Consider the following 217,177-nt stretch of genomic DNA (forward strand, 5'->3'; position numbering starts at 1 on the left):
AAAAAAAAAACCTACTTCACTGCCCTGCACAGTAAAAAAAAAGAAAAAGAAAAAAGAGATAGAAAGACAAAAGAAAAGAAAAAGAGCCAGTCTCACTTAACAATATCATTGATGAAGAAATAAAAATTGTGGGTATTATTAAATCTCAACCTTTGAGCACGTCTTTTTTTTTAACATCTTTTTTTGAGATAGAATTAGAATATGTTAAACTGTGAATATTTAAGGTATACAATCTGATGAGTTTTAACATATGTTTACACCCATTAAACCATCATCACAATCAAGAGAATGAGCATATCTATCTTTACTCATATCCATCTTTACCCATGGGTTATTTAGACTATGTTATTTTAGTTTCCAAATAGTTGAGGATTTCCCTTATATCTTCTTGCTATTGATTTCAAATTTAATTCCATAATGGTCAGAGAGTGGACCTGGTATGGATGAATCCTTTAAAATTTTTTTGAGAATTGTTTTATAGCCCAGAATATGATCCGTCTTGGTAAATGTTCCTTCTGACATGAAAAGAATGTGTATTCTGCTGTTATTGGGTAGAGTGTTGTATAAATATCAGTTAGGTCAAGGTAGCTGATCATGTTCCCCAAATCTTCCATACAATATCTGATTTTCTGTCTACTTGTTCTATATATTACTAAGAGAGTGGTGTCGAAATCTCTAACTATAATTGTGGATTTACCTACTTCTTTCAGTTCCATTAATTTTTATATCATGTACTTCTAAACTTTCTTATTAAGTGCATAAATATTTAGGATTGCAACGTCCTTTTGACAAATTGACCCCTTCGTCATTGTGAAATGACCCATTTTTATTTGGTAACAATTCTTTGCTCTGAAATCTACTTTTTTCCTAATATTAATATAGCCACTCCAACTTTCTTTTGATCAGCATTAGCATGGTATCTCTTTTTCAATCCTTTTTACTTTTAAACTATTTTGTTTTTTACAAATAAAGTAGGCTTCTTATGAGTAGCATACGGTTAGGTCTTGTATTTTTTATCTAATTGGAAAATCTCTGGCTTTTATATGGGGTATTTAGACTATTTATACTTACTGTGGTTATTGATATGGCCAAGTTTAAATGTACCACTCTGCTGTTTGTTTTCTATTTGTCCCATCTGTTCTTTGTTTTTACCACTTTTTCTCATTTATCTTGGATTAATTGATTGTTGTTTATTATTCTACTTTATCTCCTTTGTTAGCTTGTAAGCTATACCTCTGTTTTGCTGTTAGTAGTTGTTTTAGGATTTATAGTATACATCTTTAATGTGTCACTATACACCATCAAGAATTATTGTATCATTTAGTGTATAGTACAAGAATGTTAAAATAGTTTAGTTCTATTTCCCCTCTTAGTCTTTGTGCTATTGTTGTCAGATATTTTACTTCTAAATATGGTATTTATATATTTACTTATAAATATGTTATTAACTCCACCATACGATATTATTATCTTTGCATAAAAAATTATCTTTCAAAGAGATTGCTAAAATAAAGGGTTTTTTAAGTCTTCTTTTTTCCTTCCTTTGTGTAGATGCATATGTTCATCTGGTATCATTTTCCTTCTGCATAAAGAATGTCCTTTAACATTTCTTGTAGTGCAGGTATGGTGGTGATTTCTGTATGCTGAAAATAAATTTTTTATTTTGCCTTTGTTTTTTGTTTTTGGGTTTTTTTTTTGCGGTACGCGGGCCTCTCACTGTTGTGGCCTCTCCTGTTGCGGAGCACAGGCTCCGGACGCATAGGCTCAGCAGCCATGGCTCACAGGCCCAGCCGCTCCGTGGCATGTGGTATCCTCCTGGACCGGGGCACAAACCCGTGTCCCCTGCATTGGCAGGTGGACTCTCAACCACTGCGCCACCAGGGAAGCCCTGCCTTTGTTTTTGAAAGATATTTTTTCTCAGCATGGAATTCTATGTTGACAGATTTTTTTCTTTCAGTACTTTAAAGATGTTGCTCCAGTGTCTTCTTGCTTGCTTTGTTTCTGATGAGAAATCAGCTGTCATCCTAATCTTTGTTCCTCTGCATGTAACATGCCTCTGTCTTAAGATTTTCTCTTTATCCCAGTTTTTAAACAATTTGATTATGACGTGCCTTGGTGGAATTTTCTTTATGTTCTTGTGCTTGGGGTTCATAGAATTTCTTGGATCAGTGGGTTTTAAGTTTTCATCAAATTTGGAAAATTTTTAGCCATTATTTCTTCAAGTATTTTTATGCCCCCTCCTGCTTTGGGGACTCCAATTACACACATATTAAGTTGTGTGAAGCTTTTCAACAGTTCACCAGTGCTCTGTTTATTTTTCCTATTTTTTCTTTGTCTATTTCATTTGTATTGTTTCTATTCTTGTGTCTTCCAATTTACTAATATTTTCTTTTGCAGTGCCTAATCTTTGTTGTCACCGTTGTTAATTCCATTCAATGTAGTCTTCATCCCAGACGTGCTTTTTTCTTTCTCTGGATGTTTGATTTAGATTTTCTTTATACCGTCCATATCTTTCCCTAACATGCTCAACCTTTCCTCTTCCTTCTCGAACATATGGGATATAGTTATGACAACTGTTTTAATATCCTTGTCTGCCAGTTTATCATCTGTGTCATCTCCGTGTCTATTTCTATTGATTGGTTTTTCTCCTCATTATGGTTTCCTATTTCTTTGCATGCCTGGTAATTTTTTTATTAGATACCAGATGTGAATTTTACTTTTTTGGGAGGTGCTGGGCATATGTGTATCCTTTAAATATTCTTGATCTTTGTTCTGAGACACAGTTGAGTTGGAAATAGTTTGGTCCTCTGGAGGCTTGCTTTCCAGTTTTCTTAGACAGGAGCAGAGCAGCCTGTAATCCTGGTATAATTTGACACTTTACAGAAGCGATACTCTCTGGATATTCTACTTTTGCCCTGGTATTTTGAGGCTTTTCCACTCTAACTGGTGGAAACACAAAATACTCCTAACCTTATCTGTGCTCTCAGGCTTGTTATGCCTGCTCCTTTTCAGTAGATCTTTCCCCCACCTTGAGTAGTTTCCTCACATGCATGTGCTGATCTGTACTCAGCTGAAGACTTATGGAGAAACCTTTACTGATCCCTGAAGCACTCTCTCCTGGAAGCTCCCTCTCTCTCCTCCCATACTCTGCAAATTCTAGCCACTTGACCTTCCCAAGTTCTCAACTCTGTCTTTTCATCTAATAGAGACCACCCAGCTCTGTTTGGATTTCTCCAACCTGGGAAATCTCTCAAGACAGCAAGATGGGGAAAGCATCCAGCTCATCTCATTTGTTTTCCTTCTTTTATGACTCTCCTGTGATGTCTGCTTTCAAAAATTTGAGCATCACTGTTTTATATAGATATTTGAAGATAAGATGATAAATCCAGTCGGTTACTCCATCTTGACCAGAAGCAGAAGTTGAGATTATGAATCTTTTAATATTCCGCATGACAAAATGGGAGATACAAATAAAGTACTTCTACCAGATGCTACATACTGAAGGACAAATATCGTCTCAAGGAAAAGCACGTATACAATTGTTTGAGATGTGAGTGAGCTACCTGCTTTTTTCATAAAATTCTACTTTTACTTGAAAGAATAATTGACTGATACCCTGATTATTCAGACTTGGCTATTTGGAAGACATTTGTTTGAAAATGAATAAAGTGTGCCTAGGCCTTCAAGGACAATAACAGACAGTATTTGTTGTCAGTGATAAAACTGCATCTTTCAAGTGAAAACTGGAATTTTGGAAAACTTTTATCTGCTTCCATAAGCTTGACAGTTTCCTGACATGTAACAACTTTTCTGACAAAGTCAGTTATTTTAAAAATGTGATTTTTAAAATAATTTATAATAAAGTGTTCAACATTTGGAATATCTGTATAACTCAGTGAACAGATGTTTTCCAAATGCTCCATGCCCAATCACAGAGAAAAGGTCCATTCGAAGTATAAGAGAGACCAATGGATTTTAATGTAATGGAGCAAAAATGTTTATTTATACAGTTTCAGATTCTGCATTACAACTAACTTTCATGACATTATTATTTGTCATGTTTTGTTTTAATAACAAAAAAGATTATCCATAATTATCTGAAGAGGCGATTAAAATACTCCTTCCTTTTCCTACTACATGTCCATGTGAAGCTGCATTTTCTTCATATACTTCAATCAAAATAACATGTCATAGCAGATTGAATGCATAAACAAATCCAGTTGTTTTCTAATAAGTCAGTAACATTTTTTAAATGTTAAAAAATGCCAGTCTTCTCATGAAATCCTTTTTGTTTTAGAAAGCGTAACAATTTTTTTCATAAAAATGTGTTATTAACTTGTAATACTTTTGTTGTTTTAAAATAAATCCATAATTAAATATTTATTAAATGCCTGTTTTAATTTTCAATACAATAAATATTAATAGACATAACCCATGTAAACAAAAGCTATTAGAGGCCCTCAATAACTGTTACTGACGTAAAGGAGTAAAACATTTGATAACTCCTGTGTTAAGGCTATTTTACCCAGGAGAACTAAAACATTAAGCCAATGTTTTTAACTTTAACTACATATTGGAATCATCTAAAAAGCTTTTTTTTTTTTTTAAATGAAGATGCCTGGTGCTCGCTTCGGCAACACATATATTAAAATTGGAACAATACAGAGAAGATTAACATGGCCCCTGCGCAAGGATGACACGCAAATTCGTGAAGCGTTCCGTATTTTTAGCTGCGAGGTCATCGGAATCCCAACCCCTGTCCTCATCTGGAACAAGGTTAAAAGGGGTCACTATGGAGTTCAAGAGGAGAACTCTTGCCTGGTGACTGAGGCAACCTGGCTATTCAGACCTGGGGTGGCCCAGAAAAGCATGAAGTAACTGGCTGGGTGCTGGTATCTCCTTCTTAGTAAGGAAGATGCCAGAGAATATGAGTGTCATGCATCCAATTCCCAAGGACAAGCTTCGGCACCAGCAAAAATTACAGTAGTTGAAGCCTTACATGAAATACCAGTGAAAAAAGGTGAAGGTGCTGAGCTGTAAACCTGCAGAATATATTAATCTGCAGAGCTAAAAGTAGTCATGGGTAACTACAACCCCTGTTCTTGCCTAATAACCAGTTTCTTTTCATCCAGTCCACTAACACTTTAGTTATATTCACTGGTTTTACACCATGAAATACAAAATAAAGATAACACATCAAGACTGTCTACAAAAAAAAAAAAAAAAAAAAAAAAGATGCCTGGGTGTCACCCCTAGAGATTCTGATATGATTAGCCTGATCTGTGGTGCAGACATCACATTTCTTTAAAAGTCCCCAGGTGATTCTAGCAGGGCTGAGAACCACTGCATTAACCACACACTCTGAGAAATACATTAGCAAAACCCACAGAGAATATAAAGAGGTCCACATTATATCCCTGCCCACATCTGTCCACCACTGCTTTCAAAAATGGAGTAAAAAATTAAAATGTTTGCTTCCGCAGTACAGAGTCAGACTTTTGCTGTTCCCTAGAAATCTCAGGAATCCAGATTTCCTGCAAATCTTCCCAACTCCTTTCACCAGATCAGAGGTCAAGTCAAGGTGGCAACAAAAGTTAAGAAAAAAATCTTTCCTCTGTTTTTCTCCCTTCCCAGCCCTTTAGAATAACAATTTATGCGCCCTCAAAGAAGGGAAGGAGAACATTCCCCATAAACCCTGATTCCTTTCACCAACACTAATCTTGGCCCCAAACAAAATTCTTTTCACTCCTTTACTAATTTTGTGCTGCTTTTTTTTTTTTAAACCAGTTTTTCTCTGTGGGCTCTGAAAACCAAAAGTCTTCAAGATCCATAGAAATGAATCTCTAGTAAGGAATTTTAATCCATTCAAGGAGATGAGGGCAAAGAGAATCAAAAGATGAAGAACCAAAGAGAAACATCATCTCTTTACAGCTCACAGAATAGACAGCTCTGATCTACACACTACCAAAATTGACTGTAATGTGAAGGTTCAAGCAACTGATTGTTATGGAGACTATATATACATAGTGTATACATTTTCACTTTTTATTCAAAAAATTCTGTGGTTTTTTTTGTACCTTATAGGATCAAATATGTGAAAAGGCACCAATTTCTGGAATCTATTAATGATAATACGTGGAAGACAAAAAGCTGTTAGCTTGAGAACTTGTTTCCATTCAAAGTTACTAGCTAAATTTTTATGGTGTAAGTTGAAAATATGATTAAAGAGGTTAGGTGTGTTAATAATATGTTCTTCAAGATCCTCTAATTCTTATAAATTCGTACGATGAGAGATATTATTATCCTCAGTGTTACTGTTAAGAAAATTAAAGCACAGGGAGGTTACAGAACCTGCCCAGGGGCATGCAAAGTCAACTCAATACAGGCAGCACACTTTAATCTACAGGCTTTTCCAGGTTCAAAGGAGAAAATTTAAGCAGGTGGTAAAATCTAATTTTGAATATGTTGAGGTTAGCGTTTACTGAGTGTAAAACCAGAAACCTTTTGAAATTATTTTATTTCCAAGTTTTAAGCAGAGTACTCATTTTGTTTTGCTTTCTCTCCTTTAAACAGCTATCTAATACCGTAGGTATTAGAAGGGGAAAAGGTGGATTTTTCTCAAAAAAATTAAATACTAAAATGTAAGTTAATATAATCTAAAGTCAAGACCAAAGCACTTAGTTGTCATTTGCTTTGGGGTCATTTACGGGTTTTCTGAGGTATTACACCCTATTTATCTATGATAGGAAATTGTGAGGTTTTTCTACTGATCAGGCTACACAGACCACAATCAGATTTAACTGTAAAAGCACTCTTTCTCTCAATTTTGTAATCTTGAAGCAGTATTAATTGTGATTGTTAATTAGGCCTTTTCTGACTTTTTATGAAAGAACAATCGTTTGAAGAGTAATTTTCAAGTCATACCCCCCCAAAAAATGCTTGTTTTTAAGATTCAGTTAAGCCCAGCAGTCTCAAATGAAAGAGGAAGAAAGTCTCTAAAATCTCTTTCCACGGGATTCAAAAATAGAACGTTAAGAAAGCAAATAAAAATGACACAGATTCACAGAAAACAGCGGCAGTCATTAAAAAAAACCAAGCTGACAATGTCACAAGTAGTTATTAATAATAATAATAATAGAAAGTGGCAACATAATACCATAACCCAAATTCTGCCTTAAACCACATATGTTCCGATATATATCTTTATTTTTGCCTAAATTTAGGATAGGATGAATGTATGCTGTTTGCTTTATTTATGTATCTGAAAACATTAGCAAAGTATTTTGAGTATTTTAGTAATTCTAAGGCAGTGCAGATTGTGGTCATAAAAAACCTTTCAACCCTACTGTTTGTATATACTCCATTGTTCAGACTGTAATAAATTAGATGAACTAATTCACCTTCAATTTTAATGTTTTAAAAAGCATTTCAACAGAGCTCATCATCAGCACCAGGCCAATAGTGTACCTAAATTTCCCTTTAAAAGGAGCTTAAATTATTCAGCATATAATTTTAGTAAAACTAATCCCCTTCTGTCGCTAGCCAAACCTTGATCTTCTGTGGTTTTCACTCAGAAAGTCACATATATCTATTATGGTGAACACTAAAGTTTGAATCTAGAGATCTGTAAAAAAAGCAAAAGAGATTGAATAATTGCCTTTCATGATATATTTTTTTAGTCCTCACAGAAAATCCTTCTAATAGTCCAGGGTAAAATATAAATTACAAACTAGGAAGAAGCAAAGTTGTAATCTGAGAAAGATGCTGGGAGGAAATTTCATAAGCAAAGGAAGTGGCTGTAAGAGAACTGTGCATCTGCATTCTCCTCTGAGTCAAAATGGTCCCCTTCTTTCTTCTTTTTATAATTTATTAAAGTTAAGCTGATTTACAATGTCATGTTAATTTCTACTGTACAGCAAAGTGATTCAGTTATGCATATATAGAGAGATTATTTTTTGTATTCTTTTCCACTGTGGTTTATTACAGGATATTTAGTATAGTTCCCTGTGTTATGCAGTAGGACCTTGTTGTTTATCCATCCTGTATATGATAGTTTGCATCTGCTGATCCCAAACTCCCAGGCCCTCCCTCCCACACCCCCAAAATTGTCCCCTCCTTTCAATTCTACTCTTAGAATAGAGAAATTGAACACCAATCAGAAAACAAGCTAATGGCTCAGACAGGAAATACATGGCATTCAGGACCATGCCATATATATATACAGGATACAGTAAAAATTATTATTCAGGATTTTTAGAGACTGAAAATATGAAGGAAGCATGATATAGTAGCTAGATAATAGCTTGATTACATACATCTCTGTGTGCTGGTATTTCATATTCATCTTTATTAAGTTATGCAGCATTACTTAACACTACTATTTTATAGTACACACACATACACACACACACACACACACCTTTAGCATATGCTTTTATGTGTAAAAGATTTTGATAATATAATCCTTACAAGTTCAAGTACCTGGCAGCATACTACGTTCTCAATAAAATATTGAATGTCTGAAAACAAATACCTTATGATTATTCAAAGTAGAGCCTGCCAGAAATATGACGAAATATGTGACTCATCATAGTACCTAATAGTACAGCTTAACCAATAACGGCCAGCGATGATCTTCCCTTGACCCTGCTACCTTCTTTCATTATTGCCCTCTTTCTCTTCACTGCCATTTTTAATCTAATTAACAGCATTAGTTCTCAAATGTCAGTTCCATATTAATGCCTGTGCATGACTATGCTTATTCAGTCTGTTACAAAATGAGAAAATTAAGGGAAAAAATGTTTTATTAATAAAGTAATTGCATTTAATCAAAAGCTTTATTTATTTATTCTTATACTCTTTCTTCATATTTGATGCTACATATTCTTAATTAACATAATACTTGGTGTAGCTTCCTGAGTTTGTTTTTTACTGTCATGCTCTGTTGTTGTTTAGTTGTGGCAAAATATGCATAACATAAAATTGACCATCTTAACCATTTTAAGATTACAGTTCAGTGGCTTTACGTATATTCACAATGTTGTGCAACTACCAGCTCATCTATCTCCAGAGCCCTTCTCATCTAGGAAAACTGAAACTCTGGACCCATTAAACAATAATCCCCATTCCCTCCTCCCTCCAGCTCTTGGCAACCACCAATCTACCTCTGTCTCTATGAATCTGACTACTTGACTACTCTAAGTATCGCATGTAAATGGAATCATACAGTATTTGTCTTTTTTGGGGGGGGAGTAATCTATTTATTTGGTGTTCATAAGGGAGAATTATGGGTAGAGTTTACAATGCCTACTATTTAAACTCTTGGTGATGTTGTTTACATTAAATAAGATATTGAGTATAAAATGCTTAGCACATATGTAAATACTCAACAAATTATCATATATTGCCTTGGATGTATTTATCTTTTTGTGACTGGCTTATTTCACTTAGCATGATGTCTTCAAGGTTCATGTTGCAGCATGTATCAGAATTTCCTTCATTTTAAAGATTGAATAATATTCAGTTGTACGTATATACCACATTTTACTTATTCATTCATTCACGGGTGGCTTTTGCTGCTATGAACATGGGTCTCTTTGAGACCTTGCCTTTTTTTAAAAAATTGAAGTATAGTTGATTTACAATATTAGATTAGTTTCAGATGTACAACATAGTGATTCAATATTTTAATAGATTATGCTCCTTTTAAAGTTATTAGAAAGTATTGGCTATGTTCCCCATGCTGTACAATATATCCTTGTAGCTTGCTTATTTTATACATAGTAGTTTCTGGTTTGTTATATTCATTCATTTGTTTTATATTTTGGTTCCACATACAAGTGATAACACACAGTGTTTGTCTTTCTCTGTCTGACTTATTTCACTAAGCATAATACCCTCCAGATCCATCCATGTTGCTGCAAATAGCAAAATTTCATTCTTTTTATGGCTAAGTAACATTCCATTGTATATATATATATATATACCACACCTTCTTTATCCATTCCTCTCTTGATGGATGCTTAGGTTGCTTCCATATATTGGCAACTGTAAATAATGCTGCTATGAACATTGGGGTGCATGTATCTTTTCAGATTCGTATTTTTGTTTTATCCGGGAGTGTAATTGCTGGATCATATGGTAGTTCTATTTTTAGGGTTTTTTTTGAGAAACCTCCATACCGTTCTCCATAGTGGCTGCACCAATTTACATTCCCACCAACAGTGTATGAGGGTTCCCTTTTCTCCACATCATCACCAACATTTGTTATTTATAGACCTTTTGATGATAGCCATTCTGACAGGTGTGAGGTGATATCTCATTGTGGTTTTGATTTGCATTTCTCTGATGATTAGCAATGTTGAGCATCTTTTCATGTGCTTTTTGGCCATCTGTATGTGTTCTTTGGAAAAATGTCTATTCAAGTCTTCTGCCCATTTTTTAATCATTTTAAAAAAAATTTTGAGTTGTATGAGCTGTTTATATAGTTTGGATATTAACCCCTTAGTTATCACATCAGTTGCAAATATTTTCTCTCATTCAGTAGGTTGTCCTTTCATTTTGTCAGCAGTTTCCTTGAGACCCTGCTTTCAGTTCTTTTGGATATATACCCAGAAGTGGAATTGCTGGATCACATGGTAATTCCATTTTTAATTTTTTGAGGAACTGCTATACTGTTTTTCATAGCAGCTGCACCATTTTGCATTCCCAGCAACAGTGCATAAGCATTCCAATATCTCCACATCCTTGCCAACACTTGTTATTTTCTGTTTTTTGACAGTAGTCATCCTGATGGGTATGAGGCAGTAGCTTATTGTAGTTTTGATTTGCATTTCCCTAAGGATTAGTGATTTTGAGGTCTTGCTTTCTTTTAATGTTCTCTGTTGGTAAAACAAGAAGTTGGCAACTCAGTCTGTTTTTTTTTGTAAATTTATTGGTCCTTGAAATCTGAGAACTGCCAGTGTACTCTCCATGTCCTCTTTTTATCTTCTGTTTGTCTCCTAAATTCATTACAGTTTGGCTTTGGCCCTCAGTTTTCTCCCAGCACTTCTCTCACCAGAGTCAACAAATTATAAACTTATTATTGCCAAATAGGATGGAGCTTCTTCAGTCCTCATATGATTAGTGAAAAGGACAGAATTAAGCCTAGAATCATGCCTCCTTCAGCATCATAGGACCTCAGTAAATGTAATTCCTGTCTCTGGTCTTCCTGCAGGGTAATTTCATCCCTTCTCATATTTGCATTCTGCGCCCATGCAGTGACTCCCGGATGTCTAGTATTCAACCATGTCTGTGGAACACTAAGACTGTGCAAGGCACTCTGCAAGGGACACAGGAAATTAGGTATGGCCCCTGCTCTCAAGGAGCTTACAGTTTAGTAAGACAGTTGTGCCATAAAGTATCACAGGAGCTATGAAAGGAATGTGTTTGGAATCATGGACATAGAGAACAGACCAGTGGTTGCCAAGAGGGAGGGTGTTGGGGAGGGATGGAGTGGGAGGTTGGGGTGAGCAGGTGTAAGCTTTTATATATAGAATGGATAAACAGCAAGGCTACTGTATAGCACAGGGAACTATATTCAATATCCTATGATAAACCATAATGGAAAAGAACACAGAAAAAATGTCTCTCTCTCTATATGTGTGTGTGTGTGTGTATGTGTGTATAACTGAATCACTTTGCTGTACAGCAGTAATTAACACAACATTGTAAATCAACTATATTTCCATAAAAAATAAATAAATACGAAAGGGACAAGTTTAGAGCACAAAGAAAGGAATGGCTATTCCCATCTGACTGAAGTAGACAGGAAAGGTGACATAGAGGAGAGACTGAACTGAATGAGTCTTGGAATTGCTTATGAGGTAGAAAAGGGGGAGACGGGTATCACTTGAGCAAAAACACATTGGGGAACGGCCAGCAGTCCACCACTGCTTAAGTTGCTAGGTATGTGAGGAATGAGGAGTAGCATTAAGAGAAAGCAGGAGGAGGGGCATTACATGCCATGTTAAAAAGTCTGCACAATAAAGACATTGGTTAGCTACTGAAGCATTTTAGGCTCAGGAAATCATATGATCAGTTCTGCAGTTTAGAACTACCACTCTGATGGCAGAGTGGATAGTGGATTAAAGAAGAGAAGATTCAAGGAGGGAAATCTCTTAGACAGTCATTTCAGTAGATCAGGTGAGAGCTAATGAAGGCCTGAACTGAGACAGCAGTCATGGAAAAGAAGAAAGGGCATAAAACACAGAGATGTGATGGTGTGAAATTGATGGGACTTGGTCACCAACTGGACTTGGAGAACAGGGAAAAGGAGTTAGGAAGTTTCTGTCTTGGATAAGCAAACAGATGTTAGTACAAAGCACTAAGAGTGGAAATAGGAAGAGGGTTCAAGGAAAGGTGAGTTCATTTAGGGACACTTTGAATTTGTGGTCTCTCTGTGGAACATTCCAGGGATTGCAGAAAGAGATCGAGGCTAGAGATACAGATTTGTAAGACAGAGACTAAAGCCACGTGCAGCAGATGCAGCAGGTGCCCTGCCGGTATCCCACCCCCACCCCACTCACCATCCTGTGCTTGCCCACCCAGGGGCTTCCAACAGCAAGCAACGTGACTCCACTGGGAGCTGGGTGGGTGGACCCACCACGTCTGAACTGGAGAGGGACTGCTAACAAGTATGAGGTTTCTTTTTGGGGTGAAGAAAATATTCTGAAATTAAGTACTGTGATGTTGTGTAACTTTGTGAATACACTAAAACCAGTAGACCGTACACATTTTAAAAGTGAACTTATAGTTTGTGAATCATATCTCATTTTTTAAAAAAACGTGTGAGAAAAAGAAAATCCTATGGCTCAGCTTAACTGAACTATTTGATCCACAAATGTGGCCCATGTTTTCGCACCTATGTGCCTTTTCAACTGTGGCTTCTACCTAGAATTTTCTTTTTTCTCCCATTTCTCTCCCCCATATTTCCAAATCCTATTCTTTCTTCAAAGCCCAGCTAAAATCCTCTTTTTGTATGCATTTAGGCTTCGCCAGGTCAGGGGTTATGCCTTGTATTTCTCTGACATTTCCTGCTTATTTCGCCTCCTACTTATTTATTTTACTCTCTTCTCTGTTTAATAGATTTTCACATATCTCACTTAATAAACTTTAGATTCTTGAGAACAGGAGTTGTTTCATCTATAGATCCTATCAGTTGTCTTGCACATAGTAGCCTTTCAAAAATGTTTATTAAATCAATACATCAAGGACTGTAATGTTTCAAGGAGAATCTAGGAAAAAAAGACAAACTAAATTAACAACAATCAGCTTTCAGCTAAACACTCCATCATCATCATTTAAGTGACTATGATACAATGTAAAGTCTAGGGTTATATAGTCATAATTTTTTTCTGGAAAGACTTGAGATTTTGAAATTTGAGATGTCATGATCAGAGTACAATTTATAGTAAAACGTTCAGGTCATTATAGTCTAACTATATTAAAAGTAAAACCACCAAACATAAAACTGTTCAGTGATTTTATCCTGCACTGGAACACATGAAACTACTAGTGTAGAAAATGTTGCAGTGATGGTTTCTGGTCAGTTGAGGATCTTCCTTTGATGAAGTGAAAAGGAATTCAATGTATAGCCATAGGGATTCCTGTTCCTTTTAAACTCTTTGTTATTATTTTAAATTTCCCTCCATACACTTAAGCTCAGCAACTTTTCTTTCTCTGTTCTTCCACAACAGGAGGAGATGTGGCGATGTAAGAACTCTAACTTTTCAACATGAATAATAATAGCTAACATTTACTGAGCTTTCACCATGTGAGGTTGTTTTTTGTTTTGTTTTTTTTGGCTTCTCCCGTCGCGGAGCACAGGCTCCGGACACGCAGGCTCAGCGGCCATGGCTCACGGGCCCAGCCACTCCGCGGCATGTGGGATCTTCCCGGACTGGGGCACGAACCCGTGTCCCCTGCATCGGCAGGCAGACTCTCAACCACTGCGCCACCAGGGAAGCCCCCACCATGTGAGTTTGTAAAAATGTTTTCCACGTGTTAGCTCATTTAGTCTTTATACAACTCATGGGGGAAGGACTACTATAAACCAAGTTAACAGTCGATGAGACTGAAGCACATAGAGGTTAACTTGCCCATGGTCACACAGCTTGATAAAAGGTAACCTCACAATGCATCCTCATGCAGACTACCTTTAATGCCCATTACAGGTGTAGTGCATTCGATGCATTTTTTTTTTCATTTAATTCTCACAACAACCCTATAGGGTGAGTAATTATCTCCCCTTATTTCTTATGTAGAGAAACCGATTCTTAGTGAGATTAAGTAACATGCAGTTGCTAATTGGCAGAGCCTAAGTTGGATTCCGTCTTCAAAGTTCTACTCCAACCCATTCCTTCCAGCTGGTTCCTCAGGGCTGGTGCAGCTTCCAGACTGTGCGTGAGGGGGGCCCACTTCCCTAACTCTGCTGCTCTGCTCAGTGATGGTACAAAAATTAATTTTAATACCGGCTCCCTACCCAGGTCTGTAGCACCTTTATTCTCTTTCTCAATTGGCTTTTTAAATATATTATAACCAGTTTACAGTATTTCAAGCAGAGGTTTTTAATTAATACTCAATTAGAATGAAATCCAGAAGCATATTTGTACATTACCTCCTCTTTCTTGGGAAACCTCTTTCTCTGCAACCACAAAGATAAACAGGAATTATTGTGGATGAGCAAGGTAATTGTTTTTTTATTGCAAATTAACTGATATTAAACTTTAAGGACACCATATGAAATCCTACGTAGAACATAGGCGGTAACCACTCCTTTTAGTTACCAGAGTTTTCTAATTCTCCTTTTAGTCCAACCATCCTCACCACACCTCTCTTTGATTATACACTATGTTATAAATATATCTGTATATATAAATATCCCAATATATTTGCATATATTGATAAAATAATATATAATCAAATAGTAAAGTATATAAAGCTACATATAAGTGCAAATAAAGAAAAGGGAGGGGGGGTTTCCCTGGTGGCGCAGTGGTTGAGAGTCCGCCTGCAGATGCAGGGGACACGGGTTCGTGCCCCGGTCCGGGAAGATCCCACATGCCGTGGAGCGGCTGGGCCCATGAGCCATGGCCGCTGAGCCTGCGCGTCTGGAGCTCCGCAATGGGAGAGCTCACAACAGTGAGGCCCACGTACCGCAAAAAGAAAAAAAAAAAAAAAAAGAAAAGGGAGGTGTTATATGGAATAAACAGAGAAAGCTATAAAAAAATGGATGAATGTGCCTGGCCCAGAGCTGGTGTTCATATAATATAATGAATATTAGATATAGATATTATCTGTAGGGGTTATATCCAAGCAGAAGACTACGGGCTTCTACAAGCTCAGTAAGGGGAAGGGCAGATAAGGGGAGCACAGGGGGATCTGCTATATACTCAATCCACAATCAAATGTGATAAGTGACACGAGAATTATCCATCAAGGGCTACCAGAGCACAGAACAATTATCGACAGCCTGCAAATCAGAGAAGAGAGTTCCAAGGGTGTAATAGTTCATCCTAGTCTAGAAGACCAACGAAAATCTCTTGCAGCAATCCAGATATGGAGGGTCTGGACCAGGGTAGTGGCAGTGGAAACTGAGGAAGGACATTTTGAAGAATATATCAAGTATATCTCTGCTGAAAAAGAAATAGATCCTGAAGCATTTTTTCCAATAACTATTTTACTAACACTATATTGACACCCAAATGCTTTCTGAATTTTTCACCTATCTTTCAAGGTCATGAAGAAAGACACAAAACCAAAATAATTTTCCAGTAATCATGTTCTATAAATTAAAACCACCTTGAAATAATGACTATTTCTTCCAGTGGGGCCTTAACAAATCATGTTTTTCTGCATTTAGGATTCTGACTTAAGTAACTCTGCTACCTTAGGTCACAACAGTGTTGACTTTCTTTGCTTCTATTAAATAACACGTGTGAATGGTTGTGTTGTTAACCATTAAGTACAGGGGTGGGGCAGTAACTCTAGGGCAAGATTTGCAACTACAGTCACAGAAGAGGAACACTGAGCTCCTAGTTTTCAAAAAGCACCAAGAAGAAAAATCTTTTCCATCTTGGTCATTCTGATTTTATTTTCTCTCAAGGATAAAAATCTCACATGCACGTATTAAACCTAATCTTTACCCTTCAGTGCTCTTGGCATAGGAATGGAATGTCCTGGGGAAACTGTAGTTCATGTCAAGCAAAAAAATTACAGGGACAAAGACAGTCTTACACTTAAATGTATTATTGAAAGATTCACCTTTCAGTGATTTGAAAGGAGATGATTTCATTTTTAAAAAGAGAAGTGGAAAAGTGGAAATGAAATGGCCATATGTATGTGTATATATAATGTAAATGTATATATGTTTATATGTATATATAATATATATGTATATGTATATACACATATATATATTCTCATATACACAAATCCTTGCACCTCTGTAAAACAGCAGCTTGCTTCATTTAGAAAAGTTACTTCTAGAAAGAGTAACTTCTGTCTCTTTAAGGACCATGAGTGAAAATGGGAGTCACTAGTGAGATGGGACTGGCTGTAAACTGCTCCAATGAGATCCTGGGAATCTTGCTGAGAGAGGATATTTGGGTTTGGACTAAAATGTCAGTTGTGAAGTGGAAGGAAGAAAAAAGCAAAGTTAGGTAAGAGCATTTTTCGTTTTTGCTTTTTTTTTTAAAGAAACTTGAGTGAATTTACTTTCAATTTTAAAGTAAAAGAATAGCAGAATAAGACTACAAAATATAATTAGACTGAATTAGATATTACTGAATGTGAGACAATTGGTATCTTCTAATTTAAAAAAAATGTTTCAGAAACATCTTTTAAAAATATAGCTTCGGAGTAGATCAGAGTTATACAGAATTTTACTTGCCCTGTCTTTAATATAAATTATTCTAAAATTCCCACTTAAGTTTAAATCCAGGGACATCCAGTAAGATTTATGACTTGGTATAAAAAGTAGGGACCCACTTAGCTTTCTTTTCCCTCTGTTCTCAAAAACTGCCCTCGACCTCTGCATAGGGGTGGATGGATTATTGCCTGCAACCCATCCGCTTGTTTCAATATAATTTACTTGAGATATACTGGGGATGAAATTTGGATATACGGAGACCTGGGTCTTTTCTGGGACAATGGGTGTCAGCTGCTCACGCTTTTCTCTCACATAAAATATGTATAATTTAACACCTAGTGTATTTTCCCTCTAGATCTCATCTCACCCGCGTCCCCCTTCACCCGGCATTGTCACCCTTGTCAACGTCACTTGGAAACCTAGGTTCGGTGATTCTTGGCTGCACTTCACTCTTATGGTAGGGGACACAGTCGAATTTAAAGATGGACAAGTAGGATACACACAACACATTGAAAGCAGAGACTTCCATTTACTCCGCTTTAGGTGAAGGGCTCCGGACGTATCCGCCTGGGTGTGGAACGCCCGGGGCCCCTGTGCCAAACGGCCAGCTGGAGGGCAAACACTCGGGAGTGAAACAGGTGGAGAAGTGAGACGATACCTCAGGGTGAAAACTGCTTTCTATTATAGACCCCTTACAAGTCCCGTGTCCAACTTGTCACCTCTTGCCCCCTTGCCATCATCGCCTACATCAGAGCGGGCGACAGAAGAGAAAAAGGCAGTTCAGTAGCAATAATGGGTATCAAGTACAGTGCGTAACTGGAATAAGTGCACGGTCGCGCCCCGCTCCCCAGTGCTCATGGGGACGCCAGGACCTCGGAGGGTGCAGAGCTGGCCTGAGAGCACCAGGAGCTCCTGTCGCCCGCGCGCGGTGTCAAGACAGCGAGCAACTTCCCCGCGCTGCCACCACCGCTTCGAGCTCGCGAGGAGACTACAGCTCCCGGCAGGCCCCGCGCCGACCGCGCGCCCCCGCCCCTCGCGCGCCCCTGCCCCCCCGCCCTCGGGCCTCAAGACGGGACGGGGCGGAGGGAGGGACAGAGGAAGGGGCGCCTGTGGCGGCCGGGATCCTGCGAGGCGCGTGAAGCCTCGCTGGCACCTGGTCCGGGACCCAGACGCTGGCGAGCGCGGAGTTTCTCACGACCGGCGGAGCCCGCCTCTGTAAGTAGTCGCCTCGGGAAGAGCGGAACAGACATCGAAAAAGTTAGCGCCGCAGCGGCTGCCGCTTTGTTCTCCCGGCACGTCGGGTGAGGCGGCGGCGGCGGCTGCAGCCTCCCCTCCCCCACCCACCCGCACGCGGCGGCGGCGGTGGCGGTGGCGGAGGGACTCGGATCCCGCGCGGGCTGGGCGGCGGCCGCCGGGGTTGGGCGGGAAATTGGTAGAGCGCGCGGCGGGAGGAGCGGGCGGTGGGCGCCGCTGTGAGCGGGGGCGCCGGCGCTGCAGCCAGATGGGGCCAAGTTCCGGCGTGGGCGCCGACGCCAACTTGGAGTCGCGCTCCGCCGGCGACCACCGCGCCCGGCCTCTCGTACCCAGTCTCTGACCGGGTCCTCCCAACTAGCTCCCAACGCCAGATCGGCGGCACTCACGCTGACGAATTTTGGATGAGCCTTTCCCTTTTCTTTTCACCACTTTACCTTGTACGCGTCGCAAAGAGTGAGTCGACGGCGCTTAGAGAACGTAAGCCCCCACCCCAATTTCCTGACTCTTTAGTTTTGCAAGTTGCGGCGTAGCTCCGAGTCGGTCTCATCCCCGGGAGGGTTTTCTTAAGACGAAACACTGAGGAGCGCGACTGCGTCTTTGAGCAGTAAAAATAACTCCATACTATTCGATTGCCTGTTGGATATTTTATTTGAAGTCATCGCAGTCAGAAGCATAGGCCTTGCCGTGTGCAGGCACGAGTATAAATCGAGCGACAGCGTGTGTGAGAGCTGCAGACTTTTCCATACACAGATTGATGGCTTGGACGTAACTGTCTCTTCAACCACACCCATCCCCACAGGAAATAAGACTATCGGTGTCATCTTTGATTAGGAAGGATAAGTTACACCCTGAACTGCTACTTTGTTCGACACAGCCTTAATGAGCTGTAGAGGCAAATGAAAACGAAAACTTTTTAAATACCGTAATTTGTACCCTAGAAAACGTTAGCGTGTTACTCTTATATTGTTTCCCCTTTGTACTTAACGCTGCAGTTACTAAAGTTTTAGCGGCTATGATTTTCTTTAGATCAAGCTTACTTAGTAAAGTTAAGGCTGTGAGGACACCTCTGGATTTGTGGCTGAAAGCATCCGTAAAGATCCCCGACCGAGATCTAGGCCAGTTTTACCTAATAAAGGAACCCTTTCCTCCTTCCGTGTTAGGATCTGGATTCAGAGCAGGCATGGACATTCAGCCAAAAAAGAAGTTACAAGTTTTATTGAAAGTATTTAAAACGTGTCACAGAAGCCTTCATGTTAGGTTTTGCTTCGGTAGGTAATGTACATGTGGTCGGCCTGATCAGAGGAACTTGAACATTTGACAAGCCAGTTTTCCATCCTCAGTTCTATAATTTGGTATATAGCTTTTAACTTTTTAGGATGACTCAGATTCAAGAATGTTGACTGGTTTATTATCTTGAAATGAATGTTTTAAGCATCTCAGATCATAGTGAGTCTTTTAAATATATAAATTTTTTAAGCTTTCAGTTTCATGAGGTGACGTCTTTAAAATAGAAATTTCTCTCTTAGTGGATTGCTTTTAATCTAAAAACTGCCATGCCCCCCCCCAAAAGAGCTTAATAAATCAAGTTTTGGGATATTAAATTTTTTAAATTATATAAGAATTGGAAAAATCTTATACAGAAAAAAAAAGAATGGTCATTTAAATGCATGTTTCTTAAGGGACATTTTGTTCTCACTTTTAAAAGACATTCTAAAGTTGATGAAAATATTACCATATTAGAGTTAATTGCTCACTTTAAAAAGAAACTGATTTTACAGAACTTGATATTGGGAAATTATTAGCTAGTACAGTTTTTAATTTGATTTATTAATAATCATGCTTATGATTCATAATCTGTGCAGATAGTACTTTGAGTCTCTGATTATGTAATTCAAATTGAACGTGTATGTGAGCCTTTTTGGAGCAGTTGTCTCATTAATGAAAAAACTTGAGATAATGTACTTAGGAGATGTTTTAATTTTAATTTCAGTATAGAAGAAGTTTTTCTCCACTTGTGTGATTAGTTTATAGTGGCTGTATGTAAGAAATTGCTCATTGGCTATGAGTCAGATTTCTCAGATACCACTGGTGCAGAGAGAGGTCATGAAGATGCATCAAGCCAAACGTAAATTTGTACAGCATCACCAGACTGGCAGTCCGTAATCTTGTTACTGGATAAACTTTTCAGTGCCTGAGCAGAGAGCAGACTTGGTGTGCTCTCTCTCTATTCTCTCTGACATTGGAAAAGACTGAGATTCAAATACCTCTGGTCTAGATGAGCTGAATTTTACCAGCAACAATTTTGTTGAATACTGAGCTTTTAGGAGGAAAATTATTTATATTAATCTAAGGTAATAGTTACATTTTTGAAAATATATAAGTAGATGTAGGGATTGCTAGAAACTATGATTTTAAAAACCATCAACAAAGTTACTTGGATTTTTTCATACAATATAAAAGCAACACCAGGATTATTAAGCAAAGTCAGGCCTGTATCAAGGTAGAACATGGATACTGACTTCAGGACTCTGGTCAGTATTGCATTGAAAAAGGCCATATGCTTTTTGTACATACTAAAAGAATACAGTACATATCAACAGGAGAAAAAAAGACCCTGCATTCATTAGCATTCCTAGCACACAACTTAATCGAACCAGGAAAACCTGTTACTGGTAGGGAGTCATGGTAAACATTATGCTGTTCTGAATAAGAAAAGCGTTTTACCTCTTTACTTTTGCCTTTACTGAGTACAAAAAGGACACTGGCTACACTAAATGATGAGCTTCATTTTGAAGTATTTACTAGCTGGATTTGTTTTGTCTTCCGGAATCCTCTTTGCTTCTCTCTCTGCTTCCCTGACTCCTACTTATCCTTTGGTTTTAGCTTCCTTAAAGGTGCCTTGCCTGTGAGCCTCAGTTGAAATTAGTTCCTCTCAGTATACTCTTGTCATATCACTTTTCATGATTTGTAATTGCCTTCCTATTAGTGTGAATATTTGTTTAATGTGTGTGTCCCATATCACACTATAAGCTCTGGAGAGAGCAATAGCCATGTCTGTTTTGGTCACTGCTGCACAACCCGAGTCTCTCATAACAGTCTAGCAGATAATAGGCACTCAATAAATATTTGTTGAATGAAAATGCTGCTGTTAGAGCTTCTTATAATTAGAGGCTTTGCTAAGAAATGAGGTAATGTATACATAGGGGGAGTTGAGGGAGAGGGAGAGAAAGGGTAGATCAACTTGTGATGTTACTGTGCAGTAACCCTCCGTTAAGTCACCTAACCTCCAGAGCCTTTATTTTTACCTTGTCTGTAATAATAGGGCAGGTTGGGCTCAAGATTGCTTTAATATGCCATCTTTTGATTCCATTCAACAATAATGACAATTTCATTTGAATGAAATATGTGACAGATAATTCCCCCAAAGAATATTTGAGATGTTGCAAATAAACATATTAGAAATGCTTGCCAGCTCATAGCTATTAGCAACAAACATATCTAATTGATTTATGAATTAGTATGATGTACTGTTGTCTCAGATTTCTGATTGAAGCATAAAGACAAAATTAGAGTTGTTAGATTTTTTTTTTGATATTTAGTCTTAATATTTTGCACCCTACATCTTGTTGCATCTTACAGATCAAATCAAGGTTCCATAAAGCAAAACAAGGAGAGGGAAAACAGATGGGATGAGTGGGCAGAAGCTAATATGACAGCTCACTTAGTTTCTTCTATTTGTGTTCATGCTGAAACTGTAAAAAATATTTTTATGCAAAAGTATAACATATAGTTTATTAATAGTTATTGATCGTTCTGATGTTGATTGTAATCATAAGACAGTTACTGTTATTTGGCTAATATTAGCAGGTATTATCAAATGGAAATTTAGTGGGAAGATATCCGTCACAAATAAATTATTATTCTTGAACACAGCAGTGTCTTGTATTTTGAAGTATTTAACCTGCATACAGTATTATTCATAGATATTTGACTCACCTTTTTATGACAGTTGTTCAGCTTTTTGAAACTGCTCAAGTCAGATATTTTAAGGACCTCATTACCTCATGAGAAAACCTGTTGTAGATTGTTAGGTTGTTGGTGGTGAAGTGAAGTAGTATAAAGAACATGGGCTTTGGAGTCAGGGAAACTTTGGTGTGAATCCCAGTTCCATCACTTATTAGCTGTGTAGTCGTGGGTAAGCAACAATTCTGAAACTCTGGTTCCTTTTCTGTAAAGCAGTTAAACAAATTTCCTAGTGTCATAGCAAGGATTTAATGAAGTATGATATCTCAATTGCAGTGTTTAGTATGAAGTAGGAGCTTAATTGTTAATTCTTTCACCTAATTACTGTGAAAATTGCTAAAACTTAGCACTTAGGATAAGCCAGGTACCACTGTAGATATTGTACATGCAGTAGCGCAGTCCTCATAGCTGTTATCTTCATTTTACCTCTACCCTATACCCTCTACAATGATACTGAATAAAGCCAATTATTCTCTGTTAATTTCCTAATCTTATGTTTGCACTGTGTCCACCCAGTAACACAACTCCCTGGGTGTGTGGTGTGAGTAGGGATAACACTTCATAAATGAATACATTGTTATCAATAGCAAAAAATAAATAAATCATCCATATAAAAATGAGGAGAAGAACCAATTATTCTCTTAACACCTTTTCAAATATTTGAAGACCATTATTCTGCTTGGTTGTGTTAAGCATAATTTGTCACATGACATTGTTTTCAGCTTTATCTAGATATATACTGTTTATTATTTTTTTACATCAATATAGCTCTTAAAAGTGTGGACTGTAAAAATGAATACAGTGGTAACGTAAGCTGACTGGCAACCGGTATACTGATTGATGCTGATGTGTTCTCAGTGTCCTGGGGGTTTATGTTTACGTTAGTTCTTTTAGTCACCCATTATATTAGCAGCCATTATTAAACTCTTGGGTTGATAACTCCTCTAATGAACAGGTTCTAAGTCAGCATTTCTCCATTTCTATATTGCACATTTAACTTTTTGAACTAAATGTAAAGCTTTACTCTCATCATTGTTATAGTTCACTTGAATTTTAGTTTATTTCTCCCAGATTGTACAATCTGAGGATTTTATAAGCATGTCTTCCATGTCTTTATTATCTTATAAATAATCAAAAACAATATAGGGCCAAGGGCAGCGTTCCAATGCACTCCCCTAAAGGCTTCTCTAAGTTGATACAGAGCAGCCAACTTAACCAACTACACTATCTCATACTCAAACAACATATTTACAAAAATAGCATGGAATATCATGTTGAAAGTTGTTTTGGCCAGAATACACTAATTTTTTTTCTGGCTTTGCTAATTGTGTGATCTCGGGCAAGAACGTTAAGCCAGTTTTCTCAACTATAAAATGGGTTGTTGTGAGGATTAAGTGAGGAAACACATATGGAGTGCTTAGAACGGTGTCTGGCAGATAGAGCTCAATTACTGTGAGTTATTATTTCCTCCATCTAAAAAGGCCAATAACCCCTTTTTAAAAAGGTGTAAATGTAGCTGATTTGGCATTCTGTTTGAATTCATGCTGAGTTCTAGTGATCATTATATTCTAAGTATTGGAAAACCATTTGCTTTCATAATCTAGTCTCAGATTTGACTAAGGGTTAATATTAATTTATATGTCTGCAGTTTCTGAAATCACTTCCCCACTCCTCCAGCCCACAAAACTTGAAGCAGTTCTGACCCATCTCCAGGCCATGACTGTTTCTCTCTTTCTGAGCTCTTTCTCCAAGATGATAGGAGTCAGCTTTGTGATTGCACTGACTAATTGCTTTAGCAACATGGAGTGCATTGCATCTGAACCCGAAGACTTGCACTCCCATAAAGATGTGTTAGTCCCTCGTATTCACGAGGCTCAGGTTTCAGTTCTCAATGCTCTTCTACAACTTTAGTTTAAAAACTCAGAGAAGGTAAGCAAAAGACAAGTTGAGCAATTGTGCCTTCTCAGCGTACTCTCAACCTTAACAACATCCTCTCTGAGCAGTGATTCTCTCAGTTCCTTGTTCTTTCAGAAATGGTATGTGATGGTGGAGACAGCACTTGGTAGGAAAGTACGGAACTTGGGTCCTGATTCCCACTCCACCTCTTAATGACCATGTGATGCTGGGCAAGTTACTTTATCTGCTTTTGCTTCCGTAAACTCATCTGCAAAAATAATAAATAATATTTGCCTTGTCAAATTCCAAAGAGATATCATGAGATAAAGCATATAAAACATTTACAAGATGTTAAGTGCTGTACAATATAAAATGGGTTAAAATTACTTATCTGAATGTAGTTCTAAAAGCTTTGTTATCTTTAAGCAGTTTTTTTCTAAGCCATACTTTTTCTTGAACTTGCTCATTCCTAATACTATATCTGTATGTTTTTGCTCTTCTGTTAGGTTCATCCTCATTTGTTTAGCCCCATTAACTACTTTCCAGAGTCATTCTGCAACCACATTGGATGCTTCACTCTTTTTTATCATTAGACTTGTTTACAAGTATATGGATGAAATTTAAATTGAAAGATCCATCTCTTGTGAGCCATTTCACTTAGCCATGGGGTCGTACTTTTAGTTTTTGAACTGTCCTTACATAAAACTGTGATACATATGTAACTCTGCTTAGTGTTCTCTTTTTCACTTTTAGAATTTTTTATGACAAGATTGCTTTTTCCTATGTTCCTGTCTTAAGTATGTCTTTTACACTTCTTGGTGTGTCATATAACTGTGTTTAGTATATGCTTCCTTAGTTTTCTGAAAGAAATCTGCTTAGATTTAAACTTTTAATATAAAAAAGAATACTCTTGTCTATGTTAGGGCAGTATTATACATCTTTTGTATGGCCAAGTGGTACTTTATTTCTATGACAATGTCAGTTTTACTTTTCTTTTTTGTCCCTTCTGTTTTTCTGTTTTTGTCATAACTCAGTTGTGTATTTGTGGAATAAAAGTGTTTGACCTTCAAGTTTTAGGTATTAGTGAGGAATAGCAGGGTTTTATTTTTTGCTTTTTTGTTTTTAGCAGGAGGCTCTCCCTGAAATTATGGGCTCTGAGAACTAGACCAAAAAAAAAAGGCTACCCATTAGGATTTATTGGTGAATTATAAACATAAAACCAAAACTTATTTAAAAAAAGCACAAGGATTCTTTTTTTTAAATTAATTAATTAATTATATTTATTTTGGCTGTGTTGGGTCTTCATTGCTGCACCCAAGCTTTCTCTAGTTGCGGTGAGCAGGGGCTGCTCTTCATTGCAGTGTGCGGGCTTCTCATTGCAGTGGCTTCTCTTTTTGTGGAGCGCGGGCTCTAGGTGCACGGACTTCAGTAGTTGAGGCGCACGGGCTTCAGTAGTTGTGACACGTGGGCTCGGTAGTTGTGGCTCACAGGCTCTAGAGCGCAGGCTCAGTAGTTGTGGCGCACGGGCTTAGTTGCTCCGCGGCATGTGGGATCTTCCTCGACCAGGGCTCAAACCCATGTCCCCTGCATTGGCAGGCAGATTCTTAACCACTGGGCCACCAGGGAAGTCCCAAGGATTCTTGCATTTTTAAAATAATGTTAAGTGAGTATAAAATATTAAAAGTTTCTAAAAAATGTCTTCCAGGCTACCTACATTTCAGAAAGCATCAACTTTTCAACATGGGCCCATTCACCAAGTGGAATATGCCTGTACTATTTTAAAAAGGCTTTGTGCTTAATCCTGGAAAAATTTGCTTCTCCAAAATGAAAATGAGGACATTTGAGAAGGTGATTTAAGGTGCGGACATTTGAGAAAGTGTCCCATTAGATCAAGGAACCAAAGGATAAGTACTGAATAGACTAATCCTAAACACTTTTTATTTTTTAAACTAGGAGGATTTTATTTTGACAGAAAAGCAACTTTTATTCATTATGTATTTTCTGAAATTAAAAGAGAGAGACAAGAATAGACTTAAAAGAAAATAGATGAAGATGTTTAGTAAATAAACAATGTCAACTCTCTTCTGATGAGGATAATTCAGTGATGTTAAATCCTTTCCAAAACCCCGGTTGTGGTCCTAAAGACAAGACTCTTCTTTGATGGGACTGATATTAAGGGAAGTGGGACCTTTTGTATATTCAACTCACAGTTGTAGAACTTGCCATCATCAGCATGAGTGGCTTAAAAGAGGAAATAAAGAAGCTTTCAACTAAATCTGAAAGTACAGTCATTTTTTGATCACTGTGATTTTAAGGCCTCTTCATAACCATTGAAAAGAATTGACAACTGTTTTAAAAGATTAAAGAAAGGCAGATGTCTGCAAACAATTCTCCTCCATCATCCCAGAAGTCTGTAATACCTGCAACCCTTCCTGCTGTGCTTCCAGCTCCTTCTCCGTGTTCAAGTCCTAAAACAGGACTCTCTGCGCGACTCTCTAATGGAAGCTTCAGTGCACCATCACTCACCAACTCCAGAGGCTCAGTGCATACAATCTCATTTCTACTGCAAATTGGCCTTACACGGGAGAGTATTACCATCGAAGCCCAGGAACTATCTTTATCTGCTGTCAAGGATCTTGTGTGCTCCATTGTTTATCAAAAGGTACTGTGCATGCTATTTATGTCAGTAGTTTTTCTAAGTAATGTTGTTTCTACTGCTTTTCTATAAATTATACATGCAACAGTGAGTTAACACATATGGATCAATCAGTTGTTTATATCCTAATTCTGAGCATTGGGAGAGAGTCCTAATAGACTAAAAGCCTAAAGTCTGAAATTTCAGAGTCTAACAGCTGGAGCCTATATCCAGGCTTTAAAAATACTGCTTATTCAATTCATCTCTTTAAGAGCAGGAAAATCAGTGTAAAGTCAAGAGGACTTAAGCAGTCTCACTTGTTTTCAGAGAAAACAGTCAGGAGGTAGAAGGCACAAGGCATCAAGGAGGCTTACCAAAAGGATGAGACACAGCTGCTGCTGAGTCCAGGTCCATACCTTGTTCTTCCTAGGTCCCCTGTATGCTGCCCTTTGTATACCCTCTTTGTCCCCTTTAGATCCTGATTTCACCTAAACTGCCAGAGGACCACACTCTCTCTGTCTCTTAAAAATTAGGTAAATGAGCTGTAATATATATCAGAATAGAAGAAAAATTTTAAATTGAGGGTGATTTTATTTTGCTTCCAATCTACTCACCCCCTGCCCTGTACCATACCATTTTTTAGGAATCTTAGCTAAATTTCTTTAATAATCTTGATCTGATGCATGAGCTGGTATGTACTGTGTTTTATCATAAAACTGTATATAAGTAGTATGAATTGGTTACGTTTTCTTTTTAACGGACCAAGCCTATGTTTCAAACAACTTAGTATACTTTATGTGTTAAAAATCCTATCAGTAAGATTAATGTGTTTGGATAATGCTCCTCATCTTACTGTTTTTGTTTCGGTTCCTTACGCTTTACATGGTTTGTCATTATCTTCTGATGTAGAAGTAATTAACAGTCAAAAAAATGTTATGTGGTTTGTGAAAATGACCCTTGTCTCCTGTGTGTTAACAGTGACTTATCTATTTAAATGTGGCCTAAAGTAATTTTAGGTATTCTTTTGTAGATCTGTAGAACCATCTTTGTGTCTTTAAGTATCTTTGCTTTTAATTTCCCTTTCATCAGATGGTAACAGATGTTTTAATAAATATTTTTGTAACTAGGTTTTTAATTTAATGGTAAGATTTTAACTTAAATACAATTTGTAACTTTATTGTCTCTCTTTTTTTGAGCCCATAGAAAATCATAACTAATGTTTTGGTAGAGTCTATATTCAGTTTTCAACCTTTGGAAATTTAACTTAGTTCTTATATTATACAGAGGCATACTGATTTTCTACAGGATCATTTTAGAATTAATGTTACTTCCTCATTAATATAGATGTGAGAGGTGGGTCAGATGGGTCAAGTTCTTGGGAAGCTAGATTAAAAATCATAATCTATGAAAAATTCTAGTGAAGCCAAGGAAATAAACAAGATATGGCTCAATAAAAGATAATTCAGGGTGAACTTTATGCAAATATAAAATAGAATTATTGGTTATGGAGATAGCCAGCATAAAATGAATATCATGGTGAACTGAATTTGAATCAATATTGTAGTGATATGGGGATGTGTTTGGCAAAAATATAAAACATGTATGTGACATAATCTTATTACACACTCCTTTTGACATGTGTTAGAATTCTAACTGTTGTTTAAGTGTAGTGAAAAAGAGTATTGAGCTTGTAACTAGGTCAGCTGTATTGGTTTTTGTTTGTTTTTGGCCGTCCCATACGGCTTGCGGGATCTTAGTTCGCCAACCAGGGATTGAACCCAGGCCCTCAGCAGTGAGAGCACAGAGTTGAGAGCACAGAGTCCTAACCACTGGACCGCCAGGGAGTTCCCAGCTTTGTTGTTTATTAACTGCATAACTTTGTGTGATTTGACTTCTCTGGATTACATTTCCACATCTATCAAATGATTGAGTTGGGATGATTTCTTTTTTGTTAAATTATTTATTTTATTTTATTTTTATTTTTGGCTGTGTTGGGTCTTCGTCACTGCACGTGGGCTTTCTCTAGTTGCGGCGAGTGGGGGTTACTCTTCGTTGCAGAGCACAGGCTTCAGTAGTTGCAGCACGCAGGCTCAGTAGTTGTGGCTCACAGGCTCTAGAGCACAGGCTCAGTAGTTGTGGCGCATGGGCTTAGTTGCTCCACGGCATGTGGGATCTTCCTGGACCAGGGCTCGAACCCGTGTCCCCTGCATTGGCAGGCGGATTCTTAACCACTGCGCCACCAGGGAAGCCCGAGTTGGGATGATTTCTAGTGTGTAATTCCAGCTGTGAAATTCTGAATCATTTAACCTAAATTTAAGTCTTCACTCTAGAGACAGTTAAAGGAGAAATGAATTTCAAGGAATGATCTACTCAGGTCCTAACTGGAAAGAAATCTTAAGGGAACCACCTCAGATTCTGGGGTTTGATAGAGAGGTTTCATGGATCCCTAACTCACCTGGGAGATGGAAAAACCATGTCAGAAGTTCTTTTCTTTTTACATTCTCTCTTAGATTCTTGCTTGCTAATCACTTACTTCCATTACCTACACATGCATAGCTCCAGGTTAACTCCCAGGACTCTGATGGGCACACCTGCTTTTCTTATTTCTGTTCTTAGTAAATACATTTATTGAACCTTTTAAGGATAGAGCACTGGTTAAATTTTAAGAAGTAGATTAACCAAATGTTGTCCCTTCCCTCAAAAAACTTATAGTCTGGTAAGGGAAACATTTACCAGAATAAAATATGAGAAGTAGAAAGTAAAGTTAAAATAAAAAGTGCTCTTCTCAGGTTGATAAAAGATATGAAAGACTTCATATGAAATGTAACATTTCATCTGATACTTAAAGAATGAGTAAGATTTCAGTGATATGGGAGGTAAGGAGTACATACCAAGGCAAAAAAATCAGGATGAGCAAAGATATGGGAGGGGAAAGGAGGAAGATTATAATTGACAACATTTATTGAGTACCTACTGTATGTCAGGAGCTTCGCACACCCTTTCTGCTTAATACTTGCAACAAGTTTTGGTGCATCTCACATAGTTAATGTAAGGTTTTTTTTCTTTTGATGAGAACTTGTAAGATCTGTTCTCTTAACAACTTTCAGATATAAAATATTGTTAACTGTAGTCACCATGCTGTACATTACATTGCCTGAACTTACTTATTTTATAACTAGAAGTTAGTACCCTTTGACCACTTTCACCCATTTCCCCACCTTCTACCCTTTGTCTCTAGTAATCACCAGCTCTGGTTTTTCCAGATTCCACATATAAGTGAAATCATACAATACTTATTTTTCTCTGCTTGACTTATCTTACTTAGCATAATGCCCTCAAGGTCCATCCATGTTGTTGCAAATGATAGGATTTCCTTCCTTTTAAGATTGAATAATGTGTGTGTGTGTGTGTGTGTGTGTGTGTGTGTGTATCACATTTTCTTTATCCATCTGTCGATGGACACATAGGTTGTTTCCACATCTTGGCTGTTGTAAATAATGATGCAATAACATGAGGGTGCAGATTTCATTCAAGATAGTGATTTCATATCCTTTGACTGTATACCCAGAAGTGGAATTGCTGGATCACATGGTGGTTCCATTTTTAATTTTTTGAGGAACCGCCATGCTGTTCCATAGTGCCTGCACCAATTTACATTCCCATTAACAGTGCACCAGGGTTCCCATTTCTCCACATCCTTGTCAACATATGTTATTATCCTTTTGACAGTAGCCATTCTAATGGGTGTGATGTGATACCTCATTGTGGTTTTGATTTGCATTTCCCTGATGATTATTTTTTTTTTTTTTTTTTTTTTTTTTTTTTTTTTTGCGTGCAGCGCCCCGGCCAGGGGACAGTCTAGGAACTCGGCACCGTCACCCCCGCAGGGCCTGGGACGAGGGCCTAACTTCCCCAAGCCGCAGTTTCCGTTTTCGGAAATGGGCTTAGTTACAGTGTCTTGAGTGGTCGTAGGGAGGGTCTAAGGAGAAAAGGCCAGGGCGTGGCTCTGGGCCTAGTACGTGGGAAGCCCAGTCGATGCGAGGTGGCTTCTTAGGGCTGATGTGGACGTTTCCACCCCAGAATGCCCCAGGATGACCTTCACCCTCTCCACCCTTCTGCATTCAGGCTGTGGGGATGGAGTCTAGTGATAACATGCGACCAGAGCGAAAGACCAGACTTTAGACGATAGGTCGAGGAGGTGTTTGTACCTAAGACGCCTCTGACTTGGAGCCCAGGGACTTTTATTAGGCCTAGACAATGCTTTTAGAAGTTGCCAACATTTAAAATTTGACAGATCTCATGTTTTTAAAAAATGTTTAAAATTCCTCCTGAAAAATGGGAAGACCTGGCCGCGTGGAGTATTTTTCCATCATAGCATTTTGCACAAGCTACAAGTACCTTATTTATCTGTGTTTTTTTTTTTTTTCCTCTCTCTCTGATAACGGAAAAATACTTCTCCCTGGGCAGGTGCCAGAGTGTGTGCCCACCCTCATTTTTTTAATGGGATGAAAGCTTTGAGAAGACTGTGAGCTGTGTGAAAATTAAAAAAGGGAAACCTCACTAAAATGGAGTCAGGAAATGAGGAAGAGGAACACTTGACAATCAGTACAATCCCAACATCAAGAGGCATACGTAGCATACCTGGCAGGAAGTGAGACTATTACTCCCTGATGATTATTGATGGTAAACTTTTTCATATACCTGTTGGCCATTTGTATGTCTTTTTTGGAAAAATGTTCATTAAGTTCCTCTGCCCACTTTTTAAAAAATAAATTTATTTGATTTTTGGCTGCATTGGGTTTTCGTTGCTGCGCGTGGGCTTTTCTCTGGTTGCGGCGAGTGGGGGCTACTCTGTTGCAGTGTGCGGGCTTCTCATTGTGGTGGCTTCTCTTGTTGCAGACCATGGGCTCTAGGTGTGCAGGCTTCAGTAGTTGTAGCACGTGGGCTCAGTAGTTGTGGCACACGGACTTAGTTGCTCTGCGGCATGTGGGATTTTCCCAGACCAGGGCTCAAACCCATGTCCCCTGCATTGGCAAGCAGATTCTTAACCACTGCACTACCAGGGAAGCCCTCCTCTGCCCATTTTTTAATCTAATTGATAGGTGGGGTTTTTTTGTTGTTGTTTTGTGTTGTTTTCTTTTGATATTGAGTTATATGAGTTCTTTATATATTTTGGATATTAACACTTTATCAGATATAAGATTTGAAGATATTTTCTCCAATTCCATAGGTTTCCTTTTTTAATGGTTTCCTTTACTATAGAGAAGCTTTTAGTTTGCTTTAGTCATACTTGTTTATTTTTGCTTTTGTTGCCTTTGCTGTTCATGTCAAATCCAAAAAATCATTGCTGGGTTCGATGTCAAGGAGCTTACCCTCTTATGTTTTGTTCTAGGAGTTTTATGGTTTCAGATCTTATGTTCAAGTCTGTAGTCCATTTTCAGTTGATTTTTGTGTACATTGTAAGACTGGGCTTCAGTTTCAATCTTCTGCATGTGGCTTTTCAGTTTTCCCAGCACCATTTATTGTAGAGACTGTCCTTTCCTGTTGTATATTCTTGGCTCCTTTGTTGTAAATAAATATGTATGCATGGGTTTATTTCTGGGCTCTGTTCTGTTTCATTGATTTAATGTGTCCATTTTTATGCCAATACCATATTGGTTTGATTACTGTGACTTTGAAGTGTAGTTTGAAATCAGAGGCATGATGCCTCCAGCTTTGTTCTTCTTAAGACTGTTCTGGCTATTTGGGGTCTTCTGTGGTTCCATACAAATTTTAAGATTGTTTTTTCTATTTTTGTGAAAAATACCATTGGAATTTTGATAGGAATTGCATTGAATCAGTAGATCATTTTGGGTAGTATGGACATCTTAATATTCTTTCAGTTTGTGAACATAGAATATCTTTCTGTTTAGTTGTGTCTTCTACAATTTCTTTCATCATTGTCTTACAGTTCTCAGTGTATAGGTCTTTCACCTCCTTGGTTAAATTTATTTGTAGGTATTTTATTCTTTTTGATACACCTGCACATGAGTTTGTTTCTTTTTTTTTTCTGACTGTGTCAGGTCTTAGTTGAGACACGTGGGATCTTTGTTGAGGCATGCGGGATCTTTTGTTGCTGTGTGGGGGCTTCTCTCTAGTTGTGGCATGCAAGCTTCTCTCTACTTGTGGCATGCGGGTTTTTCTCTCTCTAGTGGTGGTGCGCAGACTTCTCTCTAGTTGTGGCATGCGGGCTTCTCTCTAGTTGTGGCGTGTGGGTTTTTCTCTCTCTAGTTGTGGTGCACAGACTTTTCTCTAGTTGTGGTGTGCGGGCTTCTCTATAGTTGTGGGGTGTGGCTTTTTCTCTCTCTAGTTGTGGTGCACTGGCTCCAGGGCACATGGGCTCAGTAGTTTGCGGCATGCAGGCTCTCTCGTTGAGGCGCATGAGCTCAGTAGTTGTGGTGCACAGGCTTAGTTGCGTGTGGGCTCTTAGTTCCCCGACCAGGGATGGAACCTGCATCCCCTGCATTGGAAGGCGGATTCTTTGCCACTGGACCACCAGGGAAGTCCTGAGATTGCTTCTAATTTCTCTTTCCAGTAGTATGTTATTAGTATATAGAAATGCAATTGATTTTTGTATATTGACTTTGTATCCTGTAACTACTGAATTTTTAAATTAATTTTAACAGTTTTTTTGGTGGAGTCTTTAAGCTTTTCTATATATAGTGTTACGTCTTCTGCAAATATACAGTTTTGCTTCTTCCTTTCTGATTTGTATGTCTTTTATGTCTTTCTCTTGTCTAACTGCTCTGACTAGGACTTCCAGTACTATGTTGAATAAAGATGGTGAGAGTGGACATCCTGTCTTGTTCCTGATCTTAAAGGAAAAGTTTTCAGCTTTTCACCATTGAGTATGATGTTAGCTGTGGGCTTGTTAATGTATGGTCTTTATTATTTTGAAGTACGTCCCTTCTCCACTCACTTTGTTGAGAGTTTTTGTCATGAATGGATGTTGAATTTGGTTAAATGCTCTTTCTGCAACTATTGAGATCATTACGATTTTTATCCTTCATATTGTTGATGTAGTGTATCACATTTATTGATTTGTGTGCGTTGAAACAGCCTTTCATCCCTGGAATAAATGCCACTTGATGTGTACGATCCTTTTAATGAATTCAGTTGGCTAACATTTTGTTGAGGATATTTATGTATATGTTCATCAGGGATATTAGGCTGTAATTTTCTTTTCTTGTAGTGTCCCCGTCTGGCTTTATTATCAGGGTAATGTGGGTCTTGTAAAATGAGTTTGGAAGTGTTCCTTCCACTTCTATTTTTTGGAAGAATTTAAGAAGGATTGGTATTCTTATTTAAATATTTGGTAGAATTTACCAGTAAAGCCCTCTGGTTCTGAGCTTTTGTTTGTTGAGAGGTTTCTGCTTACTGATTCAGCCTCCTTACTATTAATTGATCTATTCAGGTTTTCTATTCCTTCATGATTCAGGATTGGTAGGTTGCATGTTTCTAGGAATTTATCTACTTCCTCTAAGTGTCCAGTTTGTTGGTGTGTGATTGTTCATAGTAGCCTCTTATGATCCTTTGTATTTATGTGTATCAGTTGTAATGTCTTCTCTTTCATTTGTAATTTTGTTCATATGAGTCTTCTCTCTTTTTCTTGTTAAGTCTGTATAAAGGCTTGTCGATTTTGTTTATCATTTTTAAAAACCAGCTCTTAGTTTCATTGATCTTTTCTGTTGTCTTTTTCGTCTCTGTTTCATTTATTTCCACTGTGATCTTTGTTATTTCCTTCCTTCTACTACTACTTCTTTTTTTAAAATTTTATTTATTTATTTATTTATTTGTTTGTTTTTGGCTACATCAGGTCTTCGTTGATGCGCGTGGGCTTTCTCTAGTTGCGGTGAGCAGGGGCTACTCTCCGTTGCAGTGCGCGGGCTTCTCATTGCGGTGGCTTCCCTTGTTGTGGAGCATGGGCTCTAGGTGCGTGGGCTTCAGTAGTTTTGGCACGTGGGCTCAGTAATTGTGGCTTGTGGGCTCAGTAGTTGTGGCTCGTGGGCTCTAGAGCGCAGGCTCAGTAGTTGTGGTGCACTGGCTTAGTCGCTCCGCGGCATGTGGGATCTTCCCAGACCAGGGCTCAAACCCGTGTCCCCTGCATTGGCAGGCGGATTTTTAACCACTGCGCCACCAGGGAAGTCTTGAACATCTTTTTGAGGGGCACAATTCAACAGTCCATTTCAAAATAATTTTGTATATGGTAAGATAAGAATCGAACTTCATTTCTTTTTATGGGACATCAGATTTCTCCAGGACCATTTGTTGAAAAGACTATTCTTCCCTTACTCAACTACTTTAGTACCTTGGTTGTAAATCAGTTGACCACATATATCTTGGGCCATTTCTGAACACTGTTTTGTTTTATCGACTTATGTGTCTGTATCCTTAGTTTAAACTAATTCCACATTGTCTTGAATTCTTTAGTTTTATAAAGACATGATGTCAGGGCATAAATCCTCCAACTTTGTTCTTTTTTTCGAAACTATTTATCCCAGTCTGCGTCCTTTGCATTTCCATATAAATGTTAAAATCAGCTTGGTGATTTATACATAAAAGCCAACCAGAATTGTGTATATCATTTTTATCTGTTTCATGTTTTTGATGCAGTTTTAAATGGGGTTTTTTAATTTTCTAACTTTTTTTAACATCTTTATTGGAGTATAATTGCTTTACAGTGTTGTGTTAGTTTCTGCTGTATAACAGGGTGAATCAGCTATATGCATACATATATCCCCATATCCCCTCCCTCTTGGTCTCCCTCCCACCCTCCTTATCCCACCCTCTAGGTAGTCGCAGAGCACCCAGCTGATTTCCCTGTGCCATGCAGCTGCTTCCCACTATCTATCTGTTTTACATTTGGTAGTGTATGTATATCAGTGCTACTGTCTTACTTCATCCCAGCTTACCCTTCCCCCTCCCCATTTCCTCAAGTCCATTCTCTACATCTGTGTCTTTATTCCTTTCCTGCCCCTAGGTTCATCAGAACCATTTTTTTTTAGATTGCATATATATGTGTTAGCATACGGTATTTGTTTTTCTCTTTCTGACTTACTTCACTCTATGACAGACTCTAGGTCCATCCACCTCACTACAAATAACTCAATTTCATTTCTTTTTATGGCTGAGTAATATTCCATTGTATATATGTGCCACATCTTTTTTTTTTTTTTTTTTTCTTGCGGTACGCGGGCCTCTCACCGCTGTGGCCTCTCCCGTTGCGGAGCACAGGCTCCGGACGCGCAGGCTCAGTGGCCATGGCTCACGGGCCCAGCCGCTCCGCGGCACGTGGGATCCTCCCGGACCGGGGCACAAACCCGCGCCCCCTGCATCGGCAGGCGGACTCTCAACCACTGAGACACCAGGGAAGCCCCTATGTGCCACATCTTTATCCATTCATCTGTCGATGGACACTTAGGTTGCTTCCATGTCCTGGCTATTGTAAATAGTGCTGCAGTGAACATTGTTAAATTTTCTAATTTCTGGTTTTTCATTTTAGTGTATAGAAATACAGTTGATTTTTGTACATCGACACTGTGTCCTACAACCTTGCTAAATTCACGTACTAGTTCTAGTAACTTTTAAAGTTTCTTTAGGATTCTCTACATAGATGATCTTGTCTTTTGTAAATATAGCTTTATATCTCGCCTTCCAATACTTCATTTCTTTTCCTTGTTTTGTACTGAGGCTACAACCTCTAGTACAATATTGAATAGAAGTGAAAAGAGTGGGCATCTGTGCCTTGTTCCCAATCTTAAAAGGAAAAGCATTCAGTCTGCCACCATTAAGTATCATGTAAAGTTTTTTAGATGTTTTTCAACAGGTTGAGGAAGTTCCTGTCTGTTCCGAGTTGGCTGAAACTTTTTATCTTGAACGATTGTGTATTTTATTAAATACTTATTCTGCATATATGTATTTTTCTCTTTTAGTCTGTTAATATGATGAGTTATGTTGACTTAACTTTGAAATGTTGAACCAACCTTGCATTCCTGGAACAGACTCTCTTTGTCATCATATATTATTATTTTTATACTCTGCTTGATTCAATTTACCTATATTTTCTTAAGAATTTTTTCATGTAAGATCATGAGGAATATTGGCCTGCAGTTTTTTCTTCTATTATCTTTGTGTGGCTTGGTATCCAGGTAATATTGGCCTCACAAAATGAATTTGGAATTATTTCCCTCCCTCTTCTGTTTTTTGAAGAAATTTGTGTAAAATTGATATTACTTCCTGAAATGTTTGCTAGGATTCACCAATGAAGCCATTTGTGCCTGGAATTTTCTTCATGAGGAGGTTTTAAACCCAGTTCCTATTCTTTAATGGACATAGAGCTATTCAAGTTGTCTACTTCTTTGTGAGTGAACCTTGGTAATTTGTGTTTTTAAAGGAAAATTTTCACTTGAAGTTATCAAATCAATTGGCAAAAATTGTGCATTATTTTCTCTTATCATCCTTTAAAGTCTGTAGGATCCCTAGTGATGGTGTCATTTTCATTCCTAATATTGATAATTTCTGCATTTCTTCCCCTCCTCACTCCCTTGTTCTTTCTGGCTAGAGGTTTTTATCAACTTTATTTTCAGTGAAGTAGTTCTTGGTTTTATTGATTTTTCTCTTTTGTTGTCTTTTTTCTCCCCTTTTTTCTACCTCTTTTGGGTTTAACTTGCTTTATCTTTTAATTTTTTTAAGGTAGAAGCTTAGGTCATTTATTTGAGTCTTTTTTTCCATTAATATAAACGCTATAAGTCTAGTGCTGTAAGTTTCCCTCTAACCAATACTTTAGCTGCATACCACAGAGTGATATGTTGTATTTTTATTTTCATTCAGTTCACTTCATTTCCTGGTTTCTCTTGTGATTTCTTCCTTGATCCATCGATTGTTTAATTTGGAAGAAATTTGAAATTTTTCAGATATTTTCCTGTTATAGTGATTTCTAACTTTATTTCAGTTTTGGCTCAGGAATATACTTTGTATAATTTCAACCTGTATATTTACTGAGATTTGTTTTATAATATAGGACTTTGTCCTTCAATACATTCTGTGTGTTATATTTGTAATTTTTAAAAATGTGTATTCTGCTTTTGTATAGTGGAGTTTTCTATAAATATCCATTAGGTCAATTGGTTGATAGTGTTTTCTGTATCTCTTTTTATTTGTTCTGTCATTTACTAATAAAGGAGTATAGGAATCTCTCCACTATAATTTTAGATTTGTCTGTTTCTCCTTTCAGTTTTAATCAATTTTTGCTTCATGTTGTTTCAAGCTCTGTTATTTGCAAGCACATTTGAGATTTTTACAGCCTTTGATATATTGATCCCTTTTTAAATATAAGTTTTCTTCTTTATCTCTGGTTATATATCTTATTCTGAAGTCAACTTTGGTATTGATATAACCATTTCTGCTTTTCGTTTTTCTAATTAGTTTTTTCATTGTGGTTTCTTTTTACATGTTTTTGCTTATAACCTCTCTTGTATCTTCATATGTAATGAGGGTTTTTTGTAGAGTGCATGTCATTGGGTCATGCTTTTTAAATTTAATCTGTCAACTTCTGCTTTTTAAGTGTTTAGACCGTTTATATTTAACACAAGTTTTAATATAGATGCGTTTAAAAATATTGTTTTCTGTTTTCTCCCTTCAGGTCTTGAGTCATTTTCTCCCTTTTTTTCTGCCTTCTTTTGAATTGTGTTACATGATTCCATTTTGTCTCCACTATTGGTTTATTATGCTCTTAAAAATTTCTTTCAGCAATTGCTCTAGTGCAGGGGCAGCAAACTACATCTATGGGCCAAATCCACCGCATCATCTTTTTCTGTGAATAGAGTTTTATTGGAACACAGCATGCTTATTCATTTATATCATGCCTATGGCTGCTTTCATGCAACAACAGCAGAGTTAAGTAGCTGTGACAGAGACTGTATGGGTCACCAAACCTAAAATACTACTCTCTGGCCTTTTACAGAAAATATTTGCCAACCCTTGCTCTAGTTTATGTAGTATGTATCTTTATCTTATCATAGACCATCTTTAAACGATATCATACCACTCTGTATGTAATGTAGTATATCCCTTGGAATAGTATATTTCTGTTTTCTTTCTGTTGTCATTTGTACTACTGTTGTCATACACTTTATTTCTGCATGTAGTCGATTCTTATTATTTGTGATATTTATGTTCTGTAAACTGACCTCTGACATCGAATTAGTGAATACTGAACCCTTGCTCTTAGGGGAAATACAGGGTTAGGTTCCTGAGAGCATCAGGGCACATTTTTGTCAATCAGTAAATACATAATCTTGTTTTATGTGTGTTTCTGCTTAAAAATACCTTATTTAATATATATTGTTGATTCATTAACATTGATCTCATGGCCAGAAGCACTGTAACTCATGCCTGAATGAAGCTTATCTAACACATCTTGTCTCCATAAGGCACATCATAGCCTTCTTGCACTTAGGAACACTAGACAGCACATCAGCACTATGCTTGGGGGCCATTTTAAGCAGAGAAATCACCACAAAAAAAGCCCCCAGATTGAGAACACGTGGCACTAAATAGACTGTGAAAAAGACATGCATTTTATACTATGAGAGGCAGAGCATCACCTTGTTCAGTTTCAGCTGGGAACATGCACAGAGTGACGGATTTTTCACCTTCTCTGCATGTCTGCAAATGACTGAAAAAGCACAGAGAATATGGATTTTTGTGTTACAAATAAATTTTAGCAAGTAGGCACATTCACAGATACAGAATCTGCAAATAATGAGGATTGACCTTGGTTACAGATCCCTTAACACATTGTTATTCTTCTTGCTTTTAACAGTAAATTATGTTTTTAGAAAGTTAAAGCTGAAGAAAATGATCTTTTATATTTATCCACTTATTTAACATTTTCAGTACTCTTCATTACTTTGTGTTAGATCTGAATTGTATGCAATATGTCCTTTCTCTGTCTTCATTTAGATTTTTCTTTTCTTGGTTTTCAGCAATTTGAAAATCACATGCCTTATTATAGTTTTCTTTCTGTTTTGTTGCTGGGGGTTAAGCTTGGTCTTGAGATTATAGTTTCTTCAACTTTTGAGACTTTTTGTATTCCTTGAAGCTTCTTTTAGTCTTTATCTGTGTCATTTCTACCACCATTTAAAAATTTTCCTAAACATGCTCTTGTTTACTTTCTTCCTCATCTTCTTTCTATCTAATCCAGACTTTCATTTGAAATATGCAGTGCAATAGGAAAGCTATATTTGAATTGCCTCCAAGTTGTGCTGTGACCACACCTGAGCTAATATGCATTTTTAAAACCATTTTCAATCCCAGCCTACTGTTTTTTGTTTAAGTTAGTTTATTTTTTAAATGTTATTTATTTATTTATTTTTGGCTGTGCTGGGTCTTTGTTGCAGCGCACGGGCTTCTCTAGTTGTGGCACAGGCTCTAGAGCACATGGGCTCAGTAGTTGAAGCGCAGGCTTAATTGCGGTGTGTGGGATGTTAGTTCCTCGACCAGGGATCAAACCCGGGCCCTCCTGCATTGAGAGCATGGAGTGTTAACCACTGGACCACCAGGGAAGTCCCCCCAGCCTACTGTTCAAAATAGGTTGGAGTGTGAACCAAACTCCTTGTCAAAGTTTTGCATGATTCAATAATTTTTGATAAGTTGGTCAGTTGGTTACAATCAAATGAACAAGCTAATACACATACTTTGACAAATGCAGACTTTACCTCAGTGTTTGCATCTTTTTTCCTACAAAATCTTATCCAGTCTACTTATATCTACTTTTAAACAGTACACAGGAAAATTTCCTGATTACCCTTCAGTGAGCATTTCCTAATGACCAGCTTTTATTTTTTTTAAAATTAGGATCAACATTTTCAAAGTTTGTCATATTTATGCAAAAATGGCTAAATTTTCAAAAATCTTTTACCACAAGGTCACATGTTGTAAAGGATCAAGATTCTTAAATGTTTACAAGGTCCATGTATGTGGTTGCAAGCTTAAGTGCAACTTAAATGTGACTTACTTTGTAACAGTGGTTTTCAACTCTGGCTGCACGTGAGAATAACCAGGGAGCCTAACAGACCCTTTCCCAGGCCAGTGAAGTCATGCTCTCTGGGGGTGGAGAGTTTGTATAAGCACTATGGTTCTAATGAGCAGCCAAAGTCAAGAACCTCTACTTTAATGGAAATCAACAAGCATAAATGACCAGATAAGTGATAATCTGAAGATATTTTTTCCACATATTTAAATTGCATATTTTGTTGTATGAGCTTGCTATCATTGTTTCCCACATGCAATAATGTATTTTTAAGACATCTTATAATTCAAAAATTCAACAAGGTCTATATCCGATTATAGGTTAATATGACAGTTCAAAATTTTATATTAAAAAAATGCTAGTGATATCATTTCTTCTATTTGGCAGATTGCAGAGAGCTAAATGGCACCTTTCCTAGGTGCCATTATGTGTTATGACTTCATGCAACTAAACAAATGTTTGTGGTATAGTTATTCTGTTCAATCACAGTGCTGGATATTATGGAGCCTATCAAGATAAAAGATAAGTTCCCTGCCTCTGATGATTTATGCTCTAGAAAAAAGAGACGATGAGCGAATGTCAAATTACTGTAATGTAAGGTAGATCATGATAAGTCCTGAAATAAAGCAACAAAAATGGTAAATGACTCAAAGGAAGAACTGTCATCTTGTTGGGGAGTTACGACAGCCTGGTTTAAACCCTACTTTTTGCTTTCATTATCACCAACTGTAGTCCTTCACCTAGGGAGCTAAACTCCAGTTGCTAAAATGCCCCACCACTACTTCGATAGCTTGTAGCATGAATACAAGATACATTAGCATCCTCAGTAGTCAATGAGAGAGCAGAAACCATCTATTTATTCATTTCATAGTCAAATGAATAAAGCTTTATGCTTCTGATTCCTAGTAGTGTTCTAAATTTTATAAGATCTAGACCTAGTTATTCAAGAATTCATGGTGATTTCTGTTCTCCTCACTCCCCTGCAATTAACTAGACAAACATTTGGGGTTGCTGGCAGTGAACAAGTGACAGAAATATGTGATTATTTTTGTAAGGTATTATTGCAAGAATACTTAGAAAAAAATGCTTATGATTCCCAAAGGCATATCTCTAGTCCAGATTCCTTCCTAAGCTCCAACCGTGCCATATTCTGTCTTATTACTAGGCCTTTGTGCCTGCTGTTCTTTTCCTTGGAACACCCTTCCCCTGCCACATCCTCTGCTTAAACCTCCAGGAAGTCTTTTCCTGACCTCCTCAGTCTGGGTTAGGTGCTGGTAATCCTGTACAATCTGTATTTTAACTTTCATCATATTGATTGTAATTGTCCTTTTACTCGAAAGTATCCACCGTAAAACTGTAAGCTCTACAGGGTCAGGCATCATATCCATAGCAGGTGCTCAACAGATGTTTCTTTTTTTTTTAATCTTTATTGGAGTATAATTGCTTCACAATACTGTGTTAGTTTCTGTTGCACAACAAAGCGAATCAGCCATATGCATATACGTGTCCCCATATCCCCCCCCTCTTGAGCCTCCCTCGCACCCTCCCTATCCCACCCCTCTACTAGGTCATCGCAAAGCACCGAGCCGATCTCCCTGTGCTCTGCGGCTGCTTCCCACCAGCCACCTGTTCTACATTCGGTCGTGCATGTATGTCGATGCTACTCTCTCTTCGCCCCTGCATTGCCCTCCCACCCCACGTCCTCAAGTCCATTTTCGATGTCCACCTCTTTATTCCTGCCCTGCAACTAGGTTCATCAGTACCATTTTTTTTTTTAGATTCCATATATATGCATTAGCATGCAGTATTTGTTTTTCTCTTTCTGACTTACTTCACTCTGTATGACAGACTCTAGGTCGATCCACCTCACTACAAATAACTCAATTTCGTTTCTTTTTATGGCTGAGTAATATTCCATTGTGTATATGTGCCGCATCTTCTTTATCCATTCACCTGTTGATGGACATTTAGGTTGGTTCCATGTCCTGGCTATTGTAAATAGAGCTGCAGTGAACATTGTGGTACATGACTCTTTTTGAATTATGGTTTTCTCAGGGCATATGCCCAGTAGTGGGATTAATGGGTCCTATGGTAGTTCTATTTTTAGTTTTTTAAGAAACCTCCATACTGTTCTCCATAGTGGCTGTATCAATTTACATTCCCACCAACAGTGCAGGAGGGTTCCCTTTTCACCACACCCTTTCCAGCATTTATTGTTTCTAGATTTTTTGATAATGGCCATTCTGACCGGCATGAGGTGATACTTCATTGTAGTTTTGATTTGCATTTCTCTAATAATTAGTGATGTTGAACATCTTTTCATGTGCCTCTTGGCCATCTGTATGTCTTCTTTGGTGAAATGTCTATTTAGGTCTTCCGCCCATTTTTTAACTGGATTGTTTGTTTTTTGATATTGAACTCCATGAGCTGTTTGTATATTTTGGAAATTAATAAATGTCTGTTGTTTCATTTGCAAATATTTTCTCCCATTTTGAGGGTTGTCTTTTTGTTTTGTTTATGGTTTCCTTTGCTGTGCAAAAGCTTTTAAGATGTTTCATAATTGAATAAGTAAAGAAAATAATCCATATGGAGCAGTATAGTATGGTAGTTAAAAACATGAGTTTGCGGGTCAGTAAAATTTGGGTTTGTCTTTACCACTTACTAGTTGTGTAACCTTGGTTTCTTATCTGGAAAATGAGGTTAAAAGTAGTACTAATTTCATGGTTTTGTGTGTGTGTGTATGTGTACATTAAATGATATATTTATAAAACGCTTAGTCCAGCACCTAGCACATAGTAATCACACAGTAAGCGTTAGCTTAACAATAATATTATTTATTAGTCTGATCTTCATGGCTTCTAAACTAAACAAACAAGCAAACAAACAAAACTTTAACCACACTGTACTTTGGGATCCTTTCCCTTTTGAGAGCTTATAAGAAACTAGTGGTGATCCAGAAATAGCTGAAAGCTACTACCAGTTAAGTTTATGTTAACTTTTGGTTTTCTGCTTTATGGAATATACATTTGTGTCATAATCTATTTTCTACTGTGTATAAGACAATTGATTCCTTTCTTGATCTGTATGGGTAAATTCTTTACAATTTCATATTAGCTCTACTAATGCTTCTTTTTATCGATGCAGAAAATTGGAGGTTAATGATATATCACTTCTGTGGTTTATTTAATCTTCTGTTCTTGGTCTGTATGTGTGAGTTGCATGTGCAGTCTTAGCTCCTGAAAACCTGTGACTTTTGTCTTCAATATTGTAATATATTCCTCAGGGGATTAGTTTCTTTAGATTAATGTGATTACAGATGTGATTTCAGAGTCATATAATTTTGAGTTCAACTGATTTAACTAGTTCATTACTATTGTTGAGCAGTAAGTGAGCAAACATGCTTTTTCTGTATTTCTATATCCTTAGGCTATTACATCTAATATCATGGAATTGGGATATTCCTTACTGTATGAATATTCCCAAGGACTGAACTGCCAGAAAGAGCCTATAGAGCAACTATAAAGGTATAGGGAGAGGATCGTTCATTGAAACTATGTAAGATCTTTTGATATCACAAGAGGGACATGAACACTAACCAAGAGTACATAAATATTTCCATTAGGGAAAAAGTGATTAAAAGTATTTATTGATAATTATCTTAAGAAATAAATGAATACAACTACAAATAAAATTTAAAAATTTTCTGAAATATTTAAGAAAAAGGCTTTGTGAAATAAATGTAGTATCATGTTCCCGAAAAGGAAGACTGATAGTATATAATTTTTACTCCCCAATTTAAATTATTTTTTCCATTCAGACTGTTATTGGGATTCTTTTTACTCTGACAGTGTTTTTCTAAAGTTTATCTGGGAGAAAAAGTAGTCAAAAGCATTAAGTTAAAAATCTGAAAAATAAGAGAGAAAGGGAAGAGAAAAACTACAATAACTGAAACCAAATACTGCTAAAAACAGTAATAGATCCATGGTACATTTTAGGTACATGCCAAGGGAGGCATGAGAAAAAAAGAGGAATCATTTTTCAGAAATTTGTGTTTAGAAAACTCATTAAGCAGTTGAAGGGCCATAAACATAGACCTCCACTTAATACCTGACACCAAGATAAATTTCAGAGGATTTAAAGGTTACATATGAGCATTCAAATCAAAGGAAAATTAGAATAAAGTAGAATTGAATATTTACCAAACTTATAATAGAGAGTGGGTATTTTACTTTCAAAACAATAAAAGGAAACGAAAGGGAAAAGAACAGTTTCCAGATTTGAATATTCCAAGTATAATATTTACATATGTAAGATAATAAAAACGGAAATAAGATGGGGGAAATACTACAACAAGTATTATATAAGGTTAATATCTATTCTGTAAAGAGCTCATATATTTGTAAGAAAAACACTGGTCTCTAAATATTTGGTCAATTGATAAAAAATATATTTATTTTTTTTTTTTTCTTTTTGCGGTATGTGGGCCTCTCACTGCTGTGGCCTCTCCCGTTGCGGAGCACAGGCTCTGGACGCGCAGGCCCAGCGGCCATGGCTCACGGGCCCAGCCGCTCCGCGGCATGTGGGATCCTCCCAGACCGGGGCACGAACCCGTATCCCCTGCATCGGCAGGCGGACTCTCAACCACTGCGCCACCAGGGAGGCCCAAAAAATATATTTCACAAAGATATTAAATTAGTAAACAAGCTTGTGGGAAAATGTTCAAAGTAGTAGTAATAAATAAACATTAGGTATTATGTGCTCAATTAGGGGAAAAGTGTGATTGGTATTTCCATTATAGGTCAGGGTATGGTAAAACCTCATAGAAATAGAGAACAATCAATGATTCCAGGCTTATAAAAGTTAAAAACTGTATCAATTTCTAACTAACACAGATAATATAAAACATATACACTGAGATTTCCCCCCCGCCCAAAGAATATATCTCTGTAACCAGCAAATCATTGATTGTTGAACTTTGCTTAAAACTTGGATGTGGGACTTCCCTGGTGGCGCAGTGGTTGAGAGTCCGCCTGCTGATGCAGGGGACGCGGGTTCGTGCCCCGGTCTGGGAAGATCCCACATGCCGCGGAGTGGCTGGGCCCGTGAACCATGGCCGCTGAGCCTGCGCGTCCGGAGCTTGTGCTCCGCAATGGGAGAGGCCACAACAGTGAGAGGCCCGCGTACCGCAAAAAAACAAAACAAAACAAAACTTGGATGTGACCAAAAGTGGTCACTCTTTGAATTCAGTCCAGTTTCATGACACATCCTGAGGGTGGAGTGGGTGGAGTTTCTTTTGTTGTTGTTGTTGTCTTTAGCTTAAGCCAAAAAGTTAGCTTCCTTTTTTTGAAAATTTGAAATGCTTCCAACATTTATGTTACATTGAGGTTGGTTCTGTTTTACTCCTCTTTCTATCCCTCCAACTGCCTTATACTCAGTAGACATTTGTTAAAAGACACATTCTACCTGCTTTTACTGCTAGAAACATGATACTGCAATTAATCTGTGGTGCTAATTACTTCCTTTGATGAAATAACGTATAGTTAGAGCCACAAAGAAAAAGGAATGAGCGGATAAGCACCAGTATTCTTTTCCATCCTGTGTCATGTATCAGCGCCTTAGTTTTGCCCAGCCTGCTCCAACTAGTTTAGATGGTCAGATATTTAGTTTCTAGAGCTCTTTCTGGAATTGTGCAAAAGGCCAGGTTCTTCTAGAAGACTCTGAAATTCTCTAACTTATTCACTCTGAGAATACCAGTGACCTTCATCCTTATTCCTTGTAAGAATGTAGATTAGGACAATTTTATTGGCAAATACTACAGCCCCAGTATCTAATTTTAACATATAAGATTAAATTAAAACAGTAGGTCTCAACTGGGTTGACACCACCGCCCCACCCCACCCCTTGCCTGGGAACACTGGGCAGTGGCTGGAGACGTTTTGTTTTTGTTGTCTCAGCTAGCGGGAGAGGAAGTGCTACTGGCATCTAGTGGATAGAGGGCAGGGAGGCTGCTACAGTGCATGGGTGAGCCCACCTGCCCGGCCCACTCCCCATCCCAGCAAAGAATTATCTGGTCCAAAATGCCAGTAGTGCTGAAGTTGAAAAACCCTGAGTTAGACTATATAGAAATAGAATTTATGAGTTTGGAGAAATCGAAAACTTCTGTTAGTAATATTGTAGGGTCTTAGTAAATTAGTGATAATCATTGTCTTCTAGATGTGAATTGTAGCTTGAGAGCTTTAAAATAGGATTTCCAGTTTGGCTTGGGTGTGTTTGTTTTAAGAATATTACACAGTTTCCATTATGAGTATGGATATAGTTAAACAATGGAAGGAAGTTTTTAACCTGTGTATATTAGATTTCTGTATCTTCATATTGGTTTATAAAGCAAACTTAACAACACACGGGATCTCTGCCTTCTAGGAGTTTATAAGCTGAAGGGAGTGTTTTTTATACTGATGAAATCCAAAGAACTGGTAGAACTGGCATTCAGGAGAACAAGAAGGCAGACACTCGGAGCAGTAGGTAGAAGTGGGATTGAGCCAAGCAGAAATTGGCTGATCAGATCTCTGCTAGGAGGCCACTACCAGAGAGTCAGATTACAACGAGCAAATCAAAACTGAGGGAGCATGCCTTGCCCATCTAAGAAGAGAGTGTTCATGCATGGATTCCCAGTGTCAAAATTACATTAGCATTTAATTTAAATCTGTTCTGTTATTTTTTGTTATTGGTATGTATTTTAAAAAGATAATAGTAATCCAAGAGAGAGGTAACAGTGTTTTCAAATCAGACAGATGCAGGTTAAGATTTTGATTCTGTAACTTTCTTATTTTTTGTGATTATAGATCCTTTTTTTTTTTTTAATATATTCTTTCTTCTGTCATTTGACTTCTAATCCTGATTAGTAACTCAAGGGTCATAATACCTACCTCAATGTTAAAATATAAAGCCCTTAATACATCGTCTGGCACATAATTAATACCTTCAAAATAGTTATATTCATGGTTTTAAAATCTCTTGAAATCTGGAAAGATCATTGATCCTGTAGTGTTCTTAAATTTTTAGTAAATACCAAAGCATGTATAGCATTCATGCTATACACGTGACAGTAACTTTGCTTTACTCTTGCCCTTTGATTTTAGTATTTAGCATATAACAAACTTAAAAATAGAGTTGAAATATTCACTTAATAGAGGAGTGGGGTTACTTGTTTTAGGAATTTTGAGGAAATTAAATGAGATAGCCTCTGTCAAGTGCTTTGCATAATGCTTGATGCATGGCAACTTTTACACTCAATGAATGTTAGCTTCTTACCTTGCTTTCACATTGCCAAGAGGCTTAGAAATACCACTATAATGCTACTGCTATTGTCTTTGCTGAATGAAGTTAGTAGATGTAATTGGAGTAGGAGAGGAAATTGGCAGACAGCAATTCATTTTAAGCTATAATGATGTTTACTGAAATTGAAATGATTCTAACTAAAGCTGACTGTTTGCTTTTAACTGATATAAAACATTTGTTTTAGTTTTGACCATTTACATGACACTAGACCTGAAGGCTCTTTATGTATCCTAATTTAGGAGGATTTTGGTCTATTCTTTGACTGAATACATTGTCTCTGCAGACATGGTGTAATTTTCAGGTCCTGCCATAATAGAGTGAAAGCCCCAGCTGTATTTTTTGTGTTCTAGAAACCAGTTGTCATTCTCTTTTTTTCCCCCCCGTTCTTTCCACTACAGCTGTGTTGCAGTCACTAGGTGACATACTACTCTTTACCCTATCCCTACATTTTTTTGTCTTGGCAAAACAGCATCAGGCAACCATTAACTAATCTGGAGCCTCAAACTGGAAGAAGGATTTTTTTTTTTTTTTTGATTCTACTGGGTATTCAGGTTAAGACCTTGACTAGAATAGAAAGTTCCAAGAAGTTTGAATTAAAGATAATCAGAACTAACTGAAAAACAAAGAAAAAATAAAATGAATGTTTTGGATTGTGTCAAAGAAAATGGTATTAAATGAAGCAATTCCTCTGGAATGCCGTATTCAGAAAATCCTGTTGGAGATTAGTGATGAGATTCAGAGTCCACATTGAATAATTTTCTCATTGGCTCATCTAGACTTTAGTGCCTTCTATCTGTGTATAGAAACAGAGTCCTTGAAATTCTTCTCTTCAATTAAATACTTTACTAAAAAGTGATGTTAAAGTAATACTTATATTTGTTTCTGAGAAATACTTTAGTGTTAAATTAGTTTACCTTTGCTCAGTAGGCAACAACTTTTTTCAGTAAGTTCCTGTTAGATACTAAGTTCTAGGTGCTGGGCATTCAGTAGGGAACATTGAAAAGAGATTGCCCTTGCCTTCTTGGAGGTTATTTACTATGATCTGGTTTATTATTAGAAAGACTTACTGTGAAGATTTACTTGGCATCAAATGACTTTAGTATTCAACCTTTCAAATTAAGTGAACATAAAAAAAAAAACCTGTGCTGCTGGAAAGGTTCTATATCTTGATCTGCGTGGTCCTTACATGGGGTAGGGGATGTAGAGTTATCTGTCTTCTAATTAACATTAGTGTACTTTACTCATTATACTTCAGTTAAAAATGCTTTTTAAAGTAAATTAAATGTACAGTAAAACTCCAGTGGTGGGACTTCCCTGGTGGCACAGTGGTTAAGAATCCGCCTGCCAATGCAGGGGACAAGGGTTCGATTCCTGGTCCAGGAAGATCCCACATGCCTTGGAGCAACTAAGCCCATGAGCCACAACTACTGAGCCTGCGTGCCACAACTACTGAATCCCATGCACCTAGAACCTGTGCTCCGCAACAAGAGAAGCCACCGCAATGAGAAGCCCGCACACTGCAACAAAGAGTAGCCCCCGCTCGCCACAACTAGAGAAAGGCTGAGCGCAGCAACGAAGATCCAAAGCAGCCAAAAATAAATTAAAAAAAAAAAGTCCAATGGTTTTCCATTGCATTTAGAATAAAACTCATATTCCTTTTTTAAAAGTGTATAATGATAAATGATATGTCAGATAATGTTAAATTCTGAAGCTGTTTTGTTAATATGTAAAAATTGTATTTGACCAAGTAGAATTAAAAAGTTGGAAACTTCCTACCTCATCTAACATATTTTATTGACAGAATTTTAATGGCTTGAACTTTAAACTGTTCACATTAAATAACTCAAAATATAGTGTTGCTTGAAGGAATTTTATTTGCAAGTATTAGAACTTTTTACTTAGGATAAGTATAAGTTAATACCATAAAAAGTAACTTCCGCAAAATGGTCATAGAAAGATAAGATGATCTGTTTTTTATACTTGAAACCATCTTTAATGCAAAAGCAAAGACAGACGAGTCTAAAGTGGGCAAAGTGAGCGCATAAGGAAGGGGTGAGCATTTGATAACTTATGAAGTTCTGTTACTTTCCCACATGGACTGGGAACAGACTTCATTTTGCACAGTCAAGAGAAGTCATTGGCACAGTGATGGGGGGGGGATTTGGAAAGAGGCCAAACTAAAGGCCTCTTTTGCTTCTGCCCTGCTAGCTCTTTTACTGTTTCTTTCATTTCCTCTTCTTTTAATCAAGGCTGAAATAGGCTAGGGAAAGAAATATAGGCATGTCTAGTTTTCAGAAGGTTATCACCTTACTTCCACATTTTCCAGTCCCTCTATATTCTTGACCCCTTTTTTCCCCAGAGCAGTGTTTCTCAACTTCAGCACTGTCGACATTTTGGGCCAGAGAATTCTTTGTTCTGTGTAGTGTTCATTGTAGTATGTTTAGTAGCATCCCTGGCCTGTACCTACCAGATATCAGTACCACAAGTTGTAACAACCGGAAGTGTCTCAAGACGTAGCCACGTATCTTCTGGAGGGCAAAATCACCCCAATTGAGAACTACTGCCCTAGAGGAATAAGCTAAATAAATAGCCAGTGACAATTGCTGAGAGTTACTAAGCTTGTTACCACCTCTGCTGCTTTTCTAATCTTGGTCCCTATTACAAGCAGCTTTTTTTCCCTTCTCATGAGAAAAGGGTACTTAGAAAGCATTATACCATTTTATTAGGTAAGACTTGTATTCTGGAATGATTAATAGAAAGGAGCCCATTGAAAATAGAAATTCACAATGTAATCAAGAATTGATTTTCATTCGTTTGGTAGCATATTTCTTCCTCTTAAAAAATTATACAACTGAAAGGGGAAAAAAGTTCTCCTTTGTTCTTTATTGTGCTGGAGGCTGGCTTAGGAAAACAAGCCATTATCTTGAAAAAGCTCTCTTTTTCTGTATAGGGTATTTTACTGGCATCAGATCATTTTGAGAAATTCAACATATATACTGCTAAATATACAGGGATTTTGTTTGTGTTTTTTGATATGTTGTTCAGGCCTTATTAAGGATCTCCCACACAAAGAGAAACATTCTGAGGAATGGTTGGATTTGGTGTTTTAAAGATCATCAGTCCATGAAACAGGCAAATACGAATAGCCAATTTACAGAAAATATAGCTGTCTCTTAAGCATGTGAAAAATGCTCAACTTCACTTCTTATTAAAACTATACTGAAATACATTTTTTACCTAAAGTCAACAAGTTCGATAATATACTTGCTGTGGACTGAACTGTGCTCCTCTTCCTTCTCAATTCATATTTTGAAACCCTAACCCTCAGTGTGACTATATTTGGAAATAGGACTTTTAGGAGGTAGTTAAGGTTAAATGAGATCATAAGGGTGAGGTCCTAATCCAGTAGGATTGGTGGCTTTATAAGAAGAGAGGAAGAGAGAAAGAGATCTCTCTCCCCCTCCATGAGCATACTCCGAGGAAAGGTCATCTGAGCACACAGTGAGAAGACTGCTGTCTGCAAGCCAGGAAGAGGGCTCTCAACTAGAATTTGACCATACTGGTACCCTGATGTTCAACTCCAGCCTCCAGCAATATGAGAAAATAAATTTCTGTTTTAAGCTGCTCAGCTATGGTATTTTGTTATGCAGCCTGAGCTGACTAGTACAATACTGTAAAACAGTATGTAGAAGAAACAGACTTTTTTTTTTTTTTTTGAGGGGGGTACTCGGGCCTCTCACTGTTGTGGCCTCTGCCGTTGCGGAGCACAGGCTCTGGACGCACAGGCTCAGTGGCCATGGCTCACGGGCCTAGCCGCTCCACGGCATGCGGGATCTTCCCAGACTGGGGCACAAATCCATGTCCCCTGCATTGGCAGGCGGACTCTCAACCACTGTGCCACCAGGGAAGCCCCCCTTTTTTTTTTAGTATAGTTGATTTATAATGTTGTGTTGGTTTCAAGTATACAGCATAGTGATTTGGTTATACATATATATGTATGTATCTATATTTCTTTTTTTAAATTCTTTTCATTGTAGTTTATTATAAGATATTGAATATAGTTCCCTGTGCTATACAGTAAATCCCTATTGTTCATCTATTTTATATATGGTAGTGTGCATCTGTTAATCCCATACTCCCAATTTATCCTTCCCCCCCCTTCCCCTTTGATAACGGTAAGTTTGTTTTCTGTGTCTGTGAGTCTTTCTGTTTTGTAAATAAGTTCATTTGTATTATTTTTTAGATTCCACGTATAAGTGATTATATATTGTCTTTCTCTGTCTGACTTACTTTGGTTAGTCCATCCATGTTGCTGCAAATGGTATTATTTCATTCCTTTTTATGGCTGACTAATATTCCATTCTGTCTGTCTATCTATCTACCAACCACATCTTCTTTATCCATTCAACTGTTGATAGACACTTAGGTAGCTTCCATGTCTTGGCTTTTTTTTTTTTTAATTTTATTGGAGTATAGTTGATTTACAGTGTTGTGTTTCAGGTGTACAGCAAAGTGATTCAGTTATACATATATATATATATATATATATATATATTCATTCTTTTCCAGATTCTTTCTCATATAAGTTATTACAGAATATTGAGTAGAGTTCCCTGTGCTATACAGTAGGTTTGGCTGTTGTAAATAGTGCTGCTGTGAACATTGGGCTGCATGTATCTTTTTGAATTAGAGCTTTGTTTTTTCCACATACATGCCCAGGAGTGGGGTTGCTGGATCATATAGTAACTCTGTTTTTAGTTTTTTAGGAACCTCCATAGTGGCTGCACCAATTTACATTCCCACCAGCAATGTAGGAGGGTTCCTTTTCTCCACACCCTCTCCAGCATTATTATTTGTAGACTTTTTGATGATGGCCATTCTGACCAGTGTGAGGTGATACCGCACTGTAGCTTTGATTTGCATTGCTCTAATAATTAGCAATGTTGAGCATCTTTTCATGTACCTATTGGGCATCTATATGTCTGCTTTGAAGAAATGTCTATTTAGGTCTTCTCATTTCTTATTTATTTATTTATTTATTTATTTATTTATTTTTGGCTGTTTTGGGTCTTCACTTCTGGGCAAGGGCTTTCTCTAGTTGCGGCGAGCGGGGGCCACTCTTCATTGCGGTGCGCGGGCCTCTCACTATCACGGCCTCTCTTGTTGCAGCGCATAGGCTCCAGACACGCAGGTTCAGTAGTTGTGGCCCACGGGCCCAGTTGCTCCGCAGCATGTGGGATCCTCCCAGACAAGGGCTTGAACCCGTGTCCCCTGCTTTGGCAGGCAGACTCTCAACCACTGCGCCACCAGGGAAGCCCTTCTCCCCATTTCTTGATTGGGTTGTTTGTTTTTTTGATATTGAGTTGTTTGAGCTGTTTGTGTATTTTGTACATTAAGCCCTTGTCAGTCCCTTCGTTTGCAAATACTTTCTCCCATTTCATAGGTGGTCTGTTGTTTTGTTGATGGTTTCCTTTGCTATGCAAAAGCTTTTAAATTTGATTAGGTCCTATTTGTTTATTTTTGTTTTTATTTCTATTGCTTTGGTAGATAACTTAAGAAAACGTTACAATTTATGTCAGAGAATGTTCTGCCTGTCTTCTAGGATTTTTATGGTGTAATGTCTTATATTTAAGTCTTTAAGCCGTTTTGAGTTTATTTTTGTGTGTGGTGTGAGGGAGTGCTCTAACTGTATTGATTTACATGCCGCTGTCCAGTTTTCCCAGCACCACTTGCTGAAGACGCTGTCATTTTCTCCGTTGTATATTCTTGCCTCCTTTGTCAAAGATTAATTGATCATAGGTTTATTTCTGGGCTCTCTATTCTGTTCCACTGATTCATATGTTTGTTTTTGTGCCAATACCATCCTGTTTTGATTACTGTAGCTTTGTCCTATTGCCTGAAATCTGGAAGGATTATGTCTCCAACTTTGTTCTTTCTCCTCAGGATTACTTTGGCAATTCTGGGTCTTTTGCGGTTCCATATAAATTTTAAGATTATTTGTTCTAGTTCTGTGAAAAATGTCATGGGTTATTTGATAGGGGTTGCATTAAGTCTGTAGATTGCTTTGGGTATTGTGGACATTTTAACTATATTAATTCTTCCAATCTAAGAGCATGGGATATTTTTCCATTTCCCTGAATCAACTTCAGTTTCATATATCAATGTTTTAAGTTCTCAGCAGATAAGTCTTTCACCTCCTTGGTTAGGGTTATTCCTAGGTGGTTTTTTGTTTTTTGTTTGTTTGTTTGTTTTGATGCAGTTTTTTTTTTTTTGCTTTGATGGCTGGCCTTTTTTTTTTTTGATGCAATTTGAAACGGGGTTTTGTTTTCATGTTCTGATACCTCATTGTTAGTGTAAAGAAATATAACAGATTTCTGTATATTAATCTTGTATCCTGCTACCTTGCTGCATTTACATATCAGTTCTACTAGTTTTTGTGTGGAGTCTTTAGGGTGTTCTATATAAAGTATCATGTCATCTCCATATAATGACAGTTTTACCTCTTCCCTTCTGATTTGGGTACCTTTTATTTTTCTTGTCTGATTGCTGTGGCTAGGACTTCCAGTGCTGTGTTGAATAGAAGTGGTGAGAGTGGGTATCCTTGTCTTGTTCCAGGTTTTAGTGAGAAGGCTGTCAGCTTTTCATCATTTAGTATTACGTTGGCTGTGAGTTTGTCAAAAATGGCTTGTATTTTGTTGAAATATGTTCCCTCTATACCCACTTTGGCAAGAGTTTTTGTCATAAATGTATGTGGAAATTTATCAGATGCTTTTTCTGCATTTATTGAGATGATCATGTGGTTTTTGTCTCTTTTTTGGTGATGTGCTGTATCACATTGATAGATTTGAAGCATCCTTGTGACCCTGGAATGAATCCAGCTTGATCATGGTGTATGATCCTTTTTCTGTGTTGGATTCGGTTTGCTAATATTTTGTTGAGGATTTTTGCATCTATGTTCATCAAAGATATTGGCCTGTAATTTTCTTTTTTGGTAGTGTCTTTGTCTGGTTTTGGTATCAGGGTGATGATGGCTTCATAGAATGACTTTGGGAGTGTTCCCTCGTCTTCAGTCTTTTGGAAGAGTTTGAGAAGGATCGGTATAAGTTCTTTGTATGTTTAGTAGAATTCCCTGGTGAAGCCATCTGGTTCTGGACTTTTGTTTGCAGGGAGTTTTTAAAATTATAGATTCCATTTCACTTCTAGTGATCAGTTTGTTCAAGTTATGTTTCTTCTTGATTCAGTTTTGTCAGGCTGTATGCTTCTAGAAACTTGTCCATTACTTATAGGTTGTCCATTTTTCTGGCATATAAGTGTCCATAATATTTTCTTATGGTATTTTGTATTTCTGTGGTATTGGTTGTTATTTCTCCTCTTTCATTTCTTATTTTGCTTATTTGGGTCCTCTCTTCTTGGTGAGCTTGGCCAGAGGTTTGTCAGTTTTGTTATCCTTTCAAAAAACTAGCTCTTTGTTTTATTGATTTCTGTATTGTTTTGTTTTAATCTCTATTTTATTTATTGCCTCTCTGATCTTTATTACTTCCTTCTGCTGACCTTAGGTTTTCTTTGTTCTTCTTTTTCTAGTTCTTTTAGGTGGAAGACTAGGTTGTTTAATTGGGATTTTTCTTGTTCTTTGAGGAAGGCCTGTATCGGTATGAACTTCCCTCTGCTTTTGCTGCATCCCATAGATATTATATGGTTGTGTTTTCATTGTTGTTTTTCTTTTTTTTTTTTTTTTTTTTTGCGGTACGTGGGCCTCTCACTGTTGTGGCCTCTCCCGTTGCAGAGCACAGGCTCAGTGGCCATGGCTCACGGGCCCAGCCACTCTGCGGCATGTGGGATCTTCCCAGACTGGGGCACGAACCCGTGTCCCCTGCATCGGCAGGTAGACTCTCAACCACTGCACCACCAGGGAAGCCCATTGTTGTTTTTCTTGAAGTATTTTTTTTATTTCCTCTTTGATTTCATCGTTGATCCATTGTTTTTTTTTTTTTAAATGCACTAGATTTTATTTATTTATTTTTATTATTATTATTATTATTTTTGCAGTACGTGGGCCTCTCACTGTTGTGGCCTCTCCCGTTGCGGAGCGCAGGCTCCGGACGCGCAGGCTCAGCGGCCATGGCTCACGGGCCCAGCCGCTCCACGGCATGTGGGATCCTCCCGGACCGGGGCATGAACCCGTGTCCCCTGCATCGGCAGGTGGACTCTCAATCACTGCGCCACCAGGGAAGCCCGATCCATTGGTTTTTTAGTAGCATGTTGTTTAGTCTCCATTTCAACGATTACATGTAGACTAAACAACATGCTACTAAAAAACCAATGGGTCAACAATGAAATCAAAGAGGAAATTAAAAAATGCCTTGAGACAAAGGACAGTGAACAACCACAAAGAGAAACAAAAAAAACCATGGATTCTTAATATATTACTTTTGGAGGTATAAATTGGTATATCCTCTGTAAAGAGCATTTGGGCAATGTCTAAAAATGTCAAATGTGCATGTTCTTTAACCTAGCAAATCTGCTTCTAGGAAATATCCTACTCATATACCCAAAAGATGGAAAAAAATGTGTATATAAGATTATACAGTGGGTATTGTTTGTAATAACAAGATTCGAAATAGTAGCTTCAATTCATGTGGCACTCAGAACATATCAGGAGTTCTAAGCTGTTTACATATATTCACTTATTTAATTTTCATGACAACCTTACAAAGTAGGTACTATTTTACAAATGGAGAAACTGAAGTTAAATAAGCCAAGGTTGTGTAGTTAGTAAGTGAAATGGATCAGGATTTGAACTCAAGATTGTTTGGCTTTAGTTTTACTCCTCAACCCATATCCCATCAGTAGGGAACTGGTAAAATAAAACCATGCAGCTGTTAAAAAAAAAAAAAAAGAATAAAAACATTCTCTGTATATTGTTATGGAATGATCTCTAAAATATATTGCTAAGTGGAAAAGAAAACAAGACACAACACTGTTTATAGTATGCCACCATTTATGTAAAATGAGGAAAAGATATGTCCATGTTTACTATCTAGGTATAAAATATGTTCAGAAGGATACTGAGAAAACTGGCAATATTGTTGACTATGGCAGAGATCACTGGGCAACTAGGGCATAGATTTTGAACTCTACTCTTGTACCTTTTTGAAAAAAATAAATTTATTTATTTATTTTTGGCTGTGTTGAGTCTTTGTTGCTGCGTGAGGGCTTTCTCTAGTTGGCGGTGAGCGGGGGCTACTCTTTGTTGCAGTACGTGGGCTTCTCATTGCTGTGGCTTCTCCTGTTAGAGAGCACGGTCTCTAGGTGCGTGGGCTTCAGTAGTTGTGGCTTGCAGGCTCTAGAGCGCAGGCTCAGTAGTTGTGGCGCGCGGGCTTAGTTGCTCTGTGGCATGTGGGATCTTCCCGGACCAGGGATTAAACCCTTGTCCCCTGCTTTAGCAGGCGGGTTCTTAATCATGTGGCACCAGGGAAGTCCCTCTACTCTTGTACTTTTAAAATTTTGAACCATGTGAATAAATTGCATACTAAAAAATAAATAAAATTATATTCTAGAAGAGTATATATTATATCCCAAAGTATAAAATAATTATCCATGAGTCCATACTGATATATATATATATATATATATATATATATATATATATATATATATAAACTACATTTGGATGAATAAATAAATGGTAAGAAATAGAAAAATCTCCTATACAGAAGAATTCCAAATAATTTATATAGATACTCTGCCTTGAAGGACAGGGAACATAAATTGTCATTTCTTAAGTGTGGGATGTGCATAGTGGCTTACTTCTAAAGAGTATGGTATTGATGGGAGGGGGACATAGCTTTCCAGTGGAGAAACCTGACAAACATGACCTCAGCCAGATCATCAAGGTCTACATCAATGGTTATAAATGATGTTGACGGTAGGTACGCTTGATATGATGATATGTTGAGAATGGCACCTTACCTCTGAGGTCTTCTTCCCCCAAACCCATAACTCCAGTCTAATAATGAGAAAAACATGAGAAAAATTCCGATAATGAGGCATCTGATGAAACACCTAAATAGTAGTACTCCTCAAAACAGTCAGGGTCCTCAAAACGCTGCAAAGTCAGAGAAACTGTCACGGCCAAAAGGGGCCTAAGAAGATACGACGATTAAAGGAAATGTGGTATCCTAAATGGGATCCTGGGACAAGAAAAAGACATTGGGTAAAAACTAAGGACTTCAGTTAATGATAATGTATCAATATTAGTTCATTAAGTATAACAAATGTACCATAGTGAGAATGTTAATAATAAGGGAAGTTGGGTGTGGAGTATATGGAAACTCACGGTACTATTGTCTCAATTTTTCTATAACTCAAACTATTAAAAGTCTATTTTTTAAAAGAGTATATATAATAAATACACTGAATAATATAAAAGTAAATTTAAAATTCAGATGTCCATGTCCTGTTCCCCAGAGCTTAACCATAAACCTGGGAAGAGAGCCTTAGCATCTTTTGTTTTAAGCATTCTAGATACTTTCCCTAAGCATCTTTGCTGTAGATATCTTTGCTGCAGTCATTTTTGTCACAAACATTCAAGTCTACAGTACTACATGATTGTGGTCAGTTGAATCTGGGTTCAGAACTGCAGAACAGAGGCCAACTGTCAAGTTATACATGGATTTTTGATTGCATAGGGGTCAGCACTCCTAGTGCACACATTGTTCTACCGTACACAGTTTTTTGCTTATTCATTCCTCTTCTCGTTCAGCATTGCACTTTTTCATTAAAATTTCTTCCTTCATTAAGAGAGGTATCAGTTTCCAAATACTAGGATGCATATTTGTAACTGAGCTTTGTATTGTGTTGTGAAAGCCTTCTACATTGTTGTTTGTATCACATGTCTGTTGGTAGACATTGCAAAATTGTATGAGAAATGTGGGATCAACTCTGCACCTTTAAGGCCCTCGGTCTCTTTCTCCTCCAATGTGTAGTGTATTTTAAAATAAGAAACCAACTCTTGGGGCAAATCATCCTCATTCGTCAGCTCAATAAGGCAATCAATAATGTTGCTAACTAGAAGAAATGCTAGTCTGTCATACAGAGTGAAGTAAGTCAGAAAGAGAAAAACAAATACCGTATGCTAACACATATATATGGAATCTAAGGAGGGAAAAAAAGGTCATGAAGAACCTAGGGGCAAGACGGGAAGAACGACACAGACCTACTAGAGAATGGACTTGAGGATATGGGGAGGGGGAAGGGTAAGCTGTGACAAAGTGAGCGAGTGGCATGGACATATATACACTACCAAACGTAAAATAGATAGCTAGTGGGAAGCAGCCGCATAGCACAGGGAGATCAGCTCAGTGCGTTGTGACCACCTAGAGGGGTGGGATAGGGAGGGTGGGAGGGAAGGAGATGCAAGAGGGAAGAGATATGGGAACATATGTACATGTATAACTGATTCACTTTGTTATAAAGCAGAAACTAACACACCATTGCAAAGCAATTATACTCCAGTAAAGGTGTTAAAAAAAAAAAAAGAAATGCTAATGAACTTTGAAACCAAACTGTCAACCAGTTATTTTATCTTTGATGGCAAAATTGCCTTATGGCCAAAAAATGCTTGCTGCAAAGATGTCTATGGTAAAGATGCTTAGGGTGGAAATACCAGATGTGATTTTAAGCTCCATAGATGATTCCCGTGTGTGACCAAAGGTGAGACATTGTCTTAGGAAATGGTTCTCTTGCTTGAAAACCAATTTGTGAATTTTTAAAAATCATGAACAGTCAATCCCTATATATTCAAATAATTATTAACAGGCTTTTATTTTTCGGTTTTTTGTGGGTTTTTTGCTCAGTACAATTGTTTAGGTTTTTTTAAAATGTGTGTTTATGTTTTATTTCCTTGTTTTCTTCTTTTTAAATGTTTAATATACTCATGCCTCAAGATTCATAATATTTTTAAAGGTTGGCCACAGTGTTTCCTGATGTTCAGTGACAATATTTAATATTCTCTCCAGCTTTTCTTCAGGCCACATTTTCTTTTACTTCATTTTGCGGGGACCCTTGTTTTCAGAGAATTCCTAAATATCCTGCTGAACACACCTGTAGATCATAATTATGAATAGCAGAAATCTCTTTTTCACAGGCTAGTTATTACATTTCCTCCCGCTTGGAATTCTGTAATTTCTCAATTATATAGATGAATATTGTGTGTAAACATTTGCTAGAAAGTTACTTTATTCCTTATCATCACTGAAGACTTTCCAGCTTGGTACACAAATGCTTATTTTAAATAAATATTCTTAATACTCCCTATAATTCTTTTTGTTTGCTCTTTAGTCTCTTAATAATGCTAATATGACTTCATTGGGTCATGTGTTTATCAAGATTATTTTATATGTATTTTTTCTAAGACATAAATTTTTTATTTTAATATTTTTCCTCTCTCATTGATGTGTTTATTTAGTTATTTAGTTATGGGGACTTTTAGTTTGGTCAAAACAGTATAAGCGATCCATATAATTTACCAGAGGTAGTTTCTAGAGGGAAGTGTTCCTTGTTGTCTTGCTTTCCATCTTCTTACGGTAAAATCCAGACCCTGATACCTCTTTCCTGACCGGTAGCTTCTGCCTTCTATTTAGGAGCTTGCTCTGTCTCTTCTTGTTCCAGTTCCTGCTACACAGTGCTGTCAGCATTATCCCTTTAAAATACAGATTTGATCATGTTACTGCCTTGCTCTGGAACCCCTTGTGTCTCCCCCTTTGGCTATAGAATAATATAAACCACTAGTGTTTATTGATCATAGTGCTGAGTTTTTTATAAACATCAAGTAATTTAATTTTGATAAGAACCATTTAAAGTTAATATTCCTGTTGATCGTTGAGAGGTTAAGCAGTTTATGTAAGGTGCTGTAGTTGGTAGGTTGCAAAGCTTGAACCCAGCTCTGTTGATTCCAAGCTTCTCTGTTTGTATGGTCCCTGTTGGGCTCCTGTGTACTTTTTTGCCTTCTTTCTACCCACCCCCTTCATTCTCCAATCGTAGGGGTCCACTGACTTACCTTCTCTCATTTACCTTGTACTTTCTCAGTGATGACCCTTTCACTTTCACTTTCTGCCCATGGAAACCTTGCTTCTCTTTTTATGATTCTGCTCAAATATCACTGTTGAAGTGATTGTCTACATTCCCAGTTAAAGTTTTTATTCCCTCTTCTAGAATTTTATTTTTTATTCTTGGCATTTCTCTTATCATGTTATATATTTGTTTTATTTCTCTTTCTACTAGATTGTAAGCCCCTGGAAGGCAAAGACTGACTGTCTTACCTTTACAAACCATAGGGCCTTACACTTAGAGGACGTGAATTTTTTTAAAAGTGAATTTTTTAATTGAGTTTTATTCATACAAATATTTTGTTAGAGATTTTATAAGGATGGAATGTGAAATCCTTTTTATTAATCCTTAAGAATTATTGCAGCTAAGTTATGAGGATGTTTTATTCCCCATTAGATGTTTTCTAATTTAATAATAACTAAATCAAATTTAATAACATTTCAATTTTAAATTAAAATTTAATGAAAATAATTTTTGATTCTATATTTTTACTCTTTTTAATGGAAAATTTTTAAGCTGTTAGAGATATGTTTAAAGCATATTATGAGGTTTTATAAATATTGGTAACTCAAATAATTGAAAAGAGAACGAGCATTATAAAAATTCTAAATATTTCTGCACTTCTTCATTATTTACTCAGTAGGTTTTTAAAAATGCAAATAAACTTTAAAATTTCTAATTAAGTCATTATTTTCAATTCTTAAAAATTTGACTTTTTCCCCCAAAATTGAGACTTTTTTAGAGATACATGTAAGAATTTTTAATGGGAAAATTAAGGTCACAAAATAAGATGAAGCTAGGTTGGTATCTGCACCTAAAACATATGCCATAAGATCCTAGACTGATGTTAGAATTAGGCTACAAATTAGGCTTGGCCTTTTGCAGTGGGCAAAGTAAACAAGAAACCATGATTATTTACATGATCGAATTGTTCATATTATAAAACCAACCAGAGAAATTTCTTTTATGGGTCCTCACAAAGAAGGGCTACTGTATGAAGTAGGTGAACCATACTCAGCAACATCCCTGCAAAAATGTGTTTACAGTTTAGTGTGACAGATATATATCAGGCCATTCAGTGCAGGACAGTGACATACTGTATAGTTCGTTAAAGGATATTCTGTGAAGAGTCAAAATAAATCAGTGAGAGTATACAGTTTTGAAATCAACTAAAGAAATTAGAACTGTCTGGAGCAGCATTTCGCAAGGTACTGATAGTTTAGAAAATGGTCTTTTTAAAAATTGTTTTAAAAATTAAAGTTATTTTGTAAGGCAAGTACTTAAAGTTGTCTCTTAAACAACTTTATTAACTATAAAACATTTTAGACTCACACCTTCATATTTTAGTCCTTGGTATACTACTCCCCAAAGTGTCTCAGTAATGTAGTCACAAAATGTAGAAGCCTTGAAATATTTACACAAAGGGCATATGTCAACAGATCTGTAAGTCCTCCTGCTCTGGGCAAAGATTTTTTGAAAAGAAAGCTACCATAAAGAATCATGTATTTGTAATTACAGTGAGTATATTAAAGAAAATATTAGATAAATGCTAGGAACTATAGGTCCATTTGGCAGAAATGTAGGCATTGGTACTCCTGTGACTGTAGTTTGGGAATTATTGATCTTCTACCGGCACTATTCAATAGAATTTACTGTGATGATGGAAGTGTTATATATCTCCACTGTCCAAAATGGTAGCCAGTAGCTAAGGTGGTGATTGAGCACATGGAATGTGGCTAGAGTGACTGAGGAACTAAACTTTTAATTTTATTTAACTTTAATTAAATTTAAATAACTGCATGTGGCTGGTAGCTAACCGTATGGGAAGCTCAGTTGTAGAAGACAGGAAAGACTGCTTACCTTTTAGGCTTTGTAAGAGAAGCACTAAGTTCAAGATTGTATTCTCCATCAGTAACTGAATAAAGAAATTCTGTACTTCTAAGAGACACATGTTTTAAGATAATCAACGATTATTTATACTGCTTACTTTTATATTTTTGAACTTGAGAATTAACCAGGATGCTTGAGCGCATGGTTGATCTTTTTGGATATTAATAGAATTGTTAGCAAATAGTGTTAGGCTAAAAACTACATTTAAAATTATTTTATAAGGTTGAGACATTTACTTATAAAAATAGAAAGCTGTAGGTATACTGATGTAGGACTATTTTCCTGCAGTTTCCAGAGTGTGGATTCTTTGGCATGTATGACAAAATTCTTCTCTTTCGCCATGACATGAACTCAGAGAATATTTTGCAGCTGATTACCTCAGCAGATGAAATACATGAAGGAGACCTAGTAGAAGTTGTTCTTTCAGGTAAGTAAATAGTTTATTTTGTTGCCTTTCTTTTCAACGAGCCTTATTTTTTGCATTTAACTAAATGCTGTGTTCAATTATACTTTGTACTACAGTTGCTTACTTCTTTCATCTATAATAATGGTTACTATGTGATTTTTACTTTCAGGAAGGTTATATCACAGATGAGAAAGTAGGAAAATAAGCCCTGAATTACTTAGTTGAGTGTTACTAAGCTAAGGGAATTATCAATTGAACCAGAAGAGGAATATGTTCATCTTTTGAGTCAAAGAAATAAAACAATTACACTGAAATTCTGGTCCCTTTCCCCATTTCTGTGAAGAGCATAGAAGAGAATTAGGGTTCAGAAAAGAAAATAAGAAAAAAAGGAGAAATAATGAAGATGTGGAAGAGGAAACTGCAATACTGTTTGATTCCATGACTTAAATAATGCTCCTTCTCCTTTTGTTCTCTGTGGACATTTTCTTATTTTTTCCTTTCCTCTCTCACCCATTCTTGCCATCCATTGTTCTTTAGCTCCTGCTATTATCTCATCCAACAAGTGGGCAGGATTGTTAGTGAGAAGTGTAAAGGAACAAAGAATGTATATAGTAGGCCTGCAAAACTTCTTGTTCGGCAGCAAAGGAAAGAGGGAGGAAGAGAGGAGAAGGGGAGGGAGGAGAGGAAAGAAATGGAAGAGAAAGAAAGGAAGACAAGCCAGTCAAGAGTCCAGAGTCCTGCCACCATTTTTTTTCCTCTTCCCAAATTCATATTTGCAGCCTGTTCTTGAGATCCTCTCTGACCATCACCTTTCCTTATTAGTCTCTTATCCTTCCCATTCATCTTCTCTACCACAACCCCAAATTCTATACACATTGCAATCCTTGTCTTTCTTTTCACTCCAGAGGGGCTTCACTCCCAGTCCTCCCTGGAGGTCATGCTCACATCTATTCCTCTCTTGCCCTGGACCCTACATCAGGCCACAGGGATAATCCACTAATGACTTGCAGGTGGTGTTGAGAGGATGTCTGATGGTGGTTGCGTCTGCTGCTGTTGACTTGCCCACAAAGGGGAGAAGAGTCTCTTTATCCTAACCACTAGGACTCTGGAGAACAGACAGAGTGTATCCTGGAATCCTAAATTAGAACTGAGTGTGTTTCCCACAGAAACATTGCTATAACTTAATGTTAAGTTCCGCAATTTTTTTTTAACTTTAGTGTTCTATTTCCCAGTACATTATAAGTTAAATAGTTTTTAACTAGCTAAAATAAATCTTGACAATTATTTGCAATGTTATCACTCCGAGAAAATGCTTTTGGAGGTCAAAATACCTACCTATAGACCTACTTTTGGAGCTCAAATTATTTGAAGTTGGTGAAGTTCCTAAAATAGAGTTTGAAAACCACAATATTAGCTGCTGAAAATAATTTATTTTTATGGTCAGATGAAACTTTCAGAAAAAAAAGATTCTGTGTACTTTGACAAATGAATATGGTCAATGTTCTTAATCTCATCACAATTACAAGTACAGGGTTTATTTGAATATTTTTCTTTTTTAAAAGCTTTGGCCACAGTAGAAGACTTTCAGATTCGTCCACATACTCTCTATGTACATTCTTACAAAGCTCCTACTTTTTGTGATTACTGTGGTGAGATGCTCTGGGGATTGGTACGTCAGGGACTGAAATGTGAAGGTATGTGTTCTAAATTTTTGTTTCATTTGAAATAGGATTTCACATTTGCGTTCAGTAATCATCAATGAAAAAACAAGATCATTGGTAGTGACTAGGTAGTACCCAAGGTTTAGAATTGGAGAGGTATGGTTATCCTGTATTAGAATTACCAGGGGATGGGATGCAGGTGCACATTTCTGATTAGTCAATAAACTTTTTCTGTAAAGGGCCAGAGAGTACATATTTTAAATTTTGCTGGCCATGTAGTCTCTTTACAATGACTTAACTTTGCTGTTGTATTGATAGCATGAAAATAGCCATAGACAGGTTGTAAACAAATGAGCATGCTGTGTTCCAATAAACTTATTTATGAACACTGGAATTTGAATTTAATATAATTTTCACATGTCATAGGAGGAATTTGGTACACAGTCCACAGTTTGCTGAAGTTCTTTAAGCCAGAGGTTCTCAAACTTTATCGTGTATCAGAATCACCTTGAGGACTTGTTGAAACATACTTTGCTAGGCCCCATCCCCAAAGTTTTTGATTCAGTGGGTCTGTGGTGGAGCCCAGTAATTTAGATTTCTAACAAATTCTCAGGTGCTGCCTTGGGGAGCACACTTGAAGAAACCACTGCTTTAGCCAACTTAACCTTTCTAAATAACCTTTCTACACGTTTCCTATTCTTCTTAGCTTGTCTTCTGGGTTCTTCATTGGGATAACTATTGCTGCCAGAGAAAATAAATAAAAGAAGCACCTATTTTTTATGTACACACTTATATAGTAAAGTTTAAAAAAAAATTTTTAACCTTTTAAAATATATTTAGGCTGTGGATTAAATTACCATAAACGATGTGCCTTCAAGATTCCAAATAACTGTAGTGGTGTAAGAAAGAGACGTCTGTCAAATGTATCCCTGCCAGGACCTGGCCTCTCAGTTCCAAGACCCCTGCAGACTGAATATGTAGCCCTTCCCACTGAAGAGGTATGTATTCTAAGGTAATAGAGGGCATTTTACTACTTACTCCTTATGTTTCTGCAAGATATATAACATCATCTTAAAACATAAGTTATATGCTAAAAAATAGTAACATTCCTACACTTAAGAAACTTAAAATGTATTACTGTAGACAAGGCTTACCAATAGTCATGAATTGCATTTTGTATACTTTGTGATAACCTTATCACTTGGACCACAAGATCAACCTCCTAACCAGTATCCCGACTCCTGGTCTCCACACTTCACTACAGCTTAATATACAACAACTCTGATTAGATCACTCCCCACTAGGACACCTTTATATATTCTATGTTTCCGACAGTCTGTACTATTCATCATTCCCTGAACACACCCTTTCCCCCCTACATTTGCTCTTCTTGGTATCTATCCTACATGCTTTTTTCCAGACCTAGCTCAGCAGCTACCTTACCTGATTCCCCTTTACCTAGAAGTTACTTTTCTGAATGACATAGCACTTTTTAAATCTCCCTAATGGTGTGTATAGCATTCTACCTTAATATCATAGTGTTTGGAGTTTATTATCTATTTAGAGAGGACAATACTCATGTCTTTGTTTGCCCCATCATGCCCAGCACCATACCTTGTACTTTAGTGGGTACTCACTCATAAATGAATGAGTGTTTGAGTGACACCACTGATCACTGATCCTTAATATTCCAGTGAGGTATATTAGTAGATCTCTATACCATGAGACCGCTGGGACTCAGAACAGTCAAGTGACTTGACTGAAGTCACAGAGCAAATTAGTAAGCAATATTAGAATTCAACCCAGATCTGATTATTTGTAAATCAATGACTTTTCCTCATATCTTGTACCCCTCAAGGGTAAATGTAGTAGATCAGGGAAGAAAGAAATAACCACCTATTCATTTGGTACTACTTAAAATGACTTCCATCTATAGATTACAGTCTTAACATTTAGTTATTTCTATAACCCCTTTGGTCTTCTGTATATTAATGGCAAAATCAAGTCTTTGGGCTATTGTCTTGACACCCTCGTCACAAGATTTTGCTAAACCGAGGCACTGGAGTAAAAGCTGAAATTCTTTCACAAAAATCCCATATTTCCATATTGCGTAGCCCTACTATGAGATTTTTAAAGTAGAAGAAGAATGTTGTAGCATTAGGAGCTGAGAGCAAAGAGTTATTACAAACATACAAAAGCCTGGGGGAAGATTGGTAATAGAAAAGTTAATACATTTTGTACACAAACTGCACAGGAAACTTAGCTAAGATTGGGAACTGTAGGATGAATGCACGTTGTTTTGAGAACCCCACAAATGATACTGGTGTGTCAGCCATACCCACTGAGTATCGCGAGATTAGGAAATGGCAGGACAGAGCAGATGAATAATGTATTATTCATTCATTTATATTTTATCCCAAAGATGAAACTTCTTTAGGGAAATATGAGAAGTAGAGTGACTTGTTTGAATTGGTTAGATAGTGCAGAGTATTTTAGAACAAGTAGAAATTGTAGAGAGGAATGTCTCAAGGTTACATTTGTCAGTCCAAGCATGCAGTCTCAAAATTATGAATAAGGTACAGTAAGGGAAGAGCTGAGAGCTCATGGAGGAAAATCAGAGGGAAGAAAGAGTGGTAAAAGAGTATACTCTAAAGGAATGAAGGAGATAGCAGTGCGGAGATGGGAGCAATCTGAACCTGAATCTGAACCAAGTTTAGAGAAGAACTAACTCTAAGTGGCTGCACAGTAAGAGCCTCATCACTTCTCAGGTGCCAGTCTTCATGCTGGCTGCTTCACTTAGATTTTCTGTGTAAACCTCACCCCTGTCCTGGAAGGTATAGCTGTTATCCTGATTTCGTACGTAAGGCACGAGGAAAAGTTTCTAAGGAGTCAAGATATTAAACTTCATTGACTACTAGATAAGAAAAGGCCAGTTGGAATAGAAGCCTTTGAATCCGACTCTGGGGTTGTCATTGTTTACACGTAAGAAGGCAGCTTCTGTTAGTTTCTGAAGTCAGTCTAAAGGGAATCAAGTAAAGAGATGGAGAGGCAGAAGAAGATAGACTGTTCATTGCATTTGGTTAAAATGGAACCCCTGAGATTAGAGAAACCAGAATTGAGTGATGGCTGTTTGGAGATGAGAGAGATTAATGTTCATTGCAGTGCATTTGGGAAGTTTTTTTTTTTTTTGGCCGTGCCGCACAGCTTGTGGTATCCTAGTTCTCCACCAGGGATCAAACCCACGCCCTCAGCAGTGAAAGCGCAGAGTCCTAACCACTGGACACCAGGGAGTTCCCCATTTGGGAAAATTCCTGAGGGGATAGGACAGAATCAAAGTAGAAAGAAACTCCTGGGCCTAAGTGTACACATAAAAGTAGAGATACTTCTTTCATTAAATAATTTTCCAAACTCAAATATATATAATTGGGGAATTGCCCCCTTTAAATGCTTTTATTGCCTTTATTGTTTTATATGATTGAGAGTTGGCAATATTGTTATGAAGTTTTTGTGAGCAATACTTCAGCCAAAATTAGTTTAAGCCCCCACTGTGGAAATAATTACTTTTAGAAGATTTCTGGCTATACATTAATAAGAAAGAAATAAGAATTTAAGCTAAGCAGTAATTTGTAAAGAGAGACATTAAAGCAAAGTAAGAAAAGAACTTTCACTCAATTCTAGTTACTCTCATCTGAGTGCTCACATTTTAACCAAGTGCTCTAGGTAATTCTACCAACATTCTCTGTCCTCCAAATTCTGGTTAAGTCTGCTGTACCTTTCCTGCCTTCCTCACTAAATAGACGGTAAACCACTGTTACTGGTTAAGATTGCAGTATGTGCCCAGGTATGCTGGGATTGGGAAAAGGTTAAGAATCACTGGACTGGGCTTCCCTGGTGGCGCAGTGGTTGAGAATCCACCTGCCAATGCAGGGGACATGGGTTCGATTCCTGGTCCAGGAAGATCCCACATGCTGTGGAGCAACTAAGCCCGTGCACCACAACTACTGAGCCTGTGCTCTAGAGCCTGTGACCCACAACTACTGAGTCTACGTGCCGCACTACTGAAGCCCATGTGCCTAGAGCCCGTGCTCCACAACGAGAGAAGACACCGCAATGAGAAGCCTGTGCACTGCAACGAAGAGTAGCCCCTGCTCACCGCAACTAGAGAAAGCCCACACACAGCAACGAAGACCCAACACAGCCAAAAATAAAAAAATAAATAAATTTATTAAAAAAAGAATCACTGGACTGCTATGTAGAAGACCCAGGTCTAAGTTTCGATTTTAATACTAATGCTTTAGTAGTAGTAATCCCTTTGAGCCTGTTTTTTCATATGTAAAATAGGGATAATAACATAAATAACTACTACTTGTACTAGACATGAAAAATTGGGTGGCTCCTACAACCACAGTCCCCTGAGTAGTTCCTTATAAACATGCTCTGTACCATGTCCCTGATACCCCAATCCCAGCAGGACCTGACAAAAGCCAAAACTGGCTAAATCAGCCTTTCCATGTTATATGTTTTAAACTTGAGACAAACTAAGTGGTAGAACCAGAAGCTAGAGAAGCACAGTGTTGAGTCACCACTAGACTAGGGGGCCAGGGATGAGCAAAAGCTTAAAGCATCTGTTTCTAGTTCCCACTGGCTGCTTTATCAGCTCTGCAGAATCACTGTGGTGCTCCTTTTGCTGAAGGTGGTGTGTAAATGGAGGAGGGGTGGGCCACACTAGAGCAGGACACCTTAGCTGAAGTATGTAAGTTTGGTTCGTGTTTTAACATTCTTTTTGTACTTTTCTTTTTCTTTCTTTCTTTCTTTCTTTTATTTATTTTTGGCTGTGTTGGGTCTTCATTGCTGTGTGCGGCCTTTCTCTAGTTGCAGCGAGCAGGGGCTACTCTTCATTGCAGGTCTCGGGCTTCTCATTGCGGTGGCTTCTCTTGTTGCAGAGCATGGGCTCTAGGCGCGCAGGCTTCAGTAGTTGTGGCTTGCGGGCTCTAGAGCGCAGGCTCAGTCGTTGTGGCGCATGGGCTTAGTTGCTCCGCGGCATGTGGGATCTTCCCGGACCAGGACTCGAACCCGTGTCCCCTGCATTGGCAGGCAGATTCTCAACCACTGTGCCACCAGAGAAGTCCCATCTTTCTGTACTTTTCTTAAACTGCTTCATAATTTTCTTTAGAACATGTCTGGCTACACTTTAGTGAAAAGCTATCCGTCAGAGGCTGTGTCTGTGTTAGTTTTATAGTGCTCTCCTCCAATGGTCAGTCCTTTTCTTTTTCCTTCTTCCTACTTTTTTCAAAAAAGCCTTTTATTTTCTCCTCCCCTCATTTCTCCTGTATACTTCTCTATCTCTTGTTTGTTTCTGGCTTCTTTTGCTTCTAGTGGTTGAACATATCAATGTACCATGACTCAGCTTCTCTGAGTTACAGACATGACCAGTTCTGGATGGAAGTTCTGGCAGTGAAGACGCAAGCAGCTACAACAAAATCTGTAATACATCTAGGTGGTAGTTAGGTATTTGGATTTTGTTCTTGAGAATATAGACTGTATTCATTTTCATATTTCTGATATAGAGCCTGGCCAGTTACAATCAGTGAATGTTGAATTAATATGATGAACCATATTCATCTGACCTATAATTTAAATTGATTATTTCCTTTGTATACATAGAAAGGTTCATAGTTAAATAATCCATTTATCCCTCAGATTACACACAAATTTTAACCAACACCACCTTTAACTTTCCTTTTTGCTCACCTAAGAGAAAAAACCCAAATAATTGGAAAATACTTAAAATATTAAGGAACTTCCTAAAGCATAATTACTAAGGGTAAAGTTGTTTTAGTTTTTATCTGCCATTGTTTGTATCATCATCATTAATTAAATTTAGATTTTCACATGCTTGTTTTAGTATTTGTTAAAATAAATTAGAAAAAACTAAGGCTTGTTTCAGAATGTTTTCAGACGTTGTATTCAGTTAACTCAGTGTGAGCAGCACTAACATTTTCTGAATTTACTTAATTTTCCTGTGATTAATTTCTTGGTAAGGTTTTTGAAGGTATTTGAACATGTTATAAATTCATTTTAGGTTCTGTTTTTTATTTGTAAAATGTCATATGTGCCTGGAAATAATAGTTAATCAGTGAATATATGTATGTGAGGATGAAAATATCCTTTTTTTTTCTAGCATAAATAATAGCAAAAAAATTCTTCACCTTTCTCATTCAAGGGTTGGTAAGCTAAGCTTCCAGAGGAAACTGCTGAGATGCGCATTTTTAGGTTTTTGGCTTTAGTGTTTGAAATAAATGACTTGTGGTCAAGCCCTGATCTTAATACTTTGTTTTTAATATCGACTTACACTTATAGAAATTACTTATGTTTTAGTCACATGTTCACCAGGAACCCAGTAAGAGAATTCCTTCTTGGAGTGGTCGCCCTATTTGGATGGAAAAGATGGTCATGTGCAGGGTAAAAGTTCCACACACATTTGCTGTTCACTCTTATACCCGTCCCACAATATGTCAGTACTGCAAGCGGTTACTGAAAGGCCTCTTTCGCCAAGGAATGCAGTGTAAAGGTAGGATTGGATGTTTTTCTTAAGTAAAATTTATACTTGTTTTTGTTAGCAAATACAGGTTTAAAATATTTTTCATTTCAGAAGCATTAAGCAAATACCTGTAAATTGGGCTCATAGTTAACTTAAGAAAGATAAAATTAATATGCATGCACCTGCGTGCAACGACTAGTATCTGCAATATGTGTATTCTGTACCAGGAGCTGTGCTAAAGAAAAATTAGAGTATAAACAGAAACTAGAATTTGGATCTGAGGTGTGGCTGCTTATCACTTGCCAATATGGAACAGTTAGTAAGCAGATAAGCTAATATTTGACCTTAAGTCTTTCTAATTTCAGAGCCATACACTACCCAAAATATAAAATAATGCCCTCCTCTTGCCATTAAATATTTATACACACACACGCACACCAACATATTACAGGTGTTTTGTTGTTTTGTTTTGTTTATTCTAATTACGTAGCTAAGGAGCTGTACAAAAATTGTCATTCCAGACAGTGATCACACTGAAATAGTCAGACTATAGTAGAAGCCAGTGGAATTGTAATGGGGACCACCTGTATTTGGATACTAACCCAGAACACTATCATAGTATTCCAAAAACATCTCTTAATGAACTAGGTTTTTAATAGAATAATGGAATAATTTTTTTCTCTAGTTACATAATGTTTTAATGCTTTTTAAAGATGCTTTTATCTTTTTGTCTCATATCTTCTTCTCAACAGTGCTACACAACTATGTGAAACCAAAATAGAGTTTAAATATGTTTTAAGGCATTGAGCCAGGATAAGATATAAGTAATCTGTCTATCATCTTATGTACTTATTTTTCATGTGATTATTTTAGTAGTTCTTGATACTATACTTTTTATATAGAACTATTTGTGGAATTGAACTACCTAGTTTTATCTAGGTAAAACATTAGAGTTGAGATCTTTGCAACAATAAATCCTGTTTACAATGTTGAATCAAATAATTATATGTAAATTTAACTTAAATATATAAGAAAACTTTTCTTGGCAATATATGGCTACATAGGATAATATCAAATAGAGAATAGGTTGTACATTTGTTGCCAATATTTAATAACCATCAGGCAGGCTTAATTAAATGTTGAAATTTTATTTCAACAGCTTACTTTTGAATATGAGTTAATATATAAATTAATACTTTAAAATATCAACACTAAAGTGGATTGGCAAGCAGCCACTAAGGAATGTTTTGGGAAAGAACATTAAGAACAGATGTACAAATTCTAGCCAGCAGATAATTTTAGTAAAGGTAGTAAATAACACCGTTCTGCTGAGCAGAACAGAAACATTCTAAAACCACATGCAAAAAAATACAGTATTTTATAAAGGAACTAAAATAAATATGTAGATTAATGAATTTTGAAATAAAATCAATGAACTCTACCACTGGGTTATTAGTTTAACTTCTTAGAGCTCTAAAAGAATAATGTTTTATGCTTATATTGGTTCAGAAAGTATCAGGTTATATTTCTCTTTAAGTATTTTAGTTATCTATGAAAAAAATCACAATTTAATTTATGGATCCTTGTATTTTTGTAATATGAATTAAGATACTTAAAAAGTAAAATAGTCATTTTCATTCACTTGTCAAGCTAAGAAAAAAAATAGTTAAGATAAAACAGTTATGCTGGAACGTTTAAGAAAACACAATTCTAAGAACAGCAGTTCATTTATTCATCTGTTTATTTTCTACTTTGTTATGTTAAAATTTCAAGGCAGCTTATATAAGCATATATAGAATAAAAGCATAAACTAATTAATAAAAACGTGGGTAGGAATATAGAGAAGTATAAATGCCTGTCATCAACCTACATACTTGGCTGCAGGTGGGCCACAGATTTGACTCTACATTTCAAAGGGAAAGGGAAACCTTGTTATTTTCAGAATTTGCAAACCTCATGAGATAAAAAACTAATTATTTAAGATGTATGCAGGATATTAATATTAATATCATATATGAATTTCTTAGGGTCTCTTATTTTTAAAGACATTACTATATAATGCAAGTTTTATCCTCCACCAAAATATTAATTTCATGGAGCTTTTTCTTGTGATGACCTTTACCCTGTGCTATTGGCATGATTCCCAGAATTTTCTTGAATCACAGGGGTTACAGAATTATTCTAAAGCAGAACTTGAAATTATTTTTACCCATTTATTGTTGGTAGAAGTATTTCGAAGGTTGTGTTAGTAGTTATAGCAGTGGGTCTCAATTTTAGTATTAACTAAAGAAGTCATTAAAGCACACATTTCTCAGTCCCACTCCCAGAGTTACAGATGTTAGGGGTAGGGCCCAAGAACATGTGTTTCTAACAAGTTCTCAAATGATGCTGCTACTGCTGGTCTGATGGCCACAGTCGGGGACCACTGAGTTACACAGTAGTATGGTACAGTTGGGATCTGATACTGATCTGCAATGCAATCAGCTCTGAGGTTCTTGCAGGCTGAACAGAGCCATTTTGTAATGCAGGTAAGAGACCTTGTGCATGAGAAGCTCAGGCCTTCCTTACAGGGTTGTATGGGAAAGCCCTCACTAATTCCTAATAAATGGCTGTAGAATAGCAATCCCTTTTCTGCATATGCACCAGGTCCTAATAATTAGGAATTGAAAGTAAGTGCCTGACATATTTGGAAAGGAATTTAATCAGCCTGAGAAACTCTTAAGGGGTATGTGGAAAGAAGAATGTGAGGTAAGGGAAGGAAACATGGAGCTGCAGCAACATTTTAGTGAAGTGTTATACAAGTAGTATATTTTACTATGAATAAATAAATAGTATTCTTAGTATTTACTATGAATAAATACAAGTAGTATTCATTTTACAGATATAGAAACTGAGCCCTGAGGGATTAAACAACTGTTTAAGAGGTGGTGTCAGAATTTGAAACCAGACCTTTAATCCAAAGCCTGAGTTCTTAGTAGAGGAAATCTTTATTTAATCATCATTATTAATAATATTCTGTGTGTGAGTAAAGAAAGTCTTTAACCATATTCTGATACTGCCTGACATTTTTATATAAATTAATAAGGTGAATATTTTATTTTAGATTGTAAATTCAACTGCCATAAACGATGTGCATCAAAAGTACCGAGAGACTGCCTTGGAGAGGTTACTTTCAATGGAGGTAAAAGTCCTTTTCTTAATTTCCAGAAAAGATCACAATTCTTTTGTGTATTATCTTTGTATAAGGTTATATTTGCATATTTTATTTTGCTTACTTTGTTTTGTAACTTTGACTTTTTTCTGATTTAATAATCAAGCAAAATACGGAGATCAGTAATGGTATACTTTTAATTATACCTTTCCGTCTTTCTTTTAACCACCTACCTTTAACCACTCTGTAGTCTAATGTGGCCAGTGGTGCTGCATATCCTCTTTTATCTTTAATACTTATTTTATAACCCTGCTGTTGTTCTTAGAACTATTTCATATTTCTAGTATTTATTGACTGCTTACTGTATGCCAGGCACTGTTCTAAACTCTTTACATATATTGACATTTAAACCTAAGAACAACCTTTTGAGATAAGGACTTACAGATGAGTAAACTTAGACACAAAAACATTAAATTAAATAACTTGCCCAAGAAATAGAACCAATAAGTGGTAGAATTGGGATTTGAACCCATATGGTCTGGTTTCTTAGTCCATAGTCTTTTAGAACTTAATGTACTGTCTCACTTTCTCTTTCTCCATCAAATAATCATTAGCAAAACATTTTTGCTTTTTACCGTTTTTTTTGTTTTTGTTTTGTTTGTTTGTTTTCTCTTTTCAAGATTATATCACTGAAAGTGATTACCTTTTTTGGAAGGAAGGAGTAATGACTCTAAACTTTCAGCATAATTTTTCCGTAACATTTACATGACTAGTAAAAATTGAATGTAAGTAGTTCTGTAGGAAGAAAAGCATAAGGAGTGGAAATCAAACTCCTTAAGAATTTAACATTTTCTCTTATGGCATGTTTTCTGTGGTTACTATTTAACACCATTGACAGAGCATGATTGGTTTTCTCATTTCAATTGCTTGGAATTGATGCAGTTTTTCAATGATTAAAGTCTTTTCTAGATTTATCTAGTTCATGTATTTTTGTACTTCTCTACCTTTTGACAAATGGATATGAAATACTATTTTATTTATTTTAATGTGCGTTTGTCTTTATATTAACGAGTTTGAGCATCTTTCAGATGTTTACTGGTTAATTATGGGTTTTTCCCCTATAAATTACGTGTTCATATGCTATATATTCTACTAATTCTTTGTCAGCTTTATTGAGATATGATTTGTATACCTTACAGTTCACACATTTAGTTTATTCACAGTTATGCAGCCATCACTACAGTCTAATTTTAGAACATTTTCATCATCCTGAAAAGAACTCCATACCTATTAGTAGTCACTTCCCATCCACTTTTCCCCATTAACCCTGGCAACCCTAAATCAGGTTTTATCTCTATAGGTTTGTCTATTCTAGACATTTCATATAAATAGAATCATACAATGTGTAGTCTTTTGTGACTGGTTTCTTTCATTTAGCATAATGTTTTCAAGGTTCATCCATGTAACATGTATCAATACTTCATTCTTTTTTTATTGATGAATAATATTCCTCTGCATGAATAGACTACACTTTATTTATCCATTCACCAGTCAGTCAGTCGATGGTCCTTTGAGTTGTATCTCCTTTGGAGCTATTATGAACAATGCTTCTATGAACATTTGAGTACTGATGAGTACGTATGTTTTCCTTTCACTTGGGTAGATAGCCAGTAGTGGAATTGTTGAGTCATGTGGTAACCCTGTGTATAACATTTTGAAGACTGCCAAACTGTTTTCCAAAGCAGCTGTACCATTTTACATTCCCACCAGCAGTGTATGAGGATTCTAATTTCTATGTATCCTTGCTACCACTTGTTATTGTCTGTCATTTTGATTATTGCCATCCTAGTGAGTATGGAGTGATGTCTTGTTGTTTTGATTTGCATTTCCCAGATATTGCATATCTTTTTATATACTTATTGGTCATTTTTACATCTGCTTTGGAGAAATATCTATTCTCGTCCTTTACTCATTTAACTAGGTTACTTATCTTTTTATTATTGAGTTGTAAGAGTTCTTTAAGTATTCTGGATACAAGTCCCTTATTTGATATATGATTTGAAAATGCTTTCTCCCACACTGTGTGCTATCTTTTCACTTTCTTGAGGTATCATTTTCAGCAGAGAAGTTTTTAATTTTGATGAAGTCCAATTTATTTATTTTTTTCTTTTGTCATTTAGGTTTTTGGTGGTATATCTAAGAAGGCTTTGCCTAACTCAAGGTCACAAAATTTACTCCTATGTTTTCTTCTAAGAGTTTTATAGATTAAGCTCTTACATTTAGGTCTGTGATCCACTTTAAGTTAATTTTTGTAATTGGTTTAAGGAAGAATTCCAATTTCATTTTTTTTGCATGTAGATGTCCAGTTGTCCTAGCACCATATATTGAACAGACTATTTATTCTTTCTTCATTGTATTGTCTTAGACCCTTGCAGAAAATCAATTGACTAGATGTGTAATAGTGTTAGCTAATCTTTTACTTTGCTTCTAGTATCTTTCAGCATGTCAAAATTTAAAATTGTAGTGCAATCAAATTAATTTTCTGCCTTATGGTTTGTACATTTTATATTGTCCTAAGAAATATTTCTTTATCCTGAATCATAAAAATATTTTTCTATATTTTCATTTAAGAATTTAAAAACTTTTTTTCACATTTAATACACTGTCTCTGTTTAGGTGTATTGATATTCCATTAATATAAAATTCTGAATTCATTTAAAACTTTGACAGAACCTTCTACTCTGGGAACAGATACAGATATACCAATGGATATTGACAGTAGTGACATGAACAGTGATGGTAGTCGGGGCTTGGATGACACAGAGGAACCATCTCCCCCAGAAGATAAAATGTTCTTCCTGGATCCGTCTGATCTTGATGTGGAAAGAGATGAAGAAGCTGTTAAAACAATCAGGTAACGTGTGTGTAAGGATTGCAAGCTACTTCCAAATGCAGGGTCAGTCTAGGAGCTCTGTTAAGAAAGAACAAGCCACATCTCTTTAAGTGGGACCTAAAATGTAATTTAAAATCAGTTAAATTTTGCCTAATACTTTTACATGTACCACAGTATTTTTCTGAAATAAATTATATTACTCTTGCTGTCCACTCAAGATGGGCAGGTATGAGAATCCTGTTTTCTTAAAGAGGAAAATGCTTTATTTAAATATAGTCTAGATATAATATCTAGCTGTAGAGCATCCACCACAAAGTGCCAAAATTGAACCATCAGTTGAAGCAACCTATTTCTTCACACAGGCAGATTACCTGATGTTGGAAACACCAGTAAGAATCTATATCTGAGAATGTTGCACAAAGATGATGGTGATGAATTTGGGGACAGTTTTCATATTACAATTAATCTGACTGTTAGCACTTTGTAAAAATGCTACCAGATTATAAGACTTAAATATCTTCCTATGTTTATAGAAATTCAGTTTTTTATAGATACAGCCTATAGGATATACTACTTTGTGATAAAATCTATCATGCTGCCTAGGGTAGGAAGATTTCTAACAGCAATCCCAAATGAGACCCTCTCCCAGGCTCCAGATTTTCCAAATGGGGAGGATTCTTTCTGCTCTATTCATTGTTTTCTTTTCTTTTCTTTTCTTTTTTTAATAAATTTATTTATTTTTGGCTGTGTTGGGTCTTCGTTGCTGTGTGCAGGCTTCCTCTAGTTGCGGCGAGCCGGGGCTACTCTTTTTTTTTTTTTTTTTTTGCGGTACACAGGCCTCTCACTGTTGTGGCCTCTCCCGTTGCGGAGCACAGGCTCCGGACGCGCAGGCTCAGCAGCCATGGCTCACGGGCCCAGCCGCTCCGCGGCATGTGGGATCTTCCCGGACCGGGGCACGAACCTGTGTCCCCTGCATCGGCAGGCGGACTCTCAACCACTGCGCCACCAGGGAAGCCCCGGGGCTACTCTTCATTGCAGTATGTAGGCTTCTCACTGCGGTGGCTTCTCTTGTTGCGGAGCATGGGCTCTAGGCTTGCGGGCTTCAGTAGTGGTGGTGCATGGGCTCAGTAGTTGTGGTTTGCAGGCTCTAGAGCGCAGGCTCAGTAGTTGTAGCGCATGGGCTTAGGTGCTCCGCGGCATGTGGGATCTTCCCGGACCAGGGATTGAACCCATGTCCCCTGCATTGGCAGGCGGATTCTTAACCACTGCGCCATCAGAGAAGTCCCTCATTGTTTTCTTATGTTTTGTGACCCTCCAAAAAAATGTGATGACAAATAATGATGACTTACAGTATTATCTTAGTCTTTTATAAATTAACTATGTATCATTGTAACAGGATTAATTGATTTTCTTCTTCTTAAGCCATTGTTTGTCTTCCTAAGATATTTTGAAGAATTTTAGCTTAATTATCTTTAAAAGGGCTTGATGAGCTTACAGTATTTATGATTTTTTAAGTTGAAGTTGTAAATATTTGTCATAAATTTAAAATATTTTTTAGTCCATCAACAAGCAATAATATTCCGCTAATGAGGGTCGTACAATCCATCAAGCACACAAAGAGGAAGAGCAGCACGATGGTGAAGGAAGGGTGGATGGTCCATTACACCAGCAGGGACACCCTGGTCAGTAATCACAGGCATTTTATTATGGTAGTGAAACTTTGTTATGTGCTTTATTTTGTGCATTTTTAAAATCAAAATGAGAGTGAGATATATATTAAGACATCATAGTACTGGAACTATCATTACATTTGTAAAGAATATTTCAAAGGTGGGATATTTAATGTACTATTTTTATGAACTGGTAGAGCAGTAGAGATTCAAAGCGGGTCTGGTGGTATAACACCAAATGCACAATCTATGAAAGAAATAATTGATAACACTGGATTCATTACAATTAAAAACTTCTGCTTGGCAAAAGACAATGTTAAAAGATTGAGAAGACAAGCCACAGACTTGAAGGAAATATTTGCAAAAGAGACATCTGATAAAAGACTGTTCTCCAAAATATACAAAAAACTCTTAAAATTCAACAGTAAGAAAACAAATAACCTGATTAAAAAGTGTGCCGAAGACCTTAACACGTACCTCACCATAGAAGATACTTAGATGGCAAATAAGAATATGAAAAGATGTTCCACATCATGTCATCAGGCCAATTAAATGCAAATTAAAACAGTGACATACTACACACCTGTTAGAATAGCCAAAAACCTAAACACTGAGAACACTAAATGCTGGCAAGATTAGAGCAACGGGAGGGAACTTTCTTTGACTGCTAGTAGGAACACAAAATGGTATTGCCAACTTTTGAAGACAGTTTGGCATTTTCTTACAAAACTAAAATGCTTTTACCATGTGATCCATATGTTGTACTCTTTGCTGTTTACCCAAAGGAGATAAAAACTTACGTTCATACAGAAACCCGCATATGAATATTTATAGTAGCTTTATTAATAATTGCCCAAAACCTGGAAGTAATAAATGTCCTTCAGTAGGTAAGTGGATAAATAAACTGTGGTACATCCAAACAATGGAATATTATTTAGCACTAAAAAGCAATGAGCTATCAAGCCATGAAAAGACATGGAGGAATCTTTAATGTATATTACTGAGTGAAAGAAGCCAATGTAAAAAGATTACATACTGTATGATTCCAACCATATGATATTCATTCTAGAAAAGGCAAAACTATGGAGGCAGTGAAAAGATCACAGTTAGGCGTGGAGACTTGTAAGTATGAATAGGCATAACACAGAATTTTTAGGGCAGTGAGAATACTCTATATGATACCATGATGATAGATACATGTCATTATGCATTTGTCCAAACCCATAGAATGTGCAGTACCAAGAGTGAACCATAATATAAACTGGACTTTTGTGATTATGATGTGTCAGTGTAGGTTTATCAGTTGTAACAAATGTGCCACTCTGATGAGGGGTGTTCATGATGGGGAGGGTTACACATGCGTGGGGACAAGGGAGTATATCGGAAATCTCTGTATCTTCCCCTTAATTTGCTGTGAACCTTAAACTGCTCCAAAAAAGTAAAGTATTAATTTTAAAAAATGATTTCAAGACACACTTAAAAAAAAATTCTGCATGGCAAAGAACAAAAGCAAAGACAAATGACAAACTGGAAAAAGTATTTTCAACTCATATTCTAAACAAGTGGAAAAAAAAGACCAGAATACAATAGAAAAATGGGCAATGAATATGAACATTCACAGACAAGGAAATACAAATGACTTTTAAATGTAAGATCTTGATCTCATTTTTAATAAAATATACAATTTAAAATTTTACCAAAATACCAATTTTTATTTATCAGTGTAGCAAAAGATCAAAAAGTCTAGTAACATGCTGCATTAGTGAAGGTTTGAGCAAGTTAGGCATGTTGCTGATGAGACTGTAAATTCGATCAAATCTTGTGCCAGATAATTTAACACTGTCAAGTAAAATGACATGTGCATGTATCTTTTGGCCCAGTAAGCCAACCTTTAGAAATTTAGCCTATAGGTAAATTACATATCTGTGTGTGTGCAATACATATGTGTTTGTGTATGCATGCATAAGATTCTTGCAAAGGAATCCCCAAAACCTAATAACATTGCTTGCCTGGAGTAAGGGTGGGAGTGAGATAGGAGTGATGATGGAACTATACTTTTCACTATATATTCTTTTAATTTTCCGAATTTTGAACCTCACTAATTTTAAACCTATTCAAAAGTACAAACTTATGGATAGAAATGAAAGGGAAAGGAAAGTTCAGGCGCTTTGGAGGAATCATTACTTTTGAACCTCACAGTTTTATGCTCTTTATAGAGAAAGAGGCATTATTGGAGACTGGACAGCAAATGTCTAACATTGTTTCAAAACGAATCGGGATCCAAGTATTATAAGGTAAAGATTTCACATCTTTAAAAAAATATGTACATTAAAATACTGTATGTTTTCCAGCTATATTTCCAAATATTTATTAATTGTTATATTGGCTTATACCTATTACAACTGTGCCTAATGTAGTTTATAGAAGTCACTGTTAAGTTCCTTGTTGAAGCAACTGTCCTCTACCCCTCCATTTCACCCCCCATAACAGCCCTGCTACCAAAGGTTGTTTTTGTTGCGTGTTTGTTTTTGTCCTGTCAGGATGCTGCTGCTTTTCTTCTGGGTACCAAATGGTCCTCCATATCTGTGGATGCCTAACCATTTTATACAATGGACTTGAGCATCTGTGGATTTTGGTATCCACGGGGAGTCCTGGCACCAATCCCCCTTGCATACTGAGGGATGACTATACTATGATTTAGATTAGACTGTTAAGAAGGTCCCATGATCATTGCCGGTCCAGAAGAGGCAAATGTGGTATTCGGCGTTTCTCCCATCTTCCATTTTACCTTAGACCCCAGTTCTTAGATGCTTCTTTTGGCTCTTCTTTTCTTTTGTATAGTCCTCTTTGCTTGACTTGCTTCACATTTTGCCGTGTCACAGACTGACACCAAACAAAATTGTCAGTGTAGCAGTTGTTATCAGTAAGAAAAAGTATAGAAACTAATGAATTGCTTTGAGCTGGTTAGGTTTTTTAAAATAAGGTTTTTGCTTTAGGAAGGGGACTAAACATAAATGATTGTTACAGTTATGGACAGAACCAGAATAGAGTGCTTGAATAACTTAGCACTGACTTTCTTCTTTTGCTGCTGTTATTTCTGTTTCGTACTCCTTTGGGGCTGTATCTTGCAGATAGCAGCCAGTCGAGTAGTAGCTGTTGAGTTGATTCAATGAAAACTGGGAAATGACAAGTGTTGGATATAGTGGCAATTGCCCTCCTAAATCCTTTCCTTCCTTTCATTCTAATGATCTGCTACAGGCCTGAATCACTAGCTTGATTATTACACCCCATGCTCTGCCTCTGGCATTGATGGACATGCAGATCATTCAAAGCAGATACCATCATTAAGACTTGACTGTATGTTCCACGTGTCACGTACTTGTGTTTGTCTTAATGGTATTCATTAGAAACACATATCTTTGATTGTTTAGTGTATTTGAAAATTTAAAAAAGATGTATTCATATTTTATAATGCTTAATTTTTGCTTCAGGAAATTCCACTTTCAGAGATTCTTCGCATATCTTCCCCACAAGATTTCACGAACATTTCACAAGGCAGCAACCCACACTGTTTTGAAATCATCACTGATACTGTGGTATACTTTGTTGGCGAGAACAGTGGGGACAGCTCTCACAATCCTGTTCTTGCTGCCACTGGAGTGGGACTTGACGTAGCACAGAGCTGGGAAAAAGCAATTCGCCAAGCTCTCATGCCTGTTACCCCTCAAGCAAGTGTTTGTACTTCTCCAGGGCAAGGGAAAGATCACAGTAAGCAATAAGCTTGTTGATGGCTTTTTTCCCCCTTTGGTTCTTAAGCATTTTGTGGGTGTAGTTGTGTTTCTGTATTTATTTTTAATGCTCATTTTAAGCTTCATTTTTAGTAACCAATACCATTAGTTAATTCCTTTATAAAATTATGTTGGTTATGGTACAATCCCCAGAGCTAGGTTCCAGAGTCAGTGTCACTACATTTAAATTCTGGTTTTGCCAACCTGTTATGTGATCTTAGCAAGTACTTTCCTTCTCTGTAATAGTACCTACTTTATAGGGTTGTCAGCATTGAAAGAGAACCATAAGGTGTTGAGTAAACTACTAGTATTAGTATTTTGCTTCATGATGGGATTTTCAGGCTATAAAGTGTTACAGTTCACATACTCAGGAAATCTGTGAAGTCAGAAATGGCTGTATTTCTTTTAACTGAATTAAAACATTCAGAAACATTAAAAAAATATTGAAACACATGTCCTTTGCACCAACAAAATTTATAAAGTAAAACCTAAATTTGATAAAGGTTCAAGTGAACACTTAATCAGAAAGCCATAGTAAAATGTCACTTTCCCCTCCATTGGCATTATTTCGTTTATGAGGAAACATCATTTATTCATTAGACAAATAATATTTAAATTGAAAGAGGTATCAACCATTTTCTTTTTTTCTTCTTTTTTGGCCACGCTGCACAGCTTGTGGGATCTTAGTTCCCCAACCAGGGATTGAACCCAGGCCCCGGCAGTGAAAGCGCTGAGTCTTAACCACTGGACCTCCAGGGAGTTCCCTCAACCAGTTTCTTTTTTTTTTTTTTTTTTTTGCGGTACACGGGCCTCTCACTGTTGTGGCCTCTTCCGTTGCGGAGCACAGGCTCCGGACACGCAGGCTCAGCGGCCATGGCTCACGGACCCAGCCACTCCACGGCATGTGGGATCCTCCCGGACCGGGGCACGACCCCGTGTCCCCTGCATCGGCACGTGGACTCTCAACCACTGCGCCACCAGGGAAGCCCTCAACCAGTTTCTAAATGTTCTTTATTTCATTTCAGCTATGCTACTTGGTACACCTGTTCTCGGCATTATGCTAGGCCCTGAGCTAGAATACAAAAGAAACACAGAAAATTTTAAAGCTACTAAGGGAAATAGGACATAACGTATATAAGTGTTAGATGGTAGCATAAAGCAGTAGAGTGCAAAAATGAGTAGTGCATTTCTCGAGGAACTCAGATATGGATAGGAAGAGTAAGCAGAGACTTCATGATAGCGGAGCCTGATTTGAACCTTGACCTTGGATCTCAAGTAAGTTAGGACAGGCAGAGCTAACCTGGGAGGGGTGGAGGGGAAGTGTCACTGGTGTTGAGGAGATAAGTGTGATCAAAGGGATGAGGGTAATGACCATGAAAATGTTTGGTGTTGAATATTGATTCCTAAAGGGTGAATAAATGGATATTCACAGTGCTTCTTAAATTTGAGGGGATCTTAGACAGAACTGTCTGATATTCTAATTAAAACCATGGACCTTTTCCCCCAGAAAATAATGTGGGCACATAACACACAAATTTTATATATAATTGGATTTAGAGACCTTCTCAAGCCCATCCATGGACCTCTTCCCTTGGGTTAAGAGTCCCTAAAAACAGGTTGCGGAAGGACTAAGAGTGAGAACTCTGGAGAATGAAAGCCCAGTTCTGCTGCTTTACCAGCTTCATGATCGTGGCCTCTTCTGTTCTCTAATCTGAAAGGGAAATGATAATAAATGCATATGATGCACTTCGCACCATTCCTGACCCATTAGTGAAACTATTACTGTGTTGCTGCTGCCGGTGTCCTTGTAACAATGTGTCTGGAGTAGAGTTCTCCTGGGAAGCAACAGAAATTAAAACTGGGTGAAGGTAGACAGTGGAGGCCTTTGAAAGAAAATAAAATATTGACTTAAACTAGGAAACTGGAACTACTGAAAAGCAGACTTCTGGGCTCATTAATTTAGTTGATGATGTGCCTTTTATGTCTGTTTCATTAATATTTAATTTTTGGATTTTTAAAAAATATTTTAAAATTGGCCTAATATTTTAAAATGGAGTTTTTCCACAGTCATCTTACTTATTTTTGATGTATAGTTGCTTATATTTCCTTCTTAATGAAGTTTTACATTTTTATATTTGGGATTATGAAGGAAATTTCATCTTTGAGTTGTCACTGAGATTCTAGATTTTTGACAACTAGTCTCTTGCTTACTTTCCAAATTTCCCTTTTTCCTTTTTCTTGTCAGTTTCTTCCTTTGTTTACCAAAGTAATACATTTAAACTTCATAGAAATATGTAATATGAGAAATTCCTCCCTATACACATGTGACACATCCCCCTATTCCCAATCATGTATCTCCCCCCTCAGAAAACCATTATTAATAATTTGGTTTATATGTCTTGATTTGGGGATAGCTTGTGGGGAGGGGAGTCTATACTACATTGTTATAATTTTATTTTCACACAAAAATGTATTATACATTTTTGTCGTAAAAGATGTGTGATCTTTTTACAACTTGGTTTCATCAACTATTTAATATATATCAGATATATTTCAACGTCAGTATATAGAGTTATATAATTTTTTATTTTTTATTATGACAGTAATACATACTTTTTATGCATTTTTTAAAATGCAAGCAGTCTAAAAGTGTATAAAGATTAAATCTTTGTTCCTCAACCCCCCCTCTCTCACTCACCAGAAGTAATCATATTTTGTTTTCGATTCAAATGTCACTACACTGCAACTCACCTTTTTAACTTAATAATGTCATAAATAGCTTTCTGACTCAGTTCTTATAGCCCTACATCCTTAAATGTTTAGATAGTATTCTTTTGTATGGACGTATCATATTTTATTTAACCAGTTTCCTGTTGATGGATTAGTATTGTATATGGATAAATTTTGTTTTAATGAATGTAATTATATTAAGTGTATGTTAGCTAGTTTTTAAAATTTAATATATTGTGAGCATTCACATATCAGTAACTATTAATATTACTAAGTTATGGACTAACAGGTTTTTTTTCATACATCATTCTTATATTTTACAGAAGATTTGTCTACCAGTATCTCTGTATCTAATTGTCAGATCCAGGAGAATGTGGTAAGTGAAATTACAGCTAAAATATGCAAATTGGGTGATTAAGGAAAATAAAATGTGAAAATCTTATTAGGAAAATAAGTTTATAGCCCAAAGTGTTGCGCAGTTTGCCTAAAGACACTAGGCTAGACTCTGTGGGTGATAACTTCCCTGAGGAGTTCTGCTTTATGAAGGAAACTGAGGCAGTTTCCTTTTAAATTATGAAAATAAAGTTAACTTTTTATAAGTGACATTAGAATATCACAAAGTGATAGACTAGTTCAAAGAGAAGGGAGAGGCTACTTCTTTCTGGGTCAGAGCCGGGAAAGCTTCCCAAAGGAAGGACAACTTGAAATATGCCTAAAAGGATGGAAAAGAGTTTTGACACAAGTGCTGAGAGGATATGGATGGGGGAACATCTCATGCAAGTACAGAGAAGCAGGAAATGCAGGATTTTAAGGAAGAGTCAAGACTCACTTCAGGTGGTGTATGTAGGTCCATGTGGGGGATTACAGTAGCGATCAGCATACTTTCTATAAAGGGATAGAAGTAAATATTTTAGGCTTTGCAGACCACATACAGTTATGAACTCAACTTGGCCACTGTCGTGAGAAAGCCGTAGGCAATACTTAAAGGAATAAGTGTGGCTGTTTTCCAGTAAAACTTTATTTGTGGTCACATATATTTGAATTTCATATAATTTCATGTTTCACAAGACATTATTATTTTGATGTTTTTTAACCATTTAAAAATTAAAACTCTGTCCTTAGTTCAGGGGCTGTACAAAGAGGCAGCAGGCTGGATTTGGCCCACAAGCCATAGTATATGCCAACCCCTGCATTAGAAAGGAAAAAGGCTAGAAAAAGAAGTCAGAAAATTGTTCGTTAGCTCTATGTAAATTTCTCTGACAAAATCTCTTATTCTTTAACTGGGGCATCCAGCTGTTATTGTTCTGTAACGTGTAAATGTTGTTGGATTTTCTAGGATCGCAGTGAAGACTGATATCCAGTAGTGCTGTGGGAGATAGAGGGTTTCAGTGAGATTTAATCTGTGTGTCTCTTGTCCTAGTGGTAGGTAGAATAGGTAGGAGATTATTGGGGAGAGAAAGATGTTTTCTCATTTCATTTTTACAGATAAGAAGACCAGTCCCAGAGAATTCAGCTTACTTACGATTACCTAATTTAAACAGAAATTCGGATTTGTGGAACTACTGATTTTTATTTATTTATTTATTTTTGTGGTACGCGGGCCTCTCACCACTGTGCCCTCTCTCGTTGCGGAGCACAGGCTCCGGACGCGCAGGCTTAGCGGCCATGGCTCACGGGCCCAGCCGCTCCGCGGCATGTGGGATCTTCCCAGACTGGGGCATGTACCCGTGTCCCCTGCATCGGCAGGCGGACTCTCAACTGCGCCACCAGGGAAGCCCAGAATTACTGATTTTTATATGCCAGGCACTGGATTTGACACTTTGTATATATTCTCATTTAATTCACTTAAAAATCCAGTGAGATAGATGTTATTATATCCACTTTACCAATGAGGGAATGAGGCCTAGGAGACTTGGTTTATCCAGTCACGTGACTGCAGTGAGACCCGCACTGTCTGGGAATTAACACCGAACAAGACAGGTGTAGTCCCTGGCTTCATGGAGACTGTAGCACATACCCAAACAAAAGACAGACCTTGACTGAAGATCTGTCAGGAGGGTTGCCGAGCGCCTTCCAGGAGCTCTCTGACAGCGACAACCACTAGCGAAGAAAAAGGAAGACGAAAGGGAGGGGCGGAGGGGAGGAGATGGAGGAGTGGATTTGAGCTACACATACTCTTTTCATCAGTCTTTAAAAATTAGTCTGATCTCAATCATATGAACCTTTGAGTTTTTCTTTCAAATCAAAGATAGCAAATCTCTTTAATGGTAAAGTAGGTAAAACTTTGTTCTTAATTTTTTATGTTAATTTACTTTTTATAGATCACTACTTAATAAATATATATATATATTTTTTTTGGTGGGGGGGCTGCTTTGGTTCTTCATTGCTGTGTGCCGCTTTCTCTAGTTGTGGCGAGCAGGGACTACTCTTTGTTGCAGTGTGCAGGCTTCTCGTTGCGGTGGCTTCTCTTGTTGCAGAGCACAGGCTCTAGGCACACGGGCTTCAGTAGTTGTGGCTCGTGGGCTCAGTAGTTGTGGCTTGCAGGCTCTAGAGCACAGGCTCAGTAGTTGTGGCATACGGGCTTAGCTGCTCCACGGTATGTGAGATCTTCCCAGTCCAAGGCTTGAACCCGTGTCCCCTGCATTGGTAGGTGGATTCTCAACCACTGCGCCACCAGGGAAGCCCAATAAATATATTTTTTAATTCAAAGCATTTTTCTCCCAATGGTCTTACAGAATACATTATAGTTGTGCAATAAGAATCATAGTATTAAAGTTGGGCTTTTTTAGGACATAGAAAGCCTATATTTCATAAAATATTTTGTGAAAATTAGTTCCATCAATCATAAAAACTAAAATGTATTTAAGTATTTGAATGAAAAGAGTCAGAGATGTTGACATTATTTCATAGAGGTAATAACACTGCTTACTTTTTCCTAAATAGGACATCAGTACCGTTTACCAGATCTTTGCAGATGAGGTGCTTGGTTCAGGCCAATTTGGTATCGTCTATGGAGGTAAGCAACTACAGCCTTTTGCATATTGTAGATAACAGAGAAAAATTATGAAATTTAAAAACATCTGCCAGCTGTTAACATCTTGTCACAGTTTCCTCAAGTGGTGTTTTTCTCAAAGGTTAACCTACATACATTTAGCTAAGCCCTTTTCACTATAACTGAGTATTAATTCCTTAATTTAAACTAAGAACTTTAAAAAGTAACAGAAAGAATAAGAAAATTCACAATAGTCTTTATCTTTTCTTGTAGCTTACACATAAAGATGTTTGGGAAAAATAAATGGTTTGAAGTTTATGTTGGACTATGAAAGTTTGTTTATTGAAGTATATGCCCCACTGGTTTTCCCACACAAATGGCACCATTTATCTACTATTGGCATGAATGGTATCAGGTCTGAAGACATGGAATCTTATCCAGCTCTGTGACTTCCACTGGCAAAGTCATTTAACCTCACTGTGCCTCAGTATCTTCATCAGTTTAATGGAGCTAATAAAACCTGACCTGCATAGTTCATAGGATTTTTAATATTCATTAAACCTAATATATGTAAAAGTACTTTATAAGCTATGATACAAGGTATAAAAGGAAAGTAATGTTAAACCCTTTCGTTCTTTACTGAGACTAGTTGGCCCTTCTGCCTGAAGGCTGTATAGTTAAGTCACTCTGTGCTGATCCAGTGAACCTAGAATAAAATTAATTAACTGGTATGATGTTTCTATCTTGACAGAATTTCTAAAGACTAAGTCACATAGTTAACTATCATTTCTTTAATAAAGTGGATTATTTTTCAGCAAACAGGTTCATTCAAATTTCCTGCTGTTTCAAATAATAAAACAGCCTTTATTAGGGGCAATTACTCTAAGGGGAAAATATAATTTATTTCTTAAAATTAAAGGTTAGTGATGGAGAAAGAACAAAATGAGCTGAAAAAAAGAAATACAAAAATACATACATATCAATTTCAGTTTGTGGATAACTTCCTGATAAAGCTTTTGTATTGAATGTGGGATGTCAATTTGTGTCTTCTTTCTTTTCTGTACTTTTTTTAAAAATAGGAAAACACAGAAAGACTGGAAGGGATGTGGCTATTAAAGTAATTGATAAGATGAGATTCCCCACAAAACAGGAGAGTCAGCTCCGTAATGAAGTGGCTATTTTACAGGTAAAAAAAACCCCAAAAAGTTGCTTTGTATTGGTTTTAATTTTTGATTTATGAGTTTTTAAATCCAAGTCCATTTAGTGTGCTGGTAAGATTTTGGTTTTTGTTTTCTTCTCATTTTTCTTTGTTCTCATTTTATGACCTTTTGGCTCAGTGAGAGGCTGGTGAGCATCTGAATTAACTCCCTAAGTTTTTTTTTTTTTAAGGCAAAATTAGGTTACAATAATCTAGGAGTTACAAGGACTGCCATTATGGTAGTAGTTTGTTTAGAACACATTTTCCTAAGGAAAATCTTAAACTAAAAAAACTCAAATTTCATTCTTAATTCATCACTCCATGAGCTCAAAATACTTTGATACTTCTACCACCACATTTCATTATAATAGTTTAGTCCATTAAGGTATATTTTTAAAGATATATTGGCAATGACTTAAATCCCATAAAATAAATTACTGTGTGTTTTAATTTTTATTTAGCATTTTTATCTCTTTTGGACATCATCTAGAAGAGTAAAATTTAGCTTTATTTTTCTGAATATCATATAATATGCAAATATTTATTAATTCATTGTGTAGCTTTTGCATAGTATTTAAGAAATCATGGTGATATAATAGTTAATGCTGTCAGAGCCCCATTTGCTTGTGGGTGAAGTTCAAGAAGACACAGCCTATTGAACTTGTGCTTCTTTGGAGAAGAAGGTAAGAAACTTATAACCATGTAATTAATTTTACATTTATTACATTATTGGTCACTGTTAGTAACATTTGCCTCACTTTTTTTCAGAGGAGTGATAAAAGATTGTGGTCTACAAGCTACCTGTGGTCTCTTCAAGGCTGCCTCCTCCTATAAAACTACCTTTAAAATACTATATTAACAGCATTCAGACTCTGCATTAGGGTTTGAATACACTGTTAGAGATCTTTTTTCATATCTAATTTTGGACTCTTTCTCAATATCCAATCAATATGCAAAAAAATAAATATTAAGGATTTATTCATAAGGATTGATTTTTTCCTTGTCATTTAAAAAAATTTTTATTGAAGTATAGTTGATTTACAGTGTTGTGTTAATTTCTGCTCTACAGCAAAGTGACTCACTTATACATATATATATTCTTCATATTCTTTTCCATTAGGGTTTATCACAAGATATTGAATATAGTTCCCTATGCTATACAGTAGGACCTTGTTTTTTATCCATCATATATATATTAGTTTGCATCTGCTAATCCCAAGCTCCCAATCCATCCTTCCCCCACCCGCCCTCCACCTTGGCAACCACAAGTCTGTTCTCTATGTCTGTGAGTCTGTTTCTATTTCATAGATACGTTCGTGTCGTATTTTAGATTCCACGTAAAGGTTCTCCTTGTTACTTTGATCACAAACACAGCTCTGTACTAAATACTGAAGCTTTTTTCCCACATGTTATCAACTGCAAATCTTAATAACTAAATTTAGGAATTTCCAGATAATACACAATGTAAACACTTTATTATTATAGCCCTCTGGTTATTTTCAGAAGGAAAATATTTCAGAATTAAACAGTTGTTGCCTGTGGGATTTTTCACTTTCATTTCACAGGGCTATAGTAATGTCAAATGTCCTTTTGCTATTGCCTGAAGAGGGTAGTAGAGTAGTGGGAGAAAAGGTGAGGCGCTCTCATGGCTCCCTATGTAAAGGGGAAAACATTCTCAGAAACTTAAGAGCAAAATTTCTAGTTTGACCGTTGTAGTATAAATTCAGTATTTTCCCCTTCTCTTCTTGGAAATCACCCAAAAGCTACAAGAAAAATGACAAACAGAAAAGCATACTCTATCTTTAACAAAAATAGAAAAGAGTTCAGCCCTACAAAATAGGTGGAAGTTTTTCCAAAAACAATGGAAATGGACCAGGCAAATGTAGGAAGAGGCACCACAATAAAAACTGGTTTTGCTGGCTCTTTCTGAGCTCTACAATCGTGACAGCCTCTCTTTAGTTCCTCTCAAATAGAAGAAAGCCAAGGGAGTCATGATCTAATAAGATTTAATTCAAGAGAAAACACACGAAGTGAATTGAAGTAGGGCACTCTAACAGTGGAAGAGTGCAAATCACACTAAACCAAATGGCATCAACAACATCTATAAAGGAAAACTAGAGACCATACAGGGAGGAACAGACAAGCACATTAGTAGTCCATGACAGATGAAATAGACAAAGCTAAGTAAGAACATAGGAGGCCTAAACAGTATAAGGTAGATCTAAGCAGTTTATGTTGAACACTGTACCCTAAAAACAAATAAGTACCCTATTAATTCAAAAAAACAGTAGAATAAACAGTACTTTTTGGTCTTAATGCACTAAAGCTAGAAATAAATTATGAAATCAGAAAACAAAAACTCCCACCACCTGAAAAAAAATTTTTTTGAGTCTTAATTCTTGAATCAGAGAGCAAAATCAAGATTGGAGTATTTAGAAAATAATTGTGGAAATACTGTATATCGGAGCTTTTGGACTATTGCTCACAGAAATCTTGGTAACCTCAAATATTTAACCAAGAAAGAATGAACATAAATGAATTAAGAGTCTAACTCAAGAAGTTGAAGGATGAACAGTCAACCTGAGGAAAACAGAAGGAATTAACAAAGATAAAAAAGGAAATTAATAAATTTAGTATAATCCAAAAACTGATTATCGGGCGGGGGGGGGGTGGATAACAATAAAATAGGTGTCCAACCGAATCAAAGTATAAGAAGATATAACAACATTTTGGAGAGACGATCACAAATACTGAAAAAATTTTAGGGAATCTTAAGATACTATCTTGTGCAACTCTGTTAGATAAACTTGAAAACCTGGAGAAAATGATTCTCTATGAAAGTATAATTTACCAAAACAGACTCTAGAGGAAATAGGACATTTAAACAAGTAGAAGAAGTGGTTAAAAGAATTTATGTCACAGCATACTTCTATTTTTGTGTGTGCATGCGTTTCCAAGGATGGTGGGGGGAAAAAAGAAACTTAAGAGGTAGTCAACTGCAATATAGGGGACAGCCAACCACACTTCCAACTCTAAATCGGTCAAAGTTATGATGTTCTGAATCTTCTGCTTACTGCCATTATCATGCCCCACCACTGTGGGGTATTTCACTTTCATGTATCTACTATAAGATTATGTCACTTTTCATTTTGCTACCTGGAACACCATGTCATTAACTTGTTTTAAGCTGATTAGTAAACAGTATTTATCTTGCATTTGCTATTCACTTTCTAAACATTTTTAAAACACCAACCATGATTCAGAAGTTGAGCTAAAAGTGACTAAGACACAGTCTCTGCTCTCAGAGAACTTACTAGGCTACAGAGTAAGATACATATACACGTGATACAGTACCATGGGATAAGCAGTGCTGCATAGAGTGCAGTGGCAACTACTGCAGTAGTCTGGAAGAGAGGTAATGTGAGCTAAACTGGAGGCATTACAGTGCGAACTGAGACATGATGGTGTATTCAAAACACATTTTAGAGATGGAGCCCAACTTCACACAGGCTGAAAAAAAGTTTGCCCTCTTGGCATACTTAGATACCCATAGTAAGGAAAAAAAGCATAAGAAAAATATATTTCTGTTAATAAGTATGAAAAAGTTTAATCACTTGGGCCAATATTTAAGAGCATATTTAAGACTGAATAAGAAGAATGAAACCAGACTACTGAAGATACTAAAATCCACACAGAGGAATTTAGATTTATATCCAGAAATAAAGAACCATTGAATGTTTTTTGTGTATGGCTGACTTCTCAAATTGCTTTTGAAGAAGTTTTGTTTCTTTTTTTAATATCAGTTAAGATAGATTGCTTTTTTATTCGCAGATACAGTATCACATTCAGCTTTGTATTTCTCCAACCCTGTTAACCTAGTAGTGCTTAAGAAAAAGGGGTGATGGTAGTAAAGAAATGCTGAGCCTAAAAGAGGGAAGACCAGATCAAGGTATAATGCAACGAGATCAAGACTTAGATAAATAACTACCTTAAAGACAAAACCACCTGTTTGAGCTAAGACCCTCACAAACAGCCCCAAAGAACCAAAGCTCTGTGTAATTGGCCAAACTTTGATTGGCAGTTGGTGCCTATTCATGGACAGCATAAAATTAGAGTACTATCAGAAGATTAAAAAGATGAGAAGGAAGGAAAAGAAGTAGTAATGGACAAGGGCATTTATACTGGAAAAACTGGGAAGACATTCTTTCCCTTCAGTGCATCCACTCTCCAGTACAGAACTTGGAAAATCAAAATCTATGATCCTTTTTATTTTGTTTGCTATTATTTATTTTTCTAAGCTATTTTTTTTGCTTTCTGTGCCGTTATTCCAAACAATTAATTGCAGCACATTGTTAGATATTAATATTTGCACAGTAAAACTTTTACTCAAGTTGGTCACATAAATATCCTGCAACTCTTCAGAATTTGCACCATCCTGGGATTGTAAACCTGGAATGTATGTTTGAAACCCCAGAACGAGTTTTTGTAGTAATGGAAAAGCTGCATGGAGATATGTTGGAAATGATTCTATCCAGTGAGAAAAGTCGACTTCCAGAACGAATAACTAAATTCATGGTCACACAGGTATTTTAACTTTTTTTGAAACTAGAAAATAATAAAAACTACAAGAAATGGTAGTGCTTTTACATATTGTAACATTGTGGGAATTATTAACTTTGAAAAACAAAACAACACTTTTAGTTAAATCTTGATGAACTGTAGTGGACTTTTTAAATTATTATACCACTCAAGGGGTCCAGTTAGTGTTTAGCTGTGATTTTTCCAGAAATAGAAAAAAATTCTGTTTTCTTCAATAACAGATACTTGTTGCATTAAGGAATCTACATTTTAAGAATATTGTGCACTGTGATTTAAAGCCAGAAAATGTGCTACTCGCATCAGCAGAGCCATTTCCTCAGGTGAGATATTCTCCAGGACCTTTTTTAAGTACGGTTTTAAGTATCTGTCTGACAACATTATGAAGTACCCACGTAATGAAAGGCAGTGCTGTAGATTCAGTACATAACCATCTTACAGAAAAAGTTTCCACCTTATAACTGCTATTGAGGATTTATACCCGAGTAGTCTGCATTCAGATTTTACTAATTATATTGCTTATTTTCATGAAGACTTTTTAGACTTAATGACTTTTTAGACCAGTTCTCAAGGAATAACTTTTTTGCACTTTTTGCACAATTCACCCCTCCCTGTGGGTTGGGAATGAAGTAGGGAGAGTCAGCCTTGGTTGGTGCTTGGTGCTCAGGACAAATTCCCCATGAAATAAAACAAACTGAGGGATGATCCTGAAATGAGAAGACTAGATTTTGGTTGAGGCAGGCAGCCAACACTTCTTCCTCTTTAGAGTACTATTATTTCAAACATTTTCAGCAAAACCTATGGAAGAATTACATTTCCCATCACTGCCAGTGCTCACATATGTATTATGATATGTATGTGTGTGTCTCTCCTGCGTGTGATGCATTCATTTTTTACTTGGCTAAATTTCATTTCATTAAAAAGTGTTGATCTTGATCCAAATTTATTTCATAACCTAAAAATGGTTATTAACCCAAAGTTTGAAACATTTGTCCTGAGGAATATATATTGGTGGTACCTATGAATATTTCTCATGATTGTCATCAGCTAGAATAATCTGTTGCCAAATTATTGTTTATGTACATTTAAAACACAGACAAGGGGCTTCCCTGGTGGCGCAGTGGTTGAGAGTCCGCCTGCCAATGCAGGGGACACGGGTTCGTGCCCCTATCCCGGAAGATCCCACATGCCGCGCAGCGGCTGGGCCCGCGAGCCATGGCCGTGGAGCCTGTGTGTCCGGAGCCTGTGCTCCGCAACGGGAGAGGCCACAGCAGTGAGAGGCCCGCGTACAGCAAAAAAAAAAAAAAAAAAAACACAGACAAGTGGCTAGAATAAGGACAACAGATGACTATTTCACTTGGTAAATACAACTCAGATTCTCTTTCAAGAAAAAGATGTATTTAAAAAAATATTCAACTCTTTTAAGGAAGTAATCATATTCCTTTTGTAATGCCTATGTGAATAAAAGTAATCCTCTACCTTTGTGAGGTCAAAAAGGTTCCGTAAGCATTGGTGCAATATTTTAAAGTGCTTCCATGTATTATTTCATTTGATCTTCAAGAGAGTCTGGACAAAGGATGTACACCCCTACAGCTAAGGCTAAAACTCCAGCTTTCTGACCTCCATTAGGAACAAAGGGAAAATAATGTCACTTACTTGATACTCTTTTTTTTGGTCAAGTGCTAGCCATGGCCCCTCTTCTTTATTCAGTTGCCAAACTGCCAAGTCATCTTTACTTTATCAAAATGTTAGCTGAAATATGGCATTTAATGAAAAAAGTTATTTCTTCATGGTCAATAATCCTGTTCTTCAAATATTCAGAGGAAGTAGTTGAATTCAGTAATGACACAGAACAAATATCATAAAAACATGTATGAAGGTCCGTCTTTGCTTTCCACTCACTGTTTGTACCACTGGTTTGTAGAGGCCTCTCAATTTATCTTGAAGTTTTTAGTGAAGACATTTTGTGAATCAGGGCATGTCCCCCGGACAGTACTTGGCATTTGCTTGTTCAGCATGGATGTATCATTAATCACCAAAATTTGAACCTCGTAGAAGATGGGCAGCAAGATAAGTATTCTGAGCTCTGCCAATCTCATTACATTTCCAGAACTCTCTTCCCAAAGGGGCATGGTAGTGACTGCAGCTACCCCCACATATAACTTGTTTCAAATCTAAACATCTAACTAGCAATATTTTGTTCCATAGTCATAGAAAACACTCTTTCTCTTTCAAACAATCTCTAATATGACTCTTCTACTGGCCACATTAATAGTTATCCTTAATACACCTCAATTTCATTTACTTGCCAATATATAGTGTCCTTGGGAAGAGAGATTCTAGGATTAAGCAAAATAAAGGGTAAGTTTTTAAGTATCATAACTTACTTTTCATTCAGCAAACATTTGAGTACCTCTATCCAGGCACTGTGAGGCCACTGAGCATTTAAAAGTGAAACATGTATTTCCTGCTTACAGGTAATAGAAAGTGATGTCCTGAAAGCCAAATGATAAAAGATCAGCACCCTCCATTTCATCAAAAACGCTGAGCACTTATAACACCAGTCTGGTATTTGGCATTCTGGAAGCTAGAATTCAAAAGTGGTTTTTTGAAAGGAGCATTAGCAAAGCTCTTCATACTGTTAGTAATGGATCACAGGGTTATAAATGTATCTATTTGGGAAAAGGGTATTTTACAATTTCCTTATCTATAATTTTTTGACATTCATAATCAATACAGTTGGCAAATGTGTTGAAATGATACAGTATCATATTTAGGGATAGGTATGTATATATAGATAGATACATATGTCAATAATATAAAATTAACATCATCCTTTAATTTCCAGGTGAAGCTGTGTGACTTTGGTTTTGCACGCATCATTGGTGAAAAGTCGTTCAGGAGATCTGTGGTAGGAACTCCTGCATACTTGGCCCCTGAAGTTCTCAGGAGCAAAGGCTACAACCGTTCTCTAGATATGTGGTCAGTGGGAGTTATTGTCTATGTGAGCCTCAGCGGCACGTTTCCTTTTAATGAAGATGAAGATATAAACGACCAAATCCAAAATGCTGCATTTATGTACCCACCAAATCCATGGAGAGAAATTTCTGGTGAAGGTAAAAAAAAATAAGTTTTAGGTCTGTGTCTTTTAGTCAAAATATTTGTGATCCCAAATCACCCTGTCTCTTCTGACTTCTCTTTTTAATATTTCCCATTCACCTTCCAAATTCAACTGTTTACCAACTGTTTGAGCACGCTTCCTTTTACATTATCTTATTTATCTTCCTTATAGTTCGCAGGCAGGGCACTAATCCAGGCCCCAAATGCCTCATTTTGAAACTACTCAAGTAGCTTAACTGTCCTTCTCAGTCACCACTGCCAAATCCTTCTTCAGGAAACACTACTTTCATCTTACGCTGCTCCCGGACATTTATCTCAGCCTCCCTCTAACCAGGCTGCACCTGTAGGTCTCTGGGATATGGCCCAAGTTTGCCTTCTAGCCTCATCCGCCATTACTGCCCTACACAAGCTACTTTCAACTATTTGCTGCATTTTGCTTAGGTTTTTTCCCTGCCTACCCGTCTCTCCTCCTTGCTGTCAAAATCCTTCCAGTTCTTCAGAGATCCCTTAACTTGTGGCTCATCTGAGAAGTCTTCCCTGAACCCCTCCTCCAAACTGTGTAAGATCTACTTAGGCTACTAGTTGGGTGTATTTATCTTTTAACGACCACTTATCTTCAGAACTAGATTCTGATCTCCTTGAATGGAGACCTGTAACTTAGGTTCTTTATATACCACTTAAAACATTATTTAACATTCCCATAGCATTTGATAGAACCACTACTGGGGAACTTAGCCAACCTTTGGAACAGGGGGGCCTTTTTTTTTGTTTTCCCAAAAGTGCCAGACCTAATCATAGGGATTAACAGCCCATTAAACTGGGAAAAGTTTGAGGAACAACATATAAATAGTAGGCTTACTTGGTAATGAACAGAGCTAACTGAAGAAGTACATATGAGGGTTCGGGGATGTTGCCAAAGTCATCTTAGAGCTCCTTGGACAGTGTGGTCTGCAGACCTCTTAATCAGAATCACTTGGTGAATTTATTAAAAAGAAGACCCTGCTGGCTCTATCCCAGAGATTCAGACTCACCAGCTGGATTGATGCCCAGGAATAAATACACTGAATACGTTTTAATAAATACACTGAATGATTCTGATGCACATAGTGGACCGCCATTTAAGGAACAATGGATAAAAGTTTGAAGTATTTAGAATACAGAGAAATTAATAATTAAAATACTTATGGGAAAAAAATAACTTGATTAGGGCAAAAACAAAAATATGGAAAATCGTTGCTAGTTTGGTGGTATTTAGAAGTAGAAATAGTATAGTATAAGTCGTTCATTTGTCTCATCCCTGGATCCATGCCTTACAACTGTATTGTTACATAGGGATGTTGTCAGTGTATAGTTACCTGGTTGCTTTGGTTTTGCAGTTGGCCCATTTCTCCAAATAATTGGATAAAATATGTATGCCAAGATCTCATCACATACACCAAAATACCATGAACTTATTTACTAAAACTTGTTAAGTATGAACTTTGGGTAATAAGTTATCATCTCACTGTAACCACATCTGTAGAAGCAAGGCATCATCTTAAAAATAATAAGTTAATACTCAGCATTTATATGCTGAGCACCATTCTAAGCCCTTCATGTGTATTAAATTTATTTCATCTTCTCAACAACCTCATTTTACAGTTGACTGAGGCACAGTATTACTTTAGTAACTCACCCTATGTCACACGTAGCAACAATGCCAGCTCAAGCAGGCTGGCTCCAGTCTGTACTTTTAACCTGTACTCTATACTGTCTCCTTAATATTAATAAACCAGATACACTGTGAATTCAGTAAATATTTATGGATCACCAGCATGTTAGCTTAAAGGCCATGTCCTTGAGAAGCAAAAATCCTCAACCTTATATTTCTATGGATTGAACTGCTTTCCAGGCAGAGTCACAGGTTTGGGATGCTCCATACGCTCAAATTCATGTATCTAATTTTGTCTTTTCCCTTAGCAATTGATTTGATAAACAACCTACTTCAAGTGAAGATGAGAAAACGTTACAGTGTGGACAAATCTCTTAGTCATCCCTGGCTGCAGGTAAAAAAATAAAAAAGTTCTCTCTCTTGGCAAAAAAAAAAATGTATCTCTCTTCAGCGATTCTCATTTGAGCAGTTCATGGTGATTGTCTTAATGAAACCACTCTTAAAAGCAATAGATTCTACATGTCTTGGGGCCTTATAGTATTCATTTCACCTTTTTGTAAGGTGAGCTTGACACATTACGTTGTCAAATATATTTTATTTTTAAAATGTCCACTAAAAGGTTTATATTTGCATTGAAGAGATCAGAGATGCCATTTAAAATGTCTGGCTTAATTCCCCCCAAAAGCTGTTGCATAGATTTGTCAAAAGATACCCCCAAACTTCAGAGTAAAGAGAGAAGCTTCAGAACTATTTTAAAGGGAATGAGGGGTAGAAATAACTTCAAAACAAATATAATCATATTTAGTCTCAGCAGTTATTAAATTATCCTGATAACAGATTCTAAGCACTTTCCCCTATTTTGAAAAGTAAGGTGTAGGCCTCTCCAACAAAATATTTTAGTGGTTATTATTAGCCACCTCAGAAGCCTGAGGCAACGTTTTCTTTTTTAATTTTAGAAACTAGTTCCTTCCTTCATGAGAGACTCTAAATTTGAAAAAGTATTTATCTTTAACATTGCTAACTTAAAATATTACAAATGAACTTATTGTATAGCAAATATTTAGGAGGTAGGGGTTGTCAATTTTATGACTAGGGTGCTGAGCAAAAAAAAAAAGGTTGACAGTATTGTTTCTTTCATGGTTCATAATCTTTGTTTTTCCCTAGGACTATCAGACTTGGCTTGACCTTAGAGAATTTGAAACTCGCATTGGTGAACGTTACATTACACACGAAAGTGACGATGCCCGCTGGGAAATACATGCATATACACACAACCTTGTATACCCAAAGCACTTCATTATGGCTCCCAATCCAGATGACATGGAAGAGGATCCTTAATTATTATTGAGCTAACTTCAATAAGGATTTCATGTTATGGACTGGTATTTTGCTGCATAACTTGTTCTTTGTAGGTTGTCATCTGAAAGGATGCAAAGACATGAGGAAATATGATAAGGAATCAGTGACACCAATACTGTAGTTCATATTGAGTAGGTACAAGAGGGGAAACTGAGTAATAAAAACACATAATGGAACCCAAGATAAAGCTTTTCATAAATTTTTACAGCATAAGCAATAACTTGTTTTTGTATTTTTCCTAATTGTTCATTTTAGTACAATAGTGGCACTTAATTTATCTTCCCTTTCCTATTCTTAACATTATTTTTTTAAAAGGAGAAAAAGGCAAGCTAGAGTCCAGTTATTGCATAGCTTGACCAAATCGTACAAGAGTTACAAGGTTGATTACTAAACAGATGTGCATTTATGCGGTAACTGAGAGGCTACCAGCATGCCATTTCCTATAGACTTTAAACATTTGTTTAACTGACCATAGAGGCATTGAGGGGTTTTTCCTAGACTCCTGGAAAGGGAGTGCTGGACTGTTTTACCTTTCTTTTTTAGGTCAGTCAAGACTCCAAAACAGTGATCCCTAACCCTTTTGGAGTTGAAATTCTGAATATGCTCTTTGGAACATGAAAATTAAGTTGTCACCTTTTGTAAGTTTTGGTATGTTGCAACAGCCCCTAAGGTCATTCGGGACAACTGATGTACAAAACCAGGAGTATGAACTGCTGGTCTCAGTGCTGAGTTGTTATGTATGTCTTCTTATAGCTCAACTCTGCTGCTAAATATTCACATTCCCACTGACGCCGTTGTGATGCCACAATTGGATTCCAACATTTAATAGGTATAGATCTGAACTCTAATTACACAATTTATCTTTACATAGGGTTGAATAATTTGAGGAAGAAAATTAAATATATGCTAAAAGTAGGCCAGTGCAGAGTCAGTTAATGCTACAGGAAAGAATAACAGTATCCTTTTGTTCTTCCCTTAGCTTATTGGAAGGCTTTACAGATATCTAGAATGTTTTAAAACCAATTATATTTTAAGCAGTTTGAGGGAGTGGATGGGGTGGAGCATGAAACAGTTTATAAGAGTATGGCTATTTTATCAGCTGAGCAAATGAAAGAATGAAATGTGTTGTTTTTTTTTAACACTGCAGCTTCAGCAGCCAGCCAAAGACATTTTTTTTCTACCCAGATGTCATATTTAAGAGGTCAGACTTTTTCATAGCTTTTTAAAAGTTACTAACAGTCTTCCCTCAAAAAAGTTAAAGATCTGGTGGGACCATTCACTTATAAAACATCTAGGGACTTTTTTGATTCCTCAGTAATCATTGTAAACTTTTTTTCCCCTCCAAAAAGAGCAAAAGACGTGGACAAAAAACCTGGCTCCGTTCTTTAATTACCTATGTTGGCCTCGGCAGGTGACAATCTGTCTAAGCCTTGAGTTCCTCAATCTATAGAATAAAGATTATAATTCTTGCCTGTACCTTCCTCACAGTGTTGTTGTGAAGATCAGATGTTGATAAGCTAAACGTTATAAATGTGTTAACTATCACTGCCCACAGAATTTGAGGTAGCAAAGGAAAAGAATGTTCTTCTTGTGAACAGACTAAGACTGAGAGGGCCCTTAGAGATCCTGAAGCTACTGCCTTATCTAGGACTAAAAATATCCTTGAGAGAATGGAAGGAAACACACAGTGCTCCTGTTTTCTGTGCTCTTTACATGTTTTACCCTCACAACAGCCATGAGGTAAGTGCACATGAAGTCTGTCTCACAGATAAGGAAACTGAGGCACAGGGAAATTAAGTAACTAGCTGCTGACGGTCACAGTTAGGATGTGGGTTTGAACCCAGGCAATGTGGCTCCAGAGTCCTTCTTACCCCTCCTAGCCATTTTACTATACTGCCTACCCCTAAATATCTCCAGGAGACACTCCACAATGTCTCAGTATCTCATTGTCAGATAGGAGTTTAAAAAATTAAACCAAATTAATTTTGCAAAACCTCTGGGAAGTGTATTTTCCCTGTGATATAGGATAACTTCCCCAAATTTCTCTAAAGTAAGTGTTTATATCAGTGTGCTAAAATGAAGTAATTCTGAGTCACTAGGCACCCTATTGTGGTTTTACTGCGTAAAATGATAATTAACTGGAATGACGTTTGTTTGCTATACTTATATAATCAAACTTTACAAGCCATGAAATTAATTGCACTCTTTTTGTTTTTGTTGAATGCCTAAGAAGTTTTCTAAAAAAAAAATTGTAAAGGCACTGTCAGATAATTTGGAGTTGAGTAATTTCTCCAGTTACTGTATAACCTGCATAACCTTTTTTTGTCTTGAAGTCATTGTGTTTGTATAAGAAATAATTGTTAGAAACATTTGATAATGTACAAAGTAGTCTATAATGACACTGTTTAGTACATTTTTATTTTTTATTACATCCCACTTTTTGTAAATATCCTCAAAGAAGCTTGATAATAAAATGTATTTCCATATCACCATACTTTTCCATGTGAAAACCTGAGCCTATCTCTAGTAGAGGTATCCAAAGAATATTTTATTTGGTTGTGTTCTTTTCCCAGGCTTTGGTAATAGAACTGTTTTGGAAATAGTATTTGTAAATGAAACTAATGCTATATTTAAGAACACAGATTTTTTTTTTAATCTGACTAAAATAAAAAACAACTCATTATTACAATTTTATACAAAATTTGAGGTAGTAACCTCAAGGTCTCATTTCTTGGAATGAAAGTTTGGAATAATTTTAGGTTTTTCAGAAACTACCATCAAATATTCCACTACTGCAACTGCCAAAAGACTTAAGTTAAATACCTAATACCACAGTACATGTATAGGTTTCAAGAAGCATTGCCTCTTTCCCCTTAATCATAAAAACTATTAAATAATTGGGAAGGGCCAACTATGGGCATTTTCATCTAAAAATTCTCCAACCAAGTCTTTAAGGGTGGCTAGGAATGGCCCAAAGTTGAGCAGCATCTGAAAAATAAGGCCTCCATCTTCCTTTAATTTAGCGTGAGATAGAGAATGCTAGTCCTGCTCTCATTGAAGCCAAAGAAGCAATAAGAAACAACCATTCATCACTCTGCCAATGAATTTCCAATATAGTTAAGCTATAAATTCAAGACATACAGCTGGTATTCTTTTTCTTTAATTTCACAAATTTGTGTTGCTAATATAACAGTTCTTCAGAAAGTCCATATGTCTGCTACTAATAAAAGTTTTTTGAACCAAAAAATGAGAACTTACGGAACTAAATCTTGACAATTATCTGAAAATAAGAGAGAATTATTAACTCAATTTAGAAAATTACTCCTCCTAAGCAGTCTGGATTTACTCTAAGTCATATTTTAAGTACCTGTTAGGTTTATTGGTTTTACTGTGACTTTAAAAATTTTTTTAATCTAATTTTAATTATAAAATTCACAGAAGCATATGGTAGAAAATTCAAATACCAAAAAGGAGGACAAATAAAAGTAAGTCTTTTCCCACCCCTCAAACCAGATTGGGAAATTTAATAGTGATTATTGAAGTTCATAGCAATATAAGGCCTACCTCAAGAAAGAAGAAAAATTTCAAATAACCTAACTTACTGTCTAAAGGAATTAGAAAAAGAAGAACAAACAAAGCCCAAAGTTAGTAGATGGAAGGAAATAATTATAAGAGAGGAAATAAAATAGAGACCAAAAAACAACAGAAAAAACATCAATGAAACCAAGAGCTGGTTTTTTGAAAAGATAAACAAAATTGATACACCTTTTTGCAAAATTGATAAACCTTTAGCCAGGCTCATCAAGGAGAAAAAAGAGAGGACCTAAATAAAAATAAGAAAGAAGAGAAACAACAACTGTACTACTGAGATACAAAAAAAAAAATCATAAGAGAATACTACAAACAGTTATATGCCAACAAAGTAGACAACCTAGAAGAAATGGAAAAATTTCTAGAAACATACAACCTGCCAAGACTGAGTTAAGAAACAGACAATCTGAACAGTTCAGACCAGTCATTAGTAGTGAAATGGAATTTGTAATTAATAAAAAACCTCCCAGCAAACCAAAGTTCAGGCTTCTCAGGGGAATTCTAAACATACTAAGAAAAGCTAATACCTATCCTCCTCAAACTATTCCAAAAACTGAAGAGAACGGAATGCTCCCAAATTCATTCTACAAGACCACCATTACTTACCCTAGTACCAAAACCAGATAAGAACTCTACAAAAGAAGAAAATTACAGTCCAGTATCTCTGATGAATATAGATGCAAAAAATCCTCATAACAAACTGAATCCAACAATATATTAAAAGGATCACACACCATGATCAAGTGGGATGTATTCCAGGGACCCCAGGATAGTTCAATATTTGCAAATCAATCAGTGTGACCCACTACATTAACAGAAGGATAAAAATCACATGATCATCTCAAAAGAGACAAGAAGCATCTGACAAAATTCAACAGTCATTCATGATAAAAACTCTCAACAAAGTTGATATAGAGGGAACATATCTCAACATAAAAAAGGCCACTTAACCACACTCAATAGGGAAAAGCTAAAAATCTTCCCTCTAAAATCCAAATTGGAAGGGAAAAAATAAAATTGTCTCTATTTGCAGATGACATGATACTGTACATAGAAAACCCTAAAGTCTCCACCAAAAAACTGTTAGAACAAATGAATTCAGTAAAGTTGCAGGATACAAGATTAATACACAGAAATCTGTTGCTTTTCTATACACTAATAATGAACTATCAGAAAGAGAAAGCCAGAAAACAATCCCATTTAAAATCAGCGTCAAAAAGAATAAAATAGGAATAAACAACCAAGAAGGTGGAAGACCTATACTCTGACAACTATAAAACACTGAGGAAGGAATCTGAAAATGATACAAAGAAACGGAAATATATCCGATGTTCTTGGGTTGGAAGAATTAATATTGTTAAAATGTCAATACTACCCAAAAGCAATCTACAGATTTAATGCAATCCCCATCAAAATACCCATGACATTTTTCACACAACTAGAACAAATAATCCTAAAATTTATATGGAACCACAAAAGACCCAAATTCCCAAAGCAATCTTGAGAAAAAATAACAACGCTGATGGTATCACGCTCCCTGACTTCAGACTTTACCACAAAACTACAGTTATCAAAACAGCATATTGGCACAAAAACAGACAGATCAATGGAACAGAACAGAGAGCCCAGAAATAAACTCACGCACCTATGGTCAATTAATCTACGACAAAGGAGGAAAGAATATACAATGGAGAAGACAGTCCCTTTAATAACCAGTGATTATTGGGCATCCTTTCCTTACTTTTTATATACAAGTAAATATCACTGAACAGAAAACAACCAGTCTGCATTTAGTGTTTTAATTGCTGTGAAATTACTTCTAAGCATTTCTTTAAATGTAGCTTTTCTCCAACAAAAATGGAATCATAACTACAAAACATTTTGCACCCTACTTTTTCACTTACTAAATCTTAGCAATCTATGTCAGAACATACTACTCTACCTCATTTTAAAAATATATGGATAGTTCTATTTAATCAGTCCCCTGTGAATGGCCAGTTGTTTCCAGTTATAAAATCAATCAGGATTCATGTTTACATTTTAAAATAAAAATACAGCAACTAGCTTTATTAATTAGAGGAAACCCAATAATAAGTTTCATTAAATTGAGAACACACATTTGTACCAAGAATCAAACACAATCTTAAAAGATCAATTTTCAGTTGTACTGTATGGGCTATTTTTATTGGCTGTGAAGAGATAAAATACTTTAATACTTATTTTACCTGTGATATATAAAACGTGTTCCCTTTATTCTAGTTTCTTAGGCCAACTTGGGAGTAAAAAGTCCAAACTGAAATATCACCGCCAAGCAAGTTCAGCAAACCCAGCTACAGGTGATGTTGAGGGTTTTGACTGACATGCATTCATCTGATGATTTCTACTACGAAGTCTCTGATGAGGTATCAAGGCAAAGAAGTTAAATCTTTCTCCCATCTTCGTAGGATTCATTAACATATCATAGCCCTGAAGTAAATGCCGCCTCAGTGATGGCTCATCTGATTTATCTAAAAGAACCTGAAAAGAAAAAGATTTCTTAGTGAAAATAACCAGGAGAAAGGATTCCTAGTCATTTGCAGCAATACTAATGACTATTAGCTATTCAATAAAACAGTGCTTAAAATGTAATATCTGATCATCTACCTTAGAATCATGGTGTTTATTAAAGACACAGGTTGCTGTGACCCAAACCTATGGATTTGTATGTTTAGCAAATATTCCCAGGTGGTTTGATCTACACTGAAGGGTTAAGATGTCTTCAAAACAGTTGTAAAATTCATACTCATACAGGCAGTCAAGTTTTCTTAACAAACGTGATTATTATTTGGAAGTCTTCATTTTACCTCAAGAGAGATGCATGGAACTTACCAGGCTGCTCCACCCCCAGGCTGTCTGGTTACACTGAACCCTATACTACTGAAAAGACTGGAACACCAAGGATCTGACTAACGACAAGAGCATTAAGGCCAAGTGAACTTAAAATATTTATTGAAATAGTATGAAATTAAAATATTTAATAACAGTGAAATAACATAAATCATTACCTTCAGCCGGACATCAATGCCCATATTTCTTAAAAATGTTTGCTGTTTTATTGGACCCAGAGAAGCTACTTTCCCCTGGGACATTCTGCGCAAGTAACTGAAGTCCACGTCAGCTGTGAGGTCTGCTGTTCCCGGGGCAATTAAGACATCATGAAGCCTGTGGCCACAAAACCCCTTGAACATAATTTTTTAAATGATGAGTTTTTGTACTTTTATGGTTATCATTATCAAGATTAAAGAAATGCTATCATTTTAGTACATTTTCCATAACACCTGTTAAAAAGGAAAATATAGCCTAAATCAGTGGTTTACAAACTCTTACCAAATAGCACCCTTTCTTCAAATGAGATGCTATGTGGAAAACCCACTATAAAGTGCTATGTTATAGTGCCTGAAGATGCTGCCTTTGACAGTTGTTTAAAATTTTCATTAATGCCCATGGTGATGAAGTGTAAGAGAATTCTCCAGATGAATTCAGGTTACCAGAACCTAGATGGTGTTTTACAGTGTATCCATCAACTATATGCATCAGAATCACCAGAGAGCAAAGCAACTATACTCCAATAAAAATTATTAAAAAAAAAAATCACCTGAGAACCTGTTACTGGACTCTACCCAGGCCTAGCAAATCAGAATCCTGGAGATAAGCCTAGAGAATCAGTGCTTAAAGAAAAAAAACCTCTCCAGGTTTTTCTTTAAAAGAATAAAGTTAGTGCTTCCCTGGTGACACAGTGGTTGAGAGTCCGCCTGCCAATGCAGGGGACACGGGTTTGTGCCCCGGTCCGGGAAGATCCCACATGCCGCAGAGCAGCTGGGCCCGTGAGCCATGGCTGCTGGGCGCATCCGGAGCCTGTGCTCCGCAACAGGAGAGGCCACAGCGGTGAGAGGCCCGCGTACCACAAAAAAAAAAAGAATAAAGTTAGAAATTGAGAAACACCAATCTAGAAAATGACTTAATAACATCTAGTTAAATGTATTTCAGTATACTTTAAAGTATATTGAACAGAATTGATCATATTCCAAGACAGCAGTCCCCAACCTTTTTGGCACCAGGGACCGCTTTCGTGGAAAACAATTTTGGGGATGGTTCATGTGGTAATGGGAGCGACGGGGAGCAGCAGATGAGGCTTCGCTCACTGGCCTGCCATGCACCTCCTACTGTGCGGCCTGGTCCCTAACAGGCCAAGGACCACTAATGGTCTGAGGCCCAGGGGTTGGGGACCCCTGTTCCAAGAGCATAAGAAAGGATGTTTAGGAAGGATAAAACAATACATCTGGAAAGGAAAAAACGTGTTGAAAATATGACAGAAAATGTTTGATTACACTAGCTAGATCAAATCTATAAAAAGTAACAATGTTTTTTTAAATGAAGGAGGGGAAATTTTTAAGAACTTTTAAGAAAATCTTTCAATTTGAATTATTCAGATGCTTACTAGGATCTATGCAAACCTAGGTTCTGCAACTTAAGGAATAATGCAGACAATCCAGACCCTGTTCAAAGGAGAAGTGGACAGTAAGATACAGGGTTAAGGGTAATTATAATAACATGGATTAATTATAAAATAATGTAGTACAACAGTGCTAAGCACTGTGCACTGTAGAAACGAAAATAAGATAAATATCTTCAATGAGCTTCAAACCTAACAAATGACAACTGTAAGTAAATTGTACCAGTTAAATTCTGATAAATCATGTGACTGAATTATACATACTCTGAAGGTATCCGTTTTATTTCCATCATGACCATAATCAGCAATCAGGGCAGCACCTCCAGTTAGTGAAATGCGTTGAGAAAGTTCCTGAATAATAACGCCAGCATCAGGACACACTTCCACGTGATCCCTTGTTTCATCACACTAGTAAGGGAACAGTTGAATCAAAATACATCATTCAAAAGACCTGTGTCCTTAGGGTTTTTCTACAATGAGCATTTCTTAGTTACAATCAAAATAAATTCCTTCTCAGGGCTTCCCTGGTGGGCCAGTGGTTGGAACACCACGCTTCCACTGCAGGGCGCGCGTGTTCGGTCCCTGGTCAGGGAACTAAAGTCCCGCATGTAGTACAGCCAAAAAAATTTTTTTTTTAAATAAAAAAAATAAATTCCTTCTCAATATGAATATATTGTCTACACTCAACTTTTCACATGACATCCTTTCTATTATACAGAACTCCTTGGTTCTCTGATGTTGTCCATTCAGTTTACAAAGATATTTTAATTTTAATGCCTTTTATAAAAAGGCATATGCCCTCTCAACCCTCCAGATGGCTAAGAACATTATCACTTTATTTATGGTGATTTTACTTCTGTATCATAATTCATATAAATATATTCCACTGGGTTGAAAGCATGGAAAAGGAATTTTTGTCTGCCTAGAACAGTGTCTGACACATAAGAGACACTAAAAAGTTGTGCTAGTAGAACAAATGATATAAATCCAATATAACAAAACAGACCCTATTAAAGCAAGTATATCTGCCTTCTTTTGCGGGAAAAGGTACCCCAACGATATGCCCTATGTCTAGCAATACCAGCTTATAAACTAGTGTCAATGTACCTGAAGCCCTAATTTCCCAAGATGTTCAACTATTAACTAAGGGTCCTCAAGAAGTACATACTAGTTTAAAACGTGTATTGACAATAAATAGTAATTCTTGCCAACTGGACTAGCAGATATGAAATTTCACTAATTCCTGTGATAATGAAAACATTTTTTTCCTCATTGTGCAAATGTACATTAACTTTTGCTCCCTCCTAACACCTATTACAAGTGAAGTACTGACCTGCTCTGATGTCTCTGCCTATAATGAAACAGGTCTAAGAGGTACAGAGTCAGGCAGACTCAGCCCTTGAGTCTCACCTCATCTACTGCTTACTAGAGACAAGTTACTTAACCTTTCACAGTCTATTTCATATACTAGGCTTATTGTGAGAATTAAATGAAATAATAAACCACTAAGCCTCCAGTGCTATTAAATAAATTACTGTGGTTTGACTATATAAACCATGGGGTCAGCTGCTTCAGGCATAAGGTGACGCAACTCAGCGTTCCATGCTGACATTCTTAATATCCTAGACTGCTCTTCAAGATGAGATTCCATTACCACTTGCTCCATCCAAATGAGAGGGAAATCATCACTCCCTTTCTCATAAGTGTACACTGTTCAAATGAAGACCTAAAAACAATCAACTCTCGGGGGTTAGCTCTCAGTAGCTTTATGAATTTGTTTCTCACTCAGGTAAAATTAGCCACAGTATGAAAAAGTAGAAATGCTCACAAGCACTTAGGCTGATATTTTAAACTTATGCTTTGCAATGAAAACTTAATTCATAGGTTTACGTTTAAAAGCTCTTCTGCTTTTAAAATCGATAACTTCTAAGGCAGAAATTCTTAGTTATGGTCCAGAAAGTAGAAATCATCTTTTTCTGAGCTCGAAAAGGAATAAAACAGGCAATCTAAAGCTCAAACATTCCTGAGAAATACAGGTTTTTTGAACGTTTAAACTCAAACCAAAGACACACAGGCTCTTGCAATTATTCCTTGAGGACAATAGAAAGAAGGGGTAATCAAATTTTAATTTGAGTGGAAGCATGAGAAAAAAGACATGCTCTAACAGTAGCCCAGAAAGTGACAATAAAACTTACCTAATAATAGTTTTGAGAATTAAATGAGAAAATAGAGTAATAGGGGCTTCCCTGGTGGTGCAGTGGTTAAGAATCCACCTGCCAATGCAGAGGACACGGGTTCGAGCCCGGGTCCGGGAAGATCCCGCATGCCGCGGAGCAACTAAGCCTGTGCGCCACAACTACTGAGCCTGCGCTCTAGAGCCCACGAGCCACAACTACTGAGCCTGCGCTCTAGAGCCCACGAGCCACAACTACTGAGCCTGCGTGCCACAACTACTGAAGCCCAGGCGCCTAGAGCCTGTGCTCTGCAACAAGAGAAGCCACCGCAATGAGAAGCCTGCGCACCACAACAAAGAGGAGCCCCCGCTCGCTGCAACTAGAGGAAGCCGGCACACAGCAAGGAAGACCCAGTGCAGCCAAAAATAAATTAGAAAAAAAAAAAAGAGTAATACATACAAAATATTCAATAAATGTTGTTATTGTTACTTTACACTGTACATTGTTTTCACAGATACATAACTTCCTGTCAAGCAGACAATATTGTCACCATTTGATAGAGAACTGAGGTAAACAGAGACAGTCAGGGACTTGCTGAGTAAGCACTTACTTTCTTATTACATTAAGGTCACACAGCTAAGAAATGATTTGAACCCAGTCTCCTGACTCTTAAATCCTGTGCGTTTTCACTATTAATAAAAAGCACCTTTCATGTTACAAGGAACTCTAAAATACTAACTCAGAAAATAAAACTGAAGATTTGGTTGGCAATAAACTAAGAAAAAAAAAATTATTCCTACTTGTATGAAGGCTTCTGCTGGGGTGGCACCAGGCGCCAAAACAAATCTCAGTTTATCAGAAACCTGTGGATCAATGTCAATAAGTACTTCTCGCCATCCGTGTGGTGTTTTCTAAACACAAAATAACACATAAAAACAAATTTTTGCAAGTTCTCAAAACTGCCTCTACCAAAATAACTTTTCTCCTCTTATCATATATAAGATAGATAACTAACATTTACAGAGCACGTTACCACTTAAATTATGTAAAGGCATAACTTTAATGCATGTAGAATGACAGATGCAAACTATTAATGCTGTTTAGATAAGAAATGCAGGAGGAAATAAGCAACATGGAAAGTGCCCCCAAAATGGAAAACAGACTTAGGAGGACTAATTAGAAGCTTCTGCCAACAAATTACTACATAATAATATATACTCTCAGCCCTACAAGTTACCAGTACATGTGCATTACCACCAAATCTTAAATCTCCTCACAGAAAGAATGAAGAAAATTTTTAATTTTTGGAATTTAAAAATAGTTTCTAAAAAATAATCCTTCATTGCACTATAGTCATTTACTGTCTTACATTCTCATACATCTTTATCCCAGAAGAATTAAGAATCCTTAATATCCTAAGAATTAAGAATTCTTAATATTTCACTTTTGCTTTTCAATTATTTATATTCATCAAACTTCCAGATATAGCTAACTTCAACAAGTAATAATTAAACACCATAAATGTTTATTCTTACAACATAAGGCCCTTTGTTAGTCAATTATAAATGTGACTTCTTTCCCATCAATACCTGAAACTTATGCACAGGAAGAACATCGAAAAATTCATGTGCAAGATAAAAGCTGTACTCTATTTAAAAACAGAAGAAAAACATTAACATTTCAGCATTTTCAAGGCAATCAATTGGTTGTTTTGAACATTAACAAAAAGAAAATGCATAGTTCTTCGTAATGGAACTTGTGATACTTCCATAATTATAACTTCCACAGAATCACCCACCTCTTCATGGCAAACCTACTGTGCAGAACACAGGAACAATTATTACTATTCCCATTTTCTACAGAGGGTCAGACAGCTGAAATATCCCAGTTATCAGTTTAATGTTTTATTCATCACCAGGCCCAAAAGAAATCAGAACTCAAATTTGTTAGCTGGAAGAGGATTTGAATTTCCTAAAGTCATCCAAGACGCTTAAGGCCAGGAATGGCTGTGGTGCCGTGGCCAAGGTCAGACCACCACTTTAGGTTTGAACTGGGGCTCATCAATATAACATTCTTGAGGAGTGAAGGGATTCTCCTACCACCCCTTGCTTGCCTTTAGGCAAGTAAGGATGATCAAAAGATGAGATAATTAAAGTAAACTCATCTACTAACACTGCTTCCTTCAGGCCCCACTGCCTTGGGCTACTTCATCATCAGTACTATCTGAGGGGTAGGGAAAAAATAAAAAGGACAACCGAGATCCATGTTTTGGTTTTGGTTTGCTTTGGTTTTTGCAACACCACATGAAATTATTTTCTAACACAATGCTGTTCTCTATAGGTAAGGGACTTGGCAGCCCTAACTCAATCTACTACATTGCTTTACAAGGTTGTGGTCACCTATCACTACTGTGAGGGGTTGTGATCAAAATTCTTTCATTAATCAATGTAAAATAATTACCTTTTGGAACATCTTGCAGATCTCGGTACCAGGAAATTGGAATTCCAGACTTAGTGACACCTTTCATATATACGGGGGATCCAGCATTTCGCTCTAATAGGACCTTCTCTTCAGTCAAAGTTAATGCTTGAATCTCACTTAATTTTTGGCTCACCTCTACCAGATGTATTGAAATGTCAGAGTTTTTCAGCACAGATGCAAGCTGACTAAACACCTAAATATAAAAAGAAGAAGAAATTGGCAAAATCTTGTTGAGTAGATTTTAGGTTTTCTAACCGTTTACCTCAATAATTTGCTCATGTCACAGCAGAAGTAATAATTGGCTTCAGAGAACCTCACACAAGTCACTCTCCAGCAGTCTATGAGAATCATAACCTACTGGAGTTATTAAACATAGTCCATATAAGAAACGAACAGTACACAGTACACAGTACAATTTGGTTTCCTACTGATAAAAATTAGAATTATGACTACCAAATGAAAATAAAAGCTTTAGCATCCAATAAAAACAATGATTCAGATTAGGGAGTCTAAAAAAAGACCAAAGAAATAAAATGTATATAGCCTTGATTTTTTTTAACTTTGAAAAAACAGATTTATTACTTATAAGACCTGAAAATTATTATACACATCACACCGGGGGCCACACAGCAAGTTTATGGGTAAAGAGCTAGGCTTGATTTTAAAAAGCTGCTATGGGGGCTTCCCTGGTGGTGCAGTGGTTGAGAATCTGCCTGCCAATGCAGGGGACACGGGTTCGAGCCCTGGTCTGGGAAGATCCCACATGCCACACAGCAACTAGGCCCATGAGCCACAACTACTGAGCCTGCGCGTCTGGAGCCTGTGCTCCGCAACAAGAGAGGCCGCGATAGTGAGAAGCCCGAGCACCGCGATGAAAAGTGGCCCCCACTTGCCGCAACTAGAGAAAGCCCTCGCACAGAAACGAAGACCCAACACAGCCAAAAATAAATAAATAAATAAATAAATAAAATTTAAAAAAATAATAATAAAAAGCTGCTATGAAGACAGTATCCCAAAGAAGATCATCGACCAGCCACTGATACAGCAAGTAGGGCCCTAGAAAGTGATGCGAAAGTCAAACTGCTGTATCTCAAGCGATTAGGCCAGCAAACCTCGGGCAGCAGGAGGCTGTGGCAACAGCTTGAAAAAAATAAAGAAAGAAAAAAAGAAAAAGAAAAAACTGCTATGCCTACAAAATAGTCTCACCCCTGAGATGATCAGACTGTATCCACAAGAAATCAGATTTGAATGGCACTAATTACTTGACAGTTTAACTCTGAGATTCTTTCCCATTTTCAATTTCTTCTTAGCCACACACATTTTTTTGCTACTGTAAACATGAGGGAAAAAAAGGAATATACTGATGTTTTATCAATATTTTAATGCTAAAAATTCAATGCCAATTGCATAAAGTACATCAATATTTTTTTCATTTGAATTTAATACTCACTGGTGATTTGCCTCCTACTTTTGAGACCTGAATATGCATTAGGACAAGACGACTTTTCCAAATTTAGTTTTGAGATGAAACTATACATGGAAAAACTTCTCCCCAAGAGAAAAATCCTTCAGAAATATAATCAAAAATTAAAAGTCTGTAATTACACCTTTGGCTATTTTCTTTACATTCCTTTAAATTCTTTGGCTTTTTAAGAGGTCTCAGGACTTGATCTAGGGAGGCATCCTTTAGACATTTTAAGAGCTGTGGGTATAGTTTGGTGCATATAGTTTGGAGCACGGAGTTCAAGGTAGAGCACAGAAACAAGTCTGGTTGTGAACATCTTGTACTGATAAGAGGGTAGCTGCCAAAGATGTTTACGCAGGGGAATGATAAAGCCAAGCATTTTCTTTCCAAAAGACAAGCATAAAGAATGGATTATAGGGGAAAGGGATTAGGAATTTGGGATTAACAAATAAACACTACCATATATAAAATAAACAACTAGGACCTACTGTATAGCTCAAGGAACTATATTCAATATCTTATAATAACCTATAATGGAAAATAATCTGAAAATATATATATAATCACTTTGCTGTACACCTGAAACTCTGTAAATCAACTATACTTCAATTTAAAAAATTTTTTTTAAGAAAAAAAAAGAGCTTTGGGCTTAATTTTTAAAGTTCTTGAAACAAAATATTGTTAGAGAATCTTATTAAATATTTTATATTCAAATGACTTTGACAATTTAAAAAGATACAAAATAGAGTCTGGAAACATAAATCAGTGGGTTACCCCCACCACCAAAAACATACAATATAATAAGGATTCTTATTTGTCAGATATTTGTAAATTTTCTTTGAAAAAAAAATCCTTCAATTCTTAATTTCAAGCAGAAATCATATAGCATCAAGAAATTTAAATTTCTCTTTTTTTTTTTTTTTGCGGTACGCGGGCCTCTCACTGTTGTGGCCTCTCCTGTTGCGGAGCACAGGCTCTGGAAGCGCAGGCTCAGCGGCCATGGCTCACGGGCCCAGCCGCTCCGCGGCATGTGGGATCTTCCCGGACCGGGGCACGAACCTGTGTCCCCTGCATCAGCAGGCGGACTCTCAACCATTGCGCCACCAGGGAAGCCCAAGAAATTTAAATTTCTTTAAATTGAATATGCATTTTTTTACACTGATTTGTCAGGTACACACAAAATAAACTCACAATTTATTTTGGAACATACAATGTAAGTAACTTTGATGTTAGTAGATAATGCCCAGTAGCTATTCATAGGGGTTGTACCAAAATATACTTACAAGCAGTACATGAGAGTTGCCCTTGCTCCCCATCCTCACCAACCAAGGTCTAACAACCTTGGTGTTGTCAGACTTTCTAATTTTGAGGGTACAGTGGTTACTCACTGTGATTTTAATTTTCATTTCCCTGACTACCAATGAGTTTGAGCATCTTTTTGTTTTCATTAGCCACATGGATTTCCTCTTTTATGACAGGCCTGTTCACATCTTTGGCGTGACTTTTCTGGGTTATCTGTCACCTTCTTACAGATTTAAACGAGATCTTCGGGGCTTCCCTGGTGGCGCAGTGGTTAAGAATCCGCATGCCAATGCAGGGGACACAGGTTCGAGCCCTAGTCCAGGAAAATCCCACATGCCACAGAGCAACTAAGCCCGTGTGCCACAACTACTGAGCCTGCGAGCCTAGAGCCCGTGCTCCGCAACAAGAGAAGCCACCGCAATGAGAAGCCTTTGCACCACAACGAAGGGTAGCCCCAGCTCGCCGCAACTAGAGAAAGCGTGAACAGCAACAGAAGACCCAATGCAGCCAAAATATAAAAAATAATAATAATAATAAATCTATATAAAAAAAAGTTCTTTATGTATTCTAACTACCAGTTCTTTGTTAGTTGCATGTGTTACAAATAACTCCTCCCACTTTGTGTTTTGTCTTTTCACTTTCTTTATGGTGTCTTTGAAGAACAAAACGTTCCTAGTTTCTTTAAAGAAAAAAGTTCTTAATTTTAATGTATTTGAAATTATTAATCTTTTCCTTTATGGCTTCTGCTTTTTATATAATGTAAAAAACTCCCTACTCAGAAGATGAATATATTCTCCCATAATATCTTCTAAAAGTTTTATACTTTTAGCTTTTACATTCTCCCCTCACCCCCATTTTTTAAGATTAGAAACAGATAACAAGTAATGATTCATTATATTATTTGACATTACATTTTAGCTGAGAAATATGAGATTAAGGAGATAAGACTGAAAACCAAGGAAATCAACAAAGTTTTCGAACTCAGTCAAAAGTAACAAGAGTCAGGTACATGCGACTTTAAGACATTCTTTTCTTACTTACCCTCAAAATATCTCCCAAGAGGGTACCCCTGCCTGGGCCCAGTTCCACCAGTTGGAAAGCTGCATTTTTTCCAGTGGTTATCCATTCACTGATGAACCATATCCCTAGGAGCTGTGACAGGAAAGAACTACACTCAAGCATTATAAAGCATTAAAGTATACCACAATATAAAACTCTATGTAAATAGACTTTACGCCGGAAGGCAAAGTGTTTCCTAACAACCATACATGTTATTTAACATGTTAATATATGTATACGCACACAGGAACTTCACTGGGACTACAGTACAACAGACACCACTTAGGAAGCTTAATAACAGAAGAAAACACCTAGTTAAAAGGCAGCCTCTACTATAAAAGGTCCCATGACACAGATAAGAGGATATCACTTACCGAAAGGTACTAGTATTTAAAAGCAAACAGACATATGAAATATGATTCTGCCATTTCTTCATATTCATGTAATTTCAATAATTACATGGCTTTAAGTCATAATTAATATTCTTTAATGCCTAGATTTTTCTTCCTTTTGTATACTATTTTCTATTTCTAAATTGATCAAAGGTTACATATGGAAATAAATGAACTAGAATTCCTGAAAAGAATTCAAAGTTCTTAAGGAGACTTCTACTGTAAACACAGGTAAATAAGGGGTATAGGCTATAGAGTGCATTTTGATTCCACTAACTCCTCAGTATTTTTTATCTTTTCTCTTCCTTCTTGAGAGAACTCTCAACCTTCTTCTTCACCTTGCCTGTTGTCTCTCTTCGTTTTTCCATTCTCATTTTTTCATCTGATTCTCCTCTTTTCCAACACCTTTTCTTCCATTTCTTTTCTTTTTCTTTCCTTCTGTCCTTTGTATCTCTACATATCCTTTTCTACAGTAAAGTATAAACCTTTCAAATGTTCTCGATACCTCTATTACTCTCTATTCCTTCAGTATATAAACCACTAAAAAATTAAAACTTGATGAATCACCACAAACAAAGCTGTAAAACACTACTGTAGAATACTACTACTTGATCTACTCTCAAGTGTTTGATAATTAGTTTCTTCTAGAGTTTACGTTGGATATTACCTCCCCAAAGATCTGACTTATTTCAGGTGAAGTAATGAAATCTCCTTTTTCTCCTAGCATGTCACGGTTCACATAATAGCCCTACGTAAAAAGAAAAAATGGAGAAAACAAATTAATTTTCAAATAAGCTTTCTAAAACACCCCTCCAAAATCTCACATAATGTATACAATGAGATAAACAAGTTATTTCATAAGAAAGTTCTCTTCTAAATAAGCAAAATAAACAGCGTCTTTACCTAAATTTTACAAAGTAACAGTCATTTTGCAGAACTGGTAGAAAAACAATCACTCCTTGACTACAAAGGCAGAAGCCAAGCAGGGCCCCTCTTCACACTGCACAGCTGCCCTCCCTGTCCTGCCTCCACACGAAGACCCTGGCTGCCCCGCAAGCCCCTCGCCCAACCTCTCCCACTGTGTTTCAAATCAGCCCTGCCTGCTCTTGAGGCTGCTTCTTGACCTGGGTGCTGGTGACATGGGAGTGTTCACTTTGTCAAAATTCATCAAGCTGTATAAATGTGATTTTGCATTTTTCTATGTGAATGTTATATCTCAATAAAAAGTTGATTTTTTGTTTGTTTTTGTTTTGTTTTTAATTTGCCCTGCCTGGCCATACATCCTTGCCATCGCAAATGTTCTCCTTTCCCATCCCTCCCTGGCAATCTTCTACTCAGTAAGACTGAATCTGCTCTGGGGGACGGGACTATGTCTTATTTACCTTCATATACCAAGTTTTAGCATAGTGTCTAGCCTTCAAGAAACACTCAAGAATTGTTTAAAATTTCCCTATGCCCTTCAAGCCCCTTCTTAAACCAGCTTACTCTCAGCAGGTGACCTGGGCTCTGGCCCACACAGGAATTAAAGAATGTTATTAAATAGACTTCCTCAGGTTCCTGACCCCATCCAGCCTCCACTGTTCCCATTCTTTCCTTGGGACTCAAAGGATGAAACGCCTACAGCTTCTGCTCTTTTCCAAACTTAACCCTGTGCTCTGGCTCAATCACCATTCCTCACATAACCCTCATGGGCCAGGATCTTTCTATCACAGCTTTCTCGTACAGCTTCAACTTTTCCCCCTCAGCATTAGAAACTTAATGAAGTCACTTCCATCTTTAAAAAAATATTTTTCACTTCATACAGCATCTCCCCTCTAGCCTTTCTCTGTCCCTTCGTAAGGAAGTATTTCAGGGGTGGGGTGTGTGTGTGTGTGTGTGTGTGTGAGAGAGAGAGAGAGAGAGAAGCGAACCACTCTGGCAGTCTAATGAATGCTACAGACCCTTCACAGAATGTTTTTAAATGCACAGGACTTAAAACACAGAGGACTAAATATGAAATCAATTGAAAAATACTTATCAGGCTTCCCTGGTGGTGCTGTGGTTAAGAATCTTCCTGCCAACACAGGGGACACAGGTTCGAGCCCTGGTTCGGGAAGATCCCACATGCCGCGGAGCAACTAAGCCCGTGCGCCGCAACTACTGAGCCTGCGCTCTAGTGCCCACGAGCCACAACTGCTGAAGCCCGCGCGCCTAGAGACCGTGCTCCGCAACAAGAGAAGCCACCGTAATGAGAAGCCCGCACACTGCAACAGAGTGGCCCCCGCTCGCCGCAACTAGAGAAAGCCCGCGCGCAGCAACTAAGACCCAACACAGCCAAAAATAAATGAATAAAATAAATAAATAAATTTATAAAACAGAAAAATACTTATCAAATATTTTAAAAATAAATTTGTGATATAGTAATATATATACACCTTTGTAAGTGTATTAAAAAGCAAAATTGAGCTGAAGTTCTAATAAATAATGAAGTTTTGAAGGACAGAGAAGTACAACAGTATTTTGAGATATCATGACCACTCTGCTGCGACATGACAGTGTCAGTGATTTCCACCGACGCTAAAATCACAGAGTACTGCTGATGGTACTGGTTGTTGCCTATGTTCATAATCAGAGAAACACTAAACTTCAGTTAGAGGTTAATGAAAATAAAAGTGTCATTTTTATTCCCATCCACGTCCACAAACCCCCTGATTTCTATTCAAGGATCCCTAGGTTAAGAACCTCTACTTTAAATTTGAGTTACCTCAGGGCTTACTCCTGAATAACCTTCTCTTCTCTAAGTATACTCTCGCTGGTTCCTTTTTATTTTAACGTCATCTATATACTGATGATGACCAAATTTATATATGCATGCCCAATCTTTCTCACGAACTCCAGACTCTTATGGCCAACGGCTCACTTACTATCTCCACCTGATGTCACTGCCAACACAATGTAAATGAATGCACCTCCCAAAGGTTTCCCATTGCACTAACACAAAAATCTAAATTTCATGAAAGCACTGCATGAACTGGCTCCTCTCCAAACTCATCTCATACTACTTTCCTCACCATCAAACCCTCCCACCCGCCAGTCACTGCCCTGCAGCCACACTGGTGCCCTTCTCTTCTCTGTGTACCAAAGCATTTCCCAGCTTAAAAACCTTGTGTTTCTGGATCCTCTGATGGGAACCCACTTCTCCCAGACCTGTGCCTGGCTGGCCCATCCCCATCCTTCAAGCCTCAGCTCAAATATACTGGCTTTCCCCGACCACCTACCTAAGGAACTTCTACAATCCCTATTCCCAGCACAGTATTTGCTTTCAATCCCTATTAACCCAGTTTTGTTTGTTTGTTTGTTTTTTCCTCCCTCAGAAGCACTTACAACAATCCACAATGATCTTGTTTAATTATTTGTTTCCTTGTTTATGGTTCATTATCTCACTAGAACATAAGCGCCAGGCTCCACTGTCCACTGCAGTATTCCCAGAGCCTGAGACAGTGTTTGGCATATATGGCGCCTCAATAAATGGATAAATGATGAGTGGATCTCAACTCTAACCCAGAGATGTTTGTTTTAAAGCTTCTCCTTATCTGAACTTTTGGTACGCTGTAACACTGCATACAGGCACTAAAGGATCTCTTCCATTACTAAACCTCTGGACCCTGAGTCACTCTACTATATCCAACAGCAAAAGGCCAAACGAACCCCAGGATTCCACAGATCTCATATTTTAACCCAACAAAAGGTGAAACATTCTAAAATAAAAGGACCACAGGCTTTCACCAAGTGACTTTGTAGAGCAGACAAGGAAATGAAGGTCAAAAACCTGTGACAATGCCTAATGCTAGAACGTAAACGCCCAGACGTTCCATTCTCAATGGAATACGCTTCCAGTGCCTGCTAATACCATGCCAACACAGCTTTCCAGGCACTAAATTCGTATTTCCTGTTGCCTATTGGACATTTCCACCTGAGTCCCACAAACACTTCAAAGAGTTCGGACTGAACTCTTTCCTACCTCTACCTCCTCCTGAATTCACTTCTTCCTGAAAAATGACTCCAGTATCTACCATAAACCCAGGTAGGGAAGTCATCCTTCCTTCATCTCATAAATCCAATCGGTTACATCGTCCCCTGAACATCTTTGTAACTTGTCCTCTCTTTAAAGCCACTGCCGCTGACTTGACCCAGCCCTGCCCAACTGACAGATTCATTTATCTGTCCCCAGGTCTTAGAGCGTGGCTCTTCCCCTGGAAGGCAACTGCCAGGGCTGAGGACCTTCGGGGTCCTCTCTGAGCATATCCGCCTGATTCAAACCTCGCAGCGCAGCTAGAGCGGGACTGGTCCCCGGGCTCCCCGACCCATACCTTGGCTGGGTTGGTCAAGACCTCCTTCATGTACTCGGCCACGGTGATGGGACCAGTAGACTTGATTTTGTACATAAGATGCCGCAGCATAGGGGTCACCGGGTTGTTTTCTGCCGGCTCATTCCCGGAGCTGAAGTACTTTCCTCTCCAAAGACAAGGAAGGACTGTAGAAAACACACATGAAACGGCATTCATTAGAAACCTTAGTATTGGCATCTGCACAGCCGCCGGAGTGATTTCAAAGCGGCTTCATCAACCCTTCACCTCGGCCAAAGCCAGGAAAGCGGTCTCGGGCCCTCAGCACGCCCAAAGGGCGCAGCAGGCACGCGCTTGGCCCACGACCACACAGCCGTTTCGTGTCTGACGCTGGACTCCAGGCTGCAGCCCAGAGTGCCCCGCAACCCCCTCAACTGGAGAAGGCGCCCCGGGCGGTTTCCGCGGCAACGGGGGCTCGGGCACCGCAATTGCTTACCCGCGCGCACGGCGAACAGCCGCCCAGCGCACAGCCGTCCAGCGCCTGCCGCAGCCAAGACGCTCATGCCGGACTCCACACGCAGCTGCGAGCCGCCCGTAGGTGGGGAGTGCTCCAATTTCCGGGGGAGGACACGCCCCCTGCAGGAAGTACGTCACCCGGCCAAGCGGAAGGAAGCTTTGGGCCGTGCGCGTGAGCTTTGCTTACCATGGCGGCCGTTAAGAAACCTTTGGAGTTCCACGCCAAGCGGCCCTGGCTCCCGGAGGAAGCGGTGGAAGATCCGGACGAGGACGACGAGGATGCTAACGATGAAGCCGACGATGGGTTCTCCCTGCAGGAGGTGTTACGCCTTGGAGGCACCAAGGTAATGGCCTTGGACTCCAGGAGAAGGGAGACACAGGCGCGTGGAGTGGTCCCGCGAGTGGCGCGGGCAAGTGGCGAGGCAGCCCCCGAGCTGCAGAGTGGGAGGGCGTCGTGGACCCAGATCCCAGTTTCGAAATGTACTCGGTGCGCTTCCCGCACTTCTTATTTCCCATTGCTCTTTGCAAGAGAAAAGTCCTTTAGAATTGAACGTTTTTATGCCGTGTCTTTTCTTAGGATGTAGGCGTCGTCTCATTTTATTGACGTAGTATAACTGGCACTCCATCAGGTCGGAGAGGACTGACTTTTTTTTTTTGGTCCTGACCTCGTGGTATCAGTGTTTGGAGCCCCACTGGTATTGGAATTTAACTTCTATTCTCACAAAGTACACCCACACCCTCAGTTTACTCCCGAGAAGCTCTCTGCGCTCTTGGAATTTACATCCTAATTAAGGCAAAGAAACAGTAACCAAACTTTGGAATACATTGTATATCAGACGCTGAGTGGAGAAAATTAAAACGGGGAAGGGGGATAATAAATGGAAGAGGCGTTACAGTTTTAAACGAGGTGATCGGGGGATCCACCCGAGTTTTCGAGCAGAAAATTGAAGGAAAGAAGGGAGTGAGCCCTTTTGGTTTTGTTGTTCCAGGAACAATAAAAATAGTGCAAGTGATGTGAGAGGAGAGCAGTAAGAAATGAGGTCAGACATGGAAGCAACCTAAGTGTCCATCGACAAATAAATGGATAAAGAAGATGTGGCACATATATACAATGGAATGTTACTCAGCCATGAAAAAAAGAAATTGAGTTATTTGTAATGATGTGGTTGGACCTAGAGTCTGTCATACATAGTGAAGTAAGTCAGAAGGAGAAAAACAAATACCATATGCTAACACATATATATGGAATCTAAAAAAAAAAAAAGGTTCTGATGAACCTAGGTGCAGGACAGGAATAAAGACGCAGACGTAGAGAATGGACTTGAGGACACGGGGAGGGGGAAGGGTAAGCTGGGACGAAGTAAGAGAGTAGCATTGACATATGTACACTACCAAATGTAAAATAGATAGCTAGTGGGAAGCAGCTGCATAGCTCGGTGATCCCACGTAGAGGGGTGGGATAGGGAGGATGGGAGGGAGACTCAAGTGGGAGGAGATATGGGGATATATGTGTACGTGTAGCTGATTCACTTTGTCATACAGCAGAAACTAAAACACAACATTGTAAAGCAATTATACTCCAATAAAGATGTTTAAAAAAAAATGAGGTCAGAGAGGTAAGAGGATGGGCTTATGTTCTGAATTTCATGGGAAACCTTAGAAGATTTGTAGCAAATATGTGACAGAGCTTTGCTTTTTATTAAATGTTTTGTTTTCAGACTAGACTTTCTGGGCAACATGGAGAGGGGGAAGGGGAGGATGAGCGATTAGAGGCAGGAGAAATGCAACTTACCGGGGCAGATTCAGTTTGCTCTGTACTTGGGTTGTATTTAATTTTTGAGTACATAATATATGCACATGTTACGTAAAGATTTGTTTTGGTTTTTGCTTTGTTTTGTTTTGTTTAGAGGGGGGTACAGGATGAAAAGTCGTCTTTCCCACTTTTATCTCCAGCCATGCAGTTTCCCTTCCAGGAAGCAATTATTTTTGTGTCTTCTGTATCTTCCAGATACACACACACACACACACACACACACACACAAACCTATGTTTGTTATTTTTTACACAAAAGGTACCATACTATATAATATTTTAAATCTTTTTTTTCTTACTGTTTTATTAGAGATCCCTGCACATCAGTATAAAGTTCTGTCTTTGGTTTTATGCCCATAACATCATTTTCTTAATTTATCTAACTAGCCATTTATTGTGGATATTTAAGTTGTCAATCTTTTGCTATTTTAAATAATGCTTCAGTAAAAACCTTGAACATATATATAACTTTTTCCACATTTGTAAGTGTATGCATAACCTAAATTTATAGAAGTGGAACTGCTGGGTCAAAGGATGTGTCTTGTATTTTGACTGAAGTTGACAAATTGCTCTCCATAGAAGTTGTGCCAGTTTACACTTCCATCAACCATTTAGGAAAGTGCCTTTTCCTCCACCCTTTCCCCAACACCACCTGTCTTAATTTTATCTTTGCTTCTCTGGCAGATTAAAAAATAGATGTATCATTGTGGTTCTAATTTGGACTTTTTTAAATGTCAGTGAGGTTGAGCATCTTTTCACATTTTTAAAGAACCACTTTTTTTTCTATGAACCATTTGTTTATATCCTTTGCACATCTTTCTGTTGGTTTGTCACTTCCTTAACTGATGTATAGGAACTTTTATATTACATATTAAGCCAAATTACTTTGATATGAGTTGCCAGTTGTTTTTTCTAGCTTATTATTTGCCTTTCAATTTTTGTATATGTTTTGTGTGTAAGAGAATGATAAATATATCCATTCTTTTCTTTATAGACCCTGAGTTTTATGTCAAATTTGGAAAGATTTTTCCCTACTCTGGAATTATTTTTTTAATTAAAAAATTATTTTTATTTTTATTTTTTAAAGTTATTTTTGATGCGGACCATTTTTAAAGTCTTTATTGAATTTGTCACAGTATTGCTTCTGTTTTATGTTTTGGGTTTTTTTTGGCCACAAGGCATGTGAGATCTTAGCTCCCCAGCCAGCAGATTGAACCCACACCTCCTGCATTGGAAGGCAAAGTCTTAACCACTGGACCACCAGGGAAGCCCCTGGAATTATTTTTTTAATTATGCTGTGCTTTCTCCTATTTATGGTTTTATTTTTCACATTTAAATCTTTGATCTATCAAATAAGTACTTTGGGTGTAGATGGGAACCTAGGCAATACTGTGATAACTCAATTTCATGGATAATTGATTTCAAGGATATAGATATCAAATTAACTTTTGAGGTTTTAACTAAACTGTTGGATTTGTAATTTATTTTTAACTTATATTTTTATGCAGCAAGATTACCTTATGCTGACTGCTTTGGATGAGAATGAGGAAGTGGTGGATGGAGGCAAAAAAGGAGCAATTGATGATCTTCAGCAGGGTGAATTGGAAGCATTTATTCAGAATCTTAGTTTGGCCAAGTATGCAAAAGCTTTCTTAATTGAAGAAGATCAACCAGCTAAAAAACAAGAAGCCAGCAAAAAAGAAGCAAGAGTATCTAAAGTAGATAATAAAAAGCAAAGTACAGCAGAAAGTGAAAGTAAGGTGAAAAATAAGAAGAGGCCAGAACAACATTCTGATGAGAACAGCAGTGCCACAACAAAAGCAAAGAGAGATAAGCAACAGGATATCTTTGAATTTTTTGAGAGACGGACATTGTTACTTAAGTCTGGAGGCAAATGGTATGATCTGGAGTATAGCAATGAATACTCTTTGGGACCCCAGCCTCGGGATGTTGTGTCTAAGTACAAAACCTTGGCTCAGAAGTTGTATGAACATGAAATCAACTTATTCAAAAATAAGACAAATAATCAAAAGGGAGCCTCTTCTACCTGGATGAAGGCAATTGTGTCATCAGGGACGCTAGGTGACAGAATGGCAGCCATGATTCTTCTTATTCAGGAGGATGCTATTCACACACTCCAGTTTGTAGAAACTCTCCTGAACCTTGTTAAAAAGAAGGGCAGCAAACAGCAGTGCCTCATGGCTTTGGATACTTTCAAAGAGTTACTCATTACAGACCTTTTGCCAGACAGCCGAAAGCTACGGATTTTCAGCCAGCATCCTTTCAACAAGCTAGAACAGTTGTCCAGTGGCAACAAGGACTCAAGAGATAGAAGACTCATCTTATGGTATTTTGAACACCAGCTGAAACACTTAGTGGCTGAATTTGTGCAAGTCTTAGAAACTTTAAGTCATGATACATTAGTAACCACCAAAATTCGAGCCCTTGTAGTGGCTCATGAGCTTCTTTGTAACAAACCTGAGGAAGAAAAGGCCCTTCTTGTGCAGGTGGTAAATAAACTGGGAGATCCTCAGAACAGAATAGCCACCAAAGCCTCCCATCTGTTGGAGACATTGCTTTGTAAACATCCCAATATGAAAGGAGTTGTGTGTAGTGAAGTAGAAAGACTGCTTTTCCGCTCAAATATCAGCTCCAAAGCCCAGTATTATGCAATTTGCTTTTTAAATCAAATGGCCCTCTCCCATGAAGAAAGCGAATTAGCTAACAAACTAATAACTCTTTATTTTTGTTTTTTTCGGACTTGCATCAAGAAAAAAGATATTGAGTCAAAAATGCTCAGTGCCCTTTTAACAGGAGTGAATAGGGCATATCCCTACGCCCAGACTGGTGATGACAAAGTGAGGGAGCAGGTTGACACGCTGTTCAAAGTGCTGCATATTGTGAATTTTAATACCAGTGTGCAGGCCTTAATGTTGCTCTTCCAAGTAATGAATTCTCAGCAGACGATATCAGATCGATATTATGCAGCATTATATCGGTAAGTACCTACTATTCCAGTGTGTGAATGAGAAGTAATGTGGTCTAATATAACGCAGTGCCCCTCTGTGGGGCAATAGAAAGACTTAGAAAGTAGGATTTTTGGCCCCTCTCAGCAACTTGGTATTCACCAACTTTGAGTCATTTAATCTTTGGTTCCCTGTTGGGCATCTGTATTACATGTTTTGAATACGTCATTTATTATTTTTTATTTTGAGAAGTCCCCATCCTCGGTCCTGTATTTCTTTCCTCCTGTCCTTCACACAGCCATTTAGTCATTCATTCAACAAGAATTTTTTTGAGTGTCAACTATGTGCTGGGCACTATTCCAGAACTCAGGATATAGCACAGTGAACAAAATGCGCACCTCTAGAGGCACTTTCGTTCAAATTGGGGAGGACAAATGGTAAACAAGAATGTTTTTAGATAGGAGGGTTGGGGGTTGCAGTTTTGGAATTTTTTTTTTAATATTGGGATTAAGACTTTGGTACTAGATTTACTGAATTTTGCAACTGTCCTGCAGTGCACCCACTGAGGGCTGATATTTTGAACAGTTTGTACACTTGGGAGCTGTTGAAGTACACCAACAAGCTACGTATTTCCTTCTAATTCGTTTTTCTAATTTTACATACATATATCTTGTGAGAAACGTAACATAGTGGTTAATATCTTGGACCTAAGCTACATGACCTGAATTTGAATACCAGCCATTAGCTTGCTGTGTAACTTTGGACTTACTTAATCCTCGTTTAATTACTTAATCCTCGTTAAAACCATACTGGTAGGGCTTCCCTGGTGGTGCAGTGGTTGAGAGTCCGCCTGCCGATGCAGGGGACACGGGTTCGTGCCCTGGTCTGGGAAGACCCCACATGCTGTGGAGCGGCTAGGCCCGTGAGCCATGGCCGCTGAGCCTGCGCATCTGGAGCCTGTGCTCTGCAACGGCAGAGGCCACAACAGTGAGAGCCCCGTGTACTGCAAAAAAAAATAAATAAATAAAAATAAAAATAAAGTAATAAATACTTAAAAACTTTTTTTAGTTTGGAAAGACTTCCAAGGCTGAAAATGTAGAGATTTTAGGGTTAGGTTTTTTGGTAACTTTTGAGGGTCATAAGAATTTCTAATTCTTAGAAACTGTGTGGAATCTATTGGAAAACATATATTTCTAATATCCGTTTAACATCTCAGAGTTTAACACAACAGTCTAATATCTCTGAGGAGTACATTCCTAAACTCTTTAAATTACTGTTTGTCAAGAGCTCTCACAGATGGATTCCCTCAAAGGGCTTTTAAGCCTTTTTAAAGTATTTATTTTCTCTTCGTTTTATTAAAAATCCTTTAAATAAAAATTCCCTGATATTAGTTGAGGGATAAAAGAAATGAAGAAGCGATTTGGTTTACAAAAACGTGATTTATCAAAAACTCCAGGAACATATTCTGGGTCAAATGGTGGAGACAAGAACCATCTAAATTCTCAAGTTTTTCTTTTGATGCATAATGGAACTTATGATTTAAAATGAGTGCCAAAATGGATGGCAATGTTGAAAATTCAAATGAGAAGAGAGAAAGTGGAGTAGCAAAGATTATATGAATAACATAGACTTTCTCAGAATATCACCAATAGGTACTAGAATTGTGGAACTGACATATGGGGAAAACTAGATATGTGAGCAATATGAAAATGCCTCACAAGGTTAAATATTTTCATTTCTGGAGTTAGTAGACAAAAATTAAAGTGCTTAGAACAAAAGGATTGATTCCACTTTTGGAGTGGTTATCTGGAGGATTGTATTAATTCTGGGTGTCCTCATGTCTGGGGGTCCAGACCATTTGGAGCATCTCTGGGATTCAGCAAACAGGATAAAGAGAGAATTTAAAAAGTATCATATGAGATAATATCTCAGCAGCCTGCAAAAGAGAGACTTTGGGGGAGAGAAGGACAAATAATAGCTATAGTAAATGGTCAAGTATTTGAAAGGCTGTCGTGTAAAAATACAATTAGATTATTTTGTTGTGAGTTTTTTAACCAGTTTATTAACCTATAAAATTGTATATATTTAAAGCATACAACATGAAGATTTGATACACGTATCCATTGTGATGATTACCATAATCAAGTTAATTAACACATCGATCACCTCACATACACAGTTACTACTGGGGGGAGGGGTTGAGAATGCCTAAGATGTATTCTCAGCAAATTTCAAGTACTCGATACAGTATTATTAACTATTATTAACTATTCACCATGCAACTGAACGCTTACACCCTTTGACCAACATCTCCCCATTCCCCCACCCCCTACCAATCTGTTCCCTGTTTCCATGAATTTGATTTTTTTTTTAAGATTCTACATATACATGACATTAGAGTAGTTGTCTCTCTTTTTTTACTATGCATAATGTCCTCCAGGTTCATACGTGTCACAAAAAGGGCTTCCTTCTTTCTTGTGGCTGAATAATAATCCATTGTGTGTATATACCACATCTTCATGATTCATTCATCTGTTGACACACACATAGGTTGTTTCCATACTTTGGCTATTGTGAATAATGCAGTGAATGTGGGAGTGCAGATAGCTCTTTGAGATATTGATTTCATTTCCTTTGGATATATGCCCTGAAGTGGCATTGCTGGGTCATATGATAGTTTTATTTTTAATTTGTTGAGGAGCTGCCATACTGTTTTCCATAATGGCTGTAGCAATTTATATTCCTACCAACAGTGTACAAGGGTTCCATTTTTTTCCACATCCTTGTCAATGTTTGTTAACTCCTGTCTTTTTTATAATAGCCATCCTAACAGGTGTGAGTTGATGTCTCTTCATGATTTTGATTTCCATTTCCCTGACGATTAGTAGTGTTGAGAGCCTTTTCACATACCTTTTGGCCATTTGTGTGTCTTCTTTGGAAAAACGTCTATTCAGGTCCTTTGCCCATTTTTAAATTGGATTATTTGGGAGTTTTTTGCTATTGTATGAGGTTCCTAATATATTTTTTATACTAACCATTTATCAGATACATGGTTTGCAAATATTTTCTTCCATTCCATATGTTGCCTTTTCATTTTGTTGATGGTTTCCCTTGTGCGGAAGGCTTTTAGTTTTATGTAGTCCCACTTGTTTATTTTTGCTCTTGTTGCTTGTGTTGCTTCAGAAGGCAGTAGTAAAATTGATGGTTGGAAATTACACAGGAGCAGATTTCAGCTGTGGATAAAGACGATGTTTTCTGGCAAAAATGAGTTGTCCAAAATTGGATTGTGCTCCTAGAGTGAGAGTGAGCAATCCTCAGTCACGAGAGATATTGAACAAGCACTTGCCATGGAATGAACCACTTACTCATTCAACAGATATTGAGTGCTTATTAAGTGCCAGGCACTGGGGTTACAACAGTGAATAACACAGGCACAGTCCCTGTTCTGTTGGACTTTGGGGGAAAAATAGAGAAAGGAAACAAAAGGTGTTAAACTATAAAGAAGATAAACGTGGGACTGAGATAGAGAATAATGGAGGAACCTATGGATGTGCAGACAGTTGGAGAATAGCATTCTGGGCACAGAATAGTGTATAGGAAGTATTTACACAGGTAGTACATTGAACAAGAGATTCTCACAATTCAATTTTCTACTATACATGTACAGTCTTCACTAGAGCCATGTGGAGGCAGCCTCTGGTCACCCAGCTAGTAGGTAGTGATGCAAGGATAAGAACCCTAGTCTAGTTGACTGCTTTCATAGGTCAGTTTTCACTGTTTGGTTTTGGATTAGCCTTCCATGGGCAGTTCTTTATCTATATGAAAAATTATACTGTTAGGGCTGTGCCCTGTTGGTCTAGAGAATAGAAAACCACGTGGAAAAGAGAAAAGAAGCCACACACTAAAAAGAAAGTCGTGCTCCTGTGGCTTTTCTTCCCCCTGGTACTCATCACTCTTTCTATTCTGGTCATTGACTTCCATCTTACATCTTAGGGCAGAAATGGTCTCTTGTTCTAAAATAAGCAGCAAGGTTATTCCTGACTAAGATGAGGTTAGTAGTTGCCTCTAGTAGTTGCTGGGTATGGGGATGTTTTATGAATAAACGCAACCTCGTTTCTCTTGCAGGAAGATGCTGGATCCGGGGTTAATGTTGTGTTCTAAGCAAGCCATGTTTCTTAACCTTGTCTACAAGTCTCTGAAAGCTGACATCGTGTTGCGGAGGGTGAAGGCTTTTGTGAAGAGGTTACTTCAAGTTACGTGTGAACAGATGCCGCCATTCATATGTGGAGCTTTATATCTCGTGTCTGAGATCCTTAAAGCAAAACCAGGTTTAAGAAGTCAACTAGATGATCCTCCGGTATATTTTACAATTGCTCTTTAAATCGAGTGGGTTCTGAAATATATTTGGTATTTTTCTTCTTTCCTTCAGTGACAATAACTTACTTAGTTCTCTGGAGCAGAGTGTGAGTCCTGGAATTAGACTGACCTGGATTTTAGTCCGAGGTGTACAGTTTACTAGGTGGGCATGTTGCTTCACCCCTTTACACGTAACAAACTACCCTAAAATGTGATTATATGAGATAGTTACAGTTACAGAGCTAATAGATCTCTTAAGCCTATCTCCTCAGTTGTGAAATGGACATAATAGCACCTACCTCGTAGGGTTATTTACAACAACTCAAAAATTCATTTGAGGGCTGAATGCTTTCAAAGTCTCAGGGATTCTTGGCTCAAAACTTAACTCTGTTACATTTAGGAATAAGAATGTGGCCTACTCTCACTCTAAGTTCCATTGATGGAACTTTCACATTTCAACAGAATTGCAATAAAAAAATCTTTAAAACTACTTCACGTAATTGAATACTCTTCCCGTTGATTAACCCAGATTCATTAAACCATTTTTTTTTTAGGAGTCTGATGAGGAAGAAAATTTTATTGACATAGGAGATGATGAAGAAACAGAAAAATTCACTGATGCAGATAAAGAAACAGATACAGATACCATGAAAAAAGTTGAGATGGAAGAAACTGTGTCTGAAAGTCATGTGGAAACCAAAAAGTTAGAGTCTGCTTCTTGGGTGCACTTTGATAATTTGAAAGGTGAGTTTCTTAAATCTTTAAATTATTTTCTTGAATTTTTAAACCGAGGAACTGGATTCCCCTTTAATCTTAATAGAAATTAATATTATACCATTTTAGAAGTCCTCAATATTGCTTTATTTTAGATGGGAGCTCTCATAACCAGATATAATTAGGATCCTAGAAGTAAATTTTTAATATAATGAATCACTGACTTATGAACAGTACTACAGATAATAAATACATCTTTTAAAATAACTTAAATCTTAGAAATTAAAGCAGATACCTTTTGGAGCTGTGAAGATTTAGTGAGAAAACTGGCCATGTTAGATGCACAGTAGATCTCTTTTCCTTCAGCTGTAAGTGTAATAAGTTTATACTTTTGAATGAGTTTTAGTTTCTTGATCTTTATCTGTACATGTAAAGGCCCCCTGCATGGAACATATATGAAAACAACACGTGTGTACACAAAGTTTGATATACAAACAAAGGTATTTGGTTACATATTGTGAATAGTGTGGAACATGTGGTTACTTTGTTCAAGCATCATGTTTACCCTCTGTATTTCCTTAAAGTAATGTTTTAGGATTGAAAACATTCTTGATATAGAAACTATGTTTTCCATACACACAAACTGAATTAAGTCTATTAATAGACTATTAGAGCCAAAAGAAATCTTAGAAATGCAGGCTTTTCATTTGAGGCTGTAAAGAAAAGCACACTAGCCTTGGGGATCAAGAAAGGTGCCAGACCCATTTCTTCAAACTTGTTGTGGGACTCTTGTTCAAATTATTCCATCTCTCTGAACTATAGTTTGCTTGTGAAGCATAAAAGAGAAATATGGTAGCCACCAGGAAGTTTTTAAAAGAATCCATCAGTTGCCCTGAAGGCTAAACTGGGAATAATCCTTTAGAAGGATGACAAGCATGTGCATTGTGAAGTAGACAGTTCCTTGTGTGTTCTGAAGTTTCCTTGTTTTAAATTTTCTAATCCGGAGTTGCTAAAAACATGAAGAAGATAATATAAAACCTGTTCCAAGTGAGACTTACTTCTGGGCATAATTTAATGACAAACGTTCAGTGTACTCTAAAGCTCCAAAAGAATTTAGACCTGTTTCATCTTCAGGTCATTTGTCATCTTAACACTTATGACCTAATTGACCGAGAAATGGGTACCTATTTGAAAAGAGGATAAATTTTGAAGGGGAGCTTTTAGTAGTTGGGATAAATATGCTGCCTGGTTTACTCAATAACAAATGCTAGCTTAGGTACCAAGATAAATTCTGGTGGCTTGGAGTTTTTATTCTAGGTAGGATGCCTGGCTAACTAAAAATGCTGATACTTAATAATTGTCAGTGACAGCATTGATCCCGGTGGGTGTAGTGACCTCTTGGGCTAGGAATAGAGCATTTGATAAACACTTATTTTTGTTCTCAGGTGGCAAACAGTTAAACACATATGATCCATTCAGTAGAAACCCTTTGTTCTGTGGAGCTGAAAATACAAGTCTTTGGGAACTCAAAAAGGTAAAATAATTTCAAATTGTCTCTTAATTCAACTGTGCTATATATTTGCCCCCATGGATTTAACACCTTGAAGTTTCCATTTTTCTTATAAGTGATAAATATAGGAGTTTAGTTATTTAGACATTAATTGGCAGAAGAAAGCAATTTGAAGTATGTCACCTGGCTGTAATGCCTTATAACCAATATTTCTGTTGCCTCTGAAAAACATTAAATTTACACATTTCTATATTCACATGTAGAAAATCTTAAATATTGTGCATGCAAAATAAGGATGTTATACATGGCTATAAGTAAATTTTGCTTTTTGTAAGCACACTATTGCATATAATGGCTCTGTAAAATGGATAAATTTTGCTTTATGCATTAGATATCTCTGAAAGGTTTTGTGATAATAGAACTTTTTGCAAGCAAAGTTACTTTTTAAATATGTGAGAGGAACTCATATTTCTAATAAGCTTTCTATGATATTTTTGCTAAAGCAGGTGTCTACCCATGCAGACTCCTGTGGGTCCCTGACACCTTGTTAGCGAGTCTGCAAGGTCACAACTACTTTCATAGTGATACCAGGACATTATTTGCCTTTGTCACTATTGACAGTGGTGCTGATGGTATTAAAGAAATGGATAAAACTGCTGGTGCCTTAAAACAAATACAGACAGTAGTACCAAGCTGCACTCATGGGCATTACATTCTTCATTGCCATATACTTGCAGAGGGGGGAAAAAGCCAGTATCACATAAGAATGATGAGGCAGGAAAAAATGTTGATTTTATTATCTTGACTCCAAAGTACATACATGTCTTCTTAATGTTCTATGTGTATATATAACAAGAACACATAACACACACTGCTGCAGACCTAAGTATGAGGGTTGTCTCATGTCTCAAGGAAAAGTGCCTGTGTAGTTATTGGAAACGCAGCTAGCTGTCTGGCTGACAGGCTGGTCACTCAGACTTGGGTATTTGGGAGATATTTTCTTGAAAATGAATGACGTGAACCTGTTACTTCAATCAAAACAGCTGACAGTATGTGTTGTCAATGATAAAGTTCAAGCTTTTTTTTTTTTTTTTTTGTGGTATGCGGGCCTCTCACTGTTGTGGCTTCTCCCGTTGCGGAGCACAGGCTCCGGACGCGCAGGCTCAGCGGCCATGGCTCACGGGCCCAGTCGCTCCATGGCATGTGGGATTTCCCCGGACTGGGGCACGAACCCGTGTTCCCTGCATTGGCAGGCGGACTCTCAACCACTGCGCCACCAGGGAAGCCCAAAGTTCAAGCTTTTAAGCAAAGGTTAAAATTTTAGAACTTCTGTAACCACCATCTTGAGCTTAACAGTTTCTCAATACCTTTTCTGACTGAAAGGAGTGGTGATACTAACAATGTGATTTTTGTGATATTGAATGAAATGTGACCAGCATTTGGAAGCATTGCATAACTCACAAAGTCAGTATTTTCCATATAACTAATACACAGTGTTATGAAGTCAAGCATGGATAAAAGATCCATTCACTGTAGACCAGTTAATTTTAAGTAGCAAGTACCAAAAGCTGATTGATAGGGTTTCAGGTTCCACACTGCAACTAATCTTCAATTTTGATATAGTATCAAAGAAAAAAAACCCACAATTATGTGAAAGACTATTGGTTAATCCTCTTTTTTCCAACTATATATCTGTGTGAAGCCAGATTTTCTTCATATACTTCAACTAAAATAACATGGAATACAGAAGCAGATATGAGAATCCACTGTCATGTTAAACCAGACATTAAATAGATTTGTAAAACTGTAAAATAATGCTACTTTTATCACTAATATTTGTTCTGAAAAAGTTATTTTTCATTAAACATTATTTATTTATATTAATATGTAATAGGTTTATTGTTTTTTTATTTTTAATATTTATTTTTGGCCGCGTTGGGTCTTTGTTGCTGTGCATGGGCTTTCTCTAGTTGCAGCGAGCAGGGGCTACTCTTCGTTGAGGTGCACAGGCTTCTCATTGTGGTGGCTTCTCTTGTGGAGCACAGGCTCTAGGTGCACGGGCTTCAGTGGTTGCAGCACGCTGGCTCAGTAGTTGTGGCTCGTGGGCTGTAGAGCGCAGGTGCAGTAGTTGCAGCTCACGGGCTTAGTTGTTCCACGGCATGTGGGATCTTCTTGGATCAGGGCTCGAACCTCTGTCCCCTACGTTGGCAGGCGGATTCTTAACCACTGCACCACCAGGGAAGCCCTATTGTTAATTTTAAATGAACTATAAGTGTTTAAAATTTTTCTGTTGTAATTTCTAATAAGGTAAATATCAATAGATATATCCCACTTAAATTACGGAAGCTCTTGAGGTCCTTGATTTTTAAGTATATAAAGTGTTCCTGAGATCAAAATTTTGAATCACTCTTCTGATGTATCGGCTTAAGTTTCAGTTTTTTGGATTTTCTTAAATAATCTGCAACTGTGGTAGGAGTTGACCTTATTTCACATTTTTCTTTTTAGCTTTCTGAGCATTTTCATCCCTCTGTGGCCCTTTTTGCAAAGACTATCCTTCAGGTAAGTCTCAAATATTCAGAAGACAAGAAATTAAAGAAAATAAGTAATTCAGTTTTAGATAATCAATAATTAGTCAGTGTTTACTAGATAGAATCGTGTACATTTTTCTGCTGTTGTAAAGGAGCAATGACTTGTTTGATACAGAGCAGCAGATAATTCTTCCCACTCTGAGATGAATGGAAATACAGGATATTACAAAACCACAAGAGTTATTTACTACATCCTGGCTTTGCTCCTGAAGAAAGATTGCCCTCCCCTTTCCCTTTTGTCGTGTTTGCCAGTCAGGGTTTGGTTCCTGGTTAATGGTTAGATAACCTACATAATACTACTTGACTATTCATAAAATCAGCAGTGCATTGTAGAATATGTATGAGTGTGTGTTTAATTTCTTCAAGAAAAGAATAACATGCATGAGAGGGATATTTGAAGGGTCTTTTATTGCATATTTGTGCCTTCAAAGCAATGTAATAGATGTTTATGCTTTTCTTCTTGTTTTTTCTCTGGATGTATATATATATAATTTCTTAATTCCCTCCCCCTACCTTTCAGGGAAATTATATTGAGTATTCAGGGGATCCACTACAGGATTTCACACTAATGAGATTCTTGGATCGATTTGTATACCGAAATCCAAAGCCACGTAAAGGCAAAGGTACGCTTCTATTTGATGAATTTTTTTGTTTTCCCTGTTAATATTCAATAAACAACATGAGCATATATAACTAGGTTTTACACTACACTGTCTTGATTTTACATTTCAGAAAACACAGACAGTGTTGTGATGCAGCCAAAAAGAAAACATTTTATGAAGGATATTCGTAGTCTTGCTGGTAAGTATAAAGCCTGGACGGTTGAACCTGACAACAGTACAAGTCAGTAAGATATAAATTGTGTTATTCTTTGCTCTACTTTATCAGAATAAAATCTAAGCACCAGAGATATTATCCATCTTTGTTGCCAAGATTGGTATGCATTTTCAAGTTTACTGAGATTGGGCCTTTTTTTTTTTCCAGAAAATTTCAAATATATCCAAAGCATATATACACAAGTGATATGATGGACCCTCCCCACCCCACCCATAACCATCACCCATCTTCAACAATTAGCATTTGCCATTCTTTTTTTTTTTTTGCGGCACACGGGCCTCTCACTGCTGTGGCCTCTCCCACCCTGGAGCACAGGCTCCGGATGTGCAGGCTCAGTGGCCATGGGTCACGGGCCCAGCCGCTTCATGGCATGTGGGATCCTCCCGGACCGGGGCACAAACCCGTGTCCCCCGCATCGGCAGGCGGACTCTCAACTACTGTGCCACCAGGGAAGCCCAGCATTTTCCATTCTTGTATCATCTATAGGTAAAGCTATAGCTTTATCAGTGACACTGCCCCCGCCACCCCCCATATATAATTACCTTTTACAGCTCAGACCGTTTTAAGCTCTCTAATGGGCTTGGCGGAAATACCCACAACAGATTTTGTCACAGAGCCTCATTTTAAACTTATTTCAACAGGTATTTAGTACCCATCTTGTGGATCTAATTCTGCTTTTGTATTCACAGCAGGTATTTCTTTACATACTAGATCCCAGCTCCTTTTTTTCCCCACAGTCTAGGGTTCAGTTACAACTTATAAATCATTTAATTTCTAATTGACTTATATCATAGAGGTCCAGAGACATAAAAGGACTTGCCCAAAGTTAGAGTTGGAATGAGAAGCCAAATACTCTTTCAACCAAGATGAGCCTGAAATTTTTATTCTGATGAGGAAACACTAATATATTGTAGTTCCTTATTCTTGTTTCTTAGTTTTCCTCAGTATTAAGTTAAATTGTGGATACTTCTGTGTTTGCTTCCTATTCCCAGAATGGCAGGCATTGTTGTCATTTTTCCAAGGTGAAAAATGATGAGTTTAAAGTGATTATTAAGAGAACTCTTCTGAGTCTTTGTTTCTCTTGAAATTTGGATCCTGGATGCAATTGGAGGACAAGAGAACCCTGTTCTTTCACTGTGACGCACTGATGGCTACAAACTATCGTAGCCGATGAAGTTTCAAATGTTGGGTTTCCTCCAGACAGACTTTTCCAGAGGTTGTCCTTCGCACTATAAGATGCCTTCTGTCCAGGGACTTCCCTGGTGGCGCAGTGGTTAAGATTATCTGCCTGCCAGTGCAGGGGACACGGGTTCAAGCCCTGGTCTGGGAAGATCCCACATGCCGCAGAGCAACTAAGTCTATGCACCACAACTACTGAGCCTGCGTGCCTAGAGCCTGTGCTCCGCAACAAGTGAAGCCACCGCAATGAGAAGCCCACGTGCCGTAACGAAGAGTAGCCCCTGCTCATCGTATCTAGAGAAAGCCCGTGCGTAGCAATGAAGACCCAACACAGCCAATAAATAAATAAATTTATAAGATGCCTTCTGTCCAACTTCCTCACATTATGAGACTTTAGAATCTTTAAGATTCTAAAGAATTATAGGTATTCTGTATTTTGTCTTAAGAGCTTGAATAACATAAAAAGAATTACTTAAATAAAATTCTTAACTTGTTTTCCTAGTTAACAGTAAGGAGTTCCTTGCAAAAGAAGAAAGTCAAATACCAGTGGATGAAGTGTTTTTCTACAGGTAATATATTTAATCTGTTTCATTTGGAGAACTGTTAAATTTAAAATTTTTAGATTCCATAAACGCTTTGTTAACATAGGCCTATCTTGAAAAGGGCGAACGATACATCAATCCATTTTTGTGAGGGGAGTTTAGAAATGTCATTTTGCTAATGTTAAGATATCTAAATGAAACTAAAACAAGTAAATTTGAGGGTTTTGTTTTTAATAATTTAGCATAAATTTTGTTTTAAAAACCTTGACTTTGAAAAAAAATTTTTTACTCTAGTAATTTTCTTACAGGCTTAAAAATCTGTAACTTGTGAGTTATTTGTCCAAAACATGGCTCTGCATAGAATTAGCAAAATTCACTGCACTACTATGGAGATAAGTCCTAAACCTACTACTATTAAAACTAATACCTTGTAATAGTAAAGGAACCTTTTTTTTGCGGTACGTGGGCCTCTCACTGTTGTGGCCTCTCCCGCTGCGGAGCACAGGCTCCCGACGTGCAGGCTCAGCGGCCATGGCTCACAGGCCCAGCCGCTCCACAGCATGTGGGATCATCCTGGACCGGGGCACGAACCTGTGTCCCCTGCATCGGCAGGTGGACTCTCAACCACTGCGCCACCAGGGAAGCCCCTGGTTTGCTTTTTTTTTTTTTTTTTTTTTTTTTTTTTGTGGTACACGGGCCTCTCACTGCTGTGGCCTCTCCTGCTGTGGAGCACAGGCTCCGGACACGCAGGCTCAGCGGCCATGGCTCATGGGCCCAGCCGCTCTGCGGCATGTGGGATCCTCCCAGACCAGGGCACGAACCCGTGTCCTCTGCATCAGCAGGCAGACTCTCAACCACTGCGCCACCAGGGAAGCCCCTGGTTTGCTTTTTTAAAAAATTTTTTGTGTAAAGAATTTTGAGGCTATGATCCCATCTGCAAAATGCTAAGTTTCACTGTACCCTGATAGAAGAAACGGTCTAACTGATAAAATATTGTGATTACAGTTCATTTAGAGCCACAGTTTCTAATATTCAAATACTTGTATCATTGCAATCGTGCTAATGCTAAAACAACCTTTTACTGTGCCATTTAATTAAGATGAGTTAAGGTGTTTTTATGAAGAACCAAGCCTAAATCATTGAAATTTACTATACTTCACATTTCAAAAGTTTTCAACTGTTTTGAATTCAAAACTATTTTTTCTATAATAAATACAGATTTTAGTGATTTATATCCACCTGAGTTAACAGCTTTTACACTTGTTTGTGACACTGGCCATAGGTGCTTTGATTATAGTAAAATGGACCCTATGATAAAATTATCAAATATATAACATGCATTTTATTTTAGGTATTATAAAAAAGTTGCTAAAGTGAAACAAAAACGGAATGAAGATGAAGAAAGTATAGAAGATGTGGATGATGAGGAATTTGAAAAGATGATTGGTAATTTGTTTACCTTTATAATCCAGTTAGAAAAATTTTATTGGAATTTAGACTGAAAATAAAATGGGAAATTAGATAAGCTTACATTGAGCTCACATGTTGCGTATCAAATTACACCTACTAAAAATAAGCACATAAATAGTTCTAATGGAGTAAAAAGGTCTGCAATTGCTAAATATTGTTTTATTTGATATTTTCCCTCTTTCCATAAAATAACTGTAGAAAGAAGCTAAAATTAACTGGAACACATTTAGTTTAGGGATTTAATTAAGGTCAGCATATTGTTTAGATTAATAAAACACCAGCAGTGTCAAATGTATATCATTTTGCTGTTTACTTATCATGAACAGCCAAATCATGATGTGTTGATTGATTCAAATATAAAACATGTCAACTTTGTTATTCCTTGCTACATCTCACAATTTGTATATTGTTCTCTGGCAGACACGTTTGAAGATGATAATTGTTTCACCTCTGGAAAGGATGACCTTGACTTTGCTAGGTAAAATACTTTTCTTCAATTTTTTTTTTTAACTTTTCCCAGCATTTCTCAAATTATTGTCCCTCGGAACAGTGGAGCACAGGACTATGTGTTGTATAGGAGAAAGGTATTAGGTATTAAAGGAAGTTTGGGAAGTGGACACAGTACTTTCATTTTGGACCTTTATAATGCCTGTTAGTATATTAAATAAAGGCTCTGAGCCGTCTGTAACTCTCCTTTGAATTCTGTTAACAGCCTAATGCCCTGCTGGTCACCAAAACATAACTTGAGAAAACAAAGTCCTCTTTTACATTTCAAGTTTTTGTTTTTCTTCAGCAACATGAAGAAGAAAGTAAAAGGAGCTAAGGATGACTTAGAAGATGAAGATTCAGAAGATGAGGACCTTGGTAATTTGGATGATGATGAAGTTTCCTTAGGAAGTATGAATGAAGAATTCAGTAAAATTGAGGAAGATGGAGGAACATTTATGGATGTGTTAGATGATGAAAATGAGGGCATTCCAGGTAAACTTTTAAAAATATAAGACAAACAAACTGGAGCTTTCTTCCTCAGCATAGGCTAGTTTTTCTGTTGAAGGTTTTTTAATATTACCCTGTATTCAGGTTAATACTCAGATCAGACAAATTTAAAGAGGACCTTTTTTCTCCTCTCATTTGAAACTGAAGGGTTTTTTGTTGTTTTATCAGCAGTTGAGTTTCTGTTTTGGGCTTTTATTTAATCAACAATGAGGCTATCTGTGCTATACCTGTCGAACTGTTATATTGCCTTTTTAAAATGTTGGTAATTTGTAGTTTTTAAAAGTTAATCAGTATTAATCATCATAGCCCTATAGCAGTTCTACTGTTTTCTTAAATTGCTTAATAACAGCGGGGTTTTTTTTGGTAACAGAACTTGATGATGATGTCAGCTTCAAAGTCAATAGTAAGAAAAGCAAGAGAAAAGGTGCAGATGATTTTGACTTTGCTGGGTCATTTCAAGGTAAGAAAATGTATTGAGTCTCTTTTAAACCTAAGCAATGAGCATGCAAAAGCTATTGTTCATTATCATTTTGGGAAATTAACTTTTCTAATGGATAAGAAGTCTTAAACATATTTTTAATATATGAAAAATGTTGTTTCTCAAATCCACCTTCAATTATTTTTTCTTCCCAAATTCACTCCTCTCATTTAAATAGCTCTAGATCATCATTTCATTCATGTTTAAACCATTCAATAATACGTAAGCCATGGATTTTCCATAGACACCTGTTGCCTTTTTCCTTTTCTCTATCAACTCTTATCCTTCCCACTTGACCCATCTAAAAACCCATGCTCTTTATTAACTTCATTTTCCTTTTTTAATGAGATCTGCCATTTTGCTGCCATGACAAAATGATTATAACCTCAAAAATATATTAAACAAGAATTTTTAAAGTATATGATAACAGATTATATCTTTTAGTGTAATTTCTATGGTGCTAATAAAAGGAAAAAAGTACTATATCAGGTGACAATATTAAGTTTTTGATAAACATGTAGAAAGCACGATAAATGTTTTATGACGAATTTTACTCCAAAGTGGCTCTAGTAGAGACACTGATGTAGAGTTTTAAGTATTGTTTCAGGTAAAGTGAAAATGGATAAAAGCAATATTTTTAGTTAATATAGTTTTAGTGTGAGTTAAAATGTAATAAACATTAATGAACTTATTTAGAAAACAGAAACAGACTCACAGGCATAGAAGAAAAACTTGTGGTACCAAAGGGCAAAGGAGAGGGGGATAAATTGGATAAACAAGGCCCTACTGTATGGCACAGGGTACTACATTCAATGTCTTGTAATAAACTATAATGGAAAAGAAAAAATGTAATAAATATTAAAAATAGATATTTTACTATCTTATCTATTTTGAAAGGTTTATATGTTTAGAATTATAGGGGAGTTTTTTTTAAAGAACAGGTTTATTTTGAGTAGTAAACAAAACTCCATTTATCACATAATAAACAAACCTGCCATCAATTTCTTCACAGTCCAAAGAACAAAACCTCTGACTTAATTAGAGTTTACACAATCTTAAATAGTCTAAAATCCATCCATGTCAACTTTGGACTTTTAATCTTGCCTGATACTACGAAATAGGGCAAACTTTGATCGATGGTCAAATCTGAAAGACAAGACGACACTGTTGTCATCTGAACGGTCCTATTAGGATATTAACTTAAAAAAAAAAACCTTTATACTAACTTTTAAGTTATTTTTCTGTCTTTAAATGCCAGCTACCTAATGATACTAGAAGATAATTGTAATTGTGTGTTTTAACCCAAATATATATATTTTTTTAACAAAACTGTGTTGAAGATTATATTTATCCAAAATCATTGGATTTACAATTTAATAATCTAGATTTATACTTTTTTTTAAGGACCAAGAAAGAAAAAGAAAAGAAATTTCAGTGACTCCAACCTATTTGTAACTGCTGAAGAGGTAATGCTAATGTACTGCTTTAAGCAGTTGGCTATTCTATTGATACATTGTTTTTTAAGTTTCCTAATACATGCATCCCCCCCTCTTTTTTTCTTTTAAAGTTTGGCCACCTGTTGGATGAAAATATGGGATCCAAGTTTGATAACATTGGCATGAATGCCATGGCTAACAAAGATAATGCAAGTAAGTAACTTGAATTTTTATTTAACTTCGAATTAGGTTAACTAACTTAGGCTTTAACTTAGAATTTCTGAAAATCTGAATATTTTTGGAGGACCTTTTTTTTTTTTTTTTTTTTTTTTTTTTTTTTTGCGGTACGTGGGCCTCTCACTGTTGTGGCCTCTCCAGTTGTGGAGCACAGGCTCCGGACGCACAGGCTCAGCAGCCATGGTTCACGGGCCCAGCCGCTCCGCGGCATGTGGGATCTTCCCAGACTGGGGCACGAACCCATGTCCCCTGCATTGGCAGGCGTACTCTCAACCACTGCGCCACCAGGGAAGCCCTGGAGGACCTTTTTATAGTAAGAAGGGATAAATGGTTCCTTACAACCTGAAAAGAATGGTTTTTTCACCTCTGTCTGCAGAGCAATGGGATTAAAAAGTATTTATACTACAGAAAAAAAAATACAGCCTACAAAAGTTACTTTTTTTTTTTTTTATGGAGGCAGGCTATTTTTATATAGTATGAATTTGCTAAGTAACTTTATAAATACTTTATAGGCATTTTAATTATTTCTGATACTGATAGTTACTGGCTGCTCTTCTTTCACCAGTAAGTGTTCAGGGGAAATAAAATCTTTAGAGCATTTGTTCCTTTGCTGTAAACAGTAAATCTTTGATGATAAATATGGAAGGAAAGCAACAACCAAGGAGGGGTTTGCGTAGTGGATGGGAAATGACTGTAGGTCATGGCAGACTGGAAGTTCCTGTTAGGATGTTCAGTGGGGCCTCCAAGGGTCTACAATGTGCTTATCTTTTTTCTCCCTCCTCAAAGGTCTCAAACAGCTTAGGTGGGAGGCTGAACGCGATGAATGGTTACACAACAGAGATGTGAAAAGCATCATCAAGAGGAAGAAAAATTTTAGAAAGAGGCCAAAAACCACTCAAAAAATTAAAAAGCAAAGAAAATGAATGTTTTCTAAGTAAATTACAAGTTAAAGTTCTACTTACTCCTAATTTTTGCTGTTCAGCCATTTTTCTTGATCTTGCTCTCTGATGCCATACATTCCAGAGTGTTCAATGGATTTGTAATAAACTATAAATAGAAATAGCTGTCATTTATGAAATCATGTAAAAGTGTTAAAATTAAACTATATTGAAAAAAGTCAAGCTTTTTTCCCCTTATTTCTACATGGTAAAATGAAAAAGACAATAGGATACATGTGTTATATATAAGCTCTAGCATCTCTGCTAATCATTGTAATGAACACTATTTACTAAGCATTACTTTATACCAGATACTGTGTGAAGTAATTACATAATGTTATCTTGTTTAATCCTTAACAACAATTCATGAGATGGGCATTATTTATTTTTAACATATTTATTGGAGTATAATTGCCACACAATGGTGTGCTAGTCTCTGCTTCATAACAAAGCGAATCAGCCATACATATACACATGTTCCCATATCTCCTCCCTCTGGAGTCTCCCTCCCTCCCACCCTCCCCATCCCACCCCTCCAGGCGTTCACAAAGCACCGAGCTGATCAAGATGGGCATTATTATCTCTACTTGACGGAGAAAGAAAAAGCTCCAAGAAGTTCCGCAAACCAGAGATTGGTTTTAAGTTTTAAGCTGTGGATTTGATTCCATCACACTCAGATATGTCTCATTCCAAAGTCTACATTCTTTTTTTTTTTTTGCGGTACACAGGCCTCTCACTGTTGTGGCCTCTCCCATTGCGGAGCACAGGCTCCGGACGCGCAGGCTCAGCAGCCATGACTCACGGGCCTAGCCGCTCCGCGGCATGTGGGATCTTCCTGAACCGGGGCACGAACCCGTGTCCCCTGCATCAGCAGGCGGACTCTCAACCACTGCGCCACCAGGGAAGCCCCAAAGTCTACATTCTTAACCCACTGGAAGAATTAAGAATCCGGCCCATTAGCTGGATTAACCCATTGGCTAACTGGGATGAGAATTTTCTCCACTGTGTTCTCAGAAGGAGTGAAAATAGAAATGAACAGTATTTTCAGAAACTGGCATCACAAAATTAAAAAGTCATTTAGCCCTTAATTGGTCATAAAGAAACAATTTATAAAGGTTACCTGAAGAGGTTTTGTACTCTTAATTTCACTTAAGGAAAAACATACCTTCCAAGATGAATGGGAATTTCTTGCTCATTGTTTGCCTGAAATCTAAAGAAAAGTCTTAAAATTAGGCATGATTAGAAATTCATTGTTTTAACACATGGAGCCATACTTTAGTGCTAGCTTTAGGGTCTATAAGATAGGAATCCTATAAATTCGAAATTTGTGTTAAAGTCCTTGGTAATCCAGGAACTATCTTTTTAAATAGGGTGTAAATTGCACTTAAACCTTATATGTAGCCTTCCCTAGTTATTTTGGAGTTTTTAAAACTTGGCCTATATATATGATGTAATTTATTTTGAAACGGTATTTAAAAGCAAATTTTCAGTGTTAATGTGAAATTCCCTTGTGTAATTTTATAAATTGTTTTTATGGATGCCATTTTACCTTGTTAGAGAATTATACATAAGACTTCACTACACCCAATTTTTGAAGTGATCTTAAACTTTACTTTGCTTTTAAATACCATTTGGATGTTTTCTTTTATACTCTTCCATCCTTTAAGAAGGCAAATGACAAGTTTCAAAGATGGCCACCACCCCAGGACTACTATTCCCTGCTTTAGGGAAAGAGAAAGTAGCACCTCCTGATTTTAAAAGTTGAGGGCGCTAATATAAAATTTCCCCCACAAAATGACAAAGCACTTTTGGTGATGGCCAGTGGCATGGGAAGGGCTTTTAGTGGCTAGTATTGATGCAGAGGAAACACTCTCCTAGCTTGAGAAACTGGTTACTTGACAATTCAGCTATGCTACCTCTTGCTTTTTCAGTCTTACCAAACAATGAGGTGTAATGGGCAGGCTGGATTTTTTCCATCTGTGCTCCCAAACTAAGCCAGACCAGGACACTGCTCTATGCCCCCCATCAGTAAAATCCATGGAAGTATGAAACATTTTCCCTAGTCTACAAACATTTTTTTTTTTTTAGGGAGAAGAGTCATTTATTCTATAATAATTAACACCTAGCTTCTTCCCCTTGTGCCCATAAAATGGCTAATATCAATACACTGAATCTGAAAAGGCAGTTTCTCTAAAGAAGCCATTTAACCTAAAATGCATTAGCAAACTGTACATCCCCCTACTAATTTCTGAATTATGATTACCTTGGCTTGTGTTCATCTTTTTAAACAAAAAATATGCTCCAAAAACGCCCACAAGTTCAGCTACTAAAACTCCTTTAAAGATCTTCTTTGCCAGTGGATCCATAGTACGGGCCATCCTAAGTTAACAATAACAAATAAATGTAAACCTGAATAAGCATGTATAAACTTAGTACCACTTCTATAAAAATAACTGCAATTCATTCCCATACTTTGAATGATTATATAGGAATAAAACCCTAAAGTTGGGCTTCCCTGGTGGTGCAGTGGTTGGGAGTCTGCCTGCCGATGCAGGGGACATGGGTTCGAGCCCTGGTCTGGGAGGATCCCGCGTGCCGCAGAGCGGCTGGCCCCGTGAGCCACAATTACTGAGCCTGCACGTCTGGAGCCTGTGCTCCGCAACGGGAGAGGCCGCGATAGTGAGAGGCCCGCACACCGCGATGAGGAGCGGCCCCCACTTGCCTCAACTAGAGAAAGCCCTCGCACAGAAACGAGGACCCAACACAGCCAAAAAAAAAAAAAAAAAAAAAAAAAAAACCCTGAAGTTACCATATCCTTAGTTGTATTAGACATGTCTCACTTTCCTAGTTTTCAGCCTCCATGCCTAAGGGGCACAAGTGAACCAAAGACATGACTGGAGAAAGCACAGCGCGGAGACAAAGTGGAAGGCATTGTGAAAGGAACTAACAGTTTATGGAACTGAGATTTTTAAATTGCCTAAGAATATAGAATGGTGGGAGTTAGGGTAAAACTTTTTTTAGCTGAACTAGGAATTAAGTAAGATATGATCTAATGGGCACAATATGTGAAGTTCTTTATGAAGTACCCTACAAAAGTAAGGTTATTCTGCAAGTCGTTGTACATGTTTTATAGCTAGAAGTTTTCATTTATTTATACAACATACTGAACTATGTGCCACAGTTCTGGGCATTTTATATAAAGTTGAGCAATAAACTGGTTCTTGTTCCTGAGGAGCTGCTATTCTAAGTTTTTTCAAACTAATTACATCACCCAAAGGGCTTGTTAGAAATGCACATTCTTGGGCCTCAGAGAGCAATTCCCCAATCCCCAGGTTCTGATTCAGCAACTCTAGGGTTGGTGCCCAGTAATCTGCCCTTTTGCAGGCAACTCCAAGTGACTTTTATACGAGAGGCCTCTGGACCACATGAGGGGAACACTGACCACCATCACCCACTAAGTGGCAAAACTAGACTTCAAATCTTGATTCTCTTCCTATAATTAAAAGCCAGTCAGAAGGAAGGGCTTAAGTCTTTATTCTCTTTCACTAAAGCAAAAGCCAACAAGGAAAGGGCTATATAACAAGTGAAGAAAATAGCATATATGACTTACTGAATATATGAAATGTAAACCCAAGTTGTTGTTGTTTTTTTTTTCTTTTGGCTGTGCCCAGTGGTATATGGGGATCTTAGTTCCCCAACCAGGGATTGAACCCGTGCCCCCTGTAGTGGAAGTGCGGAGTCTCAACCACTAGACCACCAGGGAAGCAGCTAAACCCAAGTTTTTACTCTGCCTCAAAGTCAGGAAGGATAGGAGAACCAGTGGTTTTTAAACTCAGGATTTCAACACTGTCCTGTGTATGCTCTGTAACACTCTTCCGTTCTCCGTGTGAGGTGGCACCTTCTCTCTAATACTCTACAGCCCCAGCTCTCCCACTCATTCCATTCAATTTTAACTCCTTTTTGCAATGTCTGAGGATGGGCGTAATTAAATACCTTACTTTGGTAGGACTATCCTACTAATATTGTAACCAGGTGTCCCTCCCCCCGACCCAGCCCCCAGATTCCCTTCTCTCATTTTGATAATGTGATCACCCTGGGGACTAAAAGATTCAAACTTTATTATTCTTACCTAAGAGAAGTGAAGTGGACGGAGTTAAAAAAGAACTTACACATAACCAAGAGGCGGTGAGGGAGTGGGAGACTTGTTTTGCTTTGTCTACTACTATGCTGTACACAACTGACAGGAAATAAGCCATGATCAGTACAGGGAGCTCTCCTGGGGTTATCTTTAATGTTCAAAGGGTGAAACACAAAACAAAACAAAGCCTGCCTGCAGCCAGATCCACAGTGCAAGGGCTCCAAGTAGAATTTTGTTTTGTTTTGTTGGCAGGGAGAGAGGCTAAGGGTTCAAAAAACAAAGTCCAAATAACTGTATAGTAAAGCATTTACCTTTCTTAAAAACGGATATACATACATTTTACATTCCAAGTCCCTCAACTTCAGAAAAGGTTATAATGACTGATAAAACCCATTTGATAAAGACCACCAAACGCATAGCCATCCACGACAGTTAGGTTACTAACGGGCAGAGGCGGAGTAAGACTAGACAAGATTTTGGAGAAAGATGGAACTCAGGTGAAGTTTAAAATAAAGCAGTCCTCTGATGGGCTCGAAGAAAAGCAGGGCTGTGTGTCATGAGGTTACATCACACTGGGCTGAGAAGCTGACTTAGGGTGCACAAGCTTAAGACAAATGTGCAATGTTGCGTCCGAAAACCCCTCGTCTATGCACCAAAGCTGGAGATCGACGCGGCTCAGCCTCTCCAGGCTTTCAAACAGCAAGGTCTTTCCTCACACTCCAGATGTGGGACAAGGTCCCTGCTACGACCTGGGTTCAATTAACAAGGGCACTTTTTCCAGGTTCCCACGGTCAAGCGCCAAGCAACCACCGACGCCTCCGAGAGTGGCCTCGGGCCGACTACCCGCGCTCCTCAGCCCCGCGCGGCCTCCGCATCTCCGGTGCCCCGGCTCCAGCCAGCTCCCCAGCTCCCCCGGTTCCCCCACACACCTGGCTTCTCCCCGCCACCCGGGCTCCCAGCCAGGCGCCGACACACGCGCAACGCAAGCAGCACTGCCCGGGTGCCGCGCCAAGGTCATTGAGCGACCCGGAAACATTCGGGCCGGGCCGGCGCCCCTCCGGCGGACGGATACAGTGACACCGAGTGTTCTACGTATAGCCCCAGAACTCTGCCGAGATCCCCCCAAAAGCCTGCTCTGCTCCCCGCTCTGAAGACCTGCCAAGGGAGGCAACTGAGCGAGAGAGACCCGCACGCGTGCCTTACCTGAGGCGCGTACTCGCCGGGCTGCGCATGCTCCAGGGCTGGCAGAGCCCCGCCCCTCCCGGGTTGGGCCCGCCCCGCCCCGCCCCGCCCCGCCCCACACCGTAATCACCCGTTACTGTTCTCTTACTAAAAGTCTACCCTGACTGCAGGCTGCTTACATTGTTTTATTTAATCCTCCCAACAACTTTGTGTCATGATAGGTGCTATGAGTATCTCATTTTACAGAGGAGGTGAGAGTTTAACCCTGCCCACAATTAAACAGCTAGTGAGAGCCAGAACTTGGATTTGAACCCAGGGCACTGACTGGAAAGCCTGTGCTCAATCATTTTTCTACACCCTTCAACCCAAAGTGGCATCAGCAACATTGGCATCACTTGGGAGCTTGTTAGAACTGCAGACGTACTGAGTCAGTCTACATTTTAGCCAGATCCCTAAACAATTCGTTCGTAAATCAAAATTTGAGAGTCACTGCCTGTACTGCCTACTAAATAAGAGGAGGAAAAGCGGGGAATGAAAAGGGGAAAGGGGAGGAGGAGGAGAAAAGGAATATAAAGGTCTATGAAGGTTCCATGTGGTTGGGCTACACCCCACAGGCCTGCAAGCTTTGTAGTTGCCAGCCTGGAAACCGAAGAAACAGTCTGGAGACAGCAACGGAGACATCAATAGATTACGGACAGCAGATCCTACACATCTGAAGCAAGGTCCTGGAATAACACCCCACCGTGTGTGGCAGAGAGTGGACAGAACATGGCAGCAATCTTCGCTACTTTGGAAGGGAGGGGGTGAAGGAGGCTACCACTTACAGGTGGAACTGACATCAGGTTGGCGCATCAGGGAAACCAGCAGCTGGGGCCGGGCACAAGCAAATAGGCAGTTACTAATTAAGCTCTATAACTAAGAGGATTGGATAGTCATGTGAGTGAAGCAGGGACTGGTCAAGCAGGGGATGTAGAGAGCAAGAGAGCAGCCATCTTGAATGCTGACTGTACACATGTGCATGACAAAGCCTGAAATACCCGAAACAGTTAGACACAGATCTACCTTCACTGAAGTTATAGTCTAATTGGGGGTAAAATATATCCACAAATAACTAATGAAGAGTACACAGTGATTAGGGTCTTGTTCTGATTTGAGGGATTCATGAAGGTGGATAGTTGGAGCTTTGTTAATGCCAGGTAAAGGAAATGCCCCTGAGGAGCTTTCTGTGATTGCCTCAATTTTCTTACCCAACCCCTGTGAGCAGATAGGGTATGGGGTCCCTGGAGAAAGAGAAGCAGGCATGGCTTTCTTGACATAAGAGAAGCCATTTTTGGCCTAAGCCATTTTGTGATCCAAGCCTGGACACAATGCTTGCCCTTGAATAGGTCTCAGTAATTAATAATCTTAAGGGAACAAAAGAACTCTTATGGGGCAAGAGAAGGAACAATAGCAAGATAATAAATTAGGTTGTAAAGACTCCCAGTTCTGTTTCAATGGTAAAGGTTAGCCTGAAGCACATTCTTGAGCTGTTTTGCAGAATTCAAAACCCACTCAACCACCAGATCAACTGGAACCTAAAGAAGATGAGTTGACCTTTTCTGACGCTTGTGACTTCAATCAGCTAAAGTTTGGATTCTCTCAACCTGTGCCCCAATTCTATGCTGAATTCTCTGTTCAAGCCCCTTCATGAATATGCATATACCACCCAAACCCCTTCATGAATATGCATGTACTCCCTTAGCTTAAAACTTCCCCAGTCTTGCTGTTCAGGGAGACACTGCTTTGGGAAAGGTCCCCGGTGTTCTCCTCACTGCAAGTAATAAGTCCTTCCTTCTCCCAATCTTTGGCTTGATTGTGTCTTTTGGTCTGACACCCACCAAGAAGAGACCCAGTGTGTGGTCAGCCCCACAGTCAACTGATATGGTTCATTGGCACAACTGAACAATCATAAATGTGATAGATACATGTGAGAAATATGGGTGCGTAAGTTATATTAGTTTAAAGCATGTCATTATTAGTCAAAGTCACCCAGGGCTACGCAGATCCAGAGCCCCAAACCATCCCTCCCGCTACTGGTATCCTCTTAACGTCTGGGCTTTGTACAATCTTTTGATCTCTTCTATCTGCTCTATAGAAACTGTCTCTCGCTTGAACCTCCATTTTATTAGCATTTTGTGTCTGACTTTCTCTCAAGCTTTCCTAAGATCTCTTTTAGTACTAAGATGCTTTTTATTTTGTCTGTTATTGTTTTTGCTGTCGTAACCTATTTTTCTCAAAACTTTTCAGACCTCCACCCCGCAGGCATTACCTGCTCTGTTGAGGTTCGCTTTCCCCTCCAACCAGGACATGCACAATCTTTAGAGATTCATTCCCATTCAAAGACTCATCCACAATAAATATTTCTCATTTTAAGAGCAACCTCTATGACTTCCAGCAACTTGTTTAACATAGAAATACACAGATATTGGTATATATCACTTAAGGCACTACTCAATGCCTTGAGCTGCCAGGCTATGTTGGTTTGAAATATTAGCGCCTCAGTGTTAAAGGAACCAGGATGACAAAACAAATTAGGAAGGTAACTGGAATGGTTCAGACAGAAAAATGAAAGAAACTCAAAAAGCTTGATAACAAAGACTAAAATAATTGCACAGAAACTCAATCACTTCCACTGGGGAATGTAAATAAACTAATTAATGGAGGTTGTTAATTGACAACTAGATTAGACTCTAGTGGAGACTCTTACCAAGCTGATTCGATCACTGAATTGGAGTAGAAGGCAGAGGATGTTGGGGGAGGTGGGAAAGACTCTGGTGGCAGGTTCCCAAAGTGGCACTGATTCTCACAAGCGTCAAGTGCAGGGACTCACAAGTAGCAGGTATAAGGGCTGTGCCTCTACATAATCCGGGTGAGAAGGTAACTAACCTGCCCCAGCCCTAACCCCAGAATGCAAATACTCAAGCTCTCCCATTCAGAAGTCCCGGCCATCCTCCTCCAAGTCTCCAGCACCCATCCCAAAGGGTCCACATTCCCACTGTGGTCCTGATTTGCTAACTCTAGCAGAGGGATGCAAGTGGCCAGGAAAAAGCCCTCCTTGCTGCATCATGCCTGAGGCACAGAAGCTGGCTAAAGTTCCAGTCTGCTGTAATGGTCGCAAATGCAAGGGCAGCAGGGATCTCCACGTTAACAAGAATAAATTAGGAGTTTGGAATTAACATATACACACTACTATATATAAAATAGATAACCAACAAGGACCTACTGTATAGCACAGGGAACTAGACTCAATATTTTGTAATAACCTATAAGGGAAAAGAATCTGAAAAAAAATAGATATATGTGTACATATAACTGAATCACTTTGCTGCACACCTGAAACTAACACAACATTGTAAATAAATACTTCAATTAAAAACAAACAAAAAAATAAATAAAAACCAAGTACCTAGGAAATTTTACTCTAGATAACCCATTGCTGCTGGTTGCTACAGGGCACCTACTGGACAAGAGGGGCCCAGGAACTTGGGGTTGGCCTAGCCTTCCCTTCAGATGGTCCAGGACACAGAGCAGTGGAAAGCTGTGGCCTCTGGGGCACTGTCCCCGAAGCAGGGGCGGTGGGAGCAGGACCCCGGCTCTGCCGGCTGCCGGCCTCTGGAGTGGAGTGGTTCTCCATCACCCTCAGTCTAGGAGACCAAAGTGTTACCAGATAAACCGTTCTGGATCCTGAATGTTTCCAGCATCCACTTTTCATGGACTCCATTCCTGACTTCCTCATGGTCAACTTCTGATGAGGGGAGCCAGTTTTTAGTAAAGTCCCCACATACAGAGGTTATACCCCTTTCCCTACATACTGGATTCCAAGCTAAATTTCAATCCTGAACTGCACTGAGGAGTAGCACTTCTCTTGCTAAAGAAGAGGAAAAAAAAACCCAAAACACAACTTAATCTGAAGGGGCACCCCACTACATAGAGAGGAAGATGGCACAGGAAGGGCCAGTTTACCTGCCCCTAGAAACCAGCCTTGGGCCAATCGGCACGCAGGAGCCCTCTGCTACATAATCCCTGCTTTACTAATCAGCCTTGATTTCAATCACCTTAGACTTTTTAAAACTCACCTGTGCTTGTGCTCTCTCTCCACACACACACACCTCTCTCCCTCTCCTTCTCCCTCTGTGTAAAGGAGATTTAAAGAAGCCTCCCATGGAACTTCCCTGGTGGTGCAGTGGTTAAGAATCCACCTGCCAATGGAGGGGACACGGGTTTGAGCCCTGGTCCAGGAAGATCCCACATGCCGCGGAGCAACTGGGCCCGGGTGCCACATCTACTGAGCCTGCACTCTAGAGCCCGTGCTCCATAAGAGAAGCCACCGCAATGAGAAGCCCGCGCACCGCAACGAAGACCCAACGCAGCCAAAAATAAAATAAATCAATAAAATAAAATATAATAAGCTTCCTAGGCTGCTGCCGCCAGAGGCAAGAGCCAAGCCAGGGCAGCACCATCTGAGAGGTCCACCACCACTTACCTCAGGCCTGGGTGGATCCAGGAGCCAAACGGGAAGCTGGGATTTTGCAGAACATCAGGCCCACCGGCAGTCAAAGGCTCACCAGTGCAAATGCATGATCCAACCTGGGTTATTTTGCAATCATGCATGCCAGACAATTAAGAGTCAAGTACTCAAAATTGTAAGGTTGACAGGTTGCTGTGAACCTAGGGAGACTAACAAGAATCAGAGTTCACATTACCAATTCCAGACAGCCCCAAATCCTCCTATAATTACAGGCATTAGTGTCAGAACAGGATCCAGCCATGTTTTTCTTTAATGTCACTGTTTGAATTAATGTCTTAAATTCTACCTTCTCCAGGGAAACAGACTCTTTACAATATAAGGGACAATCCCACTAAGCAGCTTGGCAGGGGGTCCAGTCTTACACCTTTTCTTTTTTTGGGAGGGAGATTCTGAAATACACAACCTTCCCACCTACACTGAATAACATCCTATTACAATGTAATGTAATAAGACCTTCAAGGGAGAGTGCTGTATGGAAGTAGAAAAACAGCAAGACACTCAAATATTTTAATTTTACAAACCTTAAAAAAATAATCACAAATATAATGAAACCTAGATACCCATTCTTAACTAGGAACCCCCTTGGATCAGTTCTTTCCCTTTGGTAAAATGGAGATTAAAATTTCCTCTCCCACATCCACCACCTGCCTCACTAAGACACTTTATGTTGACAGGTAAAATTTCCTCAGTTCTATGATGCACGTGCTTCCGTATGTTTACATTTCTGAAATTGGAATGCATCTCACAATCGATGGATACATTTAATATAGTGTTTGTCCCAAAATGCTGTTATTAATTAAAATGTTTTAGAATCCAGGGAATTTTATGACTTGTCATAAAAATCTGTCTCCTCAGAAGGTAAGGTGTTTTCTTTTTCAGTGAAAAGTCTCATGGCCTTCTTTCTCACAGCAGGTAAAGAAGCACGAAGAATGCAGTAATACTGACAACTACACTGGGGGCTCTAAGAGGGATCTTGCTGTAATTATCTTTTGCCAGGTGACTCGGCTGCACTGCCTGCATTCCAACCCCAGCTCCTCAAACGGCTGACTCTGCCTCGGTAAAACTCCAATTAACCCCTTTGTAAAATGGTAACAATAGTAACACCGATTTCACAGGGCTATTGTGAAGCTACATTAAGTCATCCATGTAATGTTACAGGCTTGGCAGGATGTCTGCTACATACAAGTGATCAATAATGCTGGGTATTATTTTAAATGATATATGAATGACTGTGGCAGCTAGGTAACTACGCACAACTAGGGGTTTGTCAGTGTTAGCGTTACTTCAGAGAAAGGTAAATACAGTTTTCAAAAAACTATGTTCATAGCGTTAGTGAAAAAAAATAGAGGAAAAGTAAGAAGAATGATGAGGAGAAGAGAATGGGAGAAAGAAGAAAAAAAGCTCAGTAGATGTTTATGGAAACTCGACTTTAAGAAGAAGCCAAAGAGAGTACATTTTGACCCTGAAAGTGTACTAGATAGGATACAGGCTAAATTGCTGTTACAAGGAGACTGCAAAAAATCCAGTGGCTGCATCAAGATAGATAATTGTATTCTTTCACACACAGTTCAGGAGGTTTGTTGTATGTAGGGAGGGTGACTCACCACTTCCTGTATCTACCATCCCCTGAAGTGCCGTTTTCCTCTGAATTAGCTAGTCTGTCTTGCAAGCATCACATCATATCTGGAAAAGATGAAAACTCTAATTTGAAAAGATGCACACACCTCAATGTTCATAGCAGCACTATTTACAATGCCAAGACATGGAAGCAAACTAAGTGTCTATCAGTAGGTGAATGGATAAAGAAGATGTGGTATATATACAATGGAATACTACTCAGACATAAAAGAGAATGAGATATTGCCATCTGCAGCAACATGGATGGACCTAAAGATTACCATACTAAGTAAGAGAGACAGACAAATATCATATGATATCACTTATATGTGGAATCTAAAAAAATGATACAAATGAACTTATTTACAAAACAGAAAGAGATTCACAGACATAAAAAAACAAATTTGCGGTTACCAAAGGTAAAAGGGGGGAGAGACGGATAAATTAGGAGTTTGGGATTAACAGATACACTCTACTATATATAAAATCGATAAACAGTACTATATACCAAATAGATAAATGACAAGGACCCTGTATAGTACAGGGAACTATATTCAGTATCTTGTAATAACCTATAATGGAAAAGAATCTGAAAAAAACCTGAATCACTTTGCTGTATACCTGAAACTAACACAACATTGTACATCAACTCTACTTCAATAAAACAAACTAACAAAAAAAAACACAACTAGTAAGTGGTAGAGCCGAGGTTCACACTCGGGTCTGCAGACTTCTAAGTCTATTGAGGCAGGAAATGACAGATCGGAGACTGGTGCCTAGGACTGCCTCTTTTCCACCCCACTAAATTACCAAGCAATTCCATCACTTCCTTGTCACTACTGAAGGAGACCAGGTTTTGCCACCCCAAAACATGCCACTTTGGCATGAGGATTATTTTGAGCCAAAGGCAGATTCAGGAAAAGCTCTTTACTTGCCCCCTCAATTACCTAAGTTTACATTGGAAAGAAGGGCTGTACAGGAAGAGACATATTACCAGGGATATATTTTCACCTAAAAAACTTATCTGCAAAACAGGGCAACCCTAGTTCTCCAAACATCTCCTCTACCTTGTGTGAGTGGCTTTCCTCCCCTTTGTATCCCCAAACCCCTACCCATTCCTAAACTCAGGATGTTATATAAGCTTCAATTACATGATGGCCTTTTGAGTCTGCATATTATAATGGAACCCCCATTAAGTACGTAATTTTGTTTTTTTTTCTCCTGTTGATCTATCTTATATCAATTTCATTATTAGACGATCCAAAAAACCTAGAAGAAAGGAAAAATTTTCCACCCCTGCATCACACCATGGAGGATGTATGTTCAAAGCTATCAACCAAGGAGAGAGGTTTCATCCATAAATTGCTTTTTGCTAATAGGAATATTTTATACCTGATTCAATTAAATAACTATGTGTTCTATGTGTTAGATATTTAGTATCTATTATCGTCTATTAAGAGATTCTACTCTTACTTTCCTTGGGAGGGTTGCCTATAATGGTAATATAATCAACCCTTGGGGTAATATTCCCTGATCCTCAGCCTGTTTTGCACCTGCAGTGTGCCTTTCGTCAGAGGTGGGTATGCAGAAAGCTGGGGGTGGGGGTGGATGAGAATTAAGTTATTTCTCTCTCATGTGAATGGGAGGAGCCCTTTATTCCACCTCCTGAAAAACCCCACTAAAAGCTACCACTGTCCCTGGACAATCAAAGAGCAGGTTCTTTAGCAGGGAGCCAGCATGACTGCTAATTCCAAATTTATTGACTACATTGATGAAGCTTTGGAAAAATCAAAAGAAACTGCACTGTCACACCTGTTTTTCACCTATCAGGGGTCTCCTTACCCAATCATCATGTGCACCTCAGAGGCTTTCCAAGCCTTGGAAACCTCTGAAGCCAGAAGCGATGACATAGTGCTAGCATCTTATCCAAAGCGTGGTAACTAACAAATCCTTTTCTACAAGGGCACTTTTTCATAGTGAGTAGGTGGGGAAAGTGCAAGGAGAAGGTGGGAGGAGGGCAGTTCATCTCTGCATAAAGCCATAAATTGGAGAGGAGGATGGCCAAGATGGGTCAGAACAGAGCTTGTAAAATCCATGACTAGAACTGCTAGATTTAGAAACCCCAGTGTCTGAGGGAGGAGGTCTGTGTGAAAAGAACATGGTGGGTGGGGAGTATAGAAGGAGCTGCATGGTGGGGTTAGCAAACAAAAGCAGGGATGTGGGAAGTCCAGTTGCCATGGAGCACTGAGAGTAGTCAAGATTTTCATCTTGGGGGCTTCCCTGGTGGCGCAGTGGTTGAGAGTCCGCCTGCTGATGCAGGGGACACGGGTTTGTGCCCCGGTCCGGGAGGATCCCACGTGCCGCGGAGCGGCTGGGCCCGTGAGCCATGGCCGCTGAGCCTGCGTGTCCGGAGCCTGTGCTCCGCAACGTGAGAGGCCCGCGTACCGCCAAATCTTGATATTTGACTGAAGACAAGCATGCCCACGTCTATAGACTTCTATGCCCTCCATGTAATGGTTTATTTTTCAGGATCAAACACAAGTCTTCCAGTTTCTCAAACCAGTTTTACAATGGTCCTTCAACAGTGGAGGATAAGATGTTAAGAAACTAAATTACTCTATTTTACACAGTCTACTTTTGATAGTTTTAAACTATTATTTCATCTCTGTTTAAGCCAACTCCATTTCATATTTTCTTTTTCTTAATTGATGCTGGGTTTTTATAAAAATCAAAATTATATGCTCCTGTAGAAAATATTCATTAATTTAAGGTAAAATATGTGACATACAATGAGCAATCATTTCTATAGTATAACATTGTTCTGTAAGGAAAATATTCTAGATTTGAAAAGAAGCACTGCCTCTTGTTAAAGGAGAAAATTGAGAAATAAGATAATTTGATTTTTATACCAATATAAGTAAATGCTATTTTCCATAAAACTCTGCTTCTTTCCACAGCCCGGGTTATTCTGAACGCAGAAGAATCAATTGTACATATCAGGGAATCGCTGTAGATTTTAATTTTTATGATATGTATGTTAAAGTAACATGCCTTTGTTATATCAAGACTCCTTAATGTGCTTTGAATGTTCTATTTATATATATATATATTTTTTTTATTTATTTATTTTTGGCTGCGTTGGGTCTTCGTTGCTGCGCGTGGTATTTCTGTAGTTGCGGCGAACACGGGATACTCTTCGTTGCGGTGTGCAGGCTTCTCATTGCAGTGGCTTCTTTTGTTGCGGAGCACAGGCTCTAGATGCGCGGGCTTCAGTAGTTGTGGCACACAGGCTCGGTAGTCGTGGCTTGCGGGGTCTAGAGTGCAGGCTCAGTAGTTGTGGTGCCTGGGCTTAGTTGCTTCGCGGCATGTGGGATATTCCCAGAACAGGGCTTGAACCCATGTCCCCTGCATTGGCAGGTGGATTCTTAACCACTGCACCAACAGGGAAGCCCCCTTAATGAGCTTTGATTCTCTGGTTTTTCTTATAGGTTCCAAACCTATAGGTTTCTTATAGGTTCTCCACATCATTAGTGAATTAATCTTTGCTGATTCTAAAAAAATAAAGTATGAATATCCAGAAGTCCCAGTTCTTGAATATGGGAACCCAGAAAAATATCAGGTTGGTACAAAAGAACCTTTAAACTTATAGCAAATTATCATAGAAAGATTGTTTTCATTGGGGGATTTTTTTTAGTTTTGAGCTCAGAAAATACAACATCTTCAACTATACTTCAATAAAAAATAAATTTTAAAAAAGTCATGTTCAACAGACTCAGTATTAAATAATAAAAGTGTCCAAAAAAACTTCCCAAAACCAACTCCTGTAACAAATAAAAGAATAAACCTCAAAAAAAAGGAAAAAAAAAAGTAAAAGAAAACACAACACTAATAATTATTGCAATTTATTATGTGCTTATCATATAACCCCAGCACTTTTCAGGAATTATCTCATTTCATTGCAAAATAACCTTATCACCATTTTACAAATGATTAAACTATTAGAGTGTGTGTGAAGGGTATAACAGGTCATCCTAGCTGTTATTACTTGCCTTACTGCATGTCCTTATTCACCTTATCAATGAAACTAACTAGAGCCTGGGTGTGAGACAGGATGTTGTGCTCCCTGCCAGGGAAGACAAGAGGGGGAGGGAGGGTCTGCCTCAGGATTTTAGTGCCTGGACAGAACAGGTGAGAGGAGGACCATCCCCATTCCACACTTAGACATACCAGAAACACATTTGGGAAGGGAAGACTGTATCCAAGGGGGAACTACAGTCTCAGCAGAACTTTCAGAAGTGCTAACCACCAAGACTCCCAACAGGCAGACAGAAGAACTGTTATGTACTAAAAATAAGGTCCTTAGGGGGTTAGGAAACAGTATCTGGAAAGAGATGGAGACACTTGCCATGATAACAAATACAAACTTAAAAGTTGGATCCTAAGTGGAAGGAAACTCATCTCCATGGATTGGGCCGAAGTAACAGAAAAATATATTGTAAATGAGGTGTTCAGGGACTTGGGAGTGGGGTGGGGAGGTAAATGCTGACTCCTGTATCTGGTTGGCTGCAACCCCAGGAGGCATCAGGGCCTGGAGAGTCATAAGCCCAGCATGAGTGGACTCAGTCAGGACCAGCTCAGGATGAGTGGACAGGAGTTTTAAGAAGTGTTTTCCTAGGTAAGAAACGGACAGGCCAATGAAAAGCCTCATTGATTTCTGCTACTCAGGCCACTGGGTAACTTTTTCTCTAAAGAGCGTGTTTACCATCACCTTTAAAAATGGTGCTAATATTTATGCAGCTTTCCAATTTCTCTTTTAAAAATGTTTTACAGGGCTTCCCTGGTGGCGCAGTGGGTGAGAGTCCGCCTGCTGATGCAGGGGACATGGGTTCGTGCGCCGGCCTGGGAAGATCCCACATGCAGCGGAACAGCTGGGCCCGTGAGCCATGGCCGCTGGGCCTGCGCGTCCGGAGCCTGTGCTCCGCAATGGGAGAGGCCACAACAGTGAGAGGCCCGCATACCGCAAAAAAAAAAAAAAAAAAAAAAAAAAAAAGTATTACACTGTGGATCACAGGTTATCTTACCTGTTATTACTCACCTTACCAATATAATCACTATTATTTTATTTGCCTGTGCTGTTACCTATCAGAGATAAATAGGCTTCTCTTATGATTGAAATAGGGTTGGGAATGCTGGCTTATACATTTTTACGTTGTTTATATGATTGTTTCACCATTTTAATTCCCAAACAAACCTTTGTAACACAAACCTTTTGTAAGTAGGGAACTTCCCGGGATATTGCTTACTGACACTAGGAAGAATTTTTATTCGTGATTAAGATTTTTTTTCAATTTTTATTGGAGTATAGTTGATTTAAAATGTTGTATTAGTTTCAGGTGTACAGCAAAGTGAATCAGTTATACATGTACATATATCCATTCTTTTTTTTTTGATTCTTTTCCCATATAGGCATTACAGAGTATTGAGTAGAGTTCCCTGTGCTAACACTTATTAGTTATCTATATTATATATAGTAGTGTGTATATGTCAGTCCCAATCTCCCAATTTATGCCTCTCCCTGCCCTTATCCCCTAATAACCATAAGTTTGTTTTCTACATCCGTGACTCTAACTCTGTTTTGTAAATAAGTTCATTTATACCCTGTTTTTTAGATTCCACAATTAAGCTATATCATATGATATTTATCTTCCTGTGTCTGACTTACTTCACTCAGTATGACAATCTCTAGGTCCATCCATGTTGCTGCAAATGGCATTATTTTGTTCTTTTTATGGTTGAGTAATATTCCATTCTATATATGTATCACATCTTCTTCATCCATTCTTCCATTGATGGACATTTAGGTTGCTTCCATGTCCTGGCTACTGTAAAGAGTGCTGCAATGAACACGGGTGCATGTATCATTTTGAATTATGGTTTTCTGTGGGTATACACTCAGGAGTGGGATTGCTGGGTTATATGGTAGTTCTATTTTTAGTTTTTTAAGGAACCTCCATACTGTTCTCCATAGTGGCTGTACCAATTTACATTCGCACCAACAGTATATGAGGGTTCCCTTTTCTCCACACCCTCTCCAGCATTTACTGTTTGTAGATTTTTTGATGATGGCCATTCTGACCGGTGTGAGGTGATACCTCATTGCAGTTTTGATTTGCATTTCTCTAATAATTAGTGATGTTGAGCATTTTTTCATGTGCTTTTTGGTCATCTATATGTCTTCTTTATAAAAATGTCTATTTAGATCTTCTGCCCATTTTTTGATTGGGTTCTTTGTTTTTTTTGATATTGACCTGCATGAGCTGTTTGTATATTTTGGAGATTAATCTCTTGTCGATTGCTTCGTTTGCAGATATTTTCTCCCATTCTTAGGGTTGTCTTTTTGTTTTCTTTATTGTTTCCCTTGCTGTGCAAAAGCTTTTAAGTTTAATTATATCCTATTTGTTTATTTTTGTTATAATTTTCATTACTCTATGAGGAGGATCGAAAAAGATCTTGCTGCAATTCATGTCAAAGAGTGTTCTGCCTATATTTTCCTCTAAGAGTTATATAGTGTCTGGCCTTACATTTAGGTCTTTAATTCATTTTGAGTTTATTTTTGTGTATGGTGTTAGGGAGTGTTCTAATTTTATTCTTTTACATGTAGCTGTCTGGTTTTCCCAGCATCACTTATTGAAGAGACTGTCTTTTCTCCATTGTATATCCTTGCCTCCTTTGTCATAGATTAGTTGACCATATGTGCGTGGGTTTATCTCTGGGCTTTCTATCCTGTTCCATTGATCTATATTTCTGTTTTGATGCCACTACCATATTGTCTTGATTAATGTAGCTTTGTAGTATAGTCTGAAGTCAGGGATCCTGATTCCTCCAGCTCCGTTTTTCTTCCTCAAGATTGCTTTGGCTATTCGGGGTCTTTTGTGTTTCCATACAAATTGTGAAAATTTTTGTTCTAATTCTGTAAAAAATGACACTGGCAATTTGATAGCAATTGCACTGAATCTGTAGATTGTTTTGGGTAGTATAGTCATTTTCACAATATTGATTCTTCCAATCCAAGAACATGGTATGTCTCTCCATCTGTTTGTGTCATCTTTGATTTCTTTCATCAGTATCTTACAGTGTTCTGAGTACAGGTCTTTTGCCTCCTTAGGTAGGTTTATTCCTAGGTATTTTATTCTTTTTGTTGTGATGGTAAATGAGATTGTTTCCTTAATTTCTCTTTCTGATCTTTCATTGTTGGTGTATAGGAATGCAAGAGATTTCTGTGCATTAATTTTTTATCCTGCAACTTTACCAGATTCATTGATGAGATCTAGTAGTTTTTTGGTAGCATCTTTAGGATTTTCTATGTATAGTATCATGTCATCTGCAAACAGTGATAGTTTTACTTCTTTCCCAATTTGGATTCCTTTCATTTCTTTTTCTTCTCTGATTGTCATGGCTAGGACTTCCAAAACTATATTGAACAATAGTGGCAAGAGTGGACATCCTTGTCTTGTTCCTGGTCTTACAGGAAATGGTTTCAGTTTTTCACCATTGAGAATGATGTTTGCTGTGGATTTGTCATATATGGCCTTTATTATGTTGAGGTAGCTTCCCTCTATGCCCACTTTCTGGAGAGTTTTTATCGTAAATGGATGTTAAAGTTTGTCAAAAGCTTTTTCTGCATCTATTAAGATGATCATATGGTTTTTATTCTTCAATTTGTTAATATGGTGTATCACATTGATTGATTTGCATATATTGAAGACTCCTTGCATCGCTGGGATAAATCCCACTTGAGCGTGCTGTATGATCCTTTTAATATGTTGGTGGATTCTGTCTGCCAGTACTTTGTTGAGGATTTCTGCATCTATGTTCATCAGTAATACTGGCCTGTAATTTTCTTTTTCTGGGATATCTTTGTCTGGTTTGGGTATCAGAGTGATGGTGGCCTTGTAGAATAAGCTTGGGAGTGTTCCTTCCTCTGCAATATTTTGGGAGAGTTTGAGAAAGACAGGTGTTAGCTCGTCTCTAAATGTTTGACAGAATTCACCTGTGAAGCCATCTGGTCCTGGACTTTTGTTGGAAGACTTCTAATCACAGTTTCAATTTCATTACTTGTGATCAGTCTGTTCACATTTTCTATTTCTTCCTGTTTCAGTCTTGGAAGTTTGTACCTTTCTAAGAATTTTTCCATTTCTTCCAGGTCGTCCATTTTATTGGCATATAGCTGCTTGTAGTAGTCTCCTATGATCCTTTGTAGCTCTGTGGTGTCAGTTGTAACTTCTCCTTTTTCATTTCTAATTTTATTAATTTGACAAATCTTTATTAAGATTTTGATATGCCAAGACTTGACTCTGAGTTTAAGCACCCAATACTCTCGGAACCACTCTTTCACCTCATGGGAAACCTGGTGTTCCTGTTCCATGCCCATGTTTCTTCCTGTTTCACCATGTACTTCAGTGTGAAGATAAAACGAAGCACTGCTTCTGTATTCAGGTACTTGCATTATAAATTTTAGCTCTAATATGAAATAAAAAGTTGCACTTCCTGTTAAGGTAATTCCCAACTTTAGTAAAAAGATCCAGATGATCTTTCAAACTAAGGAAGTCTTCTAGAACCATCTAAATTAGCATTAAATTGTTCTACAAGGTGAGTGAGACATGATTCTAGCTCCAGTGTCTCTGGAAAATGTTTTAACTCAGTGTAGTATTTTGGGTTTTGAAGTCTTTTGATACCTATAATTTATCAGAAATGTTTATTTTTCTCTTTGGGTATTGTTAAAAGTACTTTTTGCATTTTAATTGTTACTTCACCATACACAAAGATACTTTTCTATGCAATGTGCCTTTTATTTTAAAATGAAACGAGTGAGAAGATAACCTTCATTTAACAGTAATTCACTTTACAGAAAATTTTCCTAAACTATATATATTTTTTCTTAAGATATATCTATATCTTGTCTTTACGTTGCTTACAGCTTGGCTATATCACATATGTTCATGAACATATCTACGTTTATCATACATTTATCTAGTTTTATTACAATTAATCCATTTTCCCCCTGGATATGTTTCTAATCTTTTTAGGAACTCTAAGATTTCTCTCATGTCTTTAAGTGACTTTTCGCCATGCAGTTTAGTGGAAATGGCACTCTATCACTTAATCAGAAAATTACCATCTGTGTGATTTTTGCACAAAGCACTTAAAACCTCAAAGCCTCTTGTTAATCTCTAAAATGGGCATTACAATATCTACCTGAGAGGATTGCTGTGAATGAATGTAAAAGCACTTCCAAAACTGAAAAGTGTAATTTGATATAAATCAAGTATTATGACTACTAATCATCACTTGGACCCATATCATTGATTAAAATAAAAAAATTTTAAGTCATTCTTTGCCCTCTTGCTTGAGTTGGGATCTCTACTAACTTTTCACAGAACAATTGGCTATAAATGTCTAAATATCATTTCATTGCTTGAAATAATGTGACCGAGCAGTGAATGACTCCTACGAGCATGGAAATAAACAAAGCCTTAGCTCTCCCCACACACATAACACATACTAAAGGTCTGATTTTAAGATAAAAGCCATCACCCTGGCAGATTCAACAGGTAGCTTCATTTTTTAAATTATCCGTAGAAGTACATTACAAAAAAAAGAATCAAACACAGAGTTCTTATACTGACAAGAATTTCTCTCATAAAATATTTCTCAGATATTTAAGTGACTGCATTTTCAGGTTCTGTTAGGATATTTAAATGCATGGAGTTTTGTTGGTTTAAAAAAAAGATATAGGGGTGCCTTCAACATGGCGGAGGAGTAAGGCGTGGAGATCACCTTCCTCCCCACAAATACATCAAAAATACATCTACATGTGGAACAACTCCTACAGAACACCTACTGAACGCTGGCAGAAGACCTCAGACTTCCCAAAAGGCAAGAAACTCCCAACGTACCTGGGTAGGGCAAAAGGAAAAACAGAGACAAAAGAATAGGGACAGGACCTGCACCTCTGGGAGGGAGCTGTAAAGGAGGAAAAGTTTCCAAGGAAGCCCCTTCACTGGTGGAGACGGGGGGTGGGCAGGGGGGAAGCTTTAGAGCCACGGAGGAGAGTGCAGCAACAGGGGTGCAGAGGGCAAAGCGGAGAGATTCCTACACAGAGGATCGGTGCTGACCAGCACTCACCAGCCTGAGAGGCTTGTCTGCTCACCCACTGGGGCGGGCGGGGGCTGGGAGCTGAGGCTACGGCTTCAGAGGTCAGATCCCAGGGAGAAGACTGGGGTTGGCTGTGTGAACACAGCCTGAAGGGGGCTAGTGCGCCACAGCTGGCCGGGAAGGAGTCCGGGAAAAAGTCTGGACCTGCCTAAGAGGCAAGAGACCATTGTTTTGGGGTGCGCGAGGAGAGGGGATCCAGAGCACTGCCTAAATGAGCTCCAGAGACGGGCATGAGCCACGGCTATCAGCACGGACACCAGAGACGGGCATGAAATTCTAAAGCTGCTGCTGCCGCCACCAAGAAGCCTGTGTGCAAGCACAGGTCACTATCCACACCTCCCTCCCGGGAGCCTGTAAAGCCCGCCACTGCCAGGGTCCCGTGACCCAGGGACAACTTCCCCGGGAAAACACGTGGCGCGCCTCAGGCTGTTGCAATGTTATGCTGACCTCTGCCTCCGCAGGCTCACCCCGCATTCTGTACCCCTCCCCCACCCTGGCCTGAGTGAGCCACAGCCCCTCAATCAGCGGCTCCTTTAACTCCATCCTGTCTGGACACAGAACAGACGTCCTCAGGCGACCTACACGCAGAGGTGGGGCCAAATCCAAGCTGAACCCCAGGAGCTGTGCGAACAAAGAAGAGAAAGAGAAATCTCTCCCAGCAGCCTCAGGAGCAGTGGATTAAATCTCACAGTCAACTTCCTGTACCCTGTATCTCTGGAATACCTGAATAGACAACATATCATCCCAAAATTGAAGTGGTGGACTTTTGGAGCAACTGTAGACTTGGGGTTTGCTTTCTGCATCTAATTTGTTTCTGGTTTTATGTTTATTTTAGTTTAGTATTTAGAGCTTATTATCATTGGTAGGTTTGTTTATTGATTTGGTTGCTGTCTTCCTTGTATATATATATATTTTTTTTTCCTTTTCCTCTTTTTGTGAGTGTGTATATGTATACTTCTTTGTGTGATTTTTGTCTGTATAGCTTTGCTTTTGCCATTTGTCCTAGAGTTCTGACTGTCCTTTTGTTTTGTTTTGTTTTGTTTTAGTATAGTTTTTAGCACTTGTTATCATCAGTGGATTTATTTTTTGGTTTGGTTGCTCTCTTCTTTCTTTCTCTCTTCTTTTTTTTAATTGCTTTTTAATTTTTTTACTTTTAATAATTTTTCCATTTTAATTATTTTATTTTATTTTTTTAAATTTATTTTTAATTTATTTCTTTCCTTTTTTTTCTCCCTTTTCTTCTGAGTCATGTGGCTGACAGGGTCTTGGTGCTCTGTCCAGGTGTCAGGCCTGAGCCTCTGAGGTGGGAGAGCCGAGATCAGGACATTGGTCACTAGAGATCTACTGGCCCCATGTAATATCAAATGGCGAAAGCTCCCCCAGAGATCTCCATCTCAATGCTAAGACCCAGCTCCACTCAATGACCAGCAAGCTACAGTGCTGGACACCCAATGCCAAACAACTAGCAAGAGAGGAACACAACCCCACCCATTAGCAGAGAGGCTGCCTAAAATCATAGTAAGTTCCCAGACACCCCAAAACACACCACTAGACACGGTCCTGCCCACCAGAAAGACAAGATCCAGCCTCATCCACCAGAACACAGGCACCAGTCCGCTCCACCAGGATGCCTACACAACCCACTGAACCAACCTTACCCACTGGGAGCAGACACCAAAAACAATGGGAACTACGAACCTGCAGCCTGCGAAAAGGAGACCCTAAACACAGTAAGTTACACAAAATGAGAAGACAGAGAAATACACAGCAGATGAAGAAGCAAGGTAAAAACCCACCAGACAAACAAATGAAGAGGAAATAGGCAGTCTACTTGAAAAAGAATTCAGAGTAATGATAGTAAAGATGATCCAAAATCTTGGAAATAGAATGAGAAAATATAAGAAACGTTTAACAAAGAACTAGAAGAACTAAAGAGTAAACAAACAAAGATGAAAACACAATAAATTAAATTAAAAATTCTCTAGAGGGAATCAATAGCAGAATAACTGAGGTAGAAGAACGGATAAGTGACCTGGAAGATAAAATATTGGACACAATTACTGCAGAGCAGGATAAAGAAAAAAGAATGAAAACAATTGAGGACAGTCTCAGAGACCTCTGGGACAACATTAAATGCTCCATCATCAAAATTATAGGGGTCCCAGAAGAAGAAGAGAAAACTGAGAAAATATTTGAAGACATTATAGTTGAAAACTTCCCTAATATGTGTAAGGAAATAGTAAATCAAGTCCAGGAAGCTCAGAGAGTCCTATACAGGATAAATTCAAGGAGAAACACGCCAAGACACATATTAATCAAACTATCAAAAATTAAGTACAAAGAAAAAATATTAAAAGCAGCAAAGGAAAAGCAACAATTAACATACAAGGGAATCCCCATAAGGTTAACAGCTGATCTTTCAGCAGAAACTCTGCAAGCCAGAAGGGAGCTGCAGGACATATTTAAAGTGATGAAAGGGAAAAACCTACAACCAAGGTTACACTACCCATCAAGAATTTCATTCAGATTCAACAGAGAAATTAAAACCTTTACAGACAAGCAAAAGTTAAGAGAATTCAGCACCATCAAACCAGCTTTACAACAAATGCTAAAGGAACTTCTCTAGGCAGGAAACACAAGAGAAGGAAAAGACTTACAATAACAAACCCAAAACAATTAAGAAAATGGTAATAGGAACATACATATTGATAACTACCTTAAATGTAAATGGAGTAAATGCTCCAACCGAAAGACAAAGACTGGCTGAATGGATACAAAAACAAGACCCATATACATGCTATCTACAAGAGACCCACTTCAGACCTAGGGACACATACAGACTGAAAGTGAGGGGATGGAAAAAGATATTCCATGCAAATGGAAATCAAAAGAAAGCTGGAGTAACAATTCTCATATCAGACAAAATAGACTTTAAAATAAAGACTATTACAAGAGACAAAGAGAGACACTATATAACGATCAAGGGATCAATCAAAGAAGATATAACAATTGTAAATATTTATGCACCCAACATAGGAGCACCTCAATATATAAGGCAAATGCTAACAACCATAAAAAGGGAAATCAACAGTGACACAGTAATAGTAGGGGACTTAAACACCCCACTTTCACCAGTGGACAGATCATCCAAAATGAAAATAAATAAGGAAACACAAGCTTTAAAGGATACACTAAACAAGATGGACTTAATTGATATTTATAGGACATTTCATCCAAAAACAACAGAATACACTTTCTTCTCAAGTGCTCATGGAACATTCTCCAGGACAGATCATATCTTGGGTAACAAATCAAGCCTTGGTAAATTTAAGAAAACTGAAATCGTATCAAGCATCTTTTCTGACCACAACACTATGAGACTAGATATCAATTACAGGAAAAAAACTGTAAAAAATAAAAACACATGGAGGCTAAACAATACGCTACTAAATAACCAAGAGATCAATGAAGAAATCAAAGAGGAAATCAAAAAATACCTAGAAACAAATAACAATGAAAACACGACAACCCAAAGCCTATGGCATGCAGCAAAAGCAGTTCTAAGAAGGAAGTTTGTAGAAATAAAATCCTATCTCAAGAAACAAGAAAACTCTCAAACAACCTAATCTTACACCTAAAGCAATTAGAGAAGGAAGAACAAAAAACCCCAAAGTTCGTAGAAGGAAAGAAATCATAAAGATCAGATCAGAAATAAATGAAAAATAAATGAAGGAAATGATAGTAAAGATCAGTAAAACAAAAAGATGGTTCTTTGAGAAGATAAAACAAAACTGGTAAACCATTAGCCAGAAACATCAAGATAAAAAGGGACAAGACTCAAATCAATAGAATTAGAAATGAAAAGGGAGAAGTAACAACTGACACTGCAGAAATACAAAGGATCATGAGAGATTACTACAAGCAACTCTATGCCAATAAAATGGACAAGCGGAAGAAATAGACAAATTGTTAGAAAAGCACAATCTTCCGAGACTGGACCAGGAAGAAATAGAAAATATAAACTGACCAATCACAAGCATTGAAATTGAAACTGTGATTAAAAATCTGCCAACAAACAAAAGCCCAGGACCAGATGGCTTCATAGGAGAATTCTATCAAACATTTAGAGAAAAGCTAACACCCATCCTTCTCAAACTCTTCCAAAATATAGCAGAGGGAGGAACACTCCCAAACTCATTCTACGAGGCCACCACCACCGTGATACCAAAACCAGACAAAGATGCCACAAAAAAAGAAAACTATAGGCCCATATCACTGATGAACATAGATGCAAAAATCCTCAACAAAATACTAGCAAACAGAATCCAACAGCACATTAAAAGGATCATACACCATGATCAAGTGGGGTTTATCCCAGGAATGCAAGGATTCTTCAATATACGCAAATCAATGTGACACACCACATTAACAAATTGAAGGAGAAAAACCATATGATCATCTCAATAGGTGCAGAAAAAGCTTTTGACAAAATTCAACACCCATTTATGATAAAACCCCCCAGAAAGTAGGCATAGAGGGAACTTACCTCAACATAATAAAGGCCATATATGACAAACCCACAGCCAACATCGTTCTCAATGGTGAAAAACTGAAACCATTTCCACTACGATCAGGAACAAGACAAGGTTACCCACTCTCACCACTATTATTCAACATAGTTTTAGAAGTTTTAGCCACAGCAATCACAGCAACCATACATACAGAATCCTAAAGATACTACCAGAAAACTACTAGAGCTAATCAATGAATTTGATAAAGTAGCAGGATACAAACTTAATGCACAGAAATCTCTTGCATTCCTATACACTAATGATGAAAAATCTGAAAGAGAAATTAAGGAAACACTCCCATTTACCACTGCAACAAAAAGAATAAAATACCTAGGAATAAACCTACCTAAGGAGACAAAAGACCTGTATGCAGAAAACCATAAGACCCTGATGAAAGAAATTAAAGATGATACAAACAGATGGAGAGATATACCATGTCTTGGATTGGAAGAATCAGCATTGTGAAAATGACTAAAGTATCCAAAGCAATCTACAGATTCAGTGCAATTCCTATCAAACTAGCAATAGTATTTTTCACAGAACTAGAACAAAAAATTGCACAATTTGTATGGAAATACAAAAGACCCCACCCAAAGCAATCTTGAGAAAGAAAAATGGAGCTGGAAGAATCAGGCTCCCGGATTTCAGACTATATTACAAAGCTACAGTAATCAAAACAGTATGGTAGTGGCACAAAAACAGAAAAATAGATCAATGGAACAGGATAGAAAGCCCAGAGATAAAGCCACGTACATAGGGTCCCCTTATCTTTGATAAAGGAGGCAAGAATATTCAATGGAGAAAAGACAGCCTCTTCAATAAGTGGTGCTGGGAAAACTGGACAGGTACATGTAAAAGAATGAAATTAGAACACTTCCTAACACCATAGACAAAAATAAACTCAAAATGGATTAAAGACCTAAATGTAAGGCCAGACACTATCAAACTCTTAGAGGAAAACATAGGCAGAACACTCTATGACATAAATCACAGGAAGATCCTTTTTGACCCACCTCCTAGAGAAAGGGGAATAAAAACAAGAATAAACAAATGGGACCTAATGAAACTTAAAGCTTTTGCACTGCAAAGGAAACCATAAACAAGACCGAAAGACAACCCTCAGAATGGGAGAAAATATATGCAAACGAAGCAACTAGCAAAGGATTAATCTCCAAAATATAGAAGCAGCTCATGCAGTTCAATATCAAAAAAACAAACAACCCAATCCAAAAATGGGCAGAAGACCTAAATAGACATTTCTCCAAAGAAGATATACAGATTGTCAACAAACACATGAAAGGATGCTCAACACCACTCATCATTAGAGAAATGCAAGTCAAAACTACAATGAGGTATCACCTCACACCAATCAGAATGGCCATCATCAAAAAATCTACAAACAATAAATGCTCGAGAGGGTATGGAGAAAAGGGAACCCTCTTGCACTCTTGGTGGGAATGTAAATTGATACAGCCACTATGGAGAACACTATGGAGGTTCCTTAAAAAACTAAAAATAGAACTGCCATATGACCCAGCAATCCCAGTACTGGGCATATACCTTGAGGAAACCATAATTCAAAAAGAGTCATGTACCACAATGTTCAGTGCAGCACTATTTACAATAGCCAGGACATGGAAGCAACCTAAGTGTCCGTCAACAGATGAAGATGTGGCACGTATATACAATGGAGTATTATTCAGCCATAAAAAGAAACGAAATTGAGTTTTTGTAATGACGTGGATGGACCTAGAGTCTGTCACACAGAGTGAAGTAAGTCAGAAAGAGAAAAACAAATACTGTATGCTAACACATATATATGGAATCTAAAAAAAAAAAAATGGTTCTGAAGAACCTAGGGGCAGGACAGGAATAAAGACGCAGATGTAGAGAATGGACTCAAGGACATGGGGAGGGGGAAAGGTAGCCGGGATGAAGTGAGAGAGTGGCATGGACATATATACACTACTAAATGTAAAAGAGATAGCTAGTGGGAAGCAGCCGCATAGCACATGGAGATCAGCTCGGTGCTTTGTGTCCACCCAGAGGGGTGGGATAGGGAGGGTGGGAGGGAGACGCAAGAAAGAGGAGAAATGGGGATAAATGTATATGTATAGCTGATTCACTTTGTTATACAGCAGAAACTAACACACCATTGTCAAGCAATTATACTCCAATAAAGATGTGAAAAAAAAATGGGCTCCTTACTGACAGATATCATTATGGTAAACAAGGTATTTGGAAAGGCCAACAATAATGGTGCTGGCAGAAGCACTGGAGGAAGAAAAAGCAATCCCATACCTGGAATAAATGCTTACTCCACAGAGCGCAAATCCCTCTCCACTCCATGATGGAAGGGCTCCATGTAACCCATCCGCCACCAAGTGGCAGGCTGGTCTCCTTCGGTGTACTGGGTACTTGCGCTGGGAGCTCAGTGTTGGTCTTTGCTGTTGGAAGGCTGGGTGCTCAGCAGCCAGATCAACCTTGACAAGAACTCCATGTTGATGAAGTCACACATATCATCCATGCCTACTGCCGAAGGCTCTTCATTTGTGTTGAACAAGCAAGCGCTGGGCTAGCTGGGGAAAAGCCCGACTGACATCTACAGAAGTTTTCTTGCACACCTGCTTCTCAAGTCTCCTCAGCAGGGGGTACCTTTGATGAATATTCACAAGGGGACCCATTACACTCATACTCTTTGTCCATTCCAAGTGATCACCCGCATCCTTTTCCCCAGACCTCCTTATCATCAACCCTCTGATCTTGCTTTTTCCAAATCTCTGAATATCCAGGTAAATTGCTAGCTACTGGTACTGTCCAGGCCACTAGCATTTTCTCCTTCCAAGTGGCAACTAAATATAGTTCCACCTGCTCAAAGTTCCACCCACTGGGAAGATTTTCCTTTTTCCCAGTATCTTTTAGGGCTACCTCCCTGAAGAGCTGTCGGAATATATCAGTCTACTTCCAATTAATGCCAGTGTATTGTGCTTCAACTGAATTTTTCTTTCTAAGTCACCTGTTCACAAGGAACTCCCCATGAGATCAGGGGTGTGGGTTGATAGAGTGGGAGTGAGTGCCATGGGGGTCTCACATATCTGCTCATGTAATACACCTGTGGGCTGCCATCTATTTCAGTACTAGAAACTCCAGGACCAGTTTACCACCACTAAAGATCTCTGGTGAGCAAACCTTTCTGACTACTGCTCTGACCCTGCTGCCCTTTGTTTTGGAGGGGCGGGTGGAGTTAAGTGTTGCCACATGGACGTTGCCACTCTGGGAGCCATAATCCCCATTGAAATCAGGTAGTTTTTCAATGGCAACATCTCCCATCGACATTCCCCAGGCACAGTGGGCAGCCAATACAGAGCTTTTCAAAGATGAAACTATATTTCTGAATGCCTGGTGAAGGAGGGTCCTTTGGATATTCTTGGGGGGGCATGGTTAGAAAGTGAAGGAATAGGTTGCATATGATTAATCTACTCTAATATTCCTGACTCCTTAAGTATTTTTGATTTCTTCATCTGTATTACTTGGCATCACTATTTCATTTAATGTGGGCCACCACTGAGCCCAGCTTATAGTAAGCCAACTAAACAAACTCTTAGAACCATTCCCAGCTGCTGGAGCCAGCACACTGAGTGCATAATCTAAACTATGTTCCGTTTTTCATGTCACCTTTAGAAGCATATCCATGCACTTTTCTTGGGTTTCTGCTGATAAAAATTAGCGAAATCTTATAATTCTTTCATTATGTAAACTATATCCTCTGGATCAGATCTTGTCTGTATCCTCTTGCGGCATCCTAGCATCTGATTCTAGTTCTAGGAGTGAAGACAAGAGGGAGGAATGGGGTGTTTGGAAATTTCAGCACATCCTTGCAAGGTGACTAATTCAGGCTCTTCAAGCTTGGCTGTACCAGACTTATCCAACAAGGATGGAAGGACTGTGGTGACTCAGCAGAATTTGGGAGGGCAATGGACTCATTCAAATCCACCCAAATTCCCAAGTCCTCATTCTTTCCCAGTCAATAGCCTCAATGTTCCTAGAAGAGACCTGGTGAGGCTGCAAATTAAAGTTATATAGAAATTCGGCTACCTGCAGCACTGGACTCTGTAGCTAATTTCTGCTCCATCAGCCCTGAGACTACATGAAGTAAGAGGATCTTCTGAGGCAGTCATAAAAGCTTGTGTCCTCTGACCATGCTTGAGCTTGTCAGAGCTTTCTTTCTTTAAGCTCTTTTGGACAGTTCAGGGGCTTCAAAAAGTCAGAAAACATGTCATTGCTACTGCCATTGCCTCTGAAACAACCACCCCACACCCACGAAGCTGGAAAATGGACTCCTGCAAATGGCCACTACAGTTGGAGATTTCTTGTCATCTCAAAGGGCCACAGAAAGATGTCTCTGCCTCCTATCTGCCTTCTAAACCTCCCACCGGTGCTTCATATTTGGGGAACTTCAATCAAGGAAAATATAGTGTTTAGCCATTGATAACCTGCAATACGGGGGTGGGGGGGGGTGTGTGCAGAAGAGACGTGGGAAAGGATGCCTGGAGCCAATGGTCAATACGTAATGTGTACATGAAGTCCATCTTGGAACTGCCTCTCTCCCTCACCCTCACTAGGATGTTGAGGTACAGGATCCTGGTTCTAATTCTAGCTCCCCTGCTCACCAGCTGTTACTTCTCTGTGCCTCAGGCCTCAGTTTTCTCATCTGTTAAATGGTACCTACCTTGAAGTACTGTTGTGAGGTTAAGTCTTCAGCACTCCTCAGTCACTGTGTCAAGGTGCCAGTATTACTCTGGGAGTGTGTCATAGTCCCTTAGGTGAGTAGGATTTCTTATAAATCTGGGACTACTGGTAAGGACTTTGGTGGTAAACTCCAGGAGGTCCCGAAGGCAGCAGGTAGCTCTCCTAACTGCTGGATTGGCTGGTACTTGATACAGCAGCTGGCAAGTACCTGTTGAATGAATGGATGGATGGGTGGAAACAGATAGAAAGGGAAATTATGCCCCCAGGCCTCTTCATCCCCAGCCTGGTTAACGTGAGGAGAAGGAGGAGGGCAAAGGAATGGTGGTTGTGGGAAAAGGAATCCTGGCTTTGCACTGGGAGAGTTAATTTACTCAGTTTTCTTCCATTAATAAAATGGAGCTGATGATATCCAGCCCCCCAACCCCATCCCAAATATTTGTGTTGAAGAGGAAACTGGAGCGTTGATCACAGAGCGCCTGCCACGTCGCGGGCCTCGGAGACCTCGATGTCCTGCCCCTCCCGGAGTACCCTGCCCGCAAGGGGGCCGAGAACAGCCCCAGAAGCCGGGGTGGGGCTGCAGGGTCTTGGACGTGCCCGGTCCGCCCCGCGGTACCCCCCACGCGGACTCGGGGTGGAGGCGCCAGTTTCCCGCTATCGCTGAGCCTGTGCGGACGTGTGCGGACCCCTGAGGACGCGTGCGGACCCGTGAGGACGTGTGCGGACCCGTACGGAGCCGTGCGGGGGGGCGGGAGGAAGACGGAGAAGAAGGAAGGCGGAGTCTGCGGAGAAAACGAAACCGAGAGCGACCTACCCAGAGCCCGCCAAGATTCTGCGGACAGCAGCGGCGCGGGTGAGCGGCGAGGGCCAGCCAGCCGGCAGCCACCGAGGCGCGAGCAGCCCGCATCCCCAGCCCGGGACTGGACTCTGGTAAGATGCCCCTGACCCCTGGGCCGCCGCCTCGATAACGCTGTCCGAGGCCCTCAGCAGAGGTGCGGAGCCCTTGCTGGATCCGGGGAAAGGAGCGTGCAGCGCGCTGGGCGCGGTGGGCGCTGAAAGTCATTTTCTTCCCGCGAACAATTCTTAAACGAGCAAGTGACTACTAGCCCTGGTCCGGGACGGGAGCAACTAGTGGAAAATGGAAAAGCCCTATGGCTTGACAGATAGATGGGAGTATTAATACGGAGGCCTGAATTGCCCAAAACATTGGCTAAAAAAATCCCCAGCCAAAAATCTCTTGCCTGGGTCGTTACAATTGTTCCCCAATTGCCCATCTTTAGACCCCGCCCCAACTCTGTCCCCCGCACCCCCCACTTCTTCTCAACACCGTAGACGCCCGAGGCCCTTTAAGGCAGAACAGGACACCCCCCAACCCCTCTCCCCAGTAGCTTCATCAGAATCCTATAAAAGGTTATTGGCCTACAGACAAGGCCACCTGCTCCCTGCGTTCTGACCACACAGGCCTCATGGCTGTTCTTGGGGCAGAGCCAAGCACTGTCGCTGCCTCTGGGCCTTTGCACTGCCTGTTTTTTCCTGGAAAGCTCTTCCCCCAGATACAATGTCACTGTATCAGAGCAGCCTTCCCTGAACAACCTGCATGTAAGAAACCCCACTCTTCCCTTGCTGTCCCCCCTACTCTGCTTTCGTTTTCAACGTAGTACTTATCACCTTGTGACATTTTTTATGGGTTTGTCCATTTTCCTCCACTAGTAAGTTCACAAGAGTAGGGTTTTGTTCTCCAGTATAACCCAGTATGTAATAGGTATTCATTAAATCTTTGTTTTTGATTCATAAATTCTCTTTTGAATTACAGAATATGAGACTTCGTATTGCCTGTGATTTTTTTTTTTACATCTTTATTGGAGTATAATTGCTTTACAATGGTGTGTTAGTTTCTGCTTTATAACAAAGTGAATCAGTTATACATATACATATGTTCCCATATCTCTTCCCTTTTGTGTCTCCCTCCCTCCCACCCTCCCTATCCCACCCCTCCAGGCGGTCACAAAGCACCGAGCTGATCTCCCTGTGCTATGCGGCTGCTTCCCACTAGCTATCTACCTCACGTTTGGTAGTGTATATATGTCCATGCCTCTCTCGCTTTGTCTGTGATTTCTTTAGTACTAAAAATGCCTTGCCAGAAAGCTAAAAGACAGACTCCCTGCTGTCACTTAGGAACTTAGAATCTTGGGCAGTTTATGCTCTTGTTCTTCTGTTTGTTTATTTGAACCTGAAGATCCTTAACACTGGATCTATAGTTTATTCATTCAGTTCATCAGTTATTAGTTGAATGCACGTTGTTTGCCAAGCTTTGCACAGGCCCTTTGAGGGGGCTAGGTCCACAGGGGCTTACAGTCTGCCTTAAGGGTATCAAGGCACAGCCAAAGTAACTTCTGGGCATGAGAAAGATGGACACATAATACTTATTAGTGATTATGATGGAGATTTCTTTTAGGAAGATGGTAACATAGTATTAAAATAAGATTTATTAAAAACAGTTGAAAAGAGACACCTGTTTCTTTTTTTCCAAACTTATAAGTACTTTTTCAAAAATGCCAATTTAACACCTTATTTGTTTACACATGTATTTCACTTAAATTCAAACTGGCTTGTCATTCTGAAGATCAGCAGTTACTTAAAGTTAAAAGTGTTGAGGATTTAGGGTATTTTGATAGGACTTCAGGTTAAATAATTGCTAAGGACTCTTCCATAACTACTGTTCTGAGATCTATGACCTCCTTCAGTCGGATGTATGGTCTCATACTCGTGACTAAACTAAATGACACTTTGGTTCCTGAAGATAACGGTACCGCTACAGATCCTTATCTGAAACCCTTGGGCCAGGTATGTTGTGGTACTCAGAGATTATTGGATTTTAGAAAGGCAAGGCAGTAAAAATCCTATTTATTTGTAATGTTCTCTGTAGGGTTTGGGGGCAACACTCTATCGTAAAACATATTTCTGCAGTGAAATATATAAATCGACAACAGAGTACAATTAAGACTCTAAATAGCTCATGTCAGTTCAGGTCTAGATGGGGGGCTACACACCCACCAAAAACAAAACAAATGAAAACAAAGTAAACCTCAGTTTTCAGTGCTTTTGGATTTTGGAATTGTAGACCAGAAGCATTGTTTATTGAGGGCCAGTGGTGTGGGAGACCCTGCTGGATGCTTTTTGTCTGATTTACTCCTCACAACAACCTGTGAATCAGGTGTTTTCATGTCATGAATCAAAGGTTCAAAGAGGTGCCTCGCCCAGATCTATGTGGCTTTAAAGCATAGCCCTCTCCACAACACTAAGCTGTGATGTGAAGCCAACACCTTTGCTCATATCTAAGCCCTTCCAGCCACCAGCATTGCTCACCCGAACCACTGCGGCAGCCCCAACTTGGTCTCCTGACTTCTACTTATGCTCCACTCATCTTTTCTACACCCACCCCTCATACTCTGTTCTTTACATAACATTAGAGTAATCATTAAAAACATAAATCCAACCACATCACCCCTCTGCTGAGAACCCTCCAATAGCTTCCCACTGCAATTAGAATAACTTCCACAATCCTGACCTTGGCCTTCAAGGTCTATGTGCTGTGGCACCTGCCTACCTCTCAGACTCATTTCCCACCGTTTCCCTGTGCAGCAATCTCCTTGACCTTTTTGCCTGCCTCCAGGCTTCCTCTGCCTGAGATGCTCTTCCCCCATATCTAAGTACGGTGGACTTTCTCATCACCCAGGCTTGATTTAAATATTGCCTCCTAAGAGGGGTCTTCCCTGACCACTGTATCAAAACCAGCTCCCCCGTTTCTCTGCCCCCACCTATTAACACCCTTCTATCTCATAGCCCTATTTCATTTCATTGTAGCACTTCCAGCCACCTGTTATCCCCTCCTGTTATTTGTTTCTGGACTTGGTCATCTTCTTTCTTTCTTCGGTGGAATGCAGGTAGGGGCTTGATTTGTCTTGTACACATCTGTATACCCAGCATCAGAACAGTGCCTAACACTTACTAAGCATTTACCGAATGAACGAAGAAAGGATGCAAAGAAAAGAGCAGATGAAGAAAAGGGAGACGGTGAGGAGGTTTAAAGTGGAGTACTTAATTTTAATGAATCATTCTGTCATTTACCTATATACTGTCCAAGTGTTCATCATTTACCACTTGTCACGGGGTGTCAGTTATACAAAGATGAGTAAGACATAGAACTAGCTCCCCAGAGAGCTCACTAACTGGTTTAAAAAGCAGTCACGGGCTTCCCTGGTGGCACAGTGGTTGAGAGTCCTCCTGCCGATGCAGGGGACACGGGTTCGTGCCCCGGTCCGGGAGGATCCCACATGCTGCGGAGTGGCTGGGCCCGTGAGCCATGGCCACTGGGCCTGCGTGTCCGGAGCCTGTGCTCCGCAACGGGAGAGGCCACGGCAGTGAGAGGCCTGCGTACCGCAAAAAAAAAAAAAAAAAAAGCAGTCACAACTATGATGGGAGCTGGGCAAGGTGGGTGGCAGACCCGTGGAGGGGTACTAGCTGCTCTCTCAGCATCAAAGAAGGATGTATTGATCCTCACAGATGATTGGGAATTTCCTGGTAGATAGAGGATGCAGCTATTGCGTTCCAAACAGAGAGAAAAGCATGTTACAAGTCATGGAGGTAAGGGAGATCTGCAGATATTTCGGTATTCATTTATTCACTATTAAGCACCTATTATAAGCCTGTCCCCTCTTATAGCTCATGGTCTCTTTTGGAAGACAGTGGGTTAAATTAGCAATTGTAATAAAGGAGACAAGGGCTATGATAGAGCATCAAACCAGGACCTCTTCTAGGGTGTCTGGGAAGTAACATTTGAGCTGAGATCTATAGGAAGCAGGAGTTAACCAGGCAAAGCAGCATAACGGGTAGACTCCAGAGCACTTCAGGAGGGAGCATATTGGACAGAAGCAGTTGGGAGCCCGAAAGAGTCAGTGGGGGAGGCATTCTTTTGAGAACTATCTCTGTGTAGGTGGAATTTAAAGCCACAAGCCTCAAGGGGATCATCAGGGGAATGAGTGTAAGTAGAGCAGAGAGATCTGAGACCTGGACCCTGAGACACTACAATATTTAAAAGAAAGGATGATGAAGAGGAAGGAACAAGGAAAGGAGACAGAGAAGGAATAGCTTGTGAGGAAGGAGAGAAACCAGGAGAGGGTGGTGTCTTGGGTGTCCAAGCTAAGGGATAAGGAGGGAGAAAGGAATGAGCAGCCATGTCACATGCTGGTTATGTGTCAAGTAGACGGGCTGAGAACTGACTACTGGCTACTAATTTTAGAGATGGAGAAGCCATCGGTAACCTTGACAAGAACAATTCTGGTGGTTTGTGGGGGCTGCATGATTGAATTGATGTTTTAAAAAGATTATGATATGACTCTTTTAAAAATGGAAAATAACAGCTGTTGGTGAGGATGTGGAGAAATTGGAACCCTTGTGCACTGCTGGTGGAAATACAAAATGGTGCAGCCACTGTGGAAAATAATTAGGCAATTCCTTATAAAGTTAAACATAGAATTACCATCTGATTCAGCAATTGCACTTCTAGGTATATACTCAAAAGATTTGAAAGTAGGGATTTGAACAGATATTTGTACAACAATGTTCATATCAGTATTATACACAATAGCCAAAAGGTTGGAATAACTCAAGTGTTCATCAATAGATGACTGGATAAACAAAATGTGGGATATTCATACAGTGGAATATTATTCAGCCTTAAAAAGGAAGGAAATTCTGATACGTGCTACAACATGAATGAACCTTGAAGACATTAGCTAAGTGAAATAACCAGACACAGAAGGACAAATTTTGTATGATGCCACTTATATGAGGTACCTAGAATAGGCAAATTCATAGGCATAGAAAATAGAATGGTGATTACCAGGGGCTGAGGGGGAAGGGAAATGTTTATTGTTTAATGGGTATAGACTTTCTGTTTGGGGAGATGTAAAGAGTTTCGGAGATGGATGGCGATGGTGGCCTTACAACATTGTGAAAATGCTTTTTGCCCATGAATTGTGCACTTAAAAATGGTAAAAAGGGTAAACTTCATGTTATGTATATTTTACAACAATGAAAAAAAAGCTTAAAGAAATCATGATGGCTGCAGTGTAGAGAAGGAATTGCAGTGGCTGTGAGGAATTGGTTCTGACGTTCTTGTAGCAGTCCAGGAGTGAGATAGTGATGGCTTGAACCAGGATGGTGGCTATAGACGTCATTGAGAAGTAGAAGGATTTGGAGGACAGGACTTAGGTATAGATCAGAAGGTAGGGAAAGGACATGTCAAGGGTGCCTCCCAGGTTCACGGCTTTCAGACATGGATGCACAGTGGAGGCATTTTCTGAGAAAGGAAACTCCAAACCAGCTTGAGGGAAGATTAAAAATGCAATTTTGGATCTTTTGAGTTTAAAAGTCGTTCAAGTTGTCCAAGTGGAGAGGTTGGATAGAGAGATCTGAAACACAGAAAGAGGTTCATAAATTATGTATAAACTTTAGAGTTAATGACAAATAGATGATCTTTGAAATCATGGGCATGAGAGAAATTACCTTGAGGAGAAAGTATAGAGTGAAGAGAATAGCGTCTTTGGACCAAGCCTTGGGGAAACTCCAGCATTTAAAGGCTGTGAAGATTAAGGAGTGTTAGAAAGAGTGACCATGAAAGAAGGAAAATCAAAAGAGCTTTCTAATAAGAAACGAGAGGTCAACAGGGTCTGCTTTCTGCCTATGGATTTACCTATTCTGTATGTTCCACATAAATGGAATCATACACTATGTGACCTTTTATGTCTGACTTCTTTCATTTAGCATGTTTTTGACATGTAGCTCTGTTGTAGCATGTTTCAGTACTTTATTCTTTTTATGGCTGAATAAGATCCCATGTGTGGATATAGAGCACTTTGTTTACCCTTCATCAGTTGATAGATATTTGATTTGTTTCCACTTCTGGGCTATTGTGAATAGTGCTGCTATGAATATGCCTGCATAAGTATTTCAAAACCTGTTTTTCAATTCTTTGGGTATACACCAAAGGGGTGAAATTGATGGGTCATATGGTAATTCTAAGTTTAAGTTTTTGAGGAACCACCAAATTCCTTTCCATAGAGGCTGCACTACTTTACATTCCCGTCGGCAATGTATGAGGTTTCCAATTTCTCTATACCCTCACCAACACATTTATTTTCTGTATTATTATTATTATTATTACCAGCCTAGTGGGTGTGAAGTAGTATCTAGTTGTGGTTTTGATTTGCATTTGTCTAATAAGTAATGATATTGAACATCTTTTCATGTGCTTCTTGGCCATTTGTATATCTGGCCATTTGTATATCTTCTTTGGAGAAATGTCTGTTCAAGTCCTTTGCCTATTTTTAATTTTTTAACTCTTGGTTGTTGAGCTGTAAAAGTTCTTTATATATTCTGGATCCTAGGTGTTTATCAATTATATTATTTATAAAAATCCCTTTCTGTAGATTGTCTTTTCATTTTCTTCATAGTATCCTCTGATATATTAACATTTTTAATTTTGTTTAGGCCCAATTTATCTATGTATTCTTTTGTTGCTGTGCTTTTGCTGTCATATCTAAGATTCCATTGCCAAATCTAAGGTTGTGAAGATTCACCCTTATGTTTCCTTCTAAAGTTTTATAGCTTTGGCTCTTATATTTAGATTCTATATTCTTTAGATTTTGTTTGTAACCTAAATCATTGCTACTATCTTGGTCCAGTGAGAACCATAAACAGGGGCATAATTTGCCTGCCGAGTAAATTGTCCTAAAACTGACTTCTGACAATTTCAAAGGGGGGATTTTTGGGGATTTCATAGGAGAATCAATGTCCATACAGCTAAATCTTTCATGATTTCATAAACTTTGTATATACTCTCAACCTTTCTCTTCTCAACATAAATAATTATAATTCTACTCCTGCAGGCTTTTAACTTCTCAAGCAGGTGGACAGACTTGCACTTGACACTCAGTGGAAGCAGAAAGAAAAGTTACAGAGAAGTACCTCCAGCCTTTTTTTGGCCAGTTGAGTTTTGAAAGTAGAAAATCTTGGAGAAATTAGCTTGATTGTGTAGTCCTTGAGAGAGAAAGAAAGATTTTGTAATAAGTTTTCTCTGGGCTTAGGTGGGACTGAGATGAGTTGTATAAAGGAGAGTCATCTTATCCTGTTTTGTCTCTTAAACTAGACTGGGATAATTAGATTAAATATGTTCTGAGTGTATCACCTCTTTGAAACCTCTCTTTTATTGTAGGTTACTGTAGGAAAAAATGGCCAGTGGTCGTTCACCATGTTTCTATATAGAAGAACTTAATAAGTACCAACAAAAGAACAGTGCAGTACTTAAGTATCGTGAACTGGCTAAGACAGGACCTCCACATAACTTAACGTAAGTTGCTATAAAAAAGGGTATATCCCTAGAAAATATAAACTGGGAGAATGGCAGCTCTGGCACAATTTTGAAGTCAATTCTTTAGCTTGAGAGCAAAGTTGCCAGAGAGTACTGTCTTCTTGATGTAAAGTGGTAACTTCAGAGGACTCCAGAGAAAAAAGAGGGTTTAAGCCTTTCCATGCTTCAAGATGATATGCTATTTTGCTGTTTGGGGTGACTGCTTGAATTCTGTGTGGAACATAGGTTAAAATTTTCAAAGGTGGTCATAGGAAGCAGTGGTGATCAGAACACTTGTTGTTAGATAGTGCATGAATTTTATAATATTTTGTGAATTTTTCTTTGTAATTAGGTTTACCTATCAAGTTATAATAGATGGCAGAGAATTTCCAAAGGCTGAAGGTAGATCAAAGAAGGAAGCCAAAAATGCTGCCGCCAAATTAGCTTTTGAAATAATTAGTAAAGAACAGAAGGTGAGTAATTACCTTTTTTTTCCTAGTGAAAGGGAACTCAGAAATATTTATGGTATTTTTCTCTGTGAGAAAATACTCACATGCAGAATAAAGCAATTTACAACTTCTTTTGCTTTCAAAGTTTAGTTCAGTCTTTTTCCTGGCCCCATTTCTGTAGAACCCTGAATGAGAGGTACACCTAGGGAAGAGTGGGCAAAACAGGACAATACTATTTAGAGTGCCAGCAGCAGTGACATACTCTAAGGAAACAGTGAGAAATGAGCTAACAGGTTCTGGAAGGAGCTCCTCCACCTAATTGAGGGAATGCAGCGAAAAAGGACAGAGATAGAAGTGACCATGAGGAGAATGATCTATATGGAGGGCAGATGATGAAGAACCAACATACGTATAATTAGTATCCCTGAAGATGAGAACAGAGTAACTAGTACAGAAAAAGCTATCTGAAGAGACTTCAGTAGAAAACATTTCTGAAATAAAGAAAGACCTGGCTGCAGATTAAAACAACCCAGCAACTAAACAAATACAGAAAAATACAGAACCACCAAGAACAACATCAGCCCTTGTGAAAGTACTGAGCTCCAGGGATGAAGAAAGAAACCTATGAGCATCTAGGCAGAAAAAATTTTATAAAATGTAAAAATGAAAAAAAAATATCATGCTGTTCACAGCACCATTAAAAACTAGGAGACATTGGAGCAGTAGCTGTAAAATGAGACAAGAAGTCATTTTACATGTGGGACAAAAGTGGATCATTCTCAGATTTTGAAGATCTTGAAAAATTTTAGTATTCAAGATATTTTCTTGAAAAATCTTACTTGAAGGGACTTCCCTGGCGGTCCAGTGGTTAAGACTCCATGCTTCCACAGCAGGAGGCACAGGCTCAATCCCTGGTCTGAGAACTAACATCCCTCATGCCATGTGCTGCAGCCAAAAAGAAAAGAAAAAAAAAATTTTTTTTAATTAAAAAAAAAATCTAACTTAAAGATGTCACCCTTCTAATCAAAACTGAGAAAAATAAATCAGGCAAAAACCACAAACTCATAAATTGTTAAAGAGCCAGAAAACCAAGTCAAGAAGTTAGAAAAGGAACAGTAGAATACCTTTCCCCACAAAAAAAGCAGAAGAAAGACAGTGATAACAATAAGGGCAGAAATTAATGTGAAAAAACCCAAAGAAATAATAAAGAAGATAAGTAAAACCAAAAGTTCTTTGACAAAGTTAACAAAGTAGAAAAACTTTGGACAAGATTTTGTCAAATTAAGAATTTTAAAAGGGACAGATAACAATGGAAGGAGTAATGCTATTGTGTTCATGTTTCCTATGAAGTTGTGATCCAGGATATAGCTTTACTTTGGTATTTGTTGTCTTGTTCTTTGAGATTTACAAAGGGCACAGCAAACCAGAAAATGTTATAGAGTTTTACCAGATAAACAAGAAAATTGACTATTTTGTTTTTCTTTATGAAACTATAAAAAGGAAAATGGCTGATTTCTTTTCTCCTATTAAAATTTATCCTTGTGGGTTTTTTCTGGCAGAGGAAGATATATACATATACTTTTATTAAAGTTTTATAGTAGGGAAATCCATAAACTTGAAGTTGTCTTTCAAATTATTCATTTAGTAATTTTATTAGACAAAAGTAGTAATTTTATTAGACAAAATAAATTTTGATGATCATCTGTATTAAACAAAACATTTCTTTCTTTTAGGCCGCTAGTCCTTCATCACTGCAGACAGGAAGTCCTTCAGAAGTGCCACCCATTGAGAATTACATAGGCCGTCTTAATAGGATTGCCCAGAAGAAAAACCTATCTGTATTTTATGAAGCATGTGAATCGAGGGACGGTGGGCCCGAAAAGTGAGATGTCGTGCTTTTCCTTCTGTTTCGTTGTATCTAAGCAACAGAGCAGGCTTATTTTCATGTCTAATTTTCTGGAAATATCTGTCCTTTTTGGTACGTTCTGCAGAAAAGGTTTTATATGACTTACAAGCAATGGGACATCTTTGTAATTAAAATGTTGAAATGCTTAATTGCTGAAGACTTGGGACCCATATCCCATAATTGATCAAATCTGAGGAATCCTTTATTTCTGAGGTATATCTGGATGGTTTAGTCTGCAGGAAGCCTAAGAGAGGGTGGGGTGCCCCTGCTGCAGGGTTGTGAAAATCTTCCCATCCTTGAGGTCACGATGGCAGTCGCTGGGTGAAAACATCTCTGCCACACGTGTGGAATGACTCTCTTTCCACCCTTGTCAGAGTAGAGCTGTTTGTCCAGGTGTTTGCCCTTCAGATTTGATTTAGTGGTGTCACTCTCTAAACAAATACCATGTATTAGAAGGAACGGGCTTTCACCCTGGACTGTGCGGAGACCAGGATTTGAGGGATGTGTTGAGGGGGACAGATGAGAGCGTCAGTCAGAGATATTGAGAACGTCACCAGTGAGCTAAGACTTTGGACGTGAGGAAGAAGAATTGATTTGAACTGGGAAAAGCAGAAAGCAAATGAGCATGACGGAGATTGTTTCTCAGCTACAACCAACCAGTTAAATGAGGGAGAAGGAAAAAATATCTAAATGGCAAATAGTCCAAACAACCACTTTAGGATACTGTCCTCGGAGTTGACTCAGCTATGGATGTTTTACTTTTCACCCTGATGGATTTTAGGCCAGAACCAGGAAGAGAAAAATGTGATAGGATTCATTGGAGTGAAATATTCAAAAGTGAATTCTGTGAGTCAATCTCAATAAATTAAGAGGCTATTTTATTTTCCCGTAGCTCACTTGTTTGGTTTCTTTGAATTAAGGGCTTTAACATTCGATCGCTGAAAGAGAGAATTCTATTTAGGGAGTGCTGGAGAAAAATAGGAGCCCTAGAAATGATCCAGTCACTCAGCCCAGCTCCCTAACTTTCCCTTCAGAGCCTAGCGGGGAAGACTCACCCTGGCAGGGTGTGTTTCCCTCTGTGACAAATCATACTGGAATAATTCTGTAGTGCTGCATGGTAACTCCATGATATAAATTGCCATGTCCATTGCTTTGCCACCTTAAATATAGTTCTTACATAATTGTCCAAGGATCCTTGCCTAACCACAAGCATCCTTACAGCTCATATGGGGAGGGGGTGACTTCAGCATGGGGCTTTTGCACTGTGAGGATTTTCTTAGGTTTTTGTGCACATGAGCAGGGGGCAGAAAATGCTAAAGTTAGAGCTGAAGTTAGGGATGCTTCGCCCATCTCCTACAAAAACACTCTAACCTTATTATTTCTCCTGCAGAAGCCCCACTTCCTCTACTGGCTTTTTCTTTCCAGTTGAACATCTCTGAAAAATTCATTGGATCTGTCTTCCTTCTCTGCCTCCATGTCTTTTGACTTTTGGGGAATTAAAAAAAAAATCACCACTTGGTACCTTAATGCCAGATCTTTCAATGAAGCAACAAAGAGTTAGAAGTTGCCTGGAAAATGCAAGCTGAGATGTTAGCCAATCCTGGTTATTCTGGCAAACTGGTCAGCCATCTCATTGAAGGTTTAAATTAAAGAAGAAATGAACTATGAAGCCACCTATTAAATTAGTGTTATATTAGGCCTTTGTTAATGTGTGTTTTTTTCCTGAATCATGAGTTAGATTTACTGTTTTTTGGTATTTGGGTTAATACTGTTTATCATTTCTCCTAGATTTCATTATAAATGCAAAGTTGGAGAGAATGAATATGGTATTGGTAAAGGTTCCACTAAACAGGAGGCAAAACAATTGGCTGCTAAACTGGCTTATGAAAAGATACAGTCAGAAAATTTAATGGTATGTACTGCCTTTGGATTTAATTTTTATATTTTAAAATTCTCTCTGAAGTTGATTTGAGGTTAGATGATGTTTAGATGATACCAAGACAGCCAATCACATAGCAAAAGGATTCCTCTATTTTGTGTCCCGAAAATGAGCCACGAACCATGGGACCATGAGGCCCCAGAGGGATCACGGTTCTGTTGACAACTCAAGGTTGTTTTTTTAAATCCAGGTCAAACATCCATAAAAAATGTATTAACCCCATAATTCTTTATGGCTGTGAGTTTGGTAAATGTGGGGAAATAAATGTGGTAGTTGGTTCCCAGAGACTGAGTCACTATGGAGAAGTAATTTAGTTGCACTTAAATCTTCCAGAAAGCTGACGCATCCTCTGGTTGTTTCAATACTGCGTGTGGTGATGTCCAAAGCAACTCTTCAGCAACAAGCACATCGTAAGTGTGGAGAAACGGTTGTGTTATTTAACAGATTCAAATTGTGGCCTGAAAGAGCAAATTTTTATGAAAATGTTTAATGTTTAAGGAGAATTTAGAAAAAGCAATTACTGATCAACAAAAAATAGGCAAAATTCATAAACTAATAGTTGTCCCCTTTTCTTCTAGTGCTTCTGAGTCACCATCTGAAAATGACTTCTCAACAAATGAAGCAGAAAGCAATGATAACAGTGACACATTAGACAAGTCTTTCCAGTCTCCAGGGGTATAGTATTAATCTCTATGCTTCCTAGTTAATCTTATTTTCCTTTGTGTTTCCCCATCTAAAAATGACCTCCAGTACCCAACCATAATTTTTCAATTTTTTTCTCATGTGTTCTTACTAAATCAAAATATTTTGCAGCCTTTTCACTCTCTCCTTTCTTTATTAACTCCCATTCTTCACATGCAAAATTCTTCTATTCTTCACTCCCATCTTTCTCCCCCTACTCACCTTTGTATTTTCATATATTTTCTATGATCGGGCTTCAGCTCTTCTATCAATTGGATAGTACTTAAAAGTTTTGTGAATAGAGTTCTGCTTCTGTTTTAAAAAACTAGAACTAAACTTAAAAACTAAACTTAAAAATCAGATAGTTTTTGTGGTGCTGATTAGTGTTTATCAAAGTTATCCTATTTATAAAGAACTACAAGCAAATCAATAAGAAAAAGACAAGCAACTCAGTAAAAAAATGTACAAAAGAGCTGAACAGACAGTTCAGAGAAGCAATACCCAGATGGGCAACAGACAAAGTATGAAAAGGTGCTTATTTCATAATAATCAGGAAAATGCAAATCAAAACAACAGTTAGATACCATTTTAAACCCATCCATTTGAGTCTGGCTATACTAAGTGTTAGCACAGCTCTGTTGCTGTTATAACTATTTTATGCTGCTGGTGGATGTATAAATTGGTACCGCCCTCTTAGAGAGCAATTTGGCAATATGTGGTAGACTTGAGGGTGTGCCAGCTGTACCACCAAACAGTTCTGTTCCTAGGTACGTCTTCTAGAGAAACATGGGTACGTGTGCACATAGAAACATGTATAAGCGTGTTCTTTGCAAAATTGTTTGTAATAGAAGATATTGGAAACAATATTGTCCATGAACAGAATGTCTGAATTTATCATAATGTAGTCACTGTGCAAAACTGAGGCTGGCAGGTGATATGAGCTCAAGAGATCTTAGTCGGGTATTCGCAGTCTGTGTCAGCATATTAAAATTGGTAAAAACCCACAAAACCTAACAGAATGAAAGTGAATCTGAGTGAAGAAGAGCTATATGATATTAATTTTTGAGAGATATATCAAAGACTCCTTTTTTGGCTAAATGTTAAAATTAAATTATTAATTTGTCCTAAAAATGAAAATATTTTAAACTAGATCCCTGGGCCACACTTGTGTCTTTACTAGCACTGTGAGTGATTGTGATGCACACCTTCTTGCTAAGATCTGCTGGCCAGAGGATCACCTAGGAGGCCGTGTTCTATACCTGGAGAATCAGTGCTTCTGCAGAACATGTCCTGCAATTTGTCTTTTTTGATCTTCCTGCCATATCTGTCTGGTTGCTAAAATCGGTGAGAACTTTGATATAGCCAAGTGCAGTGAAAGCAGGGCTTAGTGAGAGCATACAAATTGATGAGGTTGTTAATCTAAGGACAAAGAAATGTGATCAAAGAACCATCTAGACATACAGGAGAAAGGATGGCAAGAAAAAGCAAGATACTTAATTTAATCATCCGAAACTATTGATATTCTCCATTTTCTTTTGTTATAGAACAGTTCCAGAAATAATCCCAGAAATGTGAAGAGGTGAGTATCATTATGCATTGATCATGTTTTGAAATGTAGTTTTATTTCAGACTTAGTTTATTAGCCTTATTTATTAAGTCTTCAGTATTTGTAGAGTATTATGTGCCCTTATTTGAGTGGAGTTTCAGAGTAGAAAGCATAATTAAGGCTCACTGAAATCTTGAAATCTACAAACAGTACTTTTAAATATGTAGAGAAATCTTTGAACATATGCACACACTACACTGTAGACATAAAGGCCTATGGGGCTATTGGTCAAGTAATTGGTTAAGGGCATTATTTTGGACGAGGCTGACAGAGGAAGTGGGTTTGGAGAGAGGTTTTCACGAGAAGTGCATAATGGGAATTCCCTGGTGGTCCAGTGGTTAAGGCTCTGTGCGTTCACTGCGGGAGCCTAGGTTCAATCTCTGGTGGGGGAACTAAGATCCCACAGCTGTGTGGCACGGCCAAAACACACACGCACACACACACACACACACACACAAAAGAGAAGTGCATTATTTTGCAGATAAGCAGGTAGAGTAGAAATGGTATCATAACTTGGGGAAGAAAAAAAAAGACCAAATGTTATGTAAATTATGGTGACTTGGTTTCTTTTTTTTTTTTTTTTTTTTTTTTGCGGTAGGCGGGCCTCTCACTGTTGTGGCCTCTCCCCTTGCAGAGCACAGGCTCCGGATGCGCAGGCTCAGCAGCCATGGCTCACGGGCCTAGCCGCTCTGCGGCATGTGGGATCTTCCCAGACCGGGGCACGAACCCGTGTCCCCTGCATCGGCAGGCGGACTCTCAACCACTGCGCCACCAGGGAAGCCCGGTGACTTGGTTTCTTGAACCAAAAAGAAAAGCAAGGATGTCAGTACAGTCAGCAGTGAGAGTGAGATGGCAGCAGGAGCCATTATAAGGCACCAGTACATTCCAAACAGTAGGTGATGTTTGCAGAGAGATGATGCCTGATGCGGGTATTTGAATGAAGATGGGAGAGGTCTGTGTGTGAGATGATCAGGCTGTCAGTCGTGGTTCTAGTGTCAGGGAGGAGGGAGGAGGAGCGTTTGTGAGACAGACTGTAAAGGAAGAGTAGACATGACTTGAGGGAACTGAGTTACAGAACTGGGTGAAGAAGATGCAAAGGAAAAAGGATACAAAGGTTGTTCCTTGTGGATGAGATGCTGACACGAGTCATGGCACTGATGGTGTTAAGGGAGTTGAAGACTTGACGGCTTAGGGGAGAGGTAGCAATTTGTATTTGTTTAGTTTTAGGTGGTATTTGAACTTCCAGTTGTAGGAGGCTTACCACCAGCAAGGTATAAGGGTCAAAGGAAACACAACCAGGATGAGAGTTCAAAGAGATATATTTGCTGAGGTTTTGAGTCTAGAGGGAGAAAGAGAGAGGCCAGCAGCATGCTGGCCATGAATGTGTTAAGGCCAAAAGAGGAACCAAGAAAGGAGCGAAAAATAGAGGACAGAGAACCATATTGTTTCTAAAGAAGAAGGTTAGTATTTGCTACCTCATTATTCTAATAGTTGACTCAAAATATAAAAAGCTGGGGCTTCCCTGCTGGCGCAGTGGTTGAGAGTCTGCCTGCCGATGCAGTGGAACACGGGTTCGTTCCCGGGTCCGGGAGGATCCCACATGCCGCAGAGCGGCTGGGCCTGTGAGCCATGGCTGCTGAGCCTGCGCGTCCGGAGCCTGTGCTCCGCAACGGGAGAGGACACAACAGTGAGAGGCCCGCGTACCGCAAAAAAAATATATATATATGAAAAGCCTAGTGCATGACATGAAACCTACTAATATAAACAAGTTACATTTGATTTCAGTTTTGAGTTGACGGGCTTCTCTTAACTTTTAGATCTTTGGCACCTACATTTGGCTCTCCTGTGAATACGGAAGAAAACAGGTATACAGTGGACTCCAGGTAAGAGGGAAAACTGTGAAAAAGAATTTGTTTAAGGATACATTTGCTCCTCTGACAAAAGTTTCTTAAGGGACTGTTGAACATCAGGCAGGTTAAATTATATTTCTACCTGAACTGTTTAATTGTTTTAGCACAATCAGGCCCACAAAGGATCATTGTCTCTTGGAGGAACACAATTTAGATGAATTCAAATGGAATGTGGTAAGTGTATATCTGTGTGATTCTCAGGTGGATTTCTCTGACATCTATGGAAGGTTTTAGTATTGAAAACAAATATTTCTATAAACCAGTGATTTTTTTTTTCAACAAAAGTACTCCTGCAGGAATCAGAATAGATCCACTTGGATCTGTTTTCCATTTTCCAGCTCCATAGCAGATTTCACTTTGAAAAGGGGTTGCTTTTGTGGTAGATCATGTGTTTGGGCTTAAATAAAGTATCTAAAACAAAGGAGGCCTATTTGCAACAGGGGGACATTGAATACGAGCTTAAAAAAATAATAAAGAATCACCAAATATTTAGTAAGTACCTAATATATACCTGGCACTGTGCTGGACATTGGATTTATAGCAGGAACAAATAGAAACAGCTCCTGCCCTCCTGAAGTTTTGAGGGGATGATGATTACATGAAAAAGTCTGTAATTACAAACCGTGGTCAGAGGTCTGAAGGAAAAGCCGTGACATGGTTAGAAATGAAAGCAGAACCCTTGGATGTAGAGTGAGGGGTGAGGCAAGGCTTTCTCTGGGGTCACATTTGTGGGGAGGCCCTGAGTTTCTGCAGAAGAGCATGTGGGAAGGTGAAGGTGGGAAAGGTGATGTGAACGTCAGAGGAGCGGAGACAAGGCCGTGTGCTGGGAGGGCAGTGAGCAAGGGCCCGGTGCCAGGAGACCAGCTGGAGAGGGAGGCAGGGCCAAACAGGTGGTCTCTTGTAGCCCATGTAAGGGCTTTCTGGGCTTTGCTGAATGCAGGGGCGGGCTATGGGAGGGTTTAGGCAATAAACAGACGTGATCAGACTTAGTGTTTATCACACTGGTGGCTTTGTGGATCACGGATTGGAGTGGAGGAAGGAGAGGAGGTGGAGTGTCCAGTGAACAAAGTTCTGCGGAAGTCTGATGGAAGTTTGGACTGATGGGGAAAGGTGGGCAGATACCAGCAGATGTGTCTTAGAAGGGGAATTGGCAGGGTTAATGATGGAATGTTGGGCATGAGGGAGAGGGGAAACCCAAGGAATTGCCAACGTAGGCAGGCTCAGAGCATGTGCTCATTTCTCCTGTAACAGCTTGGTGGTAGCCGGGGAACACAGTGTGGCACTGTTTTCTAAAGTTTTATACTTGGGATAAGATTCTTTACCATGGCTTTTGTTTAACCAGAAGGTGACTGACTCTCAGGGGTGATCTGTTATGTTGGGATGGGAAGAGGGAAGACCTATCCTTCGCAATTCAAGAATTTCTGTGAAGTCGATCCTTCTTATTTAGGAGAGTCCTGCCTGTTAGACAGTCCATTTCACCAGTGCTGTTAAGGGAAAGTGGGAGGGTGGGAGTGGGGAGCAGCGAACCCTGAACCTCAGAATAACAGTAACGTTCATCTTTCAAGGTTTATCAGAGATTTTACAGAAGTAACACTAATTGACGCAGGTGGATTTGGCCAAGTTTTCAAAGCCAAACACAGAATTGATGAGAAGACTTATGTTATTAAATGTGTTAAATATAATAACGAGTAAGTAGTAATATTTTACTTTTTTGAATGGGAAGGTGTTTTGAACCTGCAACTGTTCTTTTTTATGTATCTCTCTTCTGCACTAGCTTTTTTTTTTTTTTTTGTCCTCCTTAAAAATGTCATTGTACCATGAGGAACTTGGCTTACTCTGAAATGATCTCACTTAACCGTGGTTACTTCAATTAAAAAATGGATATACCACTGATCATCCTTTTGAGTCTGTCTTGATGAAAACTAAAGTTATAAAATCATTTAGCTTAAGATGACCTTCGAGATTTTCTAGTTTCATCTCCTTATCTTACAGATGAGGGGACTGAGATCCAAAGATATGAACTGATTTGACAAACGTAAAAGCTAGTGGGTGCTCGTTGTCTTATCATTGCATAATCCACCACTCCAAAGTGTAATGGCTTAAAAACACCTAGTTATTACTGTCTCTAGTGGTCCTATGAGTTGATTGTGCTCATCTGGGCCATTCTTCATGCATTTGCGGTCAGGAGTCATCTGAAAGTTCGACAAGGCTGGACGTCGGAGATGGCTCTCTCACATGGCTAGCAGTGATGCTGGTTGTGGCTACAAGTTCCGCTGGCACTTGTTAACCAGAGTGCCTCCACATGGCCCCTTTATGTGGTCTTGGCTTTTCACAACTTAGCTGTTGGGTTCTAAGAAGGACTGTCCCAGAGCAACTCATCCCAGGAGGGAGCAGTCTTGGAAGTTCCACATTATATTGGTTAAACAAAGTCACTAAGAGCAGCTCTCGGGGAGGGCAAATTGGCTACCTCTTAATCTGAGGAGTGGATGCAAGTATGTGGAGAGAAGGAATTCATGATGACCATATTGGACAGTATCTACTGTGGTAACAGGGTGGAGATTTAGAGCTCATCCTCTGGAATACCAATCTGAGGTGTTCCCACTATATACCAGTGCTTCCCATGTTTGTCTTACGTATTATCTGTGCCCTTCCCAAGCCCCACCCCACTCCAATTACTGGATAGCAGAACTCCTTCAGGAAGGAAAACGCAGAGGAAGCAGGTCTTAAATCACATGTTCACCAGTCTTGCTTGTTGTTTTCTGGCAGTTGTTAACTATTTGTAGCTTGGCCAGGCTGATCCCACAAGGACTAGAGAAGGAGATGGAAAAGGGATATGGGTGAAGGAAAATGACATGAGCAAAGGAGAAGCAGGCATGGTGTCCCAGGTGCTCTTCATCCAGTTAAACCAACCTACTTTCTGTCCCATGCACAATGCCTTGCAGTTGAAATATCTTCCTACGTACTCGGCATCAAAACAAGGCTTTTTCCTTCTTCATCATTTTGCTTAACAGAAATGAAATACGGTTGTTCCTTCTCTCCCCTAACATCTTTTTTAATGGTAATACTTAATTATGATAAGGGTGCAACGTCATGGACATTTCTAGTGGCTTCATAAATTGGTAAAACACAGTGAAAAATACACTTGGAGATATTAATCTAGAGCCATAAAAATGTTTATATGCTTTGACCCATGGATTTCCTATCTGGGAACCTATTCCAAGGATATTACCCAGATTATGGGAAAAGCTATTCAAGAAGATAAAAATCACAATCACAATGTCATTTATAGCAGTGAGAATTTAGAGCAAACAAAATGTTCAGCAATGAAGAAATGATTAAGTATGTTTTGTTCTCTCCCCTGATCAATGGCTATTTTGCAGTCATTAAAAATGAGGGTTATATACTGTAAATATTATACATGAAATAGTATGATGCTGGAAGTTGCTTTAGAATAATCCAGGGGGAAGATGAGGAAGTAGGTAAGAGTATAAATGAAACAAGATTAGCCAGGAGTTAATAACTGTTTTATCTGATGAAACAGTGATGGCCAGGTAGGGGCTCATTCTACTATTTGCTCTACTTTTTTATACTTTTGAAATCTTACATTAAAAACTTTATACATGATGGTTATACAGATTGTATAATAATCAGGAAAATTTTAAAGCTAATACATTATATGGAAAAAATAGTATAAAAATATACCCTATAATTACAAATATGTAAACATGTATATGAAGAAAGACTATGAGAAATAATTTAAAATAATAAATGATTATGTTAGAATTGTGTTGACATATGAGTAATTTTTTTCTTTATTTTTATAAATTTTACATCCTATAGAACTTTTCAAATTAAAAAAAGAAATTATAAAATGTTTGCTTATTTTCTCATCCTTGAAATCTCAAGTTTATTTATTCCATTTGGCATAGAATTGTCATAGCTCTTGACTACACATCCCTGTAAAGCTTCCACATCGTGCAATGAAATTTTAGTCTCTCTGCATAGATCACCCCCTTTGTGTACTTTTGCCACACACTGAAAATTCTGAATTAGGTTCTTCACGCTGCTTGTGTTACCTACCACTGCTGCCCAAATGGGGTTTGCTTATGAAATCCAAAGTGATTTTAACACGTCTAAATAAAACATAGTGGATGATTTTTTTTAGCTCCCCCCCAGAAAAAAAAAATTCCATCACTGGCAGTTCACAGACTGCTACGTATGACTTTTAAACTGTGATGTTTAGAATAATTAAGTCACTGTTTTTTCTCTTACGTTGAGAGTGAGAACAGCTGTGTTTTTTCTGTGTGTTCACTCTTTCCTTTTGAGCACCGCTGGCTTCCATTCTAAAACTCAGTGTGGGAACCATGACGACTGTTTAATAAGGGAATATAGGTAGTTGTCTCCTGTTGCTCAAGGTGTTTTGTTGTTGTTATCAGGGATGGATACTGACGCTTTTGTGTTCCCTGTTTCTTTTAACTAGGAAGGTAGAGCGTGAAGTGAAAGCTTTGGCAGTGCTTGATCATGCAAATATTGTTCACTACCACGGTTGTTGGGCCGGGCTTGATTACGATCCTGAGCAAAGCATAAATTCTTCAAGGTAACTCAAAGGAAATTCCCATAGTCATAATGGGATGGAGGAAACAGTCATTTACTATGTGTGGGCCACTGGGTAAGGCCATTAATTATTACATTTAATAGTCACAGCCAGAAACACTGAGACACTGTTATGCCTCCATTCTACAAGTAAGGAGACAATGAATAGTCTTTTTCTTGCTCCAAACTTGCTTTAAAAAACCTTTTTTTAATTGTCCTCTGTGATTTTTGAAATCTCAGGTTTAGCTTTCCTGACTCTGTTGTTTAAGGTACAGGCTTGCTCACGTGCCCTGACTTCAGTCCAGGCCATAAACGGAGTCTTGTGAAGAAGGTTTGAACTTGCTGTAGATGCTGTGTTTGGAGGCTCCCCTCCTTCCTCCACTGCCAGCCCTCTTCTGTCCCTCTCACCTGGTTGGCAGGGTGCAGTCAAGGGGCCTCTTCTGAATGCAGTTATACCATTTATGGTCAGGTGGTGGGCAGTGAAAATAATTCCAAGACCCTGAGCTGTGATGGGGGCACCCTCCCCTCAAACCTTGCATTACTGACGTTTTGTCTCAAATAAGCCACTGCAAAGGGACTGAAGGGTTTTAAAGAGCTGGCGCCTCCCTTGGAAAGTCACCCAGTGTTTCTGGAGACAGTCCTTTCAGTACAATCCTGAGGCCACTGTGGGCCTGTTCATTCACCATCTCCACACCATGTAATTGAGAACCTTATCATCGGTTTCAGAAGTACCATCAGCATACAGCCTTCAGCTTTCAGCAAATCCCTGGCTACCTTTTTCTATTTTCTAGCCAACATATGCTCAAAGAATTTAAATTAGTATTGAGGCCAACTTAGTTCAGAAAAAAAACCAAAAACCAAACCAAAACAAAAAACCATCGTTAGCAAAATCAGTCCTCCCTGCTACACCTCATAGCAATTTGTTGGCACTTTTCTTAGAATTCTTACCCATGTACTATTATTTTAGGTTTGTTTTTCCTTTATCTCTGTCCTGTTAAACTATAATCCTCATGACAGCAAGGATAGTGTCTAACTCACTTTCTTATCTTTAGATGCCTGTTCTGTGCCTTTCACAAAATAGATGCTCAGTAGAGCAATGGTGAATTAAAATGTTTCAAAATTACTGTATATATTAATGAAATTTGGTTTTCTGCAATTCCATTGTATTTATGCTTCTATTCCTATCTATTAGCAAAGATAATCAAGGACCTTCAGCATCAAAGAATGGGCAGGCTGCTACTTTATAACTTAGCTAAACAAAGCTTTGGATATCTGGGAATTTATGATTTAAATAAAGACTGGGTTATTATGTTTTGATTCAAATTTGTTATATTTAGTTTTCTGTTTTGAGACATATTTTGGCATTTTTAAGAAGGTGCAATTTTTTAAATGGAATTTTAAGTGTATTTTTTTATAAATTTATTTTTATTGCTACTTCTAACATACTGTGAATTTTATACCCAGATCAAAGACTAGGTGCCTTTTCATCCAAATGGAATACTGTGATAAAGGGACATTGGAGCAATGGATTGACAGTAGAAGAGGCAAGGAACAAGACAAATGTTTGTCTTTGGTATTCTTTGAACAAATAACAAAAGGAGTGCATTACATACATTCAAAACAGTTAATTCATAGAGACCTTAAGGTAAGTGGAAAAAGTACTTTGTTAGGAAATGATAAACATAATTTATTAATTTAACAGTCTATCTTCCTTAGTTTTAGAATCGATTGACAGTCATGAGGAGATAACATCTCTGATTCTCTAAAGTTAGAATGGATCTAGCACTTGCCCCAAATACCAATCTATAGAACCACGCAGAAGGTCTCCAGGGCTGTAAACTTATGGAGACACTGAGCTCCACAGGAAGAAGCACATTCACTTCTGGTTCTATTTGTCATCCTGGCTGATAGTCACACCCCAGTTGTAAACACTAAGAGCTTTAGTATACCGAACATTGGTGCAAATAATTATTGTGACTGGCACAGCCAGCTGGCTGCTCTGTCCCTGCCTCTGCTGCTTCTCAGGCTTGTCTGAGAGGCAGAAGGGACTCTGGTAACTGGCTTTGGGAACATGGTTCTCTTAACCTTTCAGTCATTACTCTTGAGGGCAGTCACAGCCACTAGGTCCAGAGTCTAGAATTTTCTTGGCATTTGGTTAAACATCTGTGCCCCATGATTGGAAAACTGCAGTAATCCAAACCTTGGAGCATGTAGCATATCTTTGTAATTACATTTTCTTCTGGCTTCCTAGCTTCTTTTATGGTCTAGTTGAGCAGTTTTCCCATTTCCTCCTCAAAAATGAAAGAAGAGAGACAGAAGAGCTTTCAGCCTCTCCTCCATACTCTACTCCCTGTGATTGGCCTACGCTTATCACAAACTGGCCATGCTGAATCCTGTCACCGAATCTTTGCTCCTGTTCTTGCATTGGACACTCTCTGCCTGTCCCCTTTGGTCCCAATTCCTTTATGAGCCTTTCCCAGTCACTCTGGATCAGGCAGAAGCACCTTGTCTATGTGGACCTTGGCTCTCTGCTTACCCCACCTGTCTAAAACAGCCAGGAATGAGAAACAAAGCAAAAAGTGCCTTGAGAAAAATAAGCAACCATGTACATAGTTGTTTGTTTGGCCTAGGTAGAAAAAGATGGCCCTTAAGAGGTATTGCATCCTTGGTCTGCCCAGGGGCTGGATGTCTGATACCTTCATGTAGGAGTCTACCTGGTTCCAGTATCTTTTTTGAACAGTATCTGAAGGTGTTCTTTGAAGTTGGAATGATATAATGACTCTGTTCAAAAGGATACATTTAGAATGGCTATACCTACACTTCGAAATAAATCATAGAGTTAAATAAGAAATTAAACACAATTATCTATTTATATAATCATTTGCAAATAAATTATCTACTTACACAGTCATTTCCTCTACTCAGCAGTTTGGGTGTTACCTCCCAGACCCTTGTCAGGATGAGTTAGTGAAATTCTGATTGGTGCTCCCTTCTCCCACCACCTGGTGTGCCAGTTCCCTCCTGTATTCCGCACTGCTTGTGCTCCGTGTCGGGGGGTGACCTTTTCTTGTGTCTGCAGAGAATGTTTGCTCTATGTCGGCAGGTGCTCAAAGGTCAAATTTTAATACTACTGAGCCTTCTTTCATCTTCTTCAACTTCCTAGCTTCACTGCTACAGTTACTGTTTTCTCATATCTGAGAGAAGATATAAACAAAGGCGTGTAACTTATTTTGTGATGCTTTGCAAAATACCTGCTACTGGTGGCTTTGCCAGAGAATGGTCTGTACCCAATAAAGCCCCTATTCTATAAAGTCAACCAGCATTTACCTTAAGAACCAGACCAAAAATGCTGGTGATGGACACAGAGGTTTCTGGAGTGAGGGCTTACGGCCTGAGGAGTTCAGTCCCCAAATCGGCCCAGGCCCCTCGGTCAGCCTCAGCCCTTATTCCTGTACCTCCTGGATAAAGTTTGCTCCTTTTCTTTTTTTTTTTTTTGCCACACCTTGCGGCTTATGGGATCTTAGTTCCCCAACAAGGGATCTAAACTGGGCCTCCTGCAGTGGAAGCTCAGAGCCCTAACCACTGAACCACCAGGGAATTCCCAGTTGGCACCCTTTTTTTTTTTCGCACCCTTTTTTATGTTCTACCATCCAACATTTTGCCTAGTCATACCATAATTGATTAGACAAAATGTGGCATCATGTTTTTTTTCTTTTTAATGAACTATAAACAAGCAATCTAATATTTTTACTAGACAGTCCCATCCAGCTTATATATTTAGACAGTTTCGTAAATACAACCTCCTATTTCTCAGAGCCAGGCTGTAGCCTTGTGTGGGACCAGCAGTTGTACTTGCAAACACAACATCTTCCTACACTGTAACTTGAATACAGCAGAGGCACATTTTCTCTCTACATCCCCACATGTCTACAGGTTTCCGTCCATGTTACTGGTGGTAGGTTCCAATCTAACCATTAATTGTTCTAATCTAACTGCTGATTTCTGCATGGGCCTTTTCAGGCTGGTTCTTGGAAGCTGCTCTTTCAACCTGCTTGGGCTTATGGTCTCTTCTCTTTCAGTTTCTTTACTAGGCCCTCTCCTAAGTGTTGTCTCCTTGAGTCTGTGTGTGTGTGTGGGTAGCCCAACATTGCATTGAAAGTAGCTTTCTCAAAAATGGCAAAATATTAATTTCCTCATCAACAACCTTCATGTTTTCATGGTCTTTAGAATATTGGTCAATACCTTCTACAAAGTTGTGGATTGTCATACGGTTCTTCCATTCCTTTTTTTTTTTTTTCATTCTGCTTAAAGAATTACATGGAAAAAAATATTTCAGTGCTAGTCATTAGCTTCCAGTTAACTTGATATGCCTTCAAAGATAGAGGGGGAACCTGCATACTGTTCTCCATAGTGGCTGTATCAATTCAAAGATATTTAAAAAAAAAAAAAAGATGGGCTATGTTTGTGAAGAAGTTGTCAGACGCCTAGAGAAATAGATGTAATGGAAGCCCCCAGGGGAAATTCTGCATATGATATTCTGCAGCATTATTGGGAATGAACTCATTCTGAGAATCTCAAAATTAGAAAGGATCTCAAGGGTGTCTACTTCAATCCCCATCAAATTCTGGACTCATATTTGCAACGTTTCCACCAAGAGGGCGTCCAGCACTGTCTTGAATACTTTGTAGGATAGGGAACTTCCTAACTCCCATTCTTTGGACCACACGATTAGTATATCAGGATATATTAAGGCAAATCTTGTGGTTGTTTTCATCCTCTAGTCCTGGATCTGTCCCCTGGGACCAGGCAGAGTGAATCCACCTTCTACTTATCTTCAGATATTTGAAGGCAGCTATGCCCCAAGCCTTCTCTGCTCTCAACCAAAAAGTCCTTACTTCCTCAGCTAGCATTTTAAAGACTGATAATAATAAATTTCCTGTTTTGGGCTTACCTATGTAAGAGTAAATGCCTTATAAGTAAATATAAAAATAGCTGTTACTAAATATGATTTGGGTGTGTGATAAAAGTCTGTCAAATTGGTACTTACATGTTACAATTTTTTTTCTGTAGCCAAGTAATATATTTTTAGTAGGTATGAACAAAATAAAGATTGGAGACTTTGGACTTGTAACATACCTGAAAAATGATGAAGCGCGGACAAGTAAACAGGGAACTAAGCGATACATGAGCCCAGAACAGGTGAGTTCCCCTTCCTTTCTGTTGATATATATTTTTATCTCTTTCATTTTTTTAACTATAATAATAATAGGCACCTCTCATAAAATTAAAACAGTACAGAAGTAAATAGAATAAAAATGGAAAACTCTCCTTACCCTTCCTTTCTACTCTTCTCACTAGAGTTTGTGGTTTATCCTTTTAGATCATTATAAAAAATATACAGATACAAATATATATTTACAGAGACTTTTTACACAAAAACATACATAAATACATTTTACAAGATACTATAATGTTATTTTGTGACTTAATTTTCTTTTACTCAACAGTGTATCATAATCTTTCCATAGCTGTACAAATAGATTTGACACATTATTTTTAACAAGTGTATTGTATGCCAAAGTATAGATGTAGCGGCACTCATTTAACTATTGCCTTATTGATGGGCATTTATTTAGGTTGTTTCCAACTTTTTACATTTATAGACTTGTTATGTGTCTTCCTCCTTATCTTTGAGTCTAAAAACAAATATTTTGATAATAATCCATGATAGATTCTTTGAAGTGAAATTGTTGACTAGAATGACAGGTGCAGTTCTAAGTTGATACATACTATTAACGCATATATGTGGAACCTGGAAAAATGGTACAGATGAACCAGTTTGCAGGGCAGAAATAGAGACACCGATGTAGAGAACAAACATATGGACACCAAGGGGGGAAAGTGGCGGGGGTGGGATGAACTGGGAGATTGGGATTGACGTGTATATACTAATATGTATAAAATAGATAACTAATAAGAACCTTCTGTATAAAAAATAGATAAAATACAAAAATTCAAAAAAACTTGATACATGCTGTGAAATTGTCATTCAAAACAGGTGACTAGTATGTTCTCCTACTAATGTGTACGAGAATGCTGCCTCCTCCCTCACACTCTCAGTCAGACTATGGAATTATCAGACTGCAGGCTGTCTTCTACTGTCAATCCATTGCTCCAATGTCCCTTTATCACAGTATTCCATTTGGATGAAAAGGCACCTAGTCTTTGATCTGGGTATAAAATTCACAGTATGTTAGAAGTAGCAATAAAAATAAATTTATAAAAAAATACACTTAAAATTCCATTTAAAAAATTGCACCTTCTTAAAAATGCCAAAATATGTCTCAAAACAGAAAACTAAATATAACAAATTTGAATCAAAACATAATAACCCAGTCTTTATTTAAATCATAAATTCCCAGATATCCAAAGCTTTGTTTAGCTAAGTTATAAAGTAGCAGCCTGCCCATTCTTTGATGCTGAAGGTCCTTGATTATCTTTGCTAATAGATAGGAATAGAAGCATAAATACAATGGAATTGCAGAAAACCAAATTTCATTAATATATACAGTAATTTTGAAACATTTTAATTCACCATTGCTCTACTGAGCATCTATTTTGTGAAAGGCACAGAACAGGCATCTAAAGATAAGAAAGTGAGTTAGACACTATCCTTGCTGTCATGAGGATTATAGTTTAACAGGACAGAGATAAAGGAAAAACAAACCTAAAATAATAGTACATGGGTAAGAATTCTAAGAAAAGTGCCAACAAATTGCTATGAGGTGTAGCAGGGAGGACTGATTTTGCTAACGATGGTTTTTTGTTTTGGTTTGGTTTTTGGTCACTGAGATGAATGAGGTGTAGCTTGATCTTTTTTTTTTTTTTTTTTTTTGGCTGCGTTGGGTCTTCGTTGCTGCGCGCGGGCTTTCTCTAGTTGCGGCGAGCGGGGGCTGCTCTTCATTGTGGTGTGTGGGCTTCTCATTGCGGTGGCTTCTCATTGCGGAGCATGGGCTCTAGGCACGTGGGGTTCAGTAGTTGTGATACACGGGCTCAGTAGTTGTGGCTCGCAGGCTCTAGAGCTCAGGCTCAGTAGTTGTGGCGCACGGGCTTCATTGCTCCATGGCATGTGGGATCTTCCTGGACCAGGGATCAAACCTGTGTCCCCTGCATTGGCAGGCGGATTCTTAACCACTGTGCCACCAGGGAAGTCCCTCAATACTTTCTTTATGGCTTCTGGGTTAATCGTTTTTAATTTGGAGGTCCTTCCTACCACAAGATTATAAAAATATTTCGTGTTTTTATTGACACTTTAGCTGAATTAATTTTTGTATATATATGAAGGAGTATAACTTGATTTTCCCCATGTGGGTATGAAACTGCCCCATCACCATGTATCAAATTGTTAATGATCTAAAATATTCTTTTAAGGAAAATTTGTAGAGACAAGAAGTAGAACAGAGGTTACTAGGGGCTGAGGGGAGAGAGGAATGGGACGTTGTTGTTTAATGGGTACATTTTCTGTTTGGGATGATGAAAAAATTTCTGGAGATAGATAGTGGTGATGATTATGCAACATTGTGAAGGCAATGCCACTAAATTGTACAAATGGAAATGGTTAAAACGGTAAATTTTATATATATATTTAACACAATATAAATATGCTGTTTTATCATACATGAAATTCCCACACACTTATGGATCTGTTTCCGGACTCTATTCTGTCCAGTTGATTTATTTAATGTTTTTCCTCTTTAATATCATCCTGTTTGATTATTATAGCATTATAAAATGTTTTATATTTTAGCATTATAAAATTATTATAACATTATATAATGTCCTGATAGATATCAGGACATTATTCTTCAATTAAAAAATGTTCTACCTTAAGCTTATACAGTACTGTAGGTCAATTATATCTCAATGAAACTGGAAGAAAAAAATGTTCTTAGTGTTCACATTTACTATTCCAAATAAACTGTAGAACCAGTTTGTCATGTTCCACAACTGGTGTTGATGTTTTGATAGCAATTGCATTATATTTAAGGATTCAATTGAGGGGAATTGACATCCTTATATATTTGAGACTTCTTCTCCAAGAAGTCTCTAAGAAATTGGTATATTTCTCCCATTATTCAAATCCTCCTCAGTCAGCTTTTGCCAGGCTATGCTATGGTAACAAATGACACTGATTTCCTAGTGGCATACACAACACCAGAGGTTTATTTCTTGCTCACGTGGTGTGATGGCTGCAGTCTTGGCCCAGTTTTGCCCCACGTGTCTCCTTCATTCTAGAACCCAGGCTGAAGGAAGAACCCTATCTGGGTATTGCTGTCCTCACTGCAGAAAGCAGTGTCAGAACCTTGTGATGGCTTTTAAGATTCTGCTCCTCAGTGGCATACATCACTAAAAGTCATTGCCCGGAGCAAATTGGCCAGCTCAAGACAAACACATGGTGGGGAAGTGTCATGCTCTCTCTGGGAGGCCAGTGCACAATTGGGAGCAATAATATATTCTACCTCAAGGCCACTTTTATATTCTTCAATGAAAATATTCAATGAAAATTTGTTTTTTCTTTGTGAAGATTGCTCATATTTTTAAAGCTTTTCCCTGGATATGTATCGTGTCTTGCTATTAAAATGGGATTCCTTGTATCTTATTGGTTATTAATGAGGCTGTTGATTTTTAAAATATATTTATTTTTAATTGTGGTAAAATACACATAACATAAAATTTACCATCTTTACCAGTTTTAAGTGTCCAATTCAGTGGCATTAAGTACATTCACACTGTTGTGCTACAATTACTACCATCCATCCACAGAACTTTTCACCTTGCCAAACTGAAACTCTGGACCCATTGAATAGCTCTCCATTCCCCTCTTTCCCAGCCCCAGGCAGCCACCATTCTACTTTCTCTATGAATTTGGATACTCTAAGGACCTCTTATAAGTGGAATCACACAGTGTTGGTCCTTTTCTGAGTTATTTCACTCGGCATAATATCCTCAAGATTCATCTATGTTGTAGCGTATGTCAGAATTTCCTTCCTTTTTAAGGCTGAAGAGTATTCCATTGTATGGATATATCACACTATGTTAACCTCTCGCATCGATGGATATTAGGGTTGCTTCTACCTTTTAGCTACTTTGAGTATCACTGTATTGCTGCTATGAATATGGTTGTACAGCTATCAATTCATGAATGTTTGGCTTATATATAGACTTATTACTCTAGTAGGTGGGTTTGTTTTGTTTTGTTTTGTTTGTTTTTTTGGTTGATTGCTTACTGTTTATTTTCATCTTTTGGGGTTGTTTGTCCTATCTTTTTTTTTTTTTATAAATGCCCTTTAAAGATGATTTTTTACTGAAAGGTAATATATCTTTCAAAATACCCCTATTATTTTGTCATCTAAGAAAAAATACACTGAGCCATCTGATGGTTTGAGAGTCTAGAATGAAGAAGGAACACACCTCTTCCTTTGGGGACTGACTATTCAGCATAAAAACATAAGTTTTTTGCAAAGTGTGAAGGTAGAAGACAGTAGGGGAATAACAGCTCCCTTTTAACTCCCACTCTCTTAAATACCTCCTGCATCCTATATTGTCACATTTTATTGAGGAATAATTTATACACCATAAAATGCACAGATATTAAATGTACATTTTTTTTTAGTTTTGACAAAGGCATAGACCTGTGAAACCTACAAGCCTATGAAAATGTAGAACATTTTCCTCACCCTAGAGTATTCCCTTAGACCCCTTTCCAGTCAGTCACTCCTCTCCACTGCCCAGAGGCAACCAGTGCTCTGACTTCTGTCACCATAGACTAGTCTTCCCTGTTCTTGAGCTTCATAAGGACGGAATCATATAGTATGTACTTTTTTTTTTTTTTTTTTTTTGTGGTTCGCGGGCCTCTCACTGTTGTGGCCTCTCCCGTTGCGGAGCACAGGCTCTGGACGCGCAGGCTCAGTGGCCATGGCTCATGGGCCCAGCCGCTTTGCGGCATGTGGGATCTTCCCGGACCGGCGCACGAACCCATGTCCCTTGCATCGGCAGGCGGACTCTCAACCACTGTGCCACCAGGGAAGCCCCAGGATGTACTCTTTTGTATTTGATTATTTCACTGAAAGTAATGTCTGTTGGAGAACCTTTAGTTGTTGCTTATATCAGCAGATTCTTTTTTGTGGCTGAATACTATTCTGTTGTATGAATATACCACAATTTGTTCATCCATTCTTCTGTTGATAGACATTTGGATTGCTTCCAGTTGTGGAATATTATGAATAAATCTGCTATGAACATTTGCATACAGCTGATTTACTGGGCACGATTTTAACTGCTTCACCTGCTCGTCTCGTCTAACCCTGCAGTTAAGCTACGAGGTTAAAACTATTGTTATCTCCATTTTATGGTTGAGATTATTCCCACATTGATGGTGATTCAACTATTTAGTGACAGAGATTTGAACCTGGGCAGTCAGACTCCACACATCTTGCTAATAAACATACATTGTTGTGTGATACATTTTGGTCAGATAACTTTTTTGGCTTTAGAAGGCTTGGTTGTTTATATCAGATGAGTCACAATTGTAAATATACTTTTGCTTCTTCAGATTTCTTCTGTGGAAGACTATGGAAATGAAGTGGACATCTTTGCTTTGGGGCTAATTCTTGCAGAACTTCTTCACATATGTTCCACTTTGACAGAAACAGTGAAGGTAAATAATCTCACAGAAAGAATTAAGCAACAAATATTATTGGCTGTCATGTCCAAAGTGCTTTTGCAGACAGTTATTGCCTTCACATGAGGATGGGCTAGAGCATATTAGTGCTGACTGCAAATGAAATATGAATTTTTATCCCTTTCATGTTTGGGCAACCAGTAGTTTTTGTTAAAGATCAAAAACTTTGGTCTTCTTTGGAAGGTGTGTACATCTCATAAAACTGTAGCTGTTTCTTCCTAATTGAGTCACTCTGTAAAATTGTTTTGATTGCCTGCTTTGCATAAGACCCTGTGCTGCGTGCTCCAAGGGTTATGAAAATAAATAAGCCTTGTTCTCAGGGAGCTTATATTCTAGGAGGAAAGGTAACATAAGACAATGCTGTAAATGTTTTAGGAGGAGGCATGAAGTCTAATGGAAACAGCTAGGAGGGAGGTCTTGCCAGCTGTAGGGATTTAGGTTTCATGGAGACATTTAAATTGAGCTCTGAAGGACTGGTTGACTTCTAATAGTCCAGATTGGAAAGAAGGCCATGTGGAGATAGGAATGTGAAAAGTGTGTTTGGGAATAGCTGGCCGGTGTCACTTTTATTGGAGTATATAAGTCAAGGAAGTAGTGGTTGATGGTACTGGAAAGATATATTGGGGCTAAATTAAGGCAAGAATATGGACTTTCTTGTGGAGGCAGCAGGGAGCCACTGAAGACTGCATGCAACTGGATATCCTAGTCTGAAGCTCAGTAAAAGGGACTCACCTGGATTCGACAGCCTTCTTCTCTGTAAAACAGGGATAATGAAAATACCTATTGCATAGGGTTCCAAAAAGGATGAAGGGTGATAATTCATATGATGCTCTTAACACTTCAACATGCTGTAATGTTCAGGATGGTTATAACCTGGGGTGGGTGGAGGAGAGGATTCCTGCTTGCTTCTTGGCTAAAGAGATTTTCCAAAGATCTAGAAATATCCCAGATTTAGAGTATCCCCAACTTTAGTGCTCCAAAGTGAATAATTTACTAATGAATATATATGTTTAATTTTTAGCTTTTTGAAAATCTAAGGGATGGCATCTTCTCAGGTGTATTTGACAACAAAGAAGTAAGCACTTAAAAATAATCGGAATTTTATTTATTGCAATGTTTTATTTCCTAGTATTGACTCTTACTATCATTACAGAAAAATCTTCTCCAGAAATTACTCTCAAATGATCCCAAGAAACGACCTAACACATTGGAAATACTGAAGACTTTGAAGGAGTGGAATAATATTGCAGAGAAAAAGGAACGAAATACATGTTAGATACTTAAAAAGTATCCTTCTTCTGATACTCCATTTTCCTATAACTGTCTAAAGTCTGCTTGGGAATATTAATGGTATTTATCTTCTATTTTCCTTTCTCCCTTAATTTTTTGCCACATTTGCAGAAAGGTTTGCATTTTTTCTTACTTCAAAAACATTCTTACATTTGCCTTCCCCTTGCTCATCTCCTTATTATGAGGATGGAGGGAAAATGCCTCAAATTTTCTTTTTAATACCAATTAGTTAATCAATTAATGAATGACTATTTATTAAATGCCTGCTGTTTCTAGGCCAGAAAGATATAAGATCTATCTCTGTCCAAAATAGCTAACAATCCAGCTGGAGAAATATGGTAACCATGAAAAGATAAGTATAATCACTTTGGAAAGCAATTTGGTATCATCTAGCAAAGTTAAATGTATATTGCCATTCCTGAAAAGCCATCAATTCCATTGCTACATACATGTGCACAGGAATGTTCATAGAAATGCCGTTTATTATAGTCAAAGGAACAGGAAACAGCGCTAATGTGCACCAGAAGAAGAATGGATACATAAATTGTATTCACACACTGGAATACTATATAGTGTTTTATAGTGAAAATGAAGGAATTACAGCTAAATGCACTAACGTGCCACATCTCTCAGGAACATAATATTAAGCAAACAAAGCAGATTGCACAAAATACTGTATAAAGTTCAAGAACATGCTAAGTGAAATGTGTGCTTAGGTATTCAAGCAAATGTGGTAAAACAATAAAGGGAAGGAAAGGATTGAGAACTATTATTACATTCTGATAGTGATTGTCTCTGAGGAGGGATGGGAATGATGTGATTGGAGAAATGGACTTCTGAAGTAACAGTTAACTTTCTTTTCTTACACTGGCTGTTGAGTCCACTAGTGTGTACTGCATAATTATTCTATTTCTCTTAAATACATTTTGTACCTATTATAACAGACACTTTAAAGAGATGATAACTATGCTGTAAGACAGTAGCTGAGCATAGAAAACAATCAGTCTGGAGGGGTGAGATCACTCTGTGCTGAGGAACCATGGCACAGGGCTTAGAAGTGACACTCCAGTGAGACTTCCAAGTATGTGAAGGATTTAGATGAATAGAGAGGAGAACATTTGGGCAGTATGGGCAAGGGGCATGGCATGCGTTCTGGAAAAGATAGATTTGAGGAACATTGGGTATACTAGTTTGTTTCCCTGAATTGCTGTAGGGAATGCCGGAAAATAATATGAGCTGTATCTTGGAAGAAGCTGAGGGTTACTTTAAGCTTTATAGCATCCAACTGCCGTTCTAGAATTGTCATATAATTTTACAATTTTAAAAATGAGCCAAATTTAGGCTTAGCAGAAAAATCATAGTAATAGATAATATTTTTGTGAAGGCTTATAGCAATTTCTAAAAAGTGTTACTAAAAGCATTTAATATGGTCTTCAACTCCCATGCAGTATTTGATTAAGGCAAGGGTCATCAATGGATACTAAAATTATTGGTTGAAAAGGCGTTGGGAAACAGGAGCCTCAAAAGGATTTAAATATAGTCTGACAGATGATATTACAAAGGGGAAAATGTATCTTTAAAATGGAAAGATCTTATCACCACAATAATAAAGTAATTAAATTTAGCATCACCGAAAGTGGAAGAACCTAACATCATGACCCTCCTGATGTGATATAAGAATTATACACTATCACCTATTTAGTTTTCTTGCCCAAAGTGTTTAACTGGAATTTAATCATGAAGAAATGATTAGATAAATCCTGAAAGAAGTCATTCGATAAGGTAATTAACTTGGATTTCTCAAAAAGTCAGTATCATGAAAAAAAAAAAGTAGGGGAATTCTTCTAAACACAAAGAGACTAGAGACATGCAATGACCAAATGCAATGCTTGAATCTTGATTGTATACTGGATATTAATAAAAGAAAGAAAGAAAAACCCAGAAAATAGCTATAAAAGACATTTTTCAGGTAGTTGAGAACATTTGAATATAGACTGCATATTAAATGATGTTATACAATAATTGATAATTTTCTTAGGTGTGATAATGATATTATGGTCATGCCAGAAAATGTCTTATTCCTAGGCAATGCATGCAGAAATACTTAGGGGTGAAGTGGCATGACATATGCAACTTCCAAATGTTCAGCAAAAATCAATGATAATACATATATATACAGAAAGATAATATATATAATACATATATATATAGAAAGAGAGGAAATGTGGCAAAATGTTAACAATTGAAAAATTGATAAATCTAGGTGGACAATATAGAAGTGTTTCTTGTATTATTCTTGGAGCTTTTCTGTAGGTTTGAAATTTTTCTGGGTGGAGAGAAATCTTTTTTAAGAAACTAATATCTGGATTTGATGAATACGGCTAAACTCAAAAGAAAAACCAATGAATGTGACAAATTAGTGTGAATGTGGCCTTATTTTTACCTTCTTTCATTTTTTAAATTTAAGTATAGTTGATTTGCAATATTAGTTTCAAGTGTACAACATAGTGATTGAATACTTCTATATATCCTTCTCTCACTTTAATATTTCTACTACTATTAAGTAAATAAAGCATCCCTTGCTGATTTTATTTATTTGAGTATATATTTTCTCAGCCTCAAAACTATAGTAAATAAAAAGTATCCTCAGGCTTCCCTGGTGGCGCAGTGGTTAAGAATCCGCCTGCCAGTGCAGGGGACACGGGTTCAAGCCCTGGTTCGGGAAGATCCCACATGCTGTGGAGCAAGTAAGCCCATGCACCACAACTACTGAGCCTGTGCTTTAGAGCCTGTGAGCCACAACTACTGAGCCCGCGTGCCATAACTACTGAAGCCCACGCGCCTAGAGCCCAAGCTCCTCAACAAGAGAAGCCACCACAATGAGAAGCCCGCACACCGCTATGAAGAGTATCCCCTGCTCACTGCAACTAGAGGAAGCTTGCACACAGCAACAAAGACCCAACGCGGCCAAAATTAAATAAGTTTAAAAAAAAAAAAGTACCCTCTTATCAGAGGAGGAGAGGGGCAAAGGCCAGGGACCTTATTTGATAATTAAAACATACATACATGCAGAGATTTTTTTTTTTTTTTTTTTTTTTTTTTGCGGTACACGGGCCTCTCACTGTTGTGGCCTCTCATGTTGCAGAGCACAGGCTCCGGACGCGCAGGCTCAGCGGCCATGGCTCACGAGCCCAGCCGCTCCACAGCATGTGGGATTCTCCTGGACCGGGGCACAAACCTGTGTCCCCTGCATCGGCAGGCAGACTCTCAACCACTGCGCCACCAGGGAAGCCCCATGCAGAGATTTTGAAGAGCTATTGTGACCTAGCTGCTTCCCTAGAAAAAGAACTTATAGGAAATTTTTATTACTAACCATACATATATTTTTTATTAAATGTGCACGTATTTAACATAAGTACATATATATGTAACTTACTCAGAGCATGTATGTTATTTGTGTTAGGTATATTTAGTATAAATACACATATACATATATAAGTGTGTGTGTTTCTGTGTATGGCCAGCTATATAATTTGTGGGACCCAATGCAAAATGAAAATGTGAGGCCCTTGTTCAAAAATTAACATGGGGCCTTACGCAACCACACAGGTTGCGTGTCTATGAAGTCAGACTTGCGTGTACATACACGTGTATACACACATATATACATACATGCACACCTATGTATGAAATGTTTAGAAGTCTAAAAGCAAGCTTTCCCCAGACTCCATCATCCAGTGTACCTACCTGAGAGAGACACTCATAGCATCTATTTCCTACTTGAGTGTTCAGCATAGCTTGAGGTTCTTGGCATGCTAACTTTTTCATTATGAATATGGAATAATTTCAATATTATTCATATTTTTAATACATTTTTATGTTAAAACATACACAAAAACAGAGATAAGAATAATGAAATTCTATGTACTCATTATCCAGCTTCAATAGCTATCAATATTCTGTCTTTCCTGTTTCATTTACCCCTTCCTTTTAAAAAATGTCTTTTGCTGGAGGATTTTAAATTTCAGGCATTTTATCATTTCACTTGTAAATACTTAAAGATGTATTTCTAACAGATTAGATCTTTTTAATTTTAACCAAACCATGATATCATTGTCACTCAACAAAATTAATAAGATTTTCTTAACTATCATGTAATAATCAGCCTGTATTGAGTTTTCCTATCTCAAAAATGTCTTTCTGTAGAGTGTTTAAATCAGGATCCAACATTTCATTTAGTTGGTATGTCTCTTTTACTCTATAACATTCACCTCGTTTTTAATTTCTTTCCTCTTGCCATTTATTTGAGGAAGGAATAGGTCATATATCCTACAGAATTTCCTTCACTTAGGATTTGGCTGATGGTATCCCCATGGTGTCTAGTTAGATCTAGAAACTTGATTTGATTCTGTTCTGAAATTTTTTTCTGAGAATACTCCCTAGGTGAGTACTATATACCTTCTTTTGCTTCACTCCCGGAGGAGCATGATGTCTGGTTGTTCTGCTTTCGGTGATTTTAAGTTTGGTCGGTGGCTTGTGTAGATGGTGTCATCTACTACGATCAATCTTCCTTGTCAATCTTTCACCTAATGGTGTTAGCAGCCATTGATGATTATTGCCTGGATCCATTATTTCATTAGGGGTTGCAAAATAGTGATTTTCGGATTCTATCAAACCTCTCACATTTATCATCTGTGATTCTTCTATGAAGAACTTTCCCTAAAGTTGAATGGGACAGATGGGATAAATATTTATTTTTAGAATGAAGTGGCATCCCAGCAACGTCCAAAGGTGACACAGAGGGTTTTTTTTAAGGCAGGAGTGTGATCCAACCTATACTTTGAAAGTGTTTAGACTGGGTTAGAGCAGGAAAAGACTATATTTGAAAGGTCAGAAGTCCGAGAGGCTAAGAGGGCCTGAACAGTAGGAGGGGACAGACCAAGAGGAGCTGGCAACTAACTGCATGTGAGGATTCAGGGAAATGTAAGCATCAGAGATTACCTCTAGGTCGGTTGGATGGTGAGTGCCAGGAGTATGATGCCCTTAGAGAAGGTACAAATCTCAATCAAGTTAACCCCGTCAAGGAGCCATGCATATTTCAGAGATATTTTGGCTCACGCTGTTACCTATCACAGTTTTTAGTTAGAATTTAAGCCAATAGTGGGGCCACTTTTCACATGTCAGCATGCTGAGGGGGAGCAGATTTGGGAGGTAAAACACTGGATCTCATTTGGAGATGCCAAGTTGGAGGTCCTGCCATATATTCAGGGGAGGGTGTAGAGTGGACTCTAGGAAATGCAGGAGAGGAACTTGAGAGAAGGGGTGAACTGGAATCATACACAGAAGAGATGTGTATGTTATCTGGAAGTAAGCCCTGATGCTTAACTTTGAATCCAAGGGATTGCCCAGGGAGAGATTACATAGAGGAGAGGGCTCAGAAACAAAAGCACAGCAGACACCTCCATTTAGACATTTACTCTTTATATCTAAATGTCAATCCACTCCCTAATGTCTGTGATTCTACGTCTGTGATCGTGAGCTATCCCAGTCATGACATGTCTTCAGGATGGTCACAGATGCAGGGCCTACAGTTGATAGATGTACAGAGGCCCCACTATTGGCTTACACTCTGACTAAAAACCGTGTAATGGGTAAAACTCTGAGGCAAATCAAATCTCTCTCAAATATGTGTGGCTCTTGAGGGGTCAGTTTGATTGAGACCTGTATTGGTTTCCTAGGGCTGCTGTAACCAATGACCACAAAACTGATGACTGAAAATGACACACATTTATTCTCTTACAGTTCAGGAGGCCTGAAGTGTGAAATGGGTTTCACTGGGCTCAAGTCAAAGTGTTGGCAGGGCTGCACTCCTCTGGGGGGTCCCGTTCTGCATCCCACGTTCAGCATTACCTGAATAGGCCCCAGCCACACAGGTCTGCTCAGGGTCACCTCAATAGGCTTTTGTGCTCAATGGCTCTCGGCTACGGTTTCTACCTGAAATTCCCTTCAATCTTTTTTTAAATAACAGCTTTATTGAGACATAATTCACATACCATAAAATTCACCCCATTTAAAGTATACAGTTCAATGGTATTTAGTATATTCAGAGTTGTGCAACCATCACCACAATCAATTTTAAAACATTTTTGTCACCCCAAAAAGAAACCCTGTACCCATTAGCAGCCATTCCTCATCTTCCTCCAACTCTAGGCAACCACTAATCTACTTTCTATCTCCATAGACTTGCCTATTCTGGACATTTTGTTTAAATGGAATCATACAGTATGTGGTCTTTTTCACTTAGTATGTTTTCTTCTGTGGTATAGCATGGATGGAAATTCCTTTCCCTTTTATTGCCAAATGATATTCAATTATATGGATATATCACATTTTATTCACCTATTCATCAGCTGATGGACATTTGGGTTTCTACTTTCTGGCTAGTATGAATAATGTTGCAATGAATATTGGTGTATGAGTTTTATCTGGACACAGTTCCATTTCTCTTGGGTATAACTTAAGAGTGGAAATGCTGGGTCATATTGTAACTCCTTCCTCATAACTGCGTATCAAAGCTATGTTCAAAGCCCAAATTCAGTGCTGCTACCATAGTGTTCTACCATCTCCCACTTGGAATAAAACTTCTCCCTAATACATCAGTTATTTAGTTCTTCAGTATTGTACCTACCAGTTTGCTTTGGAGCTCAGTTATTCCTGCATGGGTGTTTCCCTCGTAAATTTCTGGAAAGCAGAGGCAGGCTCTCTCATTTTGATTTGCCCCAAGGCAGCAAGTGTATTACCCTGCACTTAAGCAGGAACTCTATAAGTGCTTTTGAATTAGTAGGGAATAAAAGTGTTAAGAATTTCATATACTTGATCCTGCAAAATGTATCTAATACTAAATAATAATAATGTTCACTGTAAAATTTCAACAATTAAATGTTGATAAATAACACTTAAAGTAAAGGTGGGTATGGTAAACCAATTCAGTATATTAAAGTCTATTTATTTTGAATTTTAAAAGCTCCAGTATTTTGGGTTTATAAGTAGGAAAATGAAACATTTTAGAAATTCTAGATAGGTCTCTGAAAATAAACATAGTACAATATAAACAAAAGTAAATGACAACAAGTAAATTTCTGGCCTCTGGCCTGGAAATGCAGACCACAACTCTGGTGGACTTATGGGTTCCATCAAGGTTATTCCTACATTCACAGCATATTTGTTCACAGACATATTCAAAATACTCTAGGCCACTGGGCAGGTTGCCTTACAGTCAGTAAGAGGAGAAAAGGAAGCCAGTTCCTAACTCCATTCTGTCTGAAATTATCCACATGGCGTTGGGTCTGTCCAAATGAATGTTGGTTTGTTGGCTGAAATGACAGGAAAGGATGTGACTATAATTCCAAGAAGATATACTTTGTTTTATCTGTTAATACAATGTTACGATTTTTTAAATGAAAAAAGTAACTATCAAACAGTTTTATCCAACTATATAAGCTCCAATATTTTATATATGTATTTATATTCATAAAAATCATAATTCAGTTTCTAGATGAAGAACTGAGGCCCAGAAGTTAACTATGTTTTCAAGCTCTGCTGCATTTTATTTTTATTTATTTATTTATTTGATTGCATGGGATCTTAGTTGAGGCAGGCAGCCTCCTTAGTTGTGGCATGTAAACTCTCAGTTGCGGCATGTGTGTGTTATCTAGTTTCCTGTCCAGGGCTCTAACCCCGGGCCCCTGTATTGGGAGCATGGAGTCTTATCCACTGCGCCACAAGGAAGTCCCTCTGCTGCATTTTAGAATCAAGGGTAGTGATACACAGGCCACAGTGACCAATTACATCAGAATCTCCGGAGGTGGGACCTTTGTAATA

The 217,177-nt window shown here is 38.2% G+C and overlaps 6 protein-coding genes across 15 annotated transcripts; 4 read left to right on the top strand and 2 right to left on the bottom strand.

Annotated features, from left to right (window-relative positions):
• Positions 1 to 17,957: 17,957 nt before the first annotated feature.
• On the top strand, positions 17,958 to 103,373 carry PRKD3 (protein kinase D3). 5 transcript variants are annotated; one of them, XM_081255078.1, is made up of 19 exons: positions 18,041 to 18,124; positions 25,788 to 26,744; positions 63,412 to 63,550; positions 65,092 to 65,223; positions 66,031 to 66,188; positions 71,569 to 71,761; positions 74,835 to 74,912; positions 77,613 to 77,796; positions 79,334 to 79,457; positions 81,662 to 81,739; positions 82,937 to 83,213; positions 86,287 to 86,339; positions 88,907 to 88,979; positions 90,035 to 90,141; positions 94,576 to 94,737; positions 94,974 to 95,072; positions 97,598 to 97,865; positions 99,829 to 99,914; positions 100,685 to 103,373. In XM_081255078.1, the coding sequence occupies exons 2-19, from the start codon at positions 26,457 to 26,459 to the stop codon at positions 100,856 to 100,858; spliced, it is 2,673 nt and encodes an 890-aa protein (XP_081111204.1). In that variant the 5' UTR covers positions 18,041 to 18,124; positions 25,788 to 26,456; the 3' UTR covers positions 100,859 to 103,373. The 5 variants fall into 5 exon arrangements, 4 of the variants coding, with proteins under 4 accessions (XP_081111206.1, XP_081111204.1, XP_081111207.1 ...); XM_081255079.1 differs by having other exon boundaries at positions 18,050 to 18,124; positions 26,530 to 26,744; XM_081255080.1 differs by lacking the exon at positions 25,788 to 26,744 and having other exon boundaries at positions 17,958 to 18,124.
• On the bottom strand, positions 100,814 to 122,769 carry NDUFAF7 (NADH:ubiquinone oxidoreductase complex assembly factor 7). Of its 2 annotated transcripts, XR_014017521.1 has the most exons (11): positions 122,657 to 122,769; positions 122,185 to 122,348; positions 118,503 to 118,583; positions 117,426 to 117,536; positions 113,597 to 113,810; positions 112,726 to 112,784; positions 111,937 to 112,047; positions 109,227 to 109,370; positions 107,515 to 107,688; positions 106,696 to 106,987; positions 100,814 to 100,940 (listed from the first exon to the last, which is right to left on the bottom strand). XR_014017521.1 is itself a non-coding variant. In XM_081255083.1 (10 exons), exons 1-10 carry the CDS (start codon positions 122,721 to 122,723, stop codon positions 106,772 to 106,774), a joined length of 1,341 nt encoding a protein of 446 aa, XP_081111209.1. In that variant the 5' UTR covers positions 122,724 to 122,769; the 3' UTR covers positions 106,431 to 106,771. The 2 variants fall into 2 exon arrangements, 1 of the variants encoding a protein (XP_081111209.1); XM_081255083.1 differs by lacking the exon at positions 100,814 to 100,940 and having other exon boundaries at positions 106,431 to 106,987.
• A 45-nt stretch (positions 122,770 to 122,814) lies between these two features.
• Positions 122,815 to 144,764, top strand: CEBPZ (CCAAT enhancer binding protein zeta). The gene is made up of 16 exons (XM_081255077.1): positions 122,815 to 123,020; positions 125,997 to 127,486; positions 131,580 to 131,811; positions 132,365 to 132,554; positions 133,970 to 134,058; positions 136,540 to 136,593; positions 137,143 to 137,245; positions 137,355 to 137,423; positions 139,141 to 139,207; positions 140,532 to 140,626; positions 141,071 to 141,128; positions 141,444 to 141,631; positions 142,017 to 142,106; positions 143,529 to 143,590; positions 143,692 to 143,773; positions 144,584 to 144,764. Exons 1-16 carry the CDS (start codon positions 122,865 to 122,867, stop codon positions 144,718 to 144,720), a joined length of 3,162 nt encoding a protein of 1,053 aa, XP_081111203.1. The 5' UTR covers positions 122,815 to 122,864; the 3' UTR covers positions 144,721 to 144,764.
• CEBPZOS (CEBPZ opposite strand) lies at positions 129,499 to 150,121 on the bottom strand. Of its 5 annotated transcripts, none has more exons than XM_081255085.1 (5): positions 149,803 to 149,826; positions 146,999 to 147,114; positions 145,901 to 145,945; positions 144,760 to 144,844; positions 129,499 to 130,746 (listed from the first exon to the last, which is right to left on the bottom strand). In XM_081255085.1, the coding sequence occupies exons 2-4, from the start codon at positions 147,111 to 147,113 to the stop codon at positions 144,762 to 144,764; spliced, it is 243 nt and encodes an 80-aa protein (XP_081111211.1). In that variant the 5' UTR covers position 147,114; positions 149,803 to 149,826; the 3' UTR covers positions 129,499 to 130,746; positions 144,760 to 144,761. The 5 variants fall into 5 exon arrangements, with proteins under 5 accessions (XP_081111211.1, XP_081111212.1, XP_081111213.1 ...); XM_081255086.1 differs by lacking the exon at positions 129,499 to 130,746 and adding an exon at positions 135,343 to 136,279; XM_081255087.1 differs by lacking the exon at positions 129,499 to 130,746 and adding an exon at positions 137,369 to 137,450.
• A 7,836-nt stretch (positions 150,122 to 157,957) lies between these two features.
• Positions 157,958 to 160,155, top strand: SULT6B1 (sulfotransferase family 6B member 1). Its single transcript, XM_081253897.1, has 3 exons — positions 157,958 to 158,175; positions 159,197 to 159,228; positions 159,754 to 160,155. The coding sequence occupies exons 1-3, from the start codon at positions 157,977 to 157,979 to the stop codon at positions 159,886 to 159,888; spliced, it is 366 nt and encodes a 121-aa protein (XP_081110023.1). The 5' UTR covers positions 157,958 to 157,976; the 3' UTR covers positions 159,889 to 160,155.
• A 16,177-nt stretch (positions 160,156 to 176,332) lies between these two features.
• Positions 176,333 to 216,163, top strand: EIF2AK2 (eukaryotic translation initiation factor 2 alpha kinase 2). Its single transcript, XM_081253752.1, has 17 exons — positions 176,333 to 176,701; positions 184,047 to 184,181; positions 184,534 to 184,654; positions 186,364 to 186,512; positions 188,325 to 188,448; positions 188,809 to 188,885; positions 189,054 to 189,150; positions 190,701 to 190,735; positions 192,580 to 192,645; positions 194,238 to 194,360; positions 197,153 to 197,269; positions 198,730 to 198,910; positions 202,336 to 202,464; positions 207,878 to 207,982; positions 209,028 to 209,081; positions 209,160 to 209,293; positions 211,927 to 216,163. Exons 2-16 carry the CDS (start codon positions 184,063 to 184,065, stop codon positions 209,280 to 209,282), a joined length of 1,620 nt encoding a protein of 539 aa, XP_081109878.1. The 5' UTR covers positions 176,333 to 176,701; positions 184,047 to 184,062; the 3' UTR covers positions 209,283 to 209,293; positions 211,927 to 216,163.
• The last annotated feature ends 1,014 nt before the right edge of the window (positions 216,164 to 217,177 follow it).

Source organism: Mesoplodon bidens (assembly GCF_964165515.1).
Source record: "Mesoplodon bidens genome assembly, chromosome: 14".
Classification (NCBI taxonomy): domain Eukaryota; kingdom Metazoa; phylum Chordata; class Mammalia; order Artiodactyla; family Ziphiidae; genus Mesoplodon; species Mesoplodon bidens.

What these genes read in the sequence shown, in the direction of transcription:
- PRKD3 (XM_081255078.1), top strand. Translation starts at nt 26,457, where the DNA reads ATGTCTGCAAACAATTCTCCTCCATCATCCCAGAAGTCTGTAATACCT. An exon ending in AGAGGTTACTTTCAATGGAG is followed by an intron (nt 74,913 to 77,612) that starts GTAAAAGTCCTT and finishes AAACTTTGACAG; the next exon opens with AACCTTCTACTCTGGGAACA. An exon ending in CTAAATTCATGGTCACACAG is followed by an intron (nt 94,738 to 94,973) that starts GTATTTTAACTT and finishes CTTCAATAACAG; the next exon opens with ATACTTGTTGCATTAAGGAA.
- NDUFAF7 (XM_081255083.1), bottom strand. Translation starts at nt 122,723, where the DNA reads ATGAGCGTCTTGGCTGCGGCAGGCGCTGGACGGCTGTGCGCTGGGCGG. An exon ending in TCTGCAAGATGTTCCAAAAG is followed by an intron (nt 112,785 to 113,596) that starts GTAATTATTTTA and finishes GTTTTTAAATAG; the next exon opens with AGTACAGCTTTTATCTTGCA. An exon ending in GCATTGATGTCCGGCTGAAG is followed by an intron (nt 106,988 to 107,514) that starts GTAATGATTTAT and finishes TTTTCTTTTCAG; the next exon opens with GTTCTTTTAGATAAATCAGA.
- CEBPZ (XM_081255077.1), top strand. Translation starts at nt 122,865, where the DNA reads ATGGCGGCCGTTAAGAAACCTTTGGAGTTCCACGCCAAGCGGCCCTGG. An exon ending in GTCAACTAGATGATCCTCCG is followed by an intron (nt 131,812 to 132,364) that starts GTATATTTTACA and finishes TTTTTTTTTTAG; the next exon opens with GAGTCTGATGAGGAAGAAAA. An exon ending in GATGACCTTGACTTTGCTAG is followed by an intron (nt 141,129 to 141,443) that starts GTAAAATACTTT and finishes GTTTTTCTTCAG; the next exon opens with CAACATGAAGAAGAAAGTAA.
- CEBPZOS (XM_081255088.1), bottom strand. Translation starts at nt 150,105, where the DNA reads ATGCGCAGCCCGGCGAGTACGCGCCTCAG. An exon ending in AAAGATGAACACAAGCCAAG is followed by an intron (nt 145,946 to 146,998) that starts GTAATCATAATT and finishes ACTTTTCTTTAG; the next exon opens with ATTTCAGGCAAACAATGAGC. An exon ending in ATTCCCATTCATCTTGGAAG is followed by an intron (nt 144,845 to 145,900) that starts GTATGTTTTTCC and finishes TTCTATTTATAG; the next exon opens with TTTATTACAAATCCATTGAA.
- SULT6B1 (XM_081253897.1), top strand. Translation starts at nt 157,977, where the DNA reads ATGACTGCTAATTCCAAATTTATTGACTACATTGATGAAGCTTTGGAA. An exon ending in AGCATCTTATCCAAAGCGTG is followed by an intron (nt 158,176 to 159,196) that starts GTAACTAACAAA and finishes TTCTTTCCACAG; the next exon opens with CCCGGGTTATTCTGAACGCA. An exon ending in TGAACGCAGAAGAATCAATT is followed by an intron (nt 159,229 to 159,753) that starts GTACATATCAGG and finishes GGTTTCTTATAG; the next exon opens with GTTCTCCACATCATTAGTGA.
- EIF2AK2 (XM_081253752.1), top strand. Translation starts at nt 184,063, where the DNA reads ATGGCCAGTGGTCGTTCACCATGTTTCTATATAGAAGAACTTAATAAG. An exon ending in AGGGACGGTGGGCCCGAAAA is followed by an intron (nt 186,513 to 188,324) that starts GTGAGATGTCGT and finishes CATTTCTCCTAG; the next exon opens with ATTTCATTATAAATGCAAAG. An exon ending in TCTTCAGCAACAAGCACATC is followed by an intron (nt 188,886 to 189,053) that starts GTAAGTGTGGAG and finishes CTTTTCTTCTAG; the next exon opens with TGCTTCTGAGTCACCATCTG.